The 225,617-nt window shown below is 42.3% G+C and overlaps 4 protein-coding genes and 2 non-coding genes across 18 annotated transcripts; 4 read left to right on the top strand and 2 right to left on the bottom strand.

Annotated features, from left to right (window-relative positions):
• Nucleotides 1-31,820: 31,820 nt before the first annotated feature.
• On the top strand, nt 31,821-41,616 carry RCSD1 (RCSD domain containing 1). Its single transcript, XM_074598139.1, has 6 exons — nt 31,821-32,438; nt 34,979-35,068; nt 36,423-36,494; nt 37,777-37,980; nt 38,813-39,473; nt 40,319-41,616. Exons 1-5 carry the CDS (start codon nt 32,148-32,150, stop codon nt 39,458-39,460), a joined length of 1,305 nt encoding a protein of 434 aa, XP_074454240.1. The 5' UTR covers nt 31,821-32,147; the 3' UTR covers nt 39,461-39,473; nt 40,319-41,616.
• A 2,342-nt stretch (nt 41,617-43,958) lies between these two features.
• TRNAP-CGG (transfer RNA proline (anticodon CGG)) lies at nt 43,959-44,030 on the top strand. Its single transcript has one exon. It is a non-coding gene; the product is annotated as a tRNA-Pro (tRNA).
• A 113-nt stretch (nt 44,031-44,143) lies between these two features.
• On the top strand, nt 44,144-92,914 carry MPZL1 (myelin protein zero like 1). Of its 4 annotated transcripts, none has more exons than XM_074598113.1 (7): nt 44,144-44,817; nt 45,102-45,209; nt 69,689-69,849; nt 73,042-73,255; nt 77,912-78,044; nt 81,210-81,315; nt 87,306-92,914. In XM_074598113.1, the coding sequence occupies exons 1-7, from the start codon at nt 44,688-44,690 to the stop codon at nt 87,405-87,407; spliced, it is 954 nt and encodes a 317-aa protein (XP_074454214.1). In that variant the 5' UTR covers nt 44,144-44,687; the 3' UTR covers nt 87,408-92,914. The 4 variants fall into 4 exon arrangements, 3 of the variants coding, with proteins under 3 accessions (XP_074454214.1, XP_074454190.1, XP_074454201.1); XM_074598089.1 differs by lacking the exons at nt 44,144-44,817; nt 45,102-45,209 and adding exons at nt 52,143-52,306; nt 86,850-86,918; XR_012588763.1 differs by lacking the exons at nt 44,144-44,817; nt 45,102-45,209 and adding an exon at nt 52,145-52,306 and having other exon boundaries at nt 81,210-86,714; nt 87,306-87,376.
• Nucleotides 44,474-44,545, bottom strand: TRNAP-AGG (transfer RNA proline (anticodon AGG)). Its single transcript has one exon. It is a non-coding gene; the product is annotated as a tRNA-Pro (tRNA).
• Nucleotides 92,915-94,332: 1,418 nt separating the features above from the next.
• On the bottom strand, nt 94,333-102,670 carry MPC2 (mitochondrial pyruvate carrier 2). The gene is made up of 5 exons (XM_074598125.1): nt 102,003-102,670; nt 98,379-98,419; nt 96,399-96,483; nt 95,228-95,339; nt 94,333-94,582 (listed from the first exon to the last, which is right to left on the bottom strand). Exons 1-5 carry the CDS (start codon nt 102,106-102,108, stop codon nt 94,537-94,539), a joined length of 390 nt encoding a protein of 129 aa, XP_074454226.1. The 5' UTR covers nt 102,109-102,670; the 3' UTR covers nt 94,333-94,536.
• Nucleotides 102,671-102,713: 43 nt separating this feature from the next.
• Nucleotides 102,714-206,867, top strand: DCAF6 (DDB1 and CUL4 associated factor 6). 10 transcript variants are annotated; one of them, XM_074597998.1, is made up of 22 exons: nt 102,720-103,019; nt 121,254-121,315; nt 134,888-134,980; nt 140,238-140,423; nt 145,258-145,371; nt 146,473-146,608; nt 148,368-148,582; nt 152,503-152,596; nt 154,807-154,926; nt 155,152-155,397; nt 160,745-160,912; nt 167,906-167,965; nt 174,284-174,389; nt 178,071-178,186; nt 178,880-178,963; nt 179,135-179,456; nt 184,364-184,405; nt 192,544-192,682; nt 200,440-200,596; nt 202,141-202,229; nt 204,750-204,855; nt 206,423-206,867. In XM_074597998.1, exons 1-22 carry the CDS (start codon nt 102,926-102,928, stop codon nt 206,485-206,487), a joined length of 2,814 nt encoding a protein of 937 aa, XP_074454099.1. In that variant the 5' UTR covers nt 102,720-102,925; the 3' UTR covers nt 206,488-206,867. The 10 variants fall into 10 exon arrangements, with proteins under 10 accessions (XP_074454153.1, XP_074454161.1, XP_074454099.1 ...); XM_074598033.1 differs by lacking the exon at nt 160,745-160,912; XM_074598006.1 differs by lacking the exon at nt 184,364-184,405.
• The last annotated feature ends 18,750 nt before the right edge of the window (nt 206,868-225,617 follow it).

Below are 225,617 nucleotides of genomic sequence, written 5' to 3'. Positions count from 1 at the left end.
GGTCTGCGGGCAGCGGGCAGCGGGCAGCTGGAGCAGGGCCGGTCCCGCGGAGCGGCCCTGCCCACCTCCTAGTACCCACCCGGTGGGAGCCGGGTCCGTTTTGCGAGGTCTGAGCGACCCGGCATGGGTCATGGCGGCAGCAGGGGGCCTGGCCGCTGCCCCCTGGGGTTGCCCCTGACTTGTCTGGCCAGGGAAGTCAGTGAGATCCACCGTGTGGTTGTGGGGCTGTCGGTCCCACTATCACTGGCTACTGCTAAATCAAGCTCAAAGGCTGGTTCTGTGTCATGACAACTGTGTCCCGCTTCCCTTGAGGAAAACCTTGTCGTTCAATTACAGCAAGCAGGGTTTATCTGAATCTGGTTTGGACTGTTAAGCTCATAGGACCATTTTCCCCTAGGCACAGCTCAAGTCTTACCACCAGCAAACTGCAGGATGTATGTCAAAACCACCACTTCCCGCAAGACCTGGTTTTGCTAGTTGAACAACCTCCCAGCCTTCAGTGCATTACTTACAGAAATAAATACTGAGGTACACCTCATTTTGTCCATCACCCTGCGCTGAGTCACCTTATAAAGATTTGTATAAGGAAATGTTTTTAACTGGGGTAGTACTGAGACTTGATTCAACTTGTCCTAGAAGACGGGAGGTTTCCGTTTTTCTGTTTTAATCTAACCAAGTATGTCTATGCTACGTATACGGCAATATAACACAGAGAAACCCAAATTAACTGCGTGCGACCAGCATCTGCCCCCAGGTGCCCCATAGCACCTGCAGCACCCACAGCTTCCAGCAGCCCAGATGAATCATTTTGTTGGGGTGAATTCAGGAAGGAAAACAGGCCACAGATCCACTCCCTATCGTTTATGTCATGTCCTGTTGTTGTTTACAGGTAGAATAAAATAATCTTTCCTCCGGTATTCCCCCCTTGCCTGCAGAGCGTGGGCAGAGAGCCTGGCTTTTTCCACCGGGGCACCCACACACGGAGCCTTCCGCTGCTGCCCTCTCCTGGCGATGCTCAGGAGAAACCCGTGTTTTGTTATAACTGAAAAGCAAAAAAAAAAAATAAATTAAAAAAGTCTTCTCTGAACCCTTGATGTGCAGCCACTCAGCTGGGGTAGGTAGCTGAGCTTGTGAGCAGCAACTGCTGGGGCAGCAAAGGCGGTACAAGCAGCCTTGTTTGTGATGCAGGACAAGTGATATTTTCAAGGCAAAGTGCTCAGGAGAAAAAGGGCAAGAAAAGGAGTGAGGTGTGAGAGAAAAGACTGCGCAAAAGGTTGTCTTTATATATGTAGGATTATACAACATATTTAGATGAGGGGCAGGAACGGAGCATGCTGAAGGGAAAAAGAGAGCAGCCATTCTGCATGAGTGAAAAGAGTATGGAAGAAAGGGATGAAAATTGTTTAGAGGAAACAGCTTAGGAAAGAAAGGGATGAGGAAGACAAAACTGCAACTAACTCTTTTCATTAGAGATTTTGCTAGCTAAACCACACAGAAGCATTATAGCTTCCCCTTTTTTTCTCCCCACCAACATGTGCGTGCATGCACAGAAACTGCTTCTTTCTCTCTGTTTTCAAGCAGTCCTGCCCTCTGAGAACCTGAGAGGGGGGTCGGTGCAGTCAAAGGGACGAGTGGTAGAGGGAGGTTTTGGGGGAATGAGTGTGTGAATGATTTTACTGCAGAGCAGGAGAGCGTGACAGGGAACAGACGGGAGGTGGGTGATGGGGTTAGCACAGGAAAGAAGGGATGCACATGGAGATGCACAGGGCAAAAAAAAAAAAGAAAGAAAAGAAGATAAAGGGGATTTGAGAAGCAGAGCTGGCAATTATTTGTTCTTTTATTTTGTTTCAGAAAAAGAAAATGCAGAAAGGCGGAAAGCTTTTATGTTCTGGAGTTTAGATGTACATATTTGCTGAACCTGGCTGTCCCTCCTTCGCCAGGAAGGGTGCACATTACTGGAGTCGCACAGTCGCTGTGGCAGGAGAGTCAAAGTGAACTTCGTAGAGGACATGGAAGATCATCCCGCACTCCCCCTGCCACCACTGGGACCATACAGCGGGATCTCGGGGGCCAAGAGAAACCGCCCTGTCCAAACAAGTCTGCCAAGTTTTCCCCTCCCGCCCCACGGCACACCTGCAGCCCTCCTGGTCTGCAGCCGCCAAGGGGTGCTGCTGCCCAACCCCAGCAGCCTGCAGGACGAGTCTGGTGGGAATTCTGTGCTCAACAGGATTTATTGAAGCAAATAGCGTTGGCTCTCTGCTACAGAGAACAGGATTTATTAGGCTGAGTACTCTCTGCAGTGAGCAGTGCACACCAGCAAATAGACTGTCTTGCACATTGCACTGAGCGAAGGGGGCTTGTTTTGGTCCCCTCTTTCTTGGATGGGTAGCAGTGGAGTGAACCTGTAGGGTGAGGGATAAGATCTTTAACTCTTTCAGCTTGCTCTGAAAGGATGTGTTATCTCCAGGCTGTCTTACTTCCTCAGCTAGATCTCAAAGAAAGGAGAAGGATTCTCTCTGTTCTGGTGCAATATGTCTAGGGGCACCCAGCATTCTTGCATAACAAGGTCAAGAAAGTATTGCTAGCCACTAGTTCTTCTTTTCAACTTGTGCTTATTTACATTAAAAAAACAGTAAACAGACGGTAATATCTCACCACGGATTGATCCAGTTTACTCCCTCCAGGGGATGGCCAATTCACAGAATAATCTTAATTTCAGTGTGGTTTACATGAGATGAGCCTCAGGCTGAATCTGGGGGCTGCGTCTCCAGAGAAGGTGTATTTTAGTCAGAAAGTGGGCAAGGTCTCTGTCCTGGCTACTGTATCGTCATGCTCTGTCTGCCCTCTTCATAGCTGGGTTTGCCCTGAGCCAGCTCTCTCTTTAGATAGCGTGGTTGTTGGATGGGGTGGGCAAGATTTCTCTTCAGACGCAGAGTCTAGCTGTGCACTGGGCCAGGCTTCCTGTCTAGATCATGCAGTCTGTCCATGAACAGAGACCTTTCTTTGTCCAGATAACACTTGCAGGCTGTGCAGTCTTGCTGCGTGTAGCACTTGATTTCTGAGCCAGGCCAGCTCTCTGTATCCAAATGACAGCCAGAGTGATTAAAGTCACTTGCCGCTGCATTTGACAGAAGCGACTGACCTGTGAGTCAGCTCTGGCAAAAGCTGAAGCACTCAGTGCTTTGAAGTGCCAATGCTGGGTGCCACATGAGATCCACCATCCAAATTGTTTCTAAAAATGTTGGTTAGATAGCCTCCTGAGGAGATATCAGCCCTGACGAACAATGTGGTGCTACTACTATTAGGAAATGGCACACAACACAGACCTTTGCTGAACACAAAAAGGTGTCGCACGGTTGTGCATAATGCATGTATTTGTTCTCATCCCCAAAGTTCCCAAATTAACTTGGTTGGGAATTTAGCTTCTGACTCTTTCATCAGCGCATTTTTTAAAAAATAGGTAAAGTGAATACAGCACTGGCCTGGTTTTCAGCTAAAAGTCCTTTTACCTTTTTAACAGCTACCACACAGGCAGTGGCCATGCAAGCTTCCTTTGTGCAAAACCTGTTAGGGACCAGAAACATTGTTCAGTTTTCAGTCAGAAAATCTTGCTGCTCAGTTGGAGCTTGGGCTGCATGCTGAGGAAGCTGTTGCGAGGGCCAGCCGTGACACAGCTTTTTAGGATGTTGAGAGATGGGCAGCAGGACTGGCCTGAGAACAACGTAATGAAAAACATGGTTGTATCCAGCCTGGATACCTGGAATTGTGTCAGCACCGTGTTCCAATTGTAACTTTTTGTTTGTTTATATTAAGCCTTGTTGCGTATTAAAACTAGTAACTGGTAGAGGAATTGTTGTCTAGAAGCAAGCTGTCAGTGGCTGATGCTGATAACATTTGTCCCATCACTCTATTAACATAATAGGATGCAGCCATGCCTCTTAACACCCCAGGTGAGTTTGTTCTCTGAAGTCAGGCGGATCAGCAGTGACAGAAGAGCTCTCCAAAGAAATTCAAATGTTGCAAGAGATGACATACCTGTACACCACCCACCAGACCCAGGTGGCCTGGTATGATTGAGGGTCGTCTACCTCAGCGTGATCTTGTTACTGCGAGCAGAGCCACTCAGGCAAAGCATCGCAGGTGAAATGATCCCTGTACAGTACAGCATTGTCCTGACTTTACTCTGCTTAGGGACAGGCTTTTGCCCAGAACCTGGGAGTTAAGAAGCCTGGTTAATCTGAACCATGATGTTAAGCACTCAGGTGCAGGCTGACAGTCAGGAACACGTGAAATGATTAAATGTTTCCGTTAGTCTCTATCACATTTTTATGCGCTCACTGCACAACACACAGTCTCGCACTCCCTGTCCAATACAGTTTAGTGAGAATCACTTGTAACAGTGTCCTTTCGCTTAATTCAAGCACTTTTGGTAATGGGGCTTTCCCATTCCCATCAGTTCCCAGGGGTGCACAGGGCCTGGCACGCCGGTCCGTGTGTACGCGTGGGCACTGGCACGTGAGCATCTGTGTGCGTGTGTGCGCTCAGACTTACTTCGCTGCAGCTGCAGAATTAGAGCAAAAAATGTCGATGGTACAAAGCGTTCCAGCTGACTTCATTTCCTGCTGATAACTCCCTGAAGAGGAGGGTGAGGCCTGGCGTCCGCAGTGTTAGTTTAATGCTGAGGGGCGAGGGCAGGGTCGGCGGGAGCAGATACTTCAGAACACAGTTAGCAGAATAGTGGGTTCAAAAAAGCGAGTTTCCCATAGAAAACGCTGTTCACGTTCGCTTCCTGTCAGCTTGCCATTGTCGGAGGAGCTGATGTACAAACCCAACCCAAAACAGGATGTTGGCTTTTAGAGTTGATTGATCTTTGAAATGCAAATGCTTTTTTTTCTGTTGTTACCTTATCCCCCTTTTTTTCAGTTGAGAATTGAGTTGCTTGAATGGGAACAGGAAGGGTTGAGAACCCATTTTCAGGGGGTCAAAAGCCCAACAAGGTAACAGCTGCTGGTTAATAGTATGAATTCTGGAAAATGATGTGGATAGCAGCAGCCAAAGCCAGACAGAGAGGTGGACAGAACAATCTCAGATGCTGGCACTGACAAGTGAGCTCTACTAAACCCTCAACAAATGCCTTAACAAAATACACAGATTCAACCTGTCTTGCAGAGACCCACAGTTTCCTCCACCCTTTGCTCATCCACCACCCTGACAAACATACCTTCTCAGATTTGACACCTATGCGGACACACCCGAATGAGATAGCTCTGAGGACACAAATAATATCTGAGTTGAAGTTTCAGATGCCCTCAAAAGCTTTCTTTCCTCAGTGGTCTCTGAACAAAGGATTGCCATGTCCCTGCATTTCCTTGCACCCTGTAGAGGCCCCATTGTCCGTACTTCATAGCCAAAATGCAAGAAGCCAGCAAATGTTACACATGGCGTTTTGGAGCATGGCAGAACTAGTTATGCTACCTCTTTTGCAGGCATGCCAGGATAAAGGATTTCCTTGCACCTCTCCCCCACATGCTGCCTGTTAGCAGGAGCAGCACTCATCTGGCCTGAAGCGAACTTGCAGTTCTGGCCTCACACGTATTGAAAAGAATCAGCTGGGAAGCTCCAAAATCCAGGGGTCCAAAACCGCAACATTTTCTCACTCAGATGAAATTTCCCCCTAGAGTCTGCTTTAATGGCAGTTGAGATGGCTGCGTTTATTTCCTCCTGAGCAGAACAGATGTAAAAACTTCCTTTGCATATACGAAGAAGTTAGTCTCATAGACACTGCTATATCCCAGAAGGTCTGTAAACAGAGATAGACACAGAGATGCAGAGAGTCATACTCAAAAATACCTCACATTCATACTTGCATGTACACATCATGTAAAACACCCAGTTCCTCAATATAACCTCCCTTAATAATGTTTGTCACAAAGTTCTTGCAGTTAAAGTATGTCAGTTGTTTGTTTCAGATCTTCTAGTGTTTTTCAGTCCAGAAACAAGACAGTCTAGAGCAAATCCACACCTCCTGCCTTCCTGTTTGGAGGAAAACATACACCATATTTCTGTGTGTTCTCTCCTTGCTCCTTCAGGAAGAAAGATTTAACATTAATAAACTGAGTACTGTGTACCATGCTCAGAGTGATGGCATTTGGGAATCCTGCTGGCAGAAAAGATTTGCCTTGCGGGAAGGTACTTGGGAGCCGAAATAAATAGAGTGAAGAATTGTGGTGGGGCAGCTGCAACTACCTTTGCTTTATTAGTACGGGTAAAGTGATACTATCTCTGCCTAGCAGTTTCCTTTTCTGTAGACCTAAGCAAACAGTTTCCTCCGCAGAGTACAACCCCTGAAAGCAGAAAGAAAATACTGAAATAGACCCTGAGCGGCATGAAGCAACCATTGGAGGTATGTGATTTTGATGGTCCGTTATGTGGCAGACATCTTGAAAATGACACTTGTGGCCGATGCCCACAGTGAAATCCCTGAGCATGAAACCCGCCTTCTGTCCGGACAGCAGTCAAAGCATGGGCAGCCAAAGCATCCTGCCCTCCCTGACTCACCCTGCTTCTCACTTCAGTTCCTATCCCCTCTCTTAGTGCACCGTTGACAGGACTTTAAGAATCTAATATCGTTTCCAATCAAGAAGGCATTTCATTTTTATATACCTTTTAGATTTTTTAATCTATTTTCTTACATCATAGCTGCAGCATCTTCTGGTTGCTTACAGCAGGGGGGTTTCAACTAATCCAGTGTTTCAGCCATAGAAGATTAATTAATCCTCTTGCCCAGTCTCCAGATTGCAGCAACTCAGCCTATCATTCTTTTGGCTAAGGACCGAGTAACCACTACATTGAGTTTTGGAGCTAATGAGATCATGATTTAAATCTGCTAATTCCACAGGAGTCCTACAGCATGCAGTACAGCAACAGTTAACCATACTGTAAGAACAACTATGTCGAGATGATTTATCGGTAACAATAATCTGAGATATTCTGATGGTCACATTTAAATCAATTCTGGAGTGTTTTCTGCTGTAGCCAGCAGGGACTTGTGAAACACTGCGAAGGAAAAGTATGCATCCCTTTCAGAAAAGATGCTTTAACCCTGTTCTGCCCCTGAGGTATCATCCCAAAATGACGACATGACATTGTGTCACTTTGCAGCTGCATGCAAGGCAAGGAAGCCAGCAGAGGATAAAGGGAGTGTTTCCAAATTCCTCTGCACCACCCTGCTCTCAAGAGGTGGGGACTGAAATTCTTGAGAAGGAGCATATGCAAGCAGTTGCTAAAAGAGATGTCTAGTTTACAGCACTGCGATCTGAATGGAAAGGGAAACCACAGCAAAACATTCCCGAGGCTTATTTTTTCCCATCTGAGTTTTTCTACCACCACGGAAGCTTCTCACTTCCAGTGCACAAGTCTGTCCTTCCCTGTGAAGGCAGAGAAGAACATCCTGCATGTTCTGACCTGGTAGTGTGAGACACGAGTTCAGGGTGGAAAGAGCCAGTCCTGCTTTGCATGGGGACCCTCTGCTCGTGCCCACATTGGTGCAGCGCTCTTCACAGCACAGCCCTGATCTCTCGTTGGGGAATCACTGCTGATACTAGTGTCATCCCTGGGAGTTCCAGCCACACAGCAGGACACCGAAACCTTAAATTCTGTTCAAACGCAATAATCACCCTTGCTTTGCTCCTCTTCTGCCTCTCTAACCACTCTAAAGACAGTCCGCTGCTGACTGAAATTACATAAAAGTGTAAAGGAAGAGAGAAAGGAAGCTGCAGTTAGAGGGAAAAAAGATCCTCCTCACAAATAAACAACAAGGAAGACACTCTGCAGACTTGGAGAGGGAAGCATGGACAGGGGAGAGATCCAGGCAGAGACACCGGCGGAGCAGCTGCAAGCGATGGAGAGAAATAGAGGCAAAATGGGGAGGCGGGGGGCGGGGGGAGATAAAGATAAGATGATAGAAAATACGAAGGGGAGAAAGAAAGGAAGGGACAAAATGCGCATGTGGTGTCCCCAAGTTTGGGCGCAGCAGCAGAGTTTGCTGCTTGTTGTCTCAGGAGCCCAGCACTCCGGGAAGGACAGTATCTGTTTAGATTTGTGTCTAAATTTAAACCCTGATTGCCTTGCCTCCCCCTCCTCTCCCCTCCCTCCCTTCCCCTCCGTAGCTCAGCTGGGTGGTTTTGATAATGCCCAGGTGCTAACATTGCAGTCCTTGTTATCTGTGCCGGCCTGCCCTACAGGCGAGGGTAAAGATCAGGTGTGCTCATCACAAGAAACAGCCTCAACAAACTATCTGAACAGATTTTGGCGTGGAGAAGGACCAAGCAGTGATCAAATCAACTCAGCACAGACCACATGTGGCACCACAAATGTGTAGCTTTGTAAGGGTCTTTAGGTTTGACACAGGCTGGATCAGTAACTGTTAATACTTGTTTTATTCTTTTTCGCTATATAGTATCCTGGGGTGTCTGGAGGGGAAGAGGAGTTGTTGTAACTGCTGTGCACAGTGAGCCACATATGGAGCAAAGACTAAGGGCTGAAGCAGGTATTTTGTCACGTTGAGGACACTCTCCCCCACCCCCTCTCCTCTCCACACGCAGAGGACTGCACCCCTCAAGTATTTTCTGTTGTCTGCCGCAGCGGTGTTTCAGAGTAGAAAGGGACGGACCTGCCATTTCCTGCTGGGAGACACATGTGACACATACGGCAGGTCTAATGGACAGGAAGCTTCTCTGAAGTATTTAAGACTTTCTGGCTCTTGATTCTGTTGCTTTACCTCTATTTCCCACTCTTTCCCCATGTTACTTTATTTTCTGATCATCTGTAGGTTGCTGCATCTATTCTAATTTTTAAAACATCTCAACTCCCAAGACATTTTTTAAGTAGTGCAGTTGGTCTGCCCTCTCTGCCCCAACCCTCCAAAAAGGTGGTTAACATCCCAAAGGTAAGAAGATACTAGACCAAAATAGAGCCAAGAGCAAAGACTTGAGTTCCCACCTGCCAGTTCTCTGCTCAGTTTCTTCCTGAGAGCTTTTCACAGGCAGCTTGAGTGGCACCCAGAGACATGCCACAGTCTTTTGCTTTAAAACACAGATTTAATGGTCCTGTGCAACGGGAACAAAAAAATCCGTCATTTCCCCATTTGCTTCATCAGTGGTGGGCAGAGCTGCTCTGTGCTTTCCTGCTGGCATAACTGGCAGGCTCTTTGCTCTAGTGGGACACATGGGGATTACCAGCATTAGGGAAAAAAGGGCAGAGGGCTGACCCAGCCAGCTGATTTCCATCACGTCTCTGGCAGGAAGACCCTATTTTTGAAACACCCACAGAAGCAAGATAATTGGGATCGCTTTCTTAGAGTGGTCAGTGCGGTTTTGCTGCTCCTTAGGGGCAAGTACCTACAGTCTTAGACATTCTGCTGTCAGGAATGTGCCACATTGAAAGCAGTAACTGTAACGATTTAAGATCCCGAAGAGGGAGAAAAAGGCAGTAAAACTCTATTCTTGCAGTTCATGTAATTTTGTGAGTCTGCTCATCTTCAGGGTTTTGGGGTTCTTTTGTGGGTTTTTTGTTGTTTTTTTTTGTTTTTTTTTTTTTTTTGAAGACCAACTTCTTGATGCAAGATAGATTTGAGAATCAGTTTTCTTTCCAGTGGTACAACTGATGAAAGAAACTTGAAATCATTGAGCTTATATCACAGACTGTTAACATGAGGAGTTCATATCAAAAATGTGTAAAGCTGACACTGATGAAAGCTAAGCCACTTGTGAAAAAGCAGCCACTAAATATTATTTGCACTCATGGTACAAAAAGTATCAGAAATTATTGTGCTGGTTTGTTACTTTACACCTTCAGAGTTGGTCCAAGCTCTCTAATTCCCATAGCTGTACCAAACTTTGCTGAAGATGTAGTGGTTAAGGCATCCACTGGAAGTGCTTGTGGCTTTCTGCAGCCCATATTGAACAGCAGTCATGGCATTCCTCTTCCCAGCCTCTCTGTAGGAGCTTGGGAGCATGGAGACATTTGAACTTTGCTTGCATAGCAAGGCGAAACAATCCAAGGCTGAGTTTCACTTTGGTGACTCCCTATAGTGCAACGGGTTCCCTAAGCTGTGACGGTGCATCAACTGGGTTTATTTTGGGAAGGCTCCCCTCTTCCTTGTGTCTACCAACAGATTTCATTTCTCTCTGTGACATCTCCCTTCCCATGTCTCTTTTTCTACAGCTAGCTCCTGCTAGATCTTCATTTTGCCTGTTGCTACACTGGCATAGGAGACGGAAAGCTTTTCCAGGGCTAAGAGCAGTTCTCTGCTCACTTAGCCACTTCCCTTATGGGAAACCTACCAGACATGGCTTCAGCCCCAGGCCCTGTGCTCTCCCTACACCACCAAATGTCCGCATCTGGGACATCTGGGGAGTGATGGGGCCACTGCTCTTTTCAGTAGGGCTCCCTCCTGTGTCAAGTGAGGATACCACAAAGAGGCCTTGGGTCCTGCCCCACTCCTCTAGCGAGCAGCAGAGGAATGTGGAGAAAATTCCTCTGCGTCCTCTGTTTCTCATCTCAGTGGGAGTCTGCAGAAACCTCTAAGCGTTCAAACATGTCCTCTCCCTCAACAGGTGAGGTCAGAAGTCACCACTGGCTGTAGTCAGACAGTCATTGCGACTGAGCACATTTCCAGGTCTAGTATCCCAGTTGCTGCATCCTTCCAGGAGCCATGGGGAATGATGCCCTTGTCCAACCTACAGGACAGTTGTCTTTTAGCAGAGGCACTTACCCTGTCTCTAGAAAAACTGCACTAAGGATATATCACCTGTCGCCCAAGAGGACTGAAATGGAGGGGATGGAGGAAACGGTGCTGTGCAGACAAGGGGGCTGAAATTTGTAACCATTATGGTCCTCAGAGCAGCAAGACAGTATGCCATGCGGAGGTGAGCCGGGCTGAACGAGGTCTCTGCCCACCCTTGCAGCTGTGGAGCTGAGATTAAGAGCAGGCATTACACCATGGTTAGCTCTTCCAGGAAACAATTTCCCTTTCTCAGGAAGCTCTGCTGCTTGGTTTTCGTTCCAGAAGTTAAAACATTTCTTTTCCACTCCTTCTGCCTAACAGAACATTCTAAACTCAAATACGCTTATTTTCAGTGTTTCCTCCCAAACTCATCAAAATGACACATTCATGGAGAGTGTCTGAGCAGATAAAGGGAAGAATATTTAAATATATTAGGAGAGGTACCATATGACCCCATTTTACTACTCAGGTCTGGGCAGATTTAGGAGCTGCCTGACAGTAAATAGCATGTCTGCAGCAGAGCTGGAAAGGATCAGGTTTGCCAGACTTCCACATCCCAGCAAAGGGATGAAGTCCCCCTCTTGAAGGACAGAAAAGAACAAAACTAAACCCCATGGGTGGTGCTGTGACCCTTACTTGTACCTAGCAGTGACCCCAGAGTAAATGGTTTGCAGAATTAAGGCTTTTTCCACATCACTGGAGAAGGGATGATTCTTCTGAACCCGTGTTCTCCCATTTTAACCTTTGGGCGTCTGAATATTCCAGGTCATGGTGATAGTGGTCTGGAAAAGCATTTTTTTCCCTGTATTCCACAGTCTAACTGGCAGGACATGTTACTGTTGAACAGCATATTATGCATACCTTCTCTCATACATTCCCAGGATGTGCTTATCTGAAGAACAGGGGAAAACGTCAGCATTGCTTTATCAACAGGTGCTGCTAGGAAACTCTGCTGGTTTTCGTCATGGAAATGACCAAGCCCATACAAACTAGGGGTGGTTTTCCTGTTTCCCAGTGGTTGGTTAACAGTGGGAGAGAGGTGGCTGCTCCTTTTCCTAAAACAGCAACTCTGCAGCTTGAGTTTAGGACCTGAGATGGCAGCTGTACCCAGCAGCAAAAGAACCTGTTTGGAGGACCTGTCTATTTTACTGGTGAAGCCTTCTGGCTACCTGTAGGTGCTGTAATGCTGCAGAGACACACCTTGTCTTGGTGACTTACAGACAGTTATATGCCTCTAGCAGTTTGCAGCACGGCGTGCATAAGGATGGATTTGGTCTAGAGGCAGGAGATCTGTTGTGTAAGGAGGAGTTATTATTGCACACTCACTGCACAGTTGCTTCACACCTAGTAATTGTCAGAGGCATGGGGCAATTAGTTCTTATGGAGTCTTGCGTAGGCATGGATTTAAGTCGCACTTCAGCCAAGCCACAATGTATCCAGCTATGAGTCTTATGCCAGAAACGCTTTTACGTTAACATCAAGTCTGAGGCATATCTTTATGATATCTTATCGCCAGTATATGGGTCCCAGTAATGTACTGACAAGGATGAGGCTTATCTGCCCCATTAGTGCCAAATGAAGTTTTCACTTGTTAGAAAGAAAAAAAGACATCAGACCAAATTCTAAAAGCAAAGACCCAGACCTCACTTGCCAGATTGGCAGCAGGTATAGATGCACACCCTTTTCCTTTTGTTCTTAAGCATCAAATTTTAAAAGAGCTCAAAATCCACACAACAGACAGCAAGGTGGAAAGCTGGTTTTTGCAAACAAATGTCCTTACACAAATAAATTTGTTTACCCTTCGTAACAAGATGCACACAGTGTTTTGGTCAGCGTGGATGAGTAGTGGCCAATCTGCAAAGCATATTGATTTACCACTGCCAACTTCAACAAAGCCACTGTTCACCTCAAGCTTCTCAAATGCGTGCTCTCAGCATGATCAGACCACAGCTCAGATTGTGCTTTTGTACAAGTTGGTAGCTATGGCATGCAGTGGTGCTCTTCTGAGCATCTTGAAGTATTTCACAAAATATAATACCTTTCCCTCATGTTCTATTGCTGAACTAAGCTACATGCTGCTTCTTAAGGTGAGAAATTTATGGCTCACATAAATATCACTCCTTTTCATGCATACAGAATTAATGTGTGCAATTTGGAAAGCCTCGGTATCTAAAGGATGGAGACCAACGACTTGCTGTTCAGAGAAAGACACAAAAATGCAAAGGAGAGGGAGAACTGTTGCAGAGGAATGGAGTTAAATCAGTCAGTGTGGCTCTGCAGTGAGGCAGAGGACAGTAGACTAAAACTTTTAACACAGAGGAAACAGAGCATCAGAAAAGCAGTACACCTGGAATAATGAGATCCAATTGAAGGGAAGATGTGTATCTCAACGAATAGCAGGAAGGACTGCTAGCAGTGAGGTCTATCAGGGCTTGTAATAGTGTAGTGTAAAGCAAATGTAGTGGAAACCTCTTTCCCATGAGAGATTCAAAAATAGACTGGACAGAACATTAGAAAGATAATGGCAGGAACGATCTTCTATTGCATTCAAGCAATACTATTGATAGGGCCACCACAGGGGCAGGACCATACTGTTTCTGCAGTTCTTCCATGTGTGGGGCTGCCAGCAGAAGCTAGTGGCTATTCAGCATCAGGTCCTAAAAATGTTTATGATTCCCTCCTGCTACACCACATTGTTCAAGCCCTGAAAACTTCTGCCTATGGGAAACAAGTCAAAATAAATTGGCATCGTATCTACAAAAGTCTGGGAACTGTTCTTTTATTGCCTGTGTAAAACACAAAAGCAATTTTCTTTGTATTCTTTTTTCCTGTTTCAAGAATGGGGCTCTTTATCCTTTAAAACTGTGTACTGCAACAGCAATCGTGGGTTATTCAAGTCAATCATCTTGAAATACCTTTCTGCTGAGTGCCATGTTTCCCTGTTGTAAGTTCAGATGGAACAGGTCCTGTTTTCATATACACACACTTGAGCTTGTGTGCCAGGTTTCCTAGGAATTTCACCCCTTGGGCCCTTGCAGCGAGCATGTGTTTAACTTGTGAAATATGCACAGTATAATTCGGTTTCCCACTTAGTCTTTACAAAGTGCACAGAATTGTCAACACTGTCCCCTCATGAAAACCCAGTGTTTTCATTCCCAGTTTCCAGGTATTCATTCCCAGTTAGAGGCAGAAGGGCTGTCCATGCAAACAAACACAGGCATGCACACCGGTCCTCTAGACAGCAGGTGTCTGTAAAGAGGACAGAATGGAAGAAAAGGGGTGGATTGATGAACACACTGGAGCATGAGGTGACAGGAGACATAAAGGTAACAAGTCAGACAGGTCACCCATACAAAAAGAAAACAGCCTTAGTACTTTCTCTTTCATCTCTGAGCTCAATGCAAAGTTGTCTTTTCCACTTATATCAGGACTTCTGATCTCATGTAATATCAAGTCCTGCCCTGCACAGCTCAAGAAGCCTTTGCCCACAGCCACCCAACGATTTCTTCTCGGACCCTTCTCCTCCTGCTCCTTTGTACGCGCTGAGCACGGGACTCACCTTCCTTGACTCTGCCCTCCCACCCCAGCCTCCTGCCCTGGGCACTGGCATCTCACAATACTCTCAGTTCTGACCTCAAGCACCTGATGCGGGTGACCCGCCAGCGATGTTCTCCGTGCCAGGCCCTGCAGGGCTTTGCTCAGGAGTGTGACAGTCCAGGTCCGGTCTCATGGGGTCCATCGCCCACTGCAGCTCCACACTCTGATCCAGCAAACTGAAGCCTGCATCATCTACAGCAGCTCTTCAAGCCTTTGTACAGGGCACCGGTTTAGTCTGTAGATTCTCAAAGGAGAAAGCTGGAAGCCTTTTCGTTTTGTAGCCCATGGGAAAGAAAAGCTATCAAGTAACGTCACTGTCATACTTTATTTCTTCTGCCTCTGGCTCTGCAACTCAAAAATTGCTGGCTCATTCTCTTGTAAATTGAATAAAATTTTTCTTCTAAACACTTTTCATTTTAAGATCCATGAATTCAGTGACATGCTGGGCAGAACTTCCTAGTGCTGATTTACTCGCTGAGCAAGTGGTGTGCAGGCACTGAGCCCGCGCTTCCTGGACACCTGGTTCCAGTGGCCCAGCTTTAACCTGGAGAAACTGTGCCTGAGGTTGAAGGAACTTAGTCCCCCTTCTTGCCACAGAAAGAACATGTAAGAGTTTCAGTCTGCCATCAGGAAAAAGAAATAGAGCACTGAAATAGGTAGGATACTTCAAAGCTCTTGCAAACATTGGGTTTCTCCTTTACAGAGTTGTTGGGAGAATTTTATAAGCAGGTTAACTCAGAAACTGAGGTAATTATCTTTCCCAGACCACAGAAAAAATCCATGTCAAAGGCTAAACTATGGCTCAAGAATTACTTGTGTGCATTTTCCTTAGGATATATAGTAGAGTCATTTACCTATGGAAATCGCTAAGTTCCTAATGCATCATGAGAGCTGATCCAGAGCAGGCTGAAAATTCAGGCAAGCATTTTCAAACGTAACTGCAAGTCACAGCTCTGTCTGGATTCATTTGCCCAGTGTAGGGCCCGGTTTTCAGAGCTTTCGAAAACTGGACACTCCGGACAGAGCCAAAGGGAGGGCAGCTGCTGAGGAAGCAGCCTTGCAGACCCGGATCCTCAGTGCTGCTGGGGCCACTGAGCCCTCCACAGTCCAGCTAAAAAGACATCTCTGTGAATATAACTTAGCATTCACACCTCAAGCTGGCTGCTAGCTGAGTGCCTACTATCACTTTCCTCTGCTCCATATCTGCGTATTTTTTCAGACTAAATTCCTGGCTCAGATAAATATGAACCTCCTTCTCTGACCTGCCTGTATCCAGTGTAGACCTAATTTAATAGCAATGTGTTACAAAGATAGCACAGTCCTAACTGAGGAGCCCTGGAAGCTGCAGCAGTTGGGAGCTCTGTGGAGGCTCATTTACCCTTCTGATTTTCTGTTCCCAGCATGATAAATGAAGAGGAGCTGAACCCCCCCAGACTACAACTAGTCTGTCTCTAGTGTTGAGTTCAAATGGGGAGGTATCACAGCCTACTTGAAGCATTTAACTGAAGTATTTTGAATTGTCCCTGCTTCTCACATTCTCTGTGTCCCTTCTTTCACAGTTCAGTGACTTCAGTTTCCAATTTGACCTTCTGAATAGCTTCAGATTAGATAATTAACACAGACTGCACATACACCTGCTCAAAGTTCATCCTCATTAACCACTGTCAGTCCAAGAGCCATCCCTTCCTCCTCCCACCTGAAACACCTTGCATCTGAGCCTCCTCCTGTCGAAGTCCATCTTATTCCAGACGTCTGCTAAAAGCAGGGGTTTTTTCCTCACCCCACGTGAGGCAAACAAGGGAGAAGCTAAACTGAAAAGCAGTTAAAAGGTGATTCATTGGGCTGAGGCCTTTCCTACTAAAAGGGCTGTTCCATTTGCTCAGCCATTTCCTTCATAACAGCTGCCCAAGCATCTCTGTGTCTGGAGGTGAGGGCAGGGTGCAGCCTCGCATCATACCTACAACTACAGGGCTATGCCAGTTGCTTAAAGCAACACTATGATTCGGGTGGTTTAAAATAATGATTTTCTGCAAGGCATGTTTTAACCAAGGGAAAGCTGTTCATCTCAGAGGCCTGTATCAGATAACCACGGTTCATGCGTTTTATTCCCTGCTCTCAAATAGTATGCATGTGTGCCCAGCCTTCCTGGCCATCTCTCTCCCCCGTGCCTTAGTCAAGGTGGCTGGGCTCACATGAGATGGGATGCACTTGCCCCACAGACTGCATTACTTCCCCTCTCCCTGCGGCCAGCCTGAGAGATTTTGTTGGTGTCCCTCCGTTAGCTCACCCTTCATCCTTCTGGAGCATTGGGAGCTCCCCAGAACAAGGCCTGGAAGTACACACAGAGAGGCACTAATTAATTTGGGGAAAGTTGACAGGCTGTGTACACTTCCCAGACCATTAAGAAAAACAGACATCTGGGAGGGAAACATTGGAAAGCTGAGAAGGATCCTGGGGAAAACCCCGGCCGGGAACAGAGCCCCGTACCAGCAGCTGGTGCAAACAGGGCATTAGGTAAGCAGGCTGTGTCTCACAGTGGCCATCACTGCTCTGCTTCAGTACTACCATCTCACCTCTCCACCCATGGAAGCATTTGCTTGTAGGGTGAGTATCCCAAGGACAAATCCCAGATACTGGTTGTACAAGCAGCTAAAGACACGTGGGAAACAATACAGTCCAGCCCAGCCAGACTGCCATCTTGGTAACAGCTGCTGTCAGCTGTGGATTAAGACATCAGCATCACTCTACCAGAGGTAGAGATCAGCCCTTGGCTCCAGAGAAGCTATTCCACATCCAGAGTGTTGGTGGATTCCTAAAACAACACAACCTCCTCAACCTACCTATTCAATGGATAATTTCTGAGAAATAACCCCTTTCTTTCTCCCACATGTCTTTCACATATATTATCTTTATTCTAGATATCTGCAATAGCTCACGTCTGGTTGTATCAGCCAAGTTTTCAGACAGCATTGGTGGCCAGAGGGCTCCCATCAGAGGGAGAGAAGGAGTTAATGACAGGACTATATATGCTGCCTGACACACCAGAAAAGCCAGAGGTCTTCCTGAACTAAATTGAAAGCTGTGTAGGTGTTCATTTAATTTAAGTTTGGAGAAATGAAAAGTGGTGCTGCTTGAAAGAGAGTGGGGATCTTCAATTATTTAGGAAAGTGGTGCATTGGCTCTCAGATGATGCTGAAATCCTGCTGCCAAGTTAAAACCCACTAGCATCCTTCATTGTGAACTTCTTGGACAGAGGAGCTGAGGGTTGTATTTGACAGGGCGTTTCAGACCTTGTTTTCAGCATCCCAATCCAAATTTTCATAATCTTGAGTAACAGGAATGCTCATTGTATCTGCTGCAGGATTCTGGCTCACTGGAAGTACTCATGTTGTAGAGGCACAAAGTATTTCCCCAAAGCCACTTAGAGTTACCGTAAACTTGATGGAAAAAGACTGCAGTGTGTCACTGGTATTCACTTGGAGCAAGGGAAGAGCTTTGCAACATCAACATTGTTCTTTTAAGGCCAAAGGCTCATTATAATGAGCAAAAAAATGAAAAGTAATTTTTGGAAACTGTTACAGATAAATACAGAGAGTATTTTTAAAACAGATATATTAACTCAAAGGAAATAGCAGGACACTAAATTCCTAGGACTTCAAAAAGGGAGGGGAGACATTAATCTAGTCTTCTAGTGTAGTCAAACTGAGGGATTGCAGAGATCTTTGTTAAACTAGTCGCGCTTTTCTATCTCTGTCCTTAAGGTTACTGATGGCTCAGATCCAGTTTGCAGTGTGCAGGTAGTAGTTAGATAGGTTTGAAATACATCACCACCTGCAGCAGGCACATAGTAAACTATCAGCTTTTGAATCTCGCTGTATTTCTTTTTTTTTTCTTCTTAAATATCTCAGCCTCCTTTAAAGAGGCACATCTTGCCCTCATCATGGCAAAGTCATGAATGGAGGCAACAGCACACCTCAAACGCTCAGATGGGAGAACTCTGTGGGGTATGTCTGGGCTTAAAACCCAGAATGGATGAGTTTTTGAAGTTGGTGCAGTTTCAGGTGACAGAAAATCCCTCTTGCAAGGAGCGGCTCCAGAGAAAGGCCGCCATACTGCTCGTGTGGGCACAGCCTCTGTGCCTTTCATTATTCCTCCACTTGTGTGGCTGGGTATGACCACATTCAGCCAGATATCAACTTTATCCACAAGCCTTTTCCTGCTGCCTGAAATTATTTCCATGTTGGCTGCTTGGCCTGTCTGCAAGCAGCTGTGTCGGACTTATAATGAGGCAATTACATACGCATGGCCCTTTTACAGGAAAGGCGGAGGCTGTTCCTCCTTGAATTGATTGGACTCCTTAATGAGGCTTATCTGTTTTCCCTGCTCTCTCAGCCAGGCCAGTCTCCCCTTCTGCAGGGAACTGGCCTGGTTAGCAATGTAGATTTTTGCCTCTCCGCTTAGCCCTCCTCCCCTTTCCTCTTCACTGTCTGCAAGCAAATGTTGTCACGTGTCTTAAAAACCTAGTGATCTTGATGATTGGGATCTCTTCTTACCGTACATGGCACAGCTTCTTTCCCCCATAGCCTCAGGTCTCACTGGTGCTTAACAGCCTTTTATTTCACTTTCCTCCCTCTCATCCCCGCCTCCTGTCTTCTCATTGCAATAGGAGTCACCTTGCCCTTCAGGTATCTTTTGGACCTTTCCTCTTGAATAGTCTGTCTTCTGGCACTAAATCTCATTTCAGTTGTTCTGTTGTTACTACTTTGAACATCTTTGAGCTTCTTCTTCCTCTTATATTGTTGACTTAGTGGTCTAGGGAAACGGTGGTCTGACTCTGCCTGCTGAGCCTACGCGGGTTACTGTGCATAGACAATTGTTAGGGTACAGCCCTGCAGCTGCAGGCAGGAAGGGTAAGCTGAACATACAGGGGATGCATGTGACTGAGATGTGAAATCTGTTGTCTCACCAGCAAAGTGTCTTTAAGACACCCTTATGATCATGCTGGATATTACGAAATTTTAAAAAATCTTTAGAAACCAGACTGAAAACCCATTGAAAAGTGTTCACTGGGAGGAAATCAGTCCTTCGTGAGTGCTGGACTTCCTTAGGACTTAGTCAGGAAGAGTTTTGAGGCAACAGGTCATCTCGGTCAATATGTGCCCAAAGTACCCTGTACCACACAAAATCCAGACGGCTACTTCTCACGGATACAGAGGTGAAATGCAGATACTTGGCCTGGGTGCATGTTCATGCAGAGCTGTGACTGGGCTAACGATTCTTTTGGTGTGAGCACAGCACCAAACGAATGCATCCGGTTTGATGCCACCATGAGAAGTCGTGCAACACTGACTGTGAGTCTCAGATCCCTTACTACAGGTTTCCTTGGGCTGCTCTGTGTCACAGCGCAGCTATCCTCAGACATGTGTGTTGTGGAGAACCAGTGTGCCATGGAGGACTAAGTGTCAAGGTGGAATTTGGGAAGCTGGATTTTGAGTAGCTGAGGGCAAGTTATTGTGTCCTAGGTCAACTACAGGACTAATGCAGAACTGAAACACTGCAATCCACATCTTCCGCCTGGAAAAACCCCTTGCAGCCATTGCATGACTTTGCTGGTTCCTTCGCTTCACTAGGCATCTGCCTGCTTAACATTAAAATTCAATCAGCGCCCAGGATGCTGCTTCTGCATGAGCCTGGAATTGCCCCACCTGACCAGTCCATGGGTGGTCTGCTGCCCAGACCAAGCTGGCATTAGAAATTAGGCATTTCGCCATTGCATTCCCCATGCCCCACATTCTTATCTCTCCTCTCCACTCCTCTCCCTGGGAGAACACTCTGAGCATGGTGGACACAAGCAAACAGGATCAGGCATCTCACAAAAAGCACTTCTCACGGAAAAAGAAACGGTGACCCCCATGTGTTGCTGGAGGTTTCTGCAATCACCTCAGTCAAGGACTCCCAAAACACTATACATACACACAAGGTAATTGATTTACATTTTAAAGGGTGTGCCACTGCCTTCCCTGAGCAGCAAGTCGTGACTGAACAGCCAGATGCCTTATCCTGCGCAGGGCACAGCAGAGCCAAGAGTTGCTCACGTCTCCATAGGGGACAGGCTGAGGTTACGTACGTGCTGCCCCGGCACAGGCACGCTGCCCGGCTGAGACCAGGTGCTGCAGTTCGTTGCCTCTTTTGGTAACGATGGCACTTGATCAAACCGTTCTTGGCAGCCTTTGACAGACATGATAAGACACTTGCTCAGGAAGCGGGCGGCCTGGGCTCCGTTCTGTTCTCAGGAGGTGTGGGCTTCAAACTCTTTAGTCTATCTAGCAAGAAATGATTTTTAATCTGGTGCTTCGGACAAGGCTAGAGTGAGCACTTGCCAGCCTGCCTGTTAAAGGCATGACAACACGTAGCAAAGAATTCAAGGTTTGCTGGGCCAGAGGGGAGCTTACACACCTGCCTGGTGGTCTGAGCGCTCTCCTGACAGATAAAACCCTGGCTTCCCTCAGGACCAATTCTGTGGGGTATGCAGCAGTGGCTACACATGCGCTAAATTGCGCAAGCCCGTACATTGCCCTCTCAGCAGAGGCTCCTCCCGTGAAGGTTTGAAGTACTGCTGCTGTAATGAACCGGCCCGTGCAGCGCTGGAAACATGTAGGCACTAGGCAATTGCCAAATATTGTCATTACTAAAAGGGAGACTCAAGATCTCACTTGTACCTTTCACAGGGATATTTTCTGGTTTTGCAAATCTCACCAGGCAGTGCCCAGCAAGCACAGGCCAGGCGCTCCTGAGAGCTACATACCATGGCACGACGAAAAGAAAAACTTGCCATAAATCCAGCCTCAGAAATTTTCAACACCAGCCAAAGACTAGTGCGAGGTGGATGGCATACCCTTCCTATATAAGGGCCTTTCCAGAATGAACTGTTGATGTTAGGACGTGTTACTAACGAACTCCATGGAGGCAAACAGGAGGCTGCTTTCTCCACTTTGAGCCCAGAAGGCTGTGAGGGCAGCAGCAGCAGTCCCGCCTCATCAAGTCAAACTGAGACTTCATGCAGTTACTTTGCTGAGAAGAGATGCCTTTTGGAAGATGTGGAGACCATCCACCATGAAAAACGATGCTTCGTAACATTTGCATTGCACCCACTTTGCTAGCAGAAATACGTCAACAGCAAAGGGAGGGACTTCTCAGAGGGGAGGTTAAAATAACGGTTATGTCATCTCATTTTCATTGTAGTCACTCTCTGAAACAGAAAGCAGATAGTAGTGTATTTACCGCTTCCAATTTCCTGATGCCTACAGATGTCTCCTATAATTTTGTCATGAAGGACACAGCTCCTCGCCTGCACGTCTGCTCTCTGCTGCCCGTCTCCTCCCGCCCGGCACCAGCTGCCTCTACTGACAGAGGCAGCCACGGCATCGCCGGGGGTGATGGAGAAGCACTTGCACTTGTGATGCTCTTAAACCACACCGCCTAACTCCAGCCACCACACAGTGCCCAGTATGCCCAGTATGATTAGAGTGGGGTTTTATTCACAATAAGCATTTGTCTGGATGTTCTGGAGCTCTAGGCAGTTCTGAGGTCACTTGGAGGGAACTACCAGAGAAGGACCCTGAGCAAGCTTCTGATTCAAACAGGCAGCAAAGCTTTCTTGAGAAAAGCCCCACTCCACTCATCATGCTAACTATCTAGGCCCTTTTACATGTAGGCATGGGTAGCTCAAACTACTGAAAGAAGGAAAATCCGCAGGAGTTTCCCTTCTACTTTTAGTAAGCAAGAGAGGGAGTACATGAACCATTTCTTCACAGTATAGCAAACAATTTCAAGACTGTGCCCCTTCCCTTGAAAAACTTTGTCCCTTTACTAGTTTCTGGCTACAAGGTATCTCCCACCTCCACCCAATTCCTGAATCTTGCTTTTGTGAGTCTTTAAATTTGGCAGGTCTGAGTCTCTGTAGTTTTGAAATTACTGCACTGCATTTGGGAGCTGCTTGCTGTCTTCTGGATGAAAACTGCTCATCGTTGCTGAGCTGGAATATCCTCATGTTACCCTTCGGGCAGTGCTTGACCCTGAGTGCCAAGATGGCAGCAGTTCACGAGGGAACCCTCAGAAAGAGAAAATCAAGACCAGACCACCGCAAGTCTTGAGAAAAACATTGTCCTAAAGCAAACTCAGGGAAATGTTACATATTTTTACATATTTTATGTAAAGAAGGATTTTCCTGCCCTTTCTCCTAAAAACAAACATGCAACCCTCCTTTGAAGTGCACATTCCTCATACTATTCTGCACTGTGTTATAGCCAGAGCTCCTTCCTCTTTATCACTCTCCTTACAGCCGTGCAACAGCCCTGCAGTTGAGTTCAGACACACACTCATCCGGTGTTCATTCATCTGTGGTGGGACAAGCGTTGACTTGGGTACCACTCTGAGGAGAGTTGTTGTACTTAGACTTGTTTTTATGGTTAACTTACTTGCAGACTTTGAGAGACAGACCAGCCGTGATTTACACTCAGGCAAGAAGCTTGGTCTCCACTGAAAATGTTACAAAAAGAAAGAGTTTTAAGAGGAGACCTGAAATCTCTGTTCCTGCAACATACATTTCAGTAGTTCTACTCCAATCTTTGTTAGGGCTGCTGTGAGAGCTCCTGTTTTCAAGACTAGAACCGAAGAAAGCTGCTAGAAATTATTGGGCTTGAACAACACTAACTGCCTTGAAGGTAGCATGTGTAATCACAAGTCCTTACCTCCTTCTGTCTGTTTCCAAAACTTCTGTGTCTAGCATTTTTTGACTTGTTTTTGACATTTCTCAATTAGTCAGTGCTCCCTTGTTTGAAGGAAGGAAACCAGAATATACAGCCACATAGAGATACGTGCAGAAGAGATGTGTGCCTAAGTCAGAGGAGTCTTAAGCCCATCTTCAGGGCCCAGGAGCTCAGAGTGGTCCCAAACGTAATCTGAGGTCCCGTTGTGTTCATAAAGTGTTCAGAAATCTGGAGCCTGAACTCCAGCATTCCCAATATATTCCCACAGGCTGCAGACAGCTTTCCCTGGAGCTGCAAGATTGAAGATTGAATCAACCGAACTTGGAGACCACTCTGCACTGGCTGAGGCTTGACCTTAATGTAGAAAAAGCTTGATCTTGCAAGTGCAATGGTTCTGCACAGTTGTGCACGCTCTCATGTGAGGCAGACAGAGGCTTACCACTAATTCCTTTTGTTGGACATCAAACCAGAAACCTGTTTGCACGACCTTTAAAATGCCAGCCCCTGCAAACAACAGCCAAGCATTTTGCAGTGCGTGTTGGCATCATTATTATACATCTCAACATACGCTTATACTCTTTCACAGACGGATTGTGTGTCCTGATATCAGCCCTGGAATACTCTTTGAATCTTTCAGATGGAAATCTTACTTTCTTTACTCAGCTTCCTGACGTGTTTCACTCCTCCATCCTGGCAGCGAGGGTCCCATGGCAGTTTGAGGCCAGTTATTCCTCTTTTCCCAGCCATCTGATGGCTGCGTGGAGGAAAAGGATGAGGAATCTGTGCACGCTGCCATTCTTAAAGCTTACAAAATTCTCATCTGGGATGTGAAATGGAGGTCTTCAGCTTCTGGTAAAGGCTGATCAAAGAAAACACAACAGTAAGAGAGAAGCAGAAAAATATTTTCTTTTCCAGCATTAGAATACACCTGAAAGATCTGCAAGGTATTCTGGCCTTGTCCTCTCCTGGAAAGTAACTGTGATAAAGCTCTGATATGCAAAGTTTACAGAGCCAGCTGAGCCCCACCAGAGGTAGGTGCAGAAGCGGCTTACACGGCAGCTTTTGCTTTGGTGGAGCGCAGCACAGTAATTATCACTCCTGTTCCATAACCAGTCGTAGGAAGTGCAGGTAGGAGCCTTGGCCCTGCATCCCAGGCTGCTATGGGCTACGCTGACATGATGATGGACAGGACTGGCTATAAGGTATCACAGAGCCACAGCTGCAGCCACTTCTAGCTGGGGCTTCTGCCAATAATTAAAATTTACCACAACCAGACAAGAAGCAGCTTCATTGCCAGATAAGAGGCCAAGTGAATAAATAAACCACATAAATCCCTCCTGAAACAGAGAGCTGGAAGGTCTCCAGTGAGAATGATTTGTGAAGAAGGGTAAAGAGAGAGATGGGAAGCAAGATGCTTCGCTGGGATGGAGAGGGGTCAGTGTAGCAAGAAGAGGTCTGTTTATTCAGGGCTTACATCTTGGGATGTGTTGCTTCTTGAGCCAGGGGCCCAGCATGCTGCTGAGCTCCAGTCGGAACAAGCACCGTGAGATTTCCTTCTAGGGATGTAAAAAATGGGCCAAGGCGAGTGTGAGCCCACCCACTTCCTGGGCAAGCTGTGTTCAGCCTGCGTTGATGCTTTCGTGGATCACAAGGAGAATGAGCAGGCTCAGATTGTGGGTAGCAGCCTCTCCTGAATTTTGCTGCCCAGTTCCTCACGCTGTGATTCAGGTATTTTCCCACCCTCTTGCCTCTCAGTTTACTCCTTTGGGGGAGTTTGTGTTTTAAATATACCCTGCTAACTTACCTCTCCCTTCCCAGTCCGAACAATGTTCCCCTTTCAATATGATCCTGCTGCCACTGATGTACTCACATGGACACAGACAAACAAATCGGTTCAGCTTATGCTGGCAGGAGGGTGCAAACTGGGATTCATGTAAATGGCGGATGCAGAGAGATGGCTTTGAATGAAGCTACAAACTACATATTAGAGAGATTTTTCCATTGGTAACTTGGGTCCAATCCAAATTAAAAACTATTCTTAAGCGATTTTTATTTCATTTAAAGAGGAGTTCCTTATGCGCTGCCCATCTAATCTTATCTGCACTTATAAAAAGCAAGAGCCAAAATAACTGATGCCTGTAACAAGAGGTTGAAAATGAAAATTCAGTTACCTATTTTCTGCCATTGAACAAGATAAAAAGAGGGGCAGATTTGTCGAGGTGAACCTAAACTTGTCCATTCTTTGTTTCTGCTTTGAGGGTAAGACACACACCCAGGGACCCATTTCAGGTTTCTTTAGGTTATCTTCCTTGAAAAATAAATGAACCTAGGGGTAGAAAAGGATAGTTTGGTGGATTGGCCTTGTTAGACACTTGCCTTTAGAAGAGGTACTAAAGATACTCCTGACTGAAGGAAAGATTTTATTACTTCAATTCATGCAGACACATTACCGTTATGTTTTGCATCGTTATTGATTATTATTGTCACCTTTAAAAAAAGTAGGACTGGTCTGACACACAGGTGTTTGGCTGGTAATGAGGTGAATTAAAGATGCATTCTCTAGAGCATAAATTCATGTCCTCTCCAGATAGACAGGAACTGTACCTTAGATGATGTACTGTGTGAATATTCAACGGCCTTTTGCCTCCAGCTGGCCTCAATGGTCAAATAGAAGATGGGGCAAGGAGAAGGGAGTAGCTCTTGCCTGTGGAAATGGTCACCCCAAATCAACAGGGCAGTATGGGAGGAGCTAGTACTGTCATCACTTCTCCCTTGCTCGGTCTGCAAGCGAGTAGGACATCTTCAGTACATCAAACCCCATCTCTGCAGGGGAATCTTTTCAGGAGAGAGGCTACAGCACCTCACCGCAGGGGTAGGAGACATTCACCCCCCTCCGGTCCCTGGGGAGCCCTGGAAGGAGGCACTTTCCCCACTACAGCTTAACGTGTCATTCCCAAAATGCTGCTTTCTGTGTCAGAAACAGGTACTTGAGAAGTTTGAGAACGGCTCTTTTCAGCCAAGCTGATTGAGAATGAGTTCAGTTATGCTGAAAAACAGGCAGCTCTATCAGATTAAGGCTGTACCGCTCCCAACACGAGCTGAGTTAACCCAGCACACATGGTATAAGCTTTCCCATGCAGACAAGGCCTATGACCGGCTGGCTCCTCAAATCCTGCAGCTATCTTACTGAAAAACGAGAAGGGTAGGTGTCACGTCTGGGAAAGCTTTGCACAGAGAGCATGTCATTTGCCTTCAGTGGCCTGAGCCAGGCAGGGAAGAGAAGCTCTGCAAGAGGCTCCATTACCTTCTGAAATCCAGTGCCTTGGCGAGGGCTGACGCTTTAATTTCAAAGGAAACCACAGCACTACTTCCCAGAGTTTCTTGCTGGCCTCCAGGCAGAGTGTGATGATGGTTTATTTTGACTTAAGTAGTTTCCTCCCCACAGATGCGTCCCACATCCCTTCGTTAGCTGAGCAGGTCCTACAGGTGTAGAGCTTTGCCTCTGACACACAGCGAGGCAAACCCTCTCCCCAGCCAGCCATGTGGCTGCTGCTGTTTGAAGTGGGGCTTCTGGAGATCTCTGACACAGTATTTGTGGGGGTTCTGTGGATGTTTAATAGAAACCTTCCGAATCACTCAGCTGCCAGTAACATGCTCCCCGTGGTGGCTTACAGACGCTCCCTGGGTTCACAGCCTGCACTCAGCTGCGTCTCAAGCTGGAGGGAAGAGATTGCAGGGTGAAATACTGGTGCCACAGACCAGAACAGCCTTTACCAGCAGGCATGCAAAAATACGGTTTTTCTGTCATATCAGCCCTCTGCACAGGAGGACGCATAAGGATGCAATTTCCTCAGCCTCTGGCCAGAGTGGTTAAAGGGAAGCCCTCAGCCCTGCGCTGCAGGCTGCCCCTGCCACCCCTCCATCCCCTCCCGCTGCGGCAGGGCAAGCGCTTGTCAGGCTGTGCTGTGAACTCGGTTGCTGAAGTGACCTGGGTTAAAAATAGCCTTGTAAAGAGTTAAGGGACATATTTTTAGCCCAGATCATTTCAGTGATCCAGTTTACAGCACAGCCCCACAAACTCACACTGGTGCAAGGGAGGGGGGAAGGGGGAAAGGAAAGGTCAAGGGAGAATGGGCAGCTGGAAACATAAACTGTCCCTCTGCCAAAAACAGGACCTTATGAAATTGCACCCCAAAAGCACTGACTCTCTCCTGTTTTCATCTATCATACTGACAACTGCCTTCTTGTGGCGCAGTGTTGAGAGCTGGGTGCTGAGGATCACTATTTCTGGATCCTGTTTGTGTAATCAAGGCACTAGCCCTGAGCTTCGAATGCCTTATTGTGTCTGCCTCTGACATGTTATATTTGTCATTATTTTTGCCATATTTGCTTTTGCTGAGGTAGATTGTATGTGCAGCAACAACAACAACAAAAAAGCAAGAGCATCACGGGAGACATTTGCAGAGCTTGTGCGAGCGCAGGGTATGGGAACGTGGCCGGCACGATGGCCTGGTGTGAGAACTGGCTGCAGGGAATTGGCCCTGTGAAGCTCTTTAGAACCAAGGGAGGGACGTGGGGGTCAGGGACTGGCCTTAAAACCATGTCTAGATGCAGCTGCATGAGAATGGGGGTGGAAAGTGCACAGGACCAGTACCAAAACTTGGGTAACTGTCCCTGATTTCATAGCTGCTGAAAACTCCAGCCTTGCAAGGGATGTGGCTTGCATCTCAGATAAAAGGTGCTCCGTTTGACCAAAACATCCCACCTACAACAGCAGACAAGTCAGAGGATTCATAGAGAAGGGAAGGAGAGTAGGGCAGTACAAATCTCTGCTGTTATTCAGCTGGTATTTAAGTGCTGTTTAAGCCAAAACACTCCACTGTAGGGCAGCTAATAGACCTTTGCTCTTTCCAGCAGCCAAACCAGGTGCACAAATCCAAACCTGAACTTCTCCTTCAGTATCTGCTTCTGACCCGCACTGGTACCCTTTCAGACTAGCATTTCCAGTAGCATATCATGGACAGTGACAAAACTGGTGGGATACCAGTCCTGTGAGGTGGAGTCATGATAGCTTTCATTGCAAGGGGGAGGGAGTCATGACCAAAACTATTAGCTGAGCGTTGTTGGAGCCAGTTTTGCACAAGTCCCAGCAGGACATACAAATTCATCCCCAAAGCCACCTCTGGCTTTCCAGTTTTCCACAGGAGCGGAAACTCTCTGCAATTTTGATTTCATAAGAAACTCATTGTAGTGACACTCCCCACCTGTAGCTCAAATACATGCTTTTTAAGAAAAGCTCTTTGTGAGTACCCAAACAGCACGCACAGAGAAACTCTTCAGTCTCTTGACTGCTTTTCTGTGAGCCTCTAACATTCACCTTCTCTCACCCGGTGCCCACAGTGGGTCCACGGGCTCTAGCAGGAGAATCGGCAAATGTCATTGGGACAGGTAATGACATTGCTGTACCGAGGGGTCCCCTCTGTGAGATATTATTACTCCCCCATCAGGCAGCCTTACTAGCCCTCCTGTGTTCTGGCACATTAAATCGCCAGTGAACTGTGGGGGGACTGTGACAGCCAGAGCTGACTGTGTCACAGCATCCAGGCATCTCCACTCAGCAAGCTTTCCAGCTGCCATGAAAAGATACAGCAGGGATGGCGTGGGACACTTCTGTGGGGACTGAGCGGTGTTTCCACTAGGTAGCCTGTAAGAGAAGCAGGGATCTGTGCTAAAACCAGTGGCTCCCCTTCAGGCAATCTATAGGATCAGGGATTGGTGGGCAGCTTTGCTCTCACAACAGAAGCAAGGACTCCAAAGCATAGGGAAGGAAAGGCTTCAGTGGGAAGCTTGAATTGCCATGATTGTACCTAACCCACAAATAAAGACCAAACATTCTTCTTCAGTGCTGGCAAAGGGACCAGCTGCAGTTTTAAAAGCAAATGAAGAAAGATGGGGTTAAAAACCATTTTCACATTTACTCAATTTTATAAATTTATTTGAAAGAGGAAAGTGAAACCCCTTACAGAGAACTTGCCAGTTGCACTTCCTCTTTTGCAAACGGTGCCATGCTTACATTGATGGTATAATTCAATTCCTGCTTCGCTGCTCTGTCTGACATTTTTCAGAATACGCAATGCTTCGACACTTATTGTTATGGAACAGTAAAAGACCTCCGAGTAGCAGTCACCAAATTACTGATGCAGTAAGTCTTTTACATTAGCTCGCTGGTTTTAGCCCATGCAGGCTGACCACACTTCTCTTCTGAAAATGAAAAGGATCAGCAGTTGGCTGCAAAGAGTGCAAAATTAACATCTGAGTAATGTCATCTTTTTTGCCAAAAAAAAAGAGCAGAGCTGCTCCTCGTCATCATTCAAAAAAGTGGTGGGCTGTCACCGAGACAGGAAAAATGACCAGGAATGGAAGAGGTTGCATTAATACCATGGGGCTGGAGAGAGCCAGCATTGAGTTCTTGGGTGAGAGGAGCAGACACGTGTCTTAGTCATGGAAGAGGCTGAGGGCTGGTAAATGCTACAGGGTGAGAGCGGGAAAGTGAGTCTTCCCACCTTCCTCCCAATGGGAGGGAAACTGCCAGTCCAGCCCCTGGAATTTAGGGGAACAATGTTCTCCTTGCAGTGCAAGGAAGGGAACTTTTTGCACCCAAGTGCCCTGGTACGGCGCTTTCCCTTGACTAGAAGACATAGAGCCTGACACACCAGCTGGGGAAAAAAAAAAAGAAGCTGTAGAAAAAGCTGGATACAAGACGGCAGTTTAATTGCCAGAAAGGATCTGAGAAAGGACTTTTCCTGTTGCAAAACACGTAGCGTAATCGGAGAGTCTGCAGCTGGCAGTTTTGGGAGGACACAGCCCGTGGGCTACTTGTGCTAATCTTAGAATGGCATGTTCACTGCTTCCTGCACCCCGGCCGGCGAGCTTCACGCCGGCGAGAGACACATTGCAATCAATGCCTGCTACGAGCAAAACAAGAAACGCGTGGAATCATTCCAGCCTCACAGCTTTGATCAAATCCAAAGAAAGGGAGCTGTGTTTTCAGACTGTAACTCAAAAAAAAAAAAAAGAGAAAAAAAAAAGAAAAAAACACAACCACCCCAAAATGAGAGGTCAAAAAGGCCAAGAGGAAGTGCAGTGTCTTTTCTGGGTAAAGGCGAAGGGCTATGAAAGAAGCTCTTGGAGAAAGAGGGACTATGAGGGAGGCAACCCTTCCACCACAGACACTGAGCACCTGCAGCTTCTCAGCCTCAACTGAGTCCCCAGTTCAGGTTCAGCCATGCCCAGGTATCCTGGGAGCTTCTATGCTGAGCCAAGCCTCCCAATCCATCCTGCCTTCCCCAGGTTCATTCTTTGCTCCCTCCTCTTTCCAGCCTGCCCTCCCTTCACAGCAGGGCGCCAGTCTGCAGCTGTGAACTGCTCTCCCTCCCCACTTTGCCCCAGCCATCATTTTTCGTGTGCAGCAGGTCACCCTGCTGATCTGCTTTCCTCAGTATTTCTTCCATTCCCCTTATCTGCCACTTCCCCTGCCTGTAATTACACTAATGAAGGTGAAAAGATGGGGGCAAGGTACTAGAAGTTCACTGAGAGGATAGAGCTTGATATGGCTTTTGTGGCTGGATGCAGGAAAGCTGGTCCGAAGTTCACAGGAAGTGTAACGGGGGAGATGTAGTCAGGATCCTGGAAAGAGAGAATGGCAGACATCTACTGGGGCTTGTGGGCCTAGGAGAAAAAAGACGGCATTTATCGGGAGCATTTATTTACAGGTTTCTGAGAAAGGCAAAGGCCCTTTTCCACAATGCAAACAGGCCTTAGCCATGCTGCTCCCTAGCAGTTATTTCAGGCTGGTGAGTGCTCCAAGCTGCGGATGATGAGATGATCCTTAATGTAACCTCCTCAATTTGCTTTTAAGTTAGAAACTAGGAGTCTAAAGAAATTCCTTCTTTAATATGATTTCAAATTTCCACACCTATTTCTCCAGCCCCTGTAGTGTGGTGACCCAAAATAAATGGTCCATATGTGGGCCAGATTGGTGTTTCGACGGCCTTTCGCCTCCAGTGACGTTGAAGGAGCGGTTGCGCTAACGAGACAGCAGGTCCCTCCCAGACAGAGTGGTGTAAGGGGAGAAGAAAGGGCTGTGCTGGAGCCTTTGGAGAAACAGAAATGTATTCCTCTAGCAATAGCCTTTGGGCAAACTTTCTGACTGAGAAGCAGAAGAGTATTGACGCAAAGGGGTGAGATGTCTGGTGCTGGTCATGGGTTCATGATGGTGGTACAGGGAGCGGAGGTATGAGGTTCCTTGATGATGGTTCATAGCCCGATTTGGTTTTTTGAGGTCTCCACCTCTAATAAAACAAAGATTGTTGGTTAGTTCGCAGTTCCTCTCGTTCAGTTTTCCCTGGCATCAGATACAGAGATGAAGAACAAAGGTTTCCTTTCATCAACTTTGATTTCAAGGCTTTCTACTCATATTCCTTGATACACACATAGCAAAGAAAATAAGGTAAATGTGGGATGACATCAGGGCTATGTGCTGTGGGAAGAGCCACACCATGCAGTCTCCAACAAGCCTCCTGCTTCTCAGCCTGTTGTTGACCCAGGGGAGGGGAAGCTTCTCTCAGCCCTGGTATTTCCTCCCTCTCCCCCACCCGCCTGAGTATTTCACTGCCAAAAAAGCAGAACAGCACAGGGACATCCCCAAGCAGATGCTGGCTTGCTGCGAGGACATGGAATGGCTTCTCACAGCAGAAACACTGGAAAAGGAAAGGCACCGGTGACCAGGGCATTAAAAAAGGGATGGGAGGGCTGAGAAGGTGTATGGGAACGTCCTTTACTGCCCTGCTCCATCTGCTCACTGTGAGGAAAAGATGGGCAACAGACACTTGGCTTGAAATACTTAGCTTGCTTCCAGTGAAAAATACTACGTGTAGGCTCTTCAGCTAGAGCTGAAAGGCTCTGCATGAATTACCGGTTTTCTGGGATATTTGAAAATGCTGCTAGGTCCTGTCTTCCCAGGCCTCTTGCTCTCAGACTGGATGATTGATGCCAGATGTGAGAAACTCTGCTTTAAGTCCTTGCTTACTCTTGAACTTTATAACACATATGCAGCCTTCTCTCTAGCCTGCTTGCTTTTCCCAACCTTTGCTCATAACTTGTTGTTCCCAATTTGTCAGAACAGGCCATCAGAGACCAACTCAGAGGTGGACAAGTCAGCATCACCCTCAGTGGCTCAGCTAGCAGGGAAATTCAAAGAGCAAGCAGCCAATATCACTGGAAAAGAGGTAAGGAGCTCTGCAGCCACCAAGCAGGTAAGCAAGTGGGAAATGAGGCACGTGCCTCTGCCTGTGGAAGTTAGAGCATCAGTGATCCGAGCATGAATCCACCTAGGTTTTGAATCTTCACAAAGGATTTGTCTCCTAGTGCAATGCAAGCTATGACAGTATCTTCCATGCATGGCCGACTCGTGGACGAGCATTTTGGTAGAGGCATACCTCAGGACAACTAGACACTGTAACTGAGACACTGTAAAGCTTGATAGGGTACACACATATACACTTAACAGTAACAGACAGCAATGCACGTACTATCTAGGCTGGCTTTTGTGCGCAGAGGGCAACAATGAATAATGAAATAGCTAATACTGAGCCATGGAAAAAGAAAGCAAATAACAGATTATGCAGTGTAGAAGCCACTGGCAGGTCACTAACACCTTGTTCACAAAAGGAGGTTTCCTCCAGGTAATTCCTTCTGTACAGGTCTGAGAGAGAAAGCTGTCTCTTTACTTACCCTCATTACCTCTTCCCAATGACATTTCAGACTCTGTGCCTACCTCTATCATGCTGAAACGTTATTTTATTGAAAGCCCAATATGCCGAGTATTACCTCACAAGCTGTCTTTCACCTGATAAAGCAAAACACTAGAATACATCTCAGGAACAAAGGAAAGTCAGAGTGTTTATGGATGGATGTTGGCATGTTAGGAGAGCCCACTGTATCATTATGCACTTTTTTAGAAGCATAAATATTTACTGGTGGCACTCTTCAGTCAGTGGGTGCCCCTTTAAAATTGAACTGCTTACTTCTGCTGCTCAGCTGATTTCAGCATGTCCCAGACTGGGCCTAAGGGGATCCTCCCTGTCACCCCTCCTGTCTTTGGCTGGATGCGATGGTGACCTCAGTCCTGCAGGGCTGGCATGCCACCATCTATCAGAGGTTAACACTCCCAGAGGTTAGCCAGGCCCCAGGATGGGAATAGCCTATCTCTTCACAAGCACTTTTTTACTTTCTTTTTCCATCTAGTCACTAGCACGCGACTCCATCTGTCCCATTACAGTAATTTCCTCTTTTTAAGGTATGGGATTTAATTGTGCTAAGTCCCTCACCCTTAAGAAGGCAGCAAGTTCCCAGACCTCTCTTGTGTTATCTGCAGACCTCTGCGGCTCCCAAGCCAAGGCAGCGCGGAGGGGCCTCACAGTGGGGGGAAACTCACTTTCTCCAGAGACACAGGAGGACAAAGTTTCCTGTCTTTTCTCTCCAAGCCATCTGCCACTTCCCCATCGGCTTTCTCAAGATGGCTTCAGATTAATGGCTGAGTGTATGGTCTTTAACCCTTGCTTGACACATGCCAGCAAAGGGGAATCAGGGAACCTCTGATACATTCACTGTGGCACAGCGGAGCATTTCATGGTTGCAAGATGGTGGGGTTTCAATAAGACATGATATTATTGCTTCCTAGTGTGACATAAGGATAAGGGCAGGGCTGCCCTTGGCTGCTTAGAGACGCAGCATTACCATGGCTGGGTGCAGCACCACCAGAAGTTAAGTGACATCAAGTCTACAGGTCCTCCAAGACAGCCAACTCTACAGAGGGCAAAAACTCCATAATACAACTTTTCACATGCCTGCCTATTAGAAGGTAACAAAATTAGCCAAATATTATATTGTGGATACTATCCAAGATCCACAATATTATCCAAGTATTTTGTCTGTTAACACATGAAAAGTGTGTTAACAGCTTGGCAGGAGACTACAAACCTGGCATAAAAACAAAGACTGCTTGGCTTCAAGACCAGAGCAATTGTTATGAAGGAGCAACTCCATAGGTGCTGAGCTATGCGTCTCGTCCTTCCTAGTGAGCGCTCTGGTACTTCTGAGAGCCCGAGGACATTCAGAAGGAACCAATGTTCCTGCTGTTAAATTCCCTTGTTCCTTCTCCCCTGGAGAATCTATTTCTTAATCAAATTAAAGGTTACAGATGAAGACTTGCCTCTGCGAGCTGCTCTTCTTCATTAGAAAGAAACAAAAGGGGCTGTAGGGCATGTTGAAAAAGTCAGAATTCCCCTTTTTGCCTCTAAAATATATCAGATGCGAAACAGGAAAATCGTGAACCAGGTAGGCAGCTGAGACTCATTAAAAGGAAATCCTGCTAATAAGACAGGAAAGAGAACAATAACAGTGTAAGCTGGTTTCCAGCAGGACGCTTTGAAGATGAAGCTTCTGGAAAGGCTTCTCCACCCTCCACAGCTTAGAAAAGTGTCCTTTGCATAAAGCATGAAATGTTGTGGTTCATGCTGTGGAAAGAGATATAGACTACTCTTCCAACACTGGGATTACGCTCGAGATGCTACAAGCACACCTGGCATGCATCGGCCACGTTCCCATATACTAATAGCTTGTGCTGCCTTGACTCCTTTAGGCAAGCTGAGCCCTGCCCATCCAAGCAGGTCACTTACAGAGCATGCCGTTTGGTGCTTGAATTTCACTTCCTTTTTTTAAAAAACCTGATTTCCCTGCTGCTGAGTTGGTTGTTTTCTTCTCTTAGGTACCACCACATAAGCCAACTCGGAGGAAACCACCATGCTCCCTTCCATTGTATTCCCACAAATCTGAGACAAATGACAATGATGAGCAAGTGAGTATCAATTTAACAGGGGGGACAAGGTCTCTCCTCTCTGCAACCTGTTCTCTCCTGAGACATGAGCTTGGAGGTGGCAGAGAGGTCTGGCCATGCAGCAAAAGATATCAATCATGCAGCATCAGACCTTCCCCTGCTCACACGTACATACTGACTCAGAGTCAGCTCCACACTGTTTCCCACTCCTGTAGCATGGATACACGTCCCATTTCTAGTGCTTTTATTTTTACCATTAGAGCACAGAAAAATCCACCCAGTTAGCACCTTTCAAGCATTTTAAAGCAGGAATTGCTGGCATTTACTAGAGTTGAACAGCACTTAGCACAGGAAGCATCCGTGCTGTTTGTTGCCTGCAGAGGAACTCTGGAAGTTTGAGTATAGTGGCATAATAGTTCTGCTCTTGCAGATTTTTCCTTCTTCAGAAAGAGGGAATAATTAATCCAGAGTGAAGAGGGGTTTTGTCAGCAATACCCAGAGAATATTTTCTTGAGGTGTCCTCCATATAGCACCCTTGAATGAGCAGGTTCCAGTAAGCTGGCTGCTACTTGCTGAAGTTTATGCTCAGGCCCTTTCTGGTCAGTTCTGTCCTTCTGTATTTCAGGATATGAAGTCTACCCACCAAATTTCACATTGTTACCTGCCTTTAACAAGGGGCTGGTTCTTTGTCCTTCATTTCTCACAGCTATAGGCTTTGGCTGCCTCCATGCCAAAGGAGCATAAGCTTTAAAATCTTGGATTCCTTCCTTTTCCTTTGGACCTGAAAAAAGCAACATGCCATTTCTCAAAGCAATGCTATCATTTTCTCAAACTGTTTTCAGCCTTTCATAGCTCTACCTTTCTGGTCGTTTAGGCCTTTCCTGCCCGTACTAATTGGATACCCTTTAACTCTGTTAGCCAAGTGGTAGCAGAGAGTCTTTTCCGTCACAAAAAGTTCACAATGTTTACCAACATTAAGGCTTGTACCCTTTAAGAGGTAGAATTTTAATCTGTCTGGTCCTGAAATAATACCAGGGGAAACTGTGTCATAGGTTAGATACCTTAGTGAACGCCATGTAGCAGCAGAGCCATTACACATCACCTAACTCAGACACTTCAGCCAGAAAGCAGACTATCACCCTTTCTCCCAGAGGATGGATACATATACATATAGCCCTAGGATGGCTAGACAACAAAAAGGCATCAGGGTCAGGAAAGAAGAAAGCAAACTTTTGTGTGAAGACACTATTTGAGGCTTCACTTGCTCCCCTACTATCACTTTCTGCTTATCTCTTCCAAGTTTTCTGCCTTCATTGCATTTCCTCTTTTTCACCTACTTTACTGTGACCTTTTCATGTTTCATTTTGTTTTGCAGAAGCGGTCTCCAAATGCTTGCCCCATTCCTAAGGTCAAGGTGAAAAGCTCCCCCATGATTGAAAAGCTGCAGGTAGGTCTTGGAGGAGCCCACGTATCTACCCCAGCAAATTAAAACTGTTTGGCATTTGTCATGGCTACTTCCCTTGCAGAACAGGGGAGGAGGATCCAAGAACCAAGGGTGACAGCTAGTTAAGCAGGGCAGTGGCCTCACCAATGAGGACCCAGTCCCACAATACGTAAAGAAGGAAGGCAGAGCAGGTCTAGTAACAGTAACCAGTGTCAGAAACAGTCCAGTGATCCTCAGTCACGTCCGCAGGCAGGTCAGTGCATAGGTCAAGATCATTAGGATCTGCGGGGTATGTGGCTGGGCATAAGCACGGCAGCAGCACAGCTCAGGTAGGGAGCAGGGGCAAAAACCTGAGTTTAAATGCAGGTCATGAGAGAAATTGAGGGAAACCCTGTCTGAGACTTCTTCCAGCTCTTTCTTTGCAGCAGTCTAAATCAAACTGAGTCACCTGCACCCTATCGGGGAGCTGGCCTTGACGTCAGGCAGCTACAGTCCTGCCAGTGGGGAGTGTGCTCCAGGCTCTGGCACCCCCCTGCGCCTCGATTCCCCCAGTTATGCACAAACACACCCAGTGCTTCTTGCCCTTTTTGTATCTTGCCGCGGCCCCTGATTCATGCCGGTGAGGGCATCTCAGCACTTGATAACCCATAGACATAGTGCCCTGCTGCTGCCAGCTGCCTCTCCTGGCGGCACGTGCGACCCCAGAACTCAATGCCTCCTGGCTGCCCTGACACAACGTAAGCCTATTCATAGCACTGTCCCTCTTAATGCACACAAGGACATTTGCCTACAAGAGCTTCCTAGTGACAGGCCAGCAGGATATATTTTGCCACAGTTAATCACAAACTTGCTTCTTCCCATGGTCTTCTTGCTCCTCACGACTGTGCGGATCATTCAGAAGACCTGCAGACAGGCTTGAAACTGCAAGGTCTGCTCGGGCACACATAGGGATGGTTTAAATCTCAACTTTCTCCCAGCTCAGACACTGTAGACTGTGCTGGTTTGGCTGGGTCACTGGAAAATCCCAAAGGCCTCGGGATGACAAAAGGACGTGTCCTGAGATCCAGCTGCTGGAGAAGGGCAAATGTCCAGTTGTAACTTCTCTGCCCGGACTTGTTTGTTGACAGTGTCACCAGGAGAGACCCATAACCAGAAGGTATGTGGGTTGTGACAGCTGAGAGATGTGGCAGCTCCCGTGGCAAGACCAAGAGTTCCTCCGTGTGGTTACCGCATGTAGTACATGCCGGTGTCACTGCACGCCCGTGATGGGGATTTCTCTTTACAGGCCAATCTGGCTTTTGCTCCAGCTGCTCTGCTGCCGGGAGCATCTCCCAAAAGCCCTGGTCTGAAAGCCCTGGTTTCTCCGTTCAGCACCCCTCCCTCAACGCCCAGCAGCCCCGGGATTCAGTCCCAGCCCAGTGAAGCGAACGAGACGCCGGTCAGCTTTGATCAACCCCCAGAAGGCACTCAGCTGCAATTCTATAACAAGGTAGGGTATGTGCTAGAATTTCTCCATCACAACAGGATAAGGCTTGGGGATGAAGAGGAAGAGGAAGCTGTAGCCCTCAGTCCTGCCATAGCAGCGTGCATTTGTAGCCAAGGGAGGAGATCTATGCGTCGGGTTTGAAACAGCCTTTCAGTGTATCTCCGTGGAGCCTCCTCTCTGCAGACTTGCAAATGGATCTTCATGGTCCAGCAGCTCCAGCAGCCTTCCTGGCCCAATGGATAAAGGGAAGGGGTAAGTGGCAGGACTCAGTCACTTCAGCTCAGCAGTAACAGGGTGGCTGGTAGCACTGTGAGGAGGTGGTGCCACGTCCCAGCAAATGTCAAGGTTGTCTGAGGAGTTTAGGGAGCCACGCAGAGCACAGTGGCTTACCAGGTGTCCCACAGAGTGCACAGCACTTAGATGGGGAGCTGTAACCTGCATTCACTATCCCCAGTTGGAGTGCAGACTCCTTCCTCAACCATCAAACTGCCAAAAGCAGAAAAAAAAAAGTAGAAAAGGCTGAGACATCCAAAGTCACCCAAAGAATACAGCATCCTCGGGTTAGGATCTAACTTGGACAAGGAGTTACATTTTAAATTGAGACAGTGAGCTCCACCTTTACAGAATGAGGCATATACTAGGAATTTCCTTGTCCTCTAAAGTAGTCTGTCATGGGTAGGAGCCCTTGTCTCCCTACCTTTCCGCAGCAGAGCAGAAAGAGTGATGCCACCAGCATAGCAATCAAGTTTCCCACGGCATTTTCGTCTGTTGTGCTTTCCTGCTTTCCAGTACTGCTCTCTTGACTACTTCACTGTCTGCTTTTCCTGTCTCCAAGGTGCGGACGCGGGGATCAATAAAGCGCAGGCCTCCCTCTAGGAGGTTCCGAAGATCTCTGTCTGAGTATGGAGATGGGGAAGATTTAGGGGTCAACATCACCTCTCCAGAAAATGGTGCCAAGGAAGACGGGGATGAGGTGTTTGGGCCCAAGGACAAGACAGGGGAGGCAGAAACAGGGAGCAAAGAGCAAAAGAAACAGACGGGGTCCGATGAGAAGCCCCCATCAAGGAAAGGATCCAGCAGATCAGAAGATGAAGAAAAAGGGGAAAAACAGGCAGAGGAAATGACTCCTTGCAAGAGTAACAGAGGGGATACCAAAGAAGAGGATGTTTGTCGTGGTGCCCCAGGGGAGGAAAACTCTCCCCAGCCTCCCTCTGGAGACAAGGAGGAGAAGGTGTGCGAGAGTCCCCAGGGAGAAGAGCAGCAAGGCACCGCCTGTGAACAGGAAAAGGGGGACAAGGAGAAGGAAGAAGTTAAAACTGAAGCTGAAACTGAAGCGAAGGAGACCAGTGAGAGCACAGATGCACAGAGAACGTCAGACACTGAAGAAACGCCACTGGCACCTGAACTGCTGCAGGACACAGTGGGCTTAGAGACTGCCAGTGAGGCTTCAACATCAGCCACGCAGGACCAGGGCACAGCATAACTGTGGCGCACAGGTAAGATGGGTCAGCGTGATGATGGCTCCTAAATTACCAGAGGGTTTTGCTTACTAATGAAAATGGCTACTATGACAGAACACACCAACATTTCTGTTGCTCCCCACACCTCAAGAGTATCAAATCTCAGATCTGCAAAGGTATTTGAAATAACCAGTCCTCCTGGGTGGTGTCACAGAGAGAGAGAGGATGGAGAAGAAGCAAGCCAATTCTGGATTCAGTAAAACAGATAAGCTCTGCTCACCAGGCACCCTGCTCAATTGCTGTTTTGAAAGCAATTTTAAAGCACTTACAGTAAAAAGAACGTTTCCCCAGCAGTACTCATGTATATACTATCTCAATATGCCTCCTTACATATACATATTTATATGTATATGTGTGCACACGTTGTATATATACATGTGTACATACATATATTATCTCTATATATGTGTTTGGCTTGGTAGCTTTGCCAGAAAAAATAGTGTTTGCACACATACCAGTTTCATGATCAGCCCTGGAAGCATGCAAATGCAGGCCTCCGCCACTTGAAATAAAAGAGGACTTCCACTGGCTAAAGCAGGGCTTGTTCCACGTAGCTTCTTACATATTCTCCAACCACTGATAACGTGGCCACAGATGCCTGAGGAAATATCTCATTCCACTTCAACCAACCTCCCCTCCTCAAATGCCTCCTGGGTTTGGCAAGGAGCACCGGAAGGAGGCAAGCTGGTGCTCTGCAGCTCACCTTTGCCTCCGAGCACAGAAATTACCAAATTACCCCCAGGTCACAGACACCCCAGCACTGTATTTACTTAGACTCATGATTATTGTTCATAATTTCCTTACTTTTCCCCTCTCAAAAGGACCCAATCAGGGCACAGGAGACCTAACATGTGAATAAGAGCCATCTAACCCAATCAAGGTGGAAGCTACTGGAAAACCTTCAGTGGCAGGAGAGGAGCAGAATACAGATACCCACCAAGGTCCAGACTCATCCCGGAGCTGAGTGGCTGCTCGCTGGCTCTCTGCTTTGGCCCATCGTATTTTGGGACAGTCGGAACAAGACACTGGCTTGCAATTGCTTCGGAGTCCAAAACTGAGGTGTTGGTTGATGTTCCTTGGTGATATTTGAGGACTGAGCGACCTGATAGGTGCTGTCCTGGAGTCAACAGCCACCACCACTTCTGGTCCCTATGTTCCTTCATCCTGCCCCAAAATGTCTTTTTCTTCTCCCCTGCATTGGTCTTAGATGAAGTTCATCAGTTACATACATACATGTATGTTGCCTTTTTGGTAGCTTCTTTTGAAATATTTTGGGCTTTCAAATTTTAGTAAATAATGTTTTAACAGTAGGAAAAAGTATGTTTTCTCCATATATGCTGTACGGCAGACAATGTGAACCCTGAACACAGGGAAAACTCTTAGGACATTGTTCATAAAGCATAAAATCCCTTTGAAGTCAGGGTCAAGCTGCCTGATCCGTGAAACAGCCATCTGTGCTAGGTGATTTTTCTGTGTGCTTCAACTTTGGGATGTTTTTAGTGCTGGTGGAAAGTAACAACCAACAGATTCGATGCCCAGAAAAGATGTGCTGCGTAGGTCAACAGGGCAAGTTTCCTTATCCAGCTTTGGGCTCCAGTCCAAACTTAGAAGGGCTGCCCGTCCATCAGTCTTTCTCACTTCCAGAACCTATCCGATCTTTTGATTCTCTTTTGCAACTTCCAGTGTGTGGCCACCGAGTGCCACCCATGATAGAAAGCATCCTGGCTTACAGGAAACAGCTCATTAATTGTATGTAGGTCAAAGAAGAGCACTGAGGTGTCACTTGCTGAGAGCCAGCGACGTTGCCCCTCCTCCGTAGCATGGGCTTGTTGGCAAACACGACCCCCACATCCTTTTGAGCCATGTTGAGGAGCATTGTTGCCTTTGAATCCCTTTGAAACTGTTTGTTAGAGCTTGTATTCCAGGGCAGGCTGCAATCATTTGCTGTACCCTGTTTCTTCTCTCAGCAGAGTGTCCCATCTGGATGTGAGTGATTGTGCCTTACTGTATATATAGATACATGTGCGCCTGTTTAGAGAATGAGTATGTGTGTCCCAAGCAAGGGAATGGCAATCCGAGGGAGAAACAGAAGAAATAAACGGTGGAATAAAACCAACCCAAAATCCGTGTGTTTCCTTCTGGGGAGATGAAGGAGCCTGAGGAAGGATGGAGAGAACTGGCAGCAGCAGGCAGAGGGGTGGGATTTCCGCTGCCATCGGAATAGCTTAACATTCAATTTTAATTTAATTTGTGGCATTTTTTACTTTTGGGGAACAGCAATAATCAACGTGCTTAATCCACAAAGGAAGGTGTTCTTTGGGGCAAGCAGTGACACTGGAGACTGCCACAGTCCCTGCCCCAGCCCTGCAGGTATCAGGTATCTAGGAGCAGAAGTAAGCAAAGCCGTCTAGCCTAGTGCCATTTCTCCAACAGCATCCCTGTTCACGGGAAGCATAAAAAAAACAAGGTGACACAGAGTGATCCTTCCCGTGAGATTTCCCAGCTTTTGGCAATCAACAGTTTAGAGACTTTCTGTGCCAGAAGTTGCATCACCATCTTCCTCCTTGATGGCTTTACAAGTTGCAGGAAAAAAGACACCTGTTTCTCAGCTGAAGGCATCCACACACGCATCCCTCTTGGGCCGATGCTCACTCAGGCAGCGCACAAACCTTGCCCCATCTGCAGATCAAGTGAGAGTAATTTTAGAAAAGACTCCTTGGCCAGCATTAGCATCATGACACTGCAAAAGCAGAGAAAGCCTATGAGCATGTATCCCTGCCCCAACCAGGACGGCTTGGGCAGTGTGGTCTTGTATCCACAAGGTGTACAGAGTTTACAAGTTTTGACTGAAGTGTAGACCACAGCTTGGCTTGGTGTATGGGGTGGGGCACCTATTCAAACATATACATATCTGTCAAATTGCTGAGGCTGGCATGTGTATGTCAGGTGGAAGGACACTGATGGTTGAACAGGAAAATGCCCTCAGCAAGAAAAATCTGATGTAACTTATGCAATTCCTCTGGTGTGGATGGTGCCTAAAAGACTAAAAAAAAATAATGAAAGCACAAACCTTACAGGCCAGAACACCTTTAAATTGGGGGGTAGGGGGGGAAGGATGGAAAACAGACCAAGAATAAAGTGGAGAAAGGAATGCAGCACAAGAGCAAGGAGACTGTGGCAGTTGTGTTTCGCTGGGGTCCTGTTGTTTTATGGTTATTTTTTGATTGTACTGTCTTTAAGCTGTAGCACGAGCTACAAGAAAGCGTTGGATAGGTAAGGACTGAGAGCAACAACTAATGGGAAGAATAGGGGTTTTTTTAAAGATCTGGGATGCAAGGGGCTGGTACAGAGATGTGGAAATATGAGGGGGAAGCTTGAGGGTGACAGCAGGCATTAGCAGGATATAGCACGAGGGATGCAGTGGGAGCCAAGGAAGCAGCGTGGAGTGGGTTCAGAAATCAATGGGAACGCTGCTGGCTCCTCTGGCCCCAACACCCAAATTACACACGCCCAACGCTGCTGAACTTTTACGGGAAGCCCAAGGCTCTTTGTTAAGCCATTTCCCCCCCAGCCTCCAGTGGGCCCCCAACTGCCACTCCGGTGGCCGCTTGCTGGAAGGGAACCACCAGCTGCCTCAGAACAGGCCCACAGGCCGGGCCACCCCACAGGCCCTCATCTCACCCGCCCGCGGGGCTGCCATGAGTGGATTCGTACACGCGTGCGTGCGTGCGTACGTATATACGTGTGTACCCCACACCCACGACCCCACAGGTCAGGAGGGTGCGGGGTGTGGGAAGCCCTGTCTGTCTGTCGGCCGGTCGGTCCAGCCGCCCCACTGAGGGGACCGGCACACGCCGCCGCCCGCCCTCACACCCCGGCGGGGAGCCGCGCCCAACGGCTGGGCAAAGCGCAGGCCGGGATAAACCATAGCCGTTCGGGGGGGAGGGGGGGAGGGGGAATGTCCCATTCCCCCCCCTTCCCCTCCGCCGAGAATGAGCTCGCCCGGCTTCGAGCCCCGCTGGCCGTGCCTGCCCGCCACGCGCGCCTGCCGCGAGCGCGAAGCCACGGGGCGGACGGGTGTTCCTGCCCCCTCGGAACGGCGCGGTAGCGGTATCCGCGCGGGGGGGCGCCGCGGGGGCCGCCGCCCTCTCCCTCACCCAACCCCCCCGGGGACTCGGAATCGTCTCTACCAAGCGGAGCCGTAGGGTCGGGAGAAGGGCGATGCCACGGGTTACCCTGGCGGGGGGGGAGGGGTAAGGGGAAAACACAGCAGCGTCCGCAGTGAGGGAGAGAAATCTCCCGAAGCGTCGGGCAGAACCATTGGGAATCAGAGGAGCGGCGGGGAGGGAGAAGGGGAGACCCACGGCAGCGCTGGGCGCGGGAGGGTGAGCGGTGTCGCCAACCCACTGGGAGGAGGCGGCAAGTGAGTGAAGTGCAGAGCCGGGAGAGAAGCAAAAGAGCGGCTCGTTGGTCTAGGGGTATGATTCTCGCTTCGGGTGCGAGAGGTCCCGGGTTCAAATCCCGGACGAGCCCGCTGGGAAGGGGGGAGCAGTAGCGCCTCCCGTTTTTGCACCACCGCGGTTTTCCCCCGAGCGTTTTTGTTGCCTGGGGCCTGCTCGTTGGCGGGAGAGTGGGCTTAGGGGGAAGGTGCTGGGAAGAGCGGCGGGCCCCGCCGTGCTTCAGCACCACATCCGTAGCGGCGGAGGCAGAACCGGCGTGGGGTCTGGGGGAGGGGGAGGAGGCGCCCTGTGCGGGGCGAAAGAGAAAGAGGAGGAACCGCTCTTCCCTGTGAGTTATTAAACTTATTCTTTGCATTAAAACGGGATCGCGTCGTCTCTCTGTAAGTCCTTGTCCGTGCCCCTTTGCTGTGTGCGGCCGCCGGCGCTTGCCTGCCCGAGGAGCGCAGCGGAGGGACCCGCTCCCGCCCCGCTCCCGCCGCTGGGGTGGGAGGAGGAAAAAAAAAAAAAAAAAGAAATGGGCTCGTCCGGGATTTGAACCCGGGACCTCTCGCACCCTAAGCGAGAATCATACCCCTAGACCAACGAGCCGCCATATAGAGAAGTTTTTCTCCTTTCTACAGGAAGGCGCGAATGCTGCCTTGCGGCTAGTCTCGACTGGCGGCCGTTGGTGACCGTTAATAGTCGTTGGCGGCCCTCGCCTCAGCCGTCGGGCCGTCCGCCGGGGGAGGCGATGCGGGCCTGGAGCTGCGCCGCCGGCCGCAGCAGAATTAGGCTGCAGGTAGGCGGAGGGAGGGCCCGCCAGGCTCGCTTGAAGGCTCCCTTCTGCTGCCGCCATGCCTACGAGCTCGCAATGGAGACGGGTGAGAAGGTCCCAGAAAACAGCGTTACATAAACGAGAGAGAGGTGGTAAACAGGCTTCGTGACAGCCAAGTGTTTGCCGGCTTGGTGCCAGCCTGTCATCCGACTCCCCGCAGCAGCCCGGAGGTCAACGGAGGCCGAAGTTTCCCCCCTGCCTCAGCCTGGGAGGCCGCGACCCCTGTGTTTTACCTTAGCCTGTGCCTGCCCGGGCAGGGGGCGCCGGCGCGGGGTAGGTGTGCCAGCCGGGCAGCCAGCGCTCACAGATGCCTTAACGCCTGCCCTGCAGGTGCCGCGTCCTCGCTGGGGCAGCCAGAAGCCCACCAAGGAGTGGTCAGGGCTTACAGGGATGGTTCTTCTGCGGTGGCCTTGTTGGGGCAGCTCCAGCAAATCTCAGGTGAGCAGCCTGTCCTCTTTTTTTGCAGTGCTGCATATTACTAATGAGGCACATGCACTGTTACTGTGTGCTGTTGCTCTCCAGGTTTCTTCCAATCGCTGTGGCAACCCTATCTACACTTGTGTGCAAAATCTGCTTAATGTATGTCTAGCCATTAACTGCAGCAATCAAACCACAAACCCCAACCAAAAGAAGGGAAGTGCATGGTTCATTTCCATAATTTAAAACTGTACCACAGCCAAGCAGCGGTGACGTTTCTTTCCTACTTTACAGGTGACAATTTTATGCACACCTGTTTAAATACCAGAGTCCTCTTACAACAAGCACTGATGCTGGTCAGAGTAGAGGTCAATGCTATCTTGGTTCTTGTCTCCATACAGTAACAGTCACTAAACTAATTTTGCCTGTATTCCAAGAAACGGGGGAGAAGGTAGGAGGGAGAGACAGCAAGAATAATTGCTTTAATTTTATGGGCTTTTTTATATATCAAAATTATCAAGAATACCTGTGGCTCAAGCTGTTCCTTAGCATCAATTCAGCAGTGGAATAGCTCATCATTAACATCTTTTTCCATTGTAGGGGTTCCTCAGAACACTTATCCTTGCATAGTGGGTGATCCAAGGCATTCTTCTTAATCAAATTACAGTAAAATAATTATCAAACTCTTCAAGTACCATATACAATTACTGTGCCGCTGCCCGCTCTGAGTTTTGAAAGAACTGCTGCATTTCTATTTAACCAGAGCAAACATAAATGTATCTGCCAGTCATAATTTCTCCAACTTGCAGAGGAAAAAGTAATGTTGTAATGAATGCACAATATTTTCTTTTACAAGTAGAGTCTGTTTTTTCTTTCTCCTGTTCTCTTACTATTCCAAAATGAGTGTGTTGGGTGGGGTATTTTTTGCAGAAATGCATATCTCTGCACACTAAACAGTGTCTACTGCACAATTCCTCAAGGAGGTATGGACATGCAGGCTAAATAGCAAACAACCAAAACCATTAAAAATGTAAAATCAGTCTGAATATATTTGCTTCTTCTGAATATATATTGCTTCTTCCTTCTGTAAGATTTGATCTGCCATCATAATCCTGCTTGCTCTCTCTGGCAAGCTACTTGAGAGCTCTCCAAAATAGTAGGGTGACAAAGGTCTGAATTTCTAATATAAACAGTGACCATAAAAAAGGTATTTAACCTCCTCCCCAGTGACACACACTTTTTTAGATCTTCCTTTTGTGATAAGCGTTTTTCCTTCTCTTGTGGGAATGAATGCTGATTTTACTGCAAAGCTCAGAAACCAGTCAGGCAACTTGACAGCAGCCTGCCCAGAGGCTGCTGTGGTCTCTCCTGCCCCACTCTCTGGGCGGTCCTGCTCTGTCACTGATGCTTGTCTGACCTTACGGGGAATGGGCTCAGCAAGAAGAAAAGTGACTCCCCACCTCTCCATATACAGAGAGGAAACAAAAAAGTTTGTTGCCAGGTAAATGAGCTGAATTACTAACAAATTTGATAAATACCAGTATTATCAGTAGACAGAGAGTAGAGTCGCATAGCTAGAGGGAAAAAGGACAGCAGCAACTACACCTTTAATTGTGTTAGCTTATCATAGAATCATAGAATCATAGGGTTGGAAGGGACCTCTGGAAATCATCTAGTCCAACCCCCCTGCCAGAGCAGGGTCACCTTAGAGCAGTTTGCACAGGAACACATCCAGGCAGGTTTTGAATGTCTCCAGAGAAGGAGACTTCACCACCTCTCTGGGCAGCCTGTGCCAGTGCTCTGCCACCCTCAAAGGAAAGAAGTTCCTCCTCATGTTTAAGTGGAACTTCCTATGCTCAAGTTTGTGCCCATTACCTCTTGTCCTGTCCCCGGACACCACTGAAAAGAGCCTGTCCCCATCCTCCTGACACCCACCCTTTAAGTATTTATAAGTGTTGATAAGGTGCCCCCTCTGTCGTCTTTTTTCCAGACTGAAGAGACCCAAATCCCTCAGCCTTTCTTCATAAGAGAGGTGTTCCAGTCCCCTAATCATCTTGGTAGCCTTTTGCTGCACCCTCTCCAGCAGTTCCCTGTCCCTCTTGAACCAGGGAGCCCAGAACTGGACACAGTACTCCAGGTGCGGCCTCATCAAGGCAGAGTAGAGGGGGAGGATGACCTCCCTCGACCTGCTGGCCACATTCTTCTTGATGCAGCCCAGGATGCCATTGGCCTTCTTGGCCACAAGGGCACATTGCTGGCTCATGGTCATCCTGTTGTCCACCAGGACTCCCATGTCTCTTTCAGCTGAGCTACTCTCCAGCAGGTCAGCCCCCAACCTGTACTGGTGCATGGGGTTATTCCTCCCCAGATGCAGCACCCTACACTTGCCCTTGTTGAATTTCACAAGGTTCCTCTCTGCCCAAATGTCCAACCTGTCCAGGTCTCTCTGTATGGCGGCACAGCCTTCCGGTGTGTCAGCCACCCCCCCAGCTTTGTGTCATCGGCAAACTTGCTGAGGGTGCACTCTATCCCCTTGTCCAGGTCATTGATGAATATACTGAACAGGACTGGGCCCAGTACTGACCCCTGGGGAACACCACTCGTCACCGACCTCCAACTAGACTCTATGCCCCTAATTGCGACCCTCTGAGCTCTGTCTTTCAACCAGTTATCTATCCACCTTACTGTGCATTCATCAAGCCCACTCTTCCTAAGCTTCCCTATGAGGATGCCGTGGGAGACCATGTCGAATGCCTTGCTTAAGTCAAGGTAGACCACATCTACCGCCCTCCCCTCATCTATCCATCCAGTCATGCCATCATAGAAGGCTGTCAGATTAGTCAGACATGATTTCCCCTTGGTGAATCCATGCTGAGTACTTCTGATAGCTTTCTTTTCCTCCACATGCCTTGAGATGACGCCCAGAACGAGCTGTTCCATCATCTTTCCAGGGATGGAGGTGAGGCTGACCGGCCTGTAGTTCCCCAACTCCTCCTTCTTGCCTTTTTTGAAGACTGGAGTGACATTGGCTTTCCTCCAGTCCTCAGGCACCTCACCTGTTCTCCAGGACCTTTCAAAGATGATGGAGAGCGGCCCAGCAATGACTTCCACCAGCTCCCTGAGCACTCTCGGGTGCATCCCATCGGGGCCCATGGACTTGTGAATATCTAATGGACTTAATTGATCCCTCACTCAATCCTCCTCAAGCCAGGGGAAGTTGTCCTCTTTCCCTGTTACTTTCCCCAAAGCCAGGGACTCCTGAGGGCTGGGCCGAGCAGTAAAGACCAAAGCAAAGAAGGCATTCAGTATCTCCGCCTTCTCCACACCCTCCATCACCATGGCTCCTGTCTCATTCACCAGTGGGCCCACAACTTCTCTGGTCTTCCTTTTGCCTCCAATATATTTGTAGAAGCCCTTCCTGTTGAGCTTGACATCCCTTGCCAGGTTTAATTCCAAGGCGGCCTTGGCTTTCCTCGTTTCATCCCTGCATGCTTTGGCGGCATTCTTGTAATCCTCCCAAGGAGTCAGTCCTTTCTTCCACTTACTGTAAACTTCCTTCTTCCACTTGAGCTTTTTCAGAAGCTCCTTGCTCAACCATGCAGGTCTCCTGCATCCCTTGGCCGATTTCTTGCTCTTAGGGATGCACCAATCCTGAGCTTGGAGGAAGTGGTCTTTGAATACCAACCAGCTCTCTTGAGCCCCTTTGCCTTCCAGGGCCGTAGCCCACGGGATCTCTCCAAGCAGTTTCTTGAAGAGGTCAAAGTTAGCCCTCCTGAAATCCAAGGTTGTAATTTTACTTCTTGTTGTTTTGTGCGTAGTACCCATGATCCGTGACTACAACATAGGGTGCCCCCTACCTTGATGTCCTCCACCAGTCTCTCTGTGTTCGTCAGTACTAGGTCCAGGAGTGCCCCTCTCCTTGTTGGCTCTTGCACCACCTGTGTCAAGAAGTTATCATCAATGCACTGGAGGAGCCTCCTGGACTGTGCATGCCTGGCTGTGTGGTCTTCCCAGCAGGTATCAGGGTGATTGAAGTCCCCCATGAGAACCAAGGCCTGCGATTTTGAGGCTACCTTCAGCTGTCTGTGGAAAGCCTCATCAGCTTCCCCATCCTGATCAGGTGGCCTGTAATAAACACCCACAACAGTGTCCCTCATATTTGCCTGCCCCTTAATCCTTACCCATAAGCTCTCAACCCTCTCTTCATCCGCCCCAAGTGGGAGCTCAATGCATTCCAGTTGCTCTCTCACACGCCTTGCTGGCCTGTCTTTCCTGAAAAGGACATAGCCATCCATGACAGCATTCCAGTCATGTGAGCTGTCCCACCACGTCTCAGTAACTGCAATGAGATCGTGGCCCTGCGACCGCACACAGACCTGCAGTTTATTCCCCATGCTGCGTGCATCGGTGTATAAGCATTTCGGAGAGGGCGTCTTGTGTGTAGTTTTTACCCTTGAGATGTGGTGTGCCTTCTGGCTCTCAGAAATACTGGCACACTCCCCCACAAGTGCTGAGCAACTATGCCCTGGCACTGCACCAGCAAGCCCAGTACCATCCCTGCCCCTCTTCAAATCTAGTTTAAAGCCCTGTCAGGGAGTTATATGGTGAGATGAGTTAAGGAATTGTGTAGTACAGCTTGTAGGCTCTGCATCTAACAGCTTGCTCTGAGAAATGTTCCCAGTTCTTTTTGTCATAACCTTAATAGCAACATGTCACCATGTACCAATGCGGTATGTGTTCCTCAGGACAAATTAGGCTTGCTCCAGCACCTTGCTTCCTCTTCTGGAAATAGCAGAAGACAATAATTTGATCATTACTATCTGGAAAAAAACTGTTCTACAGTAAGTAGACCAGATGTTCCCTGTATTGAACAGCAGTAGCACTGCACAGCGAACGGGACACTCCTAGGGCTGTACCTGTGACAACGTTACCTCATTTCTGTTAGGGAAGGAGGAGATCGTAGGAATCCTCTGGCAAGGGGCACGTGTGGCCGAATCAAGCTTTATTAGTGCATGAAAAGAGAATGTTTGAGCTCTATGAAGATAGTAAATTTGAGATAAGAAAAAGAGTATATTTTTAAAAAAACTTTAGGATGTCTAACTTGAAAAAATGTGTAGAAAGACAAAGCTTGGCCTGTTCAGGGGATTAAATGTGTTTTTAAAATGTGCAGTACTGAAGGGCCTGAAGGTAAATAGTGAATGCTGGGTATTGATGTGCTTCCATGTTGGTAGAACACTTCCAGTCACTGAGGAGAGCTGTGAGCACGGGTGGAGTTTCCATGGAAAGGAAGAGCTCTGAGGGAGTGCTGAGGCAACAGGGCTCGGGATGGGAGGCCTGTCACTGCGTATCAGTTTCTGCTCTGTTTGGAAAGTGGGGATATCGATGAGTTGGCTAAAGACTCACCCGCAAGGGAAGTCAGAGGGGCTGAATGAGGTGGCAACTAAACAAGGTGGTAATTCCCTGTGATACAATGAGTCGCCCACGTTCATCTTTATTCCCAGTTGCTGCCCTGGATTTCTGGTAGCCTGGGTTTCTAGAGAAGGTGTACAACGGTTGGCTGAGGAACCTGCTCCAGAGCCTCCCCCTGGGGTGTGAGCAATGAGTGCATACGCCCTTACATTTTCAAATCCCACAAGAGCTGTGAACCTGATGTCTGCATCACAGCTGGGGAAAAAAAATAAATCTGTATTTTTGCAGGGGCTTGCTTTGCCATGGCCCTCCTCACCGTGGCAGCAGGGCTTTCCTGTGGCATCTTTCTTCTGCGGGCATGATTAGGTGGCCAGAGAAACTGCAGTGGCATGTGCATCTGGGAGAGGACCAGCATCCACAGAGCACCGGGCAGGAACAAAGGCCTCTGGATGCAGCAACAGCCGTGTGATAGAACTAAGCTTGGGAAACTTCTGTAAGATACATGCCTTAGCAAAAGAAGAAACATACGCAGAGAGGTTCCCAAAAGAGAAGGGGTAAAACACAGAGACGAAGGACGAAGGGCGAGAGCGTGGTCTCAGGGGGTCTGTAACAGCAGGGAGGCCAGCTAGTGAGCCAGGGGAACTCCATGCAGCTATTTTCGGGCAAAAGCCAAAGGGTGTTACACAGTCGGCATGGCAGGAGCTTCTGTGGGAGCCTGTGCTTACAGGCAACACAGGCCAGAACAGGCTCGCCGAGGTAACAGGGGAAAACACGAAGGATCTTGGTGGAGGCGGGGGGAGCCCACCCTCCTCCGTGCCTGCAGCGAGTGCGGCCAAGTTGTGCTGTGCTCCTCGCAGGCCGCAACAGCCCCACAGCCCCTGTATAGGTCTGTACTGACAAACGCGTAGCTCCGTTTGCGTGACTGTCAGTTGCCGTCAGTGTTCCCCGGCGTACAGCGGGCAGATGGCCAGCCCGCCTGCGCAGGCACTCGGGTGATCTTTCCACACAGGTGGTGAACCCGGGCGGCACCAGAGCCGGAGGCGAGGGCACTTAGCTGCCGCGGGCTCCCTCGCCGCGTCCCAGCGGAGCGCGGGCAGGCTGCGGCCGTGCGCACCGCGGCGGCACGCGCCCATCCTGCCGCCTGCAGGGGCCGAGGCGTTTGTCAGCAGCGAGACCCGGCGCGTCCAGGCCTCTTCCCCGCCGCCACGGCTGGGGGTGCTGGGGAAGAGGAGGGTGGGGGGGTGATGGTGCCGCCGCGTTCCTGTGCCCGGGTCCTCGGACTTCATCGAGCCGGGGGCGGTTCCGGCGGCAGCGCCGCCACACCCTCAGCAGCGCACCCGCTGTGCGGTAGGGGGGAAGCTAGTTACGTGCCCGGCTCGGGGGGCGGGCCAGTGCGTTCCCTGCTCGGATAGGGCATCCGGCCTTGACGGATCGCTCCTTTGACCAATCGCCGGGCAGGAGCGGGGCAGGGCCGGGGCGGGGGCGAGGGGGACGCAGGAGGTGTGTGCGAGTGACGGCGGCGGGACCCTATCCCGACGAGGGAGAGGGGCTGCGGGGCCCCGGGGGGCGGGCCCGCGGCCGGGGGCGGACAATGGGGGCGAGAGGAGGTGGCGGCAGGAAGATGGCAGTCGCCGGAGGCACCGCGGGGCGCCCAGCGGTGGGGATCCCCTGCTCGGCGTGGCTGCTGGCTGTCGCCGCGCTGACCACCGGTGAGTGAGTGAGTGAGTGAGTGAGTGAGTGAGTGAGTGAGTGAGTGAGTGAGGGCCGGCCGGCCGCCACTTCCCCCGTGGGGCTGCGCTCGTAGCCCGGGCGGATCGTGATGCGGCGGGGGGAGTTGCCCGAGCCGACCCGAGGCGCGACGGCGGCGGGGGGCTGGGTCGAGGCCGGCCCGGCGCTGGTCCGCGGTCGGGAGAGAGGGCCTGGCCCGGCAGGTGGAGGCGCCGCCGGGCCCTCGGGGGCCCTTCCCCGGCCTCTATCTCGCCCTGCTCGGCGGGGTGAGGGCTCCCGGGGAGCCAGACGATTCGTCCCTTTAAAAAGCCGTTGCCGATCGTCGTCTCCGGGTGACCGGAATGGAGGGCGATTTGGCGGGCAGGGTCCGGCTTTGCTGTTCGTCGCCCACCCCGTTCAAAACCGGCCCCTCCGCCTCAGTCGGCGCGGCTCGGGCCGGCGGCGTGGGTGCGTTTCCCGCGTGGCCGTTTGAGCCTGCTCGCTCCCCTGCCCGGGAGCCGGCGGAGGGCCTGGCCCACGCGGGACACCGGGTTGGCGGGGGACGAGGAGCCCTGTCCCTGGGGGAAGGGGAGGGGGGGCATGCGTCTCCCTCGCCGGCGGGGCTGGGGCCTGGCGGTGCCACGGGCGGGATGCGTGGCAGCGGCGGCCCCGTGGCGGCAGCGCTTGCCCGTTTTTTCCTCGTTGTCCTGGTTTCCTGGTGTCCAAACCACGGCACTCGGGTCGGTTGTCGAGTCAGAGGACGCGAGTCATCTCTGTGGAGGAGAGGCAGAGCGCGCGGCGTGGAGGTGGCCGGCAAATGGGGACGCTGGAGTTGCGGTAAATGACTTAGAAAACACCTTTGATTTGGTCAGTGGTGAACTATTTGGGCGGAGGGGTAATTACATCAGCCAAAACGAAGTGCTTATGGCTCGTATGGATGGAGAATAAGCACAAGGCTGTGGGGCGGTGGAAATGGCAAGGATAATGCTTAACTTCACTGTGGCTTACCGTCTTACGGGGCAGAGTTCTATGTTTAACATACCATTCTGAAATGGAAAGATCACACACGTTTCCCAAGGTATCTTAGTGTGTGTAGATATTAGGGGTGCACAATGGTGGTATGTCACCTGGAAATATTTTTGGTCAGCAAAACTTGCTTAGTGGGTAAAACTTTGCAAAGTAAGTTCATAGGAATCATTCAAGAAGCTTGATGCCTTCTCAGGTCATCCGTCTGGAAAACTGTGTAAAACTATTAAGTCCATCTGGAAAGAGGTTTAATAAGGAACTGTGCCAAGTGGTAAGAAACTTAAAACTTCTTATTTCCAAATAGCACTGTTGTTTGGATTTGTTTAACATTACTGCATTTTGCAGTAAACACAACCAGAGATTGCTAAGGCTTGCTGTTTATCTGCAGAGACAACCTTAATATTTAGAATTAAGTAGGTAGATATGACATATGCATAGCTTACAGTAAAACTAAGTTCTTTGAAAATAAGTATGGAGACAGGAGAAGAAAGGGTGCATATTTCCCCTGACCACAACAAAAGGCACAACTACAGTAATGCTATGGGTAGCTAGGAGTAGTAGATCGTTCTACAAAGTCTGAGGTATGTAACCATATATAGTATCTTAAAACCAAGCAAAGCTACAGGATGCTCTTTCGGAAGAGACCCTCCCTGGGGTGGAGACTACCTGGAAAGTGAGATTGCAATTTAAAGGAATAAATGGGTGTTAAAATCACTGTCTTACCTGTGTTGGACTGTGTTTCTGTTCCCATCCCTGCAACTGCTGATATTTTTTTAACCCCAAATCAGAAGTTACTCCTCTCTGTGCTTATACTGTACATCCTTAATTCCCCTGTCTGCTTTGAAAAGGCACTCTTATTTTTGTCCATGTGTGGAGCTGGCACAAGGTTGTCAAGGTGTAGGCTGGGCTGTCCACTAAGCGAACAACAGATGTTCTCTATTAACCCCTCTCCCTTCCCGAAAAGGAGCAGGGAGAGAAAATAAGGGAGAGAAAGACTTGTGAGTTGAAAAAGCCTAGAACAGCTATAATGAAATATTAACAATAAAAAGATGAGAATATTAATAAGAAAATAATGAAATATATACAAAACCAGTATTGAGCTCCCAGGATGACATGTCACAGACAGGTACTGGGTAAGTCCTAGACTGGGCTCGGTGATGGACAGGAGCTGGATTCAGGAACGCACAGATTGCGATCAAAGGCAGACAACAGAGAGAGTCCTCCTCGGATGCTGGCCATTGAAGAAGAAGAGCTGACCCCTTTGATCCCTCAGCTTTATACTGAGCATTATGCAGATGGGATGGAATACCTTGTTGTTCAATTTTGGGTCACCTGTCCTGTCTGCTTCTCCCCGCAGGTGTGACCCCTCTATGCTCGTCCACTTCCGACCCTCCTATGTGGCACACGACAAAGTTAGCTGACCTTGATTGTTATAGCAATAAGTATAAGCAAGAGCCTCTCTGCATACCATTCCTTGGTATTAACTATAGATGTCAGACATTATCATTGCTAGAAGCAGACACTGTCTGAAGAATACGCTGTTAATTTCCGAGAGAAGTCAGTTAGAAGAGCCTTAACTGAAAAATAAAATCAGTGAAGAGCAAATTGGTTTTGTTCTATCTCAAACCAGGACAAAGGTTTACATCTTTGCATGGGAATAAGTGACCAGTGTGCAGACTCTTCAGCTCTTTTGCATGTGCAAAGTAGCTTGGTGATTGGTAGGGAAAAGGTGACCTTCTCTAGAGTTTGGGGTTGAAAGGAGTCCTGTGTAATAAATACTCTGCCTTTTGGCTTGCTTGTGTCGTTCTCATTCCTGCTGTTTTTCAAGGCCCCTCTTGCTGTTCCCCTTTCCTCATGCTGGATTTTCATCTAGTGAGAGTTTCAGAAATCTAAAACTGCCAAGCAACAAAAGGGTGAGGGCAGAAGTTGCATTTTCAGCGGGCTGTTGCTTCTCAGTTGCTTGGATGTGATGTGTGGCTGGGTAATGTGCTGCATCGCTTAGCTACCGTGGCGCGTGGCTCTTCTTCTGCCTCTTCATATGCACCATGGCAGACCTGTTGCCTGTGGCCAATTACCTGCAGCGAGACAGAAATATTACTTGGGGGGCTGTGTTGTACTGGCCTGGTTTAACATCACTGTCTGCTTTGCCAAGCCAAGCAGGTAACTGTTGCTTCACAGCTAAGTGCAGATAATGGGTTTTAAGCTTATTTTTTTGTGTGCACCTGCGTGTGCATTAGAAGTTCATCTTGCTTGTTTACACTTAGACATCAGAAAACCTGATTGCTTTATTTACTTGTAAGAATGAAGGATCATTGTCAAATGTACTGCTTGTGGTCCTGTGGACATTTGTGGCATAAGAGTTAATCTAGGTGTAATCTCTTGTATGGGTGTGTGAGCCTTGAACAACTAGTCAAGAGTATCAAGAAAATGGATTATTTTGCAATCCTGAATTTGTAAGTCATGCAGATATCACTTAAAGTGATACTGTGTCAGTGTTTAACATGAGGGCGGTGCCTGATTGCTTCTCAAAGTCTTAAAGAATGTCTAGGAAGATTACTGGTATTTCTACTATTTTTGATGCCAACAAAGCCTGATGTTTTTTTTTTCCTTCTCCTACTACCCCTTTTATACTCGCATACTTGCATGCATGTGCACACATGCACATACACACAGGTCAGTAACAAGCAGAGGAGTATCGGAAGGTTAAATAACTTAAGTGCCTGTTACTGCTTTGAGCTCACCTGCACGTTTCAGTTGCTGCTTCAAATGTTTCATGAAAATAACACCGTAAGTCAGGGTTGCAATGCTCGTTTCATGTTTGTGCCAGGTGTAGTCAGAATTGCTATATTCACCCTGTCAGAAGCTGTTATTTCTTTTAAGCTGAACCCACTGATGCTGCAGGTGGGAAGACTTCCATGCCCGCAGCACTAAGCAGGTTCCGCAAAGGGAAAAGGTGATGAGGTGGATAAACTCTTCTTTCTGCTGGTTGGGTTGAGGGTGGGACTGCTGCTCAGGACACCTCACTTACAGCAGCAAGAAGTTCTTGAGTATGTTGAAAAGACTGTAGCTTAATATTTTGGTGATGAAATGTGGTTTAGTGCCACCCTGTAAAATGGCTAGGTTCTTCATGACCCCAGCCACCCAACAGCCCTCTACCACCTCTGTGTAAATAACAATGCACATGGCTCTTTTGCTTGTTATCTGAATTCCAGTTGTTTACGTTAAGCAGCAATTCCACTGTCTGTCTGTGGACTTATCCTGACTGATAACAGTAGCTGGTGAATGTCCTGTGTACCATACAGGGTACCTTCAGTCTAGATGGAAGACCAAAGAAATGAAACCTAGTTTTACAAGGCAGACATCTTGTACTGTTTGACTTGAAAGTTTTTAATTTGAACAGTTTCTGAAGAATTACTGTTTTGCTAGAGAGGTGCTATACAGGTCATCATGAAGTCAGTCATCTGTCTAAAGCTTATTAGTAGTACCCATAGTGGGAGTTCTCCAAGTGTGATATGGAGTAATGTGGTTTGGTCACGTATGGCATACGTGGCTCTTTCTACCACGTACATGTAATTAACTGATAAATTAACAGAGTAAATGGTCTTGTATGCAAAAAAAAGAAAAAAAAATTTCTAAAACTATTGAATATTGAACTCAGGATATCCTAGGAATACATAAGAAAGCTGGAAGGTCTGGTTATGAAAACATCTACATCCCTATGGTTTGTATCTTTTTTTTGTGTGTGGTTTGTTTATCTTCATTACTTTGCTGATCTGGGTTAATGTGACCCCGCATGCAGTGATTAGCACAATGCCAATGTCTTGTGTAAGAGGAAGCTGTGGCAGGAGAGGACAAGAAGTTCTGCACTGGCTTTGCTCTGCTGGCGAAGAGTCTTGGAGAACTCCAGTGATTTACTGTTATCTCAAACCAGCAGTTACTTAGAAGAGCAAGTGTTTACTCAGACAAGAGTTTAGCAGTAAGCTGTACCCATAGCACGAATGCTATGGGTATGCATCTCGGGGCCGGGTTAACATCAGTATTGTTTGCTGTCTGAGCTGGTTGAAAGATGACCCTTCAGCCAAGTGATTTCCCCTAGTTCCACTGATTATTATTTTTTCCCCCCATCTCTTTTGTCTTTAAAGGGGTAGGACTATTCTGTAACTGATCCTGAATAAGCCAGTTTTTCTTTAATTGAAGATATTTATATCTAGTACATGTATTGGTACTCATTTTGGCTGTGATAGAGTTAATTTTCTCCATACTAGTTTGTATGGTGCTATGTTTTGGATTTGTGATGAAAACAGCCTTGATAACACACTGGTGTTTTACACTGGCTTACACATCGCCAAGGCCTTTCCTGCTTCTCACCCTGCCCCACCAGCGAGGAGGCTGGGGGTGCACAAGGAGTTGGGAGCAGGCACAGCTGGGACAGCTGGCCCCAACTGACCAGAGGGGTATTCCGTACTGTATGATGTCGTGCTCAGCAATAAAAGCTGGGGGGGGAAGAAGAAGGAAGGGGGGCTGTTTGGAGTTATGGCATTTGTCTTCCCAAGTCCCTGTTACACCTGGTGGAGCCCTGCTTTCCTGGCGGCGGCTGAATGCCTGCCTGCTGATGGAAAGCAGTGAATGAAAGCTTTTGCTTTACCTATTAAACTGTTTTTATCTCAACCCGTGAGTTTTCTCACTTTTACCCTTCTGATTCTCTCCTGCATCCCGCTGTGGGGAGTGAGCGAGAGGCTGGGTTGCGGTTGAGCTGCCCACCAGGGTTAGCCCACAACTCTTGTATATTGTTCCCTTTTGCTACTGTGCCTTTTGGCTCCTGCATTTTTATTTAGCTATTGAGTTGGTGCTTTCCAGTTGGTGCTGCTGCTGGGTTTTGTCTTAAAGTGCATAAGGAAAACAGGAAGGCTGGTTGTTCTCATGAACTCTCTTACCTCCAACCCTGTAGAAAAAGGTGCTTTGCAGTACGTTTGCTAATACTTTACACACGTGATGTTAAGGGGTATTGAGGGAGCTTGCCCTGAAACATTGGTTACACCCTACCTTCAGTGAGTAAAATCAGACTTAGGCTCTGATCCTTAAGGGAGGGTTAAGCTCTGGGCAGTGCAGCAGTTGTGTGGGTGGTAGGTGGTGGCACTTTCCCAAGTACTTTCACTTCATCATGTGGAGGTAAATCAGGGCAGGTGAATTCCAGGTAGGCGAAATGGCCAGCGCCGGAGGTGTTTATCTTCAGTTGGCTGCTAGCCATCTGTTACGCTTTTCAGTAACTTGTTTTTGTAATGCATGCAAGTGAAAGACAGTGAACAAGGCTCCCTCTTGGTAATAAATTCCGTAGAGCCATATGTGTAGCAGGATTTTTAAAATCTGACTGGTTACTATTTTCTGATTTTCTTATAGAGGTCTTACAGAATTGCTTGACTCTTTCATTGTGGAAGGTGTTGAGATGATGGCTGTGTGGAGATGCTGCATACCCTGCTGCTACACACAGATGTGGACGAAGGTGCTGCTCTAATCAAAGGGATGGCTCTCGAAATGACCTTATATATGTAAAGTGGGGAAGTGATGTGGAGTATGCTACAAGGGAGGCCATAAACACTGGAAAAGAGAAGCCTTCCTGGGAAGAGCCAGCTGAAGCAGCTTCTACTCAGTGCTTCCTAAACTTGCTCAGCTGTTGTACAAATATGGTGTACAGTGGACGGGGTTAGGGTGTTGGTCTGGTTTAAAAGAAAACAATGGAAAAAGGGCTGTTTTGAACATGGATTAGTTAGTGGTCAGATTCGTTATGTTATAAGTGAGTATGGGAGCTATTTAAATTGGCACCACCACTGACAAATTCTTGGGAAACAATGCTTTGAAATAGTAGCATGGGGTTTTTCTTTTGGTTTTGTGGTTGTGCTGCTGCAGGTTATAGCTGGTTATGAGTTTGCTGAGCAAGTAAGTTAGCAAGTTTGGTTAGCAAGTAAGTGTAAGATTGCTATGAGTGAGGTGCCAGAGCTGGCTGCAGGCGTTCAGCAGTCAGTGGAGCAGTAAGGGATCTGGTCTTCAGAAAGCTTCGGATTTGCTTGAACTGCGGAAAGTAAGTCTCTAGTCACACCAGAACGGATTGGCCATGTGACTGAGTACCCTGTTAGCTGAGGAGGGTAGTCACTTGGGTGACTTAATTTCAGCTGTCACTGACTCCTTGCTCTGTTACGCGATGGGATATTATTTAATATGTTTTAATCAGGTCCCTCTGTAGGCAGAAAAAAACCCGTGGTGTTTGCCTTTTAGACTGGTGGAAACACCAATGCTTGGCAAGAGATGGACATGATGCTGGGTCAGGAGTACTGACAGGTGGGAGTGACGGGTACTGAAATACTGCTAATACTTGGACAGTTTAAAGTGTGTCTTCTGCAAATGTTTCTTGGTGTATATAGATTTGTTGTCACTGAGTTGGTTGCAACTTTGTGGTTTGTTTATTGTAAAAGAGGAAAACCAGGGCAGCTTCTTACGTCTGTTTGATATGTAGACATTTGCACTGTGTCTCCTCATGAAATTTGCGTGTCCACATCCTAAATTCTGCTGACTTGTTTTGGAAATTAGTGGTTTCCACACTACTAATGCTACGTTTTGTCAAAAAGATGCTGCATACCAGCAGCAGTTGGCAACATGACTGTTATTTTTAACACTTAAAATACTAATAACCAGTGCTGACCTAGAGGGAAGCTTCTGTTCCAGTGACGTGTCCATCTCTGTTGTCCACACCTTGGGGTTTTTGTTGTTGTTGTTGCTGTTATTTGGTTGTCTGTAACTTCTGATCCTTAATGCTGTCATTTCTTTAGTAGACATTGTGACAGTTTTAGTGGATTGCTATAGTAATTCTAGGAAATGTTTGTGATGGTGGAATGCTTTCTTCACTCACTCTGCCACGTGTTGAGCATGTGTACCCAGCTTCTCTCAGTTCTTTAGGTAAGTAAGCCTAATGATATCCTTTTTTTGTGGGAAAAACTTGGTGTGTTTCAAGGAGACTTTTCTAAGATGTACTCTTTATCTTGTTCTGTGTAGTCCTTCTTTAATCTTAATTCCCATTTTCTGGAATCTTTCCTTGTGCCCAAGGAGTAATATGCTGTGTTTGTTGGAGACTATGTTAGTATTGCAAGATTAGAGGTAGAACAGCTGCCATCAGCTGTTCCAGTTAGCCTGTGTACTTTGAATGGGTTTACTTAACTTGCCCCTTTGGGTTTTTCACTGTTTTGGTTTTGACTTTGTCAACAAGAACTGTTTACTTGAATTTGAACACTTGTAAACTTCCTTGGTCATGGAAGGAAAACCACTTAAGGGTTGTGGAACGGAAAAATACAATGTCTGGTTTGGAAAGTACCTGAGATGCTGATTGGTATTCTGGTTTCCAACATAGGTGGGGAAGTATTGCTTTGTGGTCGCCAAGGAAAAGTTACTAGAACAGGGCTAGATGTTGTTGGTCTCGAGACTAAATAAGCATCTGCCCGAACCTGACATATGACTGACTCTCTAATTGGAGCATGAAGCAGTGCAACTATAATGCTTACTTGTTCATGGATCTCGGCACCTTTACAAGCATTTCAATTTTTTGCTTTCCATGTTGAGAGTGTGATATACCAGTGAAATGGTTTCCTCAGGATCAAACAAGAAATCTGTGGCCTGGCTGGCAAGGGAGCACAGTTGTTCTTTGCTGTTTCTCGTGCTTGTTCCCCATTTCTGGTTAAAGGCATGGGCTTTGGAAGCAAATCTCAGCATAGGTTCTTCTGCTGCCCCTTGGTAGAACAATGAGCAGCTCTGCGTCATGTAGAGGAGACGACTTGCAAAACTGACACCTACTGGTGTGGGACCAGAAGGTGGTACCAAAGCTTAGTGACTATGAAGACTTGTGTTTAAGTCCTGTCAAGCTAGGTGCACAGAGGTATGCAGGGCTGAGGGACATGGGTGTTATTGGCTGCTTTGACAACCTTGCCACAGCTTGCTTAAGTCTTGTCAATGAGACTCTTTTCCTTTCACTTGGTGTGACCAGTTGCTATTTTTTTCCCCTCATCGTTGAGTCAGGCAGAGCTTAGCTGAATGTGCAAAGAGGCCAAGAGAAAGAGAATGTTGTGTTAGCAGATGCTCTTCTGAGCTTGTCTCTGCTTGGGGGATGAGCGTTCCCAGCAGCAAGGCGGCAGGAGGTGCTAGGCGTTCATGGGCTAGGTGTCAGCAGCTTTTCTTTCTGTTCCATAGAGCTGGTAAGGGTGCTGCAGGACCGGCTGTGTTACTGAAGACAGGAAGTTCTCTTTCCTTCAGCAGCCTGAATTACTCGAGAAGATTGGCAAGCTGGGGAGCTGTTGCAGCAGCAGCAAAAAGCTGTTCTGGTGGTTGGCATTTGAGAGTGAAACTAAACTCTTCTGTCCTCCTTTGAGGCAGCAGAATTTAGTTTTAGTTGCTTTGAAATGTAGATGTCAAGGTTGGTTGGTGTGACTTTGTCTAGTCATCGTTTTCTGTAGCTGATGTTGCTTTTTATCACATATGAATGTGTGGGGTGTAGATGTCAAGGTTTTGGGGGCGGTGGGGCTGCGGGGACAGTCTCTGTGACAAGAGGCTGGGGCTGCCTTGTGCCTGACACAGCCAATTTCAGCCAGCTCCACTGGACCCGCCACAGGGCACAACTGAGCCCCTCAGCTGAGCTGGTGGCACCTCTGAGATAATGTTTAAGAAAGGACACAGCACTGCAAAGCACCACACAGGCAGTGAGGAGGGAGGGGAGAAAAAGTGTGAGGAACAGCACTGCAAGCCTCAAGGTGAGAGAAGGAGGAGGGGAGAAGGTGCTCCAGGCACCGGGCAGAAATTCCTCTGTAGCCCCTGGAAGTTTTGGGAGAGACCACAGTGGAGCAGGTATTCCCCTGGAGCACATGGAGAGGACCATGGATGACCCCAGGATGGAGTAGGTTCTCCTGAAGGACTGTAAGCTCATGGGAAGAAACCATGCTGGAGCAGGGGAATGCGTGAGGAGCTGTTATGGACTGACCACAGCCCTCCATCTCCCTCTGGCTGCCTGGGAGTGGGGAGGAGGTAATGGCTTTGGCAATGAAGGAATGAAGTTGAGCTGGGGGCCAAAAAAGGGGGGAGGGAAAGTATTTTAGTTTTTGTCTTTGTTTCACACCATCCAACTGTATTTTAATTGGCAATAAATTAAATTACTTTTCCCCAAGTCAGGTCTGTTTTGCCTAGGACAGTAACTGGTAGGTGATCTCCCTGTCTCTATCTCTACCCGTGAGCATTTTCATCTTATTTTCTCCCCCTGTCCTGTTTGGGAAGGAATAGTGAGAGAGCGGCTGGGTGGGCATCTGGCAGCTAGCCAAGGTCAACCCACCACAATGACATGCAAGAACACATATGTAGAAATATATATATATGCGCATTTTTATGTCTATACACGTAATAAGACTTCAGACTAGGTAGCACCATAGCGGATTTCTGGTGTAGAGATCGTCAGACAGTCTATTTTTTTGTTATGCTGATGTACCTGTCTCCTTAATACTTGTGTGTTGTTCTTATGAAATACAGCATGGTTTGCTCCTGGCTGGAATGGCTGGCATGGATTTCACTTCTATGTTAAGGCTAAATGATGCCAATGAATTCTTTGTGTGGAAATTCGATCTAGCGTCTGGATGCTTTAACAGATCGTGTGGAGTTTCAGAGGAACGATTTGGGCATGTCTCCTCCTGTCTATTAAGACATGAAAGCTGGGATTTCTCCACCAGGTGCTTTATCTACAGTGGAGAAATGATGGCCCATGGGGACATGAGTGCCTATAATTGCAGTAGGGGACTATAACTTTGTGCTGTTTTTCTGAAATGTTTTGTAGGGGTCTTGCTGCTGTTGTTTCATGCTGATTGTACAGGGAAATTGTGCTTTGTGGAAGAAAGAACTAAATGTCATGCAACTGTAGTTGAGAGGGATGTCAACAGTAGACTTTGATATTTCACAATACGCTTGACACTAAGTAAGAGTATTTCTTAATGAAAGCAGTTTCACAAGTGTATATTGTTTTTGTGACTTATGACCCCTAGTCATTAGAAAATCCCACATCCTCCTTTCTGATGAAACTCCTGGACTGCTGGGGAAACAGCAGTGAACGTATCGATACACTGACTTTTCTGGCATTTCATCAAGACCTTTAAATGTGAACTGTTCAGATTCTGTTGTGTTAATGCATTTCTTTCCATTTTCCTGATCTGTGACTCTGTCATCAACTTGTTACCTGTAACCGCACGTCTGAATCTTGTCATCTTTCTTTCATCAGACTTTTTGATTACTTCCTCATCTTTCATCCGTAAGAGACTTTATTTATAAATTGTATAAATGACTGTATTACCAAGTGTCTTTAAGATAAACGAAGCAAGTTGCTTGTATTAATTAGTAAACTGATGACTAGCCATTTCAAGAGGAAGGGTGTGTAACGCTTTTCCCAGTGTAGGATGGGAACTGTAGCAGCTGTAAGCATCCAGTATTTAGTGATCTGATAAAAGTTTCCACTTAGGCTGTGTTTGTGCTTGTGGAAATAAGATGCCTGTGATTACAGTGTTAGTTGTTTGCATTCTTAGTTTGATAGGACTCCTAGTAATCAAGCTGAGTTGGATCCAGGGGAATCGAGTTTATTTTGGTGTGTTCACAGCCCTAGTTAACAGAACCTCTTCACTGGATCCAAGATCTCAGAGATCTCAGTGCAGACTATGGTCTACAAATAAATTTTAATGAGCTGTGTGTTAATTAGTTTAAACCTTCAGTGGAAGGAAGGATTTCCTTCTAATGTGCTACCAAACCAAATCTTTGCCTAGTAGAGTGGGGGCCCTATTTCTGTATACAAAAAAGCAGAATAAAAATAATTCTTGCCCGAAAGTTGCGTGGGGTTTTTTTGGGGGTTGTTGGTTTGTTGGGTTTTTTTTGACCAGTATGAAACAAGTGTAAGCAACCAGGGGATACAAGGAGAAGTAGGAAAAACCACTTCAGCTTTAGTAGGCATTGATCTCCAAGCACTGGCAGCTTAGGCACTGTTGGATTTATACAGATGCTGCTACTAGATGTTTTGGAAGCACTTCAAAGAGTTCAAAGGAGGTGAAGTAAGTTTGCAGGTTTGAGCAGATCCTCCCAAGTGTGAGGGGCAGTGTTTAGAAGGTGCTACAATGTGGATTTAGAAAGTCTGATGAGATGGTTTAGGGGCAGGAGTCACTGAAACAGGAGTGACTGCTTGGATGCTTGGTGTCATTTGAATAAAAGTGGCATGCATAGGTGAATCTCTATAACCCTGTGTAACCTTGTTATGTCAGCTCATGACCTTGTAAATTGTTTCTGGGGAGTGGACCATGATTTGTATATAACCGTGTTTAATTGAGGATATAGCTTTGAATGTAAGCAGTTAGTGGTAGCGGACAAGGGGAAGAATCCAGACTCTGACCTGTAAGGTAGCCACTCACAGCTGTGTCTTCTGTACAGATTAAGTTGCCAGCAGATGTGACTTGATGAGTCTCAGCTGACCTGGCCAAAGACGTCCAGGAGAGGACACCTGAGAGGAAGACTCCCATTGGTGTGCTGTAGACAGCAACTGGCCGTCTCCTCTATGGGTTTTTTTGATCAAGGTGTACCCCATTTCAAAGATACTGGTTAAATTCACTTACCAGTGCAGTGCTGCAGTCTTTCATGTTAGTCTGGTGAAATCCGTTAGTTTCACTGCTCTTAATCTCACTGAAAGCTAAATAATTAACCACAACTTGGTTAACTAACAAGATGCAAACTCTTGTGGTTATGAATCCTTGTCTGCTGTCAATTCTGAATGACCTTATCTTCCTATACTTTGCTGTTGGTAACTGTAAAGGCTTCTTCCACAGGGGTGATTTCAGAGCAGTATATTGTTGCCTCACTTAAGAGTATCCATGGCGGTCCAGCACCTGGGGGTTGCAAGATGGGCCAGCTGAAAACATGTAGCTTTTTCTCTAGTTTTGTGTAACCTGGCAGACTTGGTGGTGTTATTATGAAGAAAGGGAGAAGTTCTGCATCTTCAGATCTGCTTAAGCTACTGGTGAGCTACACCTTCAGAGTTAGGAAGGTCTTGTTCATTCACAGAAAGTAAGTTGTTAAAACAGTATTAAGTCAATAAAGATTAGGTGGCGATGCTGTATGATGAATAATGCTTGCCCTGGGCATGCATGTATTGAGTACTACATCTTCTATAGTCAATTCATGGAAAAAAGCAGTGATTGTGCATATGTGATGTCTTCCATATGTAACATCACCCTTGGAGCAGTTTGGTTGCTGGGAACTGTGATACTTCCTGGTCTGCTACTGACCATCTGTCCAGAGCAAAGAGGACATCGCAGTAATGAAAGCCAGGATACCAAATAGAGTTTTTAGACAAGTGTCAGCTGAACGGGTGGCTAGAAACTCTGAAAAAAGTGTGCCTTGACATCATAAGAGTTCAGAGTCAAAAATATTGTACAGGTTATGAGTTGGAGAAACATGTGGCAGGTCCATGGTGATAAATGCAGTTGTGGAGGGCTCTGGTGGAAGAAAAGAGAGCACTGTCTTAGTCCCATTTAGTGTGAGCTGACAACTTAGCACTGACAAAGATGTCAGACTGAGACTGTTCTTTGAACATAAGGAGACAGATCCTGAGCAGAGACGTAGATCTGAGTAGTCAGTGCAGTGATGGGAGCTGAACTTGTTTTGCAGGTGAGATCCGTGAGACAAGATACCGAGGAAAGAGAGACCTGAGAACAGAGAGTTCAGGAAAGAGAGACCTCAGAATAGCGAGAGCATCAATGAAGAATGAAGATCCACCATGAGAACAATAAGAAAAGATTAGGAAGTAAGTAAGAGTGGTAAGATTAGTAAGTTAGTAAGAATATGAGTGTCCTGTCCTATTTCAAGGATAGGAGGATTGTCTGAGAAGGAAGATGAGGATGGAGTCTTTTCACTGAACTATGGGAGCTGGAAATTTAGATGGTGAGAGTTGATGTAGCTGGAGTAAAATTGCTCCAACAACACTCAGAGATGAAAAGAAACGGCTGAAGAGGCACAGGTGTGTCTTTTCCAATGATTTTGGTGGTAGGTGAGAAAAATGGAAGCATCTTTCTGCTGAAAAGAAGAATTAAAGCAAGTAAAGAGTAGAAGAGAGATTCAGAGGGAAATATTGGTGCTATGGGCAGTTGGGCAGCGTGATGGCATCAAGGAGGATCTATGGGAGAAGAGCAAATGTTTTATCTTTGCCCTACATACCTTGCAGACCTTCCCTTCCTAAAGCTCTCTCCTCTCTGGCAGTGACAAATTTTTTCCCCTTGAGAGGAACTCAAGTTGAGGAAGCTTGAGGAATGGAGCAGTGGGTAAATGTGACTGAACTTTCTCTGACTGAAGTATTTAAATAGATGGAGGAGCTGGAAGAAGGATGTAATCCTGGCAAATGTGGAAAGAGAAAGAAAAGCGCTAGATCTGGAGATGATCCATGTGGACTTCTACTATGGCAAAGGAGGCCAGAGAGTTCAAATAGTGGGAACCACCACTGTATCAGTAAAAGTATGGGACTAGAAGGCTAAGGGTGAACACATGTCAAATGTTATGTCCTCTCTATACTTCCAAACAATCATGTTAAGATTTGAGGAGCTTATGTCTCGTGGTGTAATACAACAGAGGCAGGAAATTTTTTTTTTTTTAAGTGGTGCACACTGAAAGAGCAAATAAAGTGAGGGACTTTTTATGCTGGAGGGAGAGAATGAGCAAAGAAAAACATAAAGTTGAGACAACAATAGGACATATGAAAGTTAAACATGCTGGAAATATCTGTACAGTATTACATAGTTCCTGTCTTCCTAGACTGTGGAGAGAAGTCAGATATTCTTTTTTTTCTTTTGCTTCGCTACAGTTCTGTCACAGGTTGCTAGTGAATTAGAACAGTGACTTCTTTAGATTAAGCAGATCTGTGCTACCCACTGCCTGTGTGTGGCAAGGAGTTCTCCGTACCATGTACAAGCAGACAATGTCTGTGCAGACTCTTTTCCTCCTACACAAATGCTGAGGGCATCTTGCTTGTTTTGTGCTTGAAAGGGAGGCTTGTTCTGTGGCTTGGACTCAAAACAATGGATTTTTATTTTTTTTTTCTTTTCTACTCCTTTAGCTGGAAAAAATACATAAAGCCCAGCAGCTCTGAGTTCATTTCATTGAATTGCCAGAAGCCTTTGTATGTTCCAAATAAATATTTGGTAATTGTTTTACAAAAGAATATTTTTTGGCCCATAGTCAGAGCATGTACAAGAGAAAGGAAGCTCTGATACAACTTTTTGATTAAAATCCCCCTCCCTTAGGGTGCTGTTCCTCTTCTCATTCATTTGAAATGAGAGCAATGATGACAGGGGAATCCGAGGGATCAGGGGTAACCTGACGGGACTGAGGAGGCGGTGAGTTTGAGAAGTGAACAGCGTGGATTCCGGATGGCAAAGTGAATGAATGGCGGTTTCGTCTGGTTTTGGTTATTGTAATTAAACTGGTATGCTTAATTCTCCCATCCCTGCAGTGCTTGCATACTCATTCCGTGTCCCCTGGGCATGTGCTCTGCCTTCCCCTGGCTTGCCGCACTGGTTGGGTGAGAGACAGCGGTTCCTACAAAGCCATGCACATAGTGATTGTCGGGTGTACCCAGATGGCCAGGGTATTTTCATCTCTTTCATTGTTCGTCCATTTAATTGACTGAACTACAGCTCCAGAGCTTGCAGGCGGTCTGTATTGCAGGGCCAGCTGCCGCCGCCTGCTGTGTTTGTAGCCCTGTGCTGCAGCCGGTCAGCTGGAGTTGCCCAATAGGGTCGGTAGTCTTGGGGCAAGGGAGGAAGATGGGAAGGGGCACAGCTCATGTGAGTTTTGTTTTCTTGGGGAGCAAGGCTTAAAGTCACATGCGTAAAAGATGGTTTCTAAAATTCTCTACGGAGCATGGGCTTTGCTTAATTTTAAGCTCCAATAAAGTAACCTGGTTTATGGCAAATCTACGCTTTAGGATGGTCGTATCACTTGAAAAAAGCTTGCTGTCTAGCTTTTGAAGGCTGCTGAGCTGGTAACTCTCACTGACTAAAAACATAAACCCCATGATTCAAGGACTAACATAGGTGGGATTTATGTATGTATGTATGTATGTATGTATTTTTTAAACTGTCTTTGACTGGTATATTTCTCTTCAGTTTGCCTACTTCAAAGTTGAGAAATAAATCAGCTAAGATACTGAAGAAGCCAGAAAGCTTGCTTTCCCCTTCTAATAAGGGAGGAAACCCCCTGAATTTAAGATATTGTAGCCCAGAAACATAGAATCATGTGATCAGAAGCAGATTATTAGTCCCATGTGTATGCTGAAAACCATGGTTTAATAAAAATCAAAACTTACATTTGAGTTGCCGTGATTTTGCACAGTAATTTTACAAGATTTTTGCTTTCACATGGACGTGACACAAATGCTGAAATACATTCTTTTGTGATGTCACAAAATCATGTGTTGTTTCTTACCATAAACTTGAATGAATGCACAGATGTATCTTTGCTTAAATCTGGATAGGGATAGTGTCTTTGCAGTTTAAAAGGTGCTAGATAAAGAATAAGTTCAACAGATTTTCCGAATCACACTGAATTTCACTTACTCTGTAGGAAAACTACCAGTACAAGCACAGTATTAACCTTGATTACTTTAAATTTCGGTGGTGGTTGTGGTCTGCTTGCTGTTTTGAACGTGCGTAAGCCTCATGGTAGAAAAAAATCACACTACTCTCCTGCTTCTGAAGTATAGCTGAGTGATTATTTATGAGGTCTTGCACATGAAGACCTTGAAGCATGCCAGAGAGCAGAAGCAGGTGGTGTAGCTGGGAGCCAGAGAGCTTTCTGGAGGTGAGCTTTTCTTCTACCAACAGCTGAGAAACACTGGAGATGCAAAACAAGATGTGAGCCACAGAGGAAACTGAGTAATAGCTGGGTCCAAGATGTTAGTTCCTCTGATGGGGCTTATTTATTACAGTGCCTGCTGGCATCAAGTAAGAAAGAGTTTTAAACTCATCTTTTGCACCGTAGAATTGACTTCCACAAACTGTTGTAGAGGAAACATCTGTGGATGGAAAACATCCTGTAAGATAATACAAGGAAAGAGAAGTGAACTGGCCTGCTCTGTACGTGTTTTTTTTGCAGGTATAATGCAACGTCTGTGCACTTGATGTAGGAGTTGTTGATGTCTCATCTCTTTTCCACTTACAAGCAATGTGATATGACCAGTTACCACTTCAACTTCCTGATTCTCGAAACAGCACTGATGCCGCTTGTTCTCCTTCTTTCTTCTCTTTACCTTTCCCATACAGTCAAAGTATCAGCAGTAGAGGTCAACACACCGGAGGAGATATTTGTGGAGAATGGGACAGACGCAAAGCTTCCATGCACATTTACATCTGTGGAAGTGATCAGCAGCGCAGCATCTGTTTCTTGGAGTTTTCAACCAGAAGGAGCTGCAACTCGTATCTCAGTAAGGAACGGCTGTAGGGGAACAAACCTGGGAGGGGAGGCTGTGATAAGTGTGCAGAAGTCTTCTAGTTGGTTCTGAGGAGCAAGCAGATATGGATTGGAGCCTCCTTCCATGTCTCTTGTCTCCATCACTGTGATTTTAGGGGGACTTTTAGAGTTGTTTAGAAGTATTGCTATATGCCAGATCTCTGCAAAGGCTGGAGTGTTCTGCGGCTGTAAATACACTAGTACTTTGTTAGTTAGAGGAGAGGGGTGTTGGTGTGGTAGCAGTATGTATGAAGTAGATGAATATCTAGGAATCTTCTCCTAAGTTCTATATCCTCTTGCACTTGAAATGAGCTGTGGAGCTGTGCACTGAATGATAGTGGTCACAGAATTTGAATTACCACTATTAGTGTGTTACATGGTGTATTGTGCGTGTTGCTTATTTTCTGCTTGTGTGCTGTTTAGCCCCTATTTGAAAGGGCTTAAAGTAAGAACAGTCTCCCTGTTTTCAGAACGGAATTGAATTGCTCAAATCAGTAAGCAGTTACATCCTCATATTGAGTTATTTGACAGGTAAAAAAATCAATCTAGCAAGCAACTTAGGCTAATAATAATTGCCATCACTCATTTTCTGTACGTTGAGCCCAAGTGTGTTCGGATCCTTTGGGTACGAACTTTCAAATAAGGGGCCTTGGTAGGTTGTTAGCTGTCTTCCTCTGTCGCATAGGCTGTGCACATCTGAGTCTGAGCTCCCTAACAGTTCTGCTTCTCTCTTATTCCTCGCCCTGAGCAAGAATTTGGAGTAGACAGAACAAGGGACTCTGGGGCGGCAGGGGAAGTGTGGGGGCAACAGGTTGCTCAGCCTGTTGGTGTTTGTCTCTTTCCCTGTGCTGCAGACATCACGTCACAGTGTATGAGCATCTTGCTCAATATATAGAGCTCTGAAGAATCAGCTTCTCGACTCTCAGTGAATAAATATTTAGTTTTGAAAAGGGAGCTCTTCTCTTTGGGAAGCCAAAGCAGCTGCTGGGCAAAATCTTAAGGAAGTAGGCCATATTTCCTGCCAATGTTAAACAGGATGGGTGAAAAGAAGCCATTCGTTTGTAAGTTTTCCGCTCCCCATAGAAAAATCCACCATATATCCTGTTTTGCCATTCCCTTTCTGCATCACTGTCCAAACTCCTTATTGTAAAAACACAACTTTGGGACATAACTTTTTTTTTTTTGGAAGTGAAGTCAATTCAGACATTCTACCTGGACGTAGCTATCAGCACAACTGAGGGAAAAGCAAATTATCTTTGAGCAGAAGTGACCCAGCATGATCTGATGTTAACTCCCTGTTTCTTTTGGGGGGCTGGGATAGGTATAGAGGGAAGAATTTTTTTTATGAACCCAAGTCATGTAAATTACACAGCTTGATGTGCATTAATTTGAAAGATCAGTCTCATGATCAGCTTATGTCTGAGCTAAGTCCAGCCTTCTGAAAAGGATGGTCCTGTCCCTCTTTAGAATCAGCGTGGGCAATCTGGTGGCCATGTGGTGAGGGGGACTTGGCCGAAAGCTTCCCCTGCTTGTCCGCTTCCCCCTCCACGTGCCCAGCTATAGAGACATCTCTGCGTGAATGAAGCATCTGATGACAGCAGAGTTTCACAATTGGCTTAAACCAGTCTAAACCCATCAGCTTTAGGTTTCAAAAGAAGCCTCAAGTTAAATCACTTAATCATAGGCATGGAGTGACTTGAGTCACTTTGCTTATGTTTCAGGACATATTTTACTTTGTGATTTCTCCTGCCCCAGGCGAGGACACCTAGAGAGCTGGGATCTTCTTGCCTTCTAGACTTCCAGTTGCATGACTCCCCCCATGCACAGGGGTGTGGTAATGCAGTGCCTCTGTGCTAAAGGTTATGATCCAGCTGGCAATGCTGCAGACTGATGCAGATTTCCTCCAAAACGTTGACAGATGACCATGTGCTCGTAGACTTCCCACCAGATGAGATAGGTCGTTGGATTTATGCTAGCCTGTGGACACCAAATAAATGTCAGCTTGACTGCAGCACAACAGGTGGTCACGTGCACATACCTGATCTGGATCAGGTTTGTGCTGCCAAATGATCAGATGTTCAGAGTGTGGGTCTGATAGAAAAGATGTTGGAATGGCAAGCCTCAGATCAAGGGTAGGAGCAGGAAAAGAGATGGGAGATGACTTGAATGGCTTGTATCCAGTCTGTTCTGTGGCAGAGAGACTGCTTCATAAAGAAGGCTGTAGAAAGAGGAAGCTGGAATATTGTAGCCCTGCTCTGGAGACTGAACTGAAGAGAGTTTGAGTTGATTCTTGGTTGAGCTAAGGTTGTCTGTCTCTCTTTCAGAATGTGAAATTAAGAATGAACATGCTCCTGCAATACAGCCTTCATCCCTCTCTTAGGGTTAATGGCCAGTGTTCAAACATCCTATATGGTTGGAAGCAGAGTTGTCCCATAGAGATCTATGCACTTCTACTGCTGTAAATTCCAATTTTGGTCAGGTATACCTAGGAAATATGCAGTTTATCCTCAGACTAGGGAGTGCAGGGCCAATGTGCAAATCAGTCACCTAAAAACTGGGAAATAGATATATTTAGTTGCTGTGAAGGTTTCTGGAAAACAGCTAGGTACACTCTAAATTGCTCATGGGATGTTTTTTGGGGTGGAGGGAAGGAGGGTATTGTGTGTTAGCTGTGCTATAGTTGCAACTAACACACAGCAAAACAAGAGATAGGAAACTTGGTATCCTTTTCCTACTAGGATGCAGAAGGCTTCCTGTGCCTGGAAGATACATGGCTGTGATCCAGAACTGTTTTATCCTTTGATTATTCCCAGGTTACCAGCCTTTTTCTCTTTCACCCACCTCCTTGTCTGCGAAACCCTGTGTCCTCAAAAACAGGAAAAAAACCCCAAACAATCCAACCACAAAACAAAAAAAACCAAACAACAACAAACTGAAACTTGCAATCTGTTGTGGTGGTATGATTGAGGTATAAGCCATAACACGGTTATGTGACCAAGAGGCAACAAACCAGACTAAAGTGGTGAGGCAGGAGGAAAAAAAATCTCAAATATTAGCTTTGTATAATACAGTGGATTCTGAGAGAATGCTGTAATAGTGAGAGAAGCATGGTAGCTCTGTATTCTCTAATTGGATTGTTCTTATATCCTCTTTTCCTTGACTACAGTTTTTCTATTACTTTAATGGAAAGCCATACCCTGGAAAGGATATACCATTTAAAGACAGGATCACTTGGGCTGGAGATCTTAACAAGAAAGATGCTTCTATCAGTATATCAAACATGCAGTTCCGGGACAACGGCACTTACATTTGTGATGTCAAGAACCCACCTGACATTGTTGTCAAACCAGGAGAAATCCGAGTTAGAGTTGTGGAGAAAGGTATTCACCCAATATGATTTATTTTCTTTCCTTTTTTTTTACCCTTCTGTGTCTATGTCACTTTTCTTGGGGGTGAGGGAACAACTGTCTTTTTAATTGTCTTCTTCCAGGTCCTAATAATCGAACCAATATTCTGTCAGCTGTTTAAAACACTAAATGTCATACCCTTTTCCTCTATACCCACTGATTCCTATGCTTTTAACAAGTATTAGCAAAAGCTGATGGAAGCTTTGATGAAAACCCATCTTCTCATTTCAAAGTCCTATGAGTGTTTTTTTTTCTGTATTATGCTGCATGAAGGGTTAGGATGACTTTTAAAATCTGGGGACCAAGGACAGAAAGTGGCAGACCCTTCTTTTTGGAACCCATCCAGTATGTATACTGGAAAACAAAATGAATAATCTGGCCCGAGCATGTACTGACCAACAGTGAAATGCTACTCTCTTCGATGTGAAGGTGTTTGTGTTGGATGTGCATTCAGGCTCCTGTACTTGGATGTTCTTACAGTATTCATGGTGACCCTTGTAAACTGCAAGGGCTGTCTACTTGCAGTCATTTAATGCTTCTGATTAGCATTTGGCAACAATCATCACAGTTCAAGAGCACTTATATTCTGTATATCAATTTGGCTCTTTATTTCCCTTGGCCATCCAAAACATTTGATTGTTCTAGCTAAGTTGGAGGTCAGCCAAAGTGTGACTGTTCCTACAATGAAATGGTTCTTACAGTGATCAGATTTCCAAATTTATTTTCAATAATGACAAGAATAAATGTTGAATTCATAAATGTCAGTGCTGATACAGCTATTCCATTAGATTTTAATATGTTAGGGAAGATACCTACATGTATGCTCCAATTAGAATGATACTGCTGCTATGACAGGTGTGTACCCCTGCTCATGAGGTCATTCCATGTACTTCTGTAGCCAAGGTCTGTATCTAACCCTTTTCTTCACAGAGCGGTTTGAGTTGGATGGGACCTCCGGAGCTCCCACCACCACTTAGAACTTTCTGTTTCTTGGAATTTTGAAGTCTATATAAAATAGGGTCAGTTTATTTTCTTACAATGTGTTGATAGTCTCTATGAAGAAGCAGTAAAGCAACTGCTGGTTTGTCAAAGTCAGGCTGCCTGGGCAAAGCCTCTTCAGATTTTAACCCAAGTTACACAAATGAAAACTGATTTCAGTACACTAATTCAGCTGATATTTTTCAACAGACTTGCATGCCGGCTTCCCCATAGGTGGAGCATCCAGACAAGAGAATCACACTGTTTCTGAAGGGAACCTGTATTTGGCAATACTTCGCGTCATCAGAACAATGCTGCAACAATTTTCTTCAAATTCTTAGGAAGACCTTGAAAACAGGTTTTCAAGCTATAGCTCTAATGCTGTCTTGCATTCTGACTTTACCTGGAAGTACTGCTCTTGTGACAGGTTGCAACTCATCCTGAGCTGAGTTGGAGAGATTTTTTCAATTGAAATAAGTACATGTTGACTCTTGTGCTTTTTTTTTTTTTTTTTTTACCATGTATACATTTAATTGTTCTGAATCATATGTCTGGTGTTGTAAACTGTTCAAAGCGGCATACATACTTTACACATTTAAATGATCTCATAGATGCTTGGTTAGCCTTAGGTTTTGGATTAAACATTTTAATAAGTTCCAGGGTGGCTTAACTGTTTAAAATTGCCAAGCCAAACTAACTCGGCTGATCTTCACTGCAGTATCTATGTAGTGTTTGCACAAACAGCTCCATAACCTATATTGGAAGAATTCTACTGGCAGGAATGAAAAGCAAGACTATTCTTTCACTAGTGCAACTGAATCTGGAAAAGGCTACTGTTCAGAGCATAACTGACAGACATTTATAGGGAACTCCAGGTCCTTACATGAGGCTGCCCCTACTTGTAATAGGAAGCTATTTAAGACTGTGTTCAAGGCAGCTTGTGTTATCTGGAGGTAGTCCATCTTTGATCTGAACTCTCACGGGGGAAAAAATTAGAATTGTCATACGAAAACATTAGCAGCAATGGAAAACTCCAGTTTCTTGCATATTTGATAAAACTGATACTAACACGCTCTGAGCAAAAATGGAAGTTGCTTTTAATTACAGTGATATTTAGTGAAAAGTATTCTTTGAAAGGCTGGATTTTTGGCTTTTGTTAAGCTATTAAATGTTAGCTTTCAGGGCTGGTGTTTGGACTGTCTGTTACAATGAAGTCATTGGCTGATCTGCAAGTAGTTATGAGGAATTCATGCAACTGTGGAAAGCTGAAAAATATAAGAAAAAATGGGGGGAGACATTCTTCAGCTGAACTATGTGGTCGCAAAATTGTGTGAGCTTTTCTACAGTCTGTTGGACCACGTTCTGAGAAACAATGAAGCCAGACTCTAGTTTCACATGCAAACAGTTGCAATTTTTAATACATTCTTAAAAACCTCTGTCAACAGAACATAGCTGCTGTCCTTTACTCAAATTCAACCAAGCAAAAAACCCCTCCTGATTCAAAGAAATGACAAAACTATCAGATTAGATAGAGCCAAATTTTTAGTATCACTCTTTCAGCGGACACTCTGTACTGTAGTTTTGGGTTGCCGCTTACTTTCTTGCTCTGAAAAAGTGTGTGTGGTTTTTTTTTCGTATGTGCAAGGCAAGAAATGGTCTGCTAACAGAAATGCATGTCTGTTTTGATGATTTTGCAGACAGTTATTTCTGCACTTGGAAAGGTGAAAAAGCACAAAAACCCTGGAACTCCTGCCTCTTATATGCTTCAAAATAAATTTGTTTATCTTTGCACAAGGCTCAAACACAATCTCAGTCTTCTGTACCTGGAAAGCATTACCATTTGTAGGCCTCTCTTCCTTAATAGCAGATGGATCTCTGGGCTGACAAAAAAGTTCTGGAAAGAAGGGATGTCTTCCTCTAAATTGTGACATTCATGTCTTCATCTTTAATTTCATACTAAGACTATGAATTACCATGTTGTTATGAATTGCCATCTAACACTGGAGAGCTAGGAAAGCTGCTGATGTAACATTTGGCCAAATGATGGTATGATCAGTGAAATGGCTAGAGATCAGGCAGCCCTTCTCCTGAAAGTCACTGAACTCAAAATGAACGTTACTAAATGTAAGCCCTGTTTTCTTAGTATGATGCCCCTGCTTCAGGGTACCGTGTTGTGCCGCTCCCTTCTAAATAAGTGGTCTACAGAATGCATACTTTCTGGGATGCTTTGTATAAGCATAGCCTATGGTCCTTGCTGGAACGAGACCGGCAAAGGGCAACTAAGATGATTAAGGGATTGGACCACCTTTCGTACAAGGAGAAGCTGAGAGAGCTGGTGTTGTCTAGCCTGCAAAAGAGAAGAAAGGCTCAGGGGCATCCTGTCACCAGGTGTTTATACGCATTGATAGGATCTAAATAAGACTGAGTCAGGCTCTTCAGTGGTGCCTAGTGACAGGACAAGAGACCATGGGTGTAAATTGAAACACAGGAAATTCTGTCTGAACATTAGAAAACACATTTTTACTGTGGTTGGACACTGGAATAGGTTGCCGAAAGAGGTTATGGAGTCTCTATCCTTGGCAATAGTCAAAACCAAACTGGAGAGAGTATTGAGCAAACTGTGGTAGTTCACCCTGCTTGAGCCGGGTCTAGGTTGTCTAGACAATCTCAAGACATCCCTTCCAACCTCAATGATTCCATGATGATCAGATGCAGGAATCTGAGAAAGATTTTTCTATGTAAGATGTTTTACCTCTTGGATCTTATGCTGATTCACTTGTATTTGGTGCAAGTAGCTAGTGTACCACAGAGTCTTGTGAGAAACCTTTTGGACTGAGATGTTCCTTGCATTAAACATGATGCAGGGAGAGGGGAGGGACTTTGTTTCTTACTGGGAAGCGCTAGAATGGTAGTCTGTGTGTTCTTTACCTTGCAAGTCATTTGTTCTCATTCTCTGATTGGCTTTTATTTCTGGCTGCTCTTTTGTGGCTTACCCTCCCCCAAAATTATATTGGGGAAAATATGAGTAAAGCAATACTGTGTTCCTATAAGCGTGTTTCCAATATCGTACAATGATCCTGACTTAAGAAAGGAAAGAACAACTCTATAGAAATGTATAGAGATGTATTTTGAGACACCAGAATTGTGTATAAACAATCTTAAGAGTCATCATGGATAGTAACTAGGCTGTCTGCTGCATGCTACCCAGAGAGCACCCCGCCTTCAGTGCTCTTAGTTGGTTAGCAATGTGCTACGTTCAAATCTTCTTTCAAGCATCCCTGCCTTTTCCTGTTGACCTTGCTGGGAATTGCCAGATGAGTGTAACTTCTTTTTTTCCCTCTCAGATACAAAACGAGACAGGTTGTCCTCATTGTCACTTGTGTTCCATGACACATAAAAATTCTTGGTGCAATATAAGTCTCTTCTGAAGGACATTAAGAACACTCTTGGTGTGTGTTCTGTTCATGCGTTATTTTGCTGGCTGCCTGCTGTCACTAACACTTAGGCTGCATATTATAATTCCTGGGTATCCTGGGTATAGAGCAGTGCCTTCTGCTCTAAATGAATCCAAGGTCAAGAGTATTTGTGGTTTGCACTTCTGTTAATCAGGGAATGCAGAAGAGTTGAATGTTTTCTCCCTTCTCTCCCCAGACAGCCTGCCTGCGTTCCCCATTGCCATGGTGGCAGGGATAGTCATCGGTACGGTTACAGGTCTCTCACCGCTCATCTCTATTGTCGTGTGTCTTGTCATCAGAAAGAACAACTCTAAAAAACGATACTCTGGGTAAGAGATCTCCCTCCTCACCTATGGATGATGTGAGGGACAGCAGCAGATCAGAGGGAGGGCTTAGAGGGGGGTAGGCGTTGTTTCAGCCAAGTCTTGGCAGCCATAGCTAGAGATAGGGTATGGCTGTGTGGAACACTGGTCATCTGCATGTAATGATTATCCTTGTACTATGCTTGAAAAGACCTACTGACTATGACTTGCACCCAACAAATCACTAAATGTTGGAGTTGATCCCCAGCCACAAGTGTATGTGCCCTATGAATGTTTAAGTCAAGATCCCCTAGCTCTGGTCTGTTTCCCTTCCCCGTCCCTCCAGCCCTGCTTCCCCCTGCTACCCCCCACCCCAAAGGAAAAGCGCCACACATGCACTTTTAAGGAATGCTCTGTGTTGAGATTAAGACTGTATTTTTCAGTTACCAGTGTCTGGCTCCTGAGCCTGGAGTATACTTGCCAAAACCCCATGCATCACCACACTTCAAAGTAAAGGAGGAGTATCCGCTCTGCATCCATTCTCATATGCTGTCTGTTTTTCGTTAACTGTTACCAACCCTGCAAGGTTTTTAGTGTTAGGAGGGTAACTCCAAAGTGAAGCACAGATCTTTGAGTGGACATAGGAAAAAGCAAAAATTAATAAAGGCAGACTTGAGTTTGGGTTGCCTGTAGGATAAAAGAAAATAACTCCAAAAATAAACTTGTGGGGATTTCTAAATTAAACTTTGCCCTATCCTTTTCGCAGTTGGAGAGCTTAGAGAAAGTGAGTTGGCTATTGCCCAATGGTAAGGCTAAATATAGCAAAGGCGGCTGCGTGTGCTCAAAATTGTGTGGAAAGCCTGGTTTTCCCTTTCTGCATGTGCCCTTCCCTTAAGAACTGAAAAGAAACCTGCAGTGTCACGCACCAGCGGTGTGCGTGAGATGGTCCTCTTGCCTTGCTTCCCAGAGACCTGCTCTCCAGTGTCTTCCTGCTGAAGGACACATGCTGGTGCTGAGCCTGGAGCAGTAGTTCATGCACTGTAATTTCTTGTAGTAGATTTAACTACTCTGTCAGGAAAGTAATCTCTGAAGTTTAAATACTGCTTTCACTTACCATACCAGCTCTGCATGATGTATAAAGAGAAACCAAGCGTGCTGTGACCTCCTCCAAACTTACGGACTGTCTTCTACATGATGCTAACCCAGTGTGTGGTGGTGGTGGTGGTGGTGAGATGCACTTACTCTTAGATAACCATTCTGCCTTGAACTGAGGTGGCTGGGGCACTGCGCGGCATCTGGAACCCCTGCATGGCCACAGTCTCCATTCATGCTCTGACTTTGGTGTTTTTTTGTTTGTTTTTTTTTCTTTCTGCCTTGGTGTGCTGGGATCGGATCCTGCTTACCTTCCTCTCCTTACAGAGATCCTGATATAGACGCCAGATTGGGAATGTAACAGGGCTGGGTCTTCTCTTCCAGTCCCACTAGACACCATGGTAACTAATCAAGTTGGTGGTTGCTGTTAATACCTGTGTGTATGTGTACACATTTCCTCTTCCTTTGCTGACTAACCAGCTAGCTCTCTACTAACATAACTTCACTGTAATTTGTGCTGGAATCTGTTGGCAAAGGGATGACGCATTTCACTGGGTGCTTGGGTTTCATTGTCTCATGTCTAACTGGGGTGGGATTGCTGCTTATCCCAGTTGGTGTCCCTCCATCTCTTCTAGCAGTGAATTTGCCAGTGCACTGACTAAAGCACAGGAAATTCAGAGCCCTTTCTGTGTCAAAATAAAAGTTAATACCCTATAAGTGTTCCTCTGGCTCAGGCAGCTCAGGTGTTTGAAAACTTGCAGTGATCTACGTGCATTAGTTGCTCAAACCTGCATTATGACTTTTAGATGGTGTAGTTCTGAAGAATTTTGTGAATAAATCAAACAATTCATGACTACCTCATTTTGGTAACAGAAGGGCTGCTTTGTCTCCATTTGAGACAGTAGAAGCCCCTTGCCGTGATGGCTGGGGGCAGTATTTTTATTTTAATTTTCTTACTGCTGTATGTGTGAGGAGCTAAGTCTTCTGTGGTTAGACTTACCACAGGCTAAAAAATGATTACACTGTGAGGAGGCAGTCTGCTTAATGTCACTGTCCTCATTTGTTTGTTTCTGTACTTGCTTTGTACACTGTCTGTCTACAAAGATGGGGGGGAAAGAAGGCCCAGTGGTTAGAGGGTTGTGGTAGAAAAGGGAACTCCTGTGTCTGCTGTCAAGGAGTGGGTAGTTTTCCTTCTTGGTTGCTTGGGTACAAGGAGGTAGACCTAGCATTTAGAGACCCATTACTGCATTGCCCAGAAGCTACTGATGTTAAGTGTAAGGGCATTTGCTCATATACTTAGCTCTGTGGTATTCATTTCTCTGTCTGTCACTGGCTTGTTTTCTTTTCAGTCCTGCCTTAAGCAGATGGAAAAAAGCAAACAGAGAGTGAAAACTGGCAACCTTCTTTTAGGGGTGTTGGTTCTCACCACGACAGGTTTTTTTTGTTTGAAACACAAGATTTGCCTGATTAGATATTTGAGTAGCTATATCAGGACACATAGCTTGCGTGTCACGTGCGTGTGACTCTTAAAGTAATTGCTCCGGAGACTAGTGTGAGTGGGCAGAATTATTTTGGGATTGTAGCCTAACCAAAAGCAAGGGAACTAACGTGGAGTTTGGTAGGAAGTACCTTTCTGATATGGAGAGCTGGTGGCTCTTGCAAGTGCTGGCTCTAACTGTAGCACTGGTATAACACTTGCCTCAGTGACTGGGACTATTTAACTTACAGTTAGAAGATAATTGCTGTTTACCACTGTTAACTGAGTCTGAAGCCTCAGTGAAGAAAACACATACGGCTTTAGACAGGTGGGGTTGAATGGTAACATCTAGGGAACAGGGGGTTTGGAGGAGCTGCTGTGCTATGTTAATAGTTTTTCCTCCACGTTGCTTACCAGCGAGACTCTGGGAGGAAGGATAGAGAAATGTCTGGGGAGAGATGGAGAATTATATGTGTTTATTTTAGAATCCATTGTGTTCATTTTTACTTTGGCATAATCTGCCACATTCATCTTGCCATCACTCGTTTTTTGTTTTTGTTCTTTTTTTTTTTTTCGTGCCTCTTGAACATTGTCGTGCAAACTCTGCTCTGCCACCTCGTCAGCTGCAGTACCTCTGAGAGCTTGATGTCACCGGTTAAGCAGGCTCCACAGAAGTCGCCCTCCGACACAGAGGGTCTGGTAAACAGCGTGCCAGCCAGATCACACCAGGTAAACTGCTTCCTGCTGCTTCCCGAAGCAGGATCCTTCTAGAGTGTGTGGGAAATGGTATGGAAAAGACAAAGGCAGGGTGGGACACATGAGTTAGGTGCTGTCTGGAAAGTGATGAGGGCTGGGGGTAAAAGTGTCTGCTCCGAACAAGGGATGGGCAGTAAGCTGGGACTGGTGAACTCTTCCGTTAGGAGGCTTAGTGCAATTGAAAGAATAGCATGTTGATATTAGTTGGGGTGGAGTTTTATGCCCTTTTTGTACTAACGTATAAAAAAAAGATGGTTCTGATCTGCGTTAACATACGCAAGCGGTAGTGAAGTGCAAGGATGAGAGCCTGGCGAGGAGTGGGCAGTGGGTAGCTGTTTAATGTAGAGGCCACGTTATTTACTAGATGAGTAATCACCCCATAAAGCTGCCTAATGTGTTCTGGGATTGTAATGGGGAGGAGTTTTACTTACTTTCTCATTGCTGTGAAGGTGGATGCCCTGTGGCACGTTCATCCTTCACAAGGAAATGAGCCAGCGCAGTGCAAACACTGACCAGTGACGATCAGTTTGAAGATGATTCTTGCTGCTCTCCTCTGCTGAGCCACCCAACTTTTGTGGCCTTTGTCTTGTGCTTGCTGCTGTTGGTAAAGTTCTGCTGACTTTGAAGGAAAAAAGTGGCTCTTATCCAGACTTAACATCCCATGGGAAATTAGAGGGGAGAGAGCATGAGTCAGACAGGGACTCTGTGCAGTATATGATTACCTGTTCACAGGGTACAGGATTTCCTTGTTTGTAAGCTGTGCCTTACCTCTTGACTTGTGTATTCCCAACAATTTTCCTGTGGAGGTATGGATCCTGAGTGAGTTTAAGTCCGAAATGGACTTTTTCTTAATTAGCCACCTTTTAGCAAGTGGCTGCAAGAGTAGTGTGTGAACCAATGGGCTTCTAAATCAGAGTTAATACCTGGTTTCTTAATTTCTCCTGACAAAATAATGGAAATGTGTGTTAATGTGTTAACACTACAGGAAAAAAATACTGTGCTAACAGTGAGCTGGATAAAGTCGAAGTCCCTACTCTGTTGGGCTTCCAGTCTGGTTTTGAAATGCATCTTGTTCTTGGCAAGTGCAGTACTTACAGAGTTTTAGCACATAGGCCCACAAAGCGACCTACTGACTTCAGAGAACAGTTATTCTCTAAACATGAAGGCAATATACTCAAGTTGTAAGATTTAAAAATAGTTCAGATTTTGACTGGACGGGCCTAGTAGCAGCAGGCTGCCTATAAGGCCTAGGTAAAGGTCTTTTCTGGTTCATGGGAGGGGCTTCTAGCATGGGTGAAAGAGGCAGGTGATTCCCACCTCCCCCCCCCCGCCCCCAAAAAGAAAAAAACGAAAAAAAGCTTAGGTATGGGAGGTATGTTTCAGTATCTGTTGGAGTCAACTTCCCTAGGTCAAAAGACCAAGATATTTTATCTAATTGCTGTCATGGTACGAAGCACTACATGCAAGTGCCCTGAGAGCTACATGGAGGAAGAGTTTTGCTGTTGTGTGCTTATGTCTTGAAAGCAGAAACGCTTTCATCTTCTCTGTAACGTTTTGGTGTGAAAACTTACTGTGTCTTCAGCCTTCCGTGTCCCCAGTGTTCTGGGTCTCTATGTACAGGAGAGAATATGTCAGAGTAAATCTAACTCAGAATTGGTGTGTGTTTGCCCTTCTGTAGTCACTCCAGTCTGCTTATTCCTTGACAGAGTCCTCCAGGGTCTTCCCACAGGTAAGTTCCTAAAGGAAAACCCAAAGTGTGAACATTTCTGACCTCAAAGGAAAAATATGGGAGATGATTTTTGTTTTTTTAGTTTTTTACTCGTTGAATCTCTTTGGTCAGGCAGAGAGAGCTTTGTCTGGATTTTAATTTCTTGGCAAGCATTTGTAGCACCAAGTGATTCCTTTACGTTCTGTTAAGCATGTGCCCCATCTTCCCAGAACAGCAAGTAAACATATTTACTTCTCTTTAAAAAGATCCACGATAAAATCAGGGTAGATCAGATTTTGAACAGATGGTTTACATCAGTGAGGAAACTAAATTTCAATTGATTACACTTATATTTTTAACTTCTAGCTGTTGGTTTGTTGTTTGGTTTGTTTTTTAAAGGGTGATATCAACATGCAAATTAACATTTGAAATCTAGCATCACATATAAGTAAAACCTGATACTTCTTGGTAATCAAGAAATTAGTTGTAGTATTCAAGCTTTTGAGCTGTTGTGTAGGTGTAATGCTGGCATTTGGATTCCTAGCAGTTCCCGGAAGCTATTGCAGGCTGCTTGCTGATTCAGGCACACTTTTGTGTCTTGGCTTGCCTGGCAATTACAGACCAGTGGTTCACAGAGTCAGCGCTGCAGGCAAACAGTAAAGGCCTGTGGGCTTCCTTATAGCCTTTGACTTGGCAGGATGTGTAGGAAGCGGCTGAGTGCTTCGTGCTTCACTGGTGAAGAAGAATTGTGCGTACAAATACACAACCGCGCCTCTGCAAGTTAAAAACAGTAATAGAGGTGCTCACTCCCAAAGAGTGGCATTTAAATTAAGTTTATTAAGTGAAATTTATTCATTTTGCTATTTATGTGTCAGTTTAAGAATCGGTGATGGAGTATGTGCCCACATCACTTCTCAGCAGAAAGTGCACTTGAGCCTGCACTTCCTTTGTGTTTTGGGTGCAAGTTTATCAAGTGCGGACCTTGCTTTCTGGAGTGCCCCAGAGTGCTGAAAGTGTACATATCTGATTCTGTAAATGTTCAGTTGGTTGTTTTCACTGTGTCTTCCTTCTCAGCAGGTATGTTCTGCCCTGTCAAATTTGTGTGTGGTGTTTCTTCTCCATGCCTAGTGACTCATATTCTACCATGACTGTTCTTTGGATGAGTGAGAAAAGCATTTCCAGTGAAGGCAAGAACTATATGTGTTTCCCAGATGGATGTCTATGTTTAGCTAGTAATCTGGGTTGCAGCAAGCAAACTGGGAGGCAGATGTGTGTTCTCCCAAGATACTGTAACTCCAAGGTGGCTGTCGTTTGGCTCTGTGCTTTGCAAGTAGCCGAGTATTCATTTCTGGGCAGGCTGAAGGGCCACTGATCTTAAAGCGTAACTTCCATAGAATTAAATTTCTGGCATACAGAGCAGTATGGTATAGAGCTCCTAAGTGGGTAGGTCTGTTGGTGTAGAAGTGGGGAGCACTAAAGCTACATTAACTTAAGTGCAGATCTCTGTCTTTGCTCTTTCTGGTTTAAGACATGCCTGAACAGGCTCTGTTCAAGCTCTGTTCCAGGCTTTAATTGGACCCCAGGGCCCTGGGAAGGAGCAGTTCATGGTGCCGGGAATCTTAACTTAAATTTCAGATAGATTTCCTGGAGCTGGAATCTGTGGTAGCTGCAACATCTTTCAGAATCTAAAAAAGTCTGAAAATACTGTGGACCACTGTTAGACCATGCTGGTCTAACTTTGCAATTCCTTTTTCTGTGTGGTAACTTGCAATTCATGACTCTGCTGACAAACTTTTAGCAAGGTATGGGTACACCTGCTGCCCTTTTCCCTTTGGTTCTGAATGGAAAAATTGCAAGTCTTATGGTGGGTTTTATATGTCAGTGCCAGTCAGTCTTCTGGTTGTGAAGAGTCAGGATGAGTTTATTTGGGATTAGGTGAAAGTTCTGAATTGTTTAGACTTTTTTGAAGGTTTTACTTGGGGAAGAAGAGTCTTTACCAAGATTCATATCACTGGAGGTATCAAATGCTGGAATAATGTCCCTGGTGCTGATTATAATCAGCTAGAAAATCACTTGGCAGCAAATCAAATAGATGGAGCATTATAATAGATCCTCTTTTTCTCTGTGTTAACTAATCTACCACTTGTTTAGATGATAGTGGGCACATCCAGACAACGATAGCTTGGTTTGTATCAGGTGATCACACCAGTCAGTCTCTCTACCCCTGCTTAACATGCTGGTTGCAGCAGAATAACTATATTTAACCTGACATAAAATTAGAATAGTGATAACTGATCCTGAGTGAACTCCTGTGATAGAAAATTGACCCATCAGAATTACTTGAACAAAACTTCAACTGTCGTAGTGAGTACTTTATGCAGTTGTGGATTTTTTTTTTTTTTTTTAACTGATAGGAAGTGCTCTCAAGCTGAATTTATAATACCCTGGAGCTATGGCTTAAGGCCAATGAGACTTCCAAAATTGCTTACAAATAAACAAAGATCACTTTGCCTTGAAGTTTGTATAGACACTACACTGTAATTTGAATTAGTAATGTAATACTGATATAATGTTGGAGACATTATGTCACTCCCTCTATATATATAACATGAGAGACAATAGCGGAAAAAGAAGAAAAGAAAAAAAAAATTGCTCTAATGAGACTTTAAATCTAGAATTTTCTGAGACATCAGTATCTCTTTTTGAACATTTCCTCAGTCTGTCATTTATAATTTCAGCATTTTATATCTGCTCACAAGTTTTCATCCTTTTGTCCATCTCCTTCCTCTACTCTTTATCACTTGGGCAGTGGTTTACCTGATAGCAGGAAACTTTGGGTTTAAACTATCTCTGAAAGAGTGAGGTATTTAGCAGGTGTGTGCTTTGCTATTGTGTTGTGGGGAAAACAGCTGTGCAGAAGTGCACCTATATGGTCCTTCAAGGACGTAATTTTCTGGACAGAAGGTGTCTTTTCATCTCTGGCCTCTAATTGCTTTGGAAGATGGATGGAAGGATTCCTGGGTCAGTTCCATAGAGATGTTTTCTAAATTGGCAGGATACCAAAAGTACTGGGGAGAAGGTGGGAGAAATGCCTGTGAAGGCTACTTCTTCCTGGGACATAAGGGAAATGGAAAGAGAGTTAAATAGATGAAACGGTTTTGAAGCAAAAACTGCTAAAAAAGCTGCAACCAAACTAAAAAGTTTCTCCTTGTAACTTTCCCCACCCTCAAATAGGACAGCCCCTTTCCCACCTGCACGGCGTGGGGTGTGTGTGGGGGGAGGGAGTGTATGGTCTCTCTGCTGAGGTCACCTGGTAGGTGGTTGCAGCCTTCTGCTCTGTGCTTGTGTCAGCTGGGGTGTGCAGAATGGGGGCTGCAGGTCAGACCTTTCCATGAATGTCCCACGTGTCTTGTTGGGTACCTGCTCTTAACAGGCTGCAGTCCTGTCCTCAGCCCATCACAAATAGCTGCAGTTCGCTTTCCCATGGGCTGTGTTTTGGAGGACATGGTGTTTTAGGAAGGCGCTGGCCTGTTTGCGTGCTCTGCTGAGAGATGGTGCTGTAATGTCCTCTGCTGCACCCCAGCAAATATAAGGAAGGTGTGTGGCCGTGCTTGCCCAGTGTGTCTGTGGAGGCGCTCACTACCTGGGTTGGCTTGGAAGTCAGGTAAGAATTCTGCATTACTGCACCGTTTCAGTGTTTTCTGGCTCGCTGCTGTGCAGCTCTTGATCCCGTCACTTGCTGGGGCAGTGACCGGTGTCATAAGGGGGCTGCAGGTTTGTTCTCTCCCTCGTTATCCAGGTGGTACAGCTGTGCTGGGATTTACAGGACTTGAGTGGCAGTGTGGGAAGCATACTCTGCTGTCTACTGGTAAATCTGTAGTACAGTTCCTCTTGAAAAACATGAAATCTGGCATGCATCTCACTAAGCCATGTGTCTTTGCTCCACAGCATGTAAGAATTGCTGCTTTTTGGAACAAAAGATTCTAGATTTTGCTTTTTGTGAGAAGCAAGCAGCTGTAACAGTATTAAAGGGAGGAAGTGGTGCTGTTTGGCATGCTCCTGATAGGAGAAAGGTGGCAGACTAGAGCTCGTTTGTAGGTGAGGCTTCATTCCACCTGCTTCAAAGTGCTGTTAGCAGTCATAAAAGCTCTGTGGTCTTGCTTTAGCTTTGGTCTTGCTGCAGCCCCTGCGGAAGTGAGGGGCAATATGGCCCTTTCTGAAAAATACTGATTGTGCTTTCTTATTTTGTTCACAGGGCCCAGTCATTTATGCGCAGTTAGATCACTCCGGAGGACAGCACAGCGACAAGATTAACAAGTCAGAGTCTGTGGTCTATGCTGATATTCGGAAGAACTGAGATGAGATCCTAAGCTATCCGAAGGAAAACATGCATTCAGACTGGAATTGCTTGAACAAGATTTGACCCAGAGAACTCACATGTGGCCTTTGATGCCTAGGCTAGGACCAATGCATGTGCATACAGAGGGAAAGATATATATGTATTGTGTGTAAATAGTCTATTTAATCGTACAGAAGTGAGACCAATGTTGCATGTTGAAATGCGGTAAGAATTTTGCTTATAAATTGCCAATATTCTTTTTAGTATCTTGTGTGATGAGAGAGAAAGTGGAAACTCGCATCACATTTTAAAAATATTTTTATCTTGATTATTAATGGAGAAACTGGAAGATGCCTGAAGATTCTAGATTGACCTGGAGATTCTTTTTTTGCTTATAGGGCCTAATTTCTTTTGTTGAGCCGAATATAGAGAGGATATCTTCTTTATATTCACAGAGTTCTTTATGCATACAGGGTATTCATCTTTCCTTGGTCAGATTCCCAGTGCAAGCTGCCTTCTCGTATAAACTAGACACTCTCGCTTGGTCTTGTAAGGCCGAATTGTGACTCCTGGCTGTCAGAAATGTATGTCTTAGCAGTGTAAGTGAAGGAAATGTTTAGGCCTACCTGACCTGTGTAACACAGGTCACAGAACTCTTTACTTCTGTATTGAGCCCATCTATTCAAGCTTAGTCCTTTAAGGTACAGGGATAGCGTTGAACTAATGAACTTTGTGAAATGGTAGTTTACCTGTGAAAACTTAAGAGCTAGTGAGTTAAAGGAATCTATAGCTGTAGGTGGTTGCCTCAGACTCTGTTGAACCTTTGAATGAAATGTTTCTTCCTTGAAGCTCTGTCACTTCATATAAGCATGAAAAAGGGCTCTAAGGGATCTGGAAGCTGTAGTACTCCCTCACTTCTCTCCCATGGCTCCATTATACCACTGTCACTTCCTTAGCAATGCTTTATCTGTTCTTAAATGCCTGTAGTGGAGGCTGAATAACCTCTGAAGGAAATCTAGGGTTTCACTCTTTTGTTTTTTTAATGTGTGGTTTTTTTGTGTAACCTGTATTTGCACAGAGGATGCGGAAGGCAGTTTATTTCCTTCCTCTCTGCAAGTCTACTACTTGAATATGATTTCCCAGCTTCTTGTTTCTAGATTAAACTCCTCGTAGGTTGTTAAGGATCTCTGATCACTCTCTTCTGATGAAGAGGATCTTTCTTTAGCTGACCCATTTGCATCCTGAAATCTGGTGCTCAAAACTAGAAGTGGCATTCCAGCTGAGGTCTTCTCAAAGTAGCCTATAGTAGAAGGATTTCTGTTTTGTACATCCTAATGTGGTATTGGCTTCTTTGTAGCAGCAAGAAATTTTCAGTCTGGTTCTGCCATAACCCCGTCTCTCTGATTCTTACCCATTTCCTAAGGGTTCAGTTTATTTCACAGAATGGTAGGGGTTGGAAGGGGCCTTTGGAGATCATCTAGTCCAACCCCCCTGCCAAAGCTGGTTCACCTAGAGCATGCTGGACAGGAACGCAGCCAGGCAGGTTTTGAGTTATCTCCAGAGAAGGAGATTTCACAGAATCAGTCACAGAATGGTTGAGGTTGAAAGGGACGTCTGGAGATCACGTAGTCCAAACCCTCCCTCCTCAAGCAGGGTCAGCTGGAGCAGGTTGCCCAGCAATGTGTCCCATTGGGTTTTGAGTATCTCCGTGGATGGAAACTCTACATCTCTGTACAAAAAGTACTTCCTTATGTTCAGGTGGAATTTCATTTTTTTTAACTTCTGTCTGTTGCCTCTTGTCCTTCCAGTGAACACTACTGAGAAGAGTAGTGCTCTTCATTCCCTCCCATTGAGGATTTATGTGCATTGACAAGATCCCCCCCAAGCCTTCTCTTCTTCAGGCTTAACAGTTCCAGCTCTCAGCCTTTCCTCAGATGAAAGATACCCCAGTTCCTTTATCAACTTTGCACCCTGCACTGAACTTGGTCCAGGAAGTCCATATCTCTCTTGTACTGGAGAGCCCAGAACTGGACTCAGTAGTCCAGGTGTGGCCTCACCAGTGCTGACTAAAGGGGAAGGATCACCTCCCGTGACCTGCTCGCAATACTTTGCCTAATGCAGCCCAGGATACCATTTACCTTCTTTGCAGCAAGGGCACACTGCTGGCTCATGTTCAGCCTGGACCCGCACAGGGCTTTTCTGTAAAGCTGCTTTCCAGCCAGGCAGCCCCCAGCATGTACTGGTGCATGGGGTTGTTCCTCCCTAGGTGCAGGACTTTGCATTTCTCCTTCTTGAACTTCATGAAATTCCTCTTAGCCCAATTCTCCAGCCTGTCCAGCTCCCTCCGAATGGCAGCGGAACCATCTGGTGTGCCAGCAGCTCCTCCTGGTTTTGTATTATCTGCAAGTTTGTCTCTACTGAAATGATGTTATGGCTTTTTCAGACCTCATCTTCAATTTGCCAGTTGAAGGCTTCCTTTGAATTCTCATCCTGTCCTCCAGTGAGCTTGCAACACTCCTGGCTTGATATTTGCAAATTTAAGCCTACATTCCACTGTAACATCAAGTAAATAAAAAGTAGTTTTGGGCCTGTGGCAGACCCTTTCAGAACCACATTAGGTAATCCTTTAATTATGACAATGCAACTCTAATAACTATTTTCTGTACAGTGTTTTCTTTCCCCCAATGAAGTTGGGCATGCCGACATTATATTCTTTCATCGGGATCAAACTGCGCTGGTTTCCTGACAACACTTGCCTTCGTTAGAAGCCTCATTAAGATCGGGATGAACCCTGCTGGTGCTGCTTTCCTTATCTATCTGCTAAGCTGTTACTTCCCAACATTTGTTTTACACTTAGTAAGAAAGGAACGCTTTTGACATGGCTGATGGAGAAGCTTGATTTTGATTTGCCTGTGTTCATCCCTGTGCATCACCATCCTTCTCCCCAGACGTTTTAGAGTAAGAAGGAGAAATGTGATGAATGTAGTGATCAAAAACTTGCTGCTATGAGAAGATAGGGCTGTTCTTGGCTCTGAAATCTGCTACTAGTGTTTGTTTCTTTTCCTGCTGGAATATACTGGAGAATCTGAGCACAATCCTGATCTGGTGCTGACTTTAAGAAACGCGCTGATCTAGTGCTAACTTTAAGAAACACTCTAATCTGTTTGGTGCTGACTTCAGGAAACATACTGATCTGGTGCTAACTTTTGGAGATGTGCTGATCTGGCTGGTGCTAACATTAGGAAACACACTGATGTGGTTGGTGCTAACTAACTTTAGGAAAACCTCTCCTTCCATTGCTTTTATTTAGCTACAGGTATGTTCATATTGCCTATGCTGCTGAGGAGGCTCATTGCAAGGCTGCTTGGATCCTTTTTGTGAAGGCAGAATGAACTTGGAAGTATTTTTTAAAAATGCTGAACATCTTTTTAGAAAAACAAAAGTCCCTTCTCCTAGGAATAGCAGAAATCGGTCTGAATCCCTCTCCAGTGTGAAGGCTGTTGAATTCTCCTTTTTTTTTTTTTTCATGGAAACATGAACACTGTAGCTATTAAGTTACTTATTCAGGCTGAAGTCAAAAGAACTTGAGGCAATGTGAGACAACACGTGAACTTTCTGTCCCTCGGATTATTTTAGCTTGTTTAATCATACAATAACCTGTGCTGATGAGAAGGGACTGATGCTAAGTTGGCTTACTCGGTAAAGTCTCAGGAGCCAGAGGACTTCTACTTCCTTGATGGGTAGCAAGCAGAGATTAGAGTCAGACGAGGTCATCCCATCCTGATGTTATGGTGACCAGAAGTTTAACTCTGCTCCACTGCTATTCTTTTAATTCTCTGATGCTGTTCTTTGCAGGTGGAAAGGAACAGCTTGGACTTTGAGGAACACTAAGTGTGTTGTCCTGGTCCTGTTGTAGTACTGCTGCTAGCTCTTCTATGACCATCTGTTTTTAAAAAGAAGTGCTGTGTGGCCCGCAGGCTTGCTGCAGCACGGCTGAGGGGTAGGCAGCCTCTCTCTCCGGAGGCAAATGACTAAAACTGTTCGTGGGTCATCGTTCTCAGATAGCGGAGCTGGGGAAGGCTTGTGTGATGTAAAAGACTTGCAATAAGTTCTTTTTTTATTCATCATGCGAACAAAACGGAGATCAATCTGAAATCTATTTCTCAGCGGAGGTGGGGGGGGGGGGTTGGAAGTCTTTCATGGGTAAAAGTGGCCGCCTACCCATTGTAGGAGCGCGGTTTTGGTTCGCCTGGGCTCTGGCAGCCAAGCCAGCTGGCACCCCCTAGAGCCAGGGGTATGAATGGCATCATTCATCTTCTAACCAAGTGGAGCCAAGTGGAAAGGTTTTTGGCTTTTTACTAACAGTGGCTGTATTCTTCCTTATTTTTGGTTACCAGAAATGAATTTTGAGAAGAGGATTACAAATAATTCTAAAGTATCAATCTAAGTAAGTAAGTTGGTTGCAGTACTCAGTACTTCAAATGTCCATTGCCCCTTTTGACTTCAGCAGTTGTTCTGTGAGGGAGATGGTCAGCATGGTTGTGAAATGGCATTAAGAGCCATCACAGGGTGGCAAATATGTCCCTGTAACTAATTGAATGATGTGTCATTTGTAACTGGAGACCCGTAGGGTTTTGTTTTCTCTCAAAGCTTTAGTGATACTTCAGTTTGTGACTAGAAGAGCTGGAATTAGGTTTTTAACTTTTTTTTTAAACCTGTGAGAACTGCTTAGGTAACCATCTGTCTTGTAACTGCAATAAATGTGTACATGCAACTTAGAAGCTGCATTGCTGTAGGGTGGATTCATTGAGGTCAAGTGTGGGCTGTTTGATTTATAAACAAAATGCCTTCACTCTGTATTGAAATCTTGTCTTGGAATTTTACATTACTAATGTGTCTACCTAGGACCTCAAATACAAAATGTTCTTACTGTGTAAAAAGTGACGGAAATGTTTTCTCTTTAAAACCCTCAAAGCTGAGAAGGTGGGTAAGACTTCTGGGCTGTGGCCACACACCTGCAGTGCTAGTATTTAGGTGACATTTTTATATGGGAGACTTCAAAATCATATTAACTGTGCTCAGCAATTATACTTTTCTTGAGGCTTCTCTTCACTGCCCTAAAGCTAATAAACCTTTTCACTTAAAGGTATTTTTTCACTCTAAATTCAACGCCTTTCGAGATCAGCGTGCCGTGCAATCTTTTCTGTCTCCCTGCGATGCCAGCTGGTTTTATGTGGTAAACATAGTTGGAAACATAGACTGGGTACTTTTCTTTTGTAAACCTCTGTCTTGGAGGTATGCAAGAGAACAAACACCTGTAAGACGGGTGTATAATCTGTGTGAGGGAGCTAGATATGCATTGCATGGCCTCATTACATGAAGAGCCGGTGTACCAACTGTTAGTGCTTTTGCTTTTACAGACTCATCTGGAAACGGTTATCTTGGATATTTTTTCTTGAATGGACTTTCATGTTTTCTATTGTAATCTTGTGAATATTTTAATACACTTTTTTTTTTTCCCATTACTGGTTTGCTGGACGAGTCTTATCTGGTTAAGGACTGGGAAGGGAGGGGGGACTGAAATACACCACCCCTCTTTCTGGCAGTCGTCTTCAGTCACTGCAGTCTTCATCTGCTCAGTGAACAACACAGCTGGAGAGTTCACCATCAGAACTGTTACCCTGTATTACCGCTTCAGCTAGGAGAAATAAGAAATGCAACTGAAAGTGTAGAGAATACACATAGGGGACAAACAGCTGCATGGCAGGACAGCCCCTGAAAAAAGGGAGCTGACAGATTATCAGGTGCGTGTCTTAGAAGAATGGAAAATGCTCTCCTTGAACTATCCTGCACAAATATTCTGCACTGGATAATATAACATCATACATTTGTGCCACAACAAGGTGCTGTAGATATTGTAACTATGGTTTAAAGGTTTCCTTTCCTCTCCACCCATGTCATGCTGGAGTGATAAATCCAATGGGATTGAGGGAAAATAGGGGTGGAGAGAGACTTAGAAAGAGGCCTTTCTAAAACTCCAGCATTTGAGGTCTTCATTTTCGTGAAAGCGGAATCCTGAAGAAGCTACTCTGTCTCACAGTTATCTGTTTCTCCTGAGCTCTGGTACTGACTCGTAGCTTTGGTGGAAGAGGACCAAGAACCCGCCAGGGAAGCTCATTGATGCCATGCTCCGAGCACAATTGCCTTGTATTTCTCAGTAACAGGTGAGCTTTTGCAGTGTGATGTAAAGCCTTTGCGCTGAACTTATTTCACAGTGGCACATTTTTCCTCTTTACAGGAAAGTAAGTAGGGAAGAGATGTTGACTTTCAGGGAAGGCTTCAGTGTTTATTCAGAAACAAATGTGCCACTGATGGGAGCAGACCACGGCCTCCAGAGCTGTGGAGAACTGACATGTACGTGTTTCCTGAGGGCACGCTTTCACAGAAAATCTGTATGTACTTCAGGAGGGGGTTGAAAGCGAGTAAGAGAAGTTTTGGCTGTTTATTTTTCACACTCACAAGAACCAGGTACTTAAACACACCCATCTTCTGCTTCTAGTTGTAAAGGATAACAGAAGCTAAAACACCAGTGGCACATACTGGCTTGCCTTCCTCTTGTTAAAAACAGTGGTGGCTGGGAAACAAACAAAGATAGACGTAGGTGAAGCTGAAATGACTATCCTTACACTACCAGGGAAGAGCATCAGGGCATGAAATGCAAATGCTACTGTTGTTGGTTTTACTGAAAGTATGGTAAAACCCCACCCAGGGCTGACCGTGACATGAAAGAAGATTACTTCAGTCTGAGGCTGTGGCTGGCTGTCACCAGTACCGTGTCACTCCCGGCACAGTTCAGCAGAGTCAGATAAGGTGGGGCCCAGCAACTCATTCAAGGCACAATCCACAATCAGTTTCTTTTAAAGAAACAATATAAGACACACAATTTTACTTCAGTTGAAAATGTTGCACTTTATTTAAATGTTTGAAGATACTTTGTTATTTGCACTTAGAAAACACCTGCTCTCTAGATATTTAAATCTCCTCTTTCATTTTCTCAGAGGAAAAAAAGATTAAAATTAGTGAAGCTAGGTCCCATGGGGAAGGGATTGTGCGTTGTTGGATTTGACCTGTTGAGTTAAGCATCTCTTTACTGCAGCTGCTCTTGTTGTTTTGCTTTTAGCTCCTGATTATACCTATAGGGAAAAAAAAAAATAAAAGCACAGACTAAGAATAGAACACCAGTTACAAAAACAGTGTCTGCCTAACAATCTGTTCAGTAGAGGAGGTTTAAAATGACAACGGACTTGAGGGTGGAAACTCGGACAGGACAGTTTAGTTCATGTAAGAAGTTCCAAATTAGTTGCTAAGTTTGCCTCATTCCTCACCAGTACTGAAGCCAAAGAACTCCAAATTTTCCCTCCAGACATAATTTAAAAAAATAAAAAATGAAGTGCTGCTCTGCTTAAGATCCCTTTGATCCAGCTGGAACTGACATGATTCAACAGTGAAAGCTGACACAAGTGCAAAGCTTACAAGCAGGAGAAAGTCTAGGCTGTTTGTCAGTCAGACCTACAGCTTCTAAAGAACGCCTTAGACCCAGAAACTACAGCTTACCTAGATCATTCCTTAAAACATTCTCTAGCTATACTGAAAATATTTAAAGCTTCCGTCACAGTTAACAATGTAGCAAAAAAGCTCTGCAGTGTTTAATTAACGAATTGTTCGGTTCCTCTTGCCTGTTGCACTGACATTGAGGCTGGCAGAATTTCTAAGCTCCTGGTTAAGATTAGATGGTGTGAATAGCTACAGCATGTAGAGTAGCCCTTCTTAATACATACCTCCATATTCGGAAGAGTTGAGAGCCACCAGCACAGCCAACAAAGAAGTTCACAGCAAACAGACTCCAGTTTTTAGGAATAATAACTAGAGAGTATCTTGACCAAATAAGGCCTGTTGAATGAACGGGAAAGTTTAAAGATGTTAAGTCTTTAAAGTGAAATATTCAGACATTACCCCAAGTTTGGAGGCAGAATCATGGGGCAGTTTAAGTAAACAAGTTTTACAGCTTCATGTTAGAAAACTGCTTTTCTTATAACTAGCCGTTTCTCAGTTAAAAGCGCATCAAGTGCCAGTGAAACAGCTATGGGTATGTATTGCATTTTTCTGAAATAACTAGACCACAAGGTCAATCATAGTCTTAATATCAAACAAAGAACCTCTGTACTCTACAGCAGTCTAGACCTTAATTCCCTAGCACAGTTGCAGGGTAGTGGCATTTTGCTGTAGTATGTCCCACTTGCTGCAACAGTTTAAACATTACAGAATCTACCAGCGAAGAACGGTTTACGTATCATATAAAATGCACAGCGCTGTGTCAGATATCAAAATAAAGTCCGGAGAAGGAAGAAAGTGGCGGCTGTAATTTTGATTTTCAGCTTCAGCTGCCACAAGTCCCACCCCGTGACAAGATCTGGTAGAACACCAGAGTATGGAATATTGTTGCTGCCAGTGTGAAAATTCACGGCAGACAGTAGTCTGTGTACCACTGCTTCCAAGTTCTTTTAACACATGGAAATTCTTTCCAGTTACGTTCATGTAATTACCCTACCATTGTTTAATCCCGTAAAGTCTGTTCTAAAAAAGTCACTATATCCTGGACTGATTTCAGAACTACTTGACCCGAAGCAACAGAGGTCACTTGGAGGAATGTGCGGTATCATTGTAACTTAAGAGATGAAACTCATATCCTAACTCATAACAACTTGCTCTGGACAATTCCAAATTAAGACACGTGTAGAAAACTGTTACGTAATCACAGAGCTCTTCCAGATTTAATAGCAAGCACAGGTCTGTCCTAGAATTATCATGCGACAGCAATAGTGAGAGCTAGCATATCATAGTTAAGCCTTTTCTATAGAAGTGGGTTAGTACCGATGGAGTATTCAGAAAGAAGTGGGTACAGTTTTAGAGAGGGTGCTACATAAAAGCATGGAGTAACTTTGGCTTTACCTGTGGCCATTAGCACTGCAGACTGTGCTGTGCTGAGCTTTTCTGCTGGTCTGGTCATATCAGCCATTCCAGCACATACCAAACCCTGTAAAGAGAAATCCAGTGAGCACCAGTCCAGTACCGGGACCTCCTGTAACAGATCAAATGCTTTACAAGGGGAAGTTGCTCCATAGCTCAGAGCTTATTCTATATCCATTATGCAAGAGATGGAATGCATTGTATAAGCACAGTAATTAGACTCTTGGAGACACCATCCACTTCTAATCCCTTGTGGTAGGAGTAAGAACACAGTTATTGGAGGGTGCAACTGGCTTGCAATAAAATCCCAGGCAGTGATAATTTTGTATTAGTTTAAAAACAAAGTTAATTTAAGCACAGCTGCTTAAGAAAACAGCTGAAAACCAAATTGGTTTTCATGCAACAAGTGGAAGATTATCTAAACAAGGCCCTTCTTTCTAAAGCTTGGGATAAGATATTGCCAGTAAAGATGCAGGCGTGACACCATATAGTCTTCACTCAGCTTCATCTGAGGATGTAAAAGTGATTCTTTTTTAATACAATTTCAGTAAAAGAAGAAGAAAAATTCCAAGTGAAGTAAGGAACAGCTTGGCTGATCTACTTGTCAACATTACTAGCAAACATGCTGCTTGATTTGTTTTGTTGTGTTATTGCCCTCTACTGGAAAGACAATTTCATGTTCATGTTACAAGAGTTGACAAAAAAAACCCACCAAAACCCCCAAATCCCACAAATAAAAGTGTCCTAAAGCTTTTAATTCACTGACTGCCACCAAGGACTCCTTTGTCTCCCATCAAGAAACCAGTTTTCAAGGGTGGAGACTTCTGTGTGCTGCCTCACTTACGGGATTGACGTTGCTGCGGCGGTGCCACGAAGGTACAGACTTTCAGCACACTTGGGTAACTGCAGTAAATGCGCCTTTGCCATGTAGGGGGAAAGTAATTTTAAATTCCCAGTGAAGAACTTCACTGTGAGCTTAAAGAGGTCCTCCTGCATGTTCACAAAAGAAAAACCATCTGTGTGTAAGCTCTTTTGTTACAGCAGCTGATGACAGCAGCCTGCTCAGAAGAGTTGCCCGTGTGCTCAGGCTCAAGAGCATGTTGCCTGGGAGAGCCTCTGAGAAAGGGGAAAGTTAACCATAGTTACTGCAGCTCCACTTCAGATTGACAAGGAAACCAAGCTACATTTTAGAGCATAACGTGTTTCCTGTGGCCCGCAAAAAGTTGGGATTCATGATGGCAAACTTACAAACCAGCTGTCAATAAGAACAGCAGGTTATATCCTTGATTTTTATCAAACAGGGAGATCAAACAGCTTTACAATTTTAGAGCTTATTTATTTTAACTGTACCAATACAACTACTAGGAGGAGTACAGTGAATTGGGAGCAGGTATATACTTCATCTGCACAAAGATAGCTAAGGGGTGTAACCAAGTGGGAAGCAGAACTGCACAGGAAGCAGACAGCTACCGATAGCCAAAATGGCAGTTGCCTTTTTTCTTTTTTAGGCACTTTTTTAGCAGTGGCTGCTTGTGTTTTCTCAAGATTACCTTGCACTCTGACATGCTTAAACCTGCCTTCGAAACTTTGAGGCTTAGGAATTAGCTTCCTTAAAATATTCTTCAAATCCATCAATCTCAGAAGAAATACCTGCTTTAAGAGTTTTGAATTATATGCTAGCTCACGCCTACCTTGCGCAACAGTAAGTGTTTCACAAGAGAAAGCTTTTGTGAAACTTTAAGTGAAGAGTACAATTTTTCCACAAAGCGTACTTCCCCTGCATGTTGTGCTATATGTTATTATGGCTCATTTTATTCTTCCCTCTATGTTAAAAATTAGAGCCTTGGTATTAAATCTTTCTGTAGGCTCAGATATGTGCTGGGAAATGACTGCTTGCTCAACGGGTTGCTGCAGATTGCCCTCTGACTGACATCAAGACACCAGCTGGCATATTATACTTACCCATTTCATAATAGGTGCCCAGAAAAACACTGTTTTGGGACCTGAGGAAGAAGGGGGGAAAAAAGAAAAGAAGTTAAATTACTCAGTGAGATGTGGCTATTGTAATACCCACAGTAAGTGTGGTGGTTTTATATTTTTTAAATATTGAATTGTGTATATTAGCACAGTTTCTACCACTGCACGAGCTAAGCTCTATCAGCTAATACTCTTAGTTCATCAGCTCAGTGCATCAGCCGTCAATGGTGTAATCAGTCCACCCATTTCTGCAAGAGACGAGTAGGATTTTGTATTTCAGTTTTTAAGCAACCGAAGACACTAGAGCAGGCAAAATGCATTTATAATGAAGAGAGTTAGGATAAGGCCTAGGAATAGTGAAGACAGTTTCTATATAATGATTAAAAGCTACTCTACAGCTGGACCAGCATAATTAGTAGGTGAAATCTTTGTGAACTGAATCTTGTAACCTAAAACCCCAAAATATTTTATTACTGGTACTGTAACAAGTCAGTCCCTCCCTCCCTTCTCAAATCACAGCGATTTCTGATGCTACAGAAGACATGCTGCACAGCAGCATTACACAGTTAAAATGAGAGTAGAAATCGTGAACGTAAGTAGCAGTTAATGCCACTAAGAGAGTGTCCTCATTCACCTTTAATCTGCACCTCTGGACAACCATGTATTTCTAGTAGAAACAATGCTTCCCACCCAATCAGCCCCACACCCCAATAATCTACCAACAGGCAAAGGAGGATTATGGAGGAAGAGGTGCACATCTACAGAAGGAAGGGAGAAAAGTCAATGGGAGGGGATCTGGGGGGAAAACATCTCTTACAAATACACGTATCTTACAACAGTACTAAAATGGCAACTGCTTGGTTAAAACAAAGTACTGTAATGACACATATACAACATGCAGACTGCCAACCACGCCAGAAACCATCAATGTAGGACTACTGCTTGAAGTCTTAAAAGAGAGACCATGACCCAAAATATCAATCCACTGCATTGGGAGACAATCAGGACACTGGCTCCAATATAATCAAACACATTAAGTTTTAGATCTTGCTAGGCCACTGCTCAGCATTCTGATAACACACAAGATGATGCCAATTTTTCACTGTAATACATTACATATTATGAGTAAAGTTTCTAAACATAAATGATAACAAGCAAGTAACCAAAGTCCTAGTGTTTATGCGAGCTAATTTTTCACTAACAATTCAGCCTTAAAAAGGCCTTGCAGTATTTATTTATACTCCCTGTTTTAAGAACCCTCAGGTTTAAAACTATGACTTGGGAAAAATTAAACATCAGGTTTCTACAGCAAGCACCCGTGAAACAACTCATAATTTGGGGGATAAGACTAACTTAATAAATATCAGTTGCTCCATCACCTTAAAGCCAAATAAACCCTATAAAAGGGCAGGGCAACTGCAGCACAGAATGCAACAAAAACTGGCTTGGCAGCTTTGCATAAAGCTCTCTTAGACCCACACTGCTTGTGAGAGCGATCGAGTTTCAAACTGCAGTTAATAATTTGGATATCACATCTGCGACCAGTTTATAGAATTTATGACTTCTATTAAATGTAAGAAGTCTTTGTCCTGGAGAGTTTAGTTTAACCAGGCAAAGTGAACCAAAGAAGCCAAAGGAGAGGGAGTACACGCTCAGCCCACACTTCCCGTGGCTGCCAAGAGCCATGTTCCCTGCTCTGTGGCAGCCAGAAGAGTTGGTGTGCTGTACCCCAGGCTCTTTGTTGTCCTTCAGCAGCCTTGCTCTATGCAACACCAGCCAAAGAAAGAGCTTTTCAGACCAGGCATCAATTATTTTACTGGAAGCTTCTTTTTTTGTGTGTCAGAAAAGAAGTAAGCGTTGTTCTTCATTTCTTACAAGTGATTTATAATTTCATGATAATGACACTTATATTCCTAAACTAGACTAGAAACTTAGATATTGCCAGAGACAAAATGTGAGCCTTACATTATTAACCAACTTATTCTGCAGTCAGAGTGACATCTATTGCATAACTTTCTCACAGACCCACCTTCAAGACATTCAAGGTTGAAACAGAAGTGGCAGAGGCTCCGTTTCGATACCTGCTTGCTCTGTGGCTCTTCTCACTTAAGCCATCAGTATAGATTATGGCATATATATATATATGTATGTATACATACATACACAGAGTCCCTAAAAACCGGATATTTTTTTATTACTTTCAACATTATGACGCTGAACAGAAGTGTCCCATAGGCAGTTCCGTGAAGTGAAAAGCACTGCAAGAGAACCTCCAAAGCCTTTTTCAATTAGTACTACAGTTCTGATAAAGAACGAACATCGATGTTCGCATTGCTCACCATGCCTTGTATTCAATAAAAGCAATTGCAAGCTGCCATGTTTCACCCAGGATGAATGCAGCACTCAAAGGCTTGGCACCTTTATAATGGAAGTGCTGGGCACATTGACTCTTTATAAACAAAAGTTACATTCACGTTAAATATATATATATATATGTCTAGTGAATTCAGTACAATTCAGACATTTTGATAACTGCAGTTTTCACTCTTTGTGAATTTGTGATTTTTTTTGAAATTGTGATTTCTTTAAAACAACAACTTTGATTTCAAGAGAGAAGCGCTATAGGAGGATGGAACAACTGACTAAAGTCCATTTTCACAGTGCATACTGCAGGTAGGTGAAGAGTCAAGGATGCATATCCCACTGAAACAAAACTGTGGGAACAGCAGCCTATGGAATTTCAGGATGTTATCAAGCACTCTTTTTAACTACCCGATGCGCTTTGTTGACATGACAAACATCACGTAAATAGCACTCATTTTACAAGGAGTTTCTCCCTAGTAACACAAAAACCCCCATATTTGCTCAAGTAAAGGTAAGCTGTAGGTCAGGTAAGGGTAGTTCATTTCAGGGAAACTCGAGCCCTTCCATTCCCACAGGAGCACTTCAGCTACGGCCGTGGGTTCATAAAGGGCACGAGTTGCCTTCGGTAGGAGCACCGGATTCGGCAGAAAGAAAACGAATCAAACAGCAGCTGGGCTTAAACCACAGAGCGCTTTAAGATGAGAAATCCTTGCAGCGGTCCCCACTGTTTTTTCAGCCCACCCATTTGAAAAGAAGCGACCGCTGAAGCCTTCGGGCCCCTTTGGGAGCCACGGCAGCCCCTGGATGAGGCCCGCGTAGCCCGGCCGCTGCCCGCGTTCGAACCGCGGAGCAAGGCGGCGGGGACGCTCAGCTGCACTCGTGCACCGCAGGGGCCGGCAGGAACAATTACCATCGTGGCTGGATTTTTTTTTTTTTTTTTTTTTTTATTCTTTCCAAATAAAGGCAGCTTTCCTTTAACGAGCCCGCTCTCCGGCGGCATCCCCCGCGCCAGAATCACGGTCACGGAGGGGCGACCTTGCGGCCCCGATTCCGCCCTCCCACCCCCTCAAGGAGGACGCCCTCCCCTCAGCGCACCCCACCCCCCGCCCCCGGACCCGGCGGACCCCGTCGCCCAGCGCTCTGCCACCCCCGCCGGCTCCCCCCGCTTAGACCCAACCGTGGGGGGACAAGATGACCCGTCAGCCCTCAGCTCCCCGCGCGGCGGCCGTTACAGGCCCCGTTTACCTGCCGGGTGGTTGTAAAAGGGCCGGAACCGCGGCGGCAGCATCAGCTCGATGCGGTCGAGCAGGCGGTGATAGGAGGCGCGGAGCCCCGCGACAGCGGCCGCCATGGCGGGGGGACGCGAGGGGCCCGGCGGCGGCGGGGCGGCGGGCGAGCGGATACCGGCAACTCCGTCCCTCCGCGACCCGCCGTCCTTCCAGCGAGCCCCGCCTACCCGTCACCCCGCGCCGGGGGGAGGAGGTGCCGCTCCCCGCCCGCTGATTGGCGGCCTCGGCAACAGGCAGGGCGGGGCGGAGGGGGTTGGCGCGGCACTATTGGTTAAGGCGGCCCGTCGCCGGCCTCGTGAGGACAGCCGCGGAGGAGGCACCCCGGCAGCGCCTTCGGGAAGGGCACAGGAGCCCGGCTCAAAGATGGCCGCCGGCGCCGCTTCGCCCTCCCATGCAAGATGGCCGCCGCGGGGAAACCCTGGCCCGCGGCTATGGGCCCGAACCCAAGATGGCCACCTGGTAGCTTCAGCGCGCTATGGCTCGAGAGCCCGGTTTGGCCGGAGGAGGCGAGCGCGTTGGCGTCACCCGTCGGCTACGCGACGTCGGGGGGCGTCCCCCGAGGCGCCGTGAACCAGCTCGCGCGAGACGGCCGGCGGTCTCGCAGCGCGGCGCCCCCTCCCGCGCGGCGGGGGGCGTGGCGCGTGGCGGGGGGAGGGGGCGGGGCTCCGTGCCCGGGGGGGCGGGGCGCGGAGCCGCCGCCGGCCCCGCCGCTCGCTCGCCCGCTCGCTCCCTCCCCGGTCGGCGCCTCGTCGCGAAGCGGGTGTGCGAGCGGCCGGGCGGGCGGCTGGTTTCCATGGTGATCGCGCGGGGCGGCCGTTACCAGCGGAGCGCCCGGGGCACCCCTTCCCTCTCCTCCCCCGCCTCATCCCGCGCGGGAGCATGTCCCGCGGGCACTGCCCCCACCTGCTGTGGGACGTGCGGAAGCGGAGCCTGGGGCTGGAGGAGCCCGGCCTGCTGCGGAGGCACTACCTGGGTAAGGGCGCGGCGGGCGGGCGAGGCGGGCGCCGTCGAGTCGTTCTTAACCCCCCCACCCCCCCCCCAGCCCCGAGGTGTTGTGTCTCCCCGCTCTCCGCCCCGAGGTGGGGAAGGGGCCGGGCCCCCCTTCCAACCGCCGCTCCCCACCCGCGCTCCGAAGTTCCCCGTGCCCCCCCGCTTCCTCCCCAGCCCTCCGCGCCCTCAGGGGGGGTCCGGGGCCCGAAGGGCACCGGACCCCCCCTGAGGGCGCGGAGGGCCCCCGTCTCCCTGCCTGAAGGAACTGTTGCATGAGGGGGGAAGATCCAGACGGGAAGTTGAGCGGCGGGGCGGTGGCGGATGGCGGCGGCGGCGGCGGCTCAAAATAGACCGGGAGCCGCGGTTTATATGCCCCGGCTACGGATTTACCGTCCCTGAGCCTCTAAAAGATTGCGGGGGGGGCGGGGAGGAGGGAATAAAAATCTGCACGTTAATACGGGGATAACGGCCCGATTGTTCTGCGGGGTGGGGGGAAAGGGAGGCTTTTAGGTGTTTTTTTCCTGTGTTTTGGAAGGACGGAGCCACTCGAAGGTGTTCGGTGCCGGCTCGTTCGGCGTGTCTTTGTGTTCACAAGTGCTCTGCAGCCATCGGGGGCTGGGGTTGGCGTTGGGATTGGGGTGGGGGGGGGGCGGGGGGGAATGGTGTGGTGTTTCTCTGAATACGCTTCGCCTTCAGCTTCTGGCTGCTGTCTTCTTTCATACGCGACGCCAGTTATTTCCACTTTCTGAGTGCCGTAAGTTAAAAATAGCGCTAGTTTCAGTTTACGAGGCTTCGGGGGGGGGGCGGGCGCGGGGGGCGGCGAAGGTATTTCTTTAGTGTAAAAGAACTTGCTCTCCTTTGTGATGGCGCAGGCTGCGTGCGTTCTGCATCTCCCCCTTCCCCCAAAAATATTTTTAAAAAATATTTATTCACGTGTTTTTGGAGGTGTGGCGGTCCGTTGCTTATATCATAACGACACCTCTGATTTGGGGTGGGTGGCTCTCCAGGGAGGATGGCTTATTGGTCGCAAGCACATTCCTTTGTGCTTGTGTGGCAAAATAATTCCTGCTTCTGAGTGGAAACGTTCAGTACTCGAGGGGGAACTTATTCACAACGCTGTAAAAAGCGTATCTTTTGGTACCTCCTAGGCATTTCTGACTGTGGTTAGTATTGGTTTTCATTTGGTTTCCTGCTGGAATTTAAGGTGGCATATCACATTACCAAGTAGTTTTCTGTTTGTGGTCCCCGAGCACTCAGTAATCCACGAAAGGTAATTGACAAAAGCAAGGCTCTTCCCGGTAGGTTTCACCCTAGTATGGAGAAGGGTGTATGTGTGTATACCGCTTACGTGCACGTAAGTCCTTTGGAAAAAATTTTTGACATCCTAAAATTAAAAAAGGGTGAAAAACTAATGGTCTGACTGCTTTTGACTTTTGTTATGTCTTTACAGCTGTGCTTGGCCAAGTCTTAGCTGAGGATTTTCCTAACTTTTAGTGATCAAACATGGATATCCTTCTAATTGTATGCTTAAGAATTTTTTTATTTTTTTTTTTTTTTGCCTGTTCTAATTGGAGCCAAAAAGCTCAATGTTAAAATGAGGACTGTAGTGTGTACATTTTGAAGAAACACCACAAGACTTGGATTTTGGTGCTGGTTTTATTTTGGTTTTTTTTTTTTTTTTTTGCTTTTACGTGATTGTGTGCCTGACAGTTGAAGTATTAAGATTTGATCAGTAGAAATCATCCTCCTAAATTTATTAAGATCTCTTTTCTGGACACTGTTCCAATAAAATGTGCATAACTCTAGTTAAAAACAAAATCCCTCTGGTGACTAGGTTGAGGTCTCATATTTACTGTTTTTCATTTAACTTGAACATGTTCTGTAACTTTATAGCCTTGAGAAAATAGGACTTGGGACAGGCTTCCCTCTTAATTGATGGTGAGATCTGCATTGGTGGTGGTAAGAGTTGCTCAGTCCTTACTGACTTCTGACTTTAAGGAAAGGCTGTAAGCTGCTGCAGAAATTTGAATCGCATTCTGGAGTTGGTACATGGTGCGCTTGTATTGGTGAGCCATCACGCTTGTATTCAAAAAGGCATTTTTTGCCTTAATAGACCCACTAATTTTGCTGCTAGTCAGATGTGATTGCATTTACCAGATGACAGGCCTGTTGTTGTCCCTTTTTATGTGCAGTTTAGTGTATATATGGGTCTTTTATCTTTCAGACTTCAGCAGTTCAGCATGTAGGAGCTTCATTGTTTGGACACAGATTGAGATGGCAGTGAAGAGAGATGGGTGACATTGATTGTTGGTCATTGCTGATCTAGCCTGAATGGGAAGTAAGGTTTCAACCTATGTATACTTTTTTTATACTGTTTCAACAGGCTGACAGACAGAACAAATGCAGGTCACGCGTTTCATTTTGACTTAGTAATAGTATAGGGAGACTCGAGGCATTGCCCTTGTCCTTTTTTTGCCTTTTTTTGTTGTTTATTTGGGGTTTTTGCTTGAGTGTGTTTTTTTCGGTAAATTTGTCAAAACAACTATGGATACTAGTACAAAATAAAATCTGTTATTTGTTGTCTTTGTTGTCTGCTGCTCTCTTTCAACCAGCAAATCAAAGGAGAAACCTCATGGCAAGTCCATAACTAACAATGCAGTGCACAATGTGTTGGAAGGAAGATGTGTATGTATGAATGATACCTGCATAGAGTGAACCATTCATTTGAATGGTGGCGTTATGCTACAGTGTAAAAGATGGGGAATATTGAAGGTGACTGTGTGTTGAAGGAAGACATCTGAGAACTAACTACTGTTTCCTATTTACTCTGTGTTTTAGTTTCATGTGAACTGTCAATCAAGTGGTACTCTATTTATAGCCTCTTTCAGTTTTTGAAAACAGCTGCTCCAGGAAGGATCTGTGCATCATACTGTACCTTCCCATGCAGATAGTTCCCTCCTGGAATTATGTTCTTGCAAAACACTGTCTGATTTTTCAAGATTGCTAAATAATTACTCTGAAACCTAGCCAGTTCTGGTCAGGGTTCCAGAGGAAAGTCTCGTGGAGGTGGGGCAATATATATGTACCTGGGATGTGTCTTCCAGATGTTATCATTTGGTAAGAATTCCCACTGTCAGGATAGAGGGAAAATGTGGGTCTTATCAGTGTATCTGTTAGCTACATTTTCTTCAGAATTTGTAGCCTAATTAGTCTCAATTTCAGACAGTGCTTGTATCTGAAGTCTCCAGAGAAAGCCAAGCCTCAGGGAGACCGTCAGTAAAGCTCTTTCTTTTGATTGTGTTTGGGCATCCTCTTAGTCTAATGCTAGTGGGATGAATCCTGCTGCTGGATCATGGGTGGAAACTGAGTTTCAGACTACTTTCAGTTGTTAAAAACATCACAGTGCCTTTTACGCAGAAAAACATTAATAGTAAACTGTAGTGTCCAATTTAAATTCTGCTTTGAAACTGGCAAATGTAATTATTCAGTCATGATACTTTCTCAAGAATCCCTGAATCTTTGTTGCAATTTTGTATCATTGTAGCAATATTTCAGTGACTAATGAATATATCAGTTCTGATAGCAGGTAAAGTGTTCAGTGCCATCACAATAAAGGCCTGTATGTGGATGAAGTATAGCATATAATAATTTGACTAGAGAGATGGCAGCATGGTTTTCTTGCAAGAAAGACGTGAGTCCGTAATTCCTCTAAAGTATTTAATGTGACAGATGTATTTGCTTTTCTGTGAAGGGTCATGCTGCTGAGGATGGCTCTGTTTAGCCAGGAGGAAGACTGAAGACTTTTTTGTTGTTGTTAACTGGCATAGCAGGTTATCCAGAGGAAATCTATTAGTCTAAAATAGTTTGCAGAGGGGAACTGCTTCTGTTTCTTGGATCAGAGTGATTGTCAGAAGTTGTGGTGCTTGATACAATGGAAGCAAAATAAGTCAATTTTCCCTAATCACTGACATCCTTGTTCACACACTATATTAGAACATCTTATTTCCTTGAATCTTTCCAGATTTCTTGGAGATAGTGTTGTGTGATGCTGTCTCTTGAGCTTCCCCTCCCTCGTCCTTAAAGACTGCTTCATATCTTAGGGCAATTTTTTGTGAGGGTGTGACCTTTTTAATGCTATATTTTTCTCATTCTGTTTTTTAAGATTTGGGAAAGGTTTGAAATTGATAAATAAACTGTAAGAAAACCAGTAGTTAGATTCATTGTGGTGAAATTTTGTAAAGTTTCAATAGCTGTTGCTAAAAAGAGAACTGTAAATATATTATTATGTAGCTAGGAAATGGGAGAATTTACTAAACTGATCAGGTGTCAGTAGCGCCCCCTCTACCAAGATGAACCATAGCAAAACCAAACTAATTACAGTTTTGAAGTAGGTTAATTGCCCTGTTCATAGGTAGGGTTGAAAAACAGGATAGGCAAGGATAGGTGTTACATGTGTGGAAAAGTGATATTGGCGGTGTTACATTCATTACCTTATTAGTTTATAAAACTAGTAGTGGATCATTGAATGTAGGTAGAGTTGGATATTGCTGTTGAACATTTAGTTCTTCCTAAAATACGTTGCCCAGGGTGCGAGAGTGAAATTAATTCTATAAAATGCTGAGAACTTTCATTCTCTCTGCTGGCTTTTACTTGTTTGTTTGTCCAAGGAAAAGCAACAGAGATGGAAATTTGAATGTTAGGGAGAACAACTAGAAAGATGTGTGTTATTTTCCCCAATTTTTGCTCCAGCTATATTTCAACACGTGGTATCTTACTCGTTGAAAATAATGCAGAGTAAGAAGGGTCAGACAGCTTTAAAATTATCAGCTTTGTAGTTGGTGCTCTTGCAGACTTGGAGATAGTCACAGAGTATTTAATCAGCCTTTCTTCTTCAATTCTTTCCATAATACTTCTGATGTTTAGTTATTTTCAGGTGCACTGTTACATTTCATGTCCTAAACCTCTGGCATTAATTTTTCTTTGCCAGTGTGGATTAAAAACACTCATCTGTCACAGCTAAAACCCGGAATTGGTAGAGGTGTTTTATGTTGTTTTTCCTTCTACAACTCTAGCAAATTAATTGCTGCTTGAAAAAGGACCATTATAAATTTACCTGGTTGTCTGATTACGAGGACACAAATGATTGACTGCTGTTTTAATGCAAACAGTGTAGCTTCCTGATGTGCAGCCTCTTCCACTGCACTTTGTGTGTGCCCAGAAAACCAGCTCTGTAGTGATATATTCTGGCACACACCAAATATTTTGTGAAACTGAAGATTTAAGCAAGATAGAGTTGAACTCCCCAAATTTTTTTCATTATTGATGTTTTCCAAATAATAGAAATAGGCAGAGTCAGAATTGAAGTTTACAGTGTAATGAATGAATTAGAGGAAAATACATCTTTGAAACAAAACCAAACATATTTATTGTGCTCAATCTAATACATGTCAGGCAGGAAATTTGCTATAGTCATTGGATTTTCAGTGGTTCTATAGAAAAGCTTAAGAGTATAAGAGCATTGCAGAACAAGAATGTTACTTTTTAATTGTAAAAAACACAAGATAATACGATGATCAGGTATTGCCTTAAACTAGGTATGTTGTGGGGTTTTTTTTCCCCCTGTTAATAAAAGCAAGACTTAGCAACTATAGTCCTTAAAAAATTACAGATGGGCAATCAAAAGAGCAATGTGTCATTGAGACCTGTTGATAACAAATTGAATTTGGAGGAGTTTAATGAAGAGACTATGTCGAAAATGAATTCCCTGATACCGTCTCATTTAAATTAGTGCCAGAGAATAGAAAGACACAATGCGTGTGTATAAAACAGCTTTTTTAAAAAACGTTAGGGGTGATCCTATACATAAAGATTAATGATTTTTTTTTTTCCTAGTTCCAAGTAAGTCAACTGAGATAATAAAGACACCCATTTCAGATGTTTTAATAGAATAATTTGTAGAAAGTATCACGCTATCAGTAAAGGAAAGTAAAAACATGGTATAGCAGAATCATCTGGACAAGGCAACAAATAAAGAAAAGCTGGCTGGTTATAATTTGGTACGTACCAGAAAACCAGAAAGAGATATGAGCTGGGAGGCAGGATTAAGGTTGGATGAGTATTTCAGGTGTCTGAGTGTCGAATACTTAAATTGTAATTTCAGTCTAATCAGCCTTCTGTTATCTTTGGGATTATTTCACTCGTAGACTAACTGAGCTATGGAAGTGGAGGTGCAGGAGCCAGTTGGATCTGCAAGTGGTTCAGCCATGTAGCGCTACACGATGTAAATTTAGTTGCCTGTTTTGGTACTATCTCAAGAATCTTTGCTTGTAGTTAACAATATCATTGACCTTTTCTCACTTACATCTTGCATGTGTGTTTTATGGTTTAATTGTTATGGTTTGTGTTACTGCTTCTGTCTCCTCAGTGTTGTCCCATCTTGCTCCTACTCAGTGATGAAGTGTTGACAATCACGTTAGTATATTTTCTTTAAAAAAAAAAAAAAAAAAAAGATATGCAGGATCTGGCATTACTCGGTGCCTTCTGTCACTCTGTCCTAAAATAAGAGAATAATTTCCAATGTTAGTTTTTAGGATGTTGGGGATTGATAGAAGTACAACTTCTGGTTTTTATGTACTGACATCAATTTGTGAAAAACTGTGGACCCTTACAGGTCACATCATTATATTCTTTGGTGGGACTACTTTGATGACACTCGTTTTTGGGGTTTTGTTTTTTTTCTATTTTTATAGTACTATCTAGATCAGATATTGTTATCAATAAACTTACTTAGTGAGTTTTGATGTTTTAGTTTTCTAAATCACCAACTTTGGTGCTGCTGTTGTATCTTGACATCCAGCATAAAAACACTAATGGAAGAGGGATTTCTGGCGTTGTATACAAATGCATCCAGCCTAAGTGGAACTTGGAGGAAATGATAAAAAATTGGTACAACCATTTCAGATTGTTGAGTTTCTGTCCTTCAGAAATTCAAGAAGCCTTTTAAGTTGTCTGCAGTTTTGTCAGCTTTGCTTGACGTGGGCTGAATTATGCAAACATACTTGTCCTTTTGTTTTTTAAGTGATTAGCCTTATATGTAATATCTGTGCACTGAACATTAATCATGTATGTTAAGGGTCGCCAAGAAGTACGAGTGTATGTAAGCATATTGTAGTCACAAGGCTTTGCATGTATAATTATATTATTTGAATTATATTCAGTCTTAGGATGCAAATGTATTTGCTTTACATCCTCTGGAGTCTCAGTCTTCTCATGCGAACAGCTGGAGTCTGTAAAGATTTGTGTGCACTTTAAATATCTTTTCATTTTTGATTGCAATATTTCATTGAATTTACATTGTATGCTTTTAAAGACAATCTTTTTACAAAGAATGTATTTGCTTTGTAAATAACTGCCTCTGTCTTGATACTGAGTGTTTCAGACAGCTTCATAGTTAAGTTGCACCTTGATCTTGTAGTAACGAGCTTTGGATACATGAAGGCTGTCTCTTGCTGCAAAAACAAGTTGTGTACTGCGTGTACTGGATTTGTATTTCAGGATGAGGCTGTGATGTGGGAGATCACTTTAGATCTCTCTCTTGTATTTATTTTTTTAATATTTTTTCCCTGTAGCTGCCTTCCTGTTGGATTGCTTCCATTAACTGCATTAGGGTAGACCATTAAGCATATCTGTGTTTAGTCACTTTTAAGCTGTTACTCTGCAATGCTATGGGTTCTTGTGACTTTGCTTGTGATTCCTGATCTTCTATCCTTGAATGTCCCCAAAATAGTCTAGTGGGATATAACTGATCAGGTATCAAGAACTTGTTGACACTTGAGACTAGTCTTGTCCCAGCAGTAAGGAAAAAGATTGGTTCGGATATAAAGTATGCCAGCCTTCAAACAAAGCTGGACTTTTCACCGATTAAGTGTGAGTCTCAGCGTTTTCATGTCTTTGGGGCTTAGTAATTTGCTGATTCAGATATGTCCCAAATGCTTTCGTGTGTGTTGAATCATTAAATATTGAACGTGAATATCATGAGATGGAATCTGAGTCACATCAATGAATTTTAATATCCCCTTATTTTCCTCATTTTGTTCTTAAAGGTTTTGCGGGCTTTCCTCAGGAAAATTGAACGCATTTGTAGTGCTGCTGCTCTCTACTTAGCAGATATCATGAGGAAAATGAGGATCCACCTTTCCCTATCATGTGAACTGAATGCATTCTGAACCATCAGCGATGATGTTCAACCTTTATTGAACTACTGAAACATCATCAATATAGAAAACTATTACACAAAACCAAACCCACCTCTTTACTTAGGTTACATGGCTTTGTTGTTATGATGATGATTATTATTGTAGTGTGTTCCTGTTATTTACCTTTCCTAGGAAATGAGGAAAAATGTGGTTACTTTTTGATTTCTTTTTATTTTAGAAACACCATTATATCCTGAAAACTCTTTGGTAAAAAAGGAGTCTTCTTGAGATAAACAACAGGATTTTTTGGTGATCTAGGATGAATACATACATTTTAATGCAACAAGCAACGTAACTTTTAAAACTAAGCTTTTTTCATTTGTTTTTAAATCCCCAATGATAATTGAACTTATGTCACAGTGTTACTTAATAGTCATCTACTACTAAGACTCAGGTTTCTATTTTACCTCAACTTTTGATGTCATCTATCTTTAAATCCTGATCCCGGGCAATTTCCAAGTGTTTCCACGTGTAATCTCACAGGGTTATGTACCTGTGTCTGTTATGCCGTGTCTGTCTATGTCTGTTTCACATCTTCCCTCAAACCCAGCAGTGTATAATTCCCATACTGCACAGGATTAAATGCTATGTTTAATTAGGTAAGTGTGCAGAATAGTAAATGCCTTAATTCAGTTCCACCCTGTCTGAATTCTCAGTGTCACTGAGTCATCCATGTGGGAAAGGCAGGCTCTGCTTTCTTGCTAGAAGACATGTCTCTCTAGATGTGCTGGTAAGCTTCTATATAATCAGTTCCTAATCTGTTTAAAAATCTGTATTGAGTTAGCTTAAACAGCTTTAAATAGTAGGCTTCTATTTACCCCAGAACCTTTGTCCAAAATGGGCTAGGGGATGTTCTTGTGACTAGTCCTGCTGGCTGATTTGAAGAAGCGGTAGACTCTGGACACTTCAAGGTAATGGAAGGACTGTCAGCAGTATAGGGCGCACATATCTTCAGCCTAAGAGGATGTGCCTGCTAGGAATGTCCTTCTCTTAAGAGCAGATTCCAGTAACCTTTTCTTTCCTTCTGGTAGTGATTTTTCCATGCTCCAGTATTCATTTTGTCTGAGTGCTTGGAGATGATACAATATCATGGTTCTGCTACTAGCAATTTTAACTTTTGCGCTGGGGTAGGATCATACCTCTGTTTCAGCTTCTTAGACATCGTCTGTTCTTGCTGAAAAGCAGAGCTCCTAATTAACCTTGGGTGTTACATAGATAAGTAGTCCTTGAGAAAATAAAGCAGAGTACCTAATGTGATGTATTTCCCAAAGTGTCGTAAGGATTGTTTGTGTTACTATGCTAATATCATTTTTACAAGAAAATATTCAGCATTACTGAAACTACTGTTCCACATACTATTTCAGTTGAAGACTTTACATCAGCTGGAGAAAAGCATTTCCAAAGATGTGTTCAAACCTACAGTAGTGCTGTTTACTCCAACTTGCATAGTATTTCTTTTTACCTTCAGTTAATGTAAGCCTTCTTTGATTCCTTTCAGAACAAAACAGGGCTCAAATGTATTTTTCTTGATCTGATGGTTCTTCAGATTTATGTTGGTATCTGTTTTAGAATTTCAAATTGTATACTTGGGAGACATAGTTTAGTGCTGGTGGAGAAAACAGAAAATGCTTTTGCATTTAGTTAATCGTACATCCAGTTAATCACACTTGAACTATTTCAGATAGTTTTGTGTTGAGAAGAGTAAGGTGGTACATGTTATCAAGCTCAAGGGTAGTTTACCATGAATTGGTAGAATTCAAAATCCTTAGGGCAGTGAGGAGGGTGCGCAGCAAGCTTGCTACCCTGGACTTCAGGAGAGCAGACTTTGGCCTCTTGAGGGACCTGCTTGGCAGGTAACATGGGATGAAGCACTGGATGGGAGAGGGGCTCAAGGAAGCTGGTTAGCATTCAAGGATCACCTCCTCCAAGCTCAGGAGCAGTGTAGCCCAAGAAAGAAGTCAGGCAAAAAAGCCAGGAGGCCTGCATGGATGAACAAGGAGCTCCTGGACAAGCTCAAAAGCAAAAAGGAGGCCCACAGAGGGTGGAAGCAAGGACAGGTAGACTGGAAGGAAAAAAGAAAAACTGTCTGAGTGGCCAGGAACCAGATTAGGCAAGCTAAAGCACAGATAGAATTAAATCTGGCCAGAGACATCAAGGACAACAAGAAAAATTTCTATAAGTGTGTCAGAGATAAAGGCAAGACTAGGGAAGATGTGGGCCCTCTCCATAAGGAAACAGGAGACCTGGTCACCTGGGATATGGAGAGGGCTGAAGTACTGAATGACATTTTTGTCTCTGTCTTTCCTGGCGAGGGCTCTGATCATACCGCCGAAGCGGCAGTGGTGAAAACAGGGGCTACGAGAATATGGAACTACCCACTGTAGGAGAAGATCAGGCTGAAGACCATCTGAGGAACCTGAAGGTACATAAGTCCATGGGACCTGTTGAAATCTGTCCATGGGACCTGAGGGAGCTGGCAGATGAAGTTGCTAAGCTGCTTTCCATTTTATTTGAAAAGTCATGGCAGTCTGGTGAAGTTCCCACTGATTGGAAAAGGGGAAACATGACCCCCGTTTTCAAAAAGGGAAAAGAGGAAGACCTGGGAACTACAGACCGGTCAGTCTCACCTCTGTGCCTGGCAAGATCATGGACCAGATCATTCTGGAATCTCTGGTAAGGCACGTGGAAAATAAGAAAGTGATTGGTGACAGCCAACAGGGCTTCACCAAAGGCAAGTCATGCCTGACAGATCTGGTGGCCTTCTATGATGGTGCTACTGCATTGGTAGATAAGGGGAGAGCAACAGATGTAATTTACCTGGGCTTATGCAAAGCATTTGACACTGTCCCACATGACATGCCGCTCCTTAAATTGGAAAGGCATGGATTTGATACATGGACCACTTGGTGGATGAGGAACTGACTGGATGGGCGTACTCAAAGGGTTGCGGTGAACGGCTTGATGTCCAAGTGGAAACCAGTGACGAATGGTGTCCCTCAGGGATCAGTACTGTTTAACATCTTTGTCAGTGACATGGACAGTGGAATTGAGTGCACCCTCAGCAAGTTTGCCAAAGACACCAAGCTGTGTGGCGCGGTCAACATGCTGGACGGAAGGGATGCCATCCAGAGGGACCCAGAGAGGCTTGAGAGGTGGGCTCACGCGAACCTCATGAAGTTCAACCAGGCCAAGTGCAAGGTCCTGCACCTGGGTCAGGGCAATCCCAAGCGCAAATACAGGCTGGGTAGATAATGGCTTGAGAGCAGCCCTGAGAAGGACTTGAGGGTGTTGGTTGTTGAGAAGCTCAACATGAGCTTGCAATGTGCACGTGCAGCCCAGAAAGTCAACTGCATCCTGGGCTGTATCAAAAGCAGCATGTCCAGCAGGTCAAGGAGGTAATCCTGCCCCTCTTCTCCACTCTGGTGAGACCCCACCTGGAGGACTGCGTCCAGCTCTGGGGCCCCCAACATAAGGACATGGACCTGTTGGAACAGGTGCAGAGGAGGGTCACGAGGATGGGCCGAGGGCTGGAGCACCTCTCCTATGCAGACAGGCTGAGAAAGTTGGGGTTGTTCAGCCTGGAGAAGAGAAGGCTCCGGGGAGACCGTATAACAGCCTTTCGGTACCTAAAGGGGGCCTACAGGAGAGATGGGGAGGGACTCTTTATCAGGGAGAGTAATGATAGGACGAGGAGTAATGGTTTTAAACTGAAAGAGGGGAGATTTGCATTGGATATTAGGAAGAAATTATTGACTGTGAGGGTGGTGAGACACTGGAACAGGTTGCCCAGAGAAGCTGTGGATGCCCCTTTCCTGGAAGTGTTCAAGGCCAGGCTGGATGGGGCTTTGAGCAACCTGGTTTGGTGGGAGGTGTCCCTGCCCATGGCAGGGGGCTTGGAACTAGATGATCTTTAAGGTCCCTTCCAACTCAAACCATTCTATGATCTTTTTACCTTTCATTGTCTTTTACATAGATGCAGCTTTTTTGTTTTGTCACATGAATTTTTGTCCTCTGCTCACTAGAAATTAGAAATACTCATGATATATAAAATATAAATATATAATATATATATAAATATATATAAAAATTTCAAGTGCCTTTTATCTCAGTGAGTAGTTTGTATTGGATCATTGGGCTACTTTAAAGGATTGAATGAATATCAAAATTGCTGAAAACTCTGGTATTTTTTTCTCCTGTCACAAAACCACGCTCGTTTTATCTTCTACTCAGCTGCAATCTGTGGCAAGAATACAGAAGACTTTCCTATGGGCAGCATAAGCGGGCACAGGATAGCTGTCAGTATATGGTGTACTTGTGAATGAAATCCACTTAGTACAATTCAGTATAGCACTCTTGCTCAAAAGCTAGTACTTAGAATATACAGATAAAATGCCTTCTCTGAGGCAGGTAGTTGTACTTTATGCCACACTTTTGCCACTGAGAACACCTTAAAAATTTTATATTAATACAATTTAATTTTTTGCATTCAGTATCTTTCAAGCATAAAACATGGTAAATATCAAACAGAAAATAAACATACTGGTTTAAAGCTCAAATGCTTGTAGTCTTACCAGCGATGGAGCACAATGGAAGCTTATATTCAGGAGTAGATACTTTTAGAGTCTGAAATATGTTTGAAAGTTAATTGGAGACATTGCTACTAATGCAAACAAATCTGTGCTGTTACATATGGTAAATTACTGTTGCAGATTTGTTAGAAGCAAACTTAAACAGAAGTCTTCCAAAATGCTTACGAATTAACCTAAAATACATAACATCACTGAACTATTTTTAGGTTTTTGGGATGTTTGGGGTTGTTTTTGGGGTTTTTTTGTTTTTGTTTTTTTTCCATTTCAGCAGATCTATTGTTGTGGGGTTTTGAGATCAGATTTTGTATGAATGTGCTCACCAGGAGATATTATAGGCTTGCTGGATTGTAATTCAGGGCATAGTGCCCTATCGTACGTAGTTTCTGTCTTGCTGTTAGTATGTGAAAGTTTTGTGTTTATTAATACGTAAAGCTTATTCTGAAGTGGGTCTTAGGATTTGAGTGCAAGCTTGATTAATACCAAGTTGTTGGATGCTGGGCATTTAGTAGCAAAGCTCTTAACGTATTAAAATGGCAACTAAATCTCTTCATAGAAATTAAAATATTCCGTGTTTTCTGTGTAGCATTCAGACCTTCAGGCTTGATGATATATCATTAAGAGCAGTGAAGAATTTGGGTTATCTGTTTTGAACTTAAACCATAATGAAGTAGTTGTTCATTGTAACTTGAAAGGTAGTCTTTTAAACATTGACAGAACCAAGAGTTACCATTTTTTTGGTATTTATACAGTTGTACAAAACAAAAAGGAAATATAATGCCGGGCCTTGATCAAAGGCCTGGAGGTCACACCAATGGATTTGGTTTCTGGCAGTACTGCTGATTCACTCTCTCCTTTGATAATTGCTTCAGTTTACTGTGTCACAGGTGCAGTGTCTATAAAATGAAGCTACTGTCAGTCTGTATAACTAACAAATGTTTTTCAAGATTTTAATTCATCTTCAAGAATTTTAACATACTGTGATGAAAGTTAATTCAGTATATAGTCCTGTTTACCATGTGGTACATGGAGAATTCTGTTTGCTGCATAGAATATTCAAAGTCATTTGCTAAGGAAAAACAACGTGTTGTGGTGTGGATGGAAAGTTATACTGGATCACTACGCAGAAGTTCACATAGTCAATCCAGCAAAATTACCCATATACAAATGAACTGGACCTGCCGTCTTTTCACGGAGTGACTTCAGAAATATGTAAACTCTACCCTGGAAAGTCAGGAGTAGTTTTTAAATGTGCTTATAGTGCAAGATAACATGTGCTCTGCATTGGGAACAGATGCTGGCTCCATTTCAGTTTTAAACTAGGGCATTCCAAATGTCACAGCAAGCTAGCGCTGAGGGACTTGGCCTTGGAAAGAGCCAGCTTGAATGAGTGTTCATTTGACAAACAGGATCTATTACTGGTTTTCTGAATAAAGGTTGTCTTTTAATGTCTCATACCACGGTGGTGCGGCTTTGGATCAAAGTTTAGTTATATTTCTGTAGAGCACAAATGTGCTTTAAAGCTAGACCTTCATGAAACGATCTGTGCTTTTGCAACGGGAAATTCTGGAGTACTGTGTTAAATATATGAAGGTTTTACATGCTTGAAGCATTAAACTTTCCTGCTGTCATCAGTTCTGAAGTAGCATTGACTAAGTCGCTTACAAAAGAGAGGTATGTGTACCTCTGCCAACATAGCTGTGTAGAAAGCATCTGACCAGCAATTCCTAAACTGAGGATTGTGACCTAAATGGTATCATAACTGCTGTGAGCGCAGAATATGAGGGACATTGTGGTATTTTGGTATTGCTCCCTGAAGTGAGATTAGAGCTGTGTATACGTGCCCAAACCCCAAAGTTAGGCAATTCTCCAAAGGGGAGTGGCAAGGCATCGTTTGGCTTGACGTATGCACTGGAACATTTTGAAGTAAGTTACAAGGAAGTAGCTGCAGTTTCTCTTTTGCCCACTTTTCTGTATTTAAATTCATATTATGAATAACTCAAAGTGGTGCTTCTTTCATACCTAGAATATGGCCTTGGAAATGGGCCTCTAGTCTCTAGCTTAATATAAACTAAAAAAAAAAAATATTGATCACTGTAGTGAGTGTGGCACTGTATTTTGAGGCTTCAGTTACTGTGTAGTGTCTAGTGAAGATGGGTGGGTGGAGCATTAGCTTGATAGCTTTCCAAGTTTCAGCTCTGTAAACACTTCACAGGGAGGTCATCATTGCCATTTGAAATTTAACAGGGCTGGTTTGGTTTGGTTTATTCTTGTTGATAGTTTCATCTTTAGCAATTTTAAAGGAAATCGCATGTATGTTCCACTGTCAGTGAGATGATCTTGGTGATGACAGCTTGATCACTTGATCCCTGTCTTAAACAGGCCTTATTTGAATATAAGAAATGATATATTGAAGCATCCTTACAGAATTAAATTACTCCATTTTTGGTGGCACATAATCAAGGGGAAAAAGAAACAGCTTCTGGCTCTTACAGAGCCTGTACACAGTATTGGGGGGGGGAAACCCCAAAATTTGATAGAGGTCTTGGTGCTGATTTTATAAGAAAAAATTACTCTATGGGGTTTTGTCGGAAGCCTGGGTCTCCTCCACCATCTTACCTGAAGGGAAAATCAGGGGGGGCGCCTTTATTGGAAGGTGGAGGGAACAGGTAGCCATTAGATAAATGAGAATGAAAGATTGTGAAGATTCTTGTCGCCTGGGAGAGCAGAGTCCTTGGTGAGGAGAATTTGACAGTTAGAAAGTCTAGCAATAAGAATTGTGAGGCACCTGAAGAATCAAAAAAGGAATGTAGCCTACTAATAAACCAGATAAACAGTATTGTTTTTTTAATGTTTTAATGTGATAAAAATGGGAAAGTGACAAAAATATTCAAGTGACTTAATTATTGGAAAACTCTAGTACTCAACTTACTGCTGAGCTTTTTTTATCAAATCAATGAACTCGTGGAAGTCATTGCTGAAGTACAAGGAACACGGATTCACTGACTAAACTCAGCCTTTAACAATAGCAAATGCAGAGACAGTATTTTCTTCTTCAGGTAGTTCTGGTTTTTGTTTTAGGAAAAAAAACATTCAGGATCCAGTGGTTCTAGTTTTGAATGATAAGATAAACTAGAAACAATCCATTCAGTTGTCTTATTGTGCTTAGTACTTTATCACATAGGAAGGTCTTTGGAGGCAAAACATTTTAACTGTTTTCTCCCTTGCCTCGTTTTTACTTTGAGGAATAAGGAAGCTTTTTAAAGTATTTTAGTTTTGCTTGTATTTAACTCTTCCCTCAAATAAATATTTAGGTAAATAGTGATCACATGATAAATAACTAATCACTTATACAGCAAATCACATATGCTAGCAAGTGCAATTTTAACAATGGGTGTTTTTTTATGTTTTAAATAGGGGAGTTATATGAGCCACCAGATGGCTGTATCTAAAGTTAAACGTTGACTGAAACTTGTACAGCTACTGTGTTGTTATTAAGACCAAAAAATCCTAATCTAACAACAAGAAGTCAGTTCATATCTAATTTTGTCAACAGACTTCTTTAAGGAAATGAAAATTGCAATTGAAAATGTGATTAGAACACATTTACTGTTTCTTGCTTGCTGATTTAAGTGATTTGGATTAAAACCAGACCATACGGGAAGGAGGAAAATCTGTGCTCTACTTGTTTTTAAAAATGAGTTACAGTAATCTCCTTCAGTGTTTCTGCACGGAGGATTCTCAGCAAGCGCCTGCGTGTTGGTCTGCAGATGTCACCTCGCTTCCAGATGTGTTATATGCATACAGTGCTATGCCCAAGAATCACCCCCTGCTATCAAGCTGTTCTGCAAGTGAAAATGAGATGGGACTGGTGAACACTGGATTTTTGTGTTGGCTTGCAGAGTATACCTTTCTTAGTGAAGTTATCCTATTGGGGGTCACGTATAATTGTGCTGTATTTTGCATTACAGTAGCACCCTAGAAGCAAATTGTTAGGTTTCTATTATGCAAAGTGATACATAAGCGTACAGCAGGTGGTATTTCCCACCTCAGCATTTGCATTTACTTACAAGCAAGTGTTGTAGAAATTAAATTAATCTGAAAAAAAACAAGTGGAGAGAGGAGAAATTACTTTTCCAAATGTGGGCTATAGTGCCAGAGGCAACGCTGAGCTCTGAAATGGTTCTGCCTTAAGCTGAACCAAAACAAGTTCACAAATGTGGGATTTTCAGATGTGGACAGGGTTCTTTTGCAGTTCTTCTTTCATTGACTCTGTAGTTTCCTCAAAGGAAAGCAGGAAGTTTAATTTTGAGTGAGTTTGATAGGTTTCATATTTGAAAACAGTGCAGCCTAGTGTAAGCCTACAGTCTGGTGCTCTTACCTGGAGTTTTGTTCTGAGTTGTACAAACACAGGACAAAAGAGATAATGGTCCTTGTAGGACTTAAGTAAAAAGATCAGGTTTATCATTCAGAAAAGTGCTTTCTGGGGATTATTAGGTTAATTATAACCTGTTTACATAAAACAGAGGCACTCTAAATTAAAAGAGAGTTGGATCTATTTGTTTAAACATCTAGTTCAGGAAGAGACAACATTTGTTTTCCATATACTTTATTTTTCCCTCTTCATGTGTATAGTACAGTAGTGTTTTTAAGTACAGTGGTAAGTCAGCTTGTGTATAGGACATAAGGATATAAAGTTCCCAGGCCCTTGCCTAACTCAATATGCATTTATAGATTTCTTCGTTCTCCTTCATCTCTTCCTTTCACATCACCTTACTGAAAGTTCCCTTTGTGTTTTATCCCTTAAGTATATATCAAATGGAATGGTACTGGACTTCAATGTTACTTTTCAAAATGCAACATTAATAACAAAATTGAAGTTGGGTTTTCTCTAGTTTAAGAGGAGATGTAGAGTTGTAGGTAATGCTTGGAAGTTCAACTCTTGCTGAAATTACAAGACCATGTTTTGCTTTCTGCTTGAGACCTAAACATATTCTTCTTTATATTCGTATACAAAAGATTGTACTTTTTGAACCATGTTGTACTTGCTGTCTTTCAGCTAAGTTAACCAAATAACCACAGGGTTATTTTCTGCTTTGTGGCTATTAGTTCTAGAGGAAGCATCAGCCTATGAACCTGTGAAATGTTCACTTTGCCATTTCTGCATTATTAAAGGTGGTGGAAGAGCTAGCAAATGTGGTGCTTGTCTTAGCATTTGTAAAATGAGAACCATGTGAATCGTTTCAAGATCTACATTTAAATCCTGGTTCTTTTATTGTTTAGGTTTTTACCTGTTAGTGCCCATTAGCAGGGTCTTAATTACTTCTTCAGTGTTATTGTTTTAGAAGAGTATGTAATTATTTTTTTTCTGCACAGGGAGAAGAGAATTTATCCAAAGATTAAAACTTGAAGCAACCTTGAATGTGCATGATGGATGTGTAAGTCACTTGTTGCTTTTTTGTATGTTAAAAGATGTTAAATTGTGATTTTGTTGCCACAGTAACAGTTTCTTAACTTAAAAATGCAAATAGAATCATAGAATCGTAGAATTGTTGAGGTTGGAAGGGACCTTTAAAATCATCGAGTCCAACCTTTAGCCTACCCTGACAAGAGCCACTTCTAAACCATGTCCCTAAGTGCCCCATCTACCCTTTTTTTAAACACCTCCAGGGATGGTGAGTCCACCACCTCCCTGGGCAGCCTATTCCAATGTTTAATAACCCTTTCAGTGAAAAAATGTTTCCTAATATCTAATCTAAACCTCCCCTGATGTAACTTGAAGCCGTTTCCCCTCGTCCTATCACTTGTCACCAGGGAGAAGAGGTCAGCCCCCATCTCTCTACAACCTCCTTTCAGGTAGTTGTAGAGGGTGATAAGGTCTCCCCTCAGCCTCCTCTTCTCCAGGCTAAACAACCCCAGCTCCCTCAGTCGTTCTTCATAAGGTTTGTCCTCCAGACCCCTCACCAGCTTTGTAGCCCTTCTCTGGACACGCTCCAACACCTCAATGTCCCTCTTGTAGCGAGGGGCCCAAAACTGAACGCAGTACTCGAGGTGGGGCCTCACCAGTGCCGAGTACAGGGGGATGATCACTTCCCTAGTCCGGCTCACCACACTATTCCTGATACAGGCCAGGATGCTGTTGGCCTTCTTGGCCACCTGGGCACACTGCTGGCTCATATTCAGCCGGCTGTCAACCAACACCCCCAGGTCCTTTTCTGCCGGGCTGCTTTTGAGCCACTCTGCCCCAATCCTGTAGCGCTGCATGGGGTTGTTGTGACCCAAGTGCAGGACCCGGCATTTGGCCTTGTTGAACCTCATACCATTGGTCTCAGCCCATCGGTCCAGCCTGTCCAGATCCCTCTGCAGAGCCAACCTACCCTCAAGCAGATCAACACGCCCGCCCAGTTTAGTGTCATCTGCGAATTTACTGAGGGTGCATTCGATCCCTTCATCCAGATCATTGATAAAGATATTAAAGAGAACCGGCCCCAGCACCGAGCCCTGGGGGACACCACTTGTGACTGGACACCAACTGGATTTAACTCCATTTACCACCACTCTCTGGGCACGGCCATCCAGCCAGTTTTTTACCCAGCGAAGAGTACACCTGTCCAGGCCATGAGCAGCCAGTTTCTCCAGGAGAATGCTGTGGGAAACAGTGTCAAAAGCTTTGCAAAAATCCAAGTAGATAACATCCACAGCTTTTCCCTCATCCACTAAGTGGGTCACCTTATCATAGAAGGATATTAGGTTTGATAGGCATGACCTGCCCTTCACAAACCCATGCTGACTGGGCCTGATCACCCTGTTCTCCTGCATGTGCCGTGTAATGGCACTGAGGAGGATCTGTTCCATGACCTTCCCAGGCACCGAGGTCAGACTGACTGGCCTGTAGTTCCCCGGATCCTCCTTCCGGCCCTTCTTGTGGATGGGTGTCACATTTGCTAACCTCCAGTCAGCTGGGACCTCCCTGGTTGTCCAGGACTGCTCATAAATGATACCAAGTGGCCTGGCGAGCACCTCCACCAGCTCTTTCAATACCCTTGGGTGGATCCCATCCGGCCCCACAGATTTGTGCACCTCCAGGTGCTGAAGCAGGTCCCTCACTGTCTCCCTTTGGATTACGGGGGCTTCATTCTGCTCCCCATCCCTGTAGCATGTATTAAAGCTGGTCTGGAAAACTCCACTTGTTGACACCTACATCTGAATTCTGTAGGTATTTGTTTCTTCTTAAACATCTGACACTTCACCTTTGAAGCAAAACAAAATCCCATTCCTATGTCTTAATACTGCCCAATGAATTAATCTCGTATGCCAGGAAAATGCATGCTTATCTTTTCAGTTAGAACTCATTTTAAACCTTTAAATGACTCTCTTAGTTTTGTGCTATGTTGATACGTTTTGTTGACTTGGAGCTGTATTAGTGTTTTGAGTGATTTATTCTCCAAGTCTAAAAAGCAAATGATCAAGTGCTACATGCTTATTTAAAGAAACGATAAAAAAGAAAAATAAGTTTCCTCTGAAAGGCAATAACATAACTTGAAATATTTAAATACTTATTTTTTGAAAGTGGTCCAGTCATATTCTTTTAAATAAAAGATTTTACTTAAACTAGGTGAAGGGCAAAGAGATTACCATTTACATTTGACGAATAGAGCAGAAATTCATGATTGTCAAAGCATTGTCTTTGTACAAGATACCTGAAAAGTGAAAGGATATTAGATGTGCTATAAAAAGTGTAAATAGTGTAAATTTCATATTTTAACACGTTTATTTCAAAAGCTGTTGCTAACTAACATGGTAGTAGTTTTAAAGAAAGTGTCAATAAAATCTAGCCTTTTGGCTTGAGATCAGAAGTATGATTTTGATTTGTGTACATTTTTGAGAGACTAGAAAGGCTGGGTAAGGCAAGGATTAGAATTGCAGTATATAAAAAGTCAGCTACCCTGTTTTGCTGTACTGGCTGCCATTGTAAGTCTAATGTTCTGGTACAGATGGTACTTAAAAAACCAAATGCATTAATTTCCTTTTTTTTTCAGGAAATGTTATAGGAATAACAATGTAACGTGTCTTGCAACCCAAACCATTCTGATTTAGGTTTTGTATCCAAGATTGTAACTGTGATTTTTACTTTAGAATTTCTTTTCTAGTAGTTTTTCATCTCAAATATGCTTAAGATGAAACTTTTCAAGTTTCTTTTCCTGAAATTGGTTGGGGTTATTTAATTATTTTTTTCTTTGTTTTATTTTTAAAATAGTCATTTTTGCCTGTAAGACAGGGGTTGGGAAAATAGTATTTCTTCGCTACTTGTTAAAAACTGAGTGACTGATCTCTATTTTAGTTAACTACCTCTGTGTCATGTAGCTGAAATTGCAAATTTGATATTGGCTGTTTTGTGTTGCTTGGATCCAGCTGGTGGATATGTATTTGAAAATTCATTTTTAATTGATTGTGTTAGCTTTTAACATGTGGCCTAACTTAATTGTTTTACAGGGTGGAAAATGTTGTAATTGTGAATTTACAGCATTATATGCAGGTGTTTAAAATACTGTTACAATTCAAAAAATGTCTTTAGAAGTTACATTTGCTCAGAACGATGTACCTTTAAAGAATGGGATATTAGTTCTTAGCCCGTTTACTGTGTATTTTTTTGCAGGGAATAATCTTTTATGGCTTACAACCATTCAGTATGATTTCTTACTATTTGCTTCAAAAAAAATCTGTGAAATAAAAGTAAATGAAATTACAGTGCCCTTACTTGTTTAAAATGCTTATACCATCAATGGTAAATGAACATATTAGCCCGCCCCCCCCAATTGCTGAATCAGCATGCATTTCAAATGTGAGGAATGAATGCCATAGTTGTCTTATTAAGGACGTTTCTGTATTTGGATTTTTTGGAGTGATTGGGGTTTTTTGGAGTGTTGGAGGCCCGTGGTTGGTTTGGGGTTTTTGGTTGGATTTTTTTTGTTAAGAACATTTGCATTCTTCTGTGGAAAAAGTTGTGACTTTTATTTTCTATATAAAGCATGCTGTGTAATTGGACACAGTGGACAACCTACTTAAGGCAAGAAATTTTTTTTTCTAATAAAGGAAAAAAGTGAAGTTCTGCTTCCTACCTACCATTTGATCTTTGTTACACAAAAGAGAGATCCAGTGGGAAATACAACTGTATGTATAATCATATTTAGGCACAATGTCTTGGAAGAAGGGAATAGTTCTATGAATTACTTCAAAAATACATGCTCTTGTAGCACTAATATTACCATAGCACCTTTTTGTTTGAGATACGTTTATTTTTGTCTCACGGTTTAGGTACCATTGTCTTTGAAATAGCGCAATTTTCCACTTTATTTGAAGACACAGTTTCTAGCCAGTGGTATGTGAAGTAGTTGAACTAGTTTACTGAACCACTGATGTCTGCTTTTAACCTTCTCATCCTTCCAGGGCGTGATTTGCCTCTTGTCCTGGTTCCGGCGGGGATAGGGTTCATTTTCCCTGGTATTCCATGCCATGTGAGCCATGCCCACCCTGAGCTGCCGGGGGAGGGGGCAGGAAGTCTTGGCTTGGAGCGGGCTGGGGCGTCCCGGGTTGGGTCGGTGGGCAGCGGGGAGTGGCGGGGGAGTGGCGGTTCCATAACCGTGTTTGTATATTCCTCTATTCGTGTTATTGTTGTTTGCTTGTTCCCTTTGCTGTTCTGTTAAACTGCCTTTGTCTCAACCCAAGAGTCTTGCCTTTTTTTCTTCCGATTCTTCCTGTATTGGGAAGGCCCGAGCGAGCGGCACGTGGTTCTTTGTTGCCCTCTGGGGCCAAATCAGGACAGTGCTTTTTGGCGCCCAACGTGGGGCTGGAAGGGTTGAGATAACGACAGAATCCAACTAGAGCCTGGAAAAACGAATTTTTTGTATGCATTTATTTTATTAGGTAAATAGTCATTGGTCATCATGTTGCTTGGTTTGTTCTCATGGCTGTGTTATGTAAATTCCTATATGGCTTATGTACTCCCTGCGGCGGACACTGCGGCTATTGCAACCCTGCCGCTGAACCAGGGAACCAGCCCGTGCCAGTATCAGTTGCCCCCGTACAGAAGAAGAAGTAAACAAAGAAATCAGTTCGCTTAGTAAGAGATGATGATGAACCAGGGTCATCATGAGAGCAGGACGAAGAGGCAGAACCAGAGATAATTACTCGATCCCTATCCTTGAGTGAGCTGCGGGATATGCGAAAAGATTTTAGCCGACTTTCAGGCAAGCACATTGTCACTTGGCTGCTCTGGTGCTGGGATAACGGAGCCAGTAGCCTGGAATTAGAGTGTAGGGAGGCCAGGCAGCTGGGATCCCTGTCTAGGGAAGGCGGCATTGACAAGGCAATTGGGAAGAAGACCCAAGCCTTCAGCCTCTGGAAACGACTCCTGTCAGGTGTGAGGGAGAGGTACCCCTTCAGTGAGGATGTTGTATGTCAACCAAGCAAGTAGACTACCATGGAAAGAGGTATCTGGTACCTGAGAGAATTAGCCGTGCGGGAGATGATTTATTATGACTTGGACAATGCCGACTTACCCACAGACCCTGATGAGGTGCAATGCACAAGGCCCATGTGGCGGAAGTTTGTACGGAGCGCACCATCATCATATGCCAACTCACTGGCAGTAATGGAATGGAAAGGTGAAGAGGGACCAAAGGTAGATGAGGTGGCTGGCCAGCTCCGGCGATATGAAGAAAGTCTCTCTTCCCCCCTTGTCTCAGCTGTGGAGAAACTGTCGCGGAAGGTCCAGCAACTTGAAGAGAATATGTCCTACTCCCCACCTGCACGGGCCAGCGTCTCAGCTATTAGAAGCAGGCATTTCCCCACTCAAGAGAGTACAGAGGGTACACACCATGAGGCACCCTGTGGTTCTACCTGCGTGGCCACGGAGAGGACATGAGGAAGTGGGATGGACAACCTACTTCGATCCTGTGGACACGGGTACAGGAGTTGCAAGGAAGGACAACCACAAAAGGGGATCCCTCCAGGAAAAGTGCCGCCCCAGTTTCCAGTGAGCAGTTCCCCAGACAGAGCAGAAGGCCTGATCTTGCTTCTGATCCTCTTGAAGGAACTTCCAAGTCATTTATGCAAGAACTGAGTAATGGATATTATGACCAGTATTAGAGGGGCCTTGCCTCCGGCCAGGTGGAGGAAAGGAACAACCGGGTTTTTTGGACGGTGTGGATTCGATGGCCTGGCACATCAGACCCACAGGAGTATAAGGCTCTAGTGGACATGGGTGCACAGTGTACTTTAATACCATCAAGCTATAGAGGGGCAGAACCCATTTGTATTTCTGGGGGTGACAGGGGGATCCCAAGAGTTGACTGTACTGGAGGCGGAAGTGAGCCTAACTGGGAATGAGTGGCAAAAGCATCCCATTGTGACTGTCCCAGAGGCTGCATGCATCCTTGGTATAGATTACCTCAGGAGAGGGTATTTTACGGACCCAAAAGGGTACCGTTGGGCCTTTGGCATAGCTGCCTTGGAGACGGAGGAAGTTAAACAGTTGTCTACCTTGCCTGGTCTCTCGGAGGATTCTTCTGTTGTGGGGTTGTTGAGGGTCGAAGAACAACAGGTGCCGATTGCTACCACAATGGGGCATCGGTGGCAATATCGCACTAACCGAGACTCTCCGATTCCCATCCATGAGCTGATTCGTCAACTAGAGGTTCAAGGAGTGATCAGCAAGACTCGCTCCCCCTTTAACAGTCCCATATGGCCGGTGCAAAAATCTAACGGAGAGTGGAGGCTAACTGTAGACTATCGTGGTCTGAATGAAGTCACGCCACCACTGAGTGCTGCCGTGCCGGACATGCTAGAACTCCAGTACGAACTGGAGTCCAAGGCAGCCAAGTGGTATGCCACAATCGATACAGCGAATGCATTCTTCTCAATCCCTTTGTCAGCAGAGTGCAGGCCACAGTTTGCTTTCACTTGGAGGGACGTCCAATACAGCTGGAGTCGACTGCCCCAGGGGTGGAAACACAGCCCCACCATTTGCCATGGACTGGTCCAGACTGCACTGGAACAGGGTGAAGCTCCAGAACATACGCAATACATTGATGACATCATTGTATGGGGAAACACAGCAGAAGAAGTTTTTGAGAAAGGGAGTAAAATAGTCCAAATCCTTCTGAAAGCTGGTTTTGCCATAAAACAAAGTAAGGTCAAGGGACCTGCGCAGGAGATCCAGTTTTTAGGAATAAAATGGCAAGATGGACGCCGTCAGATCCCAATGGATGTGATCAACAAAATAGCAGCTATGTCTCCACCAACTAGTAAAAAGGAAACACAAGCTTTCTTAGGTATTGTGGGTTTTTGGAGAATGCATATCGCAGATTACAGTCAAATTGCAAGCCCTCTGTATCAAGTAACCCGGAAGAAGAATGACTTTAAATGGCGTCCTCAGCAACGACAAGCTTTTGAACAAATCAAGCAGGAAATAGTCCATGCAGTGGCCTTGGGGCCAGTCCAGGCAGGACAAGATGTTAAAAATGTGCTCTACACCGCAGCCGGGGAGAACGGCCCTACCTGGAGCCTCTGGCAGAAAGCACCAGGGGAGACTTGAGCTCGACCCCTAGGGTTTTGGAGTTCGGGATACAGAGGATCCGAAGTCCTCTACACTCCAACAGAAAAAGAGACCTTGGCAGCATATGAAGGGGTTCGACCTGCTTCGGAAGTAGTTGGTACAGAAGCACAGCTCCTCTTAGCACCTCGACTGCCGGTGCTGGGCTGGATGTTCAAAGAAAGGGTCCCCGCCACACATCATGCAACTGATGCTACATGGAGTAAGTGGATTGCCCTGATCACACAGCGAACTCGAATGGGAAGCCCCAGTCTCCCAGGAATTCTGGAAGTGATCATGGACTGGCCAGAAGGCAAGGATTTCAGAATGTCACCAGAGGAGGAGGTGACGCGTGCAGAAGAGGCACCACCATATAATAAACTGCCAGAAAATGTGAAGAAATATGCCCTGTTCACTGATGGGTCCTGCCGTATTGTGGGAAAGCATCGAAAGTGGAAGGCTGCTGTGTGGAGTCCTACACGACAAGCTGCAGAAGCCAGTGAAGGACAGGGTGAATCGAGCCAGTTTGTAGAGGTGAAAGCCATTCAGCTGGCTTTGGACATTGCTGAGCGAGAAAAATGGCCAGTACTTTATCTCTACACTGACTCATGGATGGTGGCAAATGCTCTGTGGGGGTGGTTACAGCAGTGGAAGCAGGGCAACTGGCAGCGCAGAGGCAAACCCATCTGGGCTGCTGACCTATGGCAAGATATTGCTGCCCAGATAGAGAATCTGGTTGTGAAAGTATGCCGTGTAGATATGAAGAATCGGGCCACGGAGGAACATCAGAACAACCAGCAGGTGGATCAGGCTGCTAGGATTGAAGTGGCTCAGGTTGATCTGGACTGGCAACATAAGGGTGAACTATTCATAGCTCGGTGGGCCCATGACTCCTCAGCCCATCAAGGAAGAGATGCGACACCCCCTCGGGCTTGTGACCAAGGGGTGGACTTGACCATGGACACTGTTGCACAGGTTATCCATGAATGTGAGACATGTGCTGCAATCAAGCAAGCCAAGCGTTTGAAGCCTCTTTGGTATGGAGGACGATGGCTGAAATACACACATGGGGAGGCCTGGCAGATTGATTATATCACACTGCCACAAACCCATCAAGGCAAGCGGTATGTGCTCACAATGGTGGAAGCAACCACTGGATGGCTGGAAACATACCCTGTGCCCCATGCCACTGCCCGGAACACTATCCTGGGCCTTGAAAAGCAAGTCCTGTGGCGACATGGTACCCCAGAGAAAATTGAGTCGGACAACAGGACTCATTTCCGAAACAGCCTCATAGACACCTGGGCCAAAGAGCATGGCATTGAGTGGGTATATCACATCCCCTATCATGCACCAGCCTCTGGGAAGATAGAACGATACAATGGATTGTTAAAAACTACACTGAGAGCAATGGGTGGTGGGACTTTAAAACATTGGGATACACATCTAGCAAAAGCTACCTGGCTAGTTAACACCAGGGGATCTACCAATCGGGCTGGCCCTGCCCAATCAAAACTTCCACGTACTATAGAAGGGGATAAAGTCCCCGTAGTGCACATGAAGAATATGCTAGGGAAGACAGTCTGGGTTAGTCCTGCCTCAGGCAAAGGCAAACCCATCCATGGGATTGCTTTTGCCCAAGGACCTGGGTGCACTTGGTGGGTGATACGGAAGGATGGGGAAGTCCGATGTGTACCTCATGGGGATTTGATTTTGGGTGAGAATAGCCAATGAATCAAATTGTGTGTTGTTAATTGCTAAGTAAGACTGTCACTGTATGTCCTCATGACTATAATTGCTATCAGTTGTACTACGAGTAAGGCACAGGGGTGATGGGATAAGAACTGACCTCAGCAGCTGGCGCCCAGCAACTTCTTCAAGATCTACATCTTCAGCCCACAGACTGTGAGCATGAGCCACACCGGGCGCACCAGTCACAAGCTCCGAAAATACAGCATGCAACAGGCCAGCACCACGCAGCATCTCACCTGCCCTGAGAGACTGTTCTAACAGATGGAGCCCAAAGCCGTGGATTAAAAGAACTCAACGGACACTTTGGAGGGATGGCCCATAAACTAAGGGCATTATATCTGCATGAATATATATGTGTATATATATATATGACAGGGGAAAGTGGTGGCAATTCATTGGAACCTGTAAGATCTGGGCATGGCATAGATGGTATGGAATAAGGGGTGGATAATGTCCTGGTTCCAGCGGGGATAGGGTTAATTTTTCCTGGTATTCCATGCTGTGTGAGCCATGCCCACCCTGAGCTGCCTGGGGAGGGGGCAGGAAGTCACCTTGGAGTGGGCTGGGGCGTTGTCCAGGGTCCGGTCGGGGAGTGTCGGGGAGCGGCGGTTCCATAACCGTGTTTGTATATTCCTCTGTCCGTGTTACTGTTGTTGTTTGCTTGTTCCCTTTGCTGTTCTGTTAAACTGCCTTTGTCTCAACCCAAGAGTCTTGCCTTTTTTTCTTCCGATTCTTCCTGTATTGGGAAGGCCCGAGCGAGCGGCACGTGGTTCTTTGTTGCCGTCTGAGGCTAAACCAGGACACCTCTTTCAATAAGATTCACATTGTCCAATTCAGTGAGGTCATGTGTATGCCAGAAGTTGACATTTTCTGGCAAGAAAGAAGTTACCATTTTCACTCTAAAGGGTGCTTAAGCTGATGAGGAAATGTATAGAGTTACATGAGATGCTTTCTGTATGAAGTGGCTAAATCCAAAGGAGAAATGTTGAAAGAGAATCAATTTGGACCAGCAGTGATGAAGGGTAAGGAAAATAGAGGAGAAAGCAACTCTAAACCATATTGAAGTAAAAATATCACTTACTTTCTTCCAGTTCTGGTCCTGTGAAAGCTGAGGTAGGTAGAACTGCAGAATGCGTAGGCAGATGGAGCCTTTAACATGAGCAAATACTACATTTTAAAATAAAGGAAAGAGAATTACCTGGATGAATAATTTCTCATTTCTATGTATAGACATTCATTTCAGTAACAAACAAGCATCCTTTGTGGCACCCATCTCCTTCAGGATGGCACTTGTGAGCAAGTCATTTTTAGATGTAGTCCTCAAAGCTATGCTTAAATTAGTGCGGGAAGTTTGTTTGCAAATGGTTAAAACATGCAGTTTTTACCTTTTCTCTGTAGATGAAAAGTAGTGCCTTTTCACCCCCTTTCTTGCTTGGGAGATCTTTCTGATATTCTGGATATCTACAGTCATTTTTATTTCCTTTCTTCTATTGCTTGTGTTCTGTTAATCTATCCTCTTCACAAAAGAGTTAATTCTGCTGTTACGTTGCATAGATAGGAGGACTTTGCTTTTTCAGTATTTTAAGGATTGGCTGTACTGCCTCCTGCATTGTCTTTGAAGAAAACACAGAGATAGTAAATTTATTTTTTACTATTTAATTAATGAATCAAAAGTGCTTGCTAATTCCTTTCAAAGCTTAGTTGAGTGGCAAATAAAATTAGGTACAGTTGATAATGTGGAATACTTCATAGAATAAAGCTAATTACCCACCCTTTGACTTTTCTCATTTTGGTAGTAATTGTCTGTCATTTGTGTTTGATGCATCCTTTCTTTTGGCTCTAACTTTTTTCCAAGAATTTCAAACTGTTAGGGTAGTAATTGTTACATTATACTTTTAGTTGGGTGGTTGTGAAGGTAGGAGATATGTAGCTTTTCTACAGAGTTTTGAAAGACAAACCAATTTTCTAGCTAGTCCTCATTTTACGGTGTTAATTTTAATAGTTGTTTTGCTACCATGGAATGAGATGTAAGAACTTTTTTTAATCAGCTCATACCGAGGATCTGTTTTCAGTGATCCTTTTGCATATTTATTGGGGTTATTCACTGTTGGTCGATAGGTTTTACTGAACACTGAGAAATGTTGTGTATTGACGGAAAAGTTGGTGTTCTCTGGAAAAAAACCCCAAGCTTATTTCACTGACTTTGTTATTTTCGAACTTATTTTTTGACAGTAGTGTTGAGAACGTGGTCTGGTACAGTATAAAAAGCTTGTTTAGTTATAGACCTCTAGCACACATTGGTTATGTCATTTCACTTCAGGATTTTTTCTGAATCACCTTTGGCCTGGGCAGGGTGTGTTGAAATTGCTCAATGCTGAGGCAATCAGTGCAATGAAATCGGAATTTAGAAGGAGAATGATTCATGTTTTGTGTAGGCTTATGATGCTGCAATGTAGATAATCACGTCTCCCCTGTGCATCTTTGATGCTTTCTCTGCTTTCCTGCCCTTCAGATTTTGTTTTTGGACATGCATGTACACCCCCTGGCCCCACTCAATTCGTTTAATTTTTCTTCTAACTTTTCTCGCTCACATCATGTTTTTTAGCGTTTTGGCAGCTTCCTTGTTTTTTTTCATTGTTTTATTCTTCTTTCTATTATTGTATCCTTTTATTAGCATTTTTGGTTTCTTTAGGGCAATGATAGTATTTTTCTGCCTGAAAGGAAATGTAGATGAAAATGAACCTTCTTGGGTTTTGTGTTTGTGCTATGTTTGACAACATTTTTAAAGTACAGTCATTGTCAGGACAGGTTACTTCAATGATACATGGGTCTGGGGGATAGTTGAATGCATGGTTCCTGGTGATTGACAACCAGGATTATAAAATCATAGGAGTAGCCATGCAAGGTCATACCAATGCTCAGTCGAGCCTCGTAACTTGGCCCTGAGAATGTCAAGTACTGATTTTTGAGTAAAATTGAGACAGGGCAAGCAGGCAGTACTTGAAGGTTATTCTAGAAAATGCATTGAACTTTAATGGACAGATGGAAGTGAAAGTTACATCTTTGTTTCTGATAATTTCTCATTTTTCTTTGATGAATATGTATATTCTTCCGCTTCTGGTGTTTAGGACATTCCATGACAATGAATTCCAGTTTTAATAAAATGCCATGTGTATCATATGATGGTTCCATTGAAGGCCTTCCATTTCCTGTACTGTAAAGATGCACGGAAAATTATTTCTTTCCTTTTTCATGTCATTCATGATTTCATAAGCTTCTGTCATATACCCTCCCCAGAGCAGTACAAATTAATTTCTTCTTGCAATAAAAAGTGTTAGATACCTGTGATCATCCTAGTCATTCTTTTCATAATTTCTCTTTTCAAATGGGCAGTAATAGAAATGGAGAATATGGGAGCGGGATGTGAACCAAAACTGCCTAGTGTGGAAGACACAGCTTTGCCATGCATAGATGTATACACTGACAGAATGATGTTTACTTTTCTGTGCGTTCCCTAATGATTCAAACATTATTTGACTGCTGCTGAGCATTGAAATAACTCTGCCATAGGCATGTCTGTTAAGCTCCTTGATGAGTATGTTAAGTTGTTGCCTGTGTGATCAGTCTGAAACAGCTAATTCTGATTTTGCAATTTGCCTCATTAAGGACCTCAACTGAGGTTGTAATTAAAATAGTAACTAAAATGGGTATATTTGTTTTAAACAAAAATATTTTCTTTTGGGCTTGGAATGAGACATTTGAATAATAGGAAAAAAGCATAAGAAAAGGATGTAGAATGAAGTGGGTTTTTTACTAATTATATAGTCCGCTCTGATATATCACACTAAGGCAGTTATTCTGCCAATGGAATATAGCCAACAGAAGATGTTGATGGCTGCAGTTTGACACTTTAAGCTATTTTAGAGGCTATTTGAAGTAATAATGGTCATGCTTGCAGTCTTTGGTGCGTGTGCATGAGCTGCTACTTGAAGACAGGTTACTCTAAGGATACTTTCAAAGCTTCCTGGATTTTAAATGCTTTTACAGCTTTATTTCATTAACGCATTATTAAACTCAGTGTTGTGAAAAGGAGAATTGATAAGGAAATATATTGTAAAGTTCTCCCAATAAAATTTCATACCTCACTGTAGCATTCTTCTTTCCCAGCATACTAACACTTCTCAAAAGGGATCTGGGATGGATTCTACGGTCCTTTTCACATGATCCCTGAGAAGGTGTTGTCACTGAAAAGTATATAAAGCAATGGATGGTCAAAATTTGGATATGGTGAAGATACAATAATGAGAGCATTGTGATGCCCTCCAGTTCAAATTTGAAGAACTCTGTGGAGTAGATTTGGTACATTGAAGTACCTGAATGTGTAAAATTGTGGTTACTGAGGCCTTTGTGGGAAGGCTTAATTTACCTGATGGATTCTTCAGGAGCAGAGGGAGTAATTGAGATGCCATAGGTGAAGCAGGTGATTCCCTTATCAATTTGTTTTAAAACCACAATTATTTATTTTTGTGCTAGCTGCTTAGAAATTACATTATTTCACGTGAATTTGTTAAGTCCTGTTTCTGTAGTGTTGGATGAGTGTTGATGTTTTAATATTCTGAAAATTGAATTAATGTGAGTCTAAACTAATTTTTGTTAATTCATGCAGGTGAATACAATTTGCTGGAATGATACAGGAGAATATATTTTATCTGGCTCGGATGACACCAATCTGGTAATTAGTAATCCCTACAGCAGAAAGGTAGGTTTGTTTCTGGATACTCAGTAATTTTCAAATAAGATTTAGGTTGTTATTTTTCAACAGGTTAAGATATTTGTCAAGAAATTATTTTTCAGATATTAATTATTGTCTGTCAAAGGTAATATCAGGCACTTTAGAGTGTTTATAAATGGGAATAAAAATTCACAGTGCTTGAAAACCTTAGTATTCTAATCCCTTGTGACATAGGTGTTATCCCATTTTACGGTAGGTGGTCTGGCACAAAAGGGACATGGTCTCACAACAGATTAGTGTCAGAATTAACAATAGAATGCAGTAATTCTTGTGAAATCTTATAGTCAGATAAATTGTTTTCTGTTTCATTTTAGTTTTAAAATATTGTATTAGCTTTTGCTGATGTAATATACTGAGTTGTCTTTCTCTGTAATGTTGTTGAAGTGTCAATCTTGATTAAAATACTTTATTACCATTTGCCATTACATTGTCTTGTGTGTGCATGTATGTGGATGGAGAATTTGTACTGAAATAGGGGAAACAGATTTGTGAAGGGGGAAAGTCCTGTAAAGGTCTCTGCTTTTCTTCATCTGCACTCATATGGGTTACAATGCAGTCGAGTGGCTTCCAGTAATGTCAGCTAGCGTTCATCACGTAGTAGCAGTGTTCCACACTTTGCTCCTTTAAGGAGCTTCTGATAGTTTGATAGAACAGATGCTCTAAACTGTGTTCTTCAGTGCTGGGGATCCTATGCAGCAATGTTCAAGTGAAGTACTGTCCCACGCTTTCTCAGAGGTTCAGAACTAAACCCTGAAGAGGTGCTGAAAAAATTAAATGTGGTGGGGGAACCAGAATGTGTGGTTGGTACGGTGGAAAAGAGTCTGAATAGGAGGTTATGGAGGGAGCAATATTTTGCCTTCCTGAAGACCTGTGGTGGGAGAATAATAATGATCTGGAATGTTGCCTGTGCCTATAGGTAAGGCCCTTTTCTCACTTCCCCAAATGAGCCATAGCTTCCAAACTTGATCTCTTCCTTTCAACTGTTGATGTCAGTCTGACAAAGTTCAGATCAGTGTTGTAAGATCAGGATTTCTCTTGGAGTGAGAGTTCAGCTGAAGAAGAAGAGATATCTAAGACAGCGATGAAGCTGATGAAGGATATATTCCAAAGCGAGTGTTGGAGAGACTCGCAAAGTAGAAATTTTTCGTGCAAGGAAAGGGTGTTCAGTGTTATTCATTGTGCAGAGTTTATTTTAATATATCACTGTGGGATAGTTGCTATATCATTATCTTATTATATACTTACTGTATTAAAGTATTTTAATAGATGCAGCAATTTAAACTTTGTGCTTTCATGGGATGTATTTGTGGCTTTTTTTTCCTTGTTGTTTACTACTGCTGCACTTAAGCCAAATGAGAAATATAGGAGATGTTTTATTTTCTTATTTTTAAAATCAACTGAGTTATTTTTTTATGTAATAGCAGAGCAGATAGATTTTTTTTTTTTTTAATTATTTTTTCCCCCAATATATGCAAATGCAATTATAAAACAGCAGGTATAGCCAGAAGACTTAATAATCAGTTTTGTTCCTGAAACATACTAGAGATGCGATTTTTAATGACTGTTACAATTGTGTTAGCTTCTTTTCTGTGGCTTGAGGAACAGAATCAATACAGGAAAGGGGAGCAAATTGGTATTGATACCAGAACTCTGTTGTAATTCTGTCATCTTGGCAGATTTCCTTATCACCATATTTTCTGTTATGAGCTAGCTAGAGTAGCAAAAATAGACTTCAGCCATCAAATGAGGAAGCATTTAATCTTGTTTAACTCTTATTTACATGAGTTTTTATGTAAGTCACTTCAGTTTGTGTTATTTACGGCCAGATATAAATGTTAACTCTTACTGTGTAATGTGTCTCAGAAAGATTTTTTTCTAAATGTGTTTCTCAAGTTTGAATAGGCTATACATTTATAGTGTTTGTGCATCTGAGGAGAAATGTGTTACTGTGATTTCTAATAGTAATTGCAATTCTAAATCAAAAGAATGAGCACTTTATTGTACTTAACTAGCAGGAGTAATTCAGACGTCCTAACTTTTGCAATTGCTCAAGTTATATGTTACACAGAAAATCAGTTGAAGAGGCAACAAATTCAAGAATTCAAATTGCATGGGATGGCTGAAAATAATTCTTCTTGTGGATCTTTTCTTCGTCATTTTATTTATTTTAGGCATCACATTACTGGGGGCAGGGTGCGGGAAGAGTTTGACTGGAGCTAAAGCTCTACCTGCTACCAGTATGGTACAAAAAGTTGGGAAGGTATAAATTTACATCAAGTTGACCCACTCAGTTTTCAAAGCCTTTAAATGGAGCCCGAGACTTCTCTCAGCTAATACCAGTGTGAAGACAGATTCGTAGGAGTAGTTACGCTCAGGATTTTTGAATCTTTAGCCTGCCTTATCTTCTGTGAGAGAAAGGGTTCAGCTCACATGAGAAAGTGCTGGGGAAGCTTTGAAAGGTGCTTAGTGGGGCTGAAGGTTTACAGCTTTTCTAGAATCAGGATTGCTACTTTTCACTTTAGGATGCGGTTCTGTTAGTTTTGCTTTCCTTTACTTCTAAAAGGGGTTTGACCTCCTAAAAGGAAGTACTGTTGAAAAGGCTGGATTGTAAATGATTCTGTGCTGAGTATCTTAAATGGGAACCCTATATTAACTACATCATGGAAGGCTTAGAAACCCACCGATATTTGACTTGCATTTGTTCATTTGTTTCAATAGGCTTCTTTTCAAAAAGTAAGCTAAGAATGGAAATAAAACTACTTTTAAAACTGATTTTAGTTTTTAATGTGATTAAAAATACTGGTTTGTTCATTATAGTGACTTTTTTTCTTTTTATTGTAAAGAGTTTCCATTTGGATGTGGGACGTAAACATTTCAGGTTTAAAGGAGACAACAGAGTAGCTGCCAGGAATTCTACTTCCTTGGAGGAAAGTACTTATTGTTAGGGATGGAGCTTGTATGCAAGCTTCCGGCATCGCTATGTGAATTAGTAATCCTGTCACAAAGATCTAACCTGCACTTGTAAGAGATGCAATTTGAATTCTTGAATTTGTTGCCTCTTCAACTGATTTTCTGTGTAACATATAACTTAAGCAATTGCAAAAGTTAGGAGGACGTCTAAATTACTCCGGCTAGTTAAGTACTTTGAAGAACATCTGAAATTCTTTCGTTTCCCCTGTTTTTACTCAGTTGTTAAGTATTTGTAGGCTGTTATGTGTTGGTAGTAAAATGCTCCAATGGAGTAAGGTGGTAGTATTGTTTTACTTTGTGTAAATTTTCTCATCTTTTTTGCTGCCTAGGCACAAGCAACTTTTTATGCCTTTTTTTCCCCTCTCTAAGGCAGTATAATAACCCGAGTGCAAGTCAAGAAGGGCATCGAAAATCTTCTGCATATAATAAATTCTGTAATACTTTAATAATTTTTATTGCAACACCACACAACATAGTCAGGAAATTGAGGGGCAGGCAACATACGGGGTTAGGTCTGCCTGTGAGAAAACTCTTTACTGAAAATGTGTAGCTGTATATATTTCTGAATGCTGTTTCAGTTTTACAGTGGAGGAGAGAAGGGAAGAAAGACAAATCTGAGTTTTTCCAACTTTGAGGGCAATCATCAAATGTAGATCTCCACATCTAAACTGAGATCTGCAGACAGGGAAAACTGAATCAGAAGATTAGAATAAGGTGGCTATTGGCTGCATAAAAAGCAAGGGTGTTAGATTGAGCTTTGTGAGAAAAGGGGGGGAAAGAAGCACATTTAGTTTGGTAAGAGAAGGACCCTGTACAGCAGAGCCAAGAGAAAAAAGTCTGCCTGCTTACATTCAGTAATAGGGAGGAAGTGGTGGAGAACTGGCAAGAGCAGTCTATGATGGTAAAGAAGCCCGTAGTTGTTTGGAATTTTTTTTTTTTTATTATTTTATTAGGGAGATCAAAAAGGATTTCTTGTCACAAAAAAAATATTTCTTTCACAGTAGCAATATCGTAAAATCAGAGGGGGGATTGACAGGTCACATGTCTTTAACTGTGATGTGAACTAGGGTACCTTATGGACTTGTTCTGAGTTGCTCTTTTGATACTGAGTTTCCAATTTCTTTTGAATGTCTGGGTTTTGAAGGTTTTCAGTAAAATGCGGAAATCTGAACAAATCTAAATTAAGAGGCAGATTTCTTGAACTAAAATGAACGTATTATACCTCCTGATGTGCCTTGTGTATCTTTCAGAATATGCAGATACACTATTAATCTTTCTTGTGTATGTGAATTGTTTAAAACGTGTGAAATAGCACTTGTAAAGTATTAGGCACCAGCTATCAGCAAAACTTCATTTGCATAATGTTTTATTTAATGAAGTTAATTGAGTGGAAATTTGGAAGTAATTTTCATACTGTAAACAACTCGGTAAGTATATATTTCCCATTAGTACTGGTGAAAATGCAGTTTGGTTTTAATGTTGCAGATACACAAAGTGAGGTAAGAATAGAATGTTAACTAGTGCACAGGAAAGCATATGGAGTTTTTTTCAGTTTTTAAAGACTAATAAGTAGTATGTTAGGAAATATAAACAGTGATCACAAAGTGTTTAAAACCAACTGTGATGGTGAAGTAAATTATGTGCTTCTCTGCTATACTGTAGATCAATGACATTCATTGAGACTAAGTCAAGTCTTAGTTTATTGGCCTGTAATCGTGCTCTTAAATGTTTGTTTATTTTTGACTGGTTTCAAAGCATCCTTTCTTACTAGCTTCAGTTCTCCTCTTTGAAGCGAGTTTATTTTAAGAGTAGCATCAATTTTTAAAGTCTATAAAATTGGCTTGAATTACAATGCCATCTTCTTCTTGACCCACAATATTGCAGATCTTCTAAATGTATACTCACTGACATGCAGTCTGGACATGCTATCTATCGCATTGGACTAATGTTTTACTTTGAGAAATGTGGTGTGATATGTAACTAGCATTTTAAAAACAAAATGCGGCAATTGCATTCCAGTCCTTTGCAGACTACTTTGTGCAAGTGCATAAGTGAATGTCTCTTGTGGAAATGCTTTGTTCGTAGAAATTTGATGTAAAGACAGCTTCTCTGTTCTGTTGTATTAAGCTGTAGGTTGCTGGCAGTCTGTACATAACTGATGTTTTATAGTACCAAAGCCTGTGTTATTTTCCCATTCTTTATTTTCTTTGAAAATCTTAACCTAATACAGCCTTCCTTTTTCTTTCTTCCTTAGGTCTTAACAACCATTCGCTCAGGACACAGGGCCAATATCTTTAGTGCAAAATTCTTACCATGCACCAATGACAAACAGATTGTATCTTGTTCTGGAGACGGAGTAATTTTTTACACTAATGTTGAACAAGATGCGGAGACCAACAGACAATGCCAATATACGTGCCACTATGGAACTACCTATGAGGTACCTCACAAAAGTATATGATAATTTTAAGATACGTAAATACATATCATCTTGTATTGTTGCTCAAGATTTTAAACAGACTGATGAAAGCTTTATTTCAGTAAGAATTAAAGAACCTTACTTCTAGCTTTTTTGATTATGTTTTTTCTTAGAGTAGGCTTTAAGAGAAAAACGTTGTCTACATTAAATGAAGGACTTTCCAAGAAACATTGTAATTGAGACCACTTTCTTTGCAAATATAATAGCTGAATACACCTTCACTGAAAGAATCCTCTGCAGAGCAAAAGTGATTTAAACTGTGCTGTGAATTTGTTTCTGAAATAGGTTGGGGGGTGGGGGCGGTGTCTATGTTTTACATTTTTATTTTTATCTCTCTCACACACACGCACCCCCCAGCTTTTCAACAGTTTAATGCCTTTTTCACAATTTAAAACCTTCTAAGAAATGCTTATTTTCAGCATGTATGAATAACTTAATTTCAAAAAAAATATTTACAGTTTTAGGTAATTTCTCTGTTGTGTATTCTAGTTAACTCTTTATGTGTAAATTTAGAGCCAATGTTTTCAGTCCTCCCTTGGAAGTTTTTTTTCATATAAATAGGCAAGTGAAGAAGCAAAATGTTACTTTAGTTAGGAAGATGATCAGATTTATTGATCTATTTATTTATTTTAATGACAGCAAAATCTGCTGCTTGTAAAACTTACTGTGCTTAAAATAGAAAAAATACGGCTATTTCCTTCTTACGTTATAAATGTTCCAGATTTTTTGATTATTTATTTATTTAACGCTACTACAGTACACACACAAGGGAAAAAATTCCAAATCCATTGCTTTTTTTAAACTATTTAGCTCAGATTTCATAGCAAGCTTTTAAATGTCTTTCTTTGTATGTTAAGTGAACAAAATATTTTTAAAACTCTGTTAAAGAAAAAAAATGGGGGATGTGAAAGGGTTGTGTGAGAAAAGAAAATGGCCGAAGTACTGCCAGAATTCATTTTTGATCATGTAGTAAAAGTATCCTTATGGTTGTAGTTACACATGTTCCGTTAAAGGTTTTGTCAAAAACACTTCCTGTCTGCAGGATAACTTTGTAGGTCAGTTGAATGAACCTTGTGGTATTCACTCTCTTCCCGGGATTTGTGGTTTTGGTTTTGCTTTGGTTTGGTTTTACCTGGGTTTAATACAAGACTGTATTTTCAGTTTTGCAAAACGTAATTCTGGATCCCAGGCTCACATCATCTGCTTTTATTTTTGAGATCTGTTTTGACTGAGAAACTACTGTTTCCTCTGAATAGCATTGGTCCTTATGGCCCCCAATCAGAAGCTTAAACTGCCTCAGTTCTCACTGAAGTTTACTTTATATAGTAGTCTGTATGCTAGTCGGTGGGTTCTGCAAGTTGATTGGATGTTCTGTGTATCTCAAATAAAATCTGCCTTTTCATAAGAACATTTGGAGAGCGAGATGCTATTTCTTAAAGCTGAAATGTCCTCGTCGAGGAGGGGGTCTGTCAAGTCGTTGCATTATGACTTCCTGAGGAAATAAGAGTCCCCCTTTGCTGGCTGGCTGCAGGCTTGAGGAGCAGCCAGTTACTGGCTCAACTGGTACCTCTGTTAACTAGGTAGCTAGTTGTGAGCATTATATAAAACGTTTTTGAGCTTGAGAATAGGAGAATGGTTATGGATACTGTGCTGAGGAAACATGAAGGTAGTGGTAGAAGTATCATTAAAACAGTGGGGTTGAGTGTGCGAAGTTTGGAGTCACGGGCTAGGACGCTCTGAGTACTGCATATGAAAGAGTTGGTGTGAGCATAAAAGTGTTCCTGAGAAGTCACTGTGGTGTCTTAAGTTTTGATTTGCCTGAGCTTGGGTTGACCAACTGTTTAGTTGATTACGTAAACTGATTGACACCAGATGGTGCTGCAAACCAATGATCAGACTGGGAGAAGTCAATGAAAGCAGTTGCCAGTTGTGCTTGTGGGTCAGGAGTAGTAACGGAGGCTAGAACATAACACTTCTATAATATGAGATGCTGGTTGTCTCTTTGCAAGGTGGTGTTTGTCATCAGTAATGATGGTATGCACATTGCAAGCTCCTAAACCAGATGATAAATATAAATTTGATAGGCACAATGAATTAAACTTGTCAAAACAGACAGGCTTTGAAAAATATTTTAGAAGAAATATGGAGAGCCCAACAGTCTAGCAAATAAAGACACAAGACACAATATTGTTTTGGTTGCTTATACTGCTTTTAAACACAGTTAATGGAAGGGATCTCAAAACCCCTGTATGATGCTGACAGTTTTAACAACTGCGTATCTGAAGTTATTTCTCTTAGCCTGTTTTGCACTGAGGTTTAACATATCTAAATATGAGCTCTCTTCAAAAAGTCTTTGAAAAAATACATTTATAAAACGTTTTGGGAGATACTTTTTATAAAGACTATGCATGCTGTTACTGTGTCTTAAACCTGATATTTGAACATTAAATGCATATATTACTGTATGGCATAGCACATCTTTTTTTGAGCCTTGGCATATGACAGTATAATAGAGTAAATAGCAGGGGGTTTTAAGCAAATGGATGAGATGCAGCTTCAGCTTCTGACATAGCGTAACTTTGTCACTGAGAGCTTTCTGGAGTGGGAAAATAATTTCAAAATATAGTGACATTGCTGCCCAGCTGTATGCAACCACATCAATGTATTAAATATAGAAGTTTGACTCATTGGATTCTCTAAATAACAAAAGCCAACATCATCTGCCCCTGAGGTACTAATTCTAAATTTGAATGTGGCTTGAATTTATCCTGTGCTTTAAACTTGGAGTTTGTGACAGTTCAAGACATTACAAAAACATCTATTGAAATACAGGAATGTGGAAATTTGTGTAGATTGTTATGAACTGTGAGATAATTGGACAATTGTTTTTAATTCTGGGGGAGAACAGAACAAGTAGAGAGGGAGAGAGAAGTTCTTGAAACATGTTTCTGGAGAATATTGGTTTATACAGGGCTGTTATGAGTTTATTTTTACTCAGCCAAATGCTTTTCTTTATTGCCCTTCATGTTAATTACATTTCAGAAAGAGAATATACTTTTTTTGACAACTCTTACCTTCATATTTTCCATACAGTAAAATGATCATATAGCTGTATGTTTTTAAAGTTAAATAGAAAGGGATTTTTTTAGTTAGTAAAAAAGGGTTTCATATATGTAATCTGTAGCCATTGAACTTAAATATAGTAACAATGACTCTTAATTATTGGAGTATGCGCTTCTCAATTTTTCCATTTTAGTGCTTATAAAGTACTTAGTATGTTTTTAAGCACCATGCATAAAATTTGGCATGTGCAAGTGGAGATACGTACTGCACTATTACATGTATATTGTGAAATAGTATCAGTGTGAACAAAAATAAAATACAACTACTAGAAATAAGAGCTTGCTGTATTATACCACATTCGGCAACATTTTTGTAACAAAGTAAATGTTTTCAATGCAAGCTCTGCATTGAAATATAGCAAAAATACTGGAAAGATTTAGTGGATTGAAGAAAAATTGCTGGCTTTCATAACTACACTAATAAAATCAATTTGAGTGAATGTAGTGAAAAACACTCAATATGTTACGCTAACATTGAAGAATAATGGTCATAGCTCAGAAGTTTATTGTTCCATTGTTATTAAAAATTTGGCTTTGTTCTGTATGTTAAAGTTCTTGTTTGTCAGCAGTAATATATGGCACAGCATACATTGTCTCAGTTAATGTACTGAGCATTACAAGAAGAAATGCTGAATCCTGCAGAGATTACCTTTGTAATCCCACTCTAGGTAGAGAGATTTACAGATATCCATAGGTTACTTTTTTTAAGAGTTGGGGCTGCGGGGGGAGGGGGGTGGTGGTGGAGAAGAAATAATCACATAAAAAGTGTTACAGAATCACTCATTTGCTCTGTTGAATTAGTGTATTACACTATTATTGATTTTTGTAGCTTTATAAATTTCTATGAAGTTACTGATACTAGCAGTAGTGTAAGGAAAGAAAAATATGCCTAATTTCTACAACATTCTCTGTTTATATTTAAGGGATAGTGTGTAAAAATCATGACATTTCTTCCATGTTCATTGACCTGTGGAAATCAGCTTTAACATTACGGTTGCTTGCCTTTATTTTGTCTTAAGGAGGCCTTCTTGAGTGAAGCCATACATGTGAGACTCCATCTGAGTCTTCCCTAGTTTGAGTAGGGCTGAGGTCAGTAAAATAGAGGAATACAGTGTTCTCTTAAAAAGTTAAAACAAACAAACAAAAAAAAACGCAGGCAGGAAGGCAGGAGGTAGGCTAGTAACAGCCTTTAATGCATAGTTGCATCAGGGGACTATTTTGAATGTAAAAGAACGGCCCAATGGGCATAAATGCCATCTAGTATTTTCATGTCATTCAGCATTCTGAGGGGTTTGTTTGTTGTTGTCTTCAATTACTTGATAGAAAATAAACTGAGCTTCTGTTGAATTGTTGCAGCAAATTGATTACTTATTTGAAAACTGATTGCAGTAAATGTGTGTTGCTTATTAAAAGATAATAAAATAACTGTAAGATTTGACCTATAAATATTTAATCTTATGTGACGTTTCACAGTTTAATTTCAGTAGTTCAGTCTTTTCCTTGAAAATGAAGAAACATCAGCAGTTTTTCAGTTTTCTTCTTTATTTCATTAGAAAGCTTTACTGAGTCATAATTGCTTCAGCCTTTACTGCTGCTCAAAACGTTGATGCTTTTATTTTCAAATTAATGATGTTTCTGGAAGTATTAATACTTTTTCTTCTTTTTTTGATCAGATTATGACAGTACCAAATGATCCCTATACTTTCCTCTCTTGTGGTGAAGATGGCACTGTAAGATGGTTTGATACTCGAATCAAAACAAGTTGCACAAAGGAAGATTGTAAAGATGTAAGAGTGAAATCTTTTAATAAAGATGACCTAAATGTAGAGCTGTACATCATACAAACATAGGATATGAATTCTGGTAAGGCTTTTAGAAATAATAGATTTCAGGGTCGTTGGTGGAGATGACAACATGTTTCCCAAGAAACAAAAAAAGTTTGGGGAGTCTTTTTTCTTTCTTTCATTGTTTTTGTTTTTTGTTTGTTTTTTTTTTTAATTTTTTTTTTTAATATCTCCTTTGGCACTTTTCAGTTTAAGAACTTTGGTGTGAGGCTTTAGATGCAGATTTTGTGGATTTAGATATAGATTCTGTTGTAGAAAAGATTCTGTGTTGAAATTGAATCTCTTGGTCCGGTTTGCATTAGTTACTATAGAGTGTAGAGCTGGAGGCAAAAAATGAGCCTTGAAAAATCATCTGCAGCTTTGTGATCTTGAGCATCCCTTGTCCCTCCAAAAGAAAATATTTGGTAACTAATTATACTAGGTTGAATTAGTCACTGGTATTTCTCCCTAGAAGGTAAGGTATTGGTGGTGTCCACAGCGTTTGGATTTCAGAAACAGTTTTAATATTGAATTGGAGAAAAACTGATACCGAAGTATGTATTAGTACTCTTGATTAATTTTTTTCTGCTTTGTGCATATTTACCAGTTATAGGTGTTTCTTTCTTTCTTTTCCTCTATCCAGTTGTCTGCCCATAGATGAAATATATTCTAATCCTTTACATTCATTTAGACTGTTTCTGTGTATTTGATGCGATTCTGACCCAACAGCTATCTATGTTTCTGTAGGAAAACCCAAGGTGCAAGCTAATTTATAAATCTGTAGTTGTTATGCCTATCTATTTTTAAGTGTTTGTTCCTGTGGTTTGTTTTGGTTTGATTGTTTTCTTTTTAAGTTGCTCTCCTGCTATATGTCTTTCTCTGATAGTTTTCCTTCTCTGCAGTGGCTTTTCTGTTTGACATATTTACAATCTATCTTCACAGGGCCAGACCTAGCTTTCTCAAAACCTCCTTGACTAATGGGCCTTTGTTCTGAAGTGAAAAATAGACTTATACTTCAAATATTTCAGAGCTATTATTTGAGTGCTGTATTTTTGTTTATTCCAGGATATTTTAATAAACTGTCGGCGTGCTGCCACTTCTGTTGCTATCTGTCCACCAATCCCATACTATCTTGCTGTGGGTTGTTCTGATAGCTCAGTAAGAATATATGATCGGCGAATGCTTGGTACAAGAGCAACAGGTAGGAACCATACTTTACAGTAAGCTAATCTCTTCATCCATTAGACTAGGTTGTATACTGAATGCAGAAAAAGACATTTTGTAACGTCTCTTCTTTTGTCTTGAAACATGTGATTCTAAGATTCTGAAAAGTTAGTGATTGCAGCCTGCTGTGGTCCACCTGAATTTTAATTGAGTTCTTATCTTCTTGTACTCTGTCATGCTGGAATATGTTACTTCTTATGGGAACAGATCTTATGAACTCTGTAATGTCATGCAATATGCTTATTTTTACAGTAGCTGTTGCTGTATCTGACATAAGTTCACTGAAAAGCTACAAATTCTTCATGTGAAAGCTAGCATGCTTCAGATGCCTGCCTAAGGATTTTGCAAAAAAAAATTGCAGTTGACAAGCAAAAGTGTGCTACGTAGTTCTAACGTATTTCTTTCTTACAGTGTATGATCAGTGTATATTTGGACACATATGAATTAATACACATAGCTGTGCCTACACCTTCATGAAAGTCATCAGCGTCACAAAATCTGTCACTTCTTGCAGCATTTGCCTGTTGATGATTGTGATGGAGGAGAAAGGAAACAGTAAAGATCACTCAATAAACATAAAAATACCTCTCATCAGGCTAATGTTCTTATAAGATTTCTCCCTTTCATCACAGTGGTCAGCAAAATTCTCTGAGAACTGCCTAAAGAAGAGATTCTGGGGGTTGATTAAAAGGTACTCTGTACCTTCTTTTGTATTGTAGTAATACAGGAATAAAATTAATTCAGGTATGCAGGCCTATAGAGTAAAGGAGAAAAAAGACAAAATTTTGAAGACTGATTTTTCTAGATGTATTTTTTTAGTGTTCTCTAGTTTGTTTTGCAGGGTTTTGGGGTTATGTTTTGTTTTATTTTGTTGTTTTTAAGGGGTGAGGTATTCTATGACTAGTGAGCAAACTCAAAAAATTGATTCTCATTTAAAACTATCTGTTTCGGTCCTTATGTAGTGTGACATGATAAACTCTGAACTTGTCTGTGGTCAAGGACAGACTGTTGCACGTACTAAGCCACAGCAGATATACCATGTGGGAAACAGTTACACAGCAAATTATGAGGTTTTGGAACAGTCTGTTTTTCTCAGTGTTATACCTTATAGGTTACTGTTATCTGCTCCCAGATTTGTAATTCTAGAATTTAAGATTGTGTTAGTGTGTGTAATGGACTGCTTCCTGGAAAACTCACCTCCAATGTATTTGTATAGTTCTGCAGTTTCAAAGTGACAGTATTATTATGTCTCAACTAAAAAAAAGCTAGTTGTTTTTTTTTTTTAAACATTTTGGGTAGAAAGAGGTTTTCAAAGTTTCATGTAATGAATTCCTTTCTAATTTTACGTGTAGATACAGATTTGCATTATTATTCTGTAAGTGTTCTTAGGTTACAAAATTTCCATTCGTACTACATTGACAGATAGCGTCCACACACAGTCATGTGATCGGTATGTGATATATGAATATATTTGTGTCTGTTCATCTTTTTTTTTATGTACATAAAGTTTGTAAACAAAAATATAAAATACTAGTAAGATCTGATACGTCACTATTCAGATCTAATTTAATGCAAAAGCTATAGGATACATATATTTTCTCCGATCATCTTTTGTTGAATGTTAAATAAGGAGTATATTGAAGCTTTTGAAAATTTGCAATAGTAAATGTGTCACTTCTTTCTCTCTCTTCTCTCCCTCTGCCCCCCCCCCTCTTTTTTTTTTTTTTTAAATATAGGGAATTATGCTGGTAGGGGCACTGTTGGGATGGTGGCACGTTTTGTTCCTCCTCATCTCAATAACAAATCCTGCAGAGTAACATCTCTATGTTATAGTGAAGATGGTCAAGAGATCCTTGTTAGCTACTCTTCAGATTACATATACTTGTTTGATCCCAAGGATGACACAGCACGAGAACTTAAAGTTCCTTCTGCTGAAGAGAGACGGGAAGAGGCAAGTGATTAAGATGACCTGTTTTCATGTGTGTTTGGTTTTTTTTCGTAGCACACTTGTATCACTTGTATTTCCCTTTATATTAATCTTAATGTTGCTGTTCATAGATTGAGATGTGACAAGTAGATTGTGTTATAGAATTTGCATATTTGCAATATTTAATTTTTTTTCCCCCTCAGCCCCTACCCCCCCAACCCCTAACCCTACCCCTAACCCGAACACACTCATCTTCCCAGTGAAGACAGCAGGATGCTGACAACTGGTTGTAAGTAACAGTAAGATGTTGTTAAGACTACAAAGATGGTGTAGAGCTGTGTAGGGAGAAAATAAGAAGGGCCAAAGCCCAACTAGAACTTAACCTGGCTTTGGATGTTAAGAACAATAAAAAGAGTTTCTATAAATATATTAGTCGTTAAAGGAGGACTGAAGAGAATCTACATCCTTTGTTAGATGAGGGTGGTAACACGGTGACAAAGGATGAGGAGAAGGCTGAGATACTTAATGCCTTTTTTGCCTCAGTCTTTAGTAGTAGAATCGTTGTTGCCTGAGTACCCAGACCTCTGAGCTAGTAGATAGGTCCAGAGAGTAGAATGAAGCCCCCATAATCCAAAGGGAGATGGTGAGGGACCTACTCCAGTGCCTAGACATAAACAAGTCTATGGGGCTGTATGGGATCCACCCAAGGGTACTGAGGGAGCTGGCGGAAGTGCTCACTGAGCCATTTTCCATCATTTACCAGCAATCCTGACAAACAGGGGAGGTCACAGTTGACCAGCATCTAGCAAATGTGACACCTACAAGAAGGCCCAGAAGGATGATCCGGGAACTACAGACCTGTCAGTCTGACCTCGGTGCCTGGGAAGGTCATGGAACAGATCCTCCCGAGTGCCGCTATGCGGCACATGAAGGACAACCAGGCGATCAGGCCCAGTCAGCCTGGTCCTGCTTGACAAACCTGATCTCCTTCTGTGACAAAGTGACCCGCGTGGTGGATGAGGGGAGGGCTGTGGATGTTGTTTACCTGGACTTTAGTAAGGCCTTTGATATGGTTTCCCACAGCATCCTCCTGGAGAAACTGGCTGCCCGTGGCTTGGATGGGAGTACTCTTCGCTGGGTTAAAAACTGGCTGGAGGGATGGGCCCAGAGAGTGGTGGTGAATGGAATTAAATCCAGTTGGCGGTTGGTCACAAGTGTTCCCCAGGGCTTGGTACTAGGGCCAGTTCTCTTTAATATCTTCATCAGTGATCTGGACAAGGGGATTGAGTGCGCCCTCAGTAAGTTTGCAGATGACACCAAGTTAGATGGGAGTGTTGATCTGCTTGAGGGTAGGGAGGCTTTGCAGAGGGTTCAGGACAGGCTGGATCCATGGGCTGAGGCCAGTGGTGTGAGGTTCAACAAGGCCAAGTGCCGGGTCCTGCACTTGGGTCACAACAACCTCATGCAGCATTATAAGCTTGGGGAAGAGTGGCTGGAGAGCTGCCTGGCAGGAAAAGGCCTGGGGGTGTTGGTAGACTGATGGCTGAATATGAGCCAGCAGTGTGCCAAGGTGGCCAACAGCATCCTGGCCTGTATCAGGAACAGTGTGGTGAGTAGGACCAGGGAACTGATCATCCCCCTGTACTTGGCACTGGTGGGGCCCCACCTCGAGTACTGTGTTCAGTTTTGGGCCCCTCAGTACACCACAATGAGGTGCTGAAGCGTATCCAGAGAAGGGCACCAAAGCTGGTGAGGGGTCTGGAGAACGAGTCTTATGAGGAGCAGCTGAGGGAGCTGGGGTGGTTTAGCCTGGAGAAAAGGAGGCTGAGGGGAGACCTTATCTCTCTCTGCAACTACCTGAAAGGAGGTTGTAGCGAGGTGGGGGTCGGTCTCTTCTCCCAAGTAACAGGTGATAGGACAAGAGGAAATGGCCTCAAGTTGCGCCAGGGCAGGTTTAGGATGGATATTAGGAAAAATTTTTACACTGAAAGGGTTATTAAGTATTTGAACAGGCTGCCAAGGGAAGTGGTTGAGTCCCCATCCCTGGAGGTATTTAAAAGACAGGTAGACATAGTGCTTAGAGATGCGGTTTAGTGATGGCAGTTCTATGATTCTGTGATAATGATGGCGTTTCTTCCTCCTAGTTGCTGATAGTGGTGATTTATGATCAACATCATAATGCTGATGTTTTCTTCTTTATTTTCCTGCTTGAAGGCCATTTTTATATGTTGTTAAACACGTTTTACATGATGAAGATTTTTTTTTTTTAGTAGTCTGCCAATATGGCATGGTTTTGCTTTTAAATGCTTGTTCTTTGTCCTTGTTGTTACCCCTAAAGCAGTTGTTGCTTGAGTCTGGCCTTTACAGTACAGTTAACAGCCACGAGCGAGTTGCTGAGAAGGTGTCTCTGTTATCCTCCTGTGTCCATACCTGCTGTCAGCCCATGCCTGTACTACTTTTTGCTCCATCAGTATGCTGTAGTCATAGGTAGTTCTTTCTTGCACAGGTTAGCTAGTTGGCGTTCCTGTATATATCAAAACTGTTAACAAGAGGTTGTACACCATACATCTATGCAAATCTAAGCAAAACTAGAGCAAATTAGGTGATAATCACCTGGTCACTAGACAATTGCCCTTGCAGCTAGATGAGCTAAAAGAATGCTCCAAGGAAGTGAAGTCCAGACAAAGTCTGACAAGTGCAAGGCTTGTGTTGTTTGTTAGCTTCATATTAAGCCTGTGGCCCGTTATTAGCAATGGCCATGCTGTATTTACTGGGCCACAGGCTGCCATTACTAGTACAAATATTGTTCATCAGAAGGGCGTGTAGTTTCCTAGGACTGAGGAAGAACGTCCAGCTGGCTGACACTGTTACCTCACTGAGGCAGCAGAAAGCAAAAAGGAACCCGGAAAAATTTCTGCATGTCTCCCTTTCTTCTATGGAATGTTAATCTGATGTGAAGTAATTTTGTGGAGAATTGACTGCCAGTTACTATAGAAGATTGTGACCACCTGTTAAGAACAGACACGGTGTATTCTTTTCTTTTGTTGGCACAGAGTATGTCCTGTAATGTCCTTGGATTATTTTACTTAAATGCTATTTTTATTTCAGCCTGGTTTTAAGTTGTAGAGAGTAAAAGAAAGGTAAAGCTTTCTTCCAGAATCTGCTGGCTGCTTAAAGTTAACACTTTAATATGCTTTCACTGCAGGGGTTTTACATTTAATTTAAAATTGTAAGCCCAACTATTCACCTTTTTTTTTTTTCTTTTAAAGGCAGAAATATCCAGCCAATACACTTAATTTCAAACTCTGAACTGCCTTTCTGAATGTTCAAAGCACTAGCTGTTTCTTTTCAAGTTGCTGAAAGTAACACTACCTATATAGTACTTGTTTTATACTTCCTGCTGCAAAAAAAAAGTGTTATAAAAATTTTTAAAAATCACATAGGTCAAAAAATAAGCTAAAGTTTATTTTTATAAAATTGCTTTGTTTTGTTAATGTCTGATTGTTTTTTCCATTTGCTTAATTGCAAATCCACATTTCATTGAACTGAAGCTGCTATGTAGTTTTTAACATGAAGAGGTGAATGTTTTTGCAGAATTCAGGTTGAATTCTGGAAAACCTTAATTATTATTGTTCAGTATGGAAAGCCTCAATTAACCTAGTAAAGTTAGTATTGCATAAAATAAAAGATGCATTAGTTCAAAGAGTCATTGATTTAGACTGTTGAACTTCTGTGTAGCTAAAACACTTGCATTCTATTGCTAGAGTGTTGTGCTTATTCATAGTTGATCTGAACATATCATTAACATTCTTTTTTTTGGTGACATACAAATTTATGTAACTTAAGAAAATGGAGATTGCATTTATATTTAGACTTAGAATTCTGTACTGTCTAACATAAATAGCTTTGTAATGCCTTTCTTTTTTTCTTTTTTTTTTTTCTAGTTAAGGCAACCTCCTGTTAAACGTTTACGGCTAAGAGGGGATTGGTCAGATACTGGACCAAGAGCAAGGCCTGAGAGTGAACGAGAAAGAGATGGTAAAGTGTTTGCAGTTGTGGGGTCTTGTTGTCTTTGTATGTGTGTTTTGTTCTGGTTGGGTTTTTTGATGGTTTTCTTTGGTTTGGGTTTTATTTTCCAAATTTTCTTAAGTATTCCTGAAATACGTAAGTGCTTCAGATTAAACTATCCATATTTAAAGAATCAGTCAGGTCTTAAGATGGTTTTCTCAGAATCTCACACAGAACTCCTATTCTACAGTAACTTTTAAAAGTAATCTAAATTGAAAATATCCTTACCAGAAAAATTGTGTTGCTTCAGTTATGCTGATGTAAAACAAGGGGAGCTTATTTCATTGTCATTGGTCATGTAGTAATACAAATATGTATTTTCTTTGTGGTAGTCAAGCCTCATATGCAATCAAAGTTACAAATGAAATGTTCTCTAATGGTTACATTAGGGGACTAGAATTCAAAGCAATAGGATTTTAATATTGAATCTCACTTTTTTTTTTGTAAAACACATGTAGTGACTAAATGTTTATGCTTCTGTGTTCAGGTTTGTGATGTATTGCTCACTTACTTGAGGTTTCAGTAGATGGAGCATTTTCAAAGCTATGCTTTAGGGTCAGAAAATGTGATACAAAAGCAGGGCAGAGGATGCTTTGTCACTCATCTTGCTTTTCATGTAAATGATGTGTTTCTGACAGTTGTGGGGGTACAAGTATTTGTTCTACTTCCCTTAAATCTTTCTTCTTTTTCTGCCTACCATTTCCCTTTCCAGATTTTCTGTGTTGGTTTTCTCATCTTCCTGATTCCCCAAACTACAGTAATAGTGTCTAGCTGTATCAGGCTAATGGTCCGTGTAGAGTAGGATTCTGTATCCAACACAGGCAAAGGGAGATGCTGTTCAGGGAGAGAACATAAGCCTGTCCTCTTAACTTAGTCAGTTGCCTTTGTTGCTCCCCCAGTATTCAGAATTACTGGAATAGAAACTTTAGAGGGTACACTCCCATCTTTTCCTTTGGAATCTGCGTATGGTTCTATTGCCTGTGAATTTCTGTAATCCTTTTCTGAATGTTTTGGATAATATTTTGTATGGCAAAAAATTCTAGAAGTTCAGCACCCACTGTGTAAAGGAGTACTTTCCTTTCTCGTAAACTGCTCTCTCAGTTTAATCTTGCCTTCTTATTCTAATATCACAGGATTTGATTATTAACAGTTTTACATTCTGTGCTTCCACAGACCTTATTTGTATACCCCCTCATATTAGGGACGCTTTTGCTATCGTTTTTGTTGCAGGTCTTTCCCATCAAAATTAGTTGTAGCTTTGCCTTTGCACAAAGTTACTTTTTTATCTAAATTCTTTTTCAGCTAAATACCTTCATTGTCCTTCTAGCTGTCATTTCCCCATAATATCAAGTAAATCTGCTGGTGTTTGAGACACATGTTCTCACTGTACATGTTCTTCCCAAGTACACTCCAGAACCTTTCAGTGTTAGCTTTTGTATGCAGGGTACAAAATATTTTTCATTTCACAAAATACAAAAAACACTTATAGATTCAAATATTCTATTTCAGCCCTTTACAAATGGAATTTTTCCTACGTTCATTCTTGAAACAAATTTTGTTTCATATGTAATAAAACCAGAAATAAAATGAGGAAAAAATGTTTTGAGTTGTGTTGAAAGGAAGTATGTCAAAGATTTTGCTGTTTGAAAGTCTTTGCAGTCCTAACACTTGATGCAAAATGTGAAAATGAAAATCCCTAAAAGAGCTTTGCTGTTGTATTAAATTGTGCTTATGAGGAAAATCGAAGTCATGAAGAAGCCTTTTGGAAATGTTAAAACCATCATGTGCTGATTTTATGCTAGTCTTTTTGCGCTTTCATTGTTTAATGATAAAATTGGTTATTTTAAAATTAGCTGGGAAAACATAAAAATCTAGGCTTTAACTTATTTAACCAGCACTTTAAATTGCATGACATAAATTTCACAATTTCTTGTGTACAAAAGCTCCAGGTGATTGTGAAACAGAAAAGGAGGAAGGACTGTTGGTTTTTATGTTGTGCTGTGTTCAGTTGGCTATTCTTGCTGGACTGTTGTGCTGAAATGAAAAAAAGGAGATGGCTCAGCGGATTACTAGTTAAGTAGTTTACAGTGCAGGGTGTTTTTTATGGAAGAAATGGGGGTGAAAAATGAATGCTTACGTAAACTTGTAGATAAAACTCTTCAGCATTGTTTGTTTTACAGGGGAGCAAAGTCCTAATGTCTCTCTAATGCAAAGGATGTCAGACATGCTTTCAAGATGGTTTGAAGAAGCTAGTGAAGTTGCACAAAGCAATCGAGGACGAGGAAGATCACGGTCCAGAGGTGATTTCCGTTTTTTTCCAAGAATAATAATTACACCAGAATGTATGTTTATACTGGATGTACAGGCCTTGAATATTAGCCTTTCTGAGGTATAAATTAATTTTTAGTGCACTCAAGAACTGAGCATGCTTGTTTGCCATATGAATGGTAATGCAAAGGGATCGTTAGAGACAGAGTAAGTTTACCTTTGGGCTCTTGTTTTTCTTGCTTTATTTTTAATCAAAGGTGGGACTAATCGAACAGATGCTCCTGCTACTAATAACGTGCCACCTAGTGCAGAATCAGAAACTGCAATGGAAGTAGATGGTTCTGAGAAACTTCCATCATCATCCTCTTCTACAATGTCAGCCCAAGCTCCTTCAACATCATCTTCAACAGAAAGTCCCCCTTCAACTTCATTATTGTCCTCTCCTGATAATGAACAAAGGCCTTCTTTAGGGGCCTCATCTCAACCTGTGCTCCATCAGTCTGGTGAGAAGAAATCCATCTTGTCGTTGTTTATGAAAAATGCTTTCAATAAGAAACAATTTTATTTTAGGATATTTTGGTTAATTGATCTCAATCTGTTTTCTTTCTTGCACATCCTTAATGAGACTAGGTATTTTATAGTTACCAAGTGACTGCAGCTGTGGTTTAAAGAAAGAGTAAAACCATCAACTATACATTTGTCTGAAGAAGGAGTCTCAAAGAGGATAACCAGTATTGTCCTTTGAAGTAGAAATAAGAAAATATTGCTTGTTTTTTCTAAACTTGCTATTCTCTTCATGGAGTGTAAGTAGCATTGTGCCTTCAACTGTGATTTGGCTGTAGCAGCAACAGTGCAGTGAATAGCAGAACCGATGCCTGTTATAATTAGAAGAAGTAAAGAATGTCTTCTTCAGTAGAAATCTACATCAACGTTTCAGTCAGCAATGTTATTTTTTTGCTTCTCAAAAGTATCTGGATGGATGGGGCTCACCTTGCGTGATATTCCATTATTGGTTAATAAATTATACAACATACTGATTTTTAAGTTAGTATATCTTGAAGAAACTCATCTGTATTTAATACAGACTTACATTCTTATGGGGGGCGGGGGGAGAAAGTGTATTGCACTGTCCATGTCAGAAACTTATTTGGGTAGTAAAAGCACCTTATGCTTTGACTTGCCCTTTTCCATCTCTATGCTGGAAAAGATGCCACAGCCTTTAGAGTTAAATATTTGCACAGGAGTTTATTTTTACTTTCTTAAAGTGAGTTTCTAGGCCTCACAGTTGTGGTGGAAAGGCTGACATGATCTGAAACACAGGTTCAGACTTGATTATTTTAAAATCCCATGGTTTTTGTATAAATTGACCTTTTGTCATGTACCAATTCTGTTGTAAAAAAATCAAGGTCGTTGTCACTGGAAAAGACGGCTGCTAGCATCTTCAGGCCCTAAATTGGTTGTTCTGGAATAAAGGAGGGATGGGGATTTCCCAGGGGAAAGTGTGCTGGTTTGTAAAGTGTACTAAAGTGTGCTGTGGCTGCTGCAGCCAAAATCTTCATGACAGGTGAGAAATGATGAGGTATCTGGTATCTGAAAGGCAGGGAAGCTAAAGGCGAAAGTTGAAATTCATTAAATGTATCATTCTCACCCTTTCAAACCTTGCAACTAGTCTGATACTTACTAGAGGAAATAAACAGTGAGCAGAAACATGACAATACATAGAGTCAGATACTATTTCTAGAGTAAGTGAATGCTAGAAAATTTATTTAGTAGCAGAGGCTTTTAGTCACTTATGTTTTTTTATTGGTATTGGCGTCAGCTTGCTGCAATCTCAAGTTTTTAACAATACACGCACAAAAAAAATGACTAAGGGTTCTGCTCTAATTCAGTGTGACCCAACTGCCATTTTCTTTGGTACAGAGGGATAGCCACCAAAAAACACACCTAACATTACCAAGGGTTCATTTTTTATCTATTTGCTTATTTTTTTAAGTATATGGTATATTCTGGAACTTACAGTGGCCAGGAGGGTATGTCCCATATTAAAAATAATTGCTTCAAGTCATTGAAACTTTGTGGGTTGCATAATGATAATGCATTAGAGAGCATTTCTGGAGTTATGATGCATTTTCTATCCTGCATTTTAAAGAATGTATGCTGACTAGAAAAAGTGTTTTTCTCTGAATCTGTCTGAATTTCTAAGTAAAAGTTTATTCTGCTAGCATGAAGTTGTTATTTCTTGATCCAGCTCTTCTCTAAGGGCATTTCCTCTTTCCCAGTGTTTCTTTGGATTGAAGATTCTCCATATATTGAGTTTTGAAAGGAGAAATGGTGGTTGTTTTGTTGACAGACAGTGGATTCTTTCTCATTTACTGTATCATGTTTGATAGGTTCTTTGACTACACCTAAGCAGGATGTCAGATTGGCTGCTGATTTTTTTAAAAAAAAAAAAGTCACCATCACACACACACACCCAACTCCAAAGCCACAGAAACAAACAATCAAACAAAACTTTATTTGGTATTCTTGATTGCTGTATGCAGATTTTACTGTTAGGGCCAGGTGTCATCTTTAAATTGTCTGAGTAAACTTAATAGCAGTATATGTTTGCACACCTGGCAAGCATCTTGTCTAGTTTGCACTGTAAAACAAGTCTTTGGGTAAGACGGGCAAGTTCAGGAAGAGGGGTAGTTGGTAGGCAGAGGCAGCAGGTCATGGCAGAGCAATGGCAGTGGGTTTATGAATAAGTAGGCTTGAATCTGAATTTCCATTTTGCAATGTCTGTATACTTATGTAACCCATGATGGTACTCAGTTATGAGATTTTGTTTACTCAGTCTCTAGTCTGTAAATGTGAAAAAACTGAACTCTGCATCAAGAACAGGATTCCCTGAGGTTTTTTAGCTGCATCGAAAGATGAAAAAAACCTGCTGCTTTTTGGGGTGAAAGTGGTAATAGGAATAATAGGTTAAATACAGTGGGGTTGAGTAGGAAGGTAGAGATGTGCTGTAAAAGATGGATGACTGGGGAAGCATTTTGGAAAACGGAAGAAGGAAAGCAAGAGGCTTTCAGCCATCATTTTGCATAAAGTGGTGGTAGTTTGAATATTGTAGCAAAGAGTTAACAAATGAAGAATATGTTTTCGGGTAATGACTTATTAAGAATCAGAGGATTAATTCATACTACAGAATGGAAAAGACTTACAAACAGCTTTCCGTAAATCATTTCTATAGATTTCTGTACTGAACACAGGCACTGGTGGTAAATCCTGTCTTTGAAATGGCAGTACCTTTGCATACGTATTATAATCAAATATGTTGGTATGGTGATCCAGAAAATATGCCATGTGGCGAGCATTTGAGCTTCTACATCTGAATTACTTCATCTCCTAATGTTTTAAAGAGGTGCATGTTCAAAATTGAGTCAGTACAAAAATGGTTCAGTGCTGGAGCTTGTTGGGATAAGTCTCTTTATCAGACTGTGTATTCTGGAAAAATACAGTTGCAACATTTCAGTAAGTTGCAAATAATCAACGAGATCCATGCAAAATCTCAGTAGCCTGTTCTTGTCAGTATGTTTGAATAGTTTTGTTGTTTGGTGGTTCTTTGGTTTTTTTTTTGTTTTTTGTTTTTTGTGTTTTTTTTTTTTTTAAATAATGAGACAAAACAATTGCTGGAGACGTTCATGCTTATCGCTAAGGAAAAAAAATAAAAATTTATTTTCTTGCCTTGCTTGGCCCATTCAGTGGAAACCATTAATTATTTTTTTACATTAGTTTTAAGATGCTATAGTTTTGAACCACAAATGAACATCAGATACAACAAACTGTAAAATATAATAATGCTTTTTTTCCCCATAAATGATACTCCAGATACATGTTGCTACTATTAGGAAGGGGATAGGGGGGTAATTGATTTTTTTAGGGCAAAGCTGGATCTTAATATGTGTTCTGATATAAGTTAACTTTGCTTTTAAATTTTGAATGGGAAAGTTGCAATAGCTGTATTGTTTGGTTTGTTTTTTTTTCTTTCCATTTCTATTTCCTCACTCCATTTGCTGGCAAAATAAACATTTGCTTAGAGATTCTGAAATGTGTTTAAAAGGTGTTGTCATTGAACATATTCAGGATAGTAGTTATCTCTTTACATTTGGAACTGTAGTTCTTGTTACATCTTAAATTGTAACTGTCTCTGGACTGAGTGGAACTGAATCAGCAGCAACTACTGAAAACTGCAATTTTAGATATCATTGAAATTTCCTTAAAAACATCTCCAGACTGTTTGGACTTCTAATTTCCATAAACGTTCATGGCATGTGAAAACTTCCATAGCAAATCTCTTTGATGCCATATTCCTTTTAGGAAGTGTATCTTTTTCCTTCTTGTTATATATACCTTATCAACCATAAGCTGGCAGGATGTATTTCCCAGAAGTGGTATTAGACCAAGGACATTAGAGCTCATGGCTCTTCCATGTTAACTGGTGCCTGCCACTGATTTTTGAATGATTGGATTCCGTCTTTGGGCTTGTTTCTTTTTATGAAAGAAAATTTGAAATTTGCTTGCTTCACTGAGTGAATAAGGATTACAGAATATTTGCAAAGCTTCCGCTTGGATGAAAGGTTATATGCCAATGTAATGCTCTCTAGTATTTTAACGTTTCATAGTACTAATTTTTTTTTTCTGCAGATTTCCTCATATCTACAAAATAACTCCAGAGTGCCCTTGATATAAACACTTTCAGGATAGGTCTAGGCTAGCAAGTTATAGCAGAACTAGCTAGAGTATTTAATGTGAATATTTGAGTCTGAATTAGCTTCTCTAGTCTGCTGTATTATAGGTGACAGTAGTTAAGCAGTAGTTCAAGTGAACATTGTCCTTCAGCTATTGCTAATAAAGACAGAATCTGTATTGTATAAAGAGAAGCACTTGCTTTACAGCACTTATGTAAGTGGAGAAAATCTGCAAAGAGCACGGAAAGAACAAAAAATTATTTGGACCACCTAGTTTTATAGCAGTTTGCAAAAAATACTCTTAATCAGATGGTGGACTGGTACGTGTCAAAATGGTATAAGTGACGAAGAAAGTCAAAACGATCAAAACAGTGAGGTCTCTAAAGATGGAACTGAAAGAATAGTCTGTTAAGCAAATGATACTAAGAATTGTTTATGATCCAATAAATTACTTTCTCTGCAGGACTACTTAACAGCGTTTTCAGACTTTGACTCCTCACCCACTGGGAATGCCTGAGATAAAAAATGAGTTCATAGTAAAGTGTATTTTTTGGTTAGATGCCATTCTGCCACCAATTTCCATAGTCCCAGTTTACTTTTTTCACAGGTTTGTTTTGATGAAAATTGTACTAATTTTTTTTTTTTCCACATCAGGAAGCTATCGCATGCATTTTGAAAACTTTCCTGTAGACCACAGTTGCATACCTTTACACCACAATATTCTCAGTTATGTGTGTTAGGAACATGAAAATGAATACTTCTATTTTTTGCTTTGTTTTGAATCAGTCAGGATCTATCTATTTTCATTAAATAATTCTTTGTTAAATGGTTTAAGTGTTGGAGATGGGGAAGGGGGTGTATCGTCACATGAATCCTGAACTTTTAGGTCCTCTCATTCATGCATTTAGGAAGAGAAAAACAATTTCAGTATTTTATTTTATAATTTCTGGATGTTAGTAAATTATTTTTATATTTTTTTTCACTGTAATTACACTTAGTATCTGTTGCTTCTCTCTGTTGGTCACCCCACCCCTCTTCCCTGTTCTGTATATTGTATGTTCAATGCCTCTTTCTTTTACATACTTTTTTTTTTTTCCCCCCCTCCCTCACTATTTGTCAGAGTTAATGGGACCTGAGTTAGCAATAATCCGTAGGGGTCTACAGCGACTGAGGCTTAAGAAGGCAGAACAACAGAGACAGCGAGAACTAGCTGAGGGTTCAACGCCACAGTCATCCTCCTCTGCTCAGTCCTCCTCTAAGGGCTCCTCACAGGACCCTCAGACATCAGGTTGTCGTTTGTCAAGGTTTCTTAAGCAGCTAACGTAGTTATAGTTTGTGCTGCTGTTGTTTGCTGAGATGCTTCTTTTCCAGAGCAAGACAGTTAATGCATTTGCTGCTTGTCTTACCTTGCACGTGGTGGTGTTTATCATCACATGGCTAGGGAAGGAGTAATATTGACGGGTTTTATTTATCTAACGTGTTTGGATTATATGGCTAAATCATAGTCTATGGAGAAAGTTTCCTAGGTGCATGGTATCAGGTATGTGCAATGTTTGTTAGAGCAGTTGAGCAATAAATTGCTGTGTGCATTTAAGACTTGGCTTTGGTTTAGCATATGTTCTAAATCAGCGTAACAATTCAGTAAAACAGAATTTTGTCACTCTTAAATGCTATGTTTTTACAGTAAGTGTAGTGAAAGTACTTGTAACAAGCCGAAGTCCCCAGATATGCTCTCCTTTTTTGAGCAGAGTGACTTTTCATTTCACCATCCTTTGTCTCTTGTCTTACTGAGATTAAAAATAATTGCAAGAAAGCCTTGGAGATGTTTATAGTAAAGAGACATATTTGAAAAAGTTAGGGTAGAAGCATGCTTATGAATAAAGAGGTAAACCCTAGAGCCTGAACTTGAAGCAAACTTTGTCGTGGCACCATGTAAAAATGAGTGAGCTGCATGCTGTGTGAAAAATCAGCATATTTTGTGTTGAGAAGTGATGTCTAGCGATGTTTCTCCTATGGATAAATTCTGTGACAGTTGAGGTGTGGCTAAATTTCTTAGTAAGGACTGGGTCAGTCATTCACAGCTTGACTTGCTATGGTTCAATCTATTCGTTTATCTGGAGCCTTACAGAACAATTTGATATAACAGTGGCTAGTGCTCTAGTTACAATATGTAGTTATTGAATTTTTAATAACTTCCTACACTAGAAAACACGACAGTGAGTTTTCAGAATGTTTGGAAACCAGTAAATCCTGGAGGGCTGTGTGCTTATCCTAGGGATGGTGGCCATAGGTGCCTGTTACCTGTAGGAGGAGAACAAGAAAAACAATGGTAGCAGTGTGCATGTATGTGGTTGTATTTTCCTGCCAGGAAAAAAATATCCCTAACAAAAAGCTACCTATTTTTTTTCAGTGAACTGAACATAAGGTTTTATTAACTCAAAGATATGTATTGATAGAGGCAAAGCGCGGCTAACATTTACATGAATAGATCTTGATCTACCATTTTCTTTTCAGAATTACTTAAAATTTTTTTTTACTAAATCGTTTCCCATTGAATAGAAATTGGAAAAAAATTTTGGTTACAACCATATCTGTAGAATTTTCACCTGGAGGTTTGTCTGTAGACATTTTACTACTTCTGAAGTATGTGTTGGTCTGGGTTTCACAGGATATTGTCTCGCCCATCTCTTTCTTAGTGTTCCTTCAAAGATGCAATGTAATTCTTTACTCCCGGTTGCTTGTGCATCAACATGCTGTAGGATCCATACTGACCCAAATTCAAAGCTTTCCGCTGAGTAATTGCTTTGACTGGGAGGCAGACGTGTATTGTAGTTAGTCTGCATCCCATCGCTGCCTCTTGGAGTTTTGAGTTCCCATGTGCTTCACGTTTTAAGGGAACTAATGGGAAGGACTGGTAGTTTTGTTTAGGATCACCAGGGAACCACAGAACACCTACGTAGCCTTGGAGGAAACTAGTATTCAAATATTTACCTCATTCTTTGTGTGATGACAATGAATTTGCAAATTTAACCATTTTACTTATTTAAGTAATTGCTTCAAAAGATAGATCACTTAGCACCATGGAAACATTTATTACTGGGGAGAGGAAGAGGGAACAGTTTTGCTACCTGACCTCCAGCTCATTAGTATATATATATTTTTGCTGGTTGGCCTGATTGGTGGAATTTGTTACCTTTAGCATTATACACAGTGGAAGATTTAAAGCAAGGAATTAAAATTTAAATATTCAGTGTGTTTTGTCTTCAAGAAATTTGAGAAAAGATTACATTACCTTTTCCTTTCTACTTTTATGTGTAAATACAAGAAAATCCTGTTGTGCTTTACCAGCTTCTTTCACTGTATTCCTCCTTCCCCTCTAATGGGAGGTAACAAATGAAACTCATTTCTTTTGATTGGGGAATCCATCAGCTTTCCATTGTCTACTTACTTCTTAAGATTTCTGCACTCTGGACATGGAAATTTGTTCTTTTGGAAATCCAGCGCTGCAGATTTTGGTCTCTTGCTTCTCTATAGAGACAATTGTTTTGCAACCCTGTGGTAAATTGGCGTTTCAGAAGTGTGGTAGGAGAAAAAGAAGTTCTTGGTTTGGGGTTGTTGTGGTTTTTTGTGGGTTTTGTTTGTTTGTTTTGGGTTGGGTTTTTTGTAGTTTGTGTTGGTTTTTTTAATAATAAATTCCCATACAGAGACAATCTCTTTATCTTTTTTCTACAAGGTTGTCTTTGATGCTCTGTCTTGAGGCAGATGTTCAGTTTTCAGGCACATACTAGTTGCAGATTTTCAAACAAAAAATTACACCACAAAATGTGTCTGCCATTATGTGAAATGGCGTCATAGGCTCTGGCCCAGAGCCTGCCAAGTTCTCAGTCCCTATTCTGTCACAGCTTGTAGAATTTACACTTGCAATTTTCTTGAGAATTCAGTGTGAGACTCTGGCTATTTCTTCTGACCTGTATTTCATTCATAATCCTTATCTTTGCAATTGCAGAAGCTCAATTATAGCTGTAGACACAGAGTGGGGAAAAAAATACTCCAGTCATGTAAGAAATTACCAGTAGAAAATGTCAAGAGCTGAAAGCTTTTACAGGTTTAATGGAAAAGCAAACTGTATGGTAGTTATTCTATCTCCTTGTTTAAGGACTTGTAATAGTTCCATGGGGATTTGTAAGCTATATCTGTAATAGTTAACCTTCACTATTTAGAAAAATATACTCAAAAGTTTACATTGTTGTTTAATGTGAAAGTGTGTTAACTGAGTAATGATTCACGGTGGGCTGATTTGACATTGAGGAAAAAGATACTTCATCCTCAGATGGCAAAGAGACTTTGTTTTAGTGGATACCTCTCGTAAGTATTGCATAAATTTGGCAGAGTTTTAGACGCAGTATATGCAGTATGCATCAACTGTATTTTGTCTTCAAGCCTTTGCTTAGGTATTGGATTCAGATTTTTTTGATAGCCGCTTTATTTAATTAGGGAACTGTGGTAAGTTGTTTGGGTTGGTTTTTTTTTTTTTATTATATACTTTCTCCAACAAAGTCTGGGTTTGACTTGCTCATATTTTTGTGGTATTTCATACCATTTAGATCCAGTGCAGTATTTAAACAACAGCATGTATGTGCTATATGCAAACTACAAAGAAAGAAAACTTTCTTAACCTATTGTTACTGCTGCTCTGCCCAGTGCTTATATGCCATGTATGCATCACCGTTACCTACATTACTCCTCTTTTTGAGAATCAAATGCAATTTGAGAAGTTACAGAAATATGAACCAGCTGATCTTCAAGTGAAAAACAAAAAATAAATCAGTATTATAGATCAGTTTGCATCAGGGGTTCCTGTAGTGATCAGTGTGCATAATCTTACCCACAAAAATACAAAGTAATGTGAACCTTTCTTTTTTAAGGAAAATTAATTTGATTTAGGCTGCATTTATTGTAGAATAAAGATACATACATGTGCATGCTGACATATCGCAGAACCCGTGATGCACACTGTCTTCATTCCTTTGGTTTTTTTGAACTTTGGTTGTTTCGGAAGTCTATACAGAAGGTCCAGAACAAATTGGACCTTTGTTTTTGTGTTAAAGCTTTCTGCGAAGAACAAGGGGATGACTGCAGTTTTTATTGCTAGATTCATTGTATTCTTTGTAAACATCCAGGTGTAGAAATGTGTCTATTTGAAGTCCAAAACATGTAACCAGGAGCTTATTCACTGTGCAAAGCAATTATTCCTAATTATTAAAAGAAGTATTTAATTTCTTAGATTAAAGTCCACCATGGCTGGGGCTTTAAAAACAGTTTTCATTGCTTCAGGCCTGACTGTCACACTGGAGCTGGTGTTACAGTGATGTAAGGAGGAAATTATTTTTTTTAACCAAAACAATAGAGGTGGCGTGCTAATATTTTCCTGAAGTCAGGTGCTGATTGCCCACACTATAGGAAGATCCTTCAGCGCATAACTGACTTTAAAATTATCTTCTATTTTCTGTTTGAGGTTCCCCAAATTTATGAATCTCCAGTTCCCTCTTTAAGTGGTGTTCCAGTTTAGAATGTACTGGTGACATTACAACCAGTGGTGAACTGCATTGGGATGTAGACCCAGCCTGTGAAGGCTCAGGTAAGAGTTTGGATTTTTGTTTGTTTTTTTAACTATATGGCACAGTTTTGGTAATACTTTTTTCAAAAGCTTTATCAGAAATGATGAAAGTACTTCTTCAGAATTTTTACAAAACAAAGCCATATATTAAAAAAAGAGGCATCTACCTGAACTTCTCGAGGCTGGTTTCATGGTCATGTTATTTCCCTGCCTGTGCTGTGGGGTTCCAGACTGCAGTGCCACTTCAAGGGGTGCTGGTGATCTGTGGCTTCAGGGGACTTGGAAAAGGAAAAAAAGTGAGTTTAAAATTGCTACAAACTGAGCTCTTTTCTTAACCATGTTAACCAGAATATTTAGGATGCTTCCTATATGTTGTTTAAAAATTCTCATATTATAGGTTGTAAGAAGACATCAAAATAATAGTGAAACGTGGGAGGTTTAAGCCTACATTAGCACAGCCTACTAGCTAGAAAATTTTTCATTTTCACTTACTGTGATTGAATGATGCACATGGTAAAATGTACCTACTTTTTACTTACTGTTGTATAACGTTGAGCTCTTAATAAAATTTTGAAGTGCAGATGAGGGTAGTAAAATGTAATTTCTTATGTTTATAATTAAAATATCTTAGTTCAGTCATATTTTTTCTGTTCATCTTGGTCTGAATTTAAGAGCTGATGAGATTAGCTTTTCCAGCCAAGTGAAATGTTTGGCAGCATGATATACCTTTTAAAAAAGGATATATAAGCTTATAGGAAGAATTGGAGTGCAAGAACAGAGCATGACTGAGAATCACTGTCTTCTGTAATTAGGCTTCTCAGCTTGCTGTCCAAGACCTCCTCTGCACTTAGCACTTTTGATACAAGTTAGTCCCAATCATGGGCTCCATAACTGTGAATCAGTGATCAAAGCCAGCCTGCCCTTGAGAGAGGTGTACCAATTCCTGTGCTGAGTCAGCTGGAATCCAAGTAGATCATTTTATGACATGATGCATCTTTACACTAGTCTTTTTTCCTCTGATTTACATTCCAAAAAAGTGGATTACTACCCCAGTGAAAAAAATTCTGCTTCAAATACTTCTCTTCTAAATTAGAAACTATATGTAAAGCACACTTCAGTTTTGGAAAGTGAAATACATTAATGTTACAAGTCTCATAGTTAAGAGCTACATCCCACCTGAATCTAGATGACAAATTCTGTGGTCTGGCTTAGATGTGTTTGGTGCAAGGCATCAGCATGGCTGAACAAAGGTGAAGACAAAACAGGACCAATTTTATGTTGCCCAGTTATGGAAATAAACTACATAAACTATATAAACTCAGTTACTGAAACAAGCCAGCCTCCAAAACACACTGAGCTCACCTCAGGCTCTCCTGGTCTCTGTTCTTCAGTCCTTGTCCCCTCCTCTATGCTAGGTATCAGTGTAGTGAAAGAACACACTGATTCTTGCGCCAACAGCTGGGAATGAAGTATCATTTGAGGGTATAACTTCAAATCAGCTTTGTCAATTTAGCAGGTATTATGGCTGTGCTACAAAATAGGTCATGGTGGTGATTCTGGCCCAAACCTGGAAGTGAGCTTCCTGTAGGAAAGAGTGTATTGTTTCATTGCTTTCCTTTGTATAGGTTTTAAATTTATGTTAGAATTAGCATGCTGTGATGTTGGCAGACTATGACTCAGTTGATAATACAGGATATTAAATCCTTTTAGTTTAGGATGAATTTGTTTATAACAGAAGATTAACAAATGGAACCAAGATGTGGTAGCCTAGACAATATCTTTGAAGTACTGCGCTAATTTATGTAAATCAGCCCATCGTAAGATCTGGTCTTCAGAGGTGACACAATAGACTCACAGAAGATACTGAACTTTGCATCCATCATTTGTCTGCACAGTGAACACAGTGCTGATGATAATTATTAACTGGCAGTGCCCAGTGGACAAAAAATGCACTTAACTACTGGGGGTTTTGGTACTTTTTTCCTGTGATTATGTGAGGTTTTTTATAAGACTGACTGGTGTGGTACTGTCATAAACTCATGAAGACACATTCTCGGTCATCAGATGCCACGGAGGTATAGCATCTAGGAATGCAGAACTATTGAACTATTATATGAGTGGGATGTATTTTGGTGCCTTAATGTTTTCAGCAGTCAATATGCTGTTATATCTGTAAACAGTCTCATCTTTTACATTTTATGCTCATAGGTATAAATATTGAAGACCCTGGTATGCCATTAAGTATTTTATGTCAAAGTATCAATATTCTGAAATTTACATTTAGCACATGGTTGGAAATACTAGTGTCCCTTGGTAGTTGGAGCAAAGGCTTTAAGACTCATAACTCGTTGGTGTTTTTCTTGACCTGTTAGAAATTTGAATAGTAAAATCCTTGGTAATGGACAGGCATTTTTAATATTGACATGTCAGCAAGCTTCAGGCTGTTCAATGACTACCTAAAGAAGTACATAATGATTTGAAACAAGTGGCTTTGCTTCTGTCATGCCTAGAAAATGCAATATGGCTGGCTGCTCATAAAACAAACCCAAAGCTTCCTTATGTTGCTGCTTTTTATTTTTTATTTTAAACTAACATATGATCGTGACATTGCTGTGCAGTTCTCTGCTGCTTATGTTTTAAGTTGAAATCTCGTTTTTGTTTCAGATTCTCCTTCTTCTGTGGTTAACAAACAGCTTGGATCCATGTCACTTGATGAGCAACAGGGTGCGTGTGACAGGAAATGCGCCATACCCAGCCATAGTTTATTGCAATGCTTCCTTTTAAAATTGCCTTTCATGATGATAAACAGTCTAAAAATGCTGTTCATCTACATAAAGTAGAATTCTGTAAGCAGATCTGCTGGAAAATCATTAATTATTTAATTCTCAATATAAGTAACAGAGTAAGGCTGATTGTTTTCAAAAGCCATCCTATGCTCAGTTCTTAATGCGTTCAGTGTAGGTACGGTAAATGTCTTATGTACTCTACATACATTTAGAAATTTATTTTTTTTAAATGCAAAGTAAAATTAATTCTTTAAACAGTCTTTTTCTGAAAGGTTCTTCTTGGATCAAAGTGCAAATATCAAGATTAAGGAAACTTTTAATCACATAATGCCAAATTAATTTATCTTACGCAAGAGAGATGTGCAGCTTTGTTACACCTGCACAGTGTGAGTAACCGAAGAGCACCTATTGCACTTAGGTGCATCTTACCTCTGTAACCCCTTGCCCTGCACTCCTTCTGCTAAAAAACAACTAGTGTTTCTCTGTAGATGCTCTATGGGCTGGTGCTAGAAAGAATGCTTGTGAGCTTTCTCTGTGCCCATTATTCATCAGTCTTCAAACTGTGAGCAGTGGATTGGGCCATAGGTGACCCTGTTCAGCTGAACCAGTGTCATCTGTAGTGAATATTTATGCTTGAATAATTAATGAGTGATAGATGGTAATTTAAAAATAGATTTCCATACACTCTGCATTATGCTTACTTCCATATCAAAGCCTCTGTAGAGATTTAATAGCTCAAATTCCACAAAAGAGCTGGCTGTTTCATCTTGTTTCACATTCTAAACTAGAATGCCATTTTGAAAACCCATTTATGAAAAATAGTCTGTTTGGCAACTGTTGAGATTATGGTTTATTTTAGGATGCCAGAACATTGGGAAAAAAATCAAGCTCTGTTTTATATTGGCAAAATAAATTCATTTTGTAGAATTATGTTTTGTGATAAAATAGCCTTAAACCTCAATGTGTAAATTTGCTAATTATTCACAATTCAGTAGTCTTCATCACTCCAATAGTCAGGTTTGGCTGGAAAACTTGCTTATAGTTAGTGGCCAAGTTATGCGCTCTCTTACAAACTCAGAATAAAGCATTATTTGATGAGAGTGGAATAAATAGAATTAACACAGAAAGTCTATACGTTTACTGAAGTTCTTACAATGGCAAAAATTTTGGAAAACTGATGAACTGTTCTGTGAAGTTGTGGATTAAGCCCATCTGACAACAGAGACTAAAGCAGAAGTTTTGGTCCCAGAAATCAGTTCCCAAATCTGCATCATATTCCTCTTCAAGCAGGATCAGTTGCCTTAAAAACTAGGTTGTATGTTACTATTGTTAATTGCATAGTTGTAATAGACTCTTGAGTTTTTTCTAATAACTTTTTCCTGTGTTAAGAAATTGCTCGAACTAATATGAAGAGTTTTCCTCTCATAAAAGCACTTAATGTGTTTTAATGTGCAAAAAAAACCCCAACACCCCAGAAACATTTGTTTATCCAGACATTGTTGGTAGTGGTTTTCTGTCGTGAGTGTAAGGATCACCTGAAAAGACACAGAATGTTACTTCTAGTTGGGAAAACTAGGAATTTGGAAAAGGAGGTAACTTATTAGGAAATCTGTTGTCCAAATGATAACCAGAAAGAAGAATTTGCTGAGATCCATTTGAATTTTTGAAGTTAAACTGCATTAGTTTCACTTCATCTTTGAACGGAAATCTCAGAGAAGTATAAGTACCTAATGAAGGAAGTCATATCAGTTCTTTTTATATAGAAATGTTTTTTCTTTCTTGTTCCTATCTTTCCTTAATTTGGTACTGAATCAGGTGTTCTTTTGTTGGACCAGTGGCTGTTAGATTTGTTACAATGTAAAGGCAATGTTATGACTGTAAGGTGCTGCCTGAATTGCTATGATTAGAGAGGGAACCTGAAGCCAGAGAACTAGCTCGGTAACTTTGAAGTGTAAATGTGTATATGCATCCCATATCCATTAATGCTGCTTCCTATGTACCCAGAAGCCAATATTGATTACTGATATTTCTAGCCATTTGCAAGTTAGCGCGAGGGTTTAGTAATCTCTTACAGTGACGTCCATACCAGATTGTTCAGTGCCATATTATAGATACTTGAGCTGGCTTGGAACAAACTGGCGTGTCAGCTATGGCAGAGTTAGTTCCTCATAAACAGTACTATTAGTCCTGGAAACTGTATTGGCCTGTGTTGTGTCCCAGCTAATTAGCCCTGCCTCCCAGTGAGACGAACTGGTTGAGCGCTGGTATGCATATAGAGCTTTCCAGATCTATAGTGAGCTCCGCACATGCAAGGTCAAGAATTTTAGACCTGTGCTTTGTTGTAAGACAAGTGTGGTCTGTACTGCCTTCTTCAATAAAGTGCAGTGCTACATCTCATTAATATAGGAGTCATCTAGACAAAGAAATTGTATGCCTTGGGTTATAGATTAGGCTGGTCCAAAGAATTAATTGATTTTTTTGGTCTTCCCTTAGACGTCATTGTGCCTTATACTGACTGGTATCAGTGTAACATTGTTCAGTCAGTCATTATTCCTCACTAGATAAAGGAATCTCTGCCCTTCCCTCCAAGTTCAGCTGCTTCTGATGAATTTTCATGTGTTAAGCCTTCCCATGGAATTCCTGTTTTCTGAAATACACCACTTATTTTCTCCTCTTTAGATGAATTTTTCTCCCTTCAGAAGTAAATCCCTTGGTTTTTACCCAGAATATAACCCTATCTTCAGGGTGTACAAAGGTGATCGTGATCAGTGCTGGATAGGAATTATTTTGGAAGCTTTCCATGACAAGTCATCAGTCCTTTTCTCATGGGGTTGCCAATAGCCTAGTGAATAGGGCAGCATTTGATGTGGGAAACTAGCTTGAAGTTCCTTACAATGTTATTTTGACTAGGTAATGCAGTCTGTAAACCTGTCTTCATGTGCTTACTACTTCATAGTTAAGAGCCCCAATCTTTGTGAAGTTACACTTGCACAGGTTCAGCTTCTAAACAAAGAAATGTGCATTGCTTTCAGTTGTGGGGTTGTTGTTTTGTTTTCTTGTGTTTTTGTTGGTTTTTTTGTAAATATAGTTATGAATGAAATTTTGTCTTCAGTTTTAAGGGTGATAGTTTCAAAGTACCTTCCTCCTGTAGGCAGCTAGAGAGTGGACCATTTCATGTGAGTGTCTGTTCTAGGACAGGGTTGCTTATGACATAAGACTGTAAGTTGTTGATAGTACCTTTAAAGTATAAATGTGTTTGGCTGTAAAATCTAAGTGAAGTTTCAAGGGTTTTTTGAGGAATTTGGAATAGAATTTTAGTAAGGTGTTGGCAGGCTACAACTTTCTCTTGGAGCAATTATTACCATACTAGAGCTTGCAATCAGATTAATAGTTTCAGCAATAGCTCTTCTCTAAATCACAGAAGCTGTACTTTTCTCTTCTTCCCTTCATTTTTTATCAATTTGAAGTAGATCTGGCCCACGGGATGAAATTAGTTGTGAAAGAGAACAGTGCTTCATTCTGATCTAGTCAGTCTTTGGCAATCACATTGTTCTTCTTGAAAACAAAGAGTTCACGACTTCTGGATTTTATGTGTCTTCTCTAAAAGAATGTTTAATTATGTACTAGGCAAAGTTTATTAGCTTTCTTCACAGAGGCTCCCATTCAGCTTTCACTAGCAATGTAAGTTTAATATAAGATAGTGAACTACACAACTATTTCTGTGCAGTTTATCAGATTCTTGTCTCATCCATCTTTTTAAAAGTTTCTTGTTCTTATTAGTGTCAATTTCATGCCCTAAAGCTAATTTAAAGAAGAAACTGACCCAACCCAAATTGTAGCTCATGTTTTTGTAGATTTAAGAAAAAGCTATTAACAATATGGTTTTAACAGCTACTTGTCTCCAGAAATATGTAAAAATAATTTCTCAGTTAGTCAGTGCCCTCTTTGGAAAGTCTACAGCAATTCTTCCAACTTACGGTGTGTGAATAAATGTAAGCATCGCTTTCACAGTAAGCATAGAGGACAGTTTTTATGCATCTTGGTTAAATTTTTTGATGTTTAGATTTTAAGACAGGAAAGCACTGTTATGTTAATACAGTCTGAGCTTTATAACGCAAGCCTAATATTCAATTAAGTTCATTATATGATAGCAATGTTTGGTTACTTTGGTCAGTAATATTAACTAGTTTTGTGGTGAAGCAAATGTTGTATAACAGTATCAAATTACAGTATAGTCACTGTTTGGTGGCTTGGACTACTCAAGGCAGTAAATTGTCTGTCTTTAACTATCTGGCTTCCTGATCCAAAGATACGTCTTGTCTGTACCTATTACAAGGAAGGTAAAGGATTCTTCAACTATGTAATTTTTTGACTCTTTCAGTGTCCAGCTCCTGCTGACTTGTGCAGTATCTTGCAACAATCAGTATTTGTACTTGCTTACGAAGGGATGCTTGAAGTTTGGACAGACTTTTATACTAAGAGATGCTTGCTGATAGGTTGACAAAAACCATAGAAAGCACCTGGTTAGTTAAGAAAGAACACGTCGTTTTCATTCAAAATATCTATAAAATATTTTCTTACACTTGTTTCTTTTCTTACTCAGTTTATTTCAGGAACTGGAAACCTTGCTTTTGATCAGTTCTATCCTTGCTCCACTCTAACAAGAGTGTAACTGGAACCTTTATTTTAGAGAGGCTATGAAATTTTCTTTGCATAGGGTGAGGCCCATGCCTTATGCATGATGAGGATCATGGTTGTAATTGATTAATTCTCTTTCACATTTTTTACAGGGTTTTTGTGTGTTGGTTTAATTAGTTGTTTGGGGTTTTTTAATTTCTCTTCAGAATATGTAGGAATACATATTTAAAATTCTTCGGAGCAGCCAGTTGTTGCTCTGATCCTGTGAGCGGGCTTCTGCCTGTCAGTAGTTTAAAAATATGAGCATTGATCATTAGGTTAAATTCTCATGTGCTATTTCATAGTTCCTATAACTTAGTTATATTTTTAAAAAGAAATATCCTATGGCAGTATTGTAGCCATTACTGTTTTAATAATAGCTTTTATAGTGGGGGAATTTGTTGTTTGTGCTTGAATCAAGCATTAGATTTTAATTGATGTTTACCCAAAGATGATCTGAAGGTTTTACTTTTTTAAAGTGTCACTCTGCTGCCAATACTGCAACTATACTTATAGTCAAATTTCTGTACTATATAAACCAAAGAAAACATGGTATGTTTTTGTCCAAACAGTCCCGATATGAAAAGCTCAGCATTCATGAAAAGCAAGACTACCTAGACTACTTGGCAGTCATTTGAGTGGTGCCTAATACTAACTAAGCTCTCGGATCTGAGTTCTGAGAGAATGGCACCGCTGTACTGAGGCTTAATCTGATGGTACTTTCCATTAACTTCTTAGTACTGCCCAAGCCTGACTTCAGTATTAGTGGCAATTGTGCCATACGTATAGCTAGATTGTGGCCATGAATTTTACTCAGGAGTGGTAGGTGGATGGATATTATTGAGTAGTTCTGCTTTGAAGGAGCCCACTCGTAAAACTGTATATGCAGCACATGTTTGGCAGACTTGCTATGGTTTTCAATTTAATTCACTTTTGTTGCTTTTGGACATTGTGAATAGTTTGATTTGCAAGTACTCCCCTTCTGCTTACCATTATTATAATAGGAAAAGTTTTTTAAACCTGAAGCTCTCAGAACATGAATTTACAGGTTTTTTTGACAACTAGCTGGCAATTTACAGCAGGTCTAAGGATATTGGTAGTTGACTGGGTTCTAAGAAAAAAAAGTAAAGGGGATGGTGATTTTTCTAGATCAGTGATTGTGTCTAGATCTCATAATCTTTTTTTCATGTCTATTTACTGAGGCAAAAAAGACTAAACACCGCTTCCAAAAACATTTTATATTCTTATTCTTAATATACTTGATAGAAAAGGGATCTGCTTATGAAGGATAATACTGTGTGTACACATACCTATCTGCAGTTTTATTTACCTGCAGGTAAAAAAATCTGCATCTTCTTTGTTTGCTCTTATAAATACAAATAAAGCATTGCAAATTTGGTGTGTTTACTCTGAAAGTTTTTAACTTTTTGCTTGGGCTGTAAGTGATCTTAAATATACATTGTACATGTTACTACCATATTTGGCCTCTGTTGGGATAATTAAATGACTTTTCAGAATTATAACAGCTTTATGTATGTTACTGATGCCCATCCAAACTTTATCAACCCCGTATTTACAGAGAATGATAAGCCACGAACAGGAACAGGTGAACCAGTTTTAAGTTTGCACTACAGTACAGAAGGAACGACTACGAGCACGATAAAACTGGACTTCACCGATGAGTGGTAAGAAGTTAATTTTGGTTTTGACTGATTATTGATCAGCACATATCACTAACACTCGTCTAGCATAGATACAGATAAATTATTTTTTCTGTATGGTATATGTATATTTTTAGGTGTATATAGACAATTTGAAATGGCTGTAGTCCTTAATACATTCAGCAGGTAGAAGACAGTCATGCTTTAACGTTAAATTTATGCAAGAGGTTCTTGTTGCGATACTTACTGTGAATCTTTTTAATGCTAACATAATTTGGAACACGCTGCCTTCTTCAAACCCTAGCATAATATAAGTGTTCACTATCTTACTAAAGCAGGGTAATATAGTGATGGAAAGGTGGCTCGTGCTTAAGTTTTTATTCTCTGCTCTACCAGACTTCTCATATGGTATTCTGCAAATTAGTCTTTCTGTGGCACAGTTCTTGAGTTGTAAAATAGTGAAATCAGTATTTTTGTGTCTGAGGAGTGTTGATGAATGCATATGATTAAAATATCAACTTTGTGGCTCACTTAGATATTACAGTGGTGGAATCGTTTTCAGGTAATAAGTGCATACTGTCTAATTGGCCTGACTTACTTGGTTTTGTATCTAGAGCATCTCAGGATCTCCCAAAACAACAACAATCGTTATTTCATCTCCTCTTAACTTCTATTCCTTTGCTTATGTTTTCAAAATTATTGTAGATGACAGTAAGTAGAAATGCTTGTTGGCATGTTTTACTGTAGGGGGGAAAAAACCCCAACCACATTTAGCTACTTTTAAGTGCTGTGGCTTTAGAAATAAAACATACACCTTGCCGATAGCAGTTTGGAAACTTTAAACAGTGTAAACAGTGTGTTTTCACAAGAATGAAGACTTTGCCCATGTGAATCTGAAATACTGTGACAGTTATGTTCAGCCCTTCTATCAGACTGCATTTCTATTTAGAGTCCAAATCCAGCAAGCTTTGAAATAATTGGGTTTGCTGTAATGCTTTTAACTAATTCTGCATTTAGTTTTGTAGTCATTTTTGTTTCATGTTTAGGATAGGCAAATTTCACAAGAGTAACAGAGCATTAGCAAATGTTTTGTCCATTTATTCTAGTGGGGTTTTTTAATGTAATACTAAACTATTACTAGCACTCTATCACAGAAAACAAATTAACACTTTGTTTCTGTGCTTATTTTAAACAAAAATTTGAAAAATGCATTTTACACTTCAAACAGTTAATGATATAAGTGATTCTGAAGATGGAAAATTTGAATGAACAACTACCTCAAAAACAATATTAAGAAAAAGTAGAGTGGGAATGGAGATGAGGAACATTACTCGTTACAAAAATCTTTAATTGGGGAAGTAAGACTAAGTGAAAACTACTAAAACTTAACTTCATGTATGTATTCTGCCTAATAGCAAGTATTTTAACAAATCTCTTGGGCCAAGGGTTAGCACCATATGAATGACAAATGTCAAATATAACGCCAAAGGAGAACAAAGGACTAAACATTGTGATCTTTTAAGACTATGGGTAGCAATATTCAAGGCTTTAGGACAGTTCTGATAGAAAGGTATATTAAAACAAGCAGTACATGGGAAATAAATTAAAATTATGGGAACTAGAATATGCATAATGCAATACCTTTTATTTAACAGACTAATGGCTTCTAGAAACGTATGGTGTAACAGAGAGAAACTGTCTGGATTTCCAGAAAGTATTTGATTCTTTGCTGCATGTTGAACTCCTGTTCAAAGCAGGACAGATAGATCAATAAAGAAACTGAACATGGTGGTAAGCTAACTTAATGGAGCTTTTGTAGTAGAGTAGTGTGGGTAGGGAGAAGAAGAAGCGTTTCCTAGCAGGTCAAAGTTGCAAGGCATTGTCAGTTCAGAGGCTAACTAAAAACGTTGTGCCAAAGAATGGAATAATAAAAGTAGGATGCCATTCCATATAACAAAATGATGCAGTTGAGGATGAATAACAAAAATCTAATCTGAAAGTTGGGAGTGTTGTGAAAATGAAATGGAGGAAGACATGGACCTACCAGTCGCTTCATTCTCAATATAATGCAGCTACTAGAAAGGCAAGTATGATTCTAGATGTCACCAGCTGGGAGACTTCAGCCGAGGATGAGAATTACTGATGCTGCTATTCATTTCTGCTTTGCTTTGTGACTTAGAATGCTGTGACTTAGAATGCTGTGTGCAATCTTCATCATGCTTTCGAGAAAACTAATTTGAATTGGCAGAGTTTCAAATAAGGGTTACGCGGCGAACTGGGGAAACAGAAAGTCTACTATGGAAGCAGATAGTAGGACTTAGCGTAACAAAAGCACAGGGTGTTATTTTGCTCTCTCAAAAACATCCTCTTTGTGTAACTGCTGGTGTGAAAAATAACATTTAAGTAAAAATTAAAGCAGAGTAAAACATGAACGTAAATTAGCATTGAGCTAGAAAGTAGATTCCTAAGAGTAAAAAAAAAAAATAATCTTAGTGCTTAGACTGTGATTTAAGTTCATAAAAGTGGTTATATCATATGATACATGAAATAGCAAAAATCCTTGACTTTGTGTCTAGCAGTACCCTTCTTGTCTGTCCATTCAGAAACAATGCTGAAAATTTTCCACATAATCCAAATCCAGTACAGCAATGAAACAGGATATTGCTCATCAAGATGAGTAAAAGCTTTCATATTTAATGTAAAAATAAAAGTACTGAAGTCTATACTAGATTCTCAAGAATCTAGACTAAACATGATTTATGCTGCTTCTAGCAATGTAGCATATAAAATAATTTAGTAATAACCTACACAGATAGGAAGGTACTTGTAACAATATAGTCTAAGTTCTTGAGAATCATGCTTATAATTCTCTTAACTCATTTTTGTTTCCACTTTTGTCCAGCAATTTGCCTAAGTTTGAGGCCACAACACAGATGTGGGTCAGGAGAGAATGGGAAAGCTCAGGAACAAGGCTTTGCATTTCCTAAAATAAGGTCTTCTCTAGAGAGTCTAAAAAACGTTAGTTTTGATGACATTCAGAACAGCAGTGTTACATATTTCCTGAGGAATAATTTTCCTTATTGTAAACAGAAATCGGTGTTCCACAATAATTATCTAAACATGAATGGGGAGTAAATCTCAAGTACCAGCTTATAGTAAATCTTGAGAAATAACAAAACTTTGAGGACTGAAAACCAACATCAGAAATCCGTGCCTCAAAAGGTACAGGAATGATAGTTAATAGTGAAGAACCTGGAGAATTTTATCTGAATCAGTTTGGGGTTTTTTTGGATGGGATATGATTATGTATTAGTGCTCAACTGACAGCTTGTAATACCTTTAATAAGATCTCTGATCATTTATACATGTAAAAAACTTGTAAATAGTGGAAGAGAGCAAATCCTTTTGAGTTCTCACAATATTTTGAAAAGCAATGAAGAAATCCTTTAAGGATTAAAAAAATAAAAAAGGAAGGAGAGAACTGGGTTCTGTGATGCAGAGGAATAGTGTGGGATGAGTGGCGATGGATATAACAAAAGATTTGAAATTGCTGTGAAGGATGTTAGTTGTAGCTGCCCCCAGGAGCCATTGAATTGTCAGACTGCAGTGAGAAAGATGATGGTGGTCAGGCTGTGCCATTGCAATGATCTTCTCTCTTTACATTCTTTCTAAATTTTTTTTTTTTTTTGCATGTTACGTTGTCAGGAGCAGCACAAATTCAAGCTCTAGAGGGAGCGGAAGTCATTGCAAAACTGAAGACCAAGAAGACTCTGTAAAAACAAAAGCCTCGGAAGAGTCAGGGCCTGAAGATGAAGAAACAAGTAAGATACAGCATTATTTCTGTAATGTTAAGGTAAAAATTCTGCTCTCCTATGTTCATGACTACCATTGAACACAATGGGAATCTCATACACATGCATATGAAGGCAGAGTACAGTCATAATAGAAAGTGAATTTTCTTAGGAAAGGAAAAGATACGAACCTGAGATAGTTGCAAATAAATATAAACAAAATTAACTTATCCTGCGCTAGGTATTTTCTTACATTTCTTTCAAGCTTTCACCATATTTTGTTACGTGCGGTAGTCTTGCTCAATTCATTGCCGAAAGGGCAGTCAAGTCAAATGACTGGTTCCAGAGAAATGTTTTATAAAAAAATAAAATCCCTTTTAATAGAGGGATAACTTAATTTCTGTCTTCAGAAGTAATAGCCTTCAGTAAGTGATCATCTGTTTAAACAGTATTAATGCTGGTTTTGTAGCTAAAGTGCTCATAGCACAGGATATTAAGTATATTAAGGAACAAGAAAGAAATACTTTTTTCTTTTTTAATGTATTGACCTGGGCAACTAGATAGGACTATATATACTGACATTTATGTGATTAGTAAAGTAACATGTGGACTGTGAAGGGGTTTGGTTTGATCTAGGAGTGCTAGTATCACGTAGACTTTCTTACATTATAGATGTGCATCTAAATGAAATCATGTATTTTAATATTAAGTTGTTTAATTCAGGAGTTCCTGATGAATCTCACGAGGAAGATGCAAGTGCTGAAGAACTGAAAAGTACAGATGAAACCGTGGTGACAACAGAAGCAAGTATGTATCTGTACTCTTTCAAATATAGTTATATGAAGTAGAGAATGAAAAACTAAATATCCAATGTAAATTCAGTATGCATAATTTAACTTCTGTGACCATTTATAATGTCTTCTAAAATAGGCTATAATCATCAATGCTGTGACTATTTTCCCCATTATTTTCTGTTAGCTGTATCAGATAAACCTGGTCCTGAGCATTCTGGAATACAACTAGAAGAAAATAGCCCCAATGTTGATGCCGTCTCTGGAAATGCAGAGGAAGAAGCCTCCTGTGAAAAAAGTACAAATCAAGAAATTTCAAGTGAAAGTACTGAATCCACTGCCAACTCGCTTGCTGCAAACGATGAACCTCAGCCACACCCAGAATCCTCAGGGCTTGCAGCTCCAGACGAGTCCTCTACCAGGACCTCAGCTCTCCAAGAAACTGATGATAGTGATGATGATCCTGTTCTGATCCCTGGGGCAAGGTATCGAGGAGGACCAGGACACAGGTTAGGGGAATACTTATCTCTACTATTGCTTGGCAAAATGCATTTTTTTTTTTTTTAAATGGAAGATCTAGAAACCCATGCTTCATATCCTTAATTAAAATAAGTTGTTCTTTGACAAGTAGCCAAGAGCTTGATGGCTGAGTCTAATTTGTCTGTATGTAAGATATGTATCGCTATATTTTCCCTCCTAGCCAGGCAAGCTCCTACAGATCTAATACCTGTTTGTGCTTTTTTCTTGCCTGCTAAATACCCCATTGCTAAGTATTTGCAGTTCTTTTTTTTTCTTTTTTTTTTTTTTTATTATTCTCCCTATAGTCTTAAGTATAGAAAGATCATTTGTGTACAGGGACCTGCATTTTCTTTCAACTGTATTTTAGGTGTTCTTACTTTGTCAAAGCAAGAGCTTTTAACTGTTGTTGTTCAGGAACGCTGTGTTTGTCCGTAGTATATACATTAAGACTGATGTGTTCAATTTTTCATTCTTACTACTTTTTTTCTGAAGGAGAAACTCTGTAATCCTTTTCCTTTTGTTGGTTATTGAATATCAGTATGTACGTCAGTAAAAAAAAAAAGGTAGATTACTAGCTGTTGTCAGTAATAAAAAATGCATTTAGTAAGCGTTGTGTATTTTTTTCTTGTAAAATATAAACAGCTGTACATACTTGTTTGATCATTCAGTAAACTTAGCCCCCAATTTGGTATTGCTGGTTTAATACTTTTGTTCGCTAATTTCAATTCTTGGACTTTTTAAAAGCTGTAATAATTATTTAAGCAACATCTCTATTGCTAGACTTAAGAGAATACCTTTTTTACTTGTTTTAGATGTTACGTAACCTAGTATCAGATGCCGTAGCTTTACTCCTATCCTGTTCAAAGGCGGCAGCATTTTCTTGCTATTAATTTCTTATGCTAGCAATGCAAATTCTTTACAGGAAGCATTACAATACGTATTCATTAGGAAATCAGAAGGAACTTAATAGTTGTGTATAGAAAAGGTTTTGAGTAATTTGCAGTTAAAAAAAAAAAGCCATAAGCCACCACATTGTCAGTAGTGACAAAAAGAACAGTCTGGTCATGCATTACATAGCACGAGTAATTCTGCTAACTAAATGACTGTTTTTATGAAAAAGCCAATATATACAGATTCTGTCTTAATCCATTAATTTTCCATGCAATACTAAGTAGCTGTAGATAAATACCTAATGGCAGAAATAGTTTCCGCTGCAAAGCCAATGTTTATTATGATCTAGTGATTGAGGAGCAAGCTGTGAAAAGCCCTGCAATTTTAATCCCATTTTTGTTTTCACGCAGGATTCTTAGCTTCTCTTCATGCACCTTACGTTGTCTTTACGATTTAATAGTTTTTGTAGTAATGTAATAAGAATGACATAACACATAGCTGTTACAATTTCCCACTAGTGGGGATGTCTTAAGTGAAGCCACACTTCACCTGACATGCCTGTAGCAGTTCAAATTTATCACATAGGAAGGATCATTCAACTAAATTAATGATTAAAATTCTTTAAGGAGCCCCCTGCTCCCTTACTCTTCCCCCGAACAAAATCTGGCAAAAGTTGCTGTGTAGTTGATACTGGTTTAGGATCGCCTCCAGGCTTTCATTACTCAGGTTTAATGCCTGACCACTTCGTTTTGTTCTGCTTTTGTGTGTGTGCGAGCAGTAAAGTTTTCTAGTTTTAACTTCTGATCAGTCAGATACATGTTTACATTACATTCCCTTCTATTCTTCTGGTTTCAGGAGTTTCTAAATGCCCTCTGAGATACTAAAGAAAAGTAAGACATCCTATGTGTGCTCAAAGGAATTTGTATTTCCAGAGAGAAAGCAAGCCCTGGTGGTCTCAAAGGCTAGCTATAAGTACTCTTAGTATTTATATCTCTCATGAAATAGGGTGAAAGGAACTGGAAGTCCTTTCTACTACTATGACAGTTTTTATAGCATATAATCCCTTTCATAAATTGGTCAAAGTTACATAAAATCCCTCTGGCCCCATAACTAGTGGGAAGCCACCTCAAAACATTGCTGCTATAATTGACTAAAATTAGTAATTTTATTTTGTGCTAACATACTGTTTTAATTGAAATAATTTTTTTCATGCCCAGCACTTACCATTTGAATGATGTTCATCCTGTCCATTTTCAGCTTTTGTCTCACTAGACTGAGTGCCAAGTTTTTCTCACTCTTAGCAGTAAAAACTTGTGGGTTTCCTGCCATAATGCTGGTTCCTGTCTGTGCTCCTCCATGTTCCACTTCTTTCCTGAATATGGTAGACCAAAATTATGCACACTGCACTGTTTGGATTTTGCTAGGATTAATAGTATGAGGATTACTCTTGGTCTAAAGAAGATTCTCTGAAACACAAGTGAGCTGTAGTTATATCCTTCTCCTGTCTTGTTTATGGCTGTCTCATAGTAGTGGCTTGTGGTCAGACACAAGATCAGTTAGTATATTGAAGTCTTTCCTACTTTGTCATTTCTAATTAATGTGTTCTTATCTTTCACCAGAAGGAAGCTCAGAAGTGTGACTGTCAATTTTATACTACTGAATTTCTACCCACCTCTTTTTCTCAAGATCCTACAGTCCCCTCTCTATTCATAAAGTTACCCAACCTCATGTCCTCAATGCACTGCATGAGTACATTCCTACATTTTGCTCAAAGACTATCAGCAATATATTAAACAAAATTGCCTGACAGACTGGTGCTTAACTCCACCAGTGTGCTTCCTATAGGCTTACGTCTTCTCGTTTCTCACTTAGTAAATTGTGTTATCTAACAATTCCTTTACTAAATCTCATTTTCTCAAGTTTATCTAATAATGTAGTTTCGGATGTGTCAACCTGTAAGATAATTAATGGCATTAATAGAGAAGTAATAAAGCAGATTTTTCTCTTTCTAGAATATTTAGGGGGGAGCTGCTTTGTGGTTTTTTGTTTGTTTCTTTTTTCCTTTCTGGAGAAGGTTATACGGCTAGCCTGCAATGATCTACATCTTGTGAACCTGTTGTATGCAGGGGCAAAACAAATGTTTAATTCTAATTTTTCTCTAGGAAAAAAAAAGAGGCTGTAGCCTTCTGAAATAGAATGCTAAAAGCTGTTTGATTAATAAACCTTTTCTAATATATAGCGTTACTTGTTTTATCTCCAACCAGTTTTATGTTTCTTTAGGTTGTGTTTTTATATATCTAATAACTAGCTATTGTTTATATTGAGGAGAAACTCCGCAGTTGGGGAAATGAGATAAAGGAAACTGTCTCAGAGTCATTTTCCCACTGGAAAGTACAACTTTCTTCACTGAGAAAGAAAGGGTAGACTTCTGATTCTGTGCTCTGAAATCATGGTCTTAAACTTCCTCTTAAGGAAAAGAAGTGGCAGAAACACTCTTTCTGATAGCTCAGTTGACAGTACCTGCAGTTAAATAAATGGAGAACTTCCTGCTGCATCAACTCCTCTAGTCTCACTTTAGTTTTAGTAAATGGATGTAGATTTCACATTTATGAATAGAACATTGTCCATTTTGCAGAGCTTTAACGTTTGCAGAGCTTCCATTATTTGAATTTTGTTTGGGTACAAATACAACTTTTAATGTTTTCAAATGGAGGATTAGGTCTTTTTCTCTCTTACATAATCTAAGAGTAGATACAAGGGACATATTATCTTTTTGTGGATGCTTATAAGTCTCAAAACACAGTGAGGACAGATAGTTTCTCACCAACTAACCTGCAATTGAACGGTCAGGAAAGCCTGTGGAACAGATACAGAAACACGACGTTTGCATCCGCTTTAATATTTTGAAAAGGTTTTAGAATAGTAGCAGCAAAATGTGTAGAAATGCCATGATCCTTTGGTTGATAAATTGCTAAGACAGCTGAATGTTGACTAGGAATCATCTAGGAATATTTTTGACACAGAAGGACGTTACTTTGAAAGAAATAATTGAGAATGTGACATCTGACTTTTTTTCTGTAGCATTTCTGTAGCGACTGAGCATCATTTATAGGAATGGTGAAGATCAGTGACTAAAAGAAGCTAAATAGTTATTTAATTTTATTATTGTCATCGGGCTAGTCAATACATGCTCTTTGTAACAACATGTATAAGTAATTGTACAGAATATTTCTAAATTTAAAAAAAATGAAACCTGTTGTGTACATCAGAACAGTTTAACTAGATACTCAACAGAAAAAATAACCTTCGGGGCATTTTAGGGAGTCCACAGGAAAAGATCCCTTCTCTTACAAATATGAGGAGACACACAGGTTTTTAAGTCTCGAAGTATGCATATAGCGTATCTTCTTTAAAATTTACGAAGTCCAGCAAATTTAGTTGGAACAGAGATGGATAGATAATATGGCTTGCTTTAGCACCATACTTTGTAATCCGGGGGGGTGGGGGGTGGGATAAGGGGGGGAATCTATGCAAAATGTATGTTCTTTATGCACAGAGAGTGCAATTTTTAGTGGATTGATCTTAATTTTCATAAGTTAGTCAAAACAGCTGAGGGCTGCTTTCCTGCTTAAACGACTGAATTAGTTTTGTTTGGACTCTGTCAGAAGCTGATCTATGAGCAGAGGCTAAGCCTGGAAAATGTTAAACTAGTAGGTTAAAATTTCAAACAAATAATTATGTAAAATGGAAATAATTATGCAGCTGCTTCCACTTCTGCTACGATCTGTGAAGAATTATTGCATTTTGTAAGATCAACTTTGTGTACTGATATGTAATCTAAATACTATTTTTTCTGAAATCAAAATAGTCTCATATACTAACACATTGAGGAGAAGGAGTCTTCTCAGTTGGAATACATACAGCGCATTTTGTAACAGATGCTAACCTTTTAAAAATATGATACGTAGCATTTTTGAATGACTTCAGTTGTTGTTCCCTTTACTAGATATAATATCAGAGGAACAGCGATAGGTGATAGAATAATGAGGTAATTAATTATTTTCTTCCTCCCCCCCCTCCTTTTTATTGCCATATAATGGATTTATCAGGTTCTTGTTTCTCATATCTAACTGGCATTTTAAGAATTGCTATACTTTAAATGCTATGAATTACAGAGCATATTGTTTGAGTTATATTTAGCTGCATGTATTGCATGGAAACTGAAAAGAAATGGCAGTGTATACATTTAACAACCTATTAACCTTTTTATTGTGTGCCATAGAAATTAATGGAATTTGAAAAGTGTGTAGTTTGTGAAAAACAAATACTTTTTTTTTTTTTTTTTTTTTTTATTCAGCTGCTGAGGAATGTGTCCTATTTGCATGTGCCACTGCTGACTTGCTTTGTCTGGTAGTAGAGAACACCCAGTTCTGGACAAAAATATAAGAATACATGTATCGAAGGCCATTTATATTTTTTGCCTGAACAAGGTTATGGAACTGAGCATAATTATTAAAGCTATATTTGATAATACATATTTAGCAAGATACATGCTACATCTTATACAATATTTCTTTTAATGAAGTTAAATGAAAAAGTCACTTGATCTCATATTCTTCATTGAAATACTTAAATGAATTAATTGTTGGGCAATTGTGTTTGGCCACACGCCGTAAGAGGGAGAAACTATCTGTGGTGATTTAATGCCAAAGGCTATATATAGAGGAAATGGCACAAAATAATGATAAAAATTAACACCTTGGCTTTGTGTGGTTGGAAAGGAAAAGACTCGGGATATGGTTTCATAAAAGACTTAGCCTGACTCCTATATTTTAAATGCCTACAGGAAAATAGCGCAGGCATGTATTTCTTTGTCTTATGTTCCAGTCTTACCTGCAATTGGAATACATGGAGTTAACTCATTAACTTTCTTAAAGGTTCAGGAATCTGTGTACTTTTTGAACTTTAAATTTCACAATAGGCATTCTTTCTATATTAAACATGCTTACCATGGAGTTCTTTGGCTCTTCAGAACAACCCATGGGAATATTTGTTTCTTATTAGTATAAACTTAATATAAAAATGAATGATGCATTCAGCATAGAATTTTTTATTGGTATATTTTTCTCTGATTTTCATTGTCATTCTGCACCATATCAGGTGAAAATTCAAAAATGTTTTGTAGCTGAGAATAGTTGAAACATTGATTGTGTTGGAAGGCTGGGAAATAACTTAGAAGTGCATTACAGTAAACATTTCCTTTTGTGTGATCAGCAAGTAAAATAACCTGGGCTTTAGGGTAGAGTTGATGTGCTGTTAACGTGATGGTTTTGCCCTTGTTTTTGAACTATCTTAATGCTTAAAATTTGAGAGCGGTAGTAAATCTCTTCCATAGGTTCAAAGGCTTCTAAAGGAACATGGTTATTTGTTAATTAAAATCAGAAATATAATCAAATCTTGATATTTAGAAAAGGGATCTATTTTAACATGGTGGTTGTGGGTTAACCCTGACAGGCAGCTCAGCCCCACACACAACTGCTTTCTCACTCTCCCCCAGTGTGATGAGGGAGAAAATCAGAAGGGTAAAATAGTGAGAGAACTCATGGGTTGAGGTAAAGACCACTACTATGGCTTATTAATTTGTCACCTTCCTGAGCTGGATTTGACTTTGGTGATGATAGCCAGCTCGTTAAGACATGCGGTTGGAATTCTTGGGCAGGAGCATGGTAGCTGGCAGGTGGATTCCTCTATGTGGTCAATGAAGAAACGACCACAGGGCATCTGAGAAACATGTTCTAAATTAATGGTTATAAGCCTTAGGTTCCCTGCAGGGTTTTTTTGGACAGGTAAAATAGTTCAAATGAGAAGATGGCAACAAGAAAGGAAAAAAAATAGTATCTCAACTTGAAAGAGCAGAAGAGAGGGAACCAGGGTTTCTGGTACTTAGCAAAAAAAGACAATGTTTCTCTGTGTGCAAGTAAATTTGGAAATGTAAGAAGTGACAAAAATCTTTAATACTGGAAGAATCGCTACTGAGCTCAATACTTAATGCAGAGCTGAGGCACAAGGGATGGAAAAAGGAAGCAAGTACACATGAACTTTACAGCCAACTGTTGCAGCCTAGTTCAGGGAGACTGATCCATCTGCGATAATGGTGTTTGGAAGAAGCAGGGTTATCTAGGGTATCAGATTAATCTTATGGCAGCCAGTACATCTGGACCTCTAGTGGAACACAGTTTGTAGCAGAATTCCTGTAGGTTATTTACAGATACAGTTGATGGAGAATTGTTTTTGGTTTCCCTCTTTTGAAAAACATATCATTAATTTTGACTGTCTCTCTTCGAACTAGTAGATGACTGCAGTTGTTTTAAAACATGCAGGACTAGTTAGCCAGAAATAGTGAAGCTATGTAGGGAAAAAATAAGGAGGGCCAAAGCCCAGCTAGAACTAAACCTGGCTTCTGTTGTCAAGGACAACAAAAAAAGTTTCTATAAATATATTAGCAATAAGAAGAGGACTATCTCTGTCCTCTAGTAGATGGGGCCGGCAACATAGTGACCAAGGATGAGGAAAAGGCTGAGGTACTTAATGAAGTCTTTGCCTCAGTCTTCAGCAGCAGGACCAGTTGTTCCCTGAGTACCCAGACCCCTGAGCTAGAAGACAGGGATGGGGAGCAGAATGAAGCCCCTGTAATCCAAAGGGAAACGGTGAGGGACCTGCTTCAGCACCTGGAGGTGCACAAATCTGTGGGGCCGGATGGGATCCACCCAAGGGTATTGAAAGAGCTGGCGGAGGTGCTCGCCAGGCCACTTGGTATCATTTATGAGCAGTCCTGGACAACCGGGGAGGTCCCAGCTGACTGGAGGTTAGCAAATGTGACACCCATCCACAAGAAGGGCCGGAAGGAGGATCCGGGGAACTACAGGCCAGTCAGTCTGACCTCGGTGCCTGGGAAGGTCATGGAACAGATCCTCCTCAGTGCCATTACACAGCACATGCAGGAGAACAGGGTGATCAGGCCCAGTCAGCATGGGTTTGTGAAGGGCAGGTCATGCCTATCAAACCTAATATCCTTCTATGATAAGGTGACCCACTTAGTGGATGAGGGAAAAGCTGTGGATGTTATCTACTTGGATTTTTGCAAAGCTTTTGACACTGTTTCCCACAGCATTCTCCTGGAGAAACTGGCTGCTCATGGCCTGGACAGGTGTACTCTTCGCTGGATAAAAAACTGGCTGGATGGCCGTGCCCAGAGAGTGGTGGTAAATGCAGTTAAATCCAGTTGGTGTCCGGTCACAAGTGGTGTCCCCCAGGGCTCGGTGCTGGAGCCGGTTCTCTTTAATATCTTTATCAATGATCTGGATGAAGGGATCGAATGCACCCTCAGTAAGTTCGCAGATGACACTAAACTGGCCGGGCGTGTTGATCTGCTTGAGGGTAGGTTGGCTCTGCAGAGGGATCTGGACAGGCTGGACCGATGGGCTGAGACCAATGGTATGAGGTTCAACAAGGCCAAATGCCGGGTCCTGCACTTGGGTCACAACAACCCCATGCAGTGCTACAGGATTGGGGCAGAGTGGCTCGAAAGCAGCCCGGCAGAAAAGGACCTGGGGGTGTTGGTTGACAGCCGGCTGAATATGAGCCAGCAGTGTGCCCAGGTGGCCAAGAAGGCCAACAGCATCCTGGCCTGTATCAGGAATAGTGTGGTGAGCCGGACTAGGGAAGTGATCATCCCCCTGTACTCGGCACTGGTGAGGCCCCACCTCGAGTACTGCGTTCAGTTTTGGGCCCCTCGCTACAAGAGGGACATTGAGGTGTTGGAGCGTGTCCAGAGAAGGGCTACAAAGCTGGTGAGGGGTCTGGAGGACAAACCTTATGAAGAACGACTGAGGGAGCTGGGGTTGTTTAGCCTGGAGAAGAGGAGGCTGAGGGGAGACCTTATCACCCTCTACAACTACCTGAAAGGAGGTTGTAGAGAGATGGGGGCTGACCTCTTCTCCCTGGTGACAAGTGATAGGACGAGAGGAAACGGGTTCAAGTTGTGTCAGGGGAGGTTTAGATTGGATATTAGGAAACATTTCTTCACTGAAAGGGTTATTAAACATTGGAATAGGCTGCCCAGGGAGGTGGTGGATTCACCATCCCTGGAGGTGTTTAAAAAAAGGGTAGATGGGGCACTTAGGGACATGGTTTAGAAGTGGCTCTTGTCAGGGTAGGCTAAAGGTTGGACTTAATGATCTTAAAGGTCCCTTCCAACCTCAGCAATTCTATGATTCTATGTTGAGTAATACAGATTGGGAACTGAGGTCTGTAGCTCTCCAAAAAAAAAAAATTTTTTTTTTAACAGCAACATGTGATATACTGTGCTTTAATAAACAAACTAGTTATTTAGTTGTGCAAATTGCATAGTTTTTTGTTTAAAAAAAATTCCTTATTACACTTCAGAATTTCTAAACATACGGAAAATGCCCTATGTGATATGTGACTTTTTTTTCAGGATTAACTTAACATGTTTACATCTTTTCCATTTCTCTCTATGTGTAATACATAGCTGTGGATCAGTCTGCATCACAGGGTTTTGTGGTTTTGGATTTTCTTTTTTTCTTTTGAACCCATGTTTAATTGAAAGAATATAATGAATCCCTATTCCACTCATCTAGGGCTTAATTTAAATGGACTTTTGATAATTGATCTTTATAACAATCGACTTTGAAGACTTCAGATCTGCCTGATCATAAGGGGAAAAGCTGTGCTGTGGTTCATGTCTGTATTCTTACTTTTGGAAGTAGTATTTTAAAACTTATCTTTCCACAAGGCACGCTCCATTGAAGTAATGAAAGTACCATACATCATTTTGGGCTCGATCTTGCTAAGACTACACACACCAACTTTATTGTAAAGATATTGCACTAAAGTACCACAAAATTTGTCAAAACACACTTAAAAAGCCTTTATAACTGCAAACCAGACAGTTGTACTGAATTATTCTGAAGTCGGAGCACTACCTACAGTATAAGGGCATAACTAAAACAAAGTTCAGTTGCATTGGCTTTACAAGACCTAATGGTTTCTGTACTATAAAATTAATAACATTAATCTATATCCAACATTTCTCAGGCATCTTCATTATTTGATGCCTGAATGTGAATACGTAATATGTCTATAAATTGATGGAGTTGCCTGAGGAGTGCCGACACAATGTGCGTAAATTTAATTATCTGACATTTTGTGCTTGGAAGAGTACACAGTTTGGAAGGGAAGCAGCAGCTCACAGTCAGGCTAAGCTCAGGCTGAACTTCAGAACAGTACAGCCCACTTCTGTAACTGCTGATGCACCAAGTGATTAGGCTACTATCTAAGTTTTTGTTGGCACAGACAGAAATTGCTTCTCACAAATATAAATGAAAATTAAAAAGCCACAAAGCCAAATATGTTGGATTTTTTAAATTGTTTTTTGTGTAACAAAAAATGTATAGAAAATCTGTAGTTATGGAAAAGTAATACTTCTTAGAAATAATAATTTCTCCTGTAATGTTCTTTAGATCAGGCCCGTATTTATCTTTTCTGGAGAAGGCTTGCCTCTGCCAGATTCCTGCTTTTAGCAGTATGTTACTAGAGTGCCCGATAACAGTATCACAGTTATAGCCATGTGTGCTTGGCTGCATTCTCCGTGTTGAATGTAGTCATCGACTTTACAAGATAACTAAATAGCAATCCATTCATTCCTTTTAAAATAAGACCCCAAATCAGGATTTTAAATTCAGAGCTGAATTTAGTTGAAAGATGGGGTTTTTTTTGCCAAAGGTTGCTTCTGTGCTTCTGCTTTTATTTAAAATGCATGATTCTGACTGCTGAATAGTCTTGAGGTTTTTTTTGTAACGTCTGCTTTCAAGCCTGGGGGAATTTAGAGAAGGAGATTAATTTTTCTAGAGATGTCATAATGAAAAATTATGCAAGAAACTACTTTTGGTTACCAATTAGTTACTTTAATACCATCTTCTAATCCCAAGACTTGTTACTGCTATCTCGGAAGTAACGCTTCTGAAAGACAAGTCTACTGCTTTGTCAATCCTAATGATGTTTAACTTCTCAGCTTTTTCACTGCACAGCTTTTATTAATTAATTAACGTGGATAAATACACCAAAAATACAAATAGCGGGCATAGTAAGTGACGGGTGTAAGGCTAGCGGGAGTGCTTCTGAAACCAAAAGGGCCTTACTGTGCTGAAGAGCTGTGTGTGCTGTTTCCAAAGCTGTGTGATCACTGATGGGTTTGGTAGCAGAGTAGTTGTTATGACATGATTCTTTTACTTTGTTATGCAAACCCCACCTTTTTTAAAAACAAGTACAAAACCAAATACATACAAATAATTGTTTAAAGTTTCTGTGCTTTATATAGCTTATCATATACACGCCACCCGTCTTTTTCCTTCACATAGAAGTAAGCTGTTGAGAATAGTTCTGTGATCTTTAAAGCACAGTAAATAAAGAACTTGAGGTTCTTTTTGTTCCTCCATTGTAAGAAGACGTTGTGAAGAACCCTCTTCTTAAATCTGTTGAAAGTTAAAGTTGAGAGTCCGTATAATATAAGGACTAACTAGCAAATACAGTATATTTATTCAGTGTAGTATAAGAAGGAGGAACTAGAAAATTGCCTGCATATGAGATTTTGAGGGGACAAAAAACACTCATAAAGGAAAGTAGTAGTAGTCTATTTTTTCTGGGATTGTTTGCTACACAAATTTCTAAGGAATGTATTATGATAAATAGTCCACTGTTAAGTAGATCTATTGGCTAGTGCTTACAAATCTCTTCTAGTTTCTATAAAAAATAAGTATTAGAATATCTTTTGAAAACTTAGCTGTATTAGATGATCTGTCTTAGTATGACAGTTTGTGGTTCATTTTGGTTTGGTTTTTGGTTTGTTTTTTTTTAAATAATATCTGTATGAATGACTCATTGTTTGCATTCATTTTCCTTCTTTACCTAGCTGTAGGATAACACTTAACTTTACCTTACTTTTTTTGGTCCAACTTTCTCCTATAACAAAAACGAAACAAAAATCTAAGCCAGACCACTGGCTGAGAGAATTAGTTATGAGGGAGATCTGGTGGTGTTTTTTCTGGAAAAGAGGATTTGTTGCAAGAGGATTAGTGACTAAAACATTATACCACATCACTCGTGGACAAATTCAGGTTACTAGCTTTCTGGTAGCAGTATACTGAAGTTGCAAATATGTTCAGTTCTGCCTGAGTTTACTTTCCAGGATCACATAAAGGCTGTTATACTTTGATTCCTTGCATTCTGGTAAAATCTATACCTGCCCCGTTCTGAAAATGACATTCCCCTAGGACTGTTTAGAACCTCAAAGCTAACAGCAACCCTGACACGGAATAAAAGAAAAAGAGTTAGGGGCAGGTGTTGAGAATTGGCACTTGGTTATATCTGGAATTATGGGGATCTGCAAACTTAGAGCTAAATAGGAAAAAATGGGCACCAGGGTCTCTTCATAGATTAATGAAAAAGTAGATTCCTGGAACTAAACAGTCACAAAACAAAATATATAGTTTAGATAATTTTTTTCTGTTATTTTCAGGAATCTTCAGCTGTGTCCCTCACTGCTAACGTATTGGATAGTTGCTACAATAATTGATCTCAAACCATCTCTTGACTTAGTAGGAACTTTCTTAAAGCTGTCTAAATCATGAGTCTCATCATACAGAAATAGTGAAGAGAAATACATTTAATGAAATTATGGTGAAAAATCAAATCACACCGGAAGGCATGCTAGATCCTTAATAACTTTTTACATTTTAAAAATGTCTGTTTAGGCGTAGATTTTTCATTTCAGAATTTTGCTGCCTCATTATGGGTGGAAGATATCTCTAGCAATGAAGAATAAAATAGCATGTGAATTTTGCCAACAGCTGAAGTTTGTTCTTCAGAGAGGGCATAAAATGTTGCATCACTTGACATTCCACTGTCTTGCATGCTATTCTTGTTCTAAGCCAGGATGGAAAAAATTAAAGTCTGTAATTTTACATTTGGGGTAATGTTGATGTATGTTCCAAACTTATGGAGAATGTGTTTGAGTGCTTAATTATTATTTTATAGTCCTTTTTGATAGCCCATTTCAGTGTTTGGAGATGGACTTTCAGTAGTGTTCTCTTTGTCTACAATTTATAGACGATCTGCTGTTGCCCGCATTCAGGAGCTCTTCAGAAGGAGGAAAGAAAGAAAAGAAATGGAAGAACTGGAAACGTTGAATATTAGACGTCCTTTAATAAAGATGGTTTATAAAGGTCATCGGAACTCCCGAACAATGGTACAAATGCTTTGTCTGTTTTGGGAACTGTAGAGATTTTATGGACTGAATCAGCGTAGCTGCCACATTGATATGCTTGCCAAAAAGGATATTGTAATGCATTGTAAGCACTTTTTCTTGTATAGTCAGTTGGAAGCCACATAATTTCCTCTAAATGAAAATTAAAATTAGTGAGTCATGTGTCACCATGCTAGGCATTTAAGTTTTCTTGAGTTTAAGACTCTCTCCCCTTAACTTCCTTTGAAATCTTGGGTATTTTTCCTTAACTTCTTGTTTCATTTTTGTCTGTCATCTTAAGTGGTATAAAATGTGCCTACCTTCAAAATTATTATTTAATTCTTGCTTTCCCTTCCAAGCTCTTTAAAGTTAAGAGATTAAATAATAATTTTGAACAGCTTGGAATCACAGAATCACAGAATCTTCAGAGTTGGAAGGGACCTCTAGAGATCATCTAGTCCAACTCCCCTGCTAGAGCAGGATTGCCTAGAGCACATCACTCAGGACTGCATCCAGGCGAGCCTTGAAAGTCTCCAGAGAAGGGGACTCCACAACCTCCCTGGGCAGCCTGTTCCAGTGCTCTGTCACCCTCACTGTAAAGAAGTTTTTCCGTGTATTTGATCGGAACTTCCTATGTTCCAACTTGTGCCCATTGCCCCTCGTCCTGTCACTGGGAACCATTGAAAAGAGTCTGGCACCATCCTCCTTCAGCTCACCCTTTACGTACTTGTATGCCATAATAAGGTCTCCCCTCAGCCTTCTCTTCTCCAGGCTAAAGAGTCCCAGCTCTCTCAGGCTTTCCTCATAAGGGAGATGCTTCAGTCCCTCAATCATCTTAGTTGCCCTACATTGGATTCTCTCCAGCAGTTCCCTGTCTCTCTTGAACTGGGGAGCCCAAAACTGGACACAGTATTCCAGTTGTGGCCTCACCAGTGCAGAGTAGAGGGGGAGAATGACCTCCCTCGACCTACTGGCCACACTCTTCCCTCTGCAGCCCAGGATTCCATTGGCCTTTTTGGCAACAAGGGCACATTGTTGGCTCATGGATAATTTACTGTCTACCAGGACCCCCAGATCCTTCTCCTCAGAACTACTTCCCAGCAGGTCCACCCCTAACCTATCCTGGTGCTTAGCATTCTTCCTCCCCAGGTGGAGGACCTTGCACTTGCTTTTGTTGAACCTCATTAGGTTCTTCTCTGCCCAGCTCTCCAGCCTGTCCGGGTCACGCTGGATAGCGGCACGACCCTCTGGAGTGTCAGCCACCCCTCCCAGTTTGGTATCATCAGCGAACTTGCTGAGGATACACTCTGTCCCATCATCCAGGTCATTAATGAATATACTAAACAAAATTGGACGAAGTAGTGACCCCTGGGGGACACCACTGGTTACAGGCCTCCAACTAGGCTCTATGCCGCTGATCACAACCCTCTGAGTTCTGTTACACAGCCAGCTCTCAATCTACCTCAGTGTCACCTCATCTAGCCCATACTTCCTCAGCTTCCTAATGAGGATGTTATGGGAGCATCTACCTTGCTAAAGTCAAGGTAGATGACATCTACGGCTCTCCCCTCATCCAGCCAACCAGTTATAACATCATAGAAAGCTATCAGATTGGTCAAGCATGATTTACCCTTGGTAAATCCATGTTGACCACTTCCAGTAACTTCCTGTTCCTCAACGTGTTTGGAGACGACATCCAGAATGAGTCGCTCCATTACCTTCCCAGGGACAGAGGTGAGACTAACTGGCCTGTAGTTCCTTGGGTCCTCCTTCTTGCTTTTTTTGAAGATTGGAGTGATGTCAGCCTTCCTCCAGTCCTCAGGCACCTCTCCTGTTCCCCATGACCTTTCAAAGACGATGGAGAGTGGTCCAGCAGTAACATCTGCCAGTTCTCTCAGCACTCGCGGGTGCATCCCGTCAGGGCCCATGGACTTATGAATGTCCAGCTTGGCCAAGTGGTCTCTGACCCGGTCCTCCTCAACTGAGGGAAAGTCTCTCTCCAGACCTTCCCCCTTGCCTCCAGGGTATGGGATTTGTGAGAGACAGCTTTAGCAGTGAAGACCGAAGAAAAGAAGGCATTCAGTAACTCTGCCTTCTCTGTGTCTTCCACCACTAGGGCACCTGTCTCATTCATCAGTGGACCTATATTTTCCCTAGTCTTCCTTTTTCTGTTGATATACTGAAAGAATCTCTTCTTATTGTCTTAAACTGCAGTGGCCAAGCTGAGTTCTGATTGAGCTTTGGCCCTTCTAATTTTCCCCGTACACAGCTTCATTAATATCTTGATAATCCTCGTAAGTTGCCAGCCCCCTTTTCCAGAGAATGTAAGCTTTCCTTTTTTTCCTGAGGTCCAGCCAAAGCTCTCTATTTAGCGAGGCTGGTCTTCTTCCCCGTTGGCTTGTTTCTCGAGACATGGGGATGGCCTTCTCCTGTGCTTCTAAGAGCACCTGCTTGAAGTATGACCAGCCTTCCTGGGCACCTTTGCTCTTCAGAACTGCCTCCCAAGGGACACTCTCAACCATGCTCCTAAACAGGCTAAAGTCTGCCCTTTGGAAATCCAAGGTGGCAGTTCTGCTGGCTCCCCACCTTGCTTCACCAAGAATTGAAAATTCTACCATTTCATGGTCACTGTGCCCAAGACGACCTCCAACCTTTACATCCCCCACAAGACCTTCTCTGTTAACAAACAGTAGGTCCAGTAGGGCACTTCCCCTAGTTGGTTCCTTCACCAGCTGTGTTAGGAAGTTGTCTTCCACACACTCCAGGAACCTCCGGGACTGTTCCCTCTTTGCTGTGTTATATTTCCAGCAGACATCTGGGAAGTTGAAGTCCCCCACAAGAACAAGGGCAAATGATCATGAGACCTCTGCCAGCTGCTTATAGAATACTTCATCAGATTCTACATCCTGATTAGGGGGTCTATAACAAACTCCCATCACGATGTCTGCCCTGTTGGCCTTCCCCTTAATTCTTATCCATACACACTCAACACTGTTATTCACACTGTTAAGTTCTAGACATTCAAAACTGCCCCTAACATAGAGGGCCACCCCACCACCTCTCCTTCCTTGCCTATCCCTTCTGAAAAGTTGGTAGCCATCAATTACAGCACTCCACTTGTGTGTGTCTTCCCACCACGTTTCTGTGATGGCAGCTATATCATAGTTTCCTTGCTGTACAATAGTCTCCAGCTCCTCCTGTTTATTCCCCATGCTGCCTGCATTAGTGTAGATGCACTTCAGCTGGGCTAATTGTTATGCTACTTCCTTGGGGGGACAAGCCCTAATTCGCACCCGATCATGCTCGGACATTTCTGTAGTTCCCAAATTATCACTACCCCTCATGTCTTTGCTACCACACAAATCACCATCTCCCACCATCACTGAGACAGATTGCAAGACCTTGCTAACACTTTTACCCAGAAGCACTGGTATGCTGCTCCCAGGCACCACTTTTGTAGTCCTGGTTTCATCCCCATCCCACTTCAAACCTAGTTTAAAGCTCTATGAATGAGCCCTGCTAATTCTTGTCCCAGGATCTTTCTTCCCCTTCGGGTTAGGCTTCCCCCACCTGTTGCCGGCATGCCTGGTTTCCTGTAGATCAGCCCATGATCAAAAAAGCTGAAGTCCTGCCAGATGCACCAGTCTCGGAGCCAGGAGTTAATTTGCTGGCTCCTCCTATTTATCCCCTCATCAACCCCTGCAAATGGTGGGATAGGGGAGAACACTATTTGTGCTTCTGATTCATGGTTTTGAAGAGCCTTGACATCTCTGAATTTAAAAAAAAAAAAAGAAAATACTGCTAGTTATTAAATCATAAACTAACTACTAGATATTCTGTCTTTTTCATACAAAATCCTGTATTTTAAGAAAAATGCAGTTACTGTGTTTGTAAAGCAGTGGTGCATGAGAAACAAATGCCGGCTTTTTTTGCTATTTTTTTCACTTTTTACAGTATGCTGAAGATGTGAAGTGCTGAGTACTAGGTGGTATTTTGTAGAAGTAGCAGGTGTATTATTTTGGAGATGATCTGAGGAGTAGTCCCTCCGAAAGCAATTTTCTAGATTTTGTGTGAACGGCTTTGGTTACACTGGGGAAACTGCTTCAGGAAATGCATATTTCAGTCTACATGAGCAACGAGGCTTAGAATAAACTTTGATTAAGACAAGGGAGTTTTGCACTGTATTTCATAAACTAATTTTAGTTGCTCGAAACCCCATTAGTTTAGAAGTCATAGCGTCCAGCACTTTGTAGTTAGGTGATATTAAAACTAAGCTTGCATAAGTGGTCTTAATTCAGTCTCCATCTGTGTATGTGTTATTACACGTTATTATTTCATGGATTTTGTTGTTTGGTTTCTTTGGGATGTGGGTTGGTGTTTTTTCTTGTGTTTCACATGAGCACCTATGATGAGAAATAGACAAAATGGAAGATGATGTAATTTTCCCCGTTGGTTTCTATGGTGGCAAACTTAATTTTATTTTATTTTTTTTGATCTATAGCCTCTTTCCTGCAAGGTGAGGGCTGGTTGTATTTCCTTTTTAAATTTGTGAAGGCAACAGCTTAGAGAGGTCAGTCATTTCCTGCACACCTGAGCAGCCCAGGGATAAAGTTGTCTTGTCAATTGCATGAACATGAACTATTTTAATACATGCACATATATATGTGTGTGTGTATGTGTTAAAATATATATATATATATATATATGGAGAGTGAATTAAGGCTATGCAGGCAAGTTGAATAATTCTGGTACTTCCTTACTTTTGAGAACTTAATTTGGCAATCTTACAGGTTTTTTTTAATAAGCAAATTTTAGGTGTGATTCTTATATCATCAGAAAACAAAAGATAAGTAGCATTATATTGATGTTGGCTTGCACCGTTGACAGGGTTGGAATGTTTTTAGGTCCAGGACACAGATCCCTGCCATGTAACCACTCAAATGATGTCATTAGAGTACTGGGTGTTACCGCTTTTTCATGAAACAGACCTGAAAGTATGGCAGCAGGGGGTGTGATGGTAGTGGGATGGGGGGGGCGGGGATTTCTTGTTTCTCTTTAGCTCTTAGAGGAAAAAAAAATGCTCTCGTGAGCCCAAAATCCCATTCGTCAAAATTTGTCTTTTGCCATGTGCCTTCAGTTCTGTGTGTCTCCTGTCTCTTCGTCGCTATTTTTCCCTCCAGTCCTACCCTTATCTCCTTTCATATATATGCCATTCTTCCTCTAGTCCACTCACCCCAAATCTCGAGTCCCCCTTTAAAATACTGACTTTAAAGAATCTTTTCCTCAATAGAGCATCTGTGTGTAGCTAATAGATGGGATAAGTTGTGTATGGATACAGTAGAATTAAGTGTATATATGGGTTTGAAAACAAAATTTTTAAATGTGACTTTCTGTTGTGTTGATTTATGTGGTGCTAAAATTAGGTTTTATGAATATTAGAAATGTAAAATCAGCAGTTACATAAGAGAATACAAAGGAAGCAGGAAGAAGTCGTAATTGAGAATTAAAATATAAAGTTATTTATTATTGGTGATAATTTAGATGTACTTCTAACAGGATAATGAAAAATATATATTAAGAGGACCTATAAGACAAAAGCTGCCAAAAGATGAATATATTGAAAACACATCTTTCACTACAGAATCCAAGAATGCAGTTTCTCTGGCTTATTTTTAGACATCAGGATGACTTTCTTGCCCTGACTGCAATCATTGGTACATATTCTATAGATAAAGATCTAGCAAGCCTCATGCTGGAAATAAAGTATATATTTTTAACAACAGTAAGGGTTTAGCTTCTTAATATGATTCCTTATCATGGTGATTTTTAAATCAAGGTAGCTGGGGCAAAGCTCCAACTATTGTGGAGCTTTCAGCTCATCTCTTGTGATTGGATTTTGACTGTTCTTGAAGCAATGTCCCTCCTTCGTCTGGCATTCCATCTAACCTCTCACCCTATAGATGATATAGGACAGCAATGGAGAAAGATACTGCTGCCTACCCTGTTCCTTTTTTAAATAGTTTAACAACGGTTATTTTGATGTTCTACTCTGAGTAAAATCTGAAGTGATTTCTGAAGAAGATTCTAATCATTAGTGAAGGAAGTGAACCCATTCTTGTTTGCTCAGACTAATTGCTTGGCTTCCTTTGGGTTACATCTTTTTAGGAAGGAAGGGCGAGAGGCCTTGGCATGGAAAGATTATTCTACATTTAAAAAACCTAATAGTTGCTTCTTGAAAAAAAATATTCTAGGGTGGCTTTTTTTGGCTCAGAAATTGAATAAGCCACATTCTTTCAGGCTGTAATCGTAAGGGTATCTTGAATGTAACAGGTGTAGAATAATGTCAGCATTATATTTCCAGGAAATGGATATCTGATACTACTGCCACTTTTTCCTGGCCTGCAATTTCTCCATCATTTACACAATCATTTTCGTTGAAGGCTACTCTGTTTCATAGGACAGAGTGCTTCAGCTGCCTTTAGTTCCAAAACTCATGAGACCGCAGGTCTCATGTGCATCTTTCAAGTAAAAATCACTGTCTTATTCTCAGAGGTGGAGAATTTCCTCCTTCAAATGTATAGTTCTCCGATCAGAGAAGTCTTCCTTGAATGTTTTAATTACAGCCAATTACATTCCAGGGTCAAACTACTGTGTTATCAGTAATAACATAGAGGAGTTAGCTGTAGGCCAAAACTAAAGATCATCCAATTAAAATTTGTAATGAGTAAGTGATTTATAAATTAATATAATTTGTGTGATGCCAGTCCAGTCAGTGCAAAGTAAAATTCCATAAAATGGCCCAAGATGCTAGAATGAATGCTACTGTGAACAGTAGACTCTCAAACAACTCACTGCCTTTGCTCTCTAAATTTATGCACAGCAACATGTGTATTTAAAAAAAATAATAAATAGTCCATGTTGGCAATGTATTACACGTACTCTTTGCTGATAGCATGGGAACACTACTGATATGTGACAAATGTTAATTATATCGCTTCAAACATTTGCAAAGATGCTCAGATACCTCAACAAAGTAATGATGGGAACAACCACACAGAATAGGATGCATCATTGCTGTGTCAAGAAAACTGTGATATTGGTTCCACTTGCGGGGAGACATGCTTCTGCTTTCATCTGCTATTACTGTGACAGCTGAAGCTGAAGGGTTGCTTCTACCCGGATGCCTTCTTGTTCAGTGGCTTATAACTTTAATTTTGGCCTTGGACTGAGAAGTCTTAGTTCTTACCTGATTGATTATAAAGGAGGGAGAAAAAATTCCTAAATTTGATTTCATGACCCTGTTTTATCAGTCAGACCCAGTTAATTCCCACCCCATAGTTTTCATAAGCTTCTGTCTCGTCTCCTCTTCCTCTGTAAATGGAAAATCCCCACCAGGGATTAGCCTGTCATGCACTTTAACTTACCGAACTCTTCCCAAAAACTGTTTCACATACCCCTGTCTCCAGTATCATTTCTGCCACTCTGGAAAGTGACAAATCTGCTGTCATTTATTTCCAAACTGCTCAGCCTGCCTCAATTCCTCTCCTTTTTTTCTGTTTGCTCCAGAGATCTGTAGCCTTCTGCATTTTCTTTTTTTTTTTTTATCATTCTTGTTTAAACGCTTCCTTTAAATTTTCTTAAACGTTGTTTCTGCATATGCAGAGCTCAGACTTCAGAGACAGTATTATTTCACAAACTGGAGTATGTGCTTTCCACCAGCTGGTCTTATAAAGTAATTTTTATTTTTGTTTTTCCTGCAGATAAAGGAAGCTAATTTTTGGGGATCTAACTTTGTCATGAGTGGTTCAGACTGTGGCCATATTTTTATATGGGATCGACATACTGCTGAACATCTCATGCTGCTGGAAGCTGATAATCATGTGGTGAACTGTCTTCAGCCTCATCCGTTTGACCCGAGTAAGATGATAATTTTTCACAGTCTGCTCATTCAGGTTATCTGTAGTAAAGCATTTTAAAGCTCAGTCTTTAAATTCTTTGCTCAATAGAGCATTGTAATGATTAATAAACTATTGTTCATTTTTTCCATGTTAATTAGATAATACTGTTTTTAATTTTGTCTTTTACTAATGACCTTTGGCCCTTAAAACCCTCCTTACTCAATAACGTCTTGGAATGAAAATGTTACTGGCATTGTATTTGTAGAAAGTTAAGTTGTAATAAAAAGAATCTCCATTTCTTGCTCCCCTCAATACATTAAATGTTTTCCATGACGTTAAAGAGGGAAATATGGGGTCACTGAAATGCCAGCAAGACTTTGGGAATTGATTTTGGAATCTGGTATCTATCTACTTGGGTCTGTTCAAAAAAATTAAGTGGGTGTCTCAGTCTCACTGGCTTTGTGAGATTAGAGGAATGAATAAAATTAATCAGAAATTCTATTAATTCATATTTAGGGGAAAATATTTATAGAAAAGATGGACCGAAGTAGTAGAAGGAATCATATGTCGTCTGATATGTAGATGGAAAATCTGAACCATTCTGCAGCTTCTGACACAGTCAAAGAAAGTATTTGTGTTATTTCTTTTTTCATAGCTTACATGGCTGTAGAGTAACAGTCAGCTGTAAATAAATAGGCAAATAAAGTTGCTACGATGATACCAGAAGAGGCTGGGGTTTTTTCAGACAGTTTGTGGAAACATGGAATACTGCCCTACATTGGATAAGCGTTGGACTTTTAAATGCTTAATTGAAATTGTGTTCCTGTACATGTTCAGAGTGTGTGGCTAGGTTGGATGCTTCTTTTGGAAGCACCTTTCAAAATGCCCTGTAGCTTTACTGATTTCTTAACTGAAAATGTAATGAAGAGGTCATCCTCCCTGTAGGTCATTTAATCTTATACAGTTTTCCAGTTACTGTGGAATTGTTATTCCTGTAGTGGTTTTGTGCAATGATCTAGAGGATGTTCTGCAACTTTTTGTTTTATGTATTTTAACAAGTGTTTATAAGAGCAACTATTGCTTCTTTATATCGGAATATCAAGTAAATTTATGTTAAATACACTGAAATTATCAAATGTCAAAATACTTTTGAAATTATCTCGCTTCTGTCTTTGTATTTGGTTCTTCAAATCCTAAGGCTTTCTTATTAATGCATGTACTTACCAGGCTGTCAGCAGAAATATATCAGTAGTGGCCGTGTTTGTTCTTACTTTCTGCTCCTATCTTACGTGTATTCTGGTGCTCTTTTTTTATTTAAAAACGGAGGATCTTGCTGTTTGCATGTGTTTTCTTCATATATATATATATATTAAAAATATATATAATGTATAGCTCAGATCTTTTATGGAGGCTTAGTAATTACATAGCTGTATGTTCAACATGGGAACTGACGTTTGCAATTAAATGCTTCAAGTGAAGTATTTGTTCAATCCCAGTTAAATGCAGAAAATACTAGTAAAGGCATAACACATTTAATTTGGAATTACTGTTATTTACTTCTAGTTCTGGCCTCTTCGGGTATTGATTATGATATAAAAATTTGGTCACCATTGGAAGAATCCAAGATTTTTAACAGAAAACTTGCAGATGAGGTAAGAACCTTTCCTCCTTTTTCACAGTAATGTTGCATCTTCCAATTCTATAAAAGTCTTTGGTGCAAATTACTGATATTGAATTAAGAGTTATTTAATGTTTAACAAATGAGCTACAAATGAAAAACTGCCCTTTATAATAGCTAACTTTCATATCATTGGCAGCACACAGAGGTACTTTGTATTTCATTAACTCTCCTAGAAATTATATGATATGATCTGGTGTTACGTACATGAAAGAAGTTGGAAAAAGTATGAACAGATATAGAGGGAAAACTGGCAGGAATTAAGAAATGAAGGTAGTGCCTGTCTTTAAATAAATACATTAGCTAACTGAAGGAAATATGATGATATATAGAAGAATAGGGAGTGCAAAACTGAATCCTATGAAATATTCTGTGGCATGAAAGGGGGTTAAGGTTAAGACTGCAAATTGGGAACTTCATGGAATAAAGCAAGTATTGCAAGCCCAATCAGTTGTAAAAGTCTGCATGTAAAGTTATGTTACACATTGTTTTCATACTCTCAAAGCAATAACAACGTATATAGCAACTGGCCTATGATGATCATATAGTTGAATGCTGAATAATTGTATTTTAGTTATTTATGTAACATAATTTATTGAAATGCTAGATGGTTTTCTGCAAGTAATGCATTAGGGCAAATGTAGTTGTGGGGTGGTTTGGGGTGTTTTTGTGCAGTGGCTTGGACAGCAGGGCTATAGCTTTTTAATTAATTATTATTTCTCTGTATTACTGCTATATATATTTAAAACAAATAGAAGCCTAGAACCCTCAGCCACCACCCCCAAATCCCCCTGAAAAAAACCAAAACCATCCACTTGCGAGTTTTGAACCTTTCCTATTATTTTAGCAGTAGTAACACTGAGTGAAGTGATGCTTCTTTCTGTATGTTGTATGACAGTTTTTAACCTCTGATGTGTCTCGGAGGCTTTGGGGTTTAGAAATAGCGCTAAACATAAATGTGTACTAAATGTCATTTAATTTTTAATAATAACAAATTATTTAGAGATTTAACTATTTTTTCTTTAATAAAAAAATGCAGAACTTTCAGAAAATTTGTCCACAATATGGTTTGTAATTTTACGTGGGTTTTGTTTTTTAATTTAATCCCTGTATTGAAATACCTATGTAGAGGACAGGAGAGGTTCATAGAAGTAAAATAGTTTTCACTATGTTAAGTTTGGCTAGAGTTAAGTGTCCAACATACCTTAACTGAATTTTCCATAGAAGGGCAGGTCTAGGGAGAAAGCATTGTGTTTGGGAAAGTTCAGTATAGATATAGAACCGTATTGGAAATTGAGAGAGGCCATGGCCTTAGTGAACAGGAAAAGACAGTGGGGATGAGAAAAATCTCTGAATAGAGAAAAAGCATCAGAAGCAGGCTGTCAAAGGGGTGTTACAGATGATGCACTGGAGAAATGGGAGGTGAAACAGAGAAAAATGTCAGCCTGCTGTCTTCTCAGTTTGCTTCTTTTGGGGAGCGATCAGCTGTACAAAGTGCCTGGTACACAGATGACAATGAGAGAAAAGAGGTGCTTTGATTTGGCTAGGAGAAGGTCACTGCAGACATTTGCAAGAACATGTTCCTCACAAGAGGAACAGGCTGGAGAAGGAGTCTCAGGGAGAAAAAGAAATGCGTTATTTTCCTGCCTCACTGCAGCTGATCTGGGAGGAAGCACTGAATAATCGTCAGAATTTGTCTCCACCTAAAGAAATTTTTATGCTTAGTGATAACGAAAGAACGTAGCCTAAAAGCTGAGAGACAAACTAGGGTGTGGGATTAGAATTTAACAGGAAAGCAAGAAGGATGGCAAGGAAGTACCACAAGGAAGGGAGTAGGCAAAAGAGCTGGAAGTATTTGTTAGAGAGGGTTTTTTTTCCTTTGAAACTAAGACAGTAGGAACTGTCTCTTTCAAGTCATTTAGAGGCAAGCTGTAGATCTATTTAGAAAGAATTACGGAGCTGAAGAATGTTCCTGAACTGGGACAGAGTAATTGGTTTTGTTCCTTGGATTTTCTCCAAAAGTTTCAAGCAGCATGAAGGTAGGAGTTTAGGGTAACCTCATCTCTTTTCCTTCCTACATTCTTGGCCAGTGCTGATGCTAAACTTTGTTCTCTACAACAGTTGCCATCTGTAACAGCACTTTCTCTCATCGGTCTTCCTTATTTTGTGCAAGATCTCATTTCCAAAAGTTTATCCTCAGTTTCTCATCTTGATGTCTACCACGCATGTGGACAACAGAATGGTGATCTTACTAGAATATTCTTTAGATAGACAATTGGGTATCTGTAGGCCGAGTCCAGTGTCTGACTTTTCTTACCACATACAATTGGTGTAAGTGTATTCCATAGTAATTATTAAAATATTACTCCCTGATTGTATTTTTGGACTCTGTAAATGCCTTTTGCATAGGAACTTTGTATCTACAAACCCATATTGATGCAGTACATCTTTGTGTTTATATTTGATGCTGTTTTTTCCCCTTTCCTGACTCCAGGTTATAACACGTAATGAATTAATGCTGGAAGAGACCAGAAACACTATTACTGTTCCAGCTTCTTTTATGTTACGAATGTTGGCTTCGTTGAATCATATAAGAGCAGGTGAGAGACTTCTGAAGAGCTTGTCCGCCACATTGGTCTATGAAAAAGCAGATGGATTGGGGAACCATCAAGATCTTCAGCTATCAGTGGCTAGACTTGGGGTTGGTGAGAAGATTCAGAAGTTGTTCAAGGGTCCCTTAATAGAAGTACTTAGGAACAGCTTCTTTAGTGTGAGACTTGCAAGGTTTTTGCAGCTGTTGTTTTCTTACCTCAAAACAAAGAGCAAGAAAAGAGCAAAATGTATTTTTAGATGTTACCATACTATCCGTCCTGAAACAGCTTTGTAATGTAGCACTAATTAGATGTTGAAAAATACCCTTGATGATTTTTAAGGTGAGTGCTGTGTGATGGGAAAACTATTGGCAGTAACTGGAATGAGTTGTAAGATAAACTGTCTGTCATTGGGGGCTTGGAATTGTCTAGGGGCGAAGGAGGGTGTGAAGATACAGGACTGTGGGAGATATTAATGAGGCCGCTGGCAGCTGTTCCTGGGGCAGCAGGTACTAGGACGTGCCTTCAGCGAAGGGGCTGAAACGGGTGATATGTTGCATGGAGAATTGTCATTGGGAACTGGTGTTTCTGGATGTTAGTGCTGAAGAAGTCGACTGCAGTGGGTTGATACTGAAGATTTAGGACAATGGAGAGACATCATACTGGGTAGGAAGCAGGGAGATGAAGTTTTGGAAGGCTGATGTGACATATGGGGCGGAAACCTAACAGAACTGTAGATGAAGGTGAAAGTGACTGTAGATATTGAATATGGGGACTCTGTCGCTGGCTGTGGGCTTATGGTGATGAGGTAGGAAGGAAGCTCTGCCTGGCAGCAGCTGCTGCTTCTCTTTCACCTCTCAGTGAGAGGTGAGAACTAGAGAGCCAGGAGGATGCGGCTGTATCCAGCCCAGTGGTGTGCCTCCCCACTGCTGTAATTGAATGTATTAGTTTAGGTTTTCATTAATTTGTTATGATTTCTTTGGAGTAAAATACTCAAAGAACTGCCCAACACTTGAGTTACAACAGTTTCAGCAAAAAATCTGTGTTATGGCTCAGTGGAGTATTTCTTCACCTGACAGTGCGTGTTGTTTGAGTGATAGATCTTGAGCCAGTCATGTTCCCTCACACATCGCTGTATTTGCCTTTCTCTAAACATTTACATCGAAAGGTACTTTTTCTGATGTATACAGTTTCCTGGAGTGCACAGATTTCTAACTGCAGCTATTCTAGTTTGAACTCCTGAGAACAGTGTTTCAATCTCTTGTATTCACCATCTCTTTTCAACATTATGCTTGTGGTCATCTTTCCTGTGCTGACAGCAGCTACAAGGTTTTTGCTTTTGTACACAAATTTCACTTTTATGCCTTGAAATCCTTTAGGGCTTTTCTCCTGTTCTCCTTTCTTGTTGTAACATTTCTACACAATCTCTGCTGTCAGTCCACATGGACTTTCTTCTGCCGTATAACCCACAGCCACTGTCCATTGTGTACAGCCCAGGGAGACAGTATGTTATACGTATTTACCAAAAAAATGAAAACTTTTGAAGTTCTCTTTACTAACTCTCTGTGTCTTGCAGACCGATTGGAAGGTGACAGATCAGAAGGATCTGGTCAGGAGAATGAAAACGAAGATGAAGAGTAAGCGGCAGTTGTGTGCAAGCACCTAGACGTTAATGGAATTTGTATAAGACATTAATTATATTTTTCCTTACAGAGCTTTAGTGCAATTCTAAGGTATTGCTTTTGGATAACCTAACCTTTTGTTTTTGAATGACTGTGTGCATGACTTTGGGAGAGTGTGCAAGTTAAAATAAGCAAAAATGTTTTTAAAATGTTTTGCCATGTATGAGGGGTGCTAGAAGATGCAAAGTGCAATATTTTCCTTAACCTGCAAATGTGGGAGCTTGGATCAATGTTTTAAAGTAACTTTCATTATAGTAAAAACGTTGGTTCAAATAAATTTCTATACTTGCTGTTTGCATGTTTGTTGCTTTCTAATAAAAGATTTGGTTGTTTTAAGTATTTCTGTGGTTTTTTCTTTGGGCAAGCATTGATTTATCACCTTGTAAATATAACCCCATTACTGCCCTAATTTGCATTCTTTCTTACAATGTTTCTGAAGTGACAAATACAATTATTTCTTACAGCGAGCACTGGGATCCTCTGTGACTTTGAGACCCCCGTGCCTCTTCGTTCTTGCATTTCCATGGGCGTCACCCGCACATACAGACGCAAAATTGTCTCTCCGTCAGTCTTACCATAGTGCCTCTTCTCATTCTCCGTGCTTAAATCTGTAGTGCTGGTGAAATAGTTGTGTTTCACTAATAGATCCATGAGTATGCCTTCTTTGCAACAACAGCAGATAAATCTTCATTTCCATTGGATTTAGAACAGAGAAAATGTAGTGCAAAAGAAAATGCATTTGAAAATTCCTGTGCATTACTTCCTAGGAATAATTATTTGGGAAGGAGGGCAGTTCAGTCCGTGTAACAGGTTCGACCCTTCCTCCATTCTTTTTGTATGGCAATGGGGAAGAGGAAGCGAGGGAAGGAAAGCAAGCAGGGAAAACAGCGGCTTTGCTCAATGGCTGTTCGCGCCGAGGATGGCAGATGCTGAGAGGCTCCATTGGGATTTACAGAATGCCGGGAAGAATTCTAAATCAGGTGGACAAGGGTGCTGGAGGCTTCATTATCCTGCTGTCATTAAAACACACATTCATTACACAATCTTCATAAACTTTGCTTACATCAACAAAAAGAATTCCCCACACTAAATGAAGAAGGTGGTTATCACTACATTCTGATGTCCTGGATCACAGTACAGGCAGGCTGAAAGGACTTGGGGAAGGGATATAAATCACAGGCATGGAAGGAGATGGGAAAACTAAAACTATTGTAGGAGATGAGAGATTTGTGAGGGAAGAGATATGTAACTCATCTGTCAGTAGCAGTGAGGATACTTGAGCAAGGGAAGAATAATGTGAGGGGAGAGGAAATGTCTCAGGAGATGGATAGGATGGGTGGTTGGTTGGGTTGGTTTGGTTTCTTTTAAAAAAAGGAGAAGATAGGAAATTACTGAGGAAGAGCTTTGAAAGTGATCCAGTGAAGTGAATTTAGGAAAGGAGAAAATAACCGTGGAGGAGAGGTGGTTTTGGAGGCAGAGGGTGCTGAGAAGAACGGATGTCTCATAACATCGGAGTGTTGTGGAAAACGGGAAACTTCACACCCAGAGGAGTTCAGTGCAACAGGGGATGGAAATCTGGGAAGCAGTTCAGAATGTATCTACTGTGAACAAGGGAGAATGAAAGAAGTCAAGGTGAGTTGTTTGATTGTTTGCTTTTTAAGGTATGGAGTGAAAGTAATGGCTAATATGGATATTTATCTTTTCTGGTGGCACAAGGACGAGGTGGCCTTCTTGTTGGAGAAGAGAGTAAAACGTCAGTTTTTCCTCATGACACAACCTTTTGAGTAAGCGTTTTTAGACCAGGAAGAAATGAAAGAATATTTAATTATTTTGTGGTACACCTAGGTGGGGAGCGGGGAACGCAGTGGTCTCAAACGATTCAAACCTTGCTGCTCATAGCACTGCACTGAGCAATATTTTCACTATCGCATGTAGCTTAGCCTTGAATTTTTGTAACGGAGCAGAGTACTCCTCTCATTAGATTTTAAAGAACTACACAGTAAATATATGTAGTGTACTTAGTGTATATGTAAAGCCGGCTTGTCTGCTCTACTTTAGCTGTTAGCAGTAGGAGGAATAAAGCCGCGTCTCTGTTCTGTGTGGCATCTTTTGCAATGGTGGACCTCTTCCACAGCTAGGGGTCCTGAGTGGTTCTGTGAACACAGTACAATAACACAATGTTTGTTGCAGTTTTTAGGTCCTCTATAGTTGATATTTGAGTTGATATTTGCAAAGAATGACTATGGCTTTCTACTATGGCTTTTCTATGACTTTCTACAGAAGCCTGACTCTTTTTATTTAGAAATTATTAACTTTTGCCTTTTGAAAACAAGTTCTTTCTCAAGTAAGTGTATGGAGAGGATACCCTTTGTCTTCACTGGAGAGGTTTTATAAATCATCACCGTGGATATCTTTATAAAAATAAAAAGCTGCTTCTGCCACTTTTGCTTTAGTCGTAGCAATTGCCAGCAAAGAGCATACAATGTAAAACAAAAGCAACAGTCTTGTAAAGTCTTTTTTTCAGAGTTCCTTAATAAACACATTATTCCCAAAAGGTCTCTTATTTATCCAAAGGATAAATATTAACTTTAATTCCAGATGCTTAGCTATGGGTTTACTCATTCAAAGGAGGGTTGAATCTCAAAGGGCAATGGTTTAATATTTGGAAGATTTTTCAAACATCAGTGAAGCTCTTCAAGCCATTTTTCTAAAACTAAGACATCCATAGTGTTTGGGTTATTTTTTTTCATAAACGTCTAGGTAATGGGCTGAGTCTCAATTCCTAGAACCATGCAATAATAGGAGCTGTTGGCAGGAGCAAGAGGGATGCTGGTAATTCTAAAGTTTGTAGCAGCAAAAGAAAATTTGAAAATGTTATTCGAATGTGCATAGAAGTTAAAAAATAAGTAATAAACCAACCCACAACCCAAAACCTCAAAGCTTTAGAAGCAAATCTTATGACTGGGTCAGATTTCAGACTGGGGGCTTTGAGGTGGGTGATGCTGCAGGAGCTCCCTCTAGTGCCACCGTTCCCGCTGCATTTGTAGAGGCGTGCGTCCTGTGCAGAAACACAACCCTGGGCATGTGTACGTCACACTGATTTGATTACTGCCATAGCGGTGCAATACTTGAGACCATCGTTCTTCCTTTCAAGTAAGCCAAGTCCTGTTAAGCACTAAATGACCAGCTGATTTAGCTGGCCGCTAGAAGGCATATCCAAAACCGTTAGTTTCTAATTGCAATAATAACAGCCCAAATTTGATGGAGGGGATGGTAAGTAAGAATATGGGGAGCACCTTATTTTCCTGTTTTACGCACTGAAGATTGTACATATGCCATAAGCTGGCCCTTCTGTCCTGCAGCAGCAGCTTGCTGTCGATATTCACATCCTCGGAAGAGCACTTGCCTACAGCAAGGGTTCAGATGTCATTGAACTCGCTTCCACGAAGGATACTCCTTAAGGCTGTTGCAAAGATCAAAAGCAACTTCTTTGATATGTTGCTACGATTCCTGGTAAATAATTTGGTGTCTTGAAGCTTGGGCAGATGGTCACTGTAGGAAGCAACCTCTTGTTTAAATGTCGAAGGTGCTGAGCCTGTTCAAACTACTATCTATCTGCTCCAGCTCTAGTTCTTCATACCTTCCCCCGGTGGAGGTAGGACAAGGTTCATTAACGACATCCTGCATCACCTTTATTGCGAAACTTTCTTACCTAAGCAGGAGCTAAATGTTATGGTAGACTATTGTGTACGTCTTAAGCTCTTTCAGAACATCCCAGAGGATGTTTCTGAGGAAGAAATTCCAAAAGTAAATGTTTAATACAGGTTTCACTGTCCTTGCACCAGCAAAATAGCTGCTGTTGAAACATGTGTGTGCTTGTTTGTAAGGGATGGGAGAATATGCTCAGAGATGCTGCCTTGGAAAGCTGAGTAGTTGCATCTACAAAATCCTTTCTTCATGGAAAGATACCACTGAGCCAGGTTCAGTCTCTGAGGTTCAAGCCTATTGCAAAGGCCATTCATCAACAACCCTTGGGAGTCCTCCACACTGCGCTGTTTCATGGGCCAGACCTGACAGCACTGTTGAAAAATTAGGTGCCAATTAGCACCAGTTAGGTCAAAGCCCACATTCCTCCTGGTCCAGTCATACTCCTACAAGAGGCCAACTCTAAAAGCCTCAGCTGAAGTACAGGACGTGACCCAGAAGGCACATGTGAGGTCATCTGCCCTGCCTAAATAGAGATTGATTTAGTCTTTGAAACGTGGGGTTAAATCAATTTGAAGCTATTTTCATGAACTATAACATGTCCAAATGCCTTTATCTGGGTAAGTATCCAGTTTGTCTTCCCAGTGACATTCTCTATTGTTGAGTGTGTTATTTTTTACGGTAATAGAGATTTATTATCCTTAGTTTTAAATATTCTTTTTATTATTTGCAATTGCTTTGTACTTTTAATGAAAAGTTACCATCTACCTTCTCAGTGCCCTTTTGTCAAGAACTTTTTGTCAACGCCTCCCTCTAGATCAATTTCCCGTTGCTGGTAGAGAAAACTGAGTCCAAAAAACAACTACTACTACTAAAACTACTGAAAAACGCAGCAAGGTGTTTTGATAAGAAAAATAGGTATGTGCTACTCTTAAAGCAAGCTCCTTTTTTTCCTGATTGTGACTCACCACGTGCTTCCCTTTTTTTGCGGGAGGAGAGCTGTATGCTAATATAACCCATGGAATTTGACAGATTCGCTATCCAAGTCAGAACTGGTGGCTACTAATTTAGGAAAGTCTCACTTAAGTGAAAAACCCTCTAAATAGAGTTTGTTAATGGGCTTTGTTACTAATTGGAAAAGAAATCCTGGGGGATCTGTAGCTGTTCTCAAACAGCACTGCAGATCTTCTCCTTCCCCTCTGTGGGAGGACTCAATGCCCAGACCCTGTTTCCAATATTTTCTCCTTCCCGACCTGCCCTTAGCCCACGCAGCCTGGCTGCCCATAGCTGCTATTTTTAGTCCTGGTGAGTAATGAAGGAGAGCCGGGAGGAAGGAAGACAAGGGTGTGGGGATGAGGAGGAAGGCTCTTTTCATTAGCTGCACGCTGCTATTGCCCAGCAACTCCGGCAAGCCAAAGGCAAGTCCCCAAAATCTTTCTAGCTCCTCAGTAGCCTCAGAGCCCTCAGCTCCCCAGTTCCTGTCTCCTGGCGAGCCGGAGGACTCTTTCCCTACCTTAGCAACTTCTCAAACATGGGTGGTGAAGCTCGTGTCAAAAAGTTGAAGAGTTGCCGTTGTGAATTTTTTAACAGCAGCAGAGAGAGCTGCACCCCAGCCCTTCCCAGGACCCTGCCGCTCTCCCGACAAACACACGCGAGGCTCCAATTCTGTGGCTGTTGGGGGTATTGGGGAATTCATGTGCACACTTCAGGTGCACTCATCTCCACGCGCTATCGTTTTCCTCTTTCACATGACACCCTGACGTCCCCCTCCGAGTCCAGCGTAAATGCACCTTTACCTCGGTGAGTACTGACCATCTCACCCTACTGATCTGGTGGCAGCTTTGGTGATGCCACGGCCCCATGACGAATTGTTCTGGCCCCACTCTGCACCTTCGAAACCAACTATTGTAGACCCAGTTCTTCTACTATTTGGGTATTCTAAATACTTGGGTATTTGTTTCTAATTGAGTACAAGTCTTTTGTGTTCTATAATTAGTATATTGATTTTTAATGAGCCTTTTTGCTTTTCAGTTCTGTTTATTTACATCACTGACCAAGATGCTCCAGTACTGATGTTCCATCTCTATCATATATAAAATTTCTTGCATATCTACTCCTCATTTTTGCATTGGAGCCCCATGCATATCTAAAGAAATTTCATTAAAGCCACAATAAGTTAAAAATGAGCCTGTAATTGTCAAATCATCTAAAGGAATAATAGTTAACACAAGGTACTTTTTATGGTGAGTCGGACGTGACACCTTCCAAGGTGGCTACACTGGATTTCTATTCAGCAGAGTGTGATGACCATTCGGTAGTAGGTGCAAGACAAGTTGGTGCTCTCACTTCAATTCTTGCTGACTTAATTAACGCTGTCACAGTTGTCAGTAGCGAGCTCTGAGGGCATGGGATGCTGATTCAGCACTTTTGCTCATGAGGGAGGAAAAAATTGTCTGGGACTGTTATCTGTCTCATTTCATGAGCATTTCAAAGAGAAAATACTGCGCTCTAAAATAATTTGTGGCTCTTTTACCCAGGATTATAAAGAGCAAGGGAGGTTTCCGTAAATCTTTAAATGAATATGGCTTTTAAAATAAAGTTAGGCGCTGTAACAAAACCATTTGGCTTGGATGTTGGTTGTAGTACAGAAGATTTACAGGCTCAAGGATGTAAAATACAAGACTCCAAAATTCTCTCTCCTTTTTCTCAAGCGAGTTGTTTGGCCTTTTTTCTTTAAAAAAATAATTATACTGTGCACCTGCTGTCACTGCACATAAGGGTTGTGCAATGAGCTCGGTGAAGAGTGCGACCCTCCCCATGGCAGGAGCTACTGCTCAGCCCAAGTCCCCCAAGCAGGGAGACTCTCAAACGCACCCAGAGCTCCTGTCGTTGCCTCCATCACCACCCCCTCACCGTGGCAGGAGCAAGTCCCAGCCCCTCACCCCTTCGCAACCACGCCACGTGTGCCCGCTCTGGCAGCCCGCTGGGGCTGTGGGTGTCACCGATGGTGGCAGTTGCGTGCTTTCCCGCACCACGCTGAAAACCCGTGTGAGTGCTCCAAAATTCAGCTTCCTTCACACCACGTGAATTTCGCATCACTGCGGTGAATGGATTTGATTGCAATCTGGAGGCTCTAAATTTGGTCTGCTACAGACTCTTATAGAGGAGAGCTGGGCAAAAGATACAGAAATGAGAAACTGAATGAGCTTCATCATTTAATTTGAGAAATTATTTCTCTCGTCCCTCTTCTCACAGTATCTTTCCCCCCTGCTTGCTGGCTGTGTATCAAGCAGTTTGGTGTAGGGGCTAAGAAGGTGTGGGACAGTGAGCCCAAGATGCTGGGGGTAGCTGGACCCACCCCTGGCCCTTGGACTGTCAGTGGCCGGGCAGAGGGCAGACGTGAGGTGCGGGAGCAGAAAGGTCTCCACTTCCCCTCCGCACGCTCGTTCCCTGGAAAGCAGACAGAGAGCAGCTGAAAGGGAGAGCAAGGCGAAGACAAATGAAAAGCCGAATTAGACCCAAGGAAGGAGAAAACATTCAATGCAGCAGTCATTTTTGGTTTGCTGAAAGACAGTCTAAAAACAGAGGGATGCATCAGAAAAGACTGTTAAGCGTAGCTGAGCTGGAGGAAAACACTCCAGTGCCACCTGCCCGCAGTATGGCAGGGGGTAGCCTGCATTAAAAGCTGATTGTCAGATTAATACGGCCTCCTGTGTTGCTGTGTAATGGCTGTATGACGCTGCTGTAAGAAAGTATTTTCAAGTTGCAGAGCTATACAGGAAAATAAACTGTACTGTGCTACATATCTACAAGAGAAACGGGCTTTTCTCCTTTCCATGAGAAGGTAACTGGCACCTGAGTGAAACTGCAGGTTGAAAAACATGGGGCATCCCCTAGGATATATTACTGAAGAAGGAGTAGATGGGAGAGTGAATCTCTTCTGTCTGGCACCGGAGACACAGATCTGCGCCCACCAGGGTTTTGAAGGGGGATGCTCAGGCAACATGTGGCTCTCTGAGCCAAACATTGCCATCGTCTTCTGACAGTGCTCTGGGATCACCTAAGTAATGATATAAGTGATGATGATGTTAATATTTAGCTTTTATACAGCTTTGCTTTAAAATGCTGTTAGATCCAGTTTACAAAGAGAGACACCGGCGTCAGAATTTCCCTACAACAGACAAAAAAATTGGGTGTGAAGGAGGAAACAGATCACTTATCAAGACCTAAAAGCCTAGTAATAAAACCAGGATTCAGATTGTTTAAGACTTCTAAGGTGAGCCCCCGTCCACCAGCCCATATTATGCCTTTTAAAAATAAGAGGCAGCTCAAAATCTTTAGTAACACTCCTCCACCCTGGCAACTTCGAAGTCTCTCTTGAGGGAAGGGAGCGAGCATATTTCTTGGCAAACCATTAGTGGCATTGCTGCTGCACAGATACGCTGCTTGGTGGGCTGTGTGGTAATAAAACTGAGTGCTCCTCGGGCTCTATGTCGGTGCAGCAAATGTAAAAAGGCTGGTACGAAAATGTAATTTCTCGTGATTGATACGGGAATAGCAGCTCTGAATGTGGTTGGTTTTTGCAGGTACAACTTGAGCTCTTTAGTCACCTTGGATTTTACATAAAGACCATAAAATGTATCTTCCACTTACACTAATGAGTCTCTCAGTAATTTGGCTGTATCCTGACAGAAGTGGAGCTGTAGCAGGATCGGCATCTGACAGTCAGTCCCTGCGTTGCCATGGGAACTGCTTAGGATGGGGGGTGCTTAAGAAAAACGCAACTTCTGGGCTAAATTCTGGGCTGGAGGGTGGCAGATGGATGGGATTCAGCTGCCTTGGAGGGTGGTACCCACAGTCAGACACGCAGATTCAGAAATCTCCCCAGGCGGCCGAGTTGGCACGTGGGAGGTTCCACAACGGGGAAGCAGGGAGGAGGAGATCCACTCAGAAGCAAAATTTAATTTAAAGCATAAACTTGTTCCCAGATTTGCTCACTGAACCCGGTATGTTTCATCTGAAACACAGAGTGGGGTTTGATGAACTCCCATGTAACCCAAGCCTCCCCAAAAGCCTCGTGGATCGTCCCGAGCCAGGAACTCGGTGCTCCCACAGCCCTTTCTCAGGAGCAGCCAGCCGAGGCAGGGAGGGCTTCCCATGCCGCTGGGAAGTTAAGCTCTTTGGCAGCCTCAGACACAGCCAGAGCCAAGGGCTTGGGATCCCAGGCAGCTGTGAGCTGGAATCGATGTTGTTGGAGTCACCGAACCCCTCTCAGAACACAGGCAACATATTTCGTTACAGAAACGTTTCCAAAACAAAATGTCCTCAGAATTTTCTGTTCGCAAAACAGTTGGAAATGAAAGAAGGGAAGAAGAAACATCTTGTTCCAACGTGGCCCAAGACCATGTTTTAACAAGAACATTTCTCTTAAGGGAGAGCGTGTGCTTTGTCAGCCAGCTGTACCGAGCACACAAAACCTGAGCACGTGGGAAGCTCATGTATCCAAGGGCAGAAATCAGGAAAAAAAGCCACCCCAAAGTCAAAAAATAACCAGCACCAAAGATGTATAAAAAGTCGGCTTCGTTTTAAACAATAATTACTGCTTTGGGCTGTTTGGGTTTTTTGTGAGCCATGTTTATTGTGGTTCCTTTATGCTGTGTGCAATGTTAAGTCCATAATAATGAATGTGTTGTTATATTAAATTCATTTTCAAAGGTTGTTTTCAGAAAAACGATACGCCTCGGTATCCACAATCTACAGACAATTTCTGTGTGCTGCTTTTCCCCTGCGCTGCTCAGCTATACTATTGCTTTCTACTTGCAGCATTTCTTAAATTTTTCTGATTTTACTGGTATCTCAGGTTAGGTGTTTGGGGTGCATTAGGGTGCCACGTCTGATAACAGATTTATCATCATTCAAAGGTAAAGACTTCACATTTATTTAACAGACTCAGGCATACTCCCTATAAAGTAACTAGATTATAAACAATGCGTTCTTCACCCTCAAAAATGTAAATAAATTTCATCTTGAGCAAGTAAATATTTATTGCAGACAGGTATTACAGTTCTTACTCATATTTTAATTTTCTGAGGAAGAAGAGGAAGTGAAACCCTCTCTGCTCCCATGCCTTCGTTTTTTCGAAGAAATTTGACATTCCTAATTATGACAGAGCAAAGGGAAATGAAAGTCTATTTTAAGAGATGATTATTCCTGTAAATAGTGCCTGGGCACTTCTGCCTAATCTCGTTTCATTTGGGCTGTCAGATGAGCAGGATAAATAACTCTTACTAGAGCCTCCGTTTTATTGTTCTTTTTTTCTGTTGCAAATAATTGTCAGTTCTAGTCTTTGCCGGCATGTCACTGAAAGACTTCCTAAATGACAAGGATACAGGAGGCTTGATTTAGCTGGAGATAATTTTAGCCTCTCTCTTCCAACAAAAATCGCACGGGCTAAATTTGGACACCATTTTCTTGCAGAACTAATAATATTTTGTTTATCTTCTGTTCTGATTTAATTTTTCGTTTGTTCAACAGCCCCAGTTATTCATTTAAAAGCATTTTTTAAGAGAGAATATTGGTGTGTATTTTTTTTTAATCAAAGCATCTAACTATCCTGCCAAGGAACATGATAAATGTTAGCAATTTCTAATGCACTTCCCTGACTTTACAAGAATGTTTAAAGAAAATAAAAATCATCTTCACTTGCTGAAAAATGCAGACTACGAAGAAGTGAATTGGCTCTTCAGGAAAAACAAAATATCTTTTTTGTTTACTCAGAAAAACAGTGTAGTGAACTTCTCTTCCCCCATTTGCCAATTGTACGTAGAGCTCAGTGAACCCACCTGAAACCTTGCACGCATTTCATCCTTTGGGTTGAATTCTTTTGTACCTACTGCATTTCTTAACTTATAGTCCTGATCCTAAGAGTCATCCCGAGGCTCTGGAGGCCAACACAAGCCCTTGAGGCAATTGAAAATGCATTTCTTGCCTAGTGGTTTTAATGGTTTCCCAGAGACAGACCGTTCCAATAAAATTTGTGTTGTTTTTTCCCTTCCTGATTTCAGGTGAGCTACATCTCCTGGATCTGGTAAATATAAGCGTAGCTCAACAAATTAGACCAAGGTATTGCTAGGACTGCAAAGCATCAGGGTAATGCATCAAATTCAGTCATACGAAAAGGATCCACTGATGTTAAAATTGCAGTGGATGCTGCAGAGATCCCAAAATTATTTTACATAAAAAATTCGTTATTGTCATCATTAAATGTCAGCTGGAAGATCTGGTTGAGTTTTTCAGGTAGAAAAAGCAAGCCCGAAGTCCCCAACTGGAAACAAGGATGGGATGTGATTTTCGGTATGCACCTTAGAAAACACCTTTCCAGTGATTCCTCTTGCTTATATTTCATATGCAGTAAATGAATGAACATCCTCCTCCTCTACATTTGCATCCTGTTTCCTTAATTTTTAGTCCTAGGGCGGGGGGGCGGGGAAGGGGGCAAAGGAGTGGCACAAAAATGTGACTGTTGTAAATACTCTCGGAAGACTCCGCTGGGGCTTTCTGCCTCACTATAAACATCTCGAATTAGAAACCCTGTGCTGTTCAAATCTGACCCACGTCCCCCTCTGCTTCTTGTTTGAGGCAGTTACCAGCTGATGGATGCACTGCTTTTAAAGGCCGTGGCTTTGAGCTGTAAGGGACGGTGGCTGTAGGACACATTTATTCGTTCTGGGCTCCGTTTCATCTGTTTGTGTGGTACGACCTGAAAAGCCCAGGACAAATGTGCCGGTTTTATTCATTTATCAACAACCTTGCTTGAGGGATGAGTTCAGGGATTTTGTGTAGCTGAATCTGCAGATTAATTAATCTGTATTGAGCGTGTAGTAATTGAATTCTAGGCCTTTTTTATAGATTAATCTTAATCCTATAACCAAAATACATGGGGGGGGGAGCTCTTAAAGATCAGCAGCTGAAATGAGGAATTAGCGTTTCCCAATGTCATGTTGCAGTGTGGCATACAATGAAAAGCAAAGAACGCACCTGGGCTTTTATTATATAACACAGAGGAAAAAAAACCACTTACTGTTTGTGTGAGATAAGGATTTTTGCTCAGTTTCACTTGAGAGATCATCAGCAGTATTTTTCTAGCCAGTGGGAAATTATGCAGCTTGACATTTTTACTAAACTGCCAGTTCTTAAAGGCACAGAATTGAAATACTACGCCTGCTCAAAACAAATCTGGATCAAAACCTGGGATCACCTATTTTTGTCATTTTTGTGAGTAAGACTGTTCAACTCTTCAGACTGTAGTAGGAGGCAAGCTGTTCTCTTTGCATAAAAAGATCGCTTGCCCTTATCCTCAGGGTGTTCCAGTGAAACTACAAGACAGTCAGGTTTTTCTTTTGAAACCGTGCATAACAGGTCAACAACCCTTCAGTTACCTTCAGTTGTTTCTCTGACTTTTGTACTGTTTGCACTGTGACTGCGCTTGAGAGACCGTTATGGTCGTGTCATCTGACCCGGGCAGCAGCATTTCATTAAATCATCGAGATCTTAATTAATGCATCTGATTTTTATACTTTTTTTCTGGGGGGAAAAAAACCCCCAACATTCCTGTAGCTCCCATTTTATATACAATGATTTGCCTGTATACGGTGAGCTATCTTCAAGTAAGATAAATTCCTAGATACCATTTACTCACAGACATCTATGTTTATGGAACCTCTTCTACCTTAGCACCCAGCAGAGTTGAATTTTAGTCTAAAGGGATTATACTTACCAGTCCATATTTTTATTTGGAAAGATGAATAATTATGGCACTTGTCTACTAGGATTTATGCAATAACTGAATTTGGGGTTGTTTTTTCTCTTTTTCATGAGATAAGCATGGTTGGTTCTTTCTGCTATAAAATGCATGTGTATGGTACTTCATGCCTGTGTGTTTTTTCTTCTGGGCTGCTACACATTATCTAGTTAGAAATGCCACTGTTAAATGTCTATATGGATGATCAGCACCAAGACATTCAGGGGATACCTCTCATCAGAGATACGTTGATGTCAGCTGAATTCCCAATGCATTTCGGAGGCCATGGAGGTAGCAGAGGCAGTGATACGTGGCGGGCTGGAGTCCAAATGTAGTCTCCTAATGACTTCCTTCTGCAAAAAAAAAAGCTGGGAGAAAAAACAATAGAGAATTTAAGGTATTGTTTCATGTACCTTTCCTAACACTTTCTTCAGCTATTCCCAAGCAAAGTTGATATCGTATTGTTTTCCTATTTGGTGTATCACTTTAATAGATTTTAAGGCTTGAAGGTGCCAGGATGATCAGCGTGCCTGATTCTCCTGCCCCAGACCATGGAATTTTTCATTAGTTTTTAGCCACTGGATCTTGCATGGATTTTTTTTCTATCAGATATAGACCCATAAAGAATGAGACGTCATCTCTGTGTCTGAATACTCTTGCTACAATATTTTAACATGTTTTTATTCTTCCAACACCTTATGAGATACAGAAGTTGGTACTCTGAACCTGTAGTTAATATTCCAATGATGATCTCGATGAATTAGCACACCAGTGCAATTACCTCCCTATTTCCAAGGAGTAAAGGATCAACCCTAGGTTTTATAGACAATTAGCTTTTAGAATTACTTTTTCATTACTTGGATTGCATAATGCATGTTTTCTTGGGACAGCTGTAATAAGATTTCAGAAGAAAATGGAATGAGACAATGCAATTATCGCCCATGATTATTCCTTTTGTTCTTGTCTTAGTCAATTCTTGGGGAGAGGGAGGGCTTCTTGTTTAGTGTTTCATAAATTACCTCCTGTTGTAATGGTTTTAAGGCTAAATTTCATTATATAATTCAAAGTGGTGGAGGCGCCAGCAGAAAATAATTGTATTCCTAAAGTGATGTATCAAACACAGAGGACAACTAATATGAATTGTAATGTGGGAGCAAAAAGCTGGTACACAACGATAGCTAAAGAAATGCAAATGTTAAAAATAATAATTATGTACTGAATGATGCAGATGAACACCAACTTTACAGCAGAAGAAAAACAAGATGAAGTACACAAGATGAATGTTAGGTCTATAGATATGTAGGTTAGGTCTACAGATACGTATACGTAATACCCTTGTTTACTATATGTGATGCTTTCATGAAACTCTTCGCTGTCTGGAGCACTTGACTCGAGGTATCAGCAACTGTACTCTCAGACATTAACAGTTCCACAAATGCTGCCAAAAACTTGCAAAATGGAAATCACCTGTGGCCATGGCCACATAGTGAGAAAAAGCTCCAGATCACGCCACGATTTTTCAAGCCAGCAAGCTAAGGCCAAAGTCAGCAATGTCAGAACAGGATTTTCTAAGCCTTTTCAATGTCTCTGAGCCAGCTGGTCACCTCCCCATCTCTGCTTTCAGCAAAATGGGTCCCCAGAGTCCACGCACAGCTCTTTCGGTGCCACTAACGTTTTCTCCAGGAAAAACATTCTAATTCTTAAAAGATCCCAATGGACTTTATTTATAATTTACAGAAACGCTTTAGCATAAGATTTGTATAATTGCTGGTCTCAAAGTAATGAACTCTCAATGATATCACTTGTATGGCTTGTTGTAGCTACTTGTAAGTACTGCTTACTGGAGCCTTATGTGCCTCAGTCTTTTTTCTCCAGATGACTGAAGCTAGCAAGAGCTCATAAACCACAGGAAAGTGGGCTTGGAGAACGTTTAATAAGCCAAATTACCGTCTTCAAGAATTGTTAATGGAGAAAACACAATTTCTTGTTAGAAGCTTGCAAAGATACTGAAGGGCTTTGAATGAATCAACAGCCAACTATGAGTTGGCTGAATTGGCTGTGCAACAGAAGAAAATAAACCCAAGACAAAAAAACATATCCAGTTAAAATTACTTGGGTCTACTAATTACTGAGAGTGTAAGAATTTTTTATTTTTTTTTGAAACAAATGCATTAAGCCATCTTTTCCAGATTATGTTAGTTTTTCCAAACAAACACTGGGGAAAACACTGGTTTTGTTGTTTGTTTTCTTTTTTTAATTTAAAGGAAATAATTGATCTCCAGTGTCTCTGCCTAGGAGATATGAAATATGACGAAATTTCAAGAAGTTCATGACTATCTTGCCTTTTACTCACTTTTTTTGTTTAACAGCAATGACAGTTCACAGAACTATCGCTTTGATGGTTTCTGGGACACAGATTGAAAAAGATGCGAGATTGTGTTAAAAAGGGAAAAAAATGGACTGACGTTAACTTCCACTCTGCTGTCGATCGCCAGATAGATAATCTGTTTACATTCTCATTTGTAGCATGCGGTAATTGGAGGAGACAGCATTTCTCCATTTCCCCTACAAACCACTTACTCTGCAGTTCTGTTGCTGCACAGCCTTAGGAGGATGGGACATCCATAGGGAAGAGAGGTCAGCATACATCCGAGCTACGCTTCCAGGCTGTCTGCAGGCTTCAGGTAGCCGTGCCCAGGGGCTAGGACTTTAGGGCGACATACCCTGTCCTAAATCTGTACCTCTTTCAGCATCCAAATGGGTAAGGAAGCAAGTCAAACCAGCAGCACTAGTACTGCTGACTACCCTCAGCTTCGGCACCTGATACTCTCAATACTCTGACTACTCAATAAAATGTTAGCAACTTCCATACTCAATTCTCTTTTAACTCACATCAACAGACTTGCACCGCACATTTGATTTTTAACATTACACCAACCACTGGAGTGTTGCGGAGATAGTAGGTCTTTTGTTTGTAGGTACGTGGATATTCCAGGATACGGCCAAGTTTTCATGTAGGCATTTGTTGACGCCGGAGTATTTTTGTAGGACAAATGATTTGTGTTGTGATGGCTTAGCTCTGAGGTGCAGTATGGACAGAAGGACCCTAGTTACATGCAATTTGATGAAAGCTGGGGAGGGGCTGTTTGCAAGGGCATGTAGCGATAGGACGAGGGGCAATGGTTTTAAACTAGAGCAGGGCAGGTTTAGATTAGACATTAGGAAGAAGTTCTTTACAATGAGGGTGGTGAGACACTGGCACAGGTTGCCCAGAGAGGTGGTGGAGGCCCCATCCCTGGAGACATTCAAGGCCAGCCTTGATGAGGCTCTGAGCAACCTGATCTAGTTGAGGATGTCCCTGCTTACTGCAGGGGGGTTGGACTAGATGGCCTTTAAAGGTCTCTTCCAACCCAACACATTCTATGATTCTATGAACTGGACACTCATAAGGGACACTGGGTGCAGCACCCAGGGCAGTGTTGGGGTTGTCCGTACAATGCAATGTGAGGACTACTGGAAGCGAATGTGTGGTGGGTTTTTCAAAGTGACCCAGAGGCTCCAAATCTACCCAGCCCCTTCAGCCCCTTCGCTCCTGTCTAGTGGGGCTGCACCTTACTGAAGTAATCCCTGGCATTGTATGGACGGCTGCAACCTTGAGCCTCAATAAATTCTAGAGAAAGTGTGGCGATTAGAGAAAAATCCAGCCTTAAGCTATAACATCTGTTAAGCAGACAGCAAATTCTGTTTAACACTGAGCTTTAAGGTAGTGAAACTGAAAATATTCTGCCCAGATTAAATTTGGGTAAAATTAACACTTTGTGATTAACTTGGGAATAAACAAGGTTTACTTCAGTATATTTAATGTGATTCAATATAATGTACTTCAATAGCTAATGCAATTAAATATTTTTTGGAAACAATCCACAGCTTGTCTTAGTTAAACAAAAAGAAATGTGAAACAATTGTCAGCTTTACTGCAAATGAAACAAAACTGTCTTTCTGTGACCTTATTTTAATATAATGTCTTACCTACTGATGCCCTTTCTGAACTTGAAGGTTGTATTATATAAATCTTCCTGGTCTTTGCCTAAACAAGAAGAAATCAAGTTTTGGAGGGGTTAAATCTGTATCGCTTTCACCTGGGAGAAAGGCATGGCTTGAAAGTGGGAGCTGGGAAAGAGGCACACAGGGCTGTGTCCCGTTTAGGAGCAGTGGTGAGTAAACAAAGTCTGGACAAGGGGGAAAGGAGCACACAAGGGTTGTGCCTCTGTGAGAGGGAAGCTGTGTGGCTAAGAATAAGGCAGAAGGAATGCAAATGTATTTTTAGTCCAGATTAGAGCCACCTTTCTAAAACTACAGTCAAATTATCTAGGCTCTTCTTACGCAAAGCAACAACTATCCTGGGGACTTACCCTCAGAATGACAACTGTGCCTGGGAAACAGTTAAAAAGCACAGTCATGTATTGTTGAATTCGAGCGTTGTATACGCAGGGCTTTTCTCCTGTTTTTACTATCTCCAGAAGATCCACAAGTCAAAACTTGCAGAGAAATAAATAGTAAAATAGCATGTTATTTCTAGCTTTCCCGAACTGAAGAGCTGTGCAGCAATATTCAGATTTCTGTGGGCTGGGAATGTCAGCTGGGAGCAGGGGAGCTGCTCAAATGTGACGCATGGGAGCTATTTAGGGCACTAAGAAGCTGATAGCTGCACAGCTAGTGGCAAGGAATTTGCGGTGTGGCTGTGGATGAAAATTACCATGTGTGCAGAGCAGGCAAAATATTGCTAAGCTGATTACAAACAGAAATTTTGAGCGAGTTGCAATCCGTTCAGAAGAAAGGACACACTGGTGCTGGAGGCGAGAGGCACTGAACCAGGCTGGGGCATCAGCAGGGACCTGCTCAGGGTTGCTGCTTCCCCACTTGGCGAGGGTGTCTCTGGTTTCCTTGAGTTAGCCTGTCTGCACAGGTTTTCTTCCTATTATTCAACAGGTGCTTCTCAGTGTTATCAAAAGATGCTTAGAACAGAAATATGCTCTCTAGAAGTTGAGAATAAATGCGATTACAGGTCTCTGTCTGGCAAGGGGATTGACAGCTGTATAGTCCTAGGGCAGCTCTCACGAACAAGAGTTCCCCTAGAAAAGATAAAAAGCCCAGCCTGCTGCCGATAAAAATCACTAGTAAAGTGTGTGTGTGGAGTGTTGTTGGTGTGTTTTGGTTTTTGTTTGATTGTTTAATTTTTTTTTTTCCTTCTGTGGGATTAGAGGATGTATCTCCATAGGGGGTGGGGATACATAGTCTTGCTGGCCATGGCTGCCTTTCTAACTCTAAATCAAAAGATTTTTTTCAACCTTTGCTTGCAGGAGTTCAGCCTGCTTCCTCTGGGCTGAGAAAACCTGATCGATCGCTGGTCTACATTTGGACAGTGCAGCTTTGTTCTCCTTGTGCTCCATCCGAGTGTCCCTCATTTTAGTCCGAGCTACTGACTTGATGTTAGTATTGGATTCCTGCTGTCTGCAGAAACACAGCTACAGAGCATCTCTTTCTGAAAGGACAAACATATCCCTGTGGTTCAAACACTGCTCTCCTAGGGCAAGGCAGTTAATGAAACAGTTAATGATGTTTTACAGGCCTCCCAAGCCAAATGATTTCAGAGTATATTCCACTCATAGGTTGATACTGGAGGAAGCTAAGGCTAATTAGTGGGTATTTTGGCAGTCTGCTCACCTTCATTTATTCTACATCCTACTAGGTAGGAGTATCCAGATGATGATGATAATAACAACAACACTTTGTAAAGCCTTCTCAAAGTGCTGGTTTGGCTGAGGAGCTGAATATTAGGAATGGCTGCTCTTCTACCCTTACCGCAGGTTTGCTGCCAGACACCCACCTCCTTTGTGGAACAGTTAATGGCTTTAAATTATGTTGGAAAATATGAGAAGCAATCTTTCTCAACTGGCTTAATTAGAAAAATAAGCAATAAGTCTACAACATTTGGTTATGAAATCTGTTGCCTGACTCAGTTGAGCTGCTTAAACTGAGGGGAGGGAGTGTAAAAGCTGAATTACCACTTGCATTTTGGCTATCACACCTGGATGTAAAAAGTAAGGATCTTTTAATCCAGTTTTGTGGGAGAAACAGATGAGAAGATGTTAAGCAAATGGCTGGAGGTAAAAAGCTACCAGGGCTCTGGAGATGGACTAGAGAGAGATGAATTTGGCAGCCAGCAGCACAGACCTGCTAGGTGAAGTTAGAGAGTGAGAGGGCTCCAGTGACAAAAGTAGGGGGAAACACTGATGCTGGGTGAAAAAACAAACAGAAAGTTCTAAAACTTGTGATCCATCCAGTTGGAGCAGTCTGCGAAGCAGTCTGGATGAAAAGAGAGTAATCATTGACAGCCAGGGAAAGAAATCATAGAAACATAGAATGGTTTGGGTTGGAAGGGACCTTAAAGATCATCTAGTTCCAACCCCCCTGCCATGGGCAGGGACATCTTCCACTAGGCCAGGCTGCTCAAAGCCCCATCCAGCCTGGCCTGGAACATTTCTAGGGAAGGGGCATCCACAGCTTCTCTGGGCAACCTGTTC

The sequence above is a fragment of the Larus michahellis genome, chromosome 1, assembly GCF_964199755.1.
Source record: "Larus michahellis chromosome 1, bLarMic1.1, whole genome shotgun sequence".
Lineage (NCBI taxonomy): Eukaryota > Metazoa > Chordata > Aves > Charadriiformes > Laridae > Larus > Larus michahellis.
The sequence above is the reverse complement of the archived record's forward strand: the minus strand, read 5'-3'. Positions and strand labels throughout refer to the sequence as shown.

What these genes read in the sequence shown, in the direction of transcription:
- RCSD1 (XM_074598139.1), top strand. Translation starts at nt 32,148, where the DNA reads ATGCTGCTAGGTCCTGTCTTCCCAGGCCTCTTGCTCTCAGACTGGATG. An exon ending in CCAATATCACTGGAAAAGAG is followed by an intron (nt 32,439 to 34,978) that starts GTAAGGAGCTCT and finishes TTCTTCTCTTAG; the next exon opens with GTACCACCACATAAGCCAAC. An exon ending in CCATGATTGAAAAGCTGCAG is followed by an intron (nt 36,495 to 37,776) that starts GTAGGTCTTGGA and finishes TTCTCTTTACAG; the next exon opens with GCCAATCTGGCTTTTGCTCC.
- MPZL1 (XM_074598113.1), top strand. Translation starts at nt 44,688, where the DNA reads ATGCGGGCCTGGAGCTGCGCCGCCGGCCGCAGCAGAATTAGGCTGCAG. An exon ending in TCTAAAAAACGATACTCTGG is followed by an intron (nt 78,045 to 81,209) that starts GTAAGAGATCTC and finishes CCACCTCGTCAG; the next exon opens with CTGCAGTACCTCTGAGAGCT. An exon ending in TGCCAGCCAGATCACACCAG is followed by an intron (nt 81,316 to 87,305) that starts GTAAACTGCTTC and finishes TTTTGTTCACAG; the next exon opens with GGCCCAGTCATTTATGCGCA.
- MPC2 (XM_074598125.1), bottom strand. Translation starts at nt 102,108, where the DNA reads ATGGCGGCCGCTGTCGCGGGGCTCCGCGCCTCCTATCACCGCCTGCTC. An exon ending in TGCAGTGCTAATGGCCACAG is followed by an intron (nt 95,340 to 96,398) that starts GTAAAGCCAAAG and finishes TTCATTCAACAG; the next exon opens with GCCTTATTTGGTCAAGATAC. An exon ending in CAACTCTTCCGAATATGGAG is followed by an intron (nt 94,583 to 95,227) that starts GTATGTATTAAG and finishes TTTTCCCTATAG; the next exon opens with GTATAATCAGGAGCTAAAAG.
- DCAF6 (XM_074597998.1), top strand. Translation starts at nt 102,926, where the DNA reads ATGTCCCGCGGGCACTGCCCCCACCTGCTGTGGGACGTGCGGAAGCGG. An exon ending in CTGGACTTCACCGATGAGTG is followed by an intron (nt 174,390 to 178,070) that starts GTAAGAAGTTAA and finishes TTACGTTGTCAG; the next exon opens with GAGCAGCACAAATTCAAGCT. An exon ending in ATAGGTGATAGAATAATGAG is followed by an intron (nt 184,406 to 192,543) that starts GTAATTAATTAT and finishes TACAATTTATAG; the next exon opens with ACGATCTGCTGTTGCCCGCA.